This window comes from Nomascus leucogenys, chromosome X (genome assembly GCF_006542625.1).
Source record: "Nomascus leucogenys isolate Asia chromosome X, Asia_NLE_v1, whole genome shotgun sequence".
In the NCBI taxonomy this organism is placed as follows: Eukaryota; Metazoa; Chordata; class Mammalia; order Primates; family Hylobatidae; genus Nomascus; species Nomascus leucogenys.
The window spans coordinates 47,116,474-47,404,831 of NC_044406.1; the positions used below are offsets into that span (position 1 = coordinate 47,116,474).

A 288,358-nucleotide genomic window follows, 5' to 3' on the forward strand; every position below is an offset into this window, starting at 1 on the left:
TAAGTAATCCTTCAATTAGGTACATCTGTTAAATTCCATTGATTGGAATTAACTTTTCAGTTGGGCACATCTGAATGCAGTGGAAAGCTTATTTCAGGATTTAAGAAATATTTGCATCACTTTAAAGGAGCTTATTGAATTCTAAAAAAAATCCAATTTAAAAGCCTTTTTATTGAACCAAGAGTGAAAGTAATGAAAACCAATTTTCTGAAGTTAAAAAAAAGTGAGACTCTTAATAATAATTGTTTTTGAACTCCCTATTGCTTGACTCAATACATTTTGTCTCTAGGTAAAACTTTTCCATCCTCTTGGGAACTCCCTAGCCAATCCCAAAGTTACACAATAATTGAAGTTGTTAACTACTCTGCCAAGTACAGATCATTTGCCTGGGAGTTTGAACCACTTTTAAAAGCTTGCTAATATTGCTTGTGGTAAAGGAATAGTTCATGGATTGTTCAGAAAATTCCTGCAGATTGACTTCAGGTTTTTTTCTCAAGTTAAATTAAACTATTATTAAATTTCATATGTTTTGTTAGATATAGCATGTCTAGTCCAACTGTATTCTTATGAAATTACTTCGGGGTGTCTGGATGTGTTATATTCTCTATATTCATCATTGAATCTGTTGACATTGGCTAATTCCACATGATGAGACTCTGGGGGATTTGTACTTTAATGTATTTCTTGATTTTTTAAAAATAAAGAGCATTTCTCATTTTTATAAAATCAATTATGTCATTACTTGATTTAAAAAATTTTACTCTCAGGCCGGGCGCGGGGGCTCACGCTTGTAATCCCAGCACTTTGGGAGGACGAGGCGGGCGGATCACGAGGTCAGGGGATCGAGACCACGGTGAAACCCCGTCTCTACTAAAAATACAAAAAATTAGCCAGGCGTGGTGGTGGGCGCCTGTAGTCCCAGCTACTCGGAGAGGCTGAGGCAGGAGAATGGCGTGAACCCGGGAGGCGGAGCTTGCAGTGAGCCGAGATTGCGCCACTGCACTCCAGCCTGGGTGACAGAGCGAGACTCCGTCTCAAAACAAAAAAAAAAAAAAAAAAAATTTTACTCTCTGTGTTTCAGATTCAATTCAGACAACAAAAGCCTATTGAGTTTCTACTATATGCTAAGATGCAACGTTGAACAGGATGGGGTCTATTCCCTCAAGGACTTTTTAGCTCAGCTGGAGAGAAAAACATATTCATGGACAAAACATGTATGCTGGCAGTATGCACAGAGGACAATGGGAACGGAGGAGGAGGTCTCTTAGAAGAGAGAGCCCTGGCATGACAAGGAGGACAAATAGTAATTGACCAGGAGGCTGGGGGCAGGAAAGGCAGAGGTTCCAGCGTGAGCGAAGGGTTAGAGATAAGAAACATGTGGTTTACATGGCTCACTGCAAGCCTCGCTAGGATTGCTGGTGAATAACGTGCTTTTTGAGACAAGGTCTCACTCTGCCACCCAAGCGATCTTCTCACCTCAGCCTCCTGAGCAGCTGGGACTACAGGTGCCCAGCTCATTTCTATACATTTTGTGGATAGATACAGTCAGTGTGGGTACAGTGCTGGGTACAGTTAGTATGGAAAGATACTAGAGAGGTGTCCAAAGACCAGCTCAAGAAGGGCTTCCTCGATACTCCAAGCCAGCCATGCCATGCTAGGGAGCTTAGTAGGAAATGAGGCACCATGGAAGGTTGTGAAAAAGAAAGTGACGTGGTCAGATTTGCAATTTAGGTAAATCATTCAGGTGGTACCAGGTATGGATGCAAGGCAGGCAAGACTAGAAGCTGAGACCACTTGGGGGGTTTTTTTGCTGCGATTCTTAGATTGAATTAAAGCAATGAAAGCAGGAGTAGAGAAATGAGTGGTGGGTTTGAAGCATATTTTGGTAGGTGGAATTACCAGGGCTTGGTGTTTGATTGCTATGGAGGGTGAGAGGAGAGCCATAGGTTCATCCTCAGGTTTCTGGTTGTGTGTCTTTTGCTGAGATGAAAGACAGGAGATAAATTTCAGGGGAAAGAGTAATGAGCCCTGTTTTGGACTTTTTGGATTACAGGGGCCAATGGACCACCCAAGCGGGCCCATGCAGCAGGAATTTGGATGTAGTATTCTGTAGGGGAGGAAAAAATATTTTTTTCCTTCTACCCTCCTAGGTTCTCTGTTTGGGGCTCTATAAATTAGGTTGACAAAAGACAGATTAACAAGAGAAAAGCATACATATTAACTAAATATAAGTTTTATATGACATGAGAGTCTTCATAAGGAAGTGAAGAGCAAAGAAATCATTAAAACTGAGCATCTTTATACTGGTGTGATAAAGAGTGAAGAGGCATGAAAAAGTGTGATAAGGTAAAGTGATGTAAGCTAAGGATAGTTAACTGGGGGAAATTTAGCAAGGCCTGTTCATTTGGATTCTTCTTGGTGTCTCATCTTCGGAGATAAGGATGCTTCTTTCTTCTGGATCTAGGAAGGGCACCTCTCACATGAGGGTCTTCAGACCTGCTTCAGGGGAAGGTCAGAGAGTCCTTTCTGTACCTGCTGTTTCTCAAATTCTTTCAGCTTAAAATATTAAATATGCCAAGGTGCCATACTTTGGGGTAGCATGTTTTGAGCCCTGTTGATTCTAAAGCTTAGGGGACATTTCTGGGCTAGGGCATAGATTGGGAAGCACTTATGGTTAAGTGCATGAGGTCAAGTCGTATCAATCAGAGAGCATGTTAAGAAGTTATAGACTGAGGATGAGAATCAGGGAGATTGAGAGAGGAGCGTGAAGGAGACACAGAAACAACATTCAGGGATCATGAAAAGAGGCCCCAGAGAGTGCAATGCTATTGAAGCTGGGGCACTAGGGACTTTCTAGGAGGAACTAGTGGACCCCAGTGTCAACTGCTTCAGGACAATCTAGAAGGTAAAGACAGTAAATATCGGGGCCAGGCTCATGCCTGTAATCCCAACATTTTGGGAGGCCTAGGCAGGCGGATCACTCGAGGTCAGGAGTTCAAGAGCAGCCTGGCCTACAAGGTGAAACCCTGTCTCTACTAAAAATACAAAATTTAGCCAGAAGTGGTGGCATGCACCTGTAATCCCAGCTACTTGGGAGGCTGAGGCAGGAGGATCGCTTGAACCTGGGAGGTGGAGGTTGCAGTGAGCCAATATCGTGGCACTGTACTCCAGCCTGGGTGACAGAGTGAGACACTGTCTTAAAAAAAAAAAAAGACAGTAAAATGTCCATTGAGTTTGGCAATCAGGGGTTCATTTGTAACCTTTGTCAGAGAGGTTGCAGCAGGTGAAAATAAATATTCTAACCTTGACCTGCATGAGGGCAGGCCTATGGGTAATGGGAGACTTATTTCCCAACTTAAGCCAGTCCAAGTCAATTAAGCATCTTTATACAGTCATGTGTTGCTTAACAACAGAGATAGGTTGTGAGAAATGCATCATTAGGGTGATAGGGTGTGCGGACATCATACGGTGTCCTAATGCAAACCTAGATGGTATCGCCTACTACACACCTGGGCTGTATTGTATAGCCTATTGCTCCTAGGCTACAAACCTGTGCAGCATGTGACTGTACTGAATACTGTAGACAACTGTCACACAATGGTAAGTATTTGTATTTCTAAACATAGAAAATACACAGTAAAAATATCGTATAAAAGATAAAAAAGATACATTTGTAAAGGACAATTACCGTGAATGGAGCTTGCAGGGCCAGAAATTGCTCCTGGTGAGTGAGCGAGTGGTGAGTGAATGTGAAGACCTAGGACATTACTGTACACAACTGTACACTTTATATACACTGCACACTTAGACCACACTAAGTTTATAAACATATTTTTTCTTGGCTGGGCATTCTGAGAGGCCAAGGTGAAAGGATTTCATGAGCCCAGGAGTTTGAGACCAGCCTGGGTAACATGGCGAAACCCCTGTCTCCACAAAATGTATAGAAATGAGTTGGGCGCCTGTAGTCCCAGCTACTCAGGAGGCTGAGGTAGGAAGATCGCTTGGGTGACAGAGCAAGACCTTGTCTCAAAAAAAAAAAAAAAATTTCTTTTTCTTTCTTCAATAATAAATTAGTCTTAGCTTACTATAACTGTTTTACTTTATAAACTTTTTTTTTCATTTTCCTTGTTTTTGAGAGGGATTTTCACCCTTGTTGCCAGGCTGGAGTACAATGGCATGATCTTGGCTCACTGCAACCTCTGCCTCCCAGGTTCAAGCAATTCTCCTGCCTCAGCCTCCTGAGTAGCTGGGATTACAGGCATGCACCACCACACCCGGCTAATTTTGTATTTTTACTAGAGACAGAGTTTCTCCATGTTGGTCAGGCTGGTCTCGAACTCCTGACCTTAGGTGGTCCACCTGCCTTGGCCTCCCAAAGTGCTGGGATTACAGGCATGAGCCACTGAGCCCGGCCAACTTTTTCATTTTTTAAACTTTTTGACTCTTTTATAATAAAACTAAGCTTTGAACACAAACATTGTACAGCTATACAAAAATATTTTCTTTCTTTACATCCTTATTCTATGAGATTTTCTCTATTTAAAATTTTTATAAATGATTTTTTTCCTTTTTATACTTTTTTGTTAAAAATGGAGGCCTACACAGGGTCAGGCTCATGCATGTCACTGTCTTCCACCTCCACTTCTTGTCCCACTGGAAGATCTTCAGGGTCAATAACACGCGTGGAGCTGTCGACCCTTGTGATAACAATACCTTCTTCTGGATACCTCCTCAATCACTTGCCTGAGGCTGTTTTACAGCCAACTTTTTTTTTTTCAATAGGTAGAAAGAGTACACTCTAACACAACAATAAAATCAATTTATAGTATAGTAAATCCACAAACCAGTAACATAGTGATTTATTATCATTATCAAGTTTTAGGTACCGTACATAATTGTATGTGCTAGATTTTTATACAACTGGCAGTGCAGTAGGTGTGTTTATAGCGATGGCTAATGCATCACTAGGACAATAATAATTTTTCAGCTCTATTATAATCTTATGGGACCACTGTCATATATGCAGTCTGGCATTGACTGAAATGTTGTTACGTACTGCATGGCTATATCGCCATTGCTGGTGGGGGGAGTGCATTTTAGGGTGCAATTCCACTCAGAGTGTAGCCCCTGTAGGATCCCAGCCTTGTCTGGGCCCCGGGTGTCTCTCTTGCTCCTGCAGCCTATAGAGTTTAGTAGTGTCCTAGTTACTGAGGTTGAGAAACTAACCTGGGATAGAGCAGCTGACACCATCATTGCCTGCTCACTACTCTGATTCTCAGCATCCTCTACATTTTTGGATCCTACGAGTTTCCTTACTTTCATCAAACTCAGCTATCTATTTAAAAGGAATTTATTGCTTTTTAAATCCAGGCTTTATACATGCCTCCTAGTGTTTAAAAGGATATCTATTGTATAATATTGCCAGAAAAGAAAGCACAATTCTTGTTCTGTACATTTATTAAATACATTGCGTGTACATAGTTTTTCTTTAGCCCCATGTCTATCTTATTTTGTTGCTTTACCACCTTGCCTTGAGTTCTTCCTTTATTAAGTTCTTCTAAAGCCTAAAATACTCTTGTGGGGATTTTTTTTCTATTCCTTGTTATGAGGTATTATTCATTCAATATGTTGCTAGGTTCAATATTTTTTTTTTTTTTTTTTTTTTTTGAGACAGAGTCTCACTATGTTACCCGGGCTGGAGTGCAGTGGTGTGATCTCAGCTAACTGCAGCCTCCACCTCCCAGGTTCAAGAGATTCTCCTGCCTCAGCCTCCCAAGTAGCTGGGACTACAGGTGCACACCACCACGCCCAGCTAATTTTTGTATTTTTAGTAGAGACAGGGTTTCACCATGTTGGCCAGGCTGGTCTTGAACTCCTGACCTCAAGTGATCCGCCTACCTTGGCCTCCCTAAGTGCTGGGATTACAGGCATGAGCCACCTGGCCTAGGTTCAATTTTCTAATATTTTATTTAAGATGTTAGCATCTATGTTATAAGTGAGATTGACTTGTAGTTTTTTTCTTATTCTTTTGTTCCTAACTTTTCTCTTTCCCTTTTCCGCTCCCTCCCTTCCTTCAATTTTTTCTCTTTTTGTCTGGTACTCATGTTAGGATTCTGCTGGTTGGCATCACAGAGAGTTGGAAATGATAGATTTGTAAGTTCTTTAACGGTATAACAAGAGAGAACCTGTTCTTTAAAGAGCTAGGAGACATCTCTCACCAAACCTTCTGGACATGGTAACATTTTTGCGTATTTTTGGTTACCTTTCACATTTCTTCAATAGTTATTGGTTTATTCAGGTTGTCCACTTTTTATATTGAAATTATTACATAGTCAAAGGATACAAAGTTTCGGTTAGACAGGAGTAAGTTCAAGAGATCTATTGTACAACATGGTGACTATAGTTAATAACAAAGCACTGTATACTTGGAAATTGCTAAGAGAGTACATTTGAACTGTTCCTACCTCAAAGTATGTGAGGTAATGCATATGTTAATTAGCTTGATTTAGCCATTCCACAATGTATACATATTGCAGAACATCATCTTATTCACCATAGATATATACAATTTTATTTGTTGATTAAAGAGAAAAAATTAACCCATTGAACTATACCCTTTAAATGGCTGAATTCCCAGCACTTTCGGAGGCCGAGGCAGATGAATCAGCTGAGGTCGGGAGTTTGAGACCAGCCTGGCCAACATGGTAAAACCCCGTCTCTACTAAAAATACAAAAAATTAGCCGGGCATGGTTGCAGGCACCTGTAATCCCAGCTACTCAGGAGACTGAGGCAGGAGAATTGCTTGAACCCAGGAGGTAGGGGTTGCAGTGAGCCAAGATTGCACCATTGCACTCCAGCCTGGGCAACAAGAGCAAAACTCCATCTCAAAAAATAAATAAATAAATAGGTAAATTGTTTAGTATGTGAATTATGTGTCTTAATAATGCTGTGACCAAAAATTACCATATAATAAAATTGACTGTTTTTTTCTTTTGATATACAGTTCTATGAATTTTAATACATGTAGATTTGTGTTACCCCGCCACAATCAGCATACAGAACAGTCGCAATGCCCCCTAAACTTCCTTGTGCTCCCTTTATAGTCACACACTGCCCTCACCTCTAACTTCTGGCAACCATAGATCTTTTCTCCATCACTGTAGTTTTGTCTTTTCAAGAATATCATGTAAATGGGATCATACAGTATGGAACCTTAAGTCGGGCTTCCTTTTCTTAGCAAATTGCCTTTTAGATTTATCCATGGTGTTGCATGTATTGAGAGTTCATTTTTATAGATGATTAATAGTTAATTTTATGGAGGTACCATAGTTTGTTTATCCATTCAGTCATTGAAGGACATTTGTGTTGTTTCCAGTTTTTGGCAATTACGGTGAAAGCTGGTATGAATATATGCTTACAGGTTTGAGTTCACACAGGTGTTTGAGCATATGTTCTCATTTCTCTAGGGTAAATGAAAGGAGTGGGATATCTGGATCACATGATAAGAGTATGTTTAACTTTATAAGAAACTACTAACTCATTTTCCAGAGCTGCTATACTGTTTTCCACTCCCATCAGCAATATATAAGAGTTCCAGCCTCACCTGTTTTTGTTCACTTGGCTTGTCTTTAAGTTTCTCTGTAATGTTGATGGTGGCTTGTTGCTGTATGTATTTGATAAATATTCATTGTGAGCTTTTGTGGCTGAAATCTATTTTTACTTATTTGGATTGTGATCTGTTGTACTTTCTGTAAATGATGATTGATGTCGTTCAACCCCTCTGGAAAATCTTTAGTCAATGCAACTTTGAAGGTTGCTTTTTCAATGTTCTAATTTTTTTTTTTCTGGAACTCCATTAAGCATATGTTGGATCCTCTCATGCTTTTCTACCTGCGTCTTTTTTTTTCATTCATAAATTCCAGTCCTTACCCTCTTTGTTTGGCATCCTGGGAAATTTCCTGTCTTCCAAGTCACCAATTCTCTCTTCAAATAAATCTAATTCTTTAAATTGTCCATTAATATTTTAGTTTTAGTGGTTACATTTGTCATTTCTAGAGGTCATATTTCAATTATTCCTCATCTTGTTTGATGATATATTGTCCTTTTCTCAAATTCTTATTTCTTTACTTTAAACATATTTTAAACATATTTATGTTACAGTCTTTATTTCTGATATGATTTTAACATCTGCTCTAATTTTTTGCTTTTTTGCTCCTATGGTTCTCTCTCTCAGAAAAGAAAGAGGTAAGAGCATCTCTTCTTTGAAGGAAAATAGATCAAATAATGAGGGTACACTAAGAGCCCAGGCCTCAATATATGCATGTAAGAAATCTATACTTGTACCCCCTAAATCTACAAGTAATGAGTAAAATGATTCTTAAATTGGTAACTGGGAGGCAAGGAAGAGATCAGCTTACCAACCTGTTCCCTACAATTTTCTCTAATGAAGCTGCCAGTAAACATTGGTGAAATAGTTTTTCTAAATTGCATATTTCAAACTCTGTTATTTTTGTTTGTTTTTTCTTTGTTTGTTTTTCAGATTATGCCAAAATTTGTAGATCACAGAAAATGGAAAATTATTATGAAAATTATATTCCATATAATATACTTTGAATAATTCCTGCATGCAGAACTTTTATGAAAACCTCAACAAAAAAACACATTTTAAAATAATTTTAACACATATGTTTATATGCCTAGATATTACTCTCTCAGTCTCTGATCTTCCTGTTTCTAAAACAAAATTTAAAAACAAAGTGGAATTTATTGAGTGCATATTATGTGCATGCTACAACTCTAAGTGCTTTATGTATATTTTTCATGTAATCCTCATGACCATCCATTTTATAGATGAAAAACTAAAGCACAGAGAGGAAAGTGATTTTCCCAAGATTCCTCAGCTAGTAAACAGCAGAGCTGGAATTTGAACACATGCCTTTCTTTCTTTAAGTCTTGTTCTTTCTAGGAAGTCATTTGACTTTGGTAAGAAATATTGATAATTAAGGGAGTTGCTTGCCAAGGTTTATTCTCCATTTCGCTACTTTGCCTCTTATAATCTCCCGTAAGAGAACTCATTTTCAGTTTTTTTTTTATTATACTTTAAGTTTTAGGGTACATGTGCACAACATGCGGGTTTGTTACATATGTATCCATGTGCCATGTTGCTTTGCTGCACCCATTAACTCGTCATTTACATTAGGTATATCTCCTAATGCTATCCCTCTCCCCTCCCCCCACCCCACAACAGGCCCCGGGGTGTGATGTTCCCCTTCCTGTGTCCATGTGTTCTCATTGTTCAATTCCCACCTATGAGTGAGAACATGCGGTGTTTGGTTTTTTGTCCTTACGATAGTTTGCTGAGAATGATGGGACATGGATAAAGCTGGAAACCATCATTTTCAGTTTTAATAGTCATCTTGTAGCAGGACGAGTCACAGACAAAACTCCTCAGACACTGGATTAAAGAAGGAAGAGGTTTTTTATTCAGCTGGGAGCGTCGGCAGACTCATGTCTTAAGAGCCAAGCTCCCCGAAAAAGAAATTCCTAGCCCTTTTAAGGGCTTACAACTCTAAGGGGTCTACGTGAAAGAGTCATAATAGATCAAGTAAGCATGAGGAACGTGACTGGGGGCTACATACATCAGCTAACAGAACAAAAAGTTTTACAGTGCTTTCTCATACAATGTCTGGAATTTACAGATAACACCAGTAGTTTTGATCAGGGGTTAATATTATTATTATTTTGACCACCAGGGCCAGGTGGTGGCGCCAAGGTCGTCTAGCTATTTATCTTCCGTTTCTTTCCAACTTTTTGCTTTCTCCCTTTTCTCCTGTCTTATAAACTAGGGAAAAGGGGAGGTTGGGGAGAAACTGGGAAAGAAAACAGGAGAAGTGGTGGTTTTATACCATAATCTGTGTGTAGCTTACTCCCAAATATTCTATCTTCACTCCTAACATCTCCTTTAAACCCCCCGAACTCTAATATCAAAGATGTGAAACTGGATGTTACCTAATGAGTATCAAGAGGCACAGTTGTGTAGTAGTAAGGTGCGAAGGCCTTGCATGTGGACTGCCAAAGTTTGAATCCTGCTTCTACTTTTTGCCAGATGGGTAACTTGGGCAAATTGCTCAAATTCTTTGTCAAAATTTTCATTCATAAAAAGAGAATAAGATAAATTTGCTATTATGTCTTAAACATATAATTTCTAAAACTAATCTCTTCAATCTCCCCCAAAAGCACATCATTCCTCTTTCTAACCTCTCCCAACCATTAGATTTGGGTTCTTTCCTGTCTCATTAGCCCCTAGAGCCCTTCTATGGAGTGTTTTGAATATATCCCTTTCTTTCCAGTTCCTTGGCTACAATACTTTACTTCTGTATGTATTAAGAACTTCTTTTTTCTTTTTTTGCCCTGTTTTGAGGCTTTTTCTAAGGGCTTTTCTCTTTTAATCCATTTTTGTTCATATAATACGCTTTGAATACTTCCTGCATGTCTCTGATTCTTTGTTATTGTTTTTTTAATTCTTTTTTTTCTGATGATGAATTGTGAAAAATCCAACTGTTGCAGAACAGAGAAAATGAAAGACCGCCAAACTTGCCCTTGGATATGACCACTATCAACAATCTGGTGCACATTTTATTTAATATTAAACAAAACCACTATTAAAATTTGGTGCATATTTTATTTAATATTATACATATCTACTGTTAACTTTTTGGTGCATATTTCCACTATTATCAATTTGCGCATATGCTATGTAATATTTTATGTAACCACTACTAACATTTTGGTACATGCTTAATATTATATGTAGGGCTTTTCAATATTATCATTTAACCATATATGTTGTTGACATATTTCCATGGTAGTGATATAGACCTATCTCGTTATTTTTAAAAAATTGGTTTTATTCAACATGGCACATGTTTACCTATGTAACAAACCTGCACGTTCTACACATGTACCCTAGAACTTAAAGTATAATAATAAAAAATAATTGGTTTTATTTGGCTGGGTGCGGTGGCTCATGCCTGTAATACCAGCACTTTGGGAGGCTGAAGCAAGTGGATCCCCTGAGGTCAGGAGTTCGAGATCAGCCTGGCCAACATGGTGAAACCCCGTCTCTAACAAAAAGTAGTTGGGTGTGGTGGCACATGCCTGTAGTCCCAGCTACTCGGGAGGCTGAAGCAGGAGAGTCACTTGAACCTAGGAGGCGGAGGTTGCAGTGAGCCGAGATCATACCACTGAACTCCAGGCTGGGTGACAGAGCGAGACTCCATTGCAAAAAAAAAAAAAAAAATTGGTTTTATTTAATATTGATTGAACACAAAAGAATATGAAATTTGTGTAAGTTATAAAGAATTTTTATACAATGATCACCCACGTTCATACCACCCTGTTTAAGGAATAGAATATTATCATTATCTTTAAATTTCTATCCCCTTTCCCCTCAAATGTAACCTGTATCATTTATTTCCATTTATCATTTTCTTGCTTTTCTTTATAGTTTGCATATATGTTTGTGTTACTAAACAATATATCGTTTGCTTTTGCACATTTTTTAGATTTATATAGGTGAATCATTCTGTATGTTGTCTTCTGCAACTTGACTTTTTTCCTCTCTACATCATGTTTCTTTTAGGATTGTGACTGGAATAACGTTGAGGAGAATTGATATCTTCATGATTTTGAGCATTTTAACCCATAAATGTTATTTTTCCATTTATTTAGGTCTTCTTTAATACCTTTCAATATAGTTTATGATTTTCTCCCTAAATGTCTTGCCCATCTTTTGCTAGATTTATTCCTAGATCCATGTCACTTTTTTATATTATTCTTAATAGTCTTTTTAAAAATTAGCTTTCTAGCTGTTTGTTGTTGGTAGATATAAATGCAATTGATTTTTTTGATGGAATGAAGCCTCTATTTAACGTCTAGAAAAAGGAAAACAACACATTTATTGCTTTTTGGATACATGGCAACTTCAGTGAAATTCTTTAAATTTGGTTGGGAAAGATGGACACAAACTTCAGGAGAGTGTTATTTAGAGAGGCAGAGGGAAAGGAATCAAGGAGAGGCACAAAGAGGGCATTAATGGTATTCATAATATTTTATTTCTTTTTGAAGTAAATATGGTAAAATATTAAGATTTGTTAAGGCTTCATAGCTGGTACATGAGTGATTGTTTTATTATTCTTTGCACTTTTTGGAAACAGATCATAATTTTAAAAATAAAATATGCAATGTTAGACATATGCTCAAGATAAATCACTTTTATGATGGATGACCTCAGAATACATTTAATTCCATCAATTATTCTAAATTGGACATTGCAAAATAGGAGCTGTGTGCTGAATTCAAGCTCCAGATGTAATTTTTTTGTGCCCTATGATTAAACAAATGGATCAATAAACACCAAAGATTTTACATTAGAATCTGGATTTCAGAATTCTCTTAAAACATTAGAAAATCTGACCATACTGTATTTCCATGTGATAATCATCAATTAGATATAAGTAAGTATTGGCTGCCTCTATGTGTTCATATCATATTATATTATGTTATATTTGTCATTTAAAGATTTCAAATGTTTTCAAAGATAGAGAGAAGAGCATAATAATCCCCCAGATACCCATTATCGGAATACAGCAATTTTTGGTTCATGGTCAATTTTATCTATTTATTTATGTAAGAGGCAGGGTCTTGCTCTGTTGCCTAGGCAGGAGTACAGTGGCATTATCATAGCTCACTGTAACCTTGAACTCCTAGGTTCAAGGGATCCTCCTGACTCAGCCTCCTGAGTAGCTAGGACTGTAGGTGTGCACCACCAGCCCGGCTAATTTTTAAATATTTGTAGAGACCAGGGGTCTCGCTGTGTTGTCCAGGCTGGTCTCAAACTCCTGGCCTCAAGTAATCATTCTGCCTCACCCTCTAGGAGTGCTGGGATTATAGGCATGAGCCACCACACTCAGCCTGCTTTTTATTGTTAAAATTTTATTTTTTAATTGACGAAAAACTATATATATTTATCATGTACAGCATGATGTTTTGAAATATGTATACACTGTGGAATGACTAAATTGAATGCTAATTAACATATCCATTACCTCACATATTTATCTTTTTTTTTTTTTTTGAGACGGAGTCTCACTCTGTTGCCCAGGCTGGAGTGCGGTGGCGCGATCTCGGCTCACTGCAAGCTCTACTCCTGGGTTAACGCCATTCTCCTGCCTCAGCCTCTCCGAGTAGCTGGGACTACAGGCGCCCGCCACCTCGCCCGGCTAATTTTTTTGTATTTTTAGTAGAGACGGGGTTTCACCATGTTAGCCAGGATGGTCTCGATCTCCTGACCTCGTGATCCGCCCGCCTTGCCCTCCCAAAGTGCTGGGATTACAGGCGTGAGCCGCTGCGCCCGGCCTCATTTTTTTGTAGTGAGAACACGTAACATCTACTCTCAGCGATTTTTAAGAATACAATGTTATCATTATCTACTTTCTCAGCAATTTTTAAGAATACAATATGCTATTATTAACTATACTCACCATGTTGCTCAATAGATCTCTTGAACTTACTCTTTTTATCTAATGGAAATTTTGTGTCCTTTGGCCAACATGTCCCCAACCCTTCCTCTCTCTCCCCAGCCCCTGGTAACCACCATTCTACTCTCTGCTTTTGTCAGTTCAACATTTTTAGATTCTCTATATAAGTGAGATCATGTGGTATTTGTCTTTCTGTCCCTGGCTTATTTCACATAACATAATGTCCTTTAGGTTCATCCATGTTGATGCAAATGATAGGATTTTCTTCTCTTTAAAGGCAGAATAGTATTCCATTATATATATGGATATATACACACACGCACCACATTTTCTTTATCTGTTCATCTGCTGATGGACACTTAGGTTGATTCAATATTGTGAATAATGCTACAGTGAACTTGGGAGTGCAGTTATCTCTTCAACATACAAATTTCATTTCATTTGAATATATACCCAGTACTGGGATCATATGATATTTCTATTTCTTTCTTTCTTTCTTTTTTTTTGAGACAGAGTTTTGCTCTTGTTGCCCAGGCTGGAGTGCAATGGCATGATCTCTGCTCACTGCAACCTCCGCCTCGCGGGTTCAAGTGATTCTCCTGCCTCAGCCTTCCGAGAAGCTGGGATTACAGGCACCCGCCGCCACACCTGGCAAATTTTTGTATTTTAAGTAGAGATGGTGTTTCACCATTTTGGTCAGGCTGGTCTCAAATTCCTGATCTTAGGTGATCCACCCGCTTCATCCTCCCAAAGTGCTGGGATTACAGGCATGAGCTACCGTGCCCGGGCTGATATTTCTATTTCTGAGGAACCTCCATGCTGCTTTCCATAATCGTTGTACTAATTTACATTCCCACTAATAGTACACAAGGGTTTCCTTTTCTCCACATCCTCACTAACATTTGCTATCATTCACTTTTTTGATAATAGCCATTCTAACAAGTGTGAAGTGGTATTTCATTGTGGTTTTACTTTGCATTTTCCTGATGATTAGCGATGTTGAACATGTTTTCATATACCTGGCTACTTGTATGTCTTCTTTTGAGAAATATCTATTTAAATCTTTTGCCCATTTTAAAATAGAGTTACTTGGTTTTTTGCTATTGAGTTGTCTGAGTTCCTTATATATTTTGAATACTAACCCCTTATCAGGTGGTTGGTTTGCAACTAACTCCCATTCTGTAGGTTCTCTCTTCCCCCAATTGTTTCCTTAGCTCTGCAGAAGACTCCTGGCCAATTTTGTTATATCTATTTTCTCTGTTCTCCTGAACTCTAGATTATTTCAAATTCTAGATTATTTCAAAGCAAATACCAGATACTTCATTTCATCTGTAATATTTTATTTTATTTTATTATTTTATTCTTTGAGACAGAGTCTCACTCTGTCATCCAAGTTGGAGTGCAGTGGCATGATCTCAGGTCACTGCAGTCTTTGCCTTCTGGATTCAAGCAATTCTCCTGCCTCAGCCTCCTGAGTAGCTGGGATTACAGGCACGCACCACTAAGCCCAGCTAATTTTTGTATTTTTAGTAGAGATGGGGTTTCACCATGTTGGCCAGGCTGGTCTCGAACTCCTGACCTCAGGTGATCCGCCTACCTTGGCCTCCCAAAGTGCTGGGATTACAGGCATAAGCCACCACGCCCGGCCACATCCATAGTATTTTAGTATTTATCTCTAAAAGGTTAGTACTTTTAGAAAAAATAACCACAATATTATTGTCACGCCTAAAATCGTCAACAGTAATTCCTTAATATAATCAACTATCAGTCGGTATTCAAATTCTCCCAATTTTCTCAACTTTATTTTACTGTTTGTTCAAATAGAAATTCAAATAAGGCTCTTACATTGCACCTGCTTAATATGTTTTTGAAATCTCTGGCATCTGGTAGTGAGATCTAGACCAGCAATGTCCAATAAAATTTTCTGTAATAATCAAAATATTCTTTATCTGTGCTGTCCAGTGCAGTGGCAGCTACTAGCCATATGTACTATTGAGGCCTTGAAACATGATTAGTGCAACCAAAGGAATAGATTTTTAATTTTACTTAATTTTAATTAAGTAACAATGTTGGCTTGGCGCGGTGGCTCACGCCTGTAATCCCAGCACTTTGGGAGGCCAAGGTGGGCGGATCACAAGGTCAGGAGATCAAGACCATCCTGGCCAACATGGTGAAACCCCGTCTCTAATAAAAATACAAAAATTAGCTGGTCGTGGTGGAGCATGCCTGTAATCCCAGCTGCTCGGGAGGCTGAGGCTGAAGAATCACCTGAACCAGGGAGGCAGAGGTTGCAGTGAGCCGAGATCGCACCACTGCACTCCAGCCTGGTGACAGAGAGAGACTCCGTCTCAAAAACAAACAAACAAACAACAACAAAAATGTTTACTGACAGCTTTATTGAGAAAAAATTCACATGCCATAAAGGTCACCTTCTACAGTATACAAGTCAGTGGATTTAGTATGTTCACAAAGTTGTATGTTGTTCACCATCTACTCCAGAGCATTTACATCACCCCAAAAGAAGCTCTTTAGCAGTCACTTCTCATTCTCCCAGCCCCTGCCAACCAGGAATCTACTTTCTGTCTCTATGGATTTACCTATTCTGAATATTTCATATAAAGGAGTCCTATCATATGGGCCTTTTACATCTAGCTTCTTTCACTTAGCATCATGTTTTTAAGATTCATCCACATTGTAGCATGTGTCAGTTAATTCATTTCATCTTATGGCTGGATAATGCTCTCTTGTATTCATATTCCTCACTTTGCTTATCCATTCATCAACTGATTGACATTTGGGTTATTTCCACTTTTTGACTATTATGAGTAATGCTGCTATGAACATTCCTGTACTAACTGTTATGTGGACATATGCTTTCAATTCTCCTGAGTATGTAACTAGGGTTGGAGTTGCTGGGTCATATGTTAACTCAGTGTTTCACTTTTTTTTTGAAGAACTACCAAATGGTTTTCCAAAGTGGATGCAACACTTTACATTCCCACCAGTAACATATGAAGGTTCCAATGTCTCTACATTTTTGCCAACACTTGTGATTTTCTTTTATTTATTTATTTATTTATTTTTGAGATGGAATCTCACTCTGTCATCCAGGCTGGAGTGCAGTGGCACAATTTCAGCTCACTGCAAACTCCACCTCTCAGGCTCAAGCGATACTCCAGCCTCAGCCTCCTGAGTAACTGGGATTACAGGCGCCCACCACCATACCTGGTTAATTTTGTTGTATTTTTAGTAGAGACGGGGTTTCATCATGTTGGCCAGGCTGGTCTCGAACTCCTGACCTCAAGTGATCCACCAGCCTTGGCCTCCCAAAGTGCTGGGATTACAGGCGTGGGCCATCCAGCGTGGTTTTCTATTTTAGAAAAATGATGGCCATTCTAGTGGGTGTAAAGTGATATCTCATTGTGGTTTTGACTTACATTTCTCTAATTACTAATGATGCTGAGCATTTTTCATGTGTTTACTGGTCATTTTTTTATCTTTGGAAAAATGGCTGCTCAAATCCTTTGTCCATTTTTAAATTGGGTTATTTATTGTTTTTCTTTTTGTAGTTGTTCTTGAATTGTGAGAGTTTTCACATATAGATTCTAGATACAACTCAGTTGCTTATTAGATAGATCATTGCAAATGTGCAAATATTTTCTTCCATGCTCTGAGTTGCCCTTTTACTTTCTTGATGATTTCCTCCGAAGCACAAAAGTTTTAAATTTCGATGAAGTCTAATTTATCTGTTTTTCTTTTGTTGTTAGTGCTTTTGGTGTCATATTTAAAAAACCGTTGCCTAAACCAAGTTCAAAAAAATTTACTCCTATGTTTTCTTTTAAGAGTTTTGTAGTTTTTGCTCTTACATTTAGGTCTCTGGTCCATTTCAACCAAATTATTGTATATGGTGAGATCTCCATGTCTTGGTGTATGGCAGGTGTACAATTCCCTTCTTTTGCATATGTGGATATCCAGTTTTCCTCATATCATTTGTTGAAAAGACTGTGCTTTCCCCCATTGATTTGTCTTAGTACTCTTGTCAAAATTCAATTGACAGTAAGTTTAAGAGTTTATTTCTGGACTTGCAATTCTATTCCTTTGATCTATATATGTGTCCTTACACCAGGATCACATTGTCATCATTACTGTAGTTTTGTAGCAAATTTTGAAATCAGGAAGTGTGAGTCCTCTAACATTATTTTGTAAGACGGTTTTTGCTCTTTTTTTATTTTTTACTTTTTTTGAGACAGAGTTTTGCTCTCGTTCCCTGGGCTGGAGTACAATGGCACAATCTCCTGACGTCAGGTGATCCACCCTCCTCGGCCTCCCAAAGTGCTGGGATTACAGGCGAGAGCCACCGTGCACGGCCAGTTTCTGCTTCTTTTGATCCATTGTATTAATACATAAATTTTAGGATTACCTTGTCCATTTCTGCAAAAATGGGCAGCTGAGATTTTGGTAGGGATTGCAATTAATGTGTAGGTCAATTTGGGGCCTATTGCCATCTTAACAATATTTAGTCTTCTTGGCTGGATGCTGTGGCTCACACCTGTAATCCCAGCACTTTGGGAAGCTGAGGCGGGTGGGTCACCTGAGACCAGGAGTTTGAGACAAGCCTGAGCAACAGAACGAGACGTCATCCCTATTAAAAATACAAAAATTAGCTGGATGTGGTGGTGCATGCCTGTAGTCCCAGCTACTTGGGAGGCTGAGGCATGAGAATCGCTTGAACCTGGGAGGTGGAGGTTGCAATGAGCTGAGATTGTGCCACTGCGCTCCAGCCTGGGCTACAGGGCAAGACTCTGTCTCAAAACCCCTCCCCCAAACCCCACAATATTTAGTCTTCCAGTCCATGGAAAAGACGTTTTTCCATTTATTTAGGTCTTCTTTAATTTCTTTCAATGATGTTTCACAGTTTTTAGTTCAAGTCTTGTACTTCTTTTGTTAAATATATTCATCTGTATTTTATTCTTTTTGATGCTATTGTAATTGCAATAGTTTTCTTGTTTCATTTTTGAATCATTAGTGCATAGACATACAACTGAGTTTTGAATATTGATGTATTTTACAACTTTACTAAATGTGTTATTTTCAATTGTTTGTGTGTGTGTGTGTAAATTCCTTAAGATTTTCTATATACAAGACTATGTCTTCTGTGGATAGAGATTACTTTTTCATTTCTGATCTGGATGCCTTTTATTTTGTTTTAGCTTAATTGCCTTGGCTAAAACCTCCAGTACAAGTTGAACTGAAGTGGTGAGAAGGAACATCTTACTCTTGTTCCTGATCTTAGGGTATAAGCATGCAGTATTTCACTATTAAGTGTGGTGTTAGTTGTGAGTTTTCATAAACTGCTTTTATCAGATTGAGGAAATTCCTTCTATTCTTGGTTTGTTGAATGTTTTTATTGAAAAATGATGTTGTATTTCGTCTAATACTTTTTCTGTGTCTACTGAGATAATCATATGGCTTTTGTCCTTTATTCTGTTAATATGGTACATTACATTGATTGATTTTCAGATGCTAAATGGACTTTGCATTCTTGGAATAAATCCCACTTGGTCATGGTTTATAATCCTTTTTATAGGTTGCTGGATTTGGTTTGCCAGTATTTTTTTGAGGATTTCTGTGTCTCTATTTATAGAAGATATTGGTCTATAGTTTTCTTTTCTTGTAATGTCTTTGTCTGGTTTTGGTGTCAGGGTAATACTGGCCTCATAGAATGAGTTAGGAAGTGTTCCCTTCTCTTCTATTTTCTAAAGAATTTGTAAAGGATTGGTGCTAATTCTTCTTTAAGTGCTCAGGATGAGGACTTGAAATGTGGATATAATGAAGGAAGCACAAAATAATGAAGAGTGCTAGCTTTCAGGAGCTGAGAGGAATGGGGCAGTGATATTTCTGAAGATATCAAGAGAAGGGAGAATTGACAGACAAGGCTTCGCTGGAGGAGAAAAGGAAGTTTGTGCAGAAATACCATCAAAGGCACTCCTTCCTGCTGCCAAGGGCTCTTGCATCTTGTAGAAAGGCTCCAGATTACAAGATGACCTCATTCCTCAGAAGAAATTCTCCAACTGGGCAAATATTTCCTTGCTCTTAGGCCAGTTTGAGCTTGCTCAGAAGTGTTAGTTCTGTTGGCCTCCCCTGTGCTTTCTTCATCCATGGGTGTGTAACACAGACTCTTTGAACATCAAGAACAGTGCTTCCCAGTGCTGGTCTTGACATGTCCCAAGGTGTCTTCGGTGATTTCAGGGGGTGTCTTGTAATTCCCAGAATTAGTTTACTTTAAATTTATTTTAAAAAGAGCTATATACCATTTCAGATGTTCCTTTGTGGTAGACGTGTCAGGAGAGGCAGCATGGGAAGATATGTGTTACAGAAGGGAAACGAAGCAAGAAGTTACAACTTATAAAAGACTGAGAATCTCAGATCTCGGGTGTTTGGAAATGTTCACTCTGTCCTAATCACCGATTTGTCCCAGTGTTTGGAAGAGGTTCTGGCACATCAGAGTAGAAGTTCAATAAATATTTGTTAAATGAGAAACTATGGAATCAATGATTCTAAAACTCTGTGTGTGTGTATGGGAGAGCAGACATTACGTGGGGAGTATCTAAATAGGTACAAAATGATAAAGATATCATTGTCCCCAAAGGAAGTGGCAAGTATGAACATGCAGGTAGTAGATGGATGTGTATGGTAGCCTTAGGTCCTAGACTTTTCCAACAGCCCTAATTTAAGATATTTTCCTCTATTACTCCTTAAGAAAATAATTCCTATCAGAACTGCTTTTTGCTTTGTAAAATATCCTCACTGTGAAAGGCAGAGGCCTTCTCGGTGTAGATTGTGGCTGTGATGGAGCAGTGGTCAGGGCATGTGAGCTGTTCCATATTAGAGAGAACACTCCATTTGGAATCAGAAGGTGTCAGTCCCACCTTGATGAGTTGCCACATAGGTGGGATCACCATAAACATTTATAAACACATAAGGAAACAATCCACCATGAAGGAGAATCAGCCAACACAAGAAGCAGGGTAAGTGGCACCCCATGAACATAAGAGATCAGAATTGTTGGTTAAGGACTCTGCTAAGTATGTTTAAAATGATTAAAGAAATAAAATTAGCAAGGGAAATTATAAGAGTAAGACTCTATTTAAAAGAAAGAACATATAGATTTAAAAAGAACAAATGAGATTTAGAGAAATAAAATTAAATTTATTGAAATTAACATTTTAATGTATCAGCCATGTTCACTTTAAAAGGAATTTAATATTACTTGGTAAAATTGAAGATGTGCATACCCTATCTCTTAAAAATGTTGTAAGTACAAAGGCAAACACTAGAACAAAAATACAAGCCTTCCTAAATATTCAAAGATATTTATAAATTATAATAGCAAAGACAACAACAGCATGAAGAAAGAGAAGCAGTAGATATACATAATATACATGGTGATTACAATATAAAATAATATATTGAAGTTGAGACCACAAATATCAATCTTATCAACAAATGTGAATGGGCTTAACTCACTTACTAAAACAAAAATATCTTCAATGTGGCTCATAAAGCAAGACCCAACTACATGTTGGTATGGGAGATATATCTAAATCAAAATAATTCAGATGGGCTAAGAACAAAGGCATGGACAAAAAAGTACCAGGCAAATGGAAATAACAAGTAAGTGGGGGCTGAGATCCTGATATCAAAGTAGAATTTAGGCCAACAAATAATTAAATGTGACCAAAAAAAGTCAATTTCACAAGGTAGGTTTAACAGTTATGAACATCTGTGCACCAAATAGCCATCTTTAAAATGCAGAAACTACAGCTGAAAGGAGATACAGATAGAAACACTCGGCTAGTAGGAGAGTATAATACACCACTCAGAGCAAAACAGATCAAGTGGTAGACATATAAGCAAGGATATAAAGTTAACAGCATAGTCAATAAAATAGATTTATTGATCTATACTGAACTTTAGAATCTAATAATAGAGAATACACCTTCCCTCTGAACTGCATATGTGATAGTTACAAAAATTGATCAAATATTAGATCACAAATAAAGAATCAATAAATTCTACACAATAGAAATATTAAGGGATGGGTGTGGTGGCTCACACCTGTAATCCCAGCACTTTGGGTGGCTGAGGTGAGGGGATCACCTGAGGTCAGTAGTTTGAGACCAACCTGGCCAACATGGTAAAACCCTGTCTCTACTAAAAATACAAAAAAATTTAGCTGGGCATGGTGGTGTGTGCCTGTAGTCCCAGCTACTTGGGGGGCTGAGGTGGGAGAATCGCTTGAACCCAGGAGGCAGAGCTTGCAGTCATCCGAGATCTCTCCACTGCACTCCAGCCTGGGCGACAAAGCGAGACTGCATCTCAAAAAAAAAAAAAGAAAGAAAGAAATAGAGAGAGAGAGAGAAAGAAAGAAAGAAAAGAAATATTAAAACAATTCTTATCAAAGTGCAATAAAACTAAGAACACAATAAAAGCCTCCCCCCCAAATCTTTTCCAACTAGAAACTGTTAACATTTTCTATTAAACAACTCTTGGGTGAAAGGGAAAATACAAGCCAAAATCACAGAATATCTAAAAAGCAAACAAACAACAACAACAAAAAGCAAGTAATGAAAACACTACATATCAGGATATTGGATACGTTTAAAGTAGAGATGATATGAAAATTTATAGCCGTAAACACTTATGTCAATTAAAAAAAGGATGCAAATGAGTAAATTATACTGTCAACCTTAAATAATGATATTCAGGCTGGGTGCAGTGGCTTACACCTGTTATTCCAGCACTTTGGGAGGCTGAGGCGGGTGGATCACTTGAGTTCAGGAATTCGAAACCAGTTTGGCCAATATGGTGAAACCCTATCTCTGCTAAAAACACAAAAATTAGCTGGGCGTGGTGACAGGTGCCTGTAATCCCAGCTACTCAGGAGGCTGAGGCAGGAGAATTGCTTGAACCCGGGAGGTGGAGGTTGCAGTAAGCAGAGGTCATGCCACTGCACTCTGGCCTGGGCGATAGAGCGAGATTCTGTCTCAAAAAAAAAAAAAGAGAGAGAGAGAGAGAGAGAAAGATTCAGAAAACACGATTAAGTGTAGAGGTTATCCAAGCACAAAATTTGAGGATGGCCGCTGGGAAAGCACGCACTCCAAACGAATAGGGTCAGTGGTTTCAAAATGGAGAAGTTAAAGTTTAAACTATATAGGCAGAGACAGAGATGATCCAGCAGGATTACATTTTCCATACAAGACCAGTGCACATGCGCCACAGTGATTTGATTGGTTACAGATTTGCTACATTCCAACGAAGATTACTTTATTACTCTGTGAGGAGGGGTAGTGACTTGAGTCAGGGGTTCTTATCTCTGGAGCTATTTGGTCTTAATTATTTACAGGAAAAAGAGAAAAAAAGGCAGAAGTTGCAGCTGCATGCCTTGTGACCCAGGTTGCATAGTTAGAATCCTCTCAAGGCTCAGGGTAATTTAAAGCTCCAACAGCTTTAAGTTTGAATTATTTAATTTTACAGTATCAGCTTAAAAAGTGAGAAAAAGAACAACAAATGAGTCAAAAGAAAGCACAAGGAAGAAAACAATAAAAGTAAAAGCAGAAAAATAGTAAAGGTTAAGAACAGAAAACAGTGGGTCAAATTAATAAATAAAACTTCTGGTTCTTTGAAGAAAGTAAGAAAATATGTAAACCACTAGCTAAATTAATCAAACTACAAAGGAAGAAACACATTTATACAAAATAAGACAAGAAATAGGCTGGGCGCAGTGGCTCACTCCTATAATCCCAACACTTTGGGAGGCTGAGGCAGGCGGATCACGAAGTCAAGAGATCGAGACCATCCTGGCCAACATGGTGAAACCCTGTCTCTACTAAAAATACAAAAATTAGCTGGGCGTGGTGGTGGGTGCCTGTAGTCCCAGCTACTTGGGAGGCTGAGGCAGGAGAATTGCTTGAACCTGGGGGGTGGATGTTGCAGTGAGCCGAGATTGCGCCACTGCACTCCAGCCTGGCAACAGAGCAAGACTCTGTTTCAAAAAAAAAAAGACATAATGTGGAATATGAATAGGCATGAACAGACCAAACTGTTTTGTAAATGAATAACATAAGCATTCTAAACAGTGAGGGGAGCAAAAGCCTAAGTAATTTTTGAGCCTAGTATTTTGACTGTGTACATTAAGACCAAAGAAAAACACTGCAAGCAAATATTGAACTCTAGTTACTAGGTTTGTCTCTTGTTTTACAAAGATATGAGTTAGGTGTTCTGAGGCTGCTTTCAGGGTCTTGTAGTATAGAGCAAATAAGTAAATACAGTTGTCCCTCAGTGTACACAGGGGATTGGTTCCAGGACCCCCGAGTATACCAAAATCCTTGAACACTCAAGTGCCATGGTTGGCCTTGCAGAACCTATGTATACAAAAGTCAGCCCTCTGTATATGTGGGTTTTGCTTCCCACCAATATTTTATTTTGTTTTTACATGGCAAGGTTGCAATAGTTAGCACAGCAGAGAAAGGGCTGTCTGCCCCATGAATAATTTTAAAAGTCTGCGTATAAGTGGACCAATGCAGTTCAAACCTGTGTTGTTCAAGGGCCAACTATATTTTGAGGATAATGGGAATGAGATTTCTTACAGCTTGAGCAGAGCATCACCAGTGCAGAAAGGGGAATACCAGCATGTACTCTATTATGTTGATTGGAATTGGAGGTATTAGTATAAACTCATGGCTTTTAATATATCTATCTTTGTGTATATCTATATCTTCATCTTTCTATCTGTAGACAGAAACTTGGCACACTTCACCTTAGCCCAATGATCAAAGTGAACTCATCATTGATGGTAAAATGCACATTATGTGCCTGTTCCTTTGATGAACTAGAAGGACACAACAGTCCTCCTGTGACGTTTTTGTCCAAAAGCCATAAACTGAATCTCCTCATGAGGAAACATCAGTCACACCTAAATTGAAGAACATTCTACCAAATATCTGGCCTATCTTTTTCTTTTTTCTTTTTTTTTTTTTTTTTCTGAGACGGAGTCTCACTCTGTCACCCAGGTTGGAGTGCAATGGCGTGATCTTGGCTCACTGCAACCTGTGCCTCCCGGATTTAAGCGATTCTGCTGCCTCAGCCTCCTGAGTAGCTGGGACTAAAGGCACCTGCCACCACGCCCAGCTAATTTTTGTATTTTAGTAGAGATGGTGTTTTGCCACGTTGGCCAGGCTAGTCTCGAAGTCCTGGCCTCAAGTGATCCACCCGCCTCGGCCTCCCAAAGTGCTGGGATTGCAGGTGTGAGCCACCACGCCTAGCCATGGCCTATCCTTTTCAAAAATATGAAGGTCACAAGAGATGAAGAAAGATGGAAGAACTGTTCCCAATTAAAGGAGAATAAACAGACATGACAACCAAGAGACATGACAATCAAATGCCATGTGCGATGTTGCATCAGATTCTGGGTCAAAACATATTATTTTTCTTTTTGCTAAAAAAGGACATTATAGGCCAGATGTGGTGGCTCATGCATGTAATCCCAGCACTTTGGGAGGCCAAGGCAGGAAGATTGCTTGGAGCCAGTAGTTTGAGACCAGCCTGAGCAACATAGTGAGACCCTTGTCTCAACAAAGAAAAAAAAAATTAGCCGGGCGTGGTGGTGTGTGCCTGCATTCCCAACTACTAGGGAGGCTGAGGTGGGAGGATTGCTGGAGCCCAAGAGGTGGAGACTGCAGTGAGCCGTGACTGCACCTGGGTGATCCAGCAAGACCCTGTCTCCAAAAAAAAAAAAAAAAAAAAAAAAGGACATTATTGGGACAATTGCAAAATTTGAATACATATTTTAGATTAGAAAAGAGTATTATAAGGCCGAGATGGGTGGATTGCTTGAGGTCAGGAGTTTGAGGCCAGGCTGGGCAACATAATGAGACCCCATGTCTACAAAAAATAAAACAAATTAAAATAGCTGGGCATGGTGGCACACGCCTGTAGTCCCAACTACTTGGGAGGCTGAGGTGGGAGGATCACTTGAGCTCAGGAGGTGGAGGCTGCAGTGAGCCATGATCATGCCACTGCACTCTAGCCTGGGCAACATTGTGAGACCTTGTATCAGAAAAAAGAAAACAGTATTGTATTAATATTAAATTTCTGATTTTGATTATTGTACTTCAGTTATATAAGAGACTGTCCTTATTCTTAGGAAATACACACTGAAGTACTTAGGAGTCAAGGGGCATGATATCTGCAACTTACTCTAAAATGTAAAAAACTCTATATGGGGAGAATGACAAAATGAATGTGCTAAAATATAAAACAATTGGGGAATCTGAGGAAAGGATAAATGAGAGTTATTTGGATTGCTCTTGCAACTTTTTACTAGCTTGAAATTATTTCAATTTAAAAAGCAACAGGGAATTTTGAAAATGTTTGGAAGAACATGTAGGAGAATAACTGTTCTTTTGGAGTAGTATGAGATTTTTGAATTCACATACAAAACACCAAACAGGCCAGGTGCAGTGGCTCATGCCTGCAATCCCAGCACTTTGGGAGGCCAAGGTGGGCGAATCACTTGAGGCCAGGAGTTTGAGACCAGCCTGGCCAACAAGGTGAAACCCCGTCTCTACTAAAAATACAAAAATTAGCCAGGTGTGGTGGCGCATGCCTGTAATCCCAGCTACTCAGGAGGCTGAGGCAGGAGAATCACTTGAATCCAGGAGGTGGAGGTTGCAGTGAGCCTAGATCATATCATTGTACTCCAGTCTAGGTGACAAAGTGAGATTCTGTCTCAAAAAATAAAAAGTAAAATAAATTTAAAAAACCCCACCACCAATAACTGAAAGAATGATATATTTGAGTAAAGTAAAATAACAAATTTATGTACAATAAAGAACTCTATATAAGTGGAGTTAAAAGACAAACGACAATGAGAAAATATTTGCTATGCCTCGGATTAGTATCCAGAATATCTCTATATCTATCGCTCTATCTCTCTCTCTCTCTCTCTCTCTCTCTATCTAAAAAAAAAAACTACAAATGACCGAAGAGAAAAATCTGCAAAGGATATGAATAGCTGAGTCACAGGAGAAAGTAACAAGCTTGGGAAAACATGACCAACTGCACTAGGAATTAGGGAGAAACAAATTAAAATAACAATAGTATACCATTCACACTTATTCAGATGATTATCCAAAATTATATAATTTGGTAATACCTATTGTTGAAAGGATGAAGGGGGAAGGGGACTTTCTTAATTGGTTTATCTATCTGGAGATCATCTAGCAAAATCTAGTAAAGCTGAAGGCATGCACTCAGATACATATGTAATTCCATCTTTCAGTATGTGCCCTAGATCATTGCCAAAGGAACAGGCGGAGTCGCTCACTGCAGCATTGTTGGTAACTAGTGGAAAATTGGAAACAATCTAATTGTCATCAACAGATGAGAGCAGATAGTTAAACAATTTGTGGTATAATCATACAATGCATTTAAAATTAATGAACACTACATGTGTCAATGTGTAGAAACCTCAATAACAGAATTTTATTATTATTATTATTTTCAAGACAGAGTCTTTGTCTGTTGCCCAGGCTGGAGTGCAGTGGAGCAATCTCAGCTCACTGCAACCTCAGCCTCCCCGGTTCAAGCGATTCTCCTGCCTCAGCCTCCCAAGTAGCTGGGATTTACAGGCATGTGCCACCACCCAGCTAATTTTTGCATTTTTAGTAGAAACGGGGTTTCACTATGTTGGCCAGGCTGGTCTCGACCTCCTGACCTCTTGATCCGCCTGCCTCGGCCTCCCAAAGTGCTGGGATTACAGGCATGAGCCACCGCGCCTGGCCTCAATTACAGAATCAGGCAAAAAAAGCAAGTAGCCGAAATTTAGAGTGTAAAATTTATAAACACAGAAACAATAATGGATATTGTTGATGAATAAAAAAGGAGATACAGTCCCTGCCCTGGAGGAATTTGGGGGCATTTAAAGAAATGTCAAGTAAACAGGTAATTACAATGTAGTAGGATGAAAGCCACGATCAGAATAGACACCAAATACAGATGGAGGTGGCAGGAAGATGGTGAAAGAATATATTGAAGAAATGGCAATACCTTCTATACCCCACTCCCACGCTGAATCAAGTCCTGAAAGACAAGAAGGGGTTACTTAGGTGAAAGATAGGAAGGAAGGGTGTTTCTAGATGATAGTGTTATTTGCAAAAGCCCCAAGAGGAGAAACCGCAGAGCCTGATTTAGAAACTGCCAGTGGTTTCTCAGAGCTGGAGTAGATGGAGGAGGGGTAAAGAAAGGGATGGAGGGCATTGGTAGGTGCCCTCTGACAAAGGCCCCTCAGAGCAGACTATAAGGAGTTTCACCACCTTCTGAAGGCGGCGGGAAGGCTAGATTATTGAAGCAGAAGAGTAACAGCTGCACCATGAATTATAAAAACGACGGCTCTGGAGGCAAGATCGGTTAGTTTTTCGTGTGTGTTTGTTTTTCTTTTTAAAGAAGAAAACCAGGCAAGAAACAATGGGATCGCAGCTGAAATAGATGAGGTGGTGATTGAGAGAGAGCATGGAGTCCAACCTTTAGGGCTTCATGGAGGGATTAGACGTAGGTGTCCGGAGAGGAGGTTCCTGGCCCGGCTCTCTTGGGGTGTACGATGGAGTGACAGGGGTTGCGATTTGTGACACCTGACTCCGCCCCTGGCCACCCCTGATTGGGCCTTACAAACGTTTAGTTCAAATACAAAAATGGGCCGGACATGGTGGCTCATACCTGTAATCTCAGCACTTTGGGAGGCAGAGGCGGGAGGGCTGCTTGAGCCCAGGAGTTCCAGATCAGCCTGGGCAACATAGTGAGACCTTGTCTCATAACAAAAACAAACAACCAATATAAAAATATCCAGAAGAAAAACTGAAGGCGGTGGTTACCATTACAACGCGTTTTCATTAGGGGTATATGTGGCTTCAGATTCATCTTGAACGTTTTAACTACAAAATAAAAGCTGATGTCTATGCAACATAGGAAAATATCGACTTGTGTAACATCTCAGTGAGCACACGGGCGTCATATTATTTTCTGTACTTTGCTGTGTGTTTGAACCACATAGCAAAAAACTGTTGGCAACAAGAATTGGAAAAGCAAGAAAGTACAAGAAAGGCTTTGAGTTCTATAAAGGGGTTAAACCAGAAAGCGGCGGGGACAGGGAACAATCTTTGCGTGTGCACACTGCGTGTGCAGAGAGCACTCCTCGGGAGACCAGGACCTGGCTGAGTGTGTGCGGGGATGAAGCGGGTGGAGGGGAACTGGGGCTGGGGAGGAGGTAAGCGCCGCGGAGGTGTCCCCCGCCCCCCACGATCCTTCCCGCCAACCCCCCGCCCCTCCTCCCTCCTTGACGCCGCTTCCCGTCTCCAGGCAACGTGGGGGCCAAACTAAGCGGCCAGGAGGCGGCCGCTGTCTGCCGGGCCCTCTCTTCTGGGACCCTCGATTTTCGGACACTGAGCGCCATGGCCCTGCCTCTGCTGCCGGGCTACAGCTTCAACCGCAACGTGAGTAGGAAGGGCGTCCGAGGTCACCGCTCCCGGCTGGAGTCTGGGGTCCAGGCAGGGTCGTGGCGTGGCCACCTCCGCGGACTCTCCTGGAGGCCCCATGCTGCTGCCCTGGGTTGGTGGCAACTTGAACCAAACTTTATAGGCTGCTTCTCCCATCTCTCCAACTTCATCTGAATGTTTTTCCTAATTTAGAAACATATATAGTCATTATAGGTGGCAGGACCCTCAAAGGTAACGAATAATAGTGACGATTACCATTGCGGGTTTAAGGTGTGCCAGGCGCTGTGCTTTAATCACCTTATGCAGCATCCAGTGTCCCAACATACCTTTGAATTAGGTAGTTTTTATTCCCAGTTACTATTGAGGAAACTGAGGCACAGAGCTACACAGTCTCAGTGGTGAAGCTGGGTTTCTTTCAAGCAACCTTGTCTCAACAGCCCAGAAGCTTAATCATTATCCCCAGTATCCTGTGTGAAAAAAGATACCATTTCAATGATTAAATCGAAGAAATCTGGCACTTATCAAGAGGGGTAGGTGGCAGATAAGAGTTCTATCAGCCTGTAAAGTTTACTCCCAGACTTTATAGAGACAGGCACCCAAACTTGGAGGGATTTTTTTTTTCTCTATTTATAATTGGGAGGGGTTCATTTCTTTTTTTTTCCTTTTTTTTTTTTTTTTTTTTGAGGCAGAGTCTCGCTCTGTCGCCCAGGCTGGAGTGCAGTGGCCCCATCTCGGCTCACTACAACCTCCACCTCCTGGGTTCAAGCGATTCTCCTGCCTCAGCCTCCCGAGTAGCTGGGATTACAGGCGCCCACCACCATACCCGGCTAATTTTTGTGTTTTTAGTAAAGATGGGGTTTCACCATGTTGGCCAGGCTGGCCTCGGACTCCTGACCTCAAGTGATCTGCCCACCTCGGCCTCCCAAAGTGCTGGGATTACAGGCTGAGCCACTGCGCCTGTCTTGGAGGGGTTCATTTCAAAAGAAGATGAACGTACAGAACAAAGCAACACAACACAAAAAACCCTGAGCATGAAAGAACTTTTGCCAATAAATAGCACCTCATTTAAACGACAGCAGGAAAATGATTCAGGCTTTCGTTTATACTGGTTACTACTCTTCACTTGGGTCGGCCATCTGTGTCTGCAGGAGATGTGAATTCCCAATTAGATGGGAGGGAATTAGATGGAGCCACTCAAGGCAATTGTGTAAACCTTTGATAACTTTAGAAAGCAGGCAGCAGATTGAAGTATTTGGCTTTATGGTTTCCAAACAGTGTCTGTATCTAAGTTTTTGGCCCTAAAGTACCAGTTTTTTCTTTGTAGCTTCACACCATTGAATTCTGACCCCTACACGTCTGGTCAATACAACTTTGAACACTGATTTGTGCATTTCTTGGTTGATGAGCAGAGGCTGGCCTTCCAGCATAGCATTGCCCTTTGGTAAGTTTAAGCCAGCCACGCAAACAAGAAAGGCCCCTGAGAGACGGGACATGAAAACAGATTCCAGAAGTAAAGAAGCATGCTGTGTAAAAGTAATTTTAATAAAAAATGAAAGTAAAGCCTACAGCTTTTTGCCCAGCAACACTCTGATTACCAGTGCCTGCCTCCTGCAGAAGTATCATAGCTCTCACGTGCAGTGATTAAGGATGGGAAGGAAAAACAGTGGATGGATGAAATATTTATAAATCTGCAAGGTTCTGTGTGTAGTTTTGCTTTTTAAAAAACTTTTAAGATCATGAGGTACAACACATATACAGAAAGATGTACAATGGCTGATCACAAAATGAATATCAAGAAATTAAATATGGGGGCTGGGCGCAGTGGCTCACGCCTGTAATCCCAGCAGTTTGGGAAGCGGAGGTGGGAGGATCCCTTGAGCCCAGGAGTTCGAGACCAGCCTGGGCAATATAGTAAGACCTCATCTCTACAAAAGATTGAAAAAAAAAATTAGCCAAGCGTGGTGGCACATGCTTGTAGTCCCAGCTACTCAGGAGGCTGAGGTGGGAGAATCACTTGAGCCTGGGAGGTCGAGGCTGCAGTAAGCCATGATTGCATCACTGCACTCCAGCCTGGGCAACAGAGCCAGACCCTGTCTCAAAAAAATAAAATAAAATATGACCTGTTCTCCAAAAATACCACCCTTGACTGGGGTTGCCAGATTTAGCGAATAAAAATACACATCTCAAATACTGCATGGAACCTGTTTATGGGAAAGGATTATTTATTGTTTACCAAATTTAACTGAGCATCTTGTATTTTATGTGACAACTCTACCTGTGAACCTTTCTGTTCATTACTCCTTCTCTGCTCTCCAGATATAACCACTGTTCTGGCTCCTATCACTATAATTAGGTTTTGCTTGCCTTTGAACCTTTTATCAATGGAAATGTTTGGTGTTTACTCTTTTGTGACTGGCTTTTTTAGCCCAACAGGATGTTCATTAGATTTGTCCATGTGGCTGTCTATAGAGGTAGTGTGTACGTTTTTATTACTCTGTAGTATTGCATTGTATGATTTTCACATCATTTATATATACATTTTACTCTTGATAAATATTTGGCTTGTTTGGGGTTGTTAAGAATGGTTTTACTGTGACTATTTTTGTTCATGTCTTTTGGTAGGATTGCTAGATCATCCGGTATTCATATGTTCAGCTTTGGTAGACGCTGTCAAAGTGATTAGACTACTTCAATTCCCACCAGCATTTTATGTTCCTGTTGCTCCACATTCTTTCTAACACTTGGTATTGTTAGTCTTTTAAATTTTAGATATTTTGGTTGGTGGGTATAGCAACTCTTTGTAGTTATAATCTGTACTTCCTGATTCCTAATGAAATTGAGCATGTTTTACACATTTGTTGGTCATTTGTATGAACATTTATTGGTCACTACTTTTTTTTAGACGGAGTCTCGCTCTGTTGCCCAGGCTGGAGTGCAGTGGTGCAATCTCGGCTCACTGCAACCTCCACCTCCCGGCTTCAAGCGATTCTCCTGCCTCAGCCTCCTGAGTAGCTGGAATTACAGGCATGCGCCATCATGCCTGGCTAATTTTTTTTTTTTTAATTTTTAGTAGAGATGAGGTTTCACCATGTTGGCCAGGCTGGTCTTGAACTCCTGACCTCAGGCGATCCGCCCGCCTCAGCCTCCCAAAGTGCTGGGATTACAGGCGTGAGCCACCGTGCCTGGCTTTATTTTTATGACCATTTATTGGTCACTACTTTTTTGTGTAGTACCTACTTATCTCTTGTCTAATGTTTACTGGGTTGTCTGCCTATTTCTTAGTGATTTGTAGAAGTTCTGTATAAATTTTGGATATATTCTTGTCTGTGATTGTCCTTTTCCCTCTCTTAATGATGTTTTTGATGAATAATTTTTGGAAAAGATCACTCTTTCTCCATGTCTCTGCAGAGCCACTTTGTCAAAAATCAAGCATCCATCTATGTGTGGGTCTATTTCTAGACTCATGAATATTGAAAACATTTATTTACTTTATGGCTGAGAACAATGGGAGTGTGTGCGTGCGTGTGTGTATGTGCGTGTGTACTAGAGAATGACAGTACCTTGGACTGTCATTCAACAAATCAGTATTTATTTACTGAGTATCCTAGTATGTGCCAAAATTAGGTGACTGCATTTAAAAAATTGTTACACTAGCCTTGGTACTAAATGTACTATGTGTTGCCCACAAATTAATATTTAAAAAACTTGTACTTAGTTAAAAGATTGGATGTTCTCTGGCATAGAATGGTCAGAAAGTCAGTAAAGCCATATCTGGCCTTTTAATCCCCCCCCCGCCCCCCCCCCTCGGCCCCGCTTGCTGAATTAAATTACCAAGTGAAAAACCTTGGCCTCCTGTAGATAGCATAATTACTTGGCTGTTTGGATTTAAAATTATAACACAGCTAACTTTATTGCTTTTCCATAGAAATTGAAAAGGAACTTATGTGCCCCTTACTTAGCTGCCAGTGGTCAGTCATAAGCAATAGATTGATTTCTGTCCACGGCTAGGTGATATGCAACCTGTATTTCTTTCTCTGAAATACAAGAAGTATTGTGCCTTCTAAAATATGAACATTTGCACCTCTGATGACATTAAAATTATTTTGATATGAGTTGAAAACCTTAGGGAAATATCAGAACTAAATTCTAGATACACTGTATCTTTTTTCCAACAATTTCCATGCTGAACTTGTATTGAGCAAGAGAATCTTGGGCATATTATCAAAATTGAAAATATTAAAATTAAAAGGGACATTTCCAGCCAAAGCCAAAAATCCTTTCTGCAATATTTTGGACAGATGGTTGTGTGGCCCATCCTGATCCTGAGTGTCTCTAATGAATGATGAGGAGCTCACTCTTTCTGCTTTTTTTTTTTTTTTTGGAGATGGAGTCTCGCTCTATCACCCAGGCTGGAGTGCAGTGGTGCCATCTCGGCTCACTGCAACCTCTGCCTCCCAGGTTCAATAGATTCTCCTGCCTCAGCCTCCTGAGTAACTGGGATTACAGGTGTGTGCCACCATGCCTGGCTAATTTTTGTATTTTTAGTAGAGTTGGGGTTTTACCATGTTGATCAGGCTGGTCTCAAACTCCTGACCTCAGGTGATCCACCCGCCTCAGCCTCCCAAAGTGCTGGGATTACAGGCGTGAGCCACCACGCCCGGCCGCTCTTTCTGCTTTTAATGAAGCTATCTTGCCACCATCTTAGGAGGGTTTGCTGTAAATAGCCCATCATCTAATTTGTAGTGAAGCAAAGTCCTTCTTAAGAAGAAAGAAAACATATTTGAATTTACAGCAATAAAAAAAAAATAAGAATTTAATGAATCATGACCAGCTTTTTTTTTTTTTTTGAAAAGGAAAAAAGAAAGAAAAAGAAGAGAGTGGGGTAGAATAAAGAATTAGAGTATATTATGCTTGAGAAGAGTTAAGCGTTTCACAGACTTTTTTGTCCTTCCTGTGTGTGCTTGTGTATGTATGTGAACTGGCCTGCACTGCACTAAAATATGCCTGTTACTGTGGTTGTGCAATCAGTGTTTGAAAAACTCTCATTCGAGCCACCTCCATTTTTTTTTTTTTGCGATAGGGTCTTGCTCTTTCTCCCAGGCTGGGGTGCAGCGGCAGGATCACAGCTCACAGTTCACTGCACGCAGCCTCAACCTCCCGGGCTCAAGACATCCTCCCACCTCTGTTGCCACAGTAGCTGGGACTACAGACATGCACCACCATACCCAGCTAATTTTTAAAATTATTATTTTTAGAGATGAGGTCTCACTATATTGTCTAGTCTGGGCAATTCTTATTTAAATTTAGATCTTCAGCTTCTTTCAAAGTCATATCTCGTCTCTCACCCTTCAAAGAGCCTTGTCAGCCTTTCTCAATGTATTTTTTTAAAATTTTTTGAGGTAAATTTCATGTAACATGAAATTAACCACTAACTATTTAAAAGTATACAATTCAGTGGTACTTAGTACATTCACACTGTTGTGCAACAACTAACACCTCTAACTAGTTTCAGGACATTTTCATCACCTCAAATCTCAATCTTTCTACCCTGGAGGAGCCTTTGAAATGATTTTGAGGTCTTAGACAACTCCTGCATAAAAACTATATCTATAGCCCATGGTACATTAGCACAATCTGTGATAATAAATATGTAATTACATAAAAAGATGTTCAACATTATAGCTATTAGGGAAATAAGAATTAAAATCAAGATAAGATACCACTGTATACCTATTAAAATGGCTAAAATCCAAAACACATGGATTTGAAATAACAGGAATTCTCACTCATTGCTGGTGGGAATGCAAAATGGTAATTTCTTATAAAGTTAAACACACACCTGCCATATGGCCAGTTCCGAATTTATGTGAAATAAATAAATTCCCATAAATAATTCTGGGTTAAACTCGAAATAAGCACATATCAATTTCATTTTCAACTGGAATGAGAATATTGTAGCTATAATAATCCAATAATAATTGTCTTTTTTAAGTAAAAAATGGTAGTTTTCTGTGGATCTCTTGATTTCAGCCAACTTATTTACCTACTCTTTCCCTTTCTTACAAAGGGTTATCAACCCTAAAGCAAGTGGAAATGCAGTAGAGGAAACTTCAGGTTGTTTTATGGTAAAATTTTCTACTTGATTTATTTTTCCTTTTTACCTTATCCAAGTAGGCCTAAAAGTTCTCTATAGTTTCTATTATAGAGGGTGCTATTGAGGAATGATATATGGTATATGGTATGAACAAGAGTAGTTTTCTCCCATATTAAAAACTGAAAAGGACTTTTCACCAGGTTTTTGAGGGAAAAAAAACCCAAAACAGATAGTTAAACTTAGCTTACCTTTCTTTCCTTTTCATACATTCAAAAAACTTTTCAGTCAGCATAATATAAACATGTTAAATAATTCAAGTTATCTCTGTTTATATCTAAGATGGAATTTACTTTTTCAAAAAGTAGGCTAAGATGATTTAATTTAAATAAAGGTTGTAAACTCATTGTAATTAATGCTGTTTTCAACATCAAAATGTATTGACAATGTTATGTAATAAAGCTACTAAAACTATATGACAAAGCATTATGAGTAAAAATATAACCTAAGATACAATTTTATACAAGACTTAAAAATTAAGTTCTTTTACTGACTGACATGATTGGGCTTAAATATAGGCAGTTACAAAATTATAATCTTGATTTCTTTATAGACCTGTATGTACATAAGAGTCTTATTTTTTAAAAGCTAAAAATAAATAATAAAATTTACCTCTCCACTCTGAAATCTGTGTTTATATTTTGCCACATAAATAATTCTGGGTCAAACTTGAAGTAAGCACACATCAATTTCATTTTCAACTGGAATGAGAAAATTTCTGGCCTTTTCGATACTTGTTAAACAAGGAAAGCTTTGCTTGCATGTATAAGAAGTTGAAAATTATAGCAAAATGGTCATTGCTTTCCTGTGAATGGCAGGATGCTTACTTTTATGTAAATTTTGAACTGGCCATATGGTAGGTGTGTGTTTATCTTTATAAAAAATTACCATTTTTCATTCCCACCTGCAATGATTGAGAATTTCTGTTATTCCAAATCCTTGTAAGCAATTGGTATTGCCAGTGTTTTTGATATTAGCCATTTTAATAGGTGTATAGTGGTATCTCCTCTTTTCTCTCTCTCTTTTTTTTTTTTTTTTTTTTTTGAGACTGAGTCTCACTCTGTCGCCCAGGCTGGAGTGCAGTGGTGCGATCTTGGCTCACTGCAACCCTCTGCCTCCCAGTTCAAGCTATTCTTCTGCCTCAGCCTCCTGAGTAGCTGAGATTACAGGTATGTGTCACTACGCCCGGCTAATTTTTGTATTTTTGGTAGAGATGGGGTTTTACCATGTTGGCCAGGCTGGTCTTGAACTCCTGACCTCAGGTGATCCACCCGCCTCGGCCTCCCAAAGTGCTGGGATTACAGGCCTGAGCCACCGCACCCAGCCTGGTATCTCCTCTTGATTTTAATTTTTATTTCCCTAATGGCTATCATGTTGAACATCTTTTTATGTGTTTATTTGCCATCCATTTATCCCCTTTGGTGAAATGTCTGTTCGTGTCTTCTACTCATATTTAATTGGGGTGTTTCCTTACTTGAACTCCTGACCTCAGGCGACCCACCCAATGAGTTTTGAAAGTCATTTTTAATATATTCTGGATACAAGTTGAATGCAAGTCTATTATTGAATGTATGGTCTGTAAATATTTTGTTCCAGTCTATGGCTTGAATTTTCATTCTCTTAAAGCAAGGCTAAAAATTATGTACATCTATTTAAGGATAAAATATAACATGAGTTCAAAAACTATTGTTTCCAATGCAAATTAAGGATTATAGGGTTTTTACTTCTTTGATTTTATATATTTACATGTAATCTTGCTTCATAAGTACATTAGCTGAATTACTTATCCTAACATAAATAAAAATAAACCATATAATAATTTTTAATTAATAATAACATTATTAACAATTTGAGTTTTGAAAATAGTTTAAGATTTCTTTATACCTATTTCTGTTGTGAGAGTATATCCCACCAGGAATGTATAGTCAAATTACTGGGTTTTAGTTTCATTTAAATCATTGCTGTTGGTATGGTTAAGTCACCAACTCAGTATCCAGTTAGGTTCATTTGTTTCATTGTGCTTTTGATTCTCAACTTTAAAAAAAAAGCATTTGTATGGTCTCAAAGTCAAATTTGCAAAGTAAGTTACTTTCAGAGAGCTCTAGCTTTTATCTCTGTCTCTTCAATCTTATTCTCTCCCTCTCTCCATAATAACTTAAAAAAAAAAACCTTTATTTAGTTTGGGGTTATCCTCTTTCTCTTCCTCCTTCTTTCTTTCTTTTTTTTTTAATTTTTAAAACAGCAAATTGTTAAATATATTCACTTGTTCCCCTTTTATTCAATACATGGTAGCATAATCTACACAGTCTTTTGAACCTTCCTTTTTTCATTTTAACAGTATATCTTGGAGATCACTTGGTCGTGGTATATAGGGCTCTTCCTCATTTCTTTTTACAGTTACATAGTACTCCATTGTGTAGACTTACAATAGTTTATTCAACCCATCCCCTTTTGGTGTACAGTTACATTATTTCCAGTCTTTTGTTATTATCCAATAATGTTGCAATAAATAGCCAAACTGTGCTCCAAAAGACACCATCAAAACAGTGAAAAAGCAGCCGACAGTGTGGGAGGAAATATTTATAAAGCATATTATCTGATAAGGGACTAGATTCAGAATATGTAAAGAACTCCCAAAACTCAATAACAAAAAGACAAATAGGCCAGGCCCGGTGGCTCACACCTGTAATCCCAGCACTTTGGGAGGCCAAGGCAGGCGGATCACCTGAGGTCAGGAGTTTGAGACCAGCCTGACTAACATGGAGAAACCCTGTCTCTACTAAAAATACAAAATTAGCCGGGTGTGGTGGTGCATGCCTGTAATCCCAGCTACTCGGGAGGCTGAGACAGGAAAATCATTTGAACCTAGGAGGCAGAGGTTGCGGTGAGCTGAGATCGTGCCATTGCACTCCAGCCTGGGCAACAAGAGTGCAACTTCATTTCAAAAAACAAAAAACAAAACAAAACAAAGGCAAATAATCCAGTTTTGGTGGTATGGGATTGCTGGGCAGACAAAACAATTGCTGTCTACTGTGCTAGATCACAGGATAGTTTTGATATAAAGAATTCTGTCATTTTGTTCCCAGTAACTATTAAAATATCCTTGAAATTACATTATTTCAGATTGGGCCACTTATTGAAGCTGCCATCCATACTTTGGAAATAACATATTCCATTGCTATTCCTAAATGTTCATTTGAATCTCAGGAATTAGAGTCTCTTTGCCTATGTAGGATTCAAACACCTAATTTTGGTCACCATGCATTCTGTACTGAACTTCATAGCTCTGTCACCTAGGGTACATTTGACTGTAAGTCACAGAATACCTGACTAACAGTGGTTTAAGCCAAATTAATTTTCTTATATCGTAAGAACTTTAGAGGTGTAGCAGTTTCAGATTTAGGCAGTGACTGATGAATGTCATAAAGAACCCAGGCTCTTTTTATCTCTGCATTCTGCCATCTTCAGAATATTGGCTTTTCTTTCTTAGGCTTGTGACCTCATAGTTGCAAAATAGTTGCCTCAGTTCCAGTCATCACAACTACATGTAACCATGTTCAAGACAAGCAGGAAGGAGAGGGAGGGGAAACAGCTCTTCTTATATGAGAAAACAAAATGTTTTCCAGGAGCCCCCCAATAGATTCCCTCCTTCCAGCTTATTTGCTAAAATTGATGCACATGGCCATCCTTACTACAAGGAATGCTGGGAAATTATCTTGTTTTTTTTTTTCACCATCTACTTTTGGAGGTGGGAAAAGGAAAAGAGGGTTCAATAGTGGCTGTTAATAATGGCCAACAAACTTTGTCACACCAGCCACAGACAATACCTGTGAGTCTAGTATTGTCAGACTTAGTAGTACCCGTTCATTACAATTTCTTTGTGTTTTTAAATTATACAAGTAACACATGAGTATATCAATATTGCGAAGGATACCAAGAATACTGTTCTTTCTAAACTATCTTCTTTTCCATAATGGGAAATAAGCCTAATACTCCAGTTAATTCAGCATGTTCACTTTTTGTCCTTTGGGTATATTTTGGACTTTTCCACTCAATTATTAGTTTGTTTGTCCCCTTGCCTGATAGCAGCATCCTCATGCCTCTTCCTCTTCCCATCTAGATCCTGACCTTCCCTCAAAAATTGGCTCTAATTCCCCCTCCTCATTAAAGCCTTCCCTGATCTTCTCAGCAAGAACCATCTGTCTACATAACCTTGCATGCTCATATTGCCTATTTACCGCCTTATTTCCTGTGTTGTGTTTTGTGTTCTTTATGTGTGATCGTGGCAGTCCTCAGCTGACTAAGAAACTGTGATTGGTGGCTCTTTGGGTTGCCCTTCACGTTCTCAGTGCCTTCCTTACACAAACCGGGTCCTTAATAGGTGATTGTCCATTGCTGCCTCTACCTGCAGCAACCATGGTTAAAACATAGATGGAAATAAACACAGCTTGGGGGAATCTTCTCTGGAATTAGTTTCCTGCTTATGTCTTCCGCTGCTGCCGTGGAACACAATAGTTCTTATTTTAGCAATAGTGAATATAAAGGATGAAGAAAGTCATTCGCTTTTGTGGCTTAATTAGGAGATAAGCCTCTCAGGATACATGGTTTATACACAGCAGCCAGGGCAATATGAAGATGTCCCTATCTAAATTGCGACTCAAAGCCTCTCTGTGGCCTCTTGCACCATGCTGAGGGATCTTTTTCTCTCTCTTATTGGCATCCAGCTTGGGTTTTCCTGGAAGCAGCAGGTTTGTCTATGCATATTCACCAGTCAAGACTCCTAAGGAGACCATTCTCCCCTCAGTAGGATTCCAGCTATGCTAATGGTACATATGTAAAGGGATTTCTTAGGCCATTTCCTGGGGGAGTTTATTCTGTTTCTACAGTTGCAGAAAGGGCAGGGCCAACTTCTTGCAGAGGGGGGATTCCCTAAAGCAAAGGATATTGAGGGGTGGGCATTCTTATTTCCCCATTACCCAGGCCCCTGGGTGCTCAAATTCTACCTCGCAACTCCAGTGTGGCAAAGTGACCAGCTTGACCAGCTGAAGGCTAAACAAATTCTTTGCTTTCCTAATGATACGTTTGACATCCCAAAGGAGGGAATGGTCAAAACCGCTAGATTTTTTTCGGGGTTGGGGGTGGGGGGAAGTTTAGGTCAATTGCATGGTTTAACTGTAATTTGGACTACCTTTTCTTCTTCACATGAATTTGGTAATTGAAACATACTGTTCTGTTAAATTCAAGCACAGATGTTTGTTCAATCACTTACAGGACTATTTCCATATCATTTCGGTTAGAGTTTAGTCATTTGTTGCTCACCTGTGTTCAGACCTAAACTTTATAAAAGGCACGTGAGTAGAGCCTCTCCTAGTGACCAAGGAAAGTGGACCTTCTCTTTCCTTTTTTTTTAAATTGAAGTTTTTATTGAGATAATTGTAAAATAACATGTAGATTCACTTAAGAAAGAATACAGAGAAGTCCTATTTAACCCTCACCCCATTTGCCCCAGTGGTAACATTTTTCTTTTCTTTTCTTTTCTTTCTGTTTTTAAGATAGGGTCTTGCTCTGTCACCCAGGCTGGAGTGCAGTGGCATGATCATAGTTCACTACACCCTCGACGTCCCTGGATTAATCGATCCTCCCACCTCAGCCCCTTGAGTAGCTGGGACTGCAGGTGCACACCACCACACCTGGCTAATTTTTAAAAATTATTTTTTCTAGAGTTGGAGGGTCTTGCTATGTTGCCCAGGCTGGTCTCGAACTCTTGGACTCAAGCGATTTGTCTGCCTTGGCCCCCTGAAGTGTTGAGATTACAGGTGTGAGCTACAGCGTCCAGCTCATTTTTCAAAGCCATAGTGTAATATCACAATCAGTATCTTGACAGTGATATACTCCACTGATCTTATTCAGATTTCCCCAGCTTCACTTGTATTCATTTGTATGTTTGTGTGTGTGTATTTAGTCTAACCTACACATGTGATGAAATGTATACATTTCCACCACAGTAAAGGTACAAAACAGTCTTATCACCACAGGGATTCCTCATGTTGTCCTTTTATAACCACACTTCACTCCTTTCCACCAACTCCCCCAACCCTACCATTCCTAACCCCTGGCAACAACGAATCTGTTTTCCATTTCTAAAATTTTGCTATTTCAAAATGTTACATAAATGGAGTCATAAAGTATGTACCTTTTGGAATTTGTTTTTTCCACTTGGTATAAGTCCCTGGGGATTTATCCAGGTGGTTGCATATATCAACTGTTCATTCATTTTTACTACTGAGTAGTAGTTCATGTATGTATCACAATTTCTTTACATTTGCCTTTGGAAGGACATTGGGGCTATTTCTAATTTTTAGCTATTATGAATAAAGCTGCTGTGAACATGTATGTACAGGTTTTTGTGTGAGCATACATTTTCATTTCTCTAGGATAAGAGCCCAAGAGTGCAATTGCATGTTATTTGATACTTACATGTTTAATTTTATAAAAAGATTATCAAACTATTTTTGAGAGCAAATTACCATTTTACATTCCCAACAATATATGAGTGATCTAGTTTCTTTGCACCCTGGTCAGCATTTAGTGTTGTCACTATTTTTATTTTAGCTGTCTGATAGGTGTGTAGTGATATCTCATGGTGGGTTTAATTAACAGTTCTCTGATGGTTAAGTAATTGAATATCTTTTCATGTGCTTATTTGTCATCTGTATATCCAGCTAAGTGAAATGTCTGTTTATGTCTTTGGCTCGTTTCTAATTGGATTGTTTTTTACTAAGATTTATTTATTTATTTATTTATTTGGAGACAGAGTCTCACTGTGTTGCCCAGGCTAGAGTACAGTGGCATGATCTTGGCCCACTGCAACCTCTGCCTCCCAGGTTCAAGTGACTCTTGTGCCTCAGCCTCCCAAGTAGTTGGGATTACAGGCATGAGCCACTGTGCCCAGCCTTTTTTTTTACTGTTAAGTTTTGAGAATTCTTTATGCATTCTGAATACTAGTCCTTTGAGATGTGGTTTGCACATATTTCCTCCCAGTTTGTGGCTTATCTTTTCATCCTGTTAACAGTATCTTTTGTAGAGCCAAAGTTTCTCATTTTGATAAGGTCTAATTTATTGGTTTTTTCTTTTGTGAGTTGCACTTTCGGTGTCAAGTCTAAGGACTCACTGCCTAGCCCTATATCATGAAGATTGTCTCCTGTGATGGTTTATTTTGAGATGGGGTTTTACTTTGTTGCCCAGGCTGGAGTGCAGTGGCACAATCTTGGCTCAATGCAGACTCAACCTCCCAGGTTCAAGCAGTCCTCCTGCCTCAGCCCCCCAATAGCTGGGACAACAGGTGTGCACCACCGTACCAGGTTCATTTTTTTATTTTTTATTTTTTGTAGAGACAGGGTTTTACCATGTTGCCCAGGCTTGTCTCAAACTCTTGAATTCAAGAGATCCACCTGCCTCGGCCTCCCATAGTGCTAAGATTACAGGTGTGAGCCACTGTGCTTGGCCTCCTATGTTGTTGTTTTCTTCTAAAGGATTTATAGTTTTACATTTTATATTTAATGTGATCTGCCGGGCATGGTGGCTCACGCCTATAATCCCAGCACTTTGGGAGGCTGAGGTGGGAGGATTGCTTGAGGCCAGGAGTTCAGGACAAGCCTGGGCAACATAAGGGGACTTTGACTCTACAAAAATAATAATACAACAAAGCCTGGTGTGGTGGGGTGCAGCTGTGGTCCCAACTACTTGGGAGGCTGAAGTGGGAGGATGGCTTGAGCCTGAGAGATGGGGGCTGCAGTAAGCTGTGGTCACACTACTGTACTCCATCCTGGGGGACAGTGTTTGACCCTGTCTCAAAAAAAAAAAAAATTCTGTGATCCATTTTAAGTTAATTTTTATTTAAGGTGTGAGATTTAGGTCATGATGAACTTTTTTGGCCTATAGATGCCCAGTTGCTCAAGCACCATCTGTTGTAAAGGATATCCTTCCATTGAATTGCTTTTGAATCTTTTACAAAACCATTTGAGAATATTCGTGTGGGTTGTCTTTTGAGTTGTCTGTTCTGTTCCATTGGTCGCTGTATCTGTCTGCCATTGCCACACAGTTTTTATTACTGTATCTGTATAGTAAACCTTAATATCAGGTTCAGTTCTTCCTCCTACTTTATTTTTCTTTGTCAAGATTATTTGTCTTTTTTTTTGCTTTTCCTAATATATAAAGAAAATTACTCTTTAGATCAGTTAATAATCTTATTCTGCTAAAAAAAAATTAAAAGATAGCTTTTAGAGACTGCATGTGTTAGTTTGTAATGCTTTCTCCTGAAAGTAATGGAATACCTGACTAATAGAGGCTTAAACAAGCAGGGATTTATTTTTTTCACCAAGTAGGAAGCCTGGAGGTGTTACCAGCAGAGGGTGTTCAGGTTCTTGGCATTGTGAACAAAGAATTGGACAAAATGCACAAACAAAGCAAGGAAAGAATTAAGCAACAAAGGCAGAGATTTATTAAAAATGAAAGTACACTCCACAGTCTGGGAGCAGGCGGAGCATAGGGGCTCAAGAGCCCCTTTACAGAATTTTCTGGGGTTTAAATACCCTCTAGAGGCTTCCCATTGGTTACTTGACATAGACCCTATGTAAATGAAGTAGTGGCCCAGCAATCAGTTTGACTGGTTGCGGAAAGCAACCAATCAGAGGCTGAAGTGAAGTTACAAAGGTTACACCCTGTGCAAGCATCTGATTGGTTGTGGAAAGCAACCAATCAGAGGCTAAAGTGAAGTTACATAGTTACACTCCTATGCAAACTTTCTGCAATCAATCAGAGATACTTTTTGCTTTCTGCAGCCAATTAGATACTTTCAATTTTCCATCTGCCACGCAGAAAAAGGTGGGGGTCATGGGGAGATTGCTAAGGGAGTAGCCTCCCTTGGGTCTTTTTGTTACTTAGGTGTGGAAAGTTGTGGTTTTCCTTTTGATTTAGTTCTAAGAAGTCAGCGTGAATTGGCCTTAGGTTCCCTGCCTCCAGACCCTATTCTCTTGCTTCAGAGGTAGGTGGCTGCTGGCACATGTTTAGAGGCTCAACATTGTCTCAGCCAGCATTTCTGCAATCTTGCCCATTATCCCAAGATGGCTGCTGCAGCTCCAGGGATCATATGTACATTTCAAGGCAAGAAGAGGTGAATGAGGGGAACGTGACCTGCATCTGTCCCTTGGCTCAAGAGAGCAAAAATCCTTCGTAGAATTCCAAAACAGACTCCTAAAAAGAGGCAGAGGAAACAAGTGCAGTGTGTAGCTTTTTCTGGAGTTTTAAAATGGAGACTTGCAAGGGAGAAGGAATTTGGGAATGGCTGCACGAATCAGCTACCATGAGCCAGTGGTTTCAACTTACTTTGGGTAAAATCTTTAGAATTCTCTTTATTGATTGGTGCCTTAAGTTGAATTATTTAGAGCAAAAATATCAGACCCTTATGAGAAAGATTCTGCAGATCTCCAGATCTTATTGATTTAAATTTTGTTTTTCACTCTACTGATTTAAATACGTTATTAAATATATAAAATCAATCTTATTGTTATATTGAGTTGATGGCTAAGAATCTTGAGCACAACACTTTTTCAAGTTAGTTTTAGAAAGAGAGGAAATTAGCTTAAAAAATGTTTGAGGTTTTCTTTGACGTGCCTTTTTAATTTGCACATTTGGGGTTAGTTTTTGAGTGATTTAGCTTAATTAATAAGTAATGATGGCTTTCATGCTCTTATAGTCTTACACTCTTAGGTCCCACTATACCTGAGGCAATTTTGTTATTTTCTCTGGGAGGTTCACAGTATCTGCTGAATGATTTTTTCTTCTCCATAAAAGTACAGAAAAAAAGGAAAGAATAAATGAATTTTTAAAATAAATATTAGATGAGGGAGGAAAAAACCCCACACTATTCACAGAATAGAAGCAAATTAGTCCAGAACCTGATCAGGCAGAAATATGTAAGAATGATAGTTTTAGATAATTCCGTATCAAATTTTCTATTAACTCAAAAAAATAGAAAAATAAGTTTTCTTAACGTTTATTGAAATATTAAATATTAACTGTCTCTCTTCAATTCCCAAATTTCCAGTAACTGCTAGTGACTGTAGAGGGATTTCTACAGCACTCTCTTTTAATACTTCCCCAGCTTTTAAGGGATTGAGTCTAGATCCAATTATCTGGTCTATTTCTTCCCTTCCGGGTCATGGTAGATGTTTTTGCTATTATATTTGCCAAAAGCAAAAGTAACAATTCAACCCTGATGGCTTAAACAAGGAGACATCTATTACTTTTCTCAAAAAAGCACAAAGAATATGAGGCCTATTGCTTAAGGGCTCAGGTGTTGGGTTTGCATTCCTGGCTTCACCACTTATACTAGTTGAGTGACCTTGGGCAAATTACTAAAACTCTGTCTCTCAGAATCCCCATCTAGGCCGGACACAGAGTGGCTCATGCCTGTAATCCTAGCACTTTGGGCGGCCGAGGTGGGCAGATCGCTTGAGCCCAGGAGTTTGAGACCAGCCTGGTCAACATGGTGAAACCCCGTCTCTACAAAAAATACAAAAATTAGCCAGGTGTGTTGGCATGCGCCTGTAGTCCCAGCTACTCAGGAGGCTGAGGTGGGAGGGTCGCTTGAGCCCAGGAGGTCGAGGCTGCAGTGAGCCATGATTGTGCCACTGCACTCCAGCCTGGGCTACAGAGTGAGACACTGTCTCAAAAAAAAAAAAAAAATCAGACTCCTTATGTATATAGGGATGATGATAGAATATACTCAGAGATTTTTCTCTCTGAGGATTAAGAGCATTAAAAGAATTTGCATATCTCATTTATTAATGAGGTTAACTATATTTTAGTATGTTTATTGGCTATTTCCATTTCCTTTTTTTGCGAAGTGCCTTTTCAAATCCATTGCCCATTTTTCTGTTGGGTTTTTCTTTTTTAGTGTACGTATATATGAGATAAAGAGTGGTCTTTCCATATGTGTATACAATGTGTAATGAGCAAATCAGGCATATTTATCACCTCAAATATTTATCATTTCTTTGTGTTGAGAACATTCAAAATCCTCTCTTCTAGCTTTTTGAAAATATATAATAAATTATAGTTAAACATATTCATCCTACAGTACTACAGAACACCAGAACTCATTTCATCTATCTACTGTAATTTCTTATCTGTTAACCAACCTCTCCCCACCTCCTCTCCTTCCCCTTTCCAGCCTTTAATACTCCCAATGATTAAGAGAATTTAATGTGGCCGGACATGGTGGCTCACGCCTGTAATCCCAGCACTTTGGGAGTCCGAGGTGAGCAGATCACTTGAGCCCAGCAGTTCAAGACCAGTCTGGGCAACATGGTGAAATCTCGTGTCTACAAAAAATACAGAAATTAGCAGGGTGTGGTAGTGTGCACCTGTAGTCCCAAGCTACTCAGGAGGCTGAGGTGGGAGGATAGCTTGAGCCCAGGAAGTCAAGGCCACAGTGAGCTGTGATCACGCCACTGCACTCCAGCCTGGGTGACAGAGCAAGACCCTGTCTCAAAAAAAAAAAAAAAAAAAAAGTTTAATGTTTCTAAAGTGCTTAGAACAGTGCTACAATTGTTAGCTATTGTGGCAATAGAAATGACATTTATATTTGCTTATCTAGCTCATGGTGGTCCTAGTAAGCTGTCCCATTCTTACCAAGCACCTCACACTACCTGCCTTTGTCTTGTGGTTGTCAAGCATCTGGGCTTTTGAGTGTAGGCTAGAAAGAGACAAGAGACTGCTGTGCTGGAGTTCTGAAATAGAGGTTGCAAACAGATCAACAACTCCTGATGTAGATGACTATAGCCAGCTTCTCAGTTTCGATTAACTTTATGGTTTCTGTAGCGGCCTTGATAACTAACTGATTAATCAACTTATGCATGTGATAAAATTGCCCTTCCAATTTTTAGCAACGAGGAAGGGGTGCTGATTTTAGCTTTTAATTTGATATGAAGCAGAGTCTGGATTTGGCTTCCACCTTTCCAACAGTGGTGGAATGGGAATCAGGGAGTTGAGATGCCAAGGAGCACTGATCTAGGATCTAGGAATAGTTATGTTCCTAACTTTATCATTTGCTAAGACATTTGCTAATTTCCTTGAATTGAGACTGAGTACCAATTCACAGTCACTATGGCAAAGGCAGGTTGCTATGCCATCTTAAGAGGCTATAATGGCAAATCTCAAGTTTGTGTAAGTGTGTGGGGGTGTGTGTGCGTGGGGGCAAACATTTTAAACAAGTGCCCTATGGACTGTTACATCATATCAAACAAATTCTCAACGTGTTAGTTTCTAAGGTATAGAATTCTGAATTGAAATTTCAAGCTAATACTCTAATAGTACGAAAATGGAGTTTTGCATGCTATGTCAATTAGAATAACAATAGCAATTGGCATCACTGAACTTAAAAAAAAGTGTGTGTGTTTTGTTGTTTTGAGTTTGAATGTGTGAATTCACAACTCACAAGCCAAGAGTTTTGGAGAGGTTTTAGTAATAGTTCCTTTCATGCTAAAAGCATTGTTTTAAATAATTAGGCGTGGCTGATTTTATTTTATTTAGCAAGAGAATTGGAAATATTTAACAAGTATCTGGATAATACTCTTTGGGTGGAGAATTTGCTCATAAATTTAGCAGCAACTTGGTTGAATGAACTGCATTCTGACTTTGATATATTTTGGTTTCTCCTCAATTTTTGTAGCATTGTTGGATTTTATGGGCCCCACATGCTTCCACACAACTCTGTTGGCCTTGGTGGATTTTAATGTTTAAAATTAAAAGGCCCCATCATATATTCTTAGTTATTGTTACTATTATAGCTGGAAAAAGATATGCTGGTAAGAGTTTGTAGCAATTTTGTGTGTGTGTGTGTGTGTGTATGTGTGTATGTGGGGGGTGGGGGGGTGGGTGTGCAGTGGTTGCTGCCCCTCAAAGAAGCAAGCATGTAGCTATCCAATGGGTTCTTCTTACCCACTGCCCAGATAGAGCCGATTTCTCAAGACAGAGAAATTGCAATAAAGTTTCATACACTCAGAGCCAGCTAAATGGGAGACCAGAGTTTTATTACTCAAATCGGTCTCCCTGAAAATTTTGAGACTGAAGTTTTTAAAAGAGTTTGAAAGACAGGGGCCTAAGGAATGGGGAATGCTGATTGGTTGGTTGGGGATGAAATCATAGGGAATTGAAGCTGCCCTCTTGCACTGAGTCAATTCCTGGATGGGGGCCACAGAACAGATGAGCCAGTTTACCTGTCTGGATGGTTCCAGCTGATCCATCAGAATGCAGGGCCTGAAAATTATCTTGAACACCAGTCTTAGGTTTTATAATAGTAATGTTATCTCTGGGAGCAATTGGGGAGGTTAGAAATCTGTGGTCTCTGGCTGCGTGATTCCTAAGCCATAATTTCCAATCTTGTGGCTAATTTATTATTTTTACAAAGGCGATCTGGTCCCCAAGCAAGGAGCAGGGGTTTGTTTTGGGGAGGGGCTGTTATCATATTTGTTTCAAATTTAAACTATCAACTCCTCCCAAAGTTAGTTCGGCCTGTGTCCAGGAATGAACAAGAGCAGCTTGGAGGTTAGAAGCAGGATGGAGTCAGTTAGGTCACATTTCTTTTACTGTCATAATTTTTGCAAAGGCAGTTTCAGGCATACCTCTTTTGCCCTTGTTTTTTCCAGCCCCTTTTCTTTCTCTTGCAGCTGTGGTGGTGACTAGGAAAGGAAGGTTAGCCTTGTGGAGAGCTCTTGAATTTCAATCCACCTCTTCAGCCTCCTTTAGAAATACTAGCAGAAATGAGCCTTATACCCTGTAAGATGTTGTTTAAGTGTCTGATTTTGCTATTTAAGGCTCTCTATGGATTAATTTCCACATTAACTCTTCAAAGTTCATGTCCCAATAGTGTAGGAAATGCCCCTGTATCTAGCTGGGTCTAGTCCTGGTCCTTCAACATGTTTCAGTGTCTGTTACTCTGCCGAAATTCAGTGCATGGTTCAAGGTTCACTTTAAGACTCAAATTCTACATGATTTTTTCTCTGGCATCGACTGCTCCATAGTATACTCCTTTGAATTCCTATAACCCTAATCTATATACATAGGGTCAGCTGTTTGCTACAGTGGGTTGCCCAAAAAATAAATCTTAAAAATAGATAGTATGTTTAAGTTGAAGAACTATTGACTCATACCTGTTAGGCCCTGTGTTAAATGTTGAATATTTCTTATTCAACATTTAACATGTGGCCCTGCTTCCATGGAACTAAGAGGAACAGTGTTAAAAGTGACATTTAAGCCAGGAATGAAGATCAGATAATTTGTGTATGTTCATGGAGCAAATATTATTATGGCCAATAATGTCATAAAAGTGGAGATAAATCTATAAATCTAGTTGTGGAAAAGAACATATAAGCTCTTGGGCTGGTTAATAAGGGAGTCATACTTGGTCCCTTTTTTCTTAGACGGAGTCTTGCTCTGTCACCCAGGCTGGAGTGCAGTGGTGCAATCTCGGCTCACTGCAACCTCCACCTCCCAGGTTCAAGTGATCCTCCTGCCTCAGCCTCGTGAGTAGCTGGGACTACAGGTGCGTGCCACCACACCTGGCTAATTTTTGTATTTTTAGCAGAGACAGGGTTTCACCATGTTGGCCAGGCTGGTCTCGATCTCCTGTACTTGGTCCCTTTTTATTGGAGCTCTGACTCAGTTCTCTCTAAAAGCCAATACTAAGTCCTTCCTCTTGAGAAAACAAAATAATAAATGCTAACAGGCAGGCACAGGCACAGATATTCTCTCACTTAGTCCTAACCACTGTCTCGTGAAGCAGGTATTATTATTCTCACTTTAGACATGGCAAGCCTCTGGAGAAGTAAAGTGACTGCTTCAGCATCACATGGCCCATAGAGGCAAAGCTGGAAGGTGAATGCCAAGCTTCTGATGCCAGATCTCCTGTCCTATCCTTTATGACCCTATTACTCCCTGGTGCTGCTCTCCATTCCAAATGTTTGATTATTAGATTTAAGGGGGTCTAAGCCAGGTAACATGAACAGGGAAAGATCAGCTGACAATATCTGATTGTTTGAAAATAATCCACAGCTTATGTTCTGTTCATTTGATAGATGCTCATTGAACACCTACTATGTGCCAGGCCCTATAGTCCTTACTGTCAGGAAGTACAAAGCCTAGTATAAAATGCAAGTATATAAACAGGAAACTATACCATAATATGCTGAGTACAGTGATGGCTGTACAGGAATTGTGGGTATAGAATGAATGAATCAAGAATGAACCTTGTGAGATTGTTTGTCTGTACCACTGCTGCCCTTTCAAGGAGCACGTGTATTATTTTTTAAAAAACATTTTATTCTCTGTTCTAGGCACTTGGCCTGGCCCTGGTGATACAGCTGGGGGTGGGGGAGGGGAAAGGGTAAATTCCTAAATAGTTAAAGACAGGGTAACCTTCCAGACTTTAATAGAAGATCTATGCAGGAACAGAATGTTCTGCCTCTGGCAGTCAGAGAAGACTTTAAGAGATGACATTTAGATGATCTTTTATTTGTTTCTTGCATTTTTCTGAGCTTGGGTTATTTTAAGGAAATTATAAATACTAGAAACTCAAGAGTTTTGATTTGCAATACCTTACCTAGAGCTGTTCAAAGAGCCATATGGTTCACAAGCTATTTCTATCCCCATGATTCTGCTGAAACCATTCTCGTCAAGGTCACCAGCCACCTTCATGTTGCCAAATCAGAGGGTCAAGTCTCAAACCTCGTCTTCATTTGACTTATTAGTAGCATTTAACACAGTTAGTCGTGTGTTCCTTCAAATGCTTTCTTCACGTAGTTTCCATGATACTAAACTCTCCTGGTGTTCTTCCCATCTTACCAGCTGCCCCTTTTTAGTCTTGTTTGCTAATTCTACCCCATCTCCCTGATCACGTAACATTGGGATATTTTAAATCTCAGTCTTGGACTTCTTTTCTGCACTATCATCATTCATTCCAGCACTGTAGCCTTAAATACCATCCATCAACTGATGTATATCAAATTTTTATATCCAGCCTCAACTTTTTGCTTGAACTTCAGACTCCCATATCCACCTGCTAGTCCACATTTCTACTTGCTTGTCTGAGTGGTATCTTGAATGTAACATGTCCAAAATAGAATTCTGGACTCCTGTGCCTGCCTCCTACCTCCAGAATTCTCATTTAAGTTCTCTCCCACCATTCTACATCCCAGCACCTAAAACTCCATTCTTCTCGTTGTTCAGGCCAAAATACTTGGAGTTGTTAACAACTCATCTCTTTTTCCACACCCTACATCTAATCTATTGGTAAATCCTTTTTGTTCTACCGTCAAGATACATACAGAACTTGATCACTTCCACTGTCTCTACTTCTATTACCCTGGTCTAGGTTACTATCATTTCTTGCCTGGACTATTGCAATATCCCCAGTTCTTTGTATTGTGGCCAGAGCGATCCTTTCTATGCCCTGCTCAAAACAAAATCCAGTGTTCCTTAAACCTCTAAGGCACTGGACCCTGTTTATACTCTTAACCTCATATCTCAAGTTAGAGGACTCTAGACCTTTCAAACACCAGAATAATGTGGTGTCCTGCCAGGTAAGGTCTAACAGGGGAGGTTGTATGATAATCCAGAGTGCAGGAGTGAATAGAGGGGAGAAGGGACTCTCGGTGACTGCAGACTACTGTTTTGTGAAACATGAAGATAGAGGATGGGAGGGAGTCAAGATGGTAATGAAAGCAAGACTAAGGGCGCTGAAGGAGGCTTTTCTTCCTCTAAGAGGTGAAAGACTTGAGTGTCTTTATGAGTTCATTGAAAGGCGGCCATGGAAGGGAGAGGCTAATGCTGTTGATCACTGACTTACCAGGGACACAAGTAAGCCAGTACTGCAAGGAGAGACAGGGCCCACGTGAAGATGGAAATCATAAATTGACTGCAGTCACTTTTGTTTGCTTAGTTGCATGGCTTTATCCCACCACTTCACTCTGTCTTCTAGTCAGAGCCTTCTAAGTATCTTCAGTCTACTACCAGCCCTTTTGTTATGCCTGCCAGTTAATCCCAGTGCCTTCTCCCTTGTTCTTCTCCAGGCTCCTGAACACTGTGGATGTGACACAGGTCCCAAGGGTCACATTGCTTCCTGGATCACTATTCTCTGTCTCTTAATTCCTGCCCTCCTCCCAGGTGCTTTAAACTTACCTACTCCAGGCCAGTTGCGGTGGCTCATGCCTGTAATCACAGCACTTTGGGAGGCCAGGGTGGGTGGATCACCTGAGACTGTTGAGTTCAAGACCAGCCTGGGCAACATGGTGAAACCCCGTCTCTACTAAAAATACAAAAATTAGCCGGTTGTGGTGGTATGCACCTGTAATCCCAGCTACTTGGGAGGCTGAGGCAGGAGAATCGCTTGAACCCAGGAGGCAGAGGTTGCAGTGAGCTGAGATTGCACCACTGTACTCCAGCCTGGGCAACAGAGTGAGACTCCATCTCATAAAAATAAATAAATAAATAAATTAAATAAATAAAAACTTATCTACTCCTGTGACTTTTTTTGATAGGGTCAAAGGCTGTGAAACTTTAGAAGCATACATGCTATCTTTGGAATTTAAAAAATATATCTACATGCCAACCAATCCATTATTTACTTAATATCTCTCTGTGAATTGAATCACTTTTGGAAAACTAAAACATATTTAAAAGGGAAACTTTATATCCTTACCATAAATGAAAACCACATCATTTGATCTAAGTGGAAGGTCATGGTAAGAAAAAAGGAAATGAAAACAAAACAGTGTTTTCAGATTTGATGCCTACAAAAAGTTAGGAGCCTGAGGCCTGCTTTCTTTTTTATAGGCAAGTATTTGGGAGGCATAGTCAGTACTACCAAATTGAGACTTACCATTGCCTTAATCAAAAGGAAGAGGATAGAGGAAGATGAACGAGTGAGGCCTGGGTGTTTGTGTGCAGAGATAGTTAGCGCAAGGGTTGGCATGCTGTGGCTTGCTTAATCAGTTTCAGTTTAAGATTGGTTGAAGATCTTCATGTTAAGATATGGCAGTGGCCTCTTTAAAAGTCTTTTGTGCCCGGCACAGTGGCTTATGCCTATAATCCCAGCACTTTGGGAGGCTGAGGCAGGCGGATTACTTGAGCCTGGGAGTTCGAGACCAGCCTGGCCAACGTGGTGAAACCCCGTCTCTACTGAAAATACAAAAAGAGCCAGGTGTAGTGGTGGGCACCTGTAATCCCAGCTACTTGGGAGGCTGAGGCAGAAGAATCGCTTGAACCTGGGAGGCGGAGGTTGCAGTGAGCTGAGATCACGTCACTGTACTCCAGCCTGGGCGACAAGAGTGAGACTCCATCTCAAAAAAAAAAAAAAAAAAAAGTCTTTTGCCTTCAGACCTTCCCCCTTCCAGCCCACCCTGCCCACTCTTAGTGGATCTGTCTTCAGACGTGCTGCCTCATATTGTCCCTGTGTCCCTCGGGAAACTTTAATGGCTCCTTGTTGCCTATTTGATCCAGACCACAATGTTCAATTTGGCAACCAGTGAATCTACCACTCAAGTTTTATGGGCTTCCTGTATCTGCAGCAATATGTTAGATGGTGAGGGGACGTAGAAAAAGGAAGAAATACACTCCATGGTCCCAGAGTTTAAAAAATGTTTCACCTAGTTGAGGAGACAAATCAAACACGAGTATGTGCACATATTATGGTGCATGTACACGACGAGGGGCTGGTGGTCAGGGAAGGCCTCATGAATCTGCCCATCCCTGGGCTTGGTCATCATATAGCTCATTTGTGGTGTGTGAATCTCATGCTGGCTGGGGTTTTCTTTTTTATTGTGGTAAAATACACAAAGTATAAAAGTTACCATTTTAACCATCTAAATTATACAATTCAGTGGCATTTTGTACATTCACAATGCTGTGCAGCTGTCCCCACTATTTCAAGAAAATTTTCATCACTTCAAAGGAAACCTGTACCCAGTAAGCAGTCACTCCCCATTCTTTCTTCCTCCCAATCCCTGGCAACCACTAATCTGCCTTCTGTCTCTATGAATTTGCCTATTTTGTATATTTCATATAAATGGAATCATATAATATGTGGCCCTTTGTATCTGGCTTTTTTCTCTTAGCATAATGTTTTCAAGGTTCATCCACGTGGTAGCACGTTATCAGTGCTTCATTCCCTTTGACGGCAGAATAACATTCCATTGTATGGATATACCACATTTGTTTAACCATTCATCAGCTGATAGACATTTGGGTTGTTTCCACCTTTTGGCTATTGTAAATAATGCTGCTATGAACATTTATGTGTAAGTTTCTTTCTGTGGATGTATGTTTTCAATTCTCCTGAGAATATACTGAGCAATGCAACTGCTGGATCATATGAGTCTATGTTTAACTTAATGAGGAACTGCCAAACTGTTTTCCACAGTAGCCATACTAGTGTACATCCCCACCAGCAAGGTGTGAGGGCTCCAATGTCTCCACATCCTCACCAACATTTATTTTTCATTTTTAAAAAATTATAGCCACCCTAGTGAATGTGAAGCGTTATCGCATTATATGTATGTATATATATATGTATATATTTATTTTTGAGACAGGGTCTCCGTTGCTTAGGCTGGAGTGCAGTGGTGCGATCATAGCTTCATAGCTTAGTACAGCCTCAGCCTCATGAGCGCAAGCGCTCCTTTCACCTCAGCCTCCCGAGTAGCTGGGACTATACGCATGCACTGCCACGCCTGGCTAATTTTTGTATTTTATGTAGAGACAAGGGCTCACCATGTTGCTCAGGCTGGTCTCAAACTCCTGGACTCAAATGATCTGCCTGCCTAAGCCTCCCAAAGTATTGAGATTACAGGTGTGAGCCACTGTGCCTGGCTTCATTGTACTTTTGATTTACATTTCCCTAATGACTAATGGCATTGGAAATATTTTCATGTGCTTGTTGGCCATGTGTATATCTTCTTTGGAGAAACGTCTATTCAAGTCCTTTCGTTACTGGCTGAAAGAATGAGGGTCGTGGTCAACTCAGTATACCACTGGAGGCTATATGAGTAAACAGCAAACTGTTTCTCATAAATGCAGAATGTTGGCAAACTGACAAACTGCGTCTGCCACCCAGAAGGAATGCTGAGGGCAGTTATGCCCCAAGTGCAGTGTTTCTTGTGATTAGGTACATCTGAAGCCTGTTAGTAATAATATGAACCTGTGATCAATTAAGGAGCTGACAAATCATTACCTCCTCCTCTGTGCTCATTCTACCCAATAAATACGAAGGGCTGTGGAAGCTCGGGGGGGGGGGGGGGGGGGGGGGGTGGCTGCCTTTGCTCACTAGAAGCAGGGAGCTCTCTTATTCCCCAGACCCTTCCTTTAAAAGTTTCTTTTGTCTTAAGTTTTCATTTCTATGTTTGTCCCCCTTCATTCAGTCTCGTAATGACAGTCTCAAGTAGTAACAGTAGTAACTCTTGTAATGACTGTCTCAAGTACTAACAGTAGTAACTGTTGTAATGACAGTCTCAAGTAGTAACCGTGGCAGTCTACCACATCCTTTGCCCATTTTTAAATTCAATTGTTTGTGTTTTTGCTGAGTTGTAAGAATCTTTATATATTCTATATAATAGACCCTTATATGATTTCCAAATATTTTCTGTCATTCTCTGGGTTTCTCTGTTTTTTAGAAATGACATCTCACTGTATTGCCCAGGGTGGTCTTGAACTCCTGGGCTCCAGTGATTCTCCCAGCTTAGCCTCTTAAAGTGTTGCTGGGATACAGGCTTGAGCCACCTCACCCAAACTTCATTCTATGGGTTTTTTCACTCTCTTGATAGTATCCTTTGACACACAGTTCTAATTTTGATGAAGTCCAATTTATTTTTCCTTTTGTTGCTTGTGCTTTTGGTGCCACATGTATGAAACCCATTGCCAAATCCAGAGCCATAGAGACTGGCTTCTATTCTAGAGTTGGGAGCTGTGGCTTGCCCAAGGCCATGTCCCCAAAGTCTCTCACAACTTAGCACCCAATGGATACTCACCAGATGTTTGTAGAAGGGATGACTATGTAGTGGGATGTGAGCTGACCCTTGGTGGGGAGAGGGGTTTGTGTAGAGGTATCGTCTGACCAGGGACATGACTTTGAATAGACATTAAGGTACCTTATAAGCTGTAAGATGTGGTCTGACCAAAGAGGAGGGTACACATGAACGAATTGTGGAATTCTGGGGGACAGGTAGCTGAGTGAGGCCTTTAATGGCGGCAAGGGTTTTTTCCATATCATTATGGAAACCTAGATCCATGGAGGAAACTTGTGAGTAGTGGAGAAAGCTCCTCGGGGGGGGAAGGCTGGCTGTGACTTCATCTTTATACCATACTCTCTAGAATAGGGCCTGGCCGGTATTAGGCCTTAGTAAATATTCCAGTGGCCTGATGAGGGAGACTTTTAAGATATTTACATGAGAGACTTTTCATGACATAGTCCTCCTTATATATTCTACTCTGGCTCATCCTTCTTCCAAACTTGACCTTGACTTTCTTTTTTACTAGATTCGCCCCTCTCCCTAGGTGCTGTCAGCTCAGCTGCAGTACATCACTCATAACCCTGCTTAGAACATCCTTGCCTCTCCTCTCCTATCTAATTCATCTCATTCCTCCAGGCCCAAGACAGTATCCAGTTATCCATAGAACCTCAACACTACTGCTCCAGCACATTAGTGTATGGCTCTAGTCAGCCATACACTTAGCCATACACATACCAGAGCTTAGGGTCACATGATCTTAGGTTCAGATGCAGGCTCCACTAGTTACTGTGTAACCTTGGGTGGGCCAGTCTCCCTCTCTCTGCCTTGGTTTCCTCATTGGAAAAATGGCAGTAATAACACTGCTAAAACAGTTCTGTGATAATGAAATGAGATAATAAACGAGATATAAAACCCTTAGTAAAGCATCCAGCTCATAGTAAGCGGTCAAAAATGGTAGCTGTACTGTTTTCTAGTTGGTTGCTGTATTTGGATGTTCTCGTGTTGCTATAAAGAAATACGTGAGGCTGGGTAATTTATTAAAAAAAAGGCTTAATTGGCTCATGGTTCTACAGGCTGTACAAGAAGTGTGGTGTTGGCATCTGCTTCTGATGAGGGCCTCAGAAAGCTTCCAATCATGGTGGAAGGCAAAGGGAGAGCCAGTGTATCACATGGTGAGAGTGGGAGAAAGAGAGAGAAGGGGGAGGTCCCAGACTTTTAAACAAGCAGATCTCATGTGAACTAACTGAGCGACAACTCATTTATCACTAGGGGGATGGTGCGAAACCATTCATGAGAGATCTGCCCCCACGATCCAATCACCTCCCACCAGGCCCCACCTCCAACATTGAGAATCACATTTCAACATGAGATTTGGAGAGGACAAACATCCAAACGGTATCATTTCATATATCTAAATCTTGCTTCCTCTGCAAGATTGTGGGTTTTTTTCTTCAGGGCAGGGGCTGAGTCTTATGCTTATTTTAACTCATATATTTGGCACAAAGTTAGGACTATAGTAAGTACTTAAGAAACATTTGTTGGTTCGAGGTGACTTTGTGATTACTCGGAGTTACTTGCTTTAGGAGACAGTATATCATTATTAAATTCTATATTATTCCACGATTCATTTTCTGAAACCCAAATTTTGCTTTGTTTTATGGGGATCTGGGACTGACTTGTGGTGATCTGATTGTATGTGTGAGCAAGTGTGTGTGTGTGTATATGTGAGAGAGAGAGAGACAGAGACAGAGAGAGAGACAGAGTGGAGGGAATTGTGGAGGTAGTGACAATTGATTTCCTAACGGGCAGAGCCAGCTACAGCTTACCATCCTAACCATTGCATCTAGCTTTCCTCTCCCAGCCCTAGAGCTAGGCTGTTATCTGCCCAAGGCAGCTGTTTTGGCCCTGACTCCCCTGGGGAGGGCTGCTCAGGCGTTCCTCATTCTTCCAGGCTGCCTTTACCACAAAAGGAAATGAGGTCTTTTTGACCCTATCAGACTTCTCTGCCAAGGCATCATGTTTTGCAAGAGGCTATTGCCCTGGCTATATACAGTCCTGGGCAATATGCTAACATTAAAGAAGCAAATTCAGGATAATGGTTACCTCTGGATAAGGGAGGCAGGGCTATGAGCTCTGAGATAAAGCTTCAGTTGTCTCTGAGGTATTTATTTTTTATGCAGGGCTGTGGGGCATATGAGTGTTCATTTATTATCATGAACATTATATAATCTTGAATTTGCTGCTTATCATTTCTATGCATGTATTATCCATAAATATTACTGTGTTTTTTGAGTATTTTCCAGCTTTATATATGTGTTGTGAAATTTTATGTGTACTTCAGCTACCTATATTTTTTGCCTCACAGTTTTTGAGATTTGTCTATTTTGTTTGTTTTTTTGTTTTTTTGAGATAGAGTTTTGCTCTTGTTGCCCAGGCTGGAGTGCAGTGGCATGATTTCAGCTCACTGCAACCTCCGCCTCCCAGGTTCAAACTATTCTCCTGCCTCAGCCTCCCAAATAGCTGGGATTACAGGTGCCCACCACCATGCCTGGCTAATTTTAGTAGAGATGGGGTTTCACCATGTTGGCCAGGCTGGTCTTGAACTCTTGACCTCAGGTGATCCTCCCACCTCAGCCTCCCAAAGTGCTGGGATTACAGGCGTGAGCCACTGTGCCCGGCCTAGATTTGTCTATATTGATATATTACACATTAGACTCTGTATTAATATTCCATGTTATAAAGAGATGTATCTTTTCTGCTATTGGGTAGACATTTCAGTGGTTTCCTATTTTTCGCTTTTGCAAACAACGCTATAACAAATAGTCTGATATGCAGTTCCTTGTGCCTAAGACAAGATACTTCTGTAGGAGTGGATTGGCTAGGCCATAGGACATATATGCCTCTCTCTTTGCTCGTATTGCCACATCACTCCTCAGAGTGATTGTCCTACTTTACCTTCCCACCAGCAGTGCACAAATGTTGATGCTGGCCATGTCCTTGCCAACCCTTGCTAGTTGTATCTGTGCTTCTCTTTTCTCTCCAGATCACCAGAAAAGGTGGGAGTTAAGGTTTTGCAATTAAAGGAGAATGTCAGCTCTGAAGAATTTCCTGTTACATTAACTTTAATGAGGAAAAGATTTTGTTCTCTGTTTTGGTGAAAATAATGTTTAGACTTCTGTGGAAAACAGTTACATACATTTTTTATTCTGAAGCAGAGCAGTTTTTTCTTTCTTTTTTTTTTTTCGCTGTTTGCATTCTTGGCAAACAAGTAGGAAAGACCAATTAGCAAGCTAATGTTCTAAATATTTACTTGCAGTAATAGTCATTTTTTAATGTTTTATATAGCATGGAACATTAGGTTTATGTTTATTGCTTTTCAATGTTTTGAATTGATTAAAATGAATTAAATTTAAGAATGTGACACAACTTTATGGATAAAGATTGATCATAATTACTTGCCGCTTTATTTGCATTTTGTGAGGGAAAAATACATGGTAAGAAAATGTGTTGACATTTTACAAACAGGTTAGAAAAGTCATAAAGGGTAACTGGCTATTTTATGTTGTCTCTTATGTTCACAGGTGGGAAAGGAGAAGTTTCACAAATCCCAACATTGGGGCTTTTGCAACAATGTTATGATGTTGGTGAGTGATGAAAAGCCTGGAATAGGTGGAGAACCACTTCTGGGGCAAAAGATAAAGCCGAAATGTAGCATATATCCTAAAGGAGATGGAAGTGATGTACCATCATGGGTAGCCTTTGATAAACAGGTAAGTCACATGACACTGGGAGGAATGCAGTCTTAGCATTTTACAGATGCTAAATAATTTAGTTTTGAGAAAGTAGGAGTCTTCAGTGTAAATGTTAAGGCTAGTTCTTTTTCTTTTTGCCTTTTCTACTTATTATTGCCTTTATTTTTAGTGTTTTATTTTTAGTGTTTCTCCCCTTGTCTTTATTTGTTTAAATTGACAAACATAATTGTATATATTTATGGTGTACAACATGATGTTTTGAAATATGTATACACTATGGAATGGCTAAATTGAGCTAATTAACATATGCATTACCTCATGTGCTTCTCTTTTTTTGAGATGAAAACACTATTGTCTTATAATTTTCAAGTGTACAATACATTGTTATTAGCTATAGTATTGTGTTATATAATAGATCTCTTAAATGTATTCCTCCTGAGTGAAATTTTGCTTCTTTTGACTAAGGTTAGTTCTTCTGAAAAGATAAATTCAAGAACAAAAGTATCCTAAACAAAGAAAAATTATTCTTGCTCTGCTCTTTTTTATCAGGCACGTTGGTTGCAGAATGCCAAATGTTTATCTTTCTTGGCTAATGCTTATTAACCTTTCTCTCATCTCCTTCACTGGACAGGATAATCTGTCCTATAGACACTAAGAGTCTGGTCAGATTGTCACTTTTGAGTTGCCATTGACTAAATAATTGTGTCTGAGTCTGAATGTGGCTTTAAATAGAAATGGAAAAATGCCTTCTCTTCTTTTCTCCATACTAATTAGTAATAAACCACAGTAATGATTCCCCATCCCTAAGGGCTAAAATGTGATATGGCAAGAAGAATAGTGAAAGGAAGTGATGCCATTATTAGACAAGAGTTGGAATTTTTTAATGTATATTTCTATACACATACACACACATATACATATGGACATATTGGCAGTTAGAAAAGGGAATGTATTTGAATATTTTTTAAAAAGGCTAAGATCAAAGGAAAGAAAAGGCGACCAGCTATATGGATATGCTGTGTTTATCAGATAGCCCTGTATCACAGCCCAATGTCCTGTTCTCCAGAAAGAACTAGTTATTAGATTATTTTAGGTCCTGTGATTGAAAGATAGTTCAGGACTAGATAAAGAATTGAAACCATAGCATGCTAAGTTTACCAGGTGGTTTTTAGCAGCTTTTAACATGGATTGGTTGGCAGTACTTTGATTCTAATTAAAATGTCCTCAAATTGACACATCCCCATGTCATCTGTGATAGGGTAGATCATCTGTGATAGGGTAGATCAATTAGAGTGCACATTTTTTTTTGAAGCCTAGTTCTGACACTTATAGTAATATAACAGACCACAGGGAGGCTTCCTTCCTGGGAAACCATTTCTCCTTTCAACATGGGCCAATATTCTTTTCTTGGATTATTTTCAGTACCTGTCTCAGTGCTGGACCTAGAGCTAAAAAACAATTCTGGGCTGACTGACTTGGGTGGATTATGCATAGTTTTCTGTTACTCTCAATCTTATAGGATGTTTACTTTGCATGGGCCAAAGAAAAGATTCTATTTTTACCTCATGTAAAAAAGGGGGTATCGACAATATTTTAAACTAATCCACTACTGAATAAGTATCGTAGGCCACAATGTATTAATATTAAACTATTCTCTTGCATTTCAAGTCGAAAAGTCATTTCATGTTTTTCTCCATATTTCATATGTCCCTTTCAAGCCTATTTTGCAGGCCTTTAATTACTTACGTAGAATATTTCATGAATCTGGAATAATTTTAGCTTCAGACTACTTGAGAAAATGAAGAGCTTGCTCATTTCAGGTCTAACTAAATGCAACATAATTCTTTCAGTTATTTTGTTGGTCAACTTCTATTAAATATTCATTGAGCTTTAAATGAGACACTAAGACTGAAATATTTACGTGCTCTGATGAGACTGTGAACTACAGATTAAATCCTGGTTAATACCCCAAGCAAATTATAAAGCGCTTTCTACATTAGCGGTTCAACAAAAACAAGTCAACACCTGTTAATCATTTGTCTTAAAAATGAGACATTTTCGGTGCACCTTGTCCCAGCCGCCGGGTCCCGGCCCCTCACTCTCCTTTGCCGCGCCGCCACCATGCTCTCCGTGCGCGTCCCCTCCTGCACATCACGGAGCCGCAGCAGCTGTAGCTCTTTGCCGCTGAAGGGGCTCAGCCTGGTCGACAAGAAGAACGGGCCCCTGGCCCTGAGCGGGACCCGGGTTCTGGCCAACAAGACTGCAAGGAGGATCTTCCAGGAGCCCGCGAGCCGAAAACTAAAGCAGGTGCCCCCGGCGTGGAGGATGAGCCGCTGCTGAGAGGAAACCCCTGCCGCTTTGTCATCTTTCCCATCGAGTACCATGGTATCTGGCAGATGTATAAGAAGGCGGAGGCTTCCTTCTGGACCACCGAGGAGGTGGACCTGTCCAAGGACATTGGCACTGGGAATCCCTGAAGCCCGGGGAGAGATATTTTATATCCCATGTTCTGGTTTTCTTTGCAGCAAGCGATGGCATAGTAAATGAAAATTTGGTGGAGCGATTTAGCCAAATAGTTCAGATTACAGAAGCCCGCTGTTTCTATGGCTTCCAAATTGCCATGGAAAACATACATTCTGAAATGTATAGTCTCCTTATTGACACTTACATCAAAGATCTCAAAGAAAGGGAATTTCTCTTCAATGCCATTGAAACGATGCCTTGTGTCAAGAAGAAGGCAGATTGGGCCTTGCGCTGGATTGGGGACAAAGAGGCCACCTATGGTGAACGTGTTGTAGCCTTCGCTGCAGTAGAAGGCATCTTCTTTTCCAGTTCTTTTGCATCGATATTGTGGCTCAAGAAACGAGGACTGATGCCTGGCCTCACGTTTTCCAATGAATTTATTAGCAGAGATGAGGGTTTACACTGATTTTGCTTGCTTGATGTTCAAACACCTGGTACACAAACTATCGGAGGAGAGAGTGAGAGAAATAATTATCAATGCTGTTCAGATAGAACAGGAATTCCTCACCGAGGCCTTGCCTGTGAAGCTCATTGGGATGAATTGCACTCTAATGAAGCAATACATTGAGTTTGTGGCAGACAGACTTATGCTGGAACTGGGTTTTAGCAAGGTTTTCGGAGTAGAGAGCCCATTTGACTTTATGTAGAATATTTCACTGAAAGACTAACTTCTTTGAGAGGAGAGTAGGCGAGTATCAGAGGATGGGAGTGGTGTCAAGTCCAACAGAATTCTTTTACCTTAGATGCTGACTTCTAAATGAACTGAAGATGTGCCCTTATTTTGCTGATTTTTTTTCCATCTCATAAAAAAAATCAGCTGAAGTGTTATCAACTAGCCACACCATGAATTGTCCATAATGTTCATTAACAGCATCTTTAAAACTGTGTAGCTACCTCATAACCAGTCCTGTTTATTTATAATGCTGGTAGTATCACCTTTTGCCAGCAGGCCTGGCTGGCTGTGACTTACTATAGCGGTGACAATGGCAGTCTTGGCTTTAAAGTGAGGGGTGACCCTCTAGTGAGCTTGGCACAGCAGGATTAAACAGTCATTTAACCAGCACAGGGAGTTGAAAGTTGAAAGAAGCAGCCTCACTGCTTCAATGCAGATTTTAATGTTTACTTAAATATAAAACTGGCACTTTACAAACAAATAAACATTGTTTGTACTCACAAGGCGATAATGGCTTGATTTATTTGGTTTCTACACCAAATACAAAGCATTCTCCTGACCACTAATGGGAGCCAATTCACAATTCACTAAGTGACTAAAGTAAGTTAAACTTGTGTAGACTAGGCATGTAATTTCTAAGTTTTATTTTAGTGAATTAAAATACTCGTTAACCAACTTTAAAGTCAGTCCTGTGTTTAGATAGATATTAGTCTGTTGGTGCCAGATAGAAGACAGGTTGTGTTTTTATCCTGTGGCTTGGGTAGTGTCCTGGGATTCTCTGCCCCCTCTGAGTAGAGTGTTGTGGGATAAAGGAATCTCTCAGGGCAAGGAGCTTCTTAAGTTAAATCACTAGACATTTAGGCATGATCTGGGCCTTCATATGTGTGAGAAGCCATTCCATTTTATTTCTCACTGTGTTTTCCCCAACTTCTAGTTGATAAGAAAAAATTATTGAAGAGTTTTTTTTTTTTTCTTTTTTTTGTCTTTTAATACAGGAATATGTCTCTTTTTATTGAGGTCTTTTTTATGTGCTATGATTAAATTAAATGAGATAATGCTTTAAAAGCACTTATATGTGGGAGCTAAGGTAGTATTGTAAAATTTCAAGTCATCCTTAAACAAAATGACCCACCTAAGATCTTTCTCCTGTTAAGTGGTGAGATCAACTAGAGGTGGTTCCTACAAGTTGTTTATTCTAGTTTTGTTTGTGTGTAAGTAGGTTGTGTGAGTTAATTCATTTATATTTACTATGTCTTTTAAGTCAGAAATTTTTTATTTATGTCCTTTTAGATTTTACCTGTAGTTCATCCTTTAAAATAATCACCCAGTGTCTCATTCTAGCATTATCTAAATCTGAGTATTATCTAGGGGAATCTTAAACTTCAGTAGGAAACCATGATTAATATAGTTTCCATTCAAATATTAATTTCAGAATGAAACATAATTTTTTTTTTTTTTTGAGACGAAGTCTCGCTCTGTTGCCCAGTCTGGAGTGCAATGGCGTGATTTTGGCTCACTGCAACCTCTGCCTCTTGGGTTCAAGCAATTCTCCTGTCTCAGCCTCCCGAGTAGCTGGGACTGCAGGTATGTGCCACCACACCTGGCTAATTTTTGTGTTTTAGTAGAGATGGAGTTTCACCATATTGGTCAGGCTGGTCTTGAACTCCTGACCTCAGGTGATCCACCCACCTCAGCCTCCCAAAGTGCTGGGATTACAGGAATGATAAACAAATATTCTTAATACGGCTACTTTGAATTAATCTGCCTTTATGTTTGGGAGAAGAAAGCTGAGACATTGCATGAAAGATGATGAGAGATAAATGTTGATCTTTTGGCCCCATTTGTTAATTGTATTCGCTATTTGAACATTGTACTGTTCTATTGTTAGTTTCCTTCATCATTTATGGTATAGTCAATTTTTAAATCTCTGTAATATGATACATTTTCCTATCTTTTAAGTTATTGTTACCTAAAGTTAATCCAGATTATACGGTCCTTATACTTGTACAACATTAAAATGAAGAAAGGCAAAACAAAAAAGACGTTTTCAACTTGTTGCCAGTTTTTCCAGTAGCTTTTAATCCTAGCAATATATCTAGCATTACATTCTCAGGTAATACAAAGTAAAAATAAAGACCGTTCTTTGGAAAGTGTATTAAAATTAATATTTGTAGTAGATGCTCTTTGTGCCCACCAGATCCATGCTGTGGTGGTGCGCCCCCATCCCCAGCTGTGACAAATGATTTGACAAACAGCTCACACCTGTAACCCTCTCTGGAGACTTGCTCTTGGCCGATGGAAGTTGCATCTCTCAGAGACACCTGAGAGGTTACACTGGCCTCCCCCTTTTCCCCCAAGAGGGGGCAGCTAATAACTGACTGATTTATCAAGGGTAAAAAAAAAGTCAGCTTCCTTGCCTGAAGGGGGGATAATTCTTTGCTATGATTCAGGCTCTATAGCCCCTCGTGCATCAGACCAAGTCTACACTTGACCTGAGAATGCTTCCTTGCTTGCGCGGCTCGTTTCCCTTTCCTTTGCTGCTTCCCTCACTCCCTTACAGGTTTCTCCCAAGAGTCTGCCCTTAATAAATCACATGCACTAAAATCCCTGTTTCAGGCTCTGCCTCTATGGAACCCAACCTAAGACAACATTCCAGGTTTTAATCCATAATTCTGAAAGCAACCACCAAAATGCCTTGCTCAAGTAGACTATCACATTACAAGCAGAGAAAATGCCTTTTGCAATCACGAAAAGGAGCCAGTATTTGTTATCCCGCATGGCCCCTGCAGCAGACACTTCTAGCTGTTTATCCTTAATGCATTCTACCCTTCCTTGTTATAGGCAGAACAGTTTTATGCAGGCTGGAATTGTGCCCACTTAAGTGTGTTACCTCCCCAGGCTCCTTGCAGCTAGGGCTGGCCGCATGACTCACTTTTGGCCAATGATATATGCATTAAGGTTTATTGGGTGGGGCTCCTGGGAAAGTTACTATTTTTCTAATGAAAACAGGCTCAGCAGGTATGATTTTCCTGCCCTTTGCCCTCCTTTTGTTTTTCCTGTCTGGAACTAGTGTTACCGAACCAAACTGGGTCCATTTACCTGCATGCAAGGGAAAGCCAAACGCCAAAGCACCAGGTTTTTGCAGCAAGAAAGGTTTATTGAGTTGATTGGCAAGAAGACAGGAGGAAACACTCAAATCTGTCTCCTGGAGCTGGGGGCTGGGTCGGGTTTTATAAGCATAGCGTAATGAGGTGTGATCTGATTGTATCTTGCAATGAGGTGATGCTGGGAGGCATAATCTGATTGGATCCTGCTATGGGGTGACACCAGAGCGCGATCTCTTTGGCTCCTGGATCCTGCCATATGGGATCCACTTCTTAATCCAGTAACTGTTCCTTGGTCCAAGCACTTAGATTTCACCTGTGCACACTTGGTTCAACCGGGCATGCTCGGGTTATATGACCTTCAACCTGGGGTCCACGGCAACTGAAAAACAACTCACGATTTTGTTATGTAAAAGTTGAACTAGATTAGTCTGATGTGGTTACGCTAGGACATAATTCCTAGGGCACAGCAGCTATCTTGTGAGCATGACAGAGATAAAGGAAACCTAGGTCCTTGTTGGCATCATGGAGCTACTGTTTAAGGCCCAGGCTGCCTCTCTTTGGACTTGTAGTTATGTGAGAAAAATCAGGCCATATTTCAGAGATTCTCAACCTAGCAAGGTATTTGGAAATATGTGGAGGTGTTTTGGGTTGTCACAATGATCAGGAGCAGGGCCAGACTAGGGTAAGGCAAATGAGGCACTTGCCTTCGGTGCAACATTTAAGGGGTTCCCCCAAACTCAGCAATTAAGCTAGATAATATTTTATTATTATCTAATTATTATTATTATTAAGCTAGTATAATATTTTAAAAAATCAAATTAATGCCAGAAATTCATGATGAACAAAATGCCAACATCTTAAATAAAGACAAGATCAGTAACTGTGCCATGGAAGTTATATTGGAGCCTGAGGCAAAAGGAAAAATCAGCAATACTGATCCAATCTTTATTAAAAATTTGGCATTTTGATATTTTGTTTCTCCTGGATATTTTGCATTAATTTTGTTTTATTTTATTTTATTATCTTTTTTGAAGTGGAATCTCGCTCTGTTGCCCAGGCTGGAGTGCAATGGCACGATCTTGGCTCACTGCAACCTCCGCCTCCCAGGTTCAAGCGATTCTCCTGTCTCAGCCTCCCAAGTAGCTGGGACTACAGGCGCCCACCACCACAACCAGCTAATTTTTGTATTTTTAGTAGAGACGGGGTTTCGCCATGTTGGCCAGGCTGGTCTTGAACTCCTGACCTTAGGTAATCCACGACCCCCCCCCCCCCCCACCAGCCTCCCAAAGTGCTGAGATTACAGGCATGAGCCACCACGCCTGGCTTGCATTAATTTTGATGTTTTAAATCACCTCACCCTAGGGCCAGCCCTGACCAGGAGGTGCTTCTACCATTGAGTATCTAGGGGCCAAGTGTATATTTTATATCCTGCAGTGTGGGGAAGGCAACCTTACATTGGGGAAAAATTGTTCTACCTCAAATGCCAATACTGTTTCCATTGAGGAACACAGTGGGTGTACTACTTGCTTAAAACCCATAGCATTGGGAGAATTTCTAAAAACAGGCAAAATAATTTTGCTTAATACTGCACCCACCCTTCAAAGACTTAGTTATTTCATTGAATTCATTTAAATAAAAGCAGACTATGATGGGACCAAGACAAAAACAAGACTACCCGATAATCATAACTGTCTGACCACAGAACACGAACACTGTCCAAGTCACAAAATGCATCACTCATGCCAGTTAGTTCCAGTCATCATCCCAGTACCTACATGAGTAAGAAGCAAATGTAGATGGTTGTCCTCATCATATAAATGAAGAATCATTCTCAAGGAGAAACGGAGCACGAACCAGAATCTGAGACTGGGTGTTGGAGGCACTGATTCTGGTTCTGGTCTCGCCATTAACTATATGTGTGATTGTGGCTTAGTCACTTTACCTCTCTGAGCCTCAGTTTCCTTAACTATAATGCAGGACTTGGCTAGCTGATCTGTAAGGCCCTTTTACCTCTGGCAATTTATGTCTAAAACTTGACTAAAGTCAAATTCAGCTTGTTTATCTTAGAACTGAGCCCAGACCCTGGATCTCATGGCCTAGGACTCTCTAATTACATCAGGCACCCACCACTTCATAATTAATGGAAATTTGGCATTTAGCAGTTTATGCTACGCTATGGTGGCTGTATAAGATCTATAGTTAGCTGCTTTTATAAAACGTTGGAATATTTAGAAATATACAAATGACTGAATGTTTTTATATGACTTTCATCTGGATGTTAAGCCCCATTTACATAGACTCTACAATTTTGCTCTCATTTTTCATTTGTCAACAGCTCCTAGTTAGCCTAATTTGTTTGCTATTTCACAAATGACTCAATTATAGTAAGTGGCAAGATAGAAGTTGATCTTATGGGATATGCATACATTTAAAAATATTATTTCTTTTTTTTCCATCTATTGTAAACATAATGATTACAATCAAAACTACTGACCGCACAATTGAATTTTAATCACTTACATTAATTGACATCGAGCTTGTAATGAGCTGATTATTTATGTAGCACTGTGTGACTCTATGATTTGAACAATATAGAAATAAATTTTTAAAATATAATTTGGTCCCTTGGGTCATCTTGGTTTTTTTTTTTTTTAAGATTAAACAAGTTAGTTTATTATTCATTTGCAGCAAGGGAAAAAGCATACCCTAAGCAACTGTGGGATGTCTAATGAAGCAGGTGTTAGAAAAGGCTTATTATAGGATTTGGGCTTGTGTTAAGTAATTGTGGGGAGTGATTAAGGAAGCAGGGCTTTGCTCTGGATTGGGTGCTATCAGGAAGTAGGGGCACATCTACAACTGGGTATCTTAATAAATCTCAGAGAGAGAACAGACTAGAGTGAGTCTATACCTATAATTGGGAGAGAAGCAGCTGTCACTTCTGTGAGCCAGGAGAGGGGGATGTTTGACATTTCATGGCTGGACAAGGTTCATTTTCTGTGTTTAGATGTGACTATGGAGTGGTCTTGGTTTTGTCTTGATCTGTCACGGTCGCAGAGTGGCCTTGTCTGATGTTGGTGGTCTCTAAAATTATTCTTGTTTAGCAGGAGAACACCAAGGCCTAGCTGTGGTTGCCAGGCCAGCTTGTAGCAGCACCAAGACCAGCTGATATTATAGGCTGGCTCCTGGATGTCAGGGGCTACTTTTCTCTTTCTTACCCAGTACTAGCTAGAATTTTTAATTTTCCTGCAGGAGGATTAAAGAATGATCGGGTACGTTACAATTTCACTTGGTTAACAAAGAACAATACGTAAATACAGATTCTTGAACTTTTGCCTAAAGCCAGTTAGGAATGTTATAAAATATAATCAGAATATATAAAAATAAAATACAATTAAGCTTTTAAAAAAACTGGAAAATGCATTAGATATACCTTTAAACCATACCCGAAATTTCAAATGGAAATTTTTCCATAGGTTTATATAATTTTCAGATTATCTGACTCTTGCTATTACCATGTCATAAAAGACACCAACATGTATAATTATAAGACAATGTAATTGCAATACATCGCCATTTGAATCCCATGTTTTACATCACAAGTACACAGATCTTCAGCTATTTAGTTTTAGAGAAGAAATAAAAAGTCTTGCCTGAAATCAACCATGTCATACCCCAAATTCTCAACTATGCATTCTGCATTTGTCACTAAGAATAAAAGTCTTTAAATTTATATTAAAGTGATAAAGCTTCCAATTTCATCGTATTATGTGGGTTTATTTAATCTTCTTTTGAAATTAAAAAGGCACTTAATAAAAATAATCCCCAAGTCAGGAATAAATGTTTTTGGAATAAAAAGAACGAGAATCATAAATGAGCCATTTAGTAAAGAAGAGAGTTCTTCCTTCCCTCTTTTCTAAAACCTAGAATTTAGCTATTTGACAACATTTTAAGGCCCTTCCCTCAGGCCAAAACTTTTTATCAGTAACTAGGCCTGTGGCTTATTCTGATTAGTCCAAAGTTAAAATTGTCTTTTTGAACTTAAACTTTTGTACTACATCCCCATTAGAATGGCTATAATTTTAAGACTCTTACCACTAAGTGTTGGTGATCATGTAGAGAAACTAGAACCTTCATACATTCCTGGTAGGAATGTAAAATGGTACTGCCATTTTGAAAGACAGTTTGACAGTTTCTTAGTTAAACATATATATGCTGCATGACCCAGTAATTCCACTTCTATGTATCCATCTAAAAGAAATTAAAACATGTTCACACAAAAACTTGTGTGTGAATGTTTATAGCATCATTATTCATAGCAGCCAAAAAACAGGGAACAACCCAAATGTCCCTTAAGTAATAATGGATAAACAAAATATGGTATATCCACATAATGAAAACTATTCAACAATAAAGAAACCTAATGATATATATGTTACAACATGGGTGAACCTCAAAAACATTACCCTAAGTAAAAGAAGCCAGACACAGAAGACTTCCTATTATATGATTCCATATATATGAAATCCTAGAAAAGGCAAATACATAGGAAAAAGCAGATCAGCAGTTGACTGGGGCTGATGGTGGGAGAGGGGACTTTTGTGGGGAGGGGTGGTGATAGAAATGTTTTAAACTGGATCGTGGTGATGATTACACAGCTCTGTAAATTTACAAAAAGCCATTGAACTGTATGCTTAAAAGTAGTAAATTTTATGGTATATAAATTACAGCTTAAAATATTAGTTTGTTTGGGTTGCCATTGTAACTGCCCAACTGGTTCACCATGCCTGTTGCCTAGACAGAGCCCATTTATCAAGATAGGGGAATTGTGATGGAGAGTTATTCACACAAAGCTGGCTGTTCAGGAGACCAGAGTTTTAATATTACTCAAGTCAGTCTCCCACAAGACTCAGGAATTGGGTTTTTTAGGTATAATTTGGTCGGGGTGGTGGGGGGTGGTGGGTTGGAAAGTGGGGAGTGCTGATTGGTCAGGTTGGAAATCACAGGGAGTTGAAGATGTCCTCTTGCACTGAGTTGTTCCTGGGTGGGGGCCACAAGACCAGATGAGCCAGTTTGTCAATCTGAGTGGTGCCAGCTGATCCATTGAGTACAGCGTCTGCAAAATATCTCAAGCACTGATGTTAGGTTTTCTTTCTTTTCTTTTTTTTTTTTGAGATAGAGTCTCACTCTATCACCCACGCTGGAGTGCAGTGGCGCGATCTTGGCTCACTGCAACCTCCATCTCCTGGGTTCAAGCAATTCTCCTGCCTCAGCCTCTCAAGTAGCTGGGACTACAGGCGCGTGCCACCACACCCAGCTAATTTTGTGTATTTTTAGTATAGACAGGGTTTCACTGTGCTGGCCAGGATGGTCTCGATCTCCTGACCTCATGATCTGCCCGCCTCGGCCTCCCAAAATGCTGGGGTTACAGGTGTGAGCCACTGCACCTGGTGATGTTAGGTTTTATAATAGTGATCTTATTCATCCCCAGGAGCAATTTGGGGAGGTTTAGAATCTTGCAGCCTCCAGCCATATGACTCCTAAACCACAATCTCTAATCTTGTGGCTAATTCATTAGTTCTGCAAAGGCAGTCTAGTCCCTAGGCAGGAAGGGGGTTGTTTTGGGAAAGGGCTAGTATGTCTTTGTTTCAAAGTTTAACTATACACTAAGTTCCTCCTGAAGTTAGTTTGACCTATGCCTCAGAATGAACAAGGATAGCTTGGAGGTTAGAAGCAAGATGGAGTTGGTTAGGTCAGATCTCTTTCACTGTAATAATTTTCTCAATTATAATTTTTGTAAAGACGATTTCACCATAACAAAATACTGCAGACTGGGTGGCTTAAACAGAAATTTTTTTTCTCACAGTTCTGGAGGCTGGAAGTCCAAGGTCAAGGTGCTGGCAGGGTTGGTTTCTCCTGAGGCCTCTCTCCTTGTCTTACAGATGACTACCCTCTTGCTGCCTCATCCTCTATGCACACTAATTATAGTTATTTTGAACATAAAATCCTTGTCATTTGTAAGATTTTAGTTCACAAATTAGGAAGAAACTGATAGTCACTATTTGACTTGTTGACTTAAATTTTAGGCTGATTTATATTTTGTTCTGAACTTTTAATCTATAAAAGTCATGGTTATTTATGTATTTTCCCCCTCTGAATTCAAACCAGCTGCAAGTTTATTTGAAATATTAAAAAAAAATTCTTTACCTTCCTTTATTTTGTATTTGCAGGACTCTGCCCTGTGGTAAACTCACTTTTTGTAACACTGATGGTGGGTGATAGCACAAATGCCATAGACCATATAATCTAGCTGTATTCTTAAAAATTTTTTTTTGAAGTAATTTTGGACTCACAAAAAGTCACAAAAATAGTACAGAGAGTTCCTGAATACCCTTTTCACAGCTTTCCCCGATGATAACATCTTATATAACCATTTGATATACCTTATCAAAACCAGGATTTTACCTTCTGCAACATGGTAAAACAAGAACAAAAATGCAGGAAGTCAGCATTGGCATTGTGAACAGCAAAGTATCTGAGACGGGTCTCCATCAATTTAGAAAGTTTATTTTGCCAAGGTTAAGGATGTGCCTGTGACAGACTGAGGAGGTCCTGATGACATGTGCCCAAGGTGGTCAGGGTACAGCTTGCTTTCATACATTTTAGTGAGACATAATACATCAATCAATATATGTAAGATGTACGTTGGTTTGATCTGGAAAGGCGGGCCAACACAAAGCCGGGGAGAGGCTTCTAAGTCACAGGCAGATTCAAAGATTTTCTGATTGGCAATTGGTTGAAGGAGTTATTATCAATATAAAGGAATGTCTGGGTTATGATAAGGGCTTGTGGAGACCAACGTTTTATCATGCAGATGAAGCCTCCAGGAAGCAGGCTTCAGACAGAATAGATTGTAAAAAACGTTTCTTATCAGACTTAAGGTCTGTGTTGATGATAATGCTGGTCAACTTTTCCTGAATTCCAAAAGGGAGGAGGGTATAATAAAGAATGTCTGGTTCCCCCTTCCCATCATGGCCTGAAACTAGTTTTTCAGGCTAACTTTGGAATGTCCTTGGCCTAGAGGAGGGATCTATTCAGATGGCTGGGGGGCTTAGAATTTTGTTTTTGGTTTACAGTATAATACTATTAACTAAACTGCAAACCTTATTTGGATATCACCAGTTTTTACATGCACTCACTTTTTCCCCCTTAGTTTAACAGTCCTATAGAATCTTATCCCATATATAGATTCATGTAATCACCACCATGTTCAGGATACAGAATAACTGTGTTCTTTAGGATTTTGCTGTTTGAGTCCTCATTTATTGAGGTAAACTTCATTTTAATTCTTAAAATCAACTTTATTGAGGTATAATTTATATGTAATAAAATGAGACTTTTTTTTTTTTTTTTTGAGACAGAGACTCACTCTGTTGCCTAGGCTGGAGTGCAATGGCGTGGTCTCTGCTCACTGCAACCTCTGCCTCCTGGGTTCATGCTATTCTCCTGCCTCAGCCTCCCAAGTAGCTGGGATTACAAATGCCTGCCAGCACACCTGGCTAATTTTTGTATTTTTAGTAGAGACGGGGTTTCACCATGTTGGCCAGGCTGGTCTCGAACTGCTGACCTCGTGATCCACTCACCTCAGCCTCCCAAAGCACTGGGATTACAGGCATGAGCCACCACGCCCGGCCAAAATGAGCCCATTTTAAGTATACAATTCCATTAGTTGTGACAAATGTATGCATCTGTGTAACCACCACCCCAGACACCATCTAGGACGTCACTGTTGCCTCAGGAGGTTCCCTTATTCCCCCAATTCGTTTAGCCCTTTCCCATTGTTCTGACTTCTATCACCATAGCTTAGTCTTTCATTTTCTTGGATTTCAGATAAACGGAATCTTATGGTGCATCTGCCCTGGAGTCTAGCTTACTGTTTGAGATTTAAGATTTGAGGCACAGCTTTGACAATGTGTATATAAACAAAGTGTAGCAAATTCATGTAATATTATACTATAACAGATTTCTGGGCATTTTATAGTCCTATTTAGTCCTCTGGTTTGATATCCCTTTACTTTAAAACATTCTGGTTCCATTTTTTCAAATTACTCTTCTAACCTCCTTCAGAGGTTTTAAAATACTTTAAGATGTTAATAACACCACATTATTCAAAGATATGAAGAAATGCTTATCTCCATTCTTTTTTCAATGTTGTCCCATTTCCTTTTCTTTTATTCCATCTCTCTCAACCTTCTTGTCCCTTCCCTTCTGGTGTTTTTTTTTTTTTTTTTTTTTTTAATTTAATTTTAATTTTTATTTTTTTTACCTTTTTTCTGTTTTCTTTTTTATTGGACTTCTATCTCTTCATCCTCATTCTCTTTACTTTCATCCATTTTTATTCATCTTCTATTGTGAGTGCCCTATTTAACTTTCTTCCTTTCCTTACTTTGTCTTCTCCTGTTTCTGGCCTTGCAGTTGCTGACTTCTCTTCTTAGGAGAGTATCATCATTGTTGTCATCATCGTTTTTTTTTTTTTTTTTTTTTTTTTTTAGATGGAGTCTTGCTCTGTCGCCCAGGCTGGAGTGCAGTGGCACAATCTCAGCTCACTGCAACCTCCACCTCTCGGTTTCAAATGATTCTTCTGCTTCAGCCTCCTGGATAGCTGGGATTACAGGCACACGCCACCACACCCAGCTAATTTTTATATATTTTTTTTAGTATAGATGGGGTTTCACCATGTTGGTCAGGCTGGTCTGGAACTCCTGACTTCGTGATCTGCCTGCCTCAGCCTCCCAAAGTGCTAGGATTACAGGCGTGAGCCACCGCGCCCAGCCCATCATTGATATTATTATTAGGGCCTTTCCCCTAGGGCTGGACCCAGGGTATATATGTCTCTCCAAATGGAGTGTTGTCTGAAATTAACTCTGTGCGCAGTGTCTAGGGTGTTCTTTGGAAACATGGCCTGCCTGCAATACCTCTTTAATGAGAGGCTCTTTGGTATAGTAGAAAGAACAAGGCTTTTCAGTTAGACTGAGGTTTAGAACCTGGATTTATCATCTATTACCTATTTCATCCTGGCCATATTTTTAACCTCTCTTAGCCTGAGTTCCCTCATCTGTCAAGTGGGAATAACAAAACCCAACTTAGAGTTGCCGTGAGTATCAAATGGGTAATGCATGTCAAATGCCCAGGTCATAGTAGTCACGAAGAATTATTTCCTTACATGGGGTGGGGAGAGCAGTTTTCCTAGGGGAAGTGAAGCATAAGCTGGGACTATCCCAATGCTCATTTGTGCTACAGGATTCTTGCATTTTTCTTTGGGAAAAATTCTGGGATTTTCTAGAAGAATAAGTTTGGAGATGCTACCACTGAGCCCAGTGAGTTCTAAAAAGCAGCTATTAAGCTAGCATTGTATTGCTCTTTCCAATCGTTCTGTGCACCATTTATGTTGAAATTAGGGTAGTTCATAAAATCATATATTGTTTAAACAAAAGATTTTGTCATGTCTCTTCTATTTTAGCATATTTACTTAATGGTCTTTTAGGAGGAAAGGTGATAAATAACTACCTTTTAAATTATTTTATTTTTTCATTATTCTGAACTAATAGCAGTCAGTAATAGGCTGCTACAATTGTATTTACATGCCTATTATTCATAACTGTACTCATAGATTTTATACCATGATCCTCTAGGTTCTAGAAATTTCATGCAGGTCCTTTTATGTTTAGTTGAAATTGTACTTCCTTTGCAATCTACCATGTTCCCCCCTTTTTTTGGCTTAAAATATGAAATATGTTTTGCATGCATTTTATTATTTCTCTTTGATTCTACTTGTTGATATTTTTCATTCAGAATTTCAAAGCATTTATTTTTGCATTTATATTTACATATCAAAAATATTATATTTTAATAGTTTTACATATTAAAACTATTCTCAATTCTGGTCTACGTGTCTTTTACAGTCAGCTTTATGAATTAAAGCTTTGGTTCTTATGGGTAGGTAATGGAGATAATATTATTGTGTGTTCCCAGCTTTCTCCTTTTCCACGTACCCTGCCTGCTAAACAAAAATTTGTCTTTGCTCACTCCACTTTTCTCCACCTCCATCCTCTAAGGATTCTTCTGACTTTTTCAGTTGTTCTTATGCTTTGTGGGATATAGGAAAGGAAGAAGGGGATAGGGGGGAGAGAGAGTATGAGTGGGAGAGCACTGATGGTGATGAAATGTGAAACTTGTGAGAATCAAAAAAGAGAAAAGGCTTTTTTGGGTGAGAAGTGTGGATGTGCAGCATAAATTGGATCACCTTTAGATTTTCCTTGGAGGTCTAAGTGAAGATGAAACAGGATTTTCAATTGCTATTAGTTGTTGGGCCTTTTCTTTGAATATACTACCATGCTGAGACTAAGTCACACTGGCTTATTATTTGAGTTACTTCTAAATGTTAACTTACTAAATTATATATTTTTGTGTATGCTTACACAAATAAGAGAACTGCCATTACCCACCCCTCTCCCAACACCGATCAGCTGACCTAAGTCTTCTCGTCTCCCTCTGAAATCTCCCTTTCATCAGTCTCCTTCTTTCCATGGCCACTGCTGCCATCCTAGTTCATCTTTCACCTGGAGAGTAGCCTCCATTGAAGGCATCTCTGCCTTCAATATAATTCCCTTTCTCAACTGCCCACTCTGCTACGGAGTTAACTTTCTAAAATGTTTAGACTCCTTTGACCTCCTTTGCATGGCTTAGGGACCACCTGTATTTTGGCTTTTTTACCTTTGTAGTCTCATCTCCTTTGCTCCCCCATCACCACTCAACCCTTAGCCACACAAAATGACTTGCAGTACCCCACATACCGAACACTCCTATGCTCCCATAACTTTGCACATGCTGTTCCCCTTTGCAGAGAATGCCCTTCCCCTCTTGTCCACTCACTCCGTCTTTCAGACCATTGAAGACCCATTTCAGATGTTACCTCCACCATGATGCCTTCTGCTTAATACTTTCAGGTGACTGGCAATTCCCTCTCCTTTTGGAGCATTTTCATAAACCCTTATTACTCTTCTCTGTGTCCTCCACTGAGCAGGAGTGAGTGGAGATTTTGTGGCAGTTCAGGGCACAGTGGTTAAGCTTGTGGCCTCTGAGGCTAGGCAACTTGTGTTCCCAGCTATCTCATTCTCTTACTTTGAGACTGTGGGTAGATTACTTAACCTCCCAAATCTTGAATTCTATAAAATGAGAATCACAGTATTACCTACTTTACTGGTGTTTTGTGAGGAGTAAATGAGATAAGAGTATAAAAGTACTTAATACAATGCCTGACCCATTGTAAGTACTTAATCAGTGTTGGCTATTTTATTTAGCTTTGAATTCTCAGAGCTTAGCACAATGCCTGACACATGGAAGACAACTTGGCAATATATACGGAGCTGCAATATTATTAAGTCTTTCCTAATGGCTTTTAGCTTTTATCTCCAATGCATTATCATTATTTGGAGGTACCATACTCTGTTTTGCAGTTATTTGCATATAGTCTTATTCCCCTTACTTGACTGTATACTCTTTGTAGCTGGAGAGATTGTCTTATTGAGTGTTGTATTCACAGCACAGAGCTTTGAACTTAGCAGGTATTCTGTGGCTGGTTTGGTTTGTATTATTTTCCATTAGTAAGGGAGACTTTCAGTATGAAGTACCCATTTTGTGACCTTGATTGTTGATGCACTTGTGGGAAATAAATAACATACTTTGGGATCATTAAAATCATCCAATGTATTAGGAGGTCCAATTTATTGGGTAATTACTAGAATTATAGAACAAATTCTTTGGATTGGAGGAGAATATAAAGGGCATCATATCCAAGCATCTTTCTTCTGACTCTTTTGCATGGAATCCAGCTTTTAAAAAATATGTAATATTGCAAAATGATGGCATGAAGGAGTGTTTTTGCCTTGGTTCTCATATTATTCCTGCAAATTTTACACACACACACACACACACACGTTGAGTATACCAAATCTGAAAACTTTTTGAGTGCTGACATGATGCCACAAGTGGAAAATTCCACACCTGCCCTCATGTGATGGGTCACAGTCAAAACACAAGTGCATAACACAGTTTATTCAGCATCCCAAGGGAAGAAAAAGCCCTTCCAACCCCCTTCACCTACAGTATAGATTCTTTGCACATGCCCAGATTCCCCCAAACAAGCATGCCTACAAAGTGTAATAAAATGGCACATGTGCAGGCTGGATATGCCAACGGCACATTCCCCACAATTCCCCGTGTAGGACCAAGACCTCCGTGCATTACTCATTGTGTATTTTTGCTTATTCTCTGCTCTGTGGTGTAAAGATATTGTTGAAAATGTCAAATAGGTCTGAAGATAGCCCTATGGGTAAGAGGAAGGGTTTATGTGTATCGATAGCATAGAAAGTCAAGCTGTGGGAGAAACTGGACAGCAGTGTAACTGTGAAGCATCTTACAGGACAGTATGGTGTTGGAGTGACCACGATATATGACCTGAAGAAACAGAATGATAAACAGTTGAAGTTCTATACAAAAGTGATGTATAGAGGTTAATGAAAAATAGAAAAACACTGCATAAAGCTAAAAACGAAGGTCACAGACATGTATTGAAAGAGTGAGTCCATCAGTGTCACAGTGAACACGTGCCATTTAATGGTATGCTGATTATGAAACAAGCAAAGAAAGGGCAAAAATTTTGCCATTGCTTTCAATGGCAAAAACTGTAATTATTTTTGCACCAACCTATAATAGCTGAAATGGTTCTAAATCAAGGTGATGATGAAGATGACATTGCTAACTGTAAAAAAAAGTGCCTATAGGTGAGGTGGTGAAATTGTGATGGGATTATTGGATGACTAGAGCCATATGCATTCCCAACAGAACAAGAAATCACGTCAGTTGATAAAATCAGGGGCACTTATAAGACAAAAACCTCTATTAATGAGGCTGATAACTCTGGAGGAAACATTTAAGAAAGCCATCCAGCAGAATGCCTCCTCATCTCCAGAGGACCTACTTCCTGGTCCCTCAACTGCTTCTGATGTTTTTTCTCACCTAAAAAAATAGAGTGTATGAATTAGCTGGGCATGGTGGCACGTGCCTGTAATCCCAGCTACTCAGGAGACTGAGGCAGGAGAATTGCTTGAACCTGGGAGGTGGAGGTTGCAGTGAGCCGAGATGGCACCACTGCTGCACTCCAGCCTGGGCGACAGAGCGAGACTCTGTCTCAAAAAAAAAAAAAAAAAAAAAAAAAGAAAGGAAAAGAAATACCTGAGACTAGGTAATTTATAAAGAGGTTTAGTTGGTTCATGGTTCTGCAGGCTGTACAGGAAGCATGGTACATCTGCTTCTAAGGAGGCCTCAGGAAGCTTCCAATCATGGTAGAAGGCAAAGGGGGAGTGAGGCACTTCACATGGCTGGAGCAGGAAGAAAAGAAGGAGTGGGGAGGTGCCACACACCTTTAAATAACCAGATCTCATGAGAACTCACTATAGTGAGGACAGTACCAAGGGGGAAATCCACCCCCTTGATCCAATCACCTCCCATCAGGACCCATCTCCAACATTGGGAATTACAATTTGACATGAGATTTGGGTGGATACACAGATCGAAACCATATCACATGTGAATAAGTGTAAGAAAATTATTGCTTATCCAAAGCATATAAATTCAGTCAGGAATGATGATTATGCCAAATAACCACAGATTGTCCATATGAGTGGCTGAGATAGTGACACCTTTGCTTTCTGATGGTTCAATGTACACAATTTTGTTTCATGTGCAAAATCATTAAAAATAGTACATAAAATTATCTTTAGGCTATGTGTATAAGGTGTGTATGAAACATAAATGAATTTCTTATTTAGACTTGTGTCCATCCCCAGGATATCTCATTATGTATATGCAAATATTCCAAAATCTGAAAAACATCTGAAACACTCTGGTCTCAAGAATTTCGGATATAGGGTACTGAACCTACGTATGTACATACATATGTGTTTCTGTGTGTGTGTGTGTGTGTATATATATGATAAAGGAAAAATATTATAAAAGATAAAGGAACAATCGTATATGTATATATATATACACACACACACACACATATATAATCTTTTATATGGTAGGTGTTTTTCTTTTGTATTTTTCGTATTGAATGTCAGTTTTCTTGATTGTTTATAAAACTCCATGATTAGCAATGTGATTGCTGCGGGATAGGGTGACCCCCTTTCTTCTAGTCCTAGTATCATTTTTCCAGGAAGTCTGATTTTAAACAGTGGTTTGGAATCTCTTCTCTTAGTAATATCAAGTGTTTTTTAATTGCTTGCGCAATAGACTCCATAAGGATGTGAAGACTATTTTAGATATGGTTTTGACAGTATTTTCAAGCTTCCAGCTTTGCATCCTACACTGATTTATATATTATTCAGTATTTTTATACATTCATTTTCTCTCCAAAGCTCTGTTATATATACATAATTTTCTTAATTCTTTAAATAGTGCTGTGGTTATCACTGTGGTTAGCAAGTGTTGATTTTCTAATTTTTGCTGAAAGGTTAATCAGTGAACAAAGAGCTTAAGTGGTTTGTACCAGTGACGTAGTTAATTAGTGATAAAGCTACAGGAACATTCTAGCATTCTAGCCACTTCCTTTTCCATTTTTATGCATCATAAAATCATGTTTTATGCAGACAAGTAAAACTAAATTTTATGAATGCTTATATTGCCCATACAGGTGCATTTTATCTTAAACCATAGATTTAGTCATGAAAATTTGAGTATCAATTATAAATAGGTTTATGATATTTTTGTAATACAAAAAAATTCTTTGGAAGTCATCCCTCTGTAATTTATCTTTTTTGTTATTCATTGATGCAACTTACCTTTATTGACCATCTCTTATGTTCAACATGCTAAGTGAGATTCAGGTTTGTATAACTTGAGTTTTCTTAAAATAAGATACGCCTATAGAAACACAGTATCCATAGGAACATAAATTTATCAAAAAATGAAGTGAGAGGAAAAAAGTAAGAATTTGGAGTGAGATTATAACTTGAGCATTGGTATTTAGATGTACCCCCACCTCCACAATCCCAATTGAAATCACTGCAAAATTTTAAAATGTGGAGAAACTAAATTCGTGCTGGAGGCCAAGGAGGTGTTCCATCTTCATGTTGCAAACTTTGAAGTTTTCACCTGATATAGTGCAGATGGGATCATACTGAAGGAATATACCCAAACGAACTTGCAATTTCACTTCCCGAGAAAGCGACAAGAATCGAGTTGGGGGTTAGGACAACCTGTAGGGGTTTCCACCTGGTTTACTTTCACAACTATTGAGGGCTTAAGAGTGTCACTAGGAGGCCCAGAAATATAGTCACACTGAAGCCAAAGCAGGCCCTGCATTTGGGCTTTTCTCTGATGGAACAGGCAATGGCATACAAAGGACTGGCCACTCTTCCTGGAGTGGAGGTTGGGTCAATTCATAAAATGTTTATATGGAAAATTAGAAGTTTTTCCTGCTGGGGACTACCCATGGTTCCAGCTCCCTTCCTACTTCTCTTGACCACTCTATATGAATTTATATTAACCAGACAGGAGGAGGTATCTAAGAACATTAGGATAGGCGGTGAAGGGAGTGAAAGAAACCCCACCTACCCACCCTATTTTGTGGAAAGCACCAGCCTAAATAGACTGCTCTTTGTTCAGGAATGAACAAAGACACTTAAGGTTTCTGAAAAGATTCTACAACATAAATGGAGAACATAGTATTCAAGAGGCAGAGGAAGAAAAATACTTATTTTAAAAGTATGTTTTCTACAGAAAAAAATAAATATTTTTGATAACAATGTGCTTTGTGTAAGGAAGTATATAATACAAAGTGAGAAGTAAAAGCAAATTAAAAATATTATTGAATGAGACTGCAGGCAAAAAGTCAAAGGGAGATTGCTGAAGAAGGATGAAATGTAAGGAATCTAAAAATGCATTATATGTAGTAAAGAAAAGTATTAAAACTGGGGAGAATGGGATGAGTGATGGAAAAGGTAAACTTGAGAAATTCTCCTGAAATGCAATGGAAAAAGATAACAGAGCAATGAGATGATGGCAGGTTGGACAGAGGATTGAGCTCTAACATGCAGACAATTGTTCCTAAAGAATTAAAGGCTAGATTAAAAGCAACCAAATTGATTAAGCATACCATAAGAAAACAATACAAACAAAAGCAACTTTCTGGATTATAGAAAGACGTAGACCAGGCCAGGTGCGGAGGCTCACACCTGTAATCCTAGCACTTTGGGAGGCCGAGGCAGGCGGATCACGAGGTCAGGAGTTCGAGGCCAGCCTGGCCAACATGATGAAATGCCATCTCTACTAAAAATAGAAAAAATTAGCTGGGTGTAGTGGTGGGCGCCTGTAATCCCAGCTATTCGGGAGGCTGAGGCAGGAGAATCGCTTGAACCTGGAAGGTGGAGGTTGCAGTGAGCCGAGATTGCGCCATTGCACTCCAGCCCTGGCGACAGAGTGAGACTCTGTCTCAAAAAAAAAAAAAAAAAAAAGAAAAGAAAGATGTAGACCAGCAGATAGAATACTTATTCTGTACCAGAGAAAATAAAAAAAAAGAGATCAATAATTAGATCTACCCTGACAAATTTTCAAGGATAAAGCAAGGAAATTACCAAGCATCAGGATAGAAAAAGTAGTTTAACCCTCAAAGGCAAAGTTCACATTGGAATTCTCAGCAATACTAAATGCCAGAAGACAATGAAGCAATGTCTATAACTTTTAGGGGAAAATGTGAGTCAGAAAATCTAGACTCAGCCAAGGTGTTATCATTAGTGAAAGCAGCAGTAAGATCTCAGTTATATAATTTATCACAAATATGCTATCCACATACTTTTCCTGAAAAATTTGCTTAATTGCTAGTCAGTTAAGAGATAAAGCAAATTAAACAGTTCAACCATGGGGAGGTTATGAAATAAAATGATTAGTGGTGAGTAGTAGAAAAAAACATATATAATATGTCGTGAAATATAAATAAAATTCGAAACATAACATAAACATTTTGAATATTTATTGAAAGATAAAAGAATAACAATCATAAAATGAGCCCCAAATCCAAGATAGGGATAGAAAAAAATATATGAATTATTTAGAAGAATATGCAATTTAACAGGCTATATGGTCACAACTATGTCAAGGAAAGACATCAACAACAGTGGGGTTCTAGATAATAGAAATGCCATATACTTTTTCCTGCTACTCTCTATTTCCATATTTTTGTAATACATTTGTATTTTTATAGTGTGTAAACTTTATCAAAATAAATCTATGTATACAGCAGAGTTATAATTACAGACACATTTGTGGTATCGGCTGCTTTGTTCTTGCTCTCCAAATTAAAAATAAACTAAGCATTTAGCTTAAGACATTAAAAAATACACAATAAAACAGACATCAGAGAACAAAAAGAAAAATAAATTTCAAAGCACAATTTTATGTATCAGTAAACAATAGTTTTGAAAAAGCACATGCCGTCTGAGTTGAGTATTTAAAACAAACAGAATTAAACCTAAACAAAAAATACAGAAAACAATGTATTTAAATCATAAACTCAGAGGAAGTAAAATGTATAGCTATGTTAACTATGAGGTGAATAGTATTAATTAGCAAAACTGACTTAAGTACAATGCTGGAATTGGCCAATATATGGAAATATTAGAGAAAACTGCCAAAGAGCTACTCCAAATGTTAGTGATTGTCTCTAAGTGGGTTGCATTATGGGCTATTTTACTCCCTTTTTGTGTGTGTTTTTTTTTTAATTTTTACTTTTTACTTTTTTCCCCACTACAAGCTACTTTAATTCTTTGAACAATTTTTCCATGCAGGTAAACTGTTACCATATTTTCCTATTAAGAAATATTTTCAATAGATTTTTTTTCTACAATAAATTCTACTGAAAACATTTGGTTCATTAGTTTTTGTCTATATGAATGCTGTCCATCATGGCTTTTGACAATCTGAGTTTTTTTTGATGATCACATTTCTACCAAAATCAATTTTCCTGAGTCAAATTTTGTATATCCAGATTTTGCCAATATTTGACTCTTCTACTGATTTTTAAAAAATCAATTTTACCATGTGCATTTTTCCTTCTGTTGCTTTTGTTTGGGTTTTTAAAAAAATCACATTTATTTTTTTGCTTGTCTCAAAAATTTTTAATAAGCAGGCATGAATTTCGAAGTTAGATATGAATAAAAACCAACTGAAAAAGGAAATTCCTCTGTCTCCCAAGACAAAGTGGGCAGTTTCTTTTGAGCTTTAAAGGTAGAAATAGCTGCCTTTCTAAAATTTAAGTGAAGCGAAATGTTGACATGCCCTGAAAGGACTGCCAAGGTTCAGGGAGCCTGTTAATGGGCCTTGAGAGGCTCTGTGACTCTGGACTAATGGCCCAGGGACCACTAAGAGTAAATTGAATTTCTAGATTACTGGCTACCTTCATAGCTCTCTGATGCCTCCAGGATGGGAGAGTAGACACACCAAATGCCAGACAAATAAATGCTAAATAATAATTCTTTGAAGTTCAATGGAGTATCTATCACTTAAGTAGCAAACTATTTACAAAGTGTCCCAAATTTTGCACATTTGCATTGCAAGTTTTACTAGTAACATGAGTAGGTGAGCTGTTCTTTACCTCACTCATGGAATAAGTAAATGAAGATTGTGCTTTTTGATTTAGGCCACTCTTGATATACTACACTCAGAACTACATTGCTCACTCCCCTTCCTAAAGAAATAAAGGTGAATTACAACAAGGTTCTCTCCTGCATGTTAGAAACACTGCAGAGTATAATACTTGCATTTGCCACACAGAAATGCAGGGAGAGAGGAGCAGGTTGGAAAAGTAGTTTTCCCATCTAAAATTAAAAAAAATTTTTTGATGAAAAATTTTTTTTGAAAGGAAAACTCATTGTGTGTATATCTTGCTTACCTTGTTGAGTGTATACTTACATTTTTTATTTAAAAATTTTTTTTTTAGAAACGGGGTTTCACTATGTTGCCTAGGCTAGTTTCAAACTCCTGGGCTCAAGTGAACCACTCACTTCGGCCTCCCAAAGTGCTGGGATTACAGGCGTGAGCCACTGCGCCTGGCCTATTTTTTATTAAAAACTTTTTTTTTTTTTTTTTAGAGATGGGAGTTTGACTCTGTTGTGCCAGGCTGGAGTGCAGTGGTGTGATTATAGCTCACTGCAGCCTGAGACTCCTGGATTCAAGTGATCCTCCCATCTCAGCCTCCCAAGTAGCTGGAATTACAGGCGTGTGCCACCACACCCAGCTGTTGTTTTGTTGTTTTATTTTTTTTTTGTAGAGACGAGGTTTCACTATGTTGCCCAGGCTGGTCTTGAATTCCTGGGCTCAAGTGATCCGCTCGCCTCGGCCTTCCAAAGTGCTGGAATTACAGGCATGAGCCACCATGCCCGACCGATTTTTAATTTTAAAAAGAATTCCAATAATATACAAATATAATACACAAATCACCTACCTCACTTTTAAAATTCTGCATTTTTTTAAAGACAAGTAGGAGGGTGACTTTATTCATCAAGCGATCAAAAGCAGGCTGAAGAGGACAGGGATTTAGGTTGGGAAACACTTTGTATTCTATCAAGCTGTCTTCTTTACTGGCTACCTTAAGGCATTTTTGCTGGGAAGAAAAACCTTAATAACATCAAGTGCAGTTTACCTTAACCCTCCTCGTATCCCATTGTACCCCACCCTACCAGCCAGAAACAGAAGTCTTATGAAAAGGTTTTGAGGAAAATATCCTGCCCTAGTTTACTCCATTCCAACGAATTCTTCAAACACATCCTTGACCCGGGACATACGCAGGGTTCAAATCTAGTCTGTATGTTTTGTTAGGCTACTGGTCTCCTTTCTTGGGAAGACTCCTGACTGTGCCTTTTCTGTTTAAAGATGGTAGAGGCGACGGGTGTTCTCCCGCAAGACCGTCAAGGTGTGGGAGAGTGACATACCTTTGATTCTGGCAATCTCGCACACAGTATGCAGGGCCAGGCCGGGGTGGGCATACTGGCAATGGCTTTTGGAAACCCAGCGAGGGAGGAAGAAGGGAGCGTCGGTTTCTACAATAATTCTCTCTAGCGGGATCTTTCTCACAGTTTCTCGGGCTTGCCCAGCAGAAGAGTAAGTCAGAATTGCCGTGAAGCCCACATACAGGTTGGGAAAGTGGTTCAACAGGGGCTCGATGACTGGGTAACTGCCAGTGAAGCAATGCCGGTGTATCTTGTGGTCAGAGGGTACATAGTTTTTCAAGATGTGCAGTAGGTCTTCATCGGCTTCTCGGCAGTGGATGATCATGGGCTTCTTTAGAGAGACGGCCAGCCGCAGCTGTCTCTTAAATACTTTCTGCTGCTCTGGGACATGCGTGATGCACTTACTGGAGTAATCCAAGCCCATTTCTCCAAACGCCACAGCCTTGGGGTGTCGTAAGGCTTTTAAAATATTTCTTTCATGATAATTGTTATAATAATGGGCAAAATGAGGGCGACAGCCAAAGGCCCCCCAAACCAGATCATCTTTCAACTGATCCTCCCACAGGTTATCACTTAGGTTTTGAGGATTGCAGAAGCAAGAAATGCAGCCCTGAAATTCCTTGGGGAAAGTGTTGCTATAAATTTTTCTGAATTTGGTAAAGGTGCCTTTGAAAGGCAGCCTGGAATATAGCAAGTCCAAATGACAGTGGGTATCAATGAAACCCTGTTGCTTTGGCTGCCGGAGGGTCCTTGGCGGAAAGCTAGATGCACGTCCTCCATAAGGACGTTGTAATATCTCCTCTTGATATACTCTTTCCTCCTTCGCCTCTGCTTCCACATTTCTGGAGTAGTAAAATAAGGAAGAATTCTTGGATCTGCCTTCCTCTGTCATCTTCAGATCTCTGGACATGTTTTCGGAGCTCACTGGAAAATTGGTGGAATAATCACTCAGGAAGCTCTGGTGGCTGCTCCTCTCACCCTGGAATATGTTGTTGTTGCTTCTGCTGCTGCTGCTACAGCTGCTCTTCCCAGCCTGCAATGTGTTACTGCTGTTGCCCAAAGAGGGATAGCAAGAAGACTTGGTACTGCTGAGCCAAGAGCTGGTGTAGTCATGCCAAGGACTATAATGAGGTGGAAAAGTGGTATAGTCAGTGGCGTAGTATGGAGGCTCTGACACTACAGGAAGACACAGTGAGAATGGCTTCTCTTCAGAGAATATGACTGTGGTTCCACCTACATCAGACCAGTCACTCCCTGAAGAGGGGCACTCAATTGCCATCTTTTCTTTGCGCTCTTGGATTACTGAATGGGAGTTATAGTTATCCGGAAGATTTAAAGGTGGAGAGCATTTTTCACAAATGACTCTATTTTGTTTTTTAGGTCGCCCCTCACTGAATTTCTTAGGAGGATTAACAGTCACCCTCTTGTCACAGGAGCTGCTCATCTCTGGGGCTGACTCTTTCTCTTTTTGAGGAGCAAAGATGGTGGCATTCCTGGCTGGTCTTTCTCCACAGTAGGGACACTCTCCTAGGTTTGATTGTGAACTAATGACAGCCTCTTCCTTTCCTTTTGGAATGTCATCTCCCAGGATCTCCTGGAGAACCCTCAGAGACAATGAAGAGCCACTATCTTGAGGTCTACCCTTCCTGTTCTGGAACTTGTTTGGTTCCTCAGTTTCATTTTGACCCTCACTTCCAGCTGTAAATTGAGGGTTCATGAAATTATAGGAGCTACGTTTGGAATTAATTTTAAGGCTGTAGATGCCCTCCTCCACAGAAGTCATTTCTTTTAGAAAGGGGCTGGCAGAGTGCATTGGGGATCACAAGGACGAAAGGAACTCCAAATGCTCCGAATTAGGCAGTCTTTGGAGCCGGCCCTAATCACGCCAGCGGCTGAGGAATGGGAGGAGAAGGAGGAGAAAGAATTTCTGTGGCAGGATGAACCTTGAGAAAAACACGGTGTGCAGGCCACAAAGTAGCCTTTAGGCCTTTCAGGCCTTTGGGGCCCCTCTCCCCTTCCAAACCACGTTACTGAGCTCCCCGAGGCGCCTGTGTTTGCTGCAAACCACGTTACTGAGCTCTGCGGGGCACCTATGTTTGCTGGGGGATCCTACCTAAGTGCCGCTCCGGTGGTACTTTTCTGCGAGCCGACGGGCCCTCACGCCGCTCCGGCGCCTCAGGAACGTTTCCTCCTTTTTTCAACCGTCTATCACAGTTCTCAGTGTTCTAGAGATGCCAAAACCCTTCCACAGTTATTTCAAAGTGCTCTGGAGAAGTCCTAAGGATCCAGGCCCGGTATGGTGTCCGAGTCCGGAACGTACTCCTAAGACTGCCCGAAATGGTCTGATTTTGCGCTGTGCAACTTCCCGGATGTAAAAAAAAAAAAAAAAAAAAGGTACTTCCGTGGAGTCAAAGTGCTTCCGATCGGCCGTGCGCCGTGGCTCACGCCTGTAATCCCAGCACTTTGGGAGGCTGAGGCGGGCGGATCACGAGGTCAGGAGATGGAGACCATCCTGGCTAACACGGTGAAACCCCGTCTCTGCTAAAAATACAAAAAATTAGCTGGGTGTGGTGGTGGGCGCCTGTAGTCCCAGCTACTCGGGAGGCTGAGCCAGGAGAATGGCGTGAACCTGGGAGGCAGAGCTTGTGGTGAGCTGAGATCGTGCCACTGCACTACAGCCTGGGCAATAGAGCTAGACTCCGTCTCAAAAACAAACAAAGTGCTTCCGATCAAAACTCTTACTTTTAGTTTGGAATACAAGGCCCTTTGGAGATGTCAGAGTCCATGAAATGACTACAAGACACTTTAGGGATCACACACAGGGTGCCCCTGGATGGGCTACTGGCCTAGAGGCCCTGATCCCCAGTGGCCAGCTGGAGGACAGGGCAGAACACACTGTAGAAGCCGAGTCGGGAAGCCTGCCCAGCCCGCATCACCTCGCCTACCAGCCTGGGTCAGGTCAGCAGCCCGCCCCATCTAAGGGCAACACTCACCTCCCCACCGCCATCCAGCCCCTCCTTTACCAGGCCTCTTCTCACTGCCCAGCCACGTGTCTACCCGAGCTGCCGCCATTACATGCTTTTTGTTCCTCCCCTCCACCCTCAGTTTTTTCCAAAAGCGTAGTCATGGTTTTTAGAGCATAGTTTAAAAACATAGTTTTAAAAAACATAGTTATGACTGTGGTATATGACAATTTTCAGTCTTGTGGGTTTTTTTAAATTTTCTTTGTCCTCCTCCCCCCACCCCCCGCCAAGAGGAAGTCTCACTCTGTCGCCCAGGCTGGATTGCAGTAGTCCGATCTCGGCTTACTGCAACCTCCACCTCCTGGGTTCAAGCGATTCTCCTGCCTCTGCCTCCCAAGTATCTGGGACTAGAGGCTCGTGCCAGCACGCCAGGCTAAATTTTGTATTTTTTTTAGTAGAGATGGGATTTCACCATGTTGGCCAGGCTGGTCTCCAACTCCTAATCTCAGGTGATCCACCCGCCTTGGCCTCCCAAAGTGCTGGTGTGAGCCACCGCGCCTGGCCCAGTTCTCTGTTTTATTCACTTAACATTACTGTATAGCCTCAGTATTTTTCTTATTGTCTGATGTTTTTCAAAAATATCATGCTGGTGCCTTTATAATACTCTATGGAGAACGTAGATGTGCCGTAATTCACCGAGCCCTCCCTTTTTGTTAACTTTTCAGGTCCCCTTATTCTACCTTTTTTTTTTTCTGTGATAAAAAGCTGCAAAAAACATCTTTGCACATATAAGTTTCTTCTGTATTTTGGGTTGTTTCTTTGGACTACGTGCGGGGAAATGGAGTTCCTGAGAGGAGGTAGGAATTTTAAATTGGTTCCTCATAGCATTACATTGCCGCAGAAAATTGTACTAACTTAAAATCTCGTCCGTAATGAATGGTCCATTTAATAGGAGAAACACACATAAACCCGATGCCTCGTTATTTTAATTTGCACTTAATCTGACAGTTTCTTAGAGTGAACTTCTTTTTATTTGTTGACCCTCTCATGAATTTTGTTTATGCTGTTTTCCGGTTTCTCTTTTAGGGTCTTTAAAAAATTAATTTAAACATTTTTATAAAATTAAAGTTTAGCCATATTTTCTAAAATTTTTTGTTAGCATGTTTTTGTTTATATTTTAGTATATTGGAGTTATAACTTATGTAGTTAAATCTTAATTTTTAAAAATGTTTTCTTTCTCTTTTTCTCCCAAGCCTGCAATGTCATTCCTCCTTCTAAGGCTTGACACATATTTATTTTTTTGGAATGTGAAAGGAATTGATTTATTATATTTAAGCCAATACTTCATCTGATATTTGGGTTGGATTTTACAGGGGGCTATACACTGATGCTTTTCCAAGTTAGTACTTTTTTTGCTTATTGATATGTGACTCCTCTTTCATTATGTGTTAAATTCCTGTTAACAGAGTCTATTTCCAGGGCATCTATTCTTTTATACCTACTATGTCTCTTGTTACTGTGGTATTGCACTACTTTAATAAATGAACTATTATATTAAGGTATAAAGTCTGGGAGAGCTAGATTTCCTTCATTACACTTAAATTTTACAACTATCTTTAATAGGCTGAACTGTTTATCAGGTGGACTTAAAAAAATAATTCTAGGCCAGGCCCGGTGGCTCACGCCTGTAATCCCAGCACTTTGGGAGGCCGAGGCAGGTGGATCACCTGAGGTCAGGAGTTTGAGACCAGCCTGGCCAACATGGTGAAACTCTGTCTCTACTAAAAATACAAAAATTAGCCGGGCGTGGAGGTGTGCACCTGTAGTCCCAGCTACTCAGGAGGCTGAGGCAGGAGAATCACTTGAACCCGGGAGGCAGAGGTTGCAGTGAGTCCAGATCGCACCACTGCACTCCAGCCTGGGTGACAGAGTGAGACTTCATCTCAAAAAAAAAATAAAATAATAATTCTAAGTCCCTCCAAAATGACGTTGAAATACCCACTTGAAAAGTTATTTTAGTCTGCTTATCCAGAATATACTTCGCCTATCCTTTTAGTCAAGCTCTTCTATTAATATATCTTCTAGTAAATATTTTTAGAGTTTTATCTGGGTCACAGAGTTTTTATTAAAACTATTTTTAAGTATTTTGTAATTTTTTATTATGAACATACTTTCCCCCGACTGTATGGTCTAGCTGGTTATTGCTAACACATAAGAATATTTTAAATTCAGGTATGGTTGTACTGAAATCTTTGTTAGTTTTTCAGCCTTTGCCTAGGTCATTATCTTATCTACCCATAATGATAATTTTTGTCTCTTTCTTGCTAATATTTTTACTTCATATCTTTCTACATTGTCCAGAGCTTTTAAAAACAATATTAAATAATGATGCTAGTAGGGGCATTATTGTTCTGTTCCTGATTTTGGTAGGCACATAGTTTAATTAAGTATTACGTTAGATATTTAGGCTGTTGTTTTAAAGCAGATCTTTTTGTAATCTTGTTAAGGAACTACCCTTGCATTTAAAAATGTATGTGGTAGGAAATGGTGTGAGATCATTATATATTTGCTCATATTTCCTAATTGGGAAACATGTTGGCATCTGTGAGTAAAATGCTGTTTTTTTGTGTGTGTAGGTGGCTTGTAACTGTTACAGACTATTGAATTCTGTTTGCTTGTATTTTACTTAGGATCTTCTATAAATCATAAGTAGTGAAATTGTTCTGTAGCAGTAGTTCTCAACCTTGGCTTGCAGTTTGTAATCACTTGGGGAGCTTTAAAAATTACTGATGCCTAGGCCCACCCTGAGAGAATCTGATTTCTCTCTGTGTGTGTGTGTGTGTGTGTGTGTGTGTGTGTGTGTATGGGGATGGTGGTTGTCTATGGCGGGGGTTGGGGGGCTGCTGGTGGGGACAGTGTGGCCAATGCATCAGGATTTTTAAAAGCTCTATAGGTGATTCTAATGTGTAGCCAGGGTGAGAACTATTGCTTTACAGTTACTTTTTTTTCATGGTACGTCTATTAGGCATAGGAATTCACCTTTGTAGCTTTCCATCATTTTTGGTATCCTGGGGAGTTATATAATTTGGTAATTTTCTTTCCTTGAAAGTTGGAACAAATTCATTAGTAAATCATCCTGGTTGGAGACTTTATTGGGGCAATTCTTTGGTAATTTTTTTCACTTCTTACTTGGTTATTAGCTTATTCATTGTGTTTTTGATAAGTCACGGTTCTTACAGAATATCACTTATTTAATTGCAATTTTAAAATTCATTTTCATATGTTTGCATGATTATTATAAGATAATTTATCTTATGGTTTATATCTTATAATTGCATCTCTGTCGTGAACTGTCTTATTTCTCATTTTATTTATATTTTTCTTGATGAGCTTTCTAAAATCTTATCTATTTTATTTATTTAAAAAGTCCTTGGATTTATTTATTGTAGTTGTTTTTCTTCTTTCAAATTTATATATCCTTACTATCTTTTTTGCTTCCTGTTTTTCTTATGACAAATTTTTGCTTTTTCAAAACCTTTTGTTTATTGTTTTGAGGCAGTCTCATTCTTTTGCCCAGGCTGAAGTGCAGTGGCACGATCATGGCTCACTGCAACCTCTGCCTCCTGTGTTCAAGCGATTCTCCTTCCTCAGCCTCCTGAGTAGCTGGGATTACAGGCATGCACCACCAGGCCCAGCTAATTTTTTTGTATTTTTAGTAGAGACGGGGTTTCACCATGTTGGCCAGGCTGGTCTTGAACTCCTGACCTCAGGTGATCTGCCTGCCTTGGCCTTCCAAAGTGCTGGGATTACAGGCGTGAGCCACTGCGCCTGGCCTTAAAAGCTTTTGTTTGAATCATTGCTCACTGGTTCTAAACTCTGGCTATGTTTCAGAATTACCTGGGGAGAGTAGGAAAGAAAAAGAAGGATCTTGTACTTGCCTATCTCAAAGTTCATGGCTGAGACCTCTATAACAAAAGACAGATTAACAAGAGAAAAGCACACAAATTTATTTTATGAAAGCTTCAGGAGACATGAAGCCTTCAGAAATGATCCAATGAAACAGGAAAAACTGTATTTTTATGGACAGTCATGTAGAGCTATGACTGGAGGACAAAAGGATATGATCTAATGGTAATAAACTGGGGGGAACTTATAATAGCAAGACTTGTTTGTTCAGATTTTTATTCTTCATCCTTATGTGATACTCCTTTCCTCTAGGTATAGGGCAGGACACCTGTCACATGTGGGTCTATAGGGAAGGAGGAAGGGAGAAGGTCAGAGAATGACCTTCCTAGGTGTTATGACCTGCCTCCGGGGAGAATGATGGAAGAAGGTCAGAGAGACATCCCTGCTTCTGCCTTTTTCTCAAATGCCAAGGTGCCATATGCCTCGGCATATTTGCTGAGGTAGCATGTCCTGAACCCCATCAGTATCTTTTAAAAAATAGTAATAGTCCCCTCCCCAAGGTTCTGATTTAATTTACCTAGGCAAGGGTCTGGGTTTTTTGTTTGTTTGTTTGTTTTTCACGGAATGTCACTCTGCCGTTGCTCAGGCTGGAGTGCAGTAGCGTAATCTCGGCTCACTGCAACCTCCACCTCCCAGGCTCAAGTTATTCTCCTGCCTCAGCCTCCTGAGTAGCTGGGATTACAGGTGTCCACCACCGTGCCCAGCTATTTTTTTGTATTTTTAGTAGAGATTGGGTTTTGCCATGTTGGCCAGGCTGGTCTCGAACTCCTGACCTCAGGTTATCCACTCACCTTGGCCTCCCAAAATGTTGGGATTACAGGCGTGAGCCATTGCGCCCGGCCAGATCTGGTCTTTCAAAATTTTTTTAAAGTTCCTAATGCATAGCCAAGGCTGAGAAACACTGTTAGCAATTTATCCTATCTCTCAGACTCTAAATTCTTTTATGTAATAATTTTAAACCATTAATTTATCCCAGATTGCAAATTTGCCTATATCCTATAGGTTTGTATGGCCTTATATTTTATTACATACTTTTATATAAATTTTATTATATACATGTATATAAATTTTATTTGTATACTTTTTATATTTTTAAATTTATTTTTGGTACAATTATGAGGAGTGACAATTTTTGTTTATAGGTACATTATACACTTCTAGTTGTATTACTTTGTGACCAGTGAATATAACTTGTATAATTTTTGTTTTTAAAATTTATTAAAATTTTTGTGAATTAGCATATGTTTCAGATATATTTCTGTAAATATATATATTGTCATGTATAAAGGAGCCATCCTCTATATGCAACACAAAATGTATTATCGTTTATTTCCTTGATTATGGGACTTCATAATCATGAGAGAAACCATTGATTTAATAACAGCTTTTTCAGGAAGAATAAACAACACTGTATTAAATGTTCACAAATTTTTCTTGTCTACTAACATATAGAGCATGCATTTATCCTTGCCATTATATCCCTTTTATAGTACTTCACAATTTAAGTCTGAGCCTTTTTCATAAAATAGAGCTTAAACATATTAAACTTGGACATGTGATGTTGACCTCTTTATAAAATTGAACATTGCCAATGTTTTGCCTTTCTTTCCTGACAGCTTCTCTAGAAATTCAGCCATAAGATTTTTTTTTTTTTTTTTGAGACAGGGTCTCGCTCTGTCACCCAGGCTGGAGTGCAGTGGTGCAATCTCCGCTCACTGCAAGCTCCGCCTCCCAGGTTCATGCCATTCTCCTGCCTCACCCTCCCGGGTAGCTGGGACTACAGTACAGGCGTCCGCCACCACGCCTGGCTAATTTTTTGTATTTTTAGTAGAGACAGGGTTTCACCGTGTTAGCCAGGATGGTCTCGATCTCCTGACCTTGTGATCCGCCCACCTCGGCCTCCCAAAGTGCTGGGATTACAGGCGTAAGCCACCGTGCCCGGCGTCAGCTGTAAGTCTTTGACACTTAGATGTTTGATTCCAGAAGTGATAGGCTTTCTGACTCACATATTGGCCACATCAGGCTCCCCATCTTTAAAACTTATATGATTTATTCTAAGAGATTAGGCTTTTGCCTTTGCCTTACAGTTGCATGGTCTAGCCTGCAATGGACAACCTTCTCCACGCAATCATTTTTTGTGTCATACTGCATCAGACAATAATCATTTTCAAGCATTTTAAGTGAAAATTAGGAATCTAATGTTAAAATCCAGCTGTTTGGGATATGCAATGCTAAGCAAATAACTCAACTGTCATGAAGATAGGATAGATTCTTCTCTACAAAGCTAAATTTGCACCATATATCAAGTTAGAACTACTTGCCCATCAAAATGCATTCTTGACTGCTTTGAGATTCTTTTGGCTTTAGTTGTAAGAAGATCCTGAATTCAAAAACATTAACATTTAAAATTTTCCTTTGTAATGAGGAAATCATACACCTGTTATTTAAAGCTAATTGATTTCAGATTTTAGGGGTTTTTTCTTTTTCTTTTTTTTTCTTTTCTGTTTTTCTGTCACCCAAGCTGGAATGCAGTGGCATGATCATAGCCCAGTGCAGCCTTAAATTCCTGGGCTAAAGCAATCCTCCTGCCTCAGCTTCCTGAGCAGCTTGGACTATGAGACATGCACCACCATACCTGACTAGTTAAATAAAGAAAAATTGTTGGAGAGACAGGGACCCAAGTGTCGCCCAGGCTGGTCTAGAACTCTTGGCCTAAAGTGTTTCAGTCCTCCTGATGTAGCCTCCTAACGTGTTGGGATTACAGGCATGATCCACTGTGCCCGGTCTAAGGTTTTATATCCTCTAGGCTAATATTAAAATTCCAAATGCCTTGAGGATCAGGTAGGCAACCTCATAAATATCATAGGGCCTGCAGAAGCCTGTGGAGGACTGAAGATCACTTGCCCCCACCAAATGATATTTATATTCTGTTTTCAAGAAAATTGCAGCCAATTACATCCTCTAGGACCTTATTTTTCTTTTTTCTTTTTTTTTTTTTTTTTGAGATGGCGTCTCACTCTATCACCCAGGCTGGAGTGCAGTGGCACCATCTTGGCTCACTGCAACCTCCACCTCCCGGGTTCAAGTGATTCTCCTGCCTCAGCCTCTTGAGTAGCTGGGATTACAAGCATGTGCCACCACGCCTGGCTAATTTTTGTATTTTTATAGAGACGGGGTTTCTCCATATTGGTCAGGCTGGTCTCGAACCCCTGACCTCAAGTGATCCGCCTGCATTGGCCTCCCAAAGTGCTGGGATTACAGGCGTGAGCCACCATGACCGGCCTAGGACCTTATTTATCTAGTTTCTGCTTGACATCATAAATGATGATAACACTGTACATCATAATTATGTTCCTATAAATTTTCATTTTTAATAGTTTTTATTTTAGGTTCTGTTTTCTGGATTCTCTGATACATCAAGTTCCATTACAATTAGATCATTTATTTTTGTGAGATCACTTTTTAATCTATTTGATGTCTCTCCTCTTACATTCTACTTTGCCACATTTTATAATTTCCTCTTCCTCTTCTTTTTTTATCTTTCCATCTCTACCTCATTCTGACTTGCTCTGTATCTTTCATGTTGGAGTTTGACAGCCCTATATTCTCATGGGAGCAGAATATGAAATATCAGTCTGTCCCTCATCTAGACATATTGAAGCCCAACCTAAGATAATGTCTTTCCTTTTCTCTTTATTTCAATTTAGCATCCTTCTGTTTTAACGCATCATCTGATTGATAAATATTTAATGATTACATACATGACGGTTGACCTATGCCAGTTGTCAATTGACCTATGCCAGTGTAGTCATTCACAAATTTATACTGGTAGCATTCAGTATATAGAGGTGGGTGAGAGCCAAGAATATTCTCTCTACACTTTCCTACTTGATTACAAAGAAAAAAAATCTCAGATTAAATATTACATACACTGAAAGTTTGAGGAAGCCCCAGCTCTTTCTCCTTTTAGGTGTTCCAACATCTTTTTTTCCTCCTCATTTTTTTAAAACAATTATTTTTGAGACACAGAGTCTCATTCTCTCACCCTGGCTGGAGTGCAGTGGCGAGGTCATAACTCACTGCAGCCTCGATCTCCTGGGCTCAAGCAATCCTCCCACCTCAGCCTCCCTAGTAGCTGAGACTACAAGTACACGTAACCATGCCCGACTAATTTTTAAATTTTTTTTTGTAAAAACGGGGTCTCATTATGTTGCCCAGGCTGGTCTTGAACTCCTGGGCTCAAGTGATCTTCCTGCCACAGGCCTGAGCCACTGTAGTCAGCGCCCTCCCCCTACTTTTTAAAAGTTGAAATATAATTCACATAACAAAAACTCATCATTTTAAAGTGTCCAACATGACTCAGTGTCTAATATCTTTTTTTAACTGAGGTAAAATTCACATAACATAAAATTAACCATTAGCCATTTTAAAGTGTGCAATTCAGTGACATTTAACATATCCACAAGGCTGTGCAACCATCACATCTATCTAGTTCCAAGACTTTTTTGTCACCCTAGAAGGAAACTCTATACTTGTCCAACAGCATCTTATCTGAAATGTTCACTCAATACAAATGTGACAGCATTCTAGCAATGGGGTTTAGCTAACCTAATTGGAGTCAGGCCAGACAAATTCTTTAAGAAAGCAGCTGAACATAGGACTATTTGGGAATGAAGCCAAAGGTGCCATTTTGAAGGGAGTAGATCTCTGGGCTCACCAGACTCTTAGAACCTGTTCCTGTATTATTTGTTCCTGGTTAGTATTTGTAACTGATATGTGCATTTTGAATATGATCATTTCACTAAAATTTATTCTAACATCATTTATGGCAATTGACAAAGCTTCTTGTGTTGATCAAAGAAAAAGCTACTGAGGCATTCTGTTAGCCACTTCTGAAGTGTGGGCTTCTGATAAAAATATGCTAAACACTCCTGGAGTATATATTCTTACTTAGGTTAACTGACCACCACCTCTAGAGGGTAGATTGCATCTAACAGACTCACTCATATATATCATATTGTCGACATTGAATAACCCTGGAGTTACATCATATGCACAGTTAAGTTTTGCAACTTCAATTATAAAAATTGATCAAAAGTGAGGGACAAAGAGAATATTTAAATGGAGCTCTCACAGAGCTTGAGCTGCAGGTCAAGCTTGAAATGGTAGCCTGAATCTACTTTTCCCACAGTTGTCCTCAATTACCTTGTCGTGCTCAGTGTGTGAGCAGGATGCCATATTAAGAATGTTTCCAATGGCTAAAGATATATATTATTCATACAACATGGCACCTAAGCATAAAGAAATGATTTTAACTGGTCTTCAACTGAAGAAGCAGGCAGTCATCTGCTTCAATATGGGAGAAAAATGGGCTGTGTTTTACTTACTGAGAGGCACAGTTTTCTAAAGTAGTTAAGGAATTTTCAAAGATATTTTTGACTATCTCTGAATTTTACCGTAACTGCTTTAGAATCCACCTGTCCTTCCCTTCCTTATTCCCTACCGCCCCCATACAAGATGAGTCTGAGTCTAGCATTGGGCTAGGCTCCTTGAGGTTCCCAAAGTGTAAGGTGGGGCCTCCAGGGCATTGGAGGAATTTCAGATATGCCTGCTTGAATTGCCTGAAGGCAAGCAATCATCAGGACTAACAGTCAGGATAATTTTATGCCAGAACCAAGGCAGCTTTGTGTTATTGTTAATGGGAAAAAAAATGACAAAACTTATTCATCTTGTGAGAAAGAATATTTTGTCTCTATAACATATACATTTAGAATCCCACTGTGAAATCCCAAAGGCAGACTCTAGTTCAGTTTATGGTAGAGCTGAACAATGGATGTATTACTTGAATATCATTTCCTTGTTTTAACCAGATGGTGATAAAAGTATTAAATAATCTTTATGTATTGTATCTTAGATTGTATATCCATTCACATAGCTGATGTGTAGAATGTCTTCTTGGAAAAATTCTCTCTACTTTTTTCTTTATATCAACAAAAAGTATACAGGCAGCTGCTTTGTTGATTTTAAGTTTGCTGAATTTTCTATTCATTTCTTAGTTTCTAATTATGATTCCAACAGGTATTATCTTTTGATGCCTATTCGGAAGAGGAAGTACTTGATAAAAGCCAAACCAACTACAGAATAAGATACTATAAAATCTACTTCTACCCTGAAGATGACACAATTCAAGTAAATGAACTAGAGGTGAAAAATAGTGGATCGCTTCAAGGTATCTATTTAAAGCAGAGCTATGGTTCCTTCACTTCTGACTCCTGCTTTTATATACTGCCTGCCTTTAGCTTTTCAAAAGACTGCATGCTACTGTTTAGGCTGTCTAACCTGCTGGCAGTGGTGAATATAAACATGCCATTAGCGTGTAGTTATTGATTGTGACTTACCAGCTTTCTAACCTCTGCACGTTAACATTGGCTGGGTCTCTCACTCCTCCGTGGCATACTTGTATCCTTTCAGGTGCTGCTGTGGTATGAGTAAACTCTCCTGTGCCTTTGACTTTTTCCTCAAACCCTTTGGTCGCCTTGCCGTGAGCAGAACACTTCCTTCACAACACCATTAGGGGAGAAGAGAAAGCTGTTCTCCACTGCAGCTTCCAGATTGGCATTCTCTTCTTTCTTGAATTTACTGTCATTTGTTTCAACCACCCCCTCCTCATCCTCATACTTGTTAACTACAGACTTCGATGCTACCTCACCAGATAGTCATTGTTCCTTCACCCTGTGTATGCCAGTCATCTTTGTCCATACTCCTCTGAGCCACAGATAAGAGTTAACTCTGTGATGTGGCCACCAGAGAAGCTAATCCTAGGTTGCATTAAGTATGGCAGAGATCAATGGAGATGACTGATTTCTTCTGTTTGTGCTGTGGGTCCTTCTCTTGGGATGCTGCTGAGTTCTGGATGACTTCAGGGCACAGCAACTATGATGGTGAAAGAACTGAACATTTGTCATGTGCAAGACAGAATAGTGAAAAGGGATATTTGTCTGTAATGGGGAGACTCAAGTGTGCTTGAAAAATGTCCTCAGGAATCTAAAGGGCTGTCATGTGGAGAAGGGGTGACGTTATTCTCTGTATCTTCATGGATGGGACCTAGGGGTCAGAGTTCAGGTCAGTAAGAGGAAGAACTTTCTGGCAGAGAGCTGCTAGAAGTTGTAGGGAATGGACCTGGGTAGGGTTGGGGTCTGGTGTAGGGGCAGAGGAGAGGAGAGTCACAGATTTGTTTGTTCCCTCGTGTAGATAGATGGCCCTGGGGGCAGGTCAGGGGTGGTTTTTCACTGACAGCCTGCTAGAAGTATGAGAGGATTTGAGTGTTTGTTTGGTCGCTGGTGTAAATGACCTTTCAGGGTACTCAGTTCCTTGAGGAGCTGATTCTTGGGTGTGTTGTTGTTTCTTTGCCTTTTAGAGTATTGCCACCTGCAGTATCTCAGTCTCTGAAATTGCCTTCTGTAACTACAATATGTACTCCTTTTACTTTCCTTACTTGCTCATAACTACCATCCCTGTTCTTCATTCTCCTAGAAAAACATATCCTGAATATGTCCATGTCTTTCCATCCGCTTCACTACCATCCTCACCTAAGCTACCCTCATCTGTTGACTAGAGGAATGGAATAGCTGCCTAACATGGTCTCCCTGTTTCCATTCTTGCTCCTCCTACAATCTGTTCTCTATGCGGCAGGGAGAGTGTTGTGTGGGATGTTACCTGGATGCAGTGGTGGCCTTTGAGAATTGTACATGCAGGCTCTCCCAGAGGCCACAAAACAGAAGGCTCATGGATCACATTAAAATGCACGAATCACGTTACATTAAAGTAATTTAAAACACATGATGAGAAACAAGAGAGAAAGAGATAGGGTAGGTTCACACACTTGGGACAGGGTACAAGTAGACAGAAGGACCATACTGCCTGAATCCTGGGGTCAGCAATGGTTCTGTCTCTGTTTCACTAACCTTCCCTGCTACTAGTATGGTTTGGAGACCAGAATTGAGGTTCAAGCAAGGAGAACCACAGACAGAAGGGGCCTCGGCTGAGGGCACACACTTGCTTTGTTGGAGAGATGCAGGGAGAAGTGTGCCTGGCCATGGCTGTAGCTTGTCAATAAGCCTGCTGGATAGTCTTGGGTTTTGTTTGTGTTTCGTGGGCAGAGGTCACATGGGGCCAGAATGGGTGTCACCGATGAATGAGTGGCCAAATTGAGGCCTCATAAATATTGGGTGCTCATGAATATTTAGTGTCCTTATATATTTAGCATATCATGAATATTTAGAGTCCAGGTGCCTCATGTATATTTATGACCTACTGAAAATCAGTTATCTTTTGGTTTTTCCATCCGTTTCTTTCTATGTTTAACATGCCCATGCTTTACTTAGCCTATTACCTATTGTTATTTAACACAGCTCATGATTTCTGCCTATGCTGAACAAATTTTGCTTACTAATTACTAATCTAGGCCTGAGGGCTCTGTATTGATATACCACAATGAGTTCAATGGGGAGAAGCAGGGATTTGAGGGCCATGGTCTCTGAGAATAAGGTTGTCATGCAACCTCATTAAGTGTGCAAAGGACTTCCTTCAATGCTCATGAGATTGAGGTTTTTCTTAGAGCATGGCTTCATTATGTCTGGTGGTTGGAATAATGAATTTGGAGCCAGCCAGCATTGCCAAGAAGTGTTTATTGGATGCCTATTCTGTGTCAGGCACTGTGCTATGTTTTGGGAAAATGGACAAAAGGACTGAGTCCCATCATAGCCCTATCTCATGGAACAATAATAGGCCACCAGATTGGAAAGGAAAGGGAGCAAGGCCACCAGTCCAAGAGTTTTGCAATTGTTCAGGCTAGAAATGCTGAGTTTCCAAACCAGGACAATGATGGTAGGAATAGAAAATTGGGGAAGGATTTGAGAGACATTTGGTTGGCCGAGTTGATACGCATTGGCCAGTGATTAAATACAGAGAGTGAGGAGGGGGAATATCTAATGAAAAAGTGCTTACCTTATCATTGTCTCATTTAATCTCCTGATGACCATCTAAAGTAGTTATTGTCACTGTCAGCTTTTACAGAAAAGGAAACAGGCTTAGGGAGGTAATTTGCTCAGTCTGTTTTACATTGCTCTAAAGGAATACCTGGAGCTGGGTAATTTATAAAGAAAAGAGGATTATGTGGTTCACAGTTCTGCAGACTGTACAAGAAGCATGGCACCAACTTCTGCATCTGGTGAGGCCTCAGGAAGCTTTTACTCATGGTGGAAGGTAAAAGGAGAGCAGGCATGTCACATGGCAAGACGGGGAGCAAGAGAGAAAGGAGGGGATGCCAGACTCTTGTTAACAATCAAATTTTACGGTAACCAACAGAAAGAACTCACTCATCTCTGCGAGGACAACACAAAGATATTCATGTGGGATCCACCCCCATGACCCAAACACCTCCCAGCAGGCCCCATCTCCAACACTGGGGATCACATTTCAGCGTGAGATTTGGAGGGGACAAATATCCAAACTATATTGGCCTCAGAGGTCTCTATGGTTGAGTCATGATACCTTTATAAAGTCCAGGAGCAGAGAGCAAGAAACAGGATTCGGGTTTGAATCTGGGGTGTGTTTCAAGGCATGAGGCCTTTGAAGGGGTGTTAGACATTTGTGTGGTGATGTCCCTCCAGGCAGGTGGAAACTTAGGATGTGTTTTCAGGAAAAAAGTCAAGACTAGAAATGGAGATTGGGAATCAGAGGTGGCCAGATCATGACCAGGCTATTCTACTATGTTAGAGGAGAGCCACTGGTGAGGTGATGAAAAGATAAAGGGAATTCAATTTAGTGTCTCTGCTTGGTTTTACGAGTGGTGGGAAAAGAGGAAGATTAGTATGAGGAGGTAATATGAGCTGTCCTCATTGTTCTTTGTGTTCCAACTGATATGCTATCCACTCCCTGGCCATTTTATTTGGTGAATTTGGCCTAATGGTTAATCTTTCAGGAAATATGGAAATACCATAACATTTTAAAAACAGGTTTTCATAAATTTTAAGGTTAAAAATATGACATTTTATTTTACAAAGGGACAAGAGGTTTTAGATTCTTTGGGGTCATTTAAAACATATAAGGCAGTTTTTAAAGATTGGCAAGAATGCATCAGAAAATGGTTGAAGATTATTTAAGAACAAAGAATTTACAATTTATAATTTCTGTGGACATCTGTTTTACTTATGTGTATTTGATTATGTAATAGTATTGCTGTAGCAAAAAGAAAAAATTTCTTACAGGTTTTCACCTGAACATTTTGTTCTGATATTCCCTCACTAAGCTCTGCTTATTTTCTGATTACTTTCCCACCATCGCACCAAACTTGCACAAATGATAGACTGGAGGTCACAGGACACCCCAGGCCTGGGTTAGTGACTTGCATTATTGTTATTATCTTTCAAGTGAAAGCTCATAATCCTATAGCTCACTGGCCCCTGTCCAGTTCATCTTAGTTTTATTAAACTATCCAAGAAGAAATATGAAATGTAGCTTCTTTTAGAATCTTGGAAAGGCTTTTATTAAGACTTTTCAATTCTTTCAGACTCTTGATTTCAAATCTCACATAGGCAGATTCCAAAGGAAAGCTGAAGATAGTCATAATGATGTACTTGCAAATCATTCTTGTGTAAGGAGGGAGGAATGCTATCATAAAGTCTCAGAAGAAAAAGACCTGAGTAAAAGACAATTTTAAAGTCTCTGGAAATTTTCCGAATTTTTGATTGGCTTACTGTGGTCAGGACATTTCCCTGTGCGAAGACACAGCTCAAGAGTTGTGTATAGAATTCACAGTAATCACGCTGCGTAATGACATTGAGTTTGTCAGCAGAGTAGAGAAATTTGGAAGGCTGTAGCAAATCCTGTAGAAAGCAAACACGAATAACCACTCTGTCACTAAGCTTTGTTTAGAGAGAAACCAGTCTCTCTTGAAATATTTAATATGATAATTCTTGTTAAGGAAAGTCTATTTGGACTGTAGATAGTTTGAAAAATCATTTAAATGCCTTCTTCAAGCTTTTCTAAATTAAGTGATTGGAAAAAAGAAAACATAATGAGCCAGCGGTTCAGACATCAGTGGGACAGGGTAGGTAGTGTTTCTTTCAGTGGTGACTTGAGTGGCCTGGGCTTGCTTTCCATGCATCTGGGCCCTGGGAAGAGGCAAATGGTCAAGATTAGGTGCTGTGCAGTGATGGCGTTCCTGTTACTTCCATAGGATTTTGATATTTTCTAGATGAACTTGGAGGTCAGATGCACTTATTTCTTGTGTGACCATTTGGAAATTAGTGCAACTGGAGGAATTATAACCCTCCCCTCCTCCCTTTTAGTTGCCTCTATTATCATGTAATTTTTTAGGGTGGGGGGAGTTTGGAATCAGCCAGAAACAAAAGAGGCATCCATTAACATGGTACCAAAATAGGCATTCATGCAGCTTCTAATCAGAACAACATATTTTTAATATTCACAAGTTCTTGTTGGCAAGGAGATTTGTGTGTGTTATGAGTCAAGAAAGCCAGTGTTGCACTTCAAGGCTTGCTTTCATTTCTTGCCAGGACATCACTCTCTTTTCGGTTAGATGTGTTATATTTATAGAATGTGTTGCTTTTCTGCTGGAATGTAGTTAAAACAACATTATATCAAGCCAAGAATGTCAGAGGTTAATCCAGTAGTTTTACCTCTAATTGTCTAACAGAATAATTGTCAGTTAAATACACCAAGTCCAGACTAATCTGTGCTAAAGAAAAGATAATGATTAGAAATGTGCCATGATTTTCTGGTATGGTCTATACCAGTTGTTCTCAGTTGAAAGTGATCCTCAGAATCTCCTAGCCCACCCCAGCATTTTTTCTTCTGTAGACATGGGGTCAAGAACTGGCTTCCCTATGATTCTTAGTGCATGTTAGTTGAGAACACTGATTTCCACTAATGACTTGTTTTGGCCCCTTAGTAAGGTAGTATTTCTTATATATATATTTTTAATACTCTAAGATAATCTACTTGATCAGGCAAATGTAATCACACAAAATAGAAGTCAGTCATTCATATGCCGTTCACTCTTATTGGGCATGTATTATATGTAGGTATTATATCCCATAAAATGGTGGAGGGGTGGTGGGAAGGTTGCCAGATGAAGTATAAGATACTCAGTTATATTTGAATTTCAGGTAAGCAATGAAGTTTTTAGTATAATTATGTCCCAAATATTGCATAGGACATAGTTATACTAAAGAATTTGGCTGGGCATGGTGGCTTACACCTGTATACCCAGCACTTTGGGAGGCAGAGGCGGGCTGATAACTTGAGGCCGGGAGTTTGAGACCAGCCTGACCGACGTAGCAAAACCTCATCTCGACTAAAAATATAAAAACTAGCTGGGTGTGGTGGCACATGCCTATAATCCTAGCTACTCAGGAGGCTAAGGCAGGAGAATTGCTTGAACCTGAGAGATGGAGGTTGCAGTGAGCCGAGATCACACCACTGCACTCCAGCCTGGGTGAAAAAAAATTAAAAAAATAAAAAAAGAGAATTCTTCATTGTTTATCTGGAATTCAAATATAACTGAGCAGCCTATATTTTAATTTGCTAAATCTGGTCACCCTAGAGGGTGGACACTGTGGAGGGAACCAGGTACTTGAGGGATTAGAAGAGGAAAAGCCAATATCCACTAGAGAAGCTGGCATTTGAATGGTACCTCAAAAGTTTATCTAGATAAAGATGGAAGAGAAAGGCAGAATAGTCAAAAGGAGCAACATGAGATAAAGTGGTGGGACAATAAATTGGGAAGTATTTGAGAGCAGATCATAGATTGAATAGGGAAAACGGGGCAAGAAGGTGGTCATGCAAGAGGACATTAAAGCATCTGTTATTTTGGTGCTTATTCAATGCCTAAGGGGGAGAGGCATAGGGTTACTGTTTCTTATTGTGAGCAGAAATGTGGAATTTTTAACTTCTTATTCTTTTGCTGCAAGGTGAGTGCCAGGTTATGTATATAAAAATAATTATTCTTGTGAAACCAAAACTCTAAAGGTGACATTTTAGAAAAATAAAAGTAAAAGTATGCAAGTCATTTTAGTAGAGGAATATAGTAAGCACTATATTCCTCTACTAAAGGAAGAATGGACACTCTGTTATGGAAGAAAAGACACTCTGTTATGTGTGATTGTGGTTAAGGCTCTTAGTATTTTTAGGGCGCAAACTTGTAGATGTGATGACAAGTGGCAATTGCAGTTATATCTTCATTTACCTAAGAAATATCTGCCTTTAGACTTGGATGTACTCTCGGCCTGCAGCATTACTAAAATGAAATTAACATACTTAAATTAAAATAGAGGTGACCCAGGTGCAGTGGCTCAAGCCTGTAATCCCAGCACTTTGTGAGGCAGAGGCAAAAGGATTGCTTGAGGCCAGGAGTTCAAGACCAGCCTGGGCAACAAAGCAAGACTGTCTCTGCAAAAAATAAAAAGTAAGCCAGGTGTGGTGGCACATGCCCGTAATCTCAGCTACACGGGAGGTTGAGGTAGGGAGGATCGCTTGAGCCTGGGAGGTTGAGGCTGCATTGATCCATGATCGTGCCACTGCACTGTAGGCTAGGCAACGATGTGAGACCCTGTCTCAAAAATAAATAAGTAAATAAAATATAAAATAAAGGTGAGAGTTTGGAGTCTTAATTCTGGAAGGTGAATTCCAGAAAAGTAAATTTAGTGGTATGAGCAAAGATCTAAGGCAAGTCCCAACTGAATAACATGAAAACACATGAAACATAAATGGATATATGGTCACTTTGATATAAACCACAGGGAAGTGTTACAAAGTTAAAGCTTGAAGAGTATAGCCAGATAGCAGGGCTTTTACAAAGGAAGAGAAATGTAAAACATGAAGATGAGGAAAAGCTGGACATTTGTCCCAGTAGTGTTTATTGGGCAGTTAAGATAAACACCTGAAAATTTAAAGGGCAAATACGGTGCTTTAGTTGTTTTTCTGTTTTGTAACAATATCTTTATTTATCTACCTTGGTGATTTCACCTGCTCTTCAATGTGGGCCAAGGACATGGTATCCTGCCCATTTCTTTGATATCCCAAAACAAATTCCTGCTGATGGAGTTTCTGCCATTTATTGTGGAAGACTAAAAACATACAAATTCTGATAATTAGAAATTTTAATTCTCAAAGGACACAGTTGAGAAATCCTATGAATATGTTATTGAAAGCTCTCATGTGCAACTGTACATTTCCAATGGCCCACTTTGGTTTTCTGATTAATATGGAATTGTGACGTTAGATTTTTGGTTATCAAAACTTTACTGTTAGTGTTAGACCTGCCTTTTCTCTCTAACTCATGGATGTTCAGGATTCTTTTTTGTCACCAAGAAGAACTTCCCTGGCCTTTTCTGAGAAGCATCTAGTGAGAGAAGTGTAGAGGCTAAGAGAAGGAAGAGTTGGGGGGCTTGACATCTGTAGGCTCCTGGGAGAGGCAAGTCAGCTGGTGGGGCAGGCCCTGCAGGGTGCATTGCCATAGCAGTGGATGGGCATCTCTGGAAATTTCCCCTTAGAGGAGAGAGGCTATTCTTTCAGAAGAGCAGCTTCATCTCTCTTTTCTTTTCATGGTGGCTGGTAGCTCTTTTGTCCATTTCCATCCTGTTATGCCTATGGCTCTTCCTCCTCAAGTAATATGTAGCTGCAGTACAGTGAGATACAGCTCAGTGCAAACTATGGAAAGTAATGGTATTTAGTTAGAGTCTGAAAGCCCAACTTCAAGATCTTTTACTGCCATTTGTCAGGGCATGACCTTGGGCATGGCATTTAACCTCTCTGAGCTTTGGTTTTCTCATCCTTAAACTGAATATTCATATTTCATGTATTATCTGCCTTATAGAATTATTGAGGATTAAATGAGACAGTGTAAGTGAAAGTTTATCCTAGGGCTATGATGATGATTGTGATTAGTATTATTTAAAAGCCCAGTGGGTGGGCCAGTTTTTCCCACCTAGAAAAATATAGGACTCCTATTCAAACTCTTATGGAACAAAAATCATCACTAACTTGCTTATTTGAATTTCTATAATGAAGCAAAAATGCAAGATAGATGGAATTTTTGAAGAAGCTCCTGACTGTTGAATAATTCTTATATATTTTAAAAACTGTCACAATATAAGTATTTTTAAAGTAGTATATAATGGTTCCTGAAAATACCTGAAATGCCCATCCTTTTATACATGTTTAAGTATGCAATTTGTTCTAAATGTCTAATCTTGAATGATTAAATAATTTGCATACTGTTTTCAGTGCTATGAATTAAAGGCTAATTGAAGTATAATTTTTTTGCAGTAAAATTATATCATCTTTTATGTAGTACATTTAAAAATATTCTAGGCTAGTTCTAATTTTATAGTTTTATTATTTTAATTTAATGCACCAAGTAATTAAAAATTGCTGCAAAGAAAAGAAGCTGAAAATGATTTTAGGTAATTTCCCCTCAACAGAGTGAAAAGATGATAAGTAGAATAATGGAAGAGAGCCCAACACAGTTCCTGGCACATAAAGATATTCATTAAATATTCCTTAATGAATAAGCAATGACTAATTTCTAAGTGTCTCTAGACTTTGAGAAAAGGCACCATTTTCAGTGCTGTACAAAATACAGAGAAGATAGGTTGACATCTTTATATTAAAATACCTCCATGCAGTTCCCACAAGCCAATTTTTATTGAATCATTTGATCCACAGTTTGTTCTGCTTTCCTTTTCTCTTTGTTCTTGGAGTAGATTCTCAGGCTTAAGTCAGTTACAGATATTGAGAGACAATTCTCCATGGGTATCATGCATTTCTGTATCTCTTGCAAGCAGAGGCACTGACTTCTCTTTGTTCTGGACTATCTCTTCAAGGATGTTTATATAGCAAGTAGCTGTGGAAGACAAAAATAGCCTCTCCCTCTGGAGCAAAGTATAGGTTTGCTTATAGCCTTGGAAGATAGAGGCTTAGTGTCTCCTTCCAGAATAAAGTCTAATAAAGATAGTAGCTCCCTTGGAGATAAAGAGCAGGGATGCTTATTGCTAATTATAGAAGATTTGGGTTCCCTAAGCAAAGGGTTACTCTCCTGTAGTGTAACCCACTGCATGTACAAATGTTACCTGGCCCTTACTGTGTCATCCTGTGGGAATTGGGGCTTAGGAAACTGGAAAAAGAAATGCTGATATTCAGGCTATTCTTACTGCTGTTGATTAATAAACTGCCTTTTGTCTCTGACCAAGGCACCTCCTGTCTTTTACCAGCATCCATGAAACTATGGAAGGCTAACTTGTCATCTTGCAAGTAGGATAAAATCTCAAACCCTAAGCAATTCTTTTTTCATTTTTTTTCTTTCTTTCTTTCTTTTTTTTTTTTTGAGACAGGGCCTCGCTCTGTTGCCCAAGCTAGAGTACAGTGGTGTGATCATGGCTTACTTTAGCCTCAACCTCCTGGACTCAAGCAATCCTCCCACATTTCAGCCTCCCAAGTAGCTGGGAACACATGTGGGCACCACCATACCCAGCTAATTTTTTTTAATTAATTTTTTTTCTTTTGTAGAGACAGGATTTTGCCATGTTGCCCAGGCTGGTCTCGAACTCTTGGGCTCAAGCAATCTGCCTGCCTCGGCCTCCAAAAGTGGTGGGATTACAGGCGTGAGCCACCGTGCCTGCCCCCTAAACAATCCTTAACAACAGATTGCAGCAATATTTGGGTAACTTGGCTGGTATGGTGTGGTATAGTTGGTACACTCATGTAGGCAAGGAACCCTTTTACCTCCAGTGGCTGACCACTCTTTTGGATATACGTGGGGACCCTGGGAACATATTCTCAAGAGGAGAAATGAATGGGCATCAGGGTTGGAAGTAGAAGATGGGATGATATCTAGAGCTTTTGGCCCAGAGCACTGGCTAGAACTATGAAGCCTCTGATAACCCTCACTTGAGGCAGTACTTGGGTGGAGGTGGACAGAGGCTATAGAGGAAGAAGGAGGAAAAATAGGTTGATAGAGGAAAGAAGATTCCATGAAACTTCACAGCAGCCAAAAGCCATTCATCCTTATTGAAACTTCTAAGTCAATGTTGGCACCTATCATTCCAAAGCTTACTAGCTTTTTTTTTTTTCTTTTGAGCCATGAGTACGCATTTTTGTGAGCACTCTGCATTGGTGCCTTAATGCCTGTTGAGTGTGCTCACATTGAGTGCATCCTGGTGGCTGAATGTGAGCAGGCTTGTTCTAGGAAAGACATGATGGCAGCATCTGGTATTTTTCGTCATTCTGCCTATGTCCCCTGCCCTTCATCCCCCATCCTCACCCCAGTCTTTATGGTTAATTAAAATACTTCCCAACCACCACTTAGGCAACTCTAACCACATGCAAGGCTGGCCACAGAGCTCTGAACCTCAGAAGTCTCAGCTCCTTCTGACTCCCTCAGAGTTGGAATGTACTAATGCTGCTTCCTAGAACGAGTCCTTTGCCCAGTTTTCTGTTGCGGGAAAGTATTCAGGGTTGTTAGTGAATGTGCTGTATCTTCTTACTTGTTAGCCACATGATATAACAGTTGTATTTTCTTTCATGCCATAGGGACTTCTATCCGGCGTCATCGGATTACTCTTCCGCCTCCAGATGACGATCAGTTTTATACTGTGTATCATTTTAATGTCGGCACAGAGGTTGTCTTCTATGGCCGGATATTCAAGGTTTATGACTGTGATGCATTCACAAGAAACTTTTTGAGGAAAATAGGGGTCAAAGTGAATCCCCCAGTACAACGTCCAGAAGATCCTTACATGAAGATTCAGAGAGAGGTAAGGAATTGACGTTTGTTGAGTTCTTGTCTTCAAAATAAAAACCCCTTTGGAAAGTCAGTAAAGGGTGTTTGTACTCCTGATGCAGATGTGAAAGAGCTTTTAGAGCCATAGTTATTCCAGTTGTTTTGTTCTTCTTTGGACTAGAGGGAAGGCTGAGTGTTAGCCACAGAGCAAGAATGACTTCCTCACTGCCTCACCCCAATTCTCTCTGTAGAGACTCTCTCTTTCAGGCAGTAGGAGTCTTCAGTGAACTGCACAGGTGAGACAGTTTCTAGGCACCCACAATTGACTTTGTGGTCACTGATGGTATATGAGTTGTATCCACATTTCCTTGGCTTGTGTTTTTGCATTTTAGTTGCCTAACTCTGGCTAGAAAGATCTTTGCTTCTATACTAGTGATTTAGTGAACCAAGCCTTGGGTACACATTTTTTTTTCCTCCTAGGAAATTCCAGGTCCTCTTAGGGTGGCACTGGATGCCAAGGTGCTCTGGAAGAATAAGGAGGACTGTGATTCTGGTATACTCCCTTTAGGAAAGGATGTTTATGTACAAGGTCTGACCCCAGCTAGTGTAAGGGAGTAAAGACTCAATATTTTTAGTATTATTTTTGTCTTCCTATTTTTTAAACAGTCCCTGGGCCCAAATTTTGTATTCCAGAAGAATTTGAACACTCAAAGGGGTGGAAGGTGACAACACCCAGCTAATCTCCTTGCTGGCACTGGATCGCAAATGTCTTGACTCTTACCCTGATTTCCATCATTGTCACTTGTTTCCTTTTTCCTTTTCTATTGAAGTGTGATTACACACAGTAAAATACACAGAAATTAAGTGTACAGTTGGATGAGTCTTAACAAATACATGTACCCCTATAACCTACCCCCAGGTTGAGATGTAGAGCAATTCTCTTCCCCCAGAAAGTCCCCTCATGTGTTTTTCGAATCAGTCCCGCTCCCCACCACAGACAACTGCTGTTCTCATTTCTATCCCCATAGATGAGTTTTGTCTGATTTTTATTGTTTTAAAACTTATAATTCATTTCCTTGCAGAGAGGTAACAAAATTTAGGACAAAATTCTCTTTTGATTCTGTTTTGATCTCTTTTTAAAAGCCACTTGTAGGATCATTCATCTATTCCTGCCTCCCAGCCCCAGCAGAATTATTCTTTAATGTTGTTGTAGGCATACAGCCCTCTGGAGAAATATATATATTGTTGATCCTGGAATATCTAAGGTGAAATGCCTGTATATTGATGTACAAAGGGATTTTTTTTGGTTTGGATTCAGTTTTATTTTTTCCAAATGCCCTGGATGAAAGAGTCTAGATAAATAGAAAGAATTTAGAACCAGCAGAGAGAACTTGAAGGAAATGTATCCAAATGAATTGCCACCCTTTGCATATGGCTGCACTCATTCACTAACAGTTGTTGTTATATGATAGTGATTGTGAACAATGATGGATTATATGAAAATGCACAGAGCACTGTGGGATTTCATAGGTTTATGAAGAAAAAAAAATATATATATTTAAAATTATACTTTAAGTTCTGGGATACATGTGCAGAATGTGCAGGTTTGTTACATAGGTATACATGTGCCATGGTGGTTTTCTGCACCCATCAACCCATCATCTACTTTCGGTATTTCTCCTAATGCTGTCCTTCCCCTATCCCCCCATCCCCTGACAGGCCCTGGTGTGTGATGTTCCCCTCCCTGTGTCCATGTGTTCTCATTGTTCAACTCCCATTTATGAGTGAGAACATGCAGTGTTTTGTTTTCTGTTCCTGTGTTAGTTTGCTGAGAATGCTGGTTTCCAACTTCATCCATGTCCCTGCAAAGGACATGAACTCATCCTTTTTAATGACTGCATAGTATCCCATGGTATATATGCCACATTTTCTTTATCCAATCTATCATTGATGAGCATTTGCGTTGGTTCCAAGTCTTTGCTATTGTTAATAGTGCTGCAATAAACATGTGTGCATGTGTCTTTATAGTAGAATGATTTATAATCCTTTGGGTATATACCCAGTAATGGGATTGCTGGGTCAAATGGTATTTCTGGTTCTAGATCCTTAAGGAATTGCCACATTGTCTTCCACAATGGTTGAACTAATTTACACTCCCACCAACAGTGTAAAAGTGTTCCTATTTCTCCACATCCTCTCTAGCATCTGTTGTTTCCTGACTTTTTAATGATTGCTATTCTTTTTTTTTTTTTTCCGAAATGGAGTCTCACTCTGTTGACCAGGCTGTAGTGCAGTGGCGCGATCTTGGCTCACTGCAAACTCCGCCTCCTAGGTTCAAGCAATTCTCTGCCTCAGCCTCCTGAGTAGCTGGGATTACAGGGGCCTGCCACCACACTCGGCTAATTTTTTTTTTATATATATTTTTAGTAGAGACAGGGTTTCACCATCTTGGCCAGGTTGGTATTGAACTCCTGACCTTGTGATCCACCTGCCTCGGCCTCCCAATGATCGCCATTCTAACTGGCATGAGATGGTATCTCATTGTGGTTTTGAGTTGCATTTCTCTAATGACCAGTGATGATGAGCTTTTTTTCATGTTTCTTGGCTGCATAAATGTCTTGTTTTGAGAAGTGTCTGTTCATATCCTTTGTCCTCTTTTTGATTTTTTTTTTTTTTTTTTTGTAAATTTGTTTAAGTTCCTTGTAGATTCTGGATATTAGCCCTTTGTCAGTTGGATAGATTGCAAAAATTTTCTTCCATTCTGTAGGTTGCCTGTTCACTCTGATTATAGTTTCTTTTGCTGTGCAGAAGCTCGTTGGTTTAATTAGATCCCATTTGTCAATTTTGGCTTTTGTTGCCATTGCTTTTGGTGTTTTAGTCATGAAGTCTTTGCCCATGCCTATTTCCTGAATGGTATTGCCTAGGTTTTCTTTAGAGTTTTTATGATTTTAGGTCTTATGTTTAAGTCTTTAGTCCATCTTGAATTAATTTTTGTATAAGGTGTAAGGAAGGGGTCCAGTTTCAGTTTTCTGCATATGGCTAGCCAGTTTTCCCAACACCATTTATTAAATAGGGAATCCTTTCCTCATTGCTTGTTTTTGTCAGGTTTGTCAAAGATCAGATGGTTGTAGATGTGTGGTGTTATTTTTGAGGCCTCTCTTCTGTTCCCTTGGTCTGTATCTCTGTTTTGGTACCAGTATGATGCTGTTTTGGTTACTGTAAACTTGTAGTATAGTTTGAAGTCAGGTAGTGTGATGCCTCCAGCTTTGTTCTTTTTGCTTAGGATTGTCTTGGCTATACGAGCTCTTTTTAGGTTCCATATGAAATTTAAAGTAGTTTTTTCTAATTCTGTGAAGAAAGTCAATGGTAGCTTGATGGAGATGGCATTGAATCTATAAATTACTTTGGGAAGTATGGCCATTTTTATGATATTGATTCTTCTATCTATGAGCATGGAATGTTTTTCCATTTCTTTGTGTCCTCCCTTATTTCCTTGAGCAGTGGTTTGTAGTTCTTGAAGAGATCCTTCACATCCCTTATAAGGAATAATATTCCTAGGTATTTTATTCTCGTTGTAGCAATTGTGAATGGGAGTTCACTCATGATTTGGCTCTCTGTCTATTATTGGTGTATAGGAATGCTTGTGATTTTTGCACATTGATTTTGTATCCTGAGACTTTGCTGAAGTTGCTTATCAGCTTAAGGAGATTTTGGGCTGAGTCGATGGGGTTTTCTAAATATATAATCATGTCATCTGCAAACAGAGACAATTTGACTTCCTCTCTTCCTATTTGAATACCCTTTATTTCTTTCTCTTGCCTGATTGCCCTGGCCAGAACTTCCAATACTATGTTGAATAGGAGTGGTGAGAGAAGGCATCCTTGTCTTGTGCCAGTTTTCAAAAGGAATTCTTCCAGCTTTTGCCCATTCAGTATGATATTGGCTGTGGGTTTGTCGTAAATAGCTCTTACTATTTTGAGATACATTCCATCAATACCTAGTTTATGGAGAGTTTTTAGCATGAAGGGGTGTTGAATTTTATTGAAGGCCTTTTCTGCATCTATTGAGACAATCATGTGGTTTTTGTCATTGGTTCTGTTTATGTGATGAATTACATTTATTGATTTGCGTATGTTGAACTAGCCTTGCATCCCAGGGATGAAGCTGACTTGATCTTGGTGGATAAGCTTTTTCATGTGCTGCTGGATTTGGTTTGCCAGTATTTTATTCAGGATTTTCGCATTGATCTTCATCAGGGATATTGGCCTGAAATTTCCTTTTTTTTGTTGTTGTTGTTGTTGTGTCTCTGCCAGGTTTTGGTATCAGGATGATATTGGCCTCATAAAATGAGTTAGGGAGGAGTGCCTCTTTTTCTATTGTTTGGAATAGTTTCAGAAGGAATGGTACCAGCTTCTTTGTACCTCTGGTAGAATTTGGCTGTGAATCCATCTGGTCCTGGTCTCTTTTTGGTTGGTAGGCTATTAATTACTGCCTCAATTTCAGAACTTGTTATTGGTCTATTCAGGGATTTGACTTCTTCCTGGGTTAGTCTTGGGAGGGTGTATGTGCCCAGGAATTTATCTATTTCTTCTAGATTTTCTAGTTTATCTGCGTAGAGGTGTTTATACTATTCTCTGATGGTAGTTTTTATTTCTGTGGGATCAGTGGTGATATCCTGTTTATCGTTTTTTATTGTGTCCATTTGATTCTTCTCAGTTTTTTTCTTTGTCTGGCTAGCAGTCTATCTATTTTGTTGATCTTTTCAAAACACCACCTCCTGGATTCATTGATTTTTTGAAGGGTTTTTCATGTTTCTATCTCCTTCAGTTCCACTCTGATTTTAGTTATTTTTTGCCTTCTGCTAGCTTTTGAATTTATTTGCTCTTGCTACTCTAGTTCTTTTAATTGTGATGTTAGTGTGTTGATTTTAGATCTTTCTCACTTTCTCCTGTGAGCATTTAGTGCTTATAAATTTGCCTCTAAACACTGCTTTAGTTGTGTCCCAGAGATTCTGGTATATTGTGTCTTTGTTGTCATTTGTTTCAAAGAACTTATTTCTTTCTGCCTTAATTTTGTTATTTACCCAGTAGTCATTCAGGAGTAGGTTGTTCAGTTTCCATGCAGTTGTGCAGTTTTGAGTGAGTTTCTTAATCCTGAGTTTTAAGTTGATTGCTCTGTGGTCTGAGAGACTGTTTGTTATGATTTCCGTTCTTTTGCATTTGCTGAGGAGTGTTTTACTTCCCATTATGTGGTCAACTTTAGAATAAATGTGATGTGGTGCTGAGAAGAATGTATACTGTGTTGATTTGGGGTGGAGAGTTCTGTAGATGTCTATTAGGTCCGCTTGGTCCAGAGCTGAGTTCAAGTCCTGAATATCCTTGTTAATTTTCTGTCTCGTTGGTCTGTCTGATATTGACAGTGGGGTGTTAAAGTCTCTCATTATTATTGTGTGGGAGTCTAAATCTCTCTGTAGGTCTCTAAGGACTTGCTTTATGAATCTGGGTGCTCCTGTATTCGGTTCATATATATTTAGGATAGTTGGCTCTTCTTGTTGCATTGATCTCTTTACCATTATGAAATGCCCTTCTTTGTCTTTTTTGATCTTTGTTGGTTTAAAGTCTGTTTTATCAGAGACTAGGATAGAAACCCCTGCTTTTTTCTGCTTTCCATTTGCTTGGTAAATCTTCCTCCCTCCCTTAATTTTGAACCTCTATGTGTCTTTGCATGTGAGATGGGTCTCCTGAATACAGCACACTGATGTGTCTTGACTCTTTATCCAATTTGCCAGTCTGTGTCTTTTAATTGGGACATTTAGCCTGTTTACATTTAAGGTTAATATTGTTATGTGTGAATTTGATCCTGTCATTATGATGCTAGCTGGTTATTTTGTCCATTAATTGATGCAGTTTCTTCATAGTGTCAATGGTCTTTACAATTTGGTATGTTTTTGCAGCAGCTGGTACTGGTTTTTCCTTTCCACATTTAGTGCTTCCTTCAGGAGCTCTTGTAAGGCAGGCCTGGTGATGACAAAATCTTTCAGCATTTGCTTATCTGTAAAGGATTTTATTTCCCCCTTGCTTATGAAGCTTAGTTTGGCTGGATATGAAATTCTGGGTTGAAAATTCTTTTCTTTAAAGATGTTGAATATTGGCTCCCACTCTCTTGTGGCTTGTAGGGTTTCTGCAGAGAGGTCTGCTGTTAGTCTGATGGGCTTCTCTTTGTGGGTAACCTGACCTTTCTCTCTGGCTGCCCTTGACACTTTTTCCTTCATTTCAACCTTGGTGAATCTGACAATTATGTGTCTTGGAGTTGCTCTTCTTGAGGAGTATCTTTGTGGTGTCCTCTGTATTTCATAAATTTGAATGTTGGCCTGTCTTGCTAGGTTGGGGAAGTTCTCCTGGATAATATACTGAAGTGTGTTTTCCAACTTGGTTCCATTCTCCCTATCACTTTCAGGTACACCAATCAAACGTACATTTGGTCTTTTCACATAGTCCTGTATTTCTTGGAGGCTTCGTTTGTTCCTTTTCATTCTTTCTTCTCTAATCTTGTCTTCACGCTTTATTTCATTAAGTTGATCCTCCATCTCTGATATCCTTTCTTCCGCTTAATCAATTCAGCTATTGATACTTGTGTATGCTTCACAAAGTTCTCCTGCTGTGTTTTTCAGCTCCATTAGGTCATTTATGTTCTTCTCTAAACTGGTTATTCTAGTTAGCAATTCCTCTAACCTTTTTTCAAGGTTCTTAGCTTCCTTGCATTGGGTTAGAACATGCTCCCTTAGCTCGGAGGAGTTTGTTATTACCCACCTTCTGAAGCCTACTTCTGTCAATTCATCAAACTCATTCTCCGTCCAGTTTTGTTGTCTTGCTGGTGAGGAGTTGTGATCCTTTGGAGGAGAAGAGATGTTCTGGTTTTTGGAACTTTTGAGCCTTTTTGGCTGGTTTTTCTTCATCTTTGTGGATTTATCTACCTTTGATCTTTGATGTTGGTGACCAGATGGAGTTTTCGTTTGGACATCCTTTTTGTTGATGTTGATGCTATTCCTTTCTGTTTGTTAGTTTTCCTTCTAATAGTCAGGCTTCTCTGCTGCAGGTCTGCTGGAGTTTGCTGGAGGTCCAATCCAGACCTTGTTTGCCTGGGTATCACCAATGGAGGCTGCAGAACAGCAAAGATTGCTGCCTGTTCCTTTCTCTGGAAGCTTCGTCCCAGAGGGGCACCCTCCAGATGCCAGCCGGAGGTCTCCTTTAAGAGGTGTCTGTCAACCCCTGCTGGGAGGTGTCTCCTAGCAGGAGGCACAGGGGTCAGGGACCCACTTGAGGAGGCAATCTGTCCTTTAGCAGAGCTCGAGCACTGTGCTGGGAGGTCTGCTGCTCTCTTTAGAGCTGGCAGGAGGAACGTTTAAGTCTACCGAAGCTGTGCCCACAGCCACCCCTTCCCACATGTGCTGTGTCCCAGGAAGATGGGAGTTTTATCTATAAGCCTGTGACTGGGGCTGCTGCCTTTCTTTCAGAGATGCCTTACCCAGAGAGGAGGAATCTAGAGAGGTAGTCTGGCTACAAAATCATTGCTGAGCTGTGGTGGACTCCGCCCAGTTACAACTTCCTGGCGGCTTTGTTTACACTGTGAGGGGAAAACCACCTACATAAGCCTCAGTAATGGGGGACACCCCTCCCCCCACCAAGCTCCAGCACCCCAGATCGACTTCAGACTGCTGTGCTGGCAGCGAGAATTTCAAGCCATTGGTCTTAGCTTGCTGGGGGGATCCACTGAGCTAGACCACTTGGCTCCCTGGCTTTCATCTCCTTTCCAGGGGAGTGAGCAGTTCTGTCTCACTGGTGTTCGAGGCACCACTGGGGTATGAAAAAAAACTCCTTCGGCTAGCTTGGTGTCTGCCCAAACAGCTGCCCAGTTTTGTGCTTGAAACCTAGGGCCCTGGTGGTGTAGGCATCTGAGGGAATCTCCTGGCCTGAGGGTTGCAAAGACCATGGGAAAAGCATAGTATCTGGGCCAGAGTACACTGTTCCTCATGGCATGGTCCCTCACGGCTTCCCTTGGCTAGGGGAGGGAGTTCCCTGACCCCTTGCACTTCCAGGGTGAGGCAATGCCCCACCCTGCTTCAGCGCGCCCTCCGTGGGCTGCACCTACTGTCTAACCAGCCCCAATGAGATGAGCCAGATACCTCAGTTGGAAATGCAGAAATCACCCTCCTTCTGCATTGATCTCGCTGGGAGCTGCAGACCAGAGCTGTTCCTATTCGGCCATGTTGCCAGCCACCCCCAGAAAAAGATCTTTTGTGCCAGGAATTGAGAATAAATACCAAGAACAGCTAAGAAATGTTTTAAATAATTTCCTTTCAGAGTGGGAACATCATTTTAGCATTTATTCCCTCAGGGAGAAGATTCTTCAATAAATATAGAAATCTTTGGGAAATTAGGAGTTTAATAAGAGGCTTCTATATTGACTTTCATACATTTACTTCTGCAGTGTTTGCTGTCTTGAACTGTAAAGTTAAAATTAAACAATTTAACTTAGACTGAAAAGAATCCCAATGGTATATTATCAATAATGCTTTTCTTAGAGGCCTCATAATGCCAAAGAAACATTTTTCAATCGATTGAAATAGTGGTCCCATAATTTCATTTAAATATCAGCGATAAGACTGAAGAGTCTTTGGAAAGCCATCATGTCTCCCCACTGTCTTGGGTTAAGACTGCACCTAGACTGCCCTCGACAGATAGAAATTTCAAGAATTTACAAAAAGATTGTATAACCTGATTTGGGATAACATCTCCCTTGTCAGTGTGCACTTCCTTATATAACAGTCCTATTTGGTTACATCAGATGAAATGGGGGCAGTTTTACTCCACGACAGGTCTGTGAAAGTGCAAACAGAGGGAAGAGTTGCATCAAGAAGACTATGGAACTAGTGGTTCCCGGGACAGAGGACAGCCAAGGCAGAGGCTCTGCAGACCTTAAGACCTTGTCCATTTGTTGTGCTCCTGTTTCTCCGGGGCATTCTTATCCTTGATACCTAAAGCTTTTTGAGCTAAAATAAAACAGTGAATATATTTCTTCCCTTTTACCTTCACAAAAATCTTTGAGTGAGTAAGAATTATGTACACATATGAATTTCCCAGTGAAAAGACAAATTATGTTTTTGGTTGAGATATAATTAACATAGAGTCAAACATATAAATCTTAAGTGTATAGGTCAATAAGTTTTGTAAAATGTGTGCAATTGAGTAACCAACACAAAAATCGAGATGTAGAATATTTTTACCACCTCAGAAAGTTCCTTTCTCCCCTTTTCTAGTCAAATTCCCTACCCAGAGGCAATTACTGTTCTGATTTCTGTCACCGTAGATTAGTTTTATCTGTTCTTAAATAAGAATTTTAAATCTTTTTGAAAAGTCAGTTTTAAAAAATATTAAAGAAGTATATAGTTTTTGTCTTTTTTTAATCTTTTTTTTTTTTTTTTTTTTTTTTTTGACAGAGTATTGCTCTGTCGCCTAGGCTGGAGTGCAGTGACACAATCTCGGCTCACTGCAACCTCTGCCTCCCAGGTTCAAGGGATCTTCCTGTCTCAGCCTCCTGAGTAGCTGGGATTACTGGCACCTGCCACCGGACCTGGCTAAACTTTTTTGTATTTTTAGTAGAGATGGCCAGGCTGCTCTCAAACTGCTGGCCTCAAGTGATCGACCCACTGTGGCCTCCCAAGGTGCTGAGATTACAGGTGTGAGCCACCCTGCCTGGCCAGAAGGATAGTTTAGTGTATTAATGTTTAATATGAAAAACTTCCTCATACTTGTTTGTCTCTATTTTTTTTTTTTTTTTTTGAGATGGAGTCTCACTCTGTTGCCCAGGCTGGAGTGCAGTGGCGTGATCTCTGCTCACTGCAAGCTCCACCTCCCAGGTTCACACCATTCTCCTGCCTCCGCCTCCCAAGTAGCTGGGACTACAGGCGCCTGCCACCATGCCTGGCTAATTTTTTGTATTTTTAGTAGAGACGAGGTTTCACTGTGTTAGCCAGGATGGTCTCGATCTCCTGACCTCGTGATCCACCCGCCTCGGCCTCCCAAAGTGCTGGGATTACAGGCATGAGCCACCACACCCGGCCAATTCTTAAAGTTAAAACTGGTTATAGATGCATATGTATCTATGTCATAGTTGAAATTAAAAACAAAATCACGGAATGATCTGTAGAAAAATATATCTTTTTTGTTTTGTTTTGTTTTGTTTTTTCGAAATGGAGTCTCACTCCGTTGACCAGGCTGTAGTGCAGTGGTGTGAACATGGCTTACTGCAGCCTTGACCTCCTGGGGTCAAGCAATTCTCCCATCTCAGCCTCCCAAGTAGCTGGGACTACAGGCGTGTGACATCACACCTGGCTAATTTTTTTTTTTTTTTTAAGAGTTGTGTTTTTGTCACGTTGCCCAGGCTGGTCTTGAACTCCTGAACTCAAGTAGTCTTCCTGCCTTCGCCTCCCAAAATGCTGGGATTACGCATCAGCCACCATGCCTGATCAAAAATATATCTTTATATATTTGTCACTTGATTGTGTATATCTTAGAAGTGATTATGCAAACCCTGCAACTATTATTGACATTTTCTCCATTTGCAGGTTGTAAAACACGTAGAGCCCTTACGTCCCTACAAATCCCTAGACACCCCAAAACAGTTCCTCCAGTATCATGACAAGATTTTGCATTTCTTCTGCCTGTGGGATGACTCAGTCTCGATGTTTGGAGACCGTAGAGAACTCATCCTGCATTACTTCTTGTGTGATGATACTATTGAAATCAAAGAATTGCTTCCACACAACTCAGGCCGAGATGCTATAAAAATGTTCCTCCGGAGGAGTAAGCTACCCAAGGTGAGCAGTGGACAGAACCACTTCCTGAATTTGCTTGTGGGTCAAGAGACTAGTCACTGTTTGGAATGTTGTGTGTTATGACTGTATGATGATAGTAACCATGCACTAGTGTGGGTATTTAGAAAACTTTCATTTTGTGCTCTCTATTAATATACATCTGTGAAAGTAATACAGAGAATATGATCAATTAGAGTTGGAACATTGAAGTTAAGGCAAGTAAAGGAAAAAAGTCAAATGTAAGAGAAAGCACCTATTCATCATTGAGTTCACATCCAGTTTTATGAAACTAAATGACTCCTTAGTAAAAGAATTGCTTGTGGCTTTGGACAGGGCACTGCAGACTACTGAAGAGAGCCCATGGTTTGGTCTGGGTTGTGAATACAAACACACACTTATACACGTGCACCTTCATGTGCATGTACACATGCACTCACAAACATACACATGCAAGTTTACAAACCAAAGTGCCTTTTCTGAATGTAGCAACTAGTCACCAAGTAGCCACTAGCTAGTGGCAGTGATGACTTTTGCATTTTATTTAATATTAAAAAGAGTTGTCAGATTGATTTCTACAAATATTTATGGCCATTTGAGAGCTCATGTAATTTGGGTGCAGCAGAAACAGCCCAGACCTGGATTAGAGTTGTGAGTCTGCCCCTTAATAGCTGTGTTACCTTGGGCAAATCACTTAACTTCTTTGAGCTTATTTCCCCATCTTTAAAATGTCATAACATAGTAAAAAACAACAACAACAAAAAAACACCATCTAAGGACCTGTAAACACCTATAAAACACTTAAAAACATAAAGGCTTTTTCAAAAGCTCTATGTTATATTTTCTTTCTTATTTGGATAAAGTGTCTTCTTAGTGCACATGAAAAGGTTACCATAATGCTAATTTCTGAGGCAAATAACTGCTGGCCATTCAGTCCTCACCGGGAGGCTTTCCCAGATTCTCTGAGCCCACTGCTGGAAGCCCTACTGCGTTTGCTTGGAGGCAGGGGAGGCACAATTTGTCCCAGAGGGAGCCCTGGGATACGCATAGCAGGCAACCAGGAGGTGCCAGAAAAACCTGTTTTTAGAATGGCTTTGAAAAATAGGCTAAATATAAAATAATAATGACATACCTGACATTTACAGCGTGCCAACATCAGTTAATTCATTTTATTCATTCATTCAACAAGTATTCATTGAGTGCCACCTCTATGCCAGCCCTGGGGTTATAGTAAGAAAGGGAATGGATTAAATCCTACCACATCTTGTTTTGATTTTGTCTTCCAGAATTGCCCACCTAGAGTCTATCAACCAGGCCAGGTAACAGATCAAGCAGTTCTCAATTCATATGGTGACTTTATAAAGAACCAAGCGGGTAGCTACCTGTTCGATAGATACAAGGGAAGGAACCTCATATTTTATTACCTGTTTCTAGTGTGACTTCTTTGGAACCTGAACAGTGGGGCAAGTTACGTACTCTTCCCTTGTGAGATTGTGAATGAAATCGATGAATACATAAATGTATGCATTGTACTGCTATTTATCAGTAATAAACTTGCTGAAATGTCTATATAAATATATGCAATGCATTGCAGTTTGTAAGTATAATACTACAGTGCTCAAGTAATACTTTAGAATATTAACATCAACTGGTTGCCTTTTTATTTGATTTTTAAAATTTAATTATTAAAGATTGAAGTTTTATTTTTGATTTCCTTTTTTTCTCTGGGAAGGGGTTCCTGGTTCTTTGGAGGGTCCATGGTGCCAATGCTATGTTCCTTTGTCTTTATTAGCTAGGAAAAGTAGACCAAGAGTTTTACAAAGATAGTGACCTGTCCCTAGGAGTCACCATCAATGTGTGGGGAAGAAAAGTGCTCCTTTATGACTGTGATGAATTTACAAAGTCTTATTATAAGTCTAAATATGGAATTGGTAAGTGATATGTATGTCAATTAAAAATATTTTTTAAATTAAATTATTTGTTCCCTAATTAACATTTTACTTTGGAGTTTCAAATGCTAGGCCCATAATCGCTACCACTTATTGTGCATTTGCTATCTTCCAGCCGTTTGTTGTCTTATAGATTCCTAACAATTCCCTATGGATAGGCTCATTTTCCCCATTTTAGAGGTGAAAAAAACCGAGGCTTAAAGGGGGCTCATTTGTCCAAGGTTATGCAGTGAGCAAAGAGTGAGCCAAGATTTGAACTTGTCTGCCTGATGCTGGGGGGGTAAATGTTTTGGTTTAGCAATTGAAATGGAAATCTGAATGCTTTTCTTTTCACTTAATTCTTCTTACCACAATGGATATACCTAATTGAGTTATTGAGGGAATTCTCTTCTGCTAGTTTGCTCTACCTTTCCTGGTGAGGCTCAGCCAGGTTTTAAGCTTCTCTCTTCTCAGATATTAACTCCATTCCAATAAGGTTAGTTCAGTTCAGAATGAAAATGAGAGATTGATTAAGCACCTACTGTATGTAGGTCACTGTAGTAGACTTAGGAGATAGAGTTGTGTAAGAGGTTTCTAGGCTGGAAGGGGAACTGAGACCTGCAGCGTGTGACACCGTGTTATGAGTGTCTTGGAAGCTGGCAGAGGATGTGACGTGTAACCTAAAGCATAAACCCTCATTTGTTAAACTCCCCTCTACCTGAGGCTCCAGGTACCTGCTGCTGCTAGGAACTGATGGGACTTGCTGACCTCCCAGTTTGGGACTGGAGTTGGGATAGTGGGTACTTAGTCCTGTACTTCTTTCTGAACCTTGGAGTATTCATATGAACACACTTCCCCAAGGGGCGAGATGGAAGCCAAGTGCAACCGCAGCTTCTTAAGAGACAAGGTGCTTTGTCGCTAGAATGAGATGAAGCCATGTTATGTGTCTTGTTGTCCGCATTGTGTAGTATTCCTGGCCTTCTAGGAATCTTTACATTGTGAGAGAAGGCACATCAAGTACACAAGGGGGTTAGAGTGAAAAAGGCTTTCAGTTTTACTCTTAGGTTCATTAGGGGGATTTGTTGCACTGCATCTGCATGCCAGATTAGTCAAAATGTATGGGCCCTACTGGGGCCAAATTGGTGGCCTCTTTTTATTTTATTTTCTAAAATTAATCCCCTTCAGTGGACACAGTTGGGCATATTTGCCTTGGGGACTGTGGACAAGAAGCAGCCAGGAATGTGCAGGTGGCAGCTGCTATAGAGAAGCTGCTGGTGGCCCCTAGACTATGGGAAAAGAATTTGGCCTTTAATAAATGTAGATGCCTGTTTGGAATCCGTAAGTCTTTAGTGTAGAATGAAAATTTAAATGTATATATCAAGATGAGTCACCAAAAACCGTAACTTACACCTGATGATTACCTTAATATAAAGGATGTGGTAAGTGTTCCAAAGCATTATATGATTCCTTAAACATAAAGTCTAACTTTTGGTTGATGTTTGTTTGTCAGCTTGGTGAGAATATGAAAGTTGCATTTGGGAAAATGAATGTCCTACTAATGGGACTTAGTATGTTGTTAGGGTCTTAACGGCTTCTCTAGAAAATTTTTTGAGGCAGTGTGAATTTCCTGGTGTGCTCCAAATCGAGCCATCCTGGGTAAATGTATCAGCTTCAAATGTCCTATGGTCCATTTCAGTCGAGTCCTTGTGCTTAATTTCTTTCTGTTCACTTCTTTTGTTCACTCTGTGGACTAATTGTATTACGTAAAAAAAAGCAGTCTGTGCCTTTAAAGCTAATATAACATGAGCATTATGCATTTAAACAGAAAATTATGCAAATGTAAAATTATGATGCATTTCATAGTCACACTGACTTTTTATATTTCTCATAACATATGTTAAAATATCCCATTTAACAGACACTATTATTACACAACATCTCTTGAGTTACAACAGTGTACTTAATATAAGTAAAGACTAGAAATTATATCTATGATGAGGTGGAGGGGAGAATGAATCAGTATTCTCTGATAATCTTTGCATTTGCTTTTCCTGATTTTTTGGTCAGGTTAAATTAATATCCTTAATGTTACTTAGATACAGTTATTTCTGCCATTTTAATTTTATTTATAGTTCATCTGGTCTCAGCAATTTTTTAAATTGACCAAATTACACGCGTTATGTTTTGGTATCCTTAAAACCCAAACCAGGACAAAGTCCCATCAATCACTGTGGTTCTGTCAATAATTGTGTTCATATTTCCTCCCTTGTCAATAATTGTGTTCAGTAGAAAACCTGGGTATCTCCACTGTGCAACACGCAGGAAGGATCTGACAAGCACCAGCGACACAGCTAGGGGCCTCTCTAGCAGGAAGTCAGGGGAGATTTCTAACGCAGTATGCCGCCTTGGTGCTTTAGTACCTTCTCCTGTGTAATGACACCCCAACATATTTTGGGGGAGAAAAAATGGCAGACAAAGAGAAGGAGTTGGCCACAGTCCCAAGAAAGGTACATGGATAACCCTTCTATTTATGTAGAAGTGGAGGGCTTGCTAGAATTCCAAGAGACACTTGAGCTCCTGTGTAAAGCTCAATCTCCTAAGATGATTCCTTCATACATTTAAGGATTCTAAGGAGAAGGTGATTCCATAGATTTCTTCTCTTTAATAGTGCAGTGTGACCCCCTCCATCAGGCAGTTTGACCATCCTGCTGGCCCTGGCTTGCCTGCTGGGCTGTAGCATGTCACTCCCTCATTATTTTATGTGAATGAACACGGTGTGGCAGATGGAGGTCTGTTGGTCTTTCCTATAGCATGAAGGTTGAAAAAGGCTCTAGGGGTTCCAGGTGTTTCTTTTTTTTTTTTTTTTTTTTTTTTTTTTGAGACGGAGTCTCGCTCTGTCGCCCAGGCTGGAGTGCAGTGGCGCAATCTCGGCTCACTGCAAGCTCCGCCTCCCGGGTTCACGCCATTCTCCTGCCTCAGCCTCTCCGAGTAGCTGGGACTACAGGCGCCCGCCACCAAGCCTGGCTAATTTTTTTTTGTATTTTTATAGAGACGGGGTTTCACCGTGGTCTCGATCTCCTGACCTCGTGATCCACCCACCTCGGCCTCCCAAAGTGCTGGGATTACAAGCGTGAGCCACTGCACCTGGCCAGGTGTTTCTTTCACTAAAAGGACAGGGATCAAATGTAAACTGTTCTTACATAGAAATTTCTGCTTTAGGTTATTATTTTTCTATCAGTGGACTTTCTTATTTTTTCTTAGTGGCTAGGACAATGAAACTAGTAACAAAATTGTTCATTCTCATTGCTTTTGAACACTTATTGGGCTATGTTTAGATTGAACAAAAATCTTAAAGCACCTTTAATTTTGTGGAGTCATTTCTGGCCATCTCTGAATTTTTAGGAACAGCAGGACATTTAAGATGAGTGTTTAATGATTATTTGAGTGAATCGGACACTTAAAATTGCACCAATAGGATAGAATTGGCTTCTGGTCTCATCACATGGCCCTGATGGACCTAACAATTTTGTTTCTTTTGCTTCCCCTATAAAATGAAGGTGGTTGAGATGGGAGGATTCTTAAAGATTTTATAGCTCTAACATGATGTGATTCACGAATTTAGGTTTCATTGAAATCATTTGATATGGGTATTGAATACAAGCACAAGTGGATTTATCTTGAAGCTAATGAAGCATAATCTTTAGAGGTCTTCCTTTCCAGGAGTCCCAATCCAAGGCTCTGGCCTAACTTTGTCTTAGTAATTTGACATTCTTTGTCTAGAAGAGCTTTGTCCAAATTATTTAAGCTTCCAGCCTCCCAAAACCTGTATTCATCTCTAGGCTACTAGAACATAAGCAGTGAACTTTGAGGTAACTGAAGGCTTTTCCCAGTAGTCTTTCCCACTAAGATGGTGAATAGAAAATCACCACGAAGAAGCATTAAGACTCCTTTGTAATACGTATCATCTGTCTGCCAATTTGTTGGAATCTAGTCAACCATGGATGGGCATTCGAGATATATATATATGTTTTGACAAGTCACTTGGAATTAGAGGAATCAGATAATTAAAAGACATAGCAGTCTCAGGATCTAGCAGAATGCCAACTTGAGACATTGGGGAAGATGCTTTGTACAAAAATGTATACATTTTCATTTATTCAATGAATATTTTTGAACACCTAAAACATGCAGGATCCTGGGATGATGGAAAACCAAAGTGAGGAAACTTGTCATTCAGCTGTGAGTCCAGAGCTTTGTGAATGTATGCAAATTACCCAGATAAATGGGATTTAAAGTTGGATCTTGAGCCAGAGTTTCCAAAAAGATGTATGTGGTGGTATAAAAGTCAGGCACGATGGAGTGGGAAAATTCTCAGCTTTTATACACTAGATGGCACTGTGGGTGCAGAGGAAAGCTCTAAATTGGTTCTTTTGTTACTTAAATCTGTTGCAAAAATTATATGGTTGAGAAAACAACAGTGTGTTATAAGCCCTGTAATTCTGGGGGGAAGTGTAGGATGCAGTCCTAATTACTTTGAGATTCAATATGTGTCCTCTTTTGGTTAGACTGCTTAGATTGGTATGTAGAGTTGTATGTATATGTCTCCTGTTGTAAGAAACTGCTCAGGCCCAGATTCTTAAATAATCACATAGAGCTCTCCTGCCATGGCTATGATGTTCTTCCTGAAATGAAAGACCAAACAGTGGTGCGTTAGATGTAATGGTTAGCAATGATAGAGTCTACCGCAATTCTGCCCAATTCCAAGATTTGAACTCTCCTCTTTATTTCCAAGACTTTTCTTTAATCACCATAAAAATAGCAATAGTTGAAGCTCACAAGTCACTTCTGTCCTGGCAGACTGGCTCCCCGCTTTCACTGAGTCACCTTTATAAACATGTCTGCTGTAAGCAGTCTCTGTTAGGATGTAACAATACTCTTTTGGGGATTGTTTTTGGGGAAATTTCACACAAAGGCTGCTAGGAAGTCTAAGGAAATATGAAAGCTGAAAATGTTTTCAACAAGAGTTAGAAATGACCTCAAGCCCTTAGCCTTTTGATCATCAGTTAAAAAACAAAACAAAAACCAAACAACCACCTTAATATTAAGAGTTAGGTTGTCTTGGATGAAAAATTGATCTCCATTTTCTCTTCTGGAGGTGTGCACTAAAATTTGTACTCTTCCTCTATGGGAACTTTGACAGTGGAAAAGGAAATATTTGCTTATGTGGAACTCCTTTCATTCATGATTGAAAACACCTATGTCATACTGAAGCTTGGGGAAGAAGTAGAAAATAGATTCTGTGGGAGTTTGTTTTGTTTTAGGAAAGATCTGGCATCTTTTTTTGCCATTTATGTTGGGGACAAACACAGTGACTTGGATAGATCAGGTCAATATGTTCCTTGCTCTGGAGAGCACGATTGCTTCTGAGATTGTACAGCCTTGAAAATGAGTACCTGAAAGCTCCTAGGCTATTACAAATATGTTACCAGCTCTCTCTCCACCTCTCTTTCCTCACAGATGATAAGTATATAAATAAAATCAACAGTATTTACCGTGTAGCACTCCCTTGGAGAGAGTAGGCAGTTGGTTATTTTAAAAGTTTTTTCTCTTTCTGTTTTGTTTGTTCGCTTCATTGCGTTTGAGTGCAATTGTAGTCTTTTCTTGGGCTTAACAAAAGCTACCTGGGGCTGTGGCTGGTGAGAGGAAAGTTTTGTTTTGGTGTTTGTTTTTGAACTACATGGGGAAGTACTATGACCTGGAGTTGCTTTGGAGGCAATGGAGGGTACTCAAATAGAGGGTGCAGTAGGAGGAGATGGTGGATGGGGAAGGATAAAGGTGAATAGTCAGGAGTAAGTCCTGTTTGGAAAAGAATTTTATTAGTGAGTGTTGACTGAGATAGGAGAGGGCTAAATTACAGGTTAAAATATGGAATGAGTGGCATAAATTTCAAGTTTGAATTTACATATTATTGGAAAAATCAGAGGAGAACAAAAAATATTCAGAAATGGGAATGCGATGACAAAATATAAACGTTTACTTATTTGACATAGATACTTTTTTTTTTTTTTTACTTTTGAACCAATGGTGATTATTAAGTGAGTTCCATGGTTTTTGTAAACATGATTGAAAAGTACTCTCACAGGATTTTGCTGTGTTTTGTTTGAAAGAGTTTAAAATAGTCTACAAAGATCTCCATGTTCATCTTGAAAACATAACAAACCTTTCAAAACAGCCATAATCAGGGCAAAAAAAATATTGATGTTTTGTTTGCCTTTGTTTTGTTCTAGAGAACTTTACCTCAGTTTCATGCAAGCGTCCTTCTCCTCCTCCAAAAATAGAAAGGAAATTTCCACCTTACAACGGTTTTGGTTCTGAGGAGGATTCTCTCCGTAACTGCATAGACCTCAAGCCCACACCTCATCAGAGGAACTTCAAGAAGTTTATGGAAGAAGACAGGTGCTTGAGGGAACCATGATTTTAGTCTGATCTTTCCCAAATGTGTTTGGGGTTTATAACATAGTTCTTATGACGAAACAGATGTCACGCAGCTCATCTAATTGCAAGTCCAGGGAGACATTATTATAGGCTTTTAATGAGGTTGATTAACATGCACGTATTAACAGGTTCTTACTTGAGTGCTTATTTTAATAAGTATCATCTGGAGGCCCCTAAAGTAATATTATCTCCAATATATGTTGCCTTTCCATATCTATCTATATATCTGTCTCCCAAAAGTAGGAAAGATGTAGAGTAGGAGTTAGCAAGCTCTTTCTTAAAGGGTCAGATAGGAAATATTTTTGGCTTTGTGGGCCATACGGTGTCTGTCACAACCACTCAGATCTGCCATTGTAGCGTGAAAGCACCACAGACAGAATGTAAATGATTGTGTGACTGTGTTCCAATAAGACTTTTTTTATGGACGCTGACATTCAAGTTTCATATAATTTTTACATATCACAAAATATTACTCTTATTTTGATTTTGCCAACCGTTTCAAAATGTAAAAACCATTCTTATCTCAAAAGTCATATAAAAACAGGTGGCCTGGTAGATTTGGCTCACTGACTGTGGTTTGCCAACCCCTGATGTAGAGATTTCAAGGATTTATATGTGTTTTTAAAAATGTTATTTGGTGATTAATGTTGTTTTCACTTGAGAGGTTGGTTGAGTTCAGTAACCATAGATTTCTCACTTGGCTGAATATAATTTTAAATCATGGACTTTCAGGAGTATTCCTAATAGACATGGAGAAAAACCTGCCTGTAAATCATGCATGTAGAATGTAGACACTGCCCTCGGCTACTTTTTGCTTCTGCAGGGAGAGCAGGCCCTGGAGAAAGAAGTCAGGGGAAAAGTGGTGGGGAAACACTGTAGATGCTTGAATAGGATGTGGGCTAAGGGTTACAGTCCTGTGTGAGGGAAATAATGGATCAGGAGATCCTGAGGAGAAACAGTGATAAAGGGAACGTGGTAAGTCTAGGAGAAGGAGAAGAAAAAGACATCCTGAATTTCATAAAATTGATTGGGGTCAGGTGCTGTTGTAGCACATTTGAAGGAGAGAGAACAGTAGTTGTGTTATATCTATAAAAGTGGTAAAAATTGATTAAGAATTACATAGAATGTCTTAAAGTCTACCTTTGCTATGACATGATGTCCTTTGTCTTTCTAGAAATAATCTTTTACTTTTAAGGACTTTAGGGTTCTATTTTTAAGTTTTAGATTTGATGCTTCTCAGGAGTGGTCCCTGTACTTTTTAGAAATGCTAATTATGGTGCCCCCCACCCCCAAGACTGACTGAGATACAAGCTCTGGGGAAGGGGCCCAACATTCTGAATTTTCTCAAGTCTTCCAGTGGATTCTGAGACACACCAGTGTTTGAGAACCACTGACTTTTATCACATAAGAGGGTTGCCAGCTTATACTCTGTCATCCCTTATCGAGAACAGTGTTTAGGTGAGTTTCCAGGGTAGGACTTTTGATGGCTAACTGCTGTTTTTAAGGACAACCACCCGAATGAGGTGGGCAGGAAGAATGTCCCTATTGTAAAAGGAGAGGGAATTTTTCTTATAAGTAAACAAGATGAAATATTATCCAGGGTGTTGCTTCTGGAACCCAGGGGAAAACCATTCTTTGTGAGTAGTTGACTTAGTCCCTCTTTCTGTCTACACTGGGTAAACTTGCCCACAGAACACTGACTGTAGATGGTATTCCATGTTCTTGTCATGTTGTCATGGCTGGAGAATGGTAGTATAGGCACAAATGTCTCTCATTTTGTTCTTTCTGTCCACTGCTCAATCTGTGCCAGGAATACACTTTCCTCAAGCTCTTCTCACACAGGGACTGTGTTTCCATAGTAACTAGAACATTCAGCTGGAGACTTATACATGAGTTTGAATAACCCAAGGTTTTAAAACTGTAAGAACCTAAGGAAGATGATTTCACAAAGCATACAAAGAATAGTTTTTTAAAATACAAATAAACTGTGAATTGAGACATGAAATTGTACATGACACATTGATTATATATATATTGCTATTAAAATGTACTTGGTGCTATTGTCATGAGGTTAATGCTGATCTATGAGTCATTGGAGGGAATAGTTTCAGATTAAAGCATATGAGCTTTTGATGGATATAAAGATCTTCTTTATTATCTGGGTAGATATCACTGCGGTAGCCTGCTGGGCAGATTGTCTAGTCTGAGGAGGGAGAGCCAGGATAATATCTTTCTTGCTGCACCAGGCTGAATTAGTTACTCTATTCTTTGTGTGCCCACAGTACTCTGTTGATTATATCTCTATTAATAATATTACTACTATTACTGATTACTCATAATAAGCCATTAATGGTTACTATGTGCTATGTTACAATACTTAATCTAATTTAATCATCAAATCCTTGGAAAGTAGATAATGTTATTGTACCCATTTTTTACATGAGAAAACAACTGAGGCTCAGAGAGGCCATGCAACTTCCTCAAGGTCACACAGCTAATTTTTAGCTGAACTAGGAACTGAACCCAGGGAAATCTGACTTCTGGAATTTACCTGTCTTTTGACAGGACCTATACCTATACATATAACAGTGCATCTTAATGACTTGTTTATGTAATTTGTGGGCTCCTCTTAGACCAACAGCTCCTTGAGGACAGGGGCCAGCTTTATTGCTTCCATAAGAGTTAGTGCTGGCTATATATTTGGGGATCAATAGTTTGTCTAAGAAGAGAAGGAATGGATGAAGAAGTGAGCAAATGGAATAAATGTTCACTCATCCAGTTCTTAATCATGGATAGAAGAGACAGATGACTTCTCACCAGGGGAGTTATTATACCAGACTTGTGCCAGTCATAACCATATAGCATCCAAAAATTCATGGTTTAATCTTCATCTCTGTCTTGTTACAGATACTGCCCGTCTGCTGTCCCCACCAGTCATTTTTTTCCTTCTTTTAAAAATGTTTCCCCATTAATAAAAATAAGCCTTCATGTGTCTTCCAACCATAAGACTCTATAGCTCTAGATATATTTGAGGTTTTTAGTAGGTGTATAGCCCTGGATGAGCCATTCATTATCTTAGTGAACAACTACTTCTTGAATCCCTGCTGCGTGCCAAGCAGTGTTCTGGGTGTTTGTGATACATCAGTGAACAAAATAGACACCAAGGCCTGCCATTGTGGAACTTATATTCTAGTTCTGGGAGGTGGACCATCAATTAATACATAAGTAAATTATGAAGTATTTACAAGATGTTAAGTACTATGAAAAAAATAAAGAAGGTATTAAGTTGCTGTAGAAAGAATAAAGGCAGATTGGGATTATGGGGCTGAGGAACATTCCTGGTTGCAACTTTAAATAGTGTGGTCTTGATGGACTTTACTGAGGAGAGGAAATGTGCTCCAGGCAAAAGGAACAGTTGGTGTAAAGGCCCTGAGCAAGAAGTGTGCTTGGGATGTGCAAGGAGCATCCGAGAGGCCGACCTGGATGGAGTAGATGAGTAAAGAGCAGAGCACACAGAAAGGAGATGAGAGTGTATGGGGGACTGGGTACACAGGGCTCTACAGACTATTTAAGGACGCTTTTGACTTTGAGTGATAAGGAGGCCATTAGAAAATTTGAGCAGAGAAGTGACTTGAGCTGATTTTCTTCTTAAAAGAATCATTCCAGTGTAGTGTTGAGAGCAGACTATAGATGGCAATGGTGGAAATTAAGACTGGGTAAGAAGCTACTGCAGTAGTCCAAGAGAAAAGTTTTGGTGGCTCAGATCTGGGTAAGCACAGTGGAAGTGATGAAATTAATTAGTGGATCCTGGAATTATTTTGAGAATAGGGCCAGTGGGATTCCCTGACTAACTGGATATGAAGTATGAAAGAAGTGAGGAGTTAAGATGACTCTCAAAATTTGGGCTTGAGCAACTGGAAGGGTGGAGTTGCCAACCACTGAGATGAGAAAGACTGGAGATAGGGTAGGTTTAGAGACAGGAGTAGAAGTTCAGTTTTAGAACCAGTTAAGTTTGGGATGTCTATTAGATATCAAGTGGCAATACCAAGTAGGCAGTTGGATACATGTGTGAGTGAGTATAGGGTTCAGAAGATAGGTGAATGTGGATGCCATCAGCATGTAGATGGTATTTAAAGCCATGATACCAAATTGTATTAAAGCCTTGAGATTGGATGAGATCACCAGGGGAGTGAATACATTTAGAGCAGAGCATGACCAAGGAATAAACTCTGGAACATCCCCAATTAGGAGCTTGGGGAAAAAAGGAGGAACCAACAAAGGAGACTAAAAAGGAGCAAACAAGGAGGTAGGAGCAAAAGCAAGAGAATGCTGGATCCTGGAAGCCAGTGAAGCAAGAGTAACAATGAAGGAGTGATCATTTGTGCCAATTGCTGCTGATTGGTTAAGTTAGATAGGCACAAAAAATTAAGCATTGGAATTGGCATTGTGGAGATCATTGTTGACCTCTACAAGAGCAGTTTAGGTAGAGCAAACCTAATGGAAATGGATTCAAAAGAAAATGGGAGAAGAATTTGAGGTAATGATTTTAGATAACTCTGGGGTGTATGTAGAAAAAGTTAAGACATGGGTTCTGGACCTAGGAACTTATAATTTGTTGGGGGACAATGGGAATAAACACATTTTTAAAACAACCATCCAAGAGTACAAGTCTATATAGAGCTAAATTGGGTGTGACCTTACAATTGATGCAGGAGGTATAAGTAGGGTGGTCAGCTGGAGTATTGTGATAAAAAAAGAATATTCTGGGAAGTTTGAGAAGTAGTTATTAGGGAAATATCTGAAAACATTTGCAGTGCTTCTCAAAGTATGCCCAGGGGACCACCTTATCAGAATCTTCTGGGGTGCTTATTAATGATGCAGGTTTCTGGAGATGTGAGCTAACTACTGAATCCCATCATATCTCTGGGGATTGGACTCTGGATTCTGTATATTTAACAAGCTCCCCAGGTGACTTTTATATACAATAAACTTTGTGAACTGCTAGTCTAAAAATTTTATTGAGTAGATTATATTCTCAATTGATGAGATCTCCAGAACACTAGATTTAGGTGAAAAAAAAAAAGGCATATTGAACGTGTGAAAAACCCACACTTAACATATACACTTATAAATTATAAGAAGTTAAATTTACAGTAATATCCCTTTTCCTGAAGTTAGACCTTCCTCTGTTGTTTCAGTGATATTTCGAGTATCCGAAATATTATGGCTTTTTTGTGTGAGAGGGGCTACCAAATCTATTTGTTGTGTATAAATCCAATTATGTACCAGAGAAGATGGTTGACAAGGCATAGCTTCCCCCCACACTATATGAGGTCTGTCTGAAGCCTGGAAACTGGGTAGAGAGAAAACAGCCATGCAGACCTGGCTGCTTTGCTCAGGCTGTTCTGGGGTGAGCCTTCCAAACTGCTGCACACCGTCTCACATGGGGCCTCAAGCCTAGGAATCTTGGTGCCATCCTTTTTCACCCCGGATTCTTGTACAGCCTGAGAAAGGAGCAGAGAAAAGCACCGTTTGCCTCTGCAAATCAGAAATATTTGGTTTATTTTTTAAATCACTGTGAACACAAGGAAAGAATGATTTTCAGTATAGGAGACCCTGCAAGGGAAGACTTCTCTGCTTAGAGTTGTGACAGAGGACATGGTTTATTCTCCTGTGTACCTCCCTGGGGTAATGATTTTAGTTATCAAAGACCTCTCCAAGGGTTTACTGTTTCTTACAAAGTCCACCTTTCACTAGCTGATATCCGCAGACATGCTTCTGCTGACAGATCATAAATCAGTTTCTTCAGTGACCAGGCAATCAACTTTGGTAACTTTTAATTCTATAATTTGATCCTATCTTTAGTCTACTAGACTATTCTATTTATGCATAGAATTCTGAGTACAAATTCCAATCAATACAGATCTCATAACAATTTTCCATAAACATTTATTGAATACTTACAATATAAAAAGTATTATATTAGATAATGGTTAATAAGACAGTCTTTGTCCTTGGAAAACAGACTTGTAATGGCTTACAATATGAGTGATAAGCACTATTTAAAAAAAAAAAGGTGGGTCTATCATATTTGTTATAGCATTTGAAAAGGAAAAGTTAATTTTGCCCTTGAAGGAAGTTGGGGGATGCTGGGGAGCTGGAGGAGTGAGTCTGAGAGGAGGATGTGGGCTGGAAGACAGAAAAGTAAAGGGCATGAGACAGTGAGTGGTGAATGGGGGAGGTAGCCCCAGATACTAGCAGAGCCCAGGATTGCCCAGGCAGTAGGGCTAGGTGCTTGCTCTTCTTTCCAGCATGATTATTGTGATTGGTGACTAGTCTTATCATTAGAGAACAGCCTGTTAGTGCAGCTGGTTTGAGCAGTGTGTTTATGATGTTTGTTTCGGGTTCATTTTCCCAATGTGTTACCCAGGACATGTAAAGAATCAGAGATATCTTAATATACTGAGAAAATTCCTCTGCATTTAGATTTAGAACCTTAATTAGAAGATGGTTGAACTCTTTCACTTTGGACAGTTTATGCCTAGTATATTAAAGCCATATTATATCTTTTGCAGACTTTTAAAAACATAATATGTGGAAGATTACCTGTATAATGCTGTAACTCTCATTTCTCTTCCATTTAGCTATGGCTCCAAAAGCAATATACTCCGTTTCTTTGCAAAACTAGTCACAGACAAATGTGTTGACTTGGACAGGATGTTTGTTGTTTCATATTATCTCAGTGATGACACCATTTCAGTGTTTGAACCTATACAGAGGAATTCAGGTAAGAGATATACTCTTCGCAGCATTTTCTTGAGAACATTTTAAGTGTCTCTTTATGTTGAAAATTAGGGAACATGATCTGATTTTGTAGCTTAGATTATCTACAATAGAGGCTTTATAAAAAAACCCCCCGAACAATAGGGTTCTTTTCACAGATCTCTTAAATGGGAACCTAAACATTTAAAATGATAGAAGTGGAACAGTTATGGTTGGCTTAGGGCTGGAGGACCTGGAGTTACCCCCTTTTTTCCACTATCCCCACTTCCACTGTGGCCTCTGAGGCACCTCTATGGAACCCAAGGGCTTCAAAATCATGGTCTGAGTACCACTAGTTTTACTTGTAGCCAGCAAGCCAAGAGGAAGTCTGTATTCTTGGTAGTCCTACTTTCAAAATTTTTGTTTGGCTGTAAGACAAGAATCCCAGATACACAAATTCAATCATCAGGTTCCATCTTCATCTGGTCGTTCTGTCTGTTGAGGTTGTTGCCAAGGTTCCAGCACTCAGGCCCACAGAATGCCTCTCTGCAATATGCTGGTACCACCATCATTGCTGAGGAGAGCCATTGACTTACCCAATCATGGCACTGTAGGATCCTGTTCTTTGTCTCAACATGTTTAGAACTTTTATCAGTGCTGAAGACATGCATTTGGGAAGAATAATCAGTGATGTGCTGGTTAACTGGCTCTTTGAAAAGATTTTAAAAGCCTTGATTTGTACTGTTTGCCAGTTTCCATGGTGTGAATACCCCAACCATGGCCAATTTCAAGCAGCCAAGAGTTTAAAAACTGGCTTGCAAAATCTCTGAAAATTCAACTGTCAGCTCCTATGAGCTGGTATGAGCTACTTAGCACACCAATGAGTAATGAATAACTTGTATAACTAAGGCTCCAGAGTGATTTGAATAATGGATCAAATCTTAAAATATGAAATTGCATAGGGATGAATATAAGTCATGCTCTTACAGGTCAAAAATCAACTCTATACACTTAGAATGGGGAAGATGTGGCCAAACAAGTTGCAGCATGTATGAAATAGAAAGGAGTGATGGCAGTCAACAACAAGCTTACTAGTAATCATAGTGGCCATGATTGAGAACTTACTATTATCCTTACAAGGACTTTATGAGGTTGGGTTTTGTGTTAGTCCAGCTCCTCCAAGAAGCAAATGCCAAGACAGGATTAAATGTGCAAGAGATTTAATAGGGGGAATGCTGGTGAGGGAAAATGTGGAAGGAACCAGAAGAGGCTGGGAGAGCTGTCAGACTGTAGTGCAGTTCTGATGCCTGTGAAGCACAGAGGGAAGGAAGAAAGAGGGAGTCTTAGACTACAGTGAAATTCTAAGAAAATTTCGACAAGGTTGACAGGGAGTCCTTGAGGCAAAGTTGCTAGTTGGAGGAGTCCTTGTTTTGTAGGAGTGAGCCTGTCTTACTATCCCTGCCTTGCTCACTCATCTGTTGGCAGCAGCCTGTGGGAAGAGTGACCTCAACACACACCTGAAGATTGATTTAAGAACACAGCAGCTGGGGCCTTCCATCAGTTATGTTCCCCACTATAGGCGCCCTGAGAAGTACATTTTCAGGGCCTCCACACATCTGATTCCCATTTTACCAATAAGAATTCAGAGAGATTAAATAACTCCTAAAGATCACCCAGCGAGCGAGCAAATGACAGAGCTCGGAAGCCTGTGTCTTTTTACCACCTATCATTTCTGAATGTGGTAGGAGGAGTGGGATGAAGTGACCAAAAAGCTTATCTGGTCTCAGGCTATATTTATAGGTCCGTAGATTTCAGTTCAGTATCAGAAGATGCTGGAGTTCCCTGTTCAGCTCTACTGGCTACTTTCCAAGAGGTCAAAACAAATAATGTCTAGAAGAGAACAGATGAAATGATGACAGTTCTGGAAAGTAAGAAATATGAGGCATTACTAAAAGAAGCAAAGGGATTTTACCTGTAGGAAAAAAAGACTTAAAGGGACTCCCATAGTTATCTTTAAACACTTAAGTAATCTCCTTTACAGAAGTAGGGCATTTGCTATGTAATCTGCATGTCAGATTAAGTATAAGACATCATCTGGGACAAATAGGTGGAAATAAGCACAAGTGAGGAATTTTCTAACTGGTACTGTTCAAACATGCTCTAAAGATTAGTGTCTTCCTGATGTTCCACACTCCCAGTATGCTGCTGGGCATATATAGGAAGTCCTTGCCAAGTGTTTATTGGACTGGGAAGGGAGTGGAGAGAGAGAAGAAAAGGCTAGAATTACACACCATTTTTTCTCTTTTTTTTTTTCGTTTTTTTCTTTTTTTGAGATGGAATGTTGTTATGCTGCTAAAGCTGGTCTTGTACTGCTGGCCTCAAGTGATCCTCGTGCCTCAGCCTCTTGCGTTGCTGGGACTGCAGGCACATGCCACCATGCCCAGCTTTGCTTTTTGTCTTGAACATCCTCACCTAGGAAGTCTTATTTCTTCACTCACTGCCTCATTCTTCCCTTAAGTCCAAAAATAACAGGCAATATGAGTTCACAGGTAACTTATATGGTGGCCCGTGCTTGAAGATAAAGTAACTCTGAAGGCAAGTCAGATGGTGCTTTTAAGAATAAAGACTGCTCATGAACTTTTCTATTTTTTTATAGGAATTGCTGGTGGGATGTTCTTGAAAAGAAGTCGCGTTAAGAAGCCTGGACAAGAAGTCTTTAAAAGTGAACTATCTGAATATATCAAGGCCGAGGAGCTGTACATTGGAGTCACAGTGAATGTGAATGGTTACCTATTTCGTTTGCTCAATGCTGATGAGTATACCTTAAACTACATGGAGCAGAATACAGATAAGGTGAATTTACTTTGTATAATTCTTGACTTGCCTCTCAGCCCTCCACAGTCTGTGTTTTTCTTTCTCTAGGGCCTTTTCTTCTTCATCTTGCCACCAGTTTTACATTGTGCATTCACACATGTGGGCATGAATAATGGATTCGTGTGACTTGGCCACATGTCCCATCACAGAGGCCAGGTTCTTGTCTACTCTGTTCACATGCTGGGTTCTCTTCTGCCCAGCATCACGGATTCCAGGCACAGGCAGGAGGCAGGGCCAGGGTTGAATCAAGTTTCCTGGGTTTTCTGCTGACGCTAACAATGTTTTCAGAAAGAAATTCAACAACTATAGGAAAGGAAGAAAAATCTGGTGCCACACACTGTGCTGTCCCAGTTAACTGGCACAGGCCAACAGAGAAGGCCAAGACTTGAACAAACAGAAACCTCAAGGGAACTGAATAGTTGCTGGGTTTGCAACTTCCCATAACAGTAGCCACCTAAGGCCTAAATAAGGATTTAAGGATAAACTGGCAACAGTGAGCTCAAAGAGTTTTTTGTTTTTTTTTTTCGAAATAAGATGGCAGATGGGTACTATTACTGCAAGTGCCATTATGGCAATGCTGTTCAGTAAAAATAACGTATTGATAACATCTTGATTTTAAATGTGGACTAGTTCAGTGTACAAACGTTTATTTGGGAGTCATTGCCTAATATGGAAAAATCTATCTGGAAAATTTTATTTTAAAAGTTTACCTATAAGTGGTAATATTTATGTGCCATTTATATACATACAGTGCCAATTTTGTCTCATTTATATATAAAATGGCTGGGGTTAAGTTGCTAAGATCGATGTCTCTGTGTACATCACACCATTCATATCAGTTTGGGTCCCCTGAGAAGCAGACGCCAAGACAGAATGAAAAGTGTGAGAGATGTCGTGGTGAAAATTTCTGAGAAGGATAAAGCGGGAGGGGGCAGGAGTGGGCAGGGGGGACCTTCAGACAGGGAGGCAGGTTGAACCCCTGTGGAAGGAGAGGGAAAGGAAGGAGGGGTGGGTAGGGAGAGCCTCAGCTGACAGCACAGCTCTGAGAAAGTCTCAACCAGGCTGATGGGGAGCCCCAGAGCACAGACTGCCCATCAGAGAGGTCCCCTGTCAGGCAGGAATGGCCTGGTTCTAGTCCCCCTGCTGTGCTGTGTCATTGGGTGGGAACAGCCTGGGGAGAGGGTGGCCCCAGCAGCGACATTGCCTGTGAACTCTGTGAATCTGGAAGGTATGGCAGCTGGAGTCTGTCAGCCAACAATGCTCTTCTCCACAGGGTCTCTCTTTACAGGAGGCCTGAGAAGCGCCCTCCATGGCTGCCATGCCATCTCTCCATTTGTAGTCTTAGGGATTCAGGTTATCATAAAACCTTGAACCAGTAGCTATTCGGAAACATTGAATCTAGACGAGAAACTCAGTAATTGGGAGTTTAGATTTCTGGAGACCAGCAGGCCTGGCTTGGGAACCTGACTCCACATTAATAGCTGAGGGACCTTAGATATGTATTTTTCCTGAGCTTCAGTTTCTTCATCTTTGGAATGGGAGGAACAACAGTGCCTATTTGATAGAATTGCTATGAAGATTAGATGTGATAATGTGTATGAAGCACTGAACTAACCATGAGGCCCATGGTAAGCTCAATCAGTGTTGCTATTGTAAATTAGATTTCTATTTCCAATCAGAGGGTGAGCCTATACCTTAATATAAAATATATATAGCATAAATATAAGATATAAAGGTTTTTTTTCTTCCTTTGGGGGCAATAAAAGCAGGGTAGGACATTATCTGGAATCAGCATCCCAAGTGAAAACTGCATTATTTTAAAACTGCCCTTAACAAAGACATTCTAAGCAGAGAAAGATTGCTATACTATATAATATCAGCCTGAGGAATCTTTTCGAAAGAGCTAATAGATCCTGTCATGGAAATAGATGAAAGGAAATGCAAAAAAGTGGGAGGAGTAGGGGTCCGCGATAGGTGCCAAACCACCTGGATCATTTTCTGGTGGGAGAGAGGGATCTTTAGACTAAATTGCCATCAATATTTTTATTTTAAAATTTAATCTTCCCATTTTTGGTCTCTTAGCTATAATTATTTATGACCTTATGTTTCACTGGATGTAAGAAGTATTCTTACCAAGTCAAAAAGCTAGTCACAGGATAAGAGACAGGAACAGTGGACAGCCCAGAGAATGACTGTGTGAGGGTTAGAGTGCCTGCATGGATCTTTGATACCCAGCCTTGCTCTCATCAGTGCGTTGCCTAATGGACAACAGTTCCAGGGGGATCCCATTCTAAAGATCTAGAGAAAATGGAGGGCTACTTATCCAGTTTTGAATCCCCATTTTCTCTATTAGGATCTCCCAACATATTGGGCCAATATCCAAGGGTTATAGGGAGGAGGCTGAGATGGAAGCAGGGGTTGTTTTCTGATCTCTGTGGCCTGGTGTTCCTTAAGCTCATTTCCCTCAGAGCTGGGGCCTATGCTGATGTCAGCTGTTGTCCAGAAGCTTTAACTGAGGAGATACAAAGCTAGTCATGCCTTCTCGGTGTTGGTTTCTTTGCAAAGACAGACGTGCTAACTTCATGTTCACAGTGTGAAGTCCCTTTGCTGGCCGTCAGCAAGATTAGGCTCCTGAACTGTTAGGAATATTTAAATATGTTTCTCCTTTCATTTCCCCCTTACAGTATCCTTTCAGTAACCTCAAACTTGCCCTACAAAAGCTGAAGCAAGAAGAAGGAAAATTCAGTGAGCTCAAGAAGCTATTTAAAGCTGCTGACTGTAAGCACACAAAGATGGTGGATTATAATACATTCAGGTAAGCCATATTCTGCTAACAATCATCCGTTTTCCCCTCAAGGTTGTCCAAAGAACAGAAAGAACTATTTCTTTCCTAATCAGTTAACTATTTTTTATTAGGAATTGGCATTTCTTTGAGTTTGTATTATTTTGTGGTCAAGTTTTGGCCACGAATACTCTAGTAAATGTTATGAATTTACATATAAGAGGAGTTTGTACATGGAAACAGAGGGACAAGAGCATAGAAAGTCAGCTGGTCACATTGTCTTATGAATCAGGAGGTTGAAGGATCAGCAGAATGCCAGGAATGGTGCATCTGAGTGAGAAAGACAGAAAAAAGCACCACTAAAAGCACCTCCTCCCCACCAAAATCTGGGGGACAAAGGAGGGACGTCTCCAGGAATGTGATGAAGTTGGAAAATAGTAAAACTTCACCGATTATCAGAGCAAAGGTGATATGTATGCATCTGTGTATACATGTGCTTACACACATATGTGTATTCTGAAAGACATGAAAATATAGGAATCGAGGGAAAAATATATGACAGTAGTTGGAAATATTATAACAAATCATGATTAAGATTTTCTCTAAGGTGAAGCTGAATTCTGGGACTATCCAGTGGCTGACCGAGGCAAATTTCCAAACAGCGGAAACACAGGGAAATTCAAATTCAGGGTCTAGTACAATTGTGAGACTTCTTAGGCTGAAAACAAAGTGAATGGAGCATTTAGGAGAATAAATTAAATCATGGATGGAGGACAAAGGGGACTTTCTCTTTAGGCTGAGAATTCTGGCTCCTGACAACGATAGTGGCTGAAAGCTATATAGTAAACTCCGCTTGATGCAGTCAAGATGTGGGCTGAGAAATGAGGAAGTGAGCCCAGGAGAGGGTAGCAGGGAGGTCTTTCCAACTTTGTGTCTGCAGTCACCTATTGCATCACTACCTGGTGGCCTGGAGCCCACCATTAGGCCCAGAGTGTCCCAAGAGCTCATTTGTTGTTTTAACAAAGCTCTTTTATGTCTCCAAAATGTTCTTTGGAGAGAAGCAGTCAGAGGACATATTTTTATTGTTTAGAATTCCCAACCTTCTGGGATCAATAAGAATTTATAGTTCTTTGTTATTGTTCATAGTCACATACACATGTTCATAGTGTTTTGGAAAATAAATGGAGACAATAAAGAGCAGAGACAATTACACAGGCCATGGGCTAATGGAAAGCAGTGGAGGAGAAAGCAAGAAATTTCCATCAGAAATGAGGGAGTGGTTTCGTTTTATTATTTGTGTCCTTTTACAAAAGCACCCATTTTTCCAACACTTGCAAAGTCTATTGGAAACACTTTAGTGAGTTTATAGGGCTTTTTGGGAAGCACTTAGGCCAGGCAGGCGATCCAAGGAGGAAAAGTTGCTTTGCAGATGGAGGCCTGACCCTAATTGTGGGTGGGATAAAGGGCCACTACGCTGTGATTGGAGGGGTGGCCTCAAGGAGCTGCATGCTCAAAAAGAAGGACCACCATGTCCCAGAAATTCCTTAAAATGAAACTCAGATCAGGTTTCCCCTGGCTTGAAAAATCCTTCAGTGACTTGCCATTGTCCTTACAGTAAGATCCAAACATTTGACTGCAGCCAGCAAGGCCTTGAGTGATGTGAGTCTGTTTGTATTTCCAGTGTCATCACCTCTTTTTCCGCAGCCCTGTCTTTTGGCCTCACTGACTGTCTTTCGGTTTCTCAAACACATCAATCTCTTTCCTGTCTCTGAGCCTATGCACACCAAGTTCCCTCTGCCTGAAGTGCAGTCACCACCATCCTCTGCATGGCACACTCTAGGACTCATCTCAAATGTCAACTCCCAGAGGGGCTTTCATTCAGAGGGGCTTTCTAGATCCTATCTAGAGTAGATCACCTGCTGTTATTCTTAGCCACTTGTTTATATTTTTCACAGCACTTAGCACAACTTGCAGTTATTTTATTTAGAGATCTGTTTACTTGGGGGTGGGGTGTCTGTGTGTGCTGTGTGTGTCTTCTCCTATTCGAATGTGAGCTTTCTGAGGGCAGGGAACTCAATGGTCTTGTTCCCTGCAGCATCCCCTACTGCTGGGCTCAATACATATAGTTACTAAATGAAATAATGAACCACTAGAGTTGTTCCTGGGGGTTCTAGTTTGGAGGTGATGGCATGGCCTTCAAATGAGAGTGTAGACCAAGAGTCTAGATGTCTCAATCCATATGACATGCTTGGTGCTGGGTGCTGAGCCCTCTGTGCTTGGGGCTGCTCATTTGTGCTCAGCCCAAAAATGGTCCCTGTACCTTGTCTTCAGCTCCATCTTATGCTTTTCAAACTCTTTCCTGAGCAAAGAAAAAGGAACTACATAGCCCGTGTCTATTACATCATACCTTAATTCAATTCTTTGCTCAGTGCTTTTACTAGCTAATATTTTCCTTTCATTATGTATGTGTATGTGTGTGTGTGTATGTGTGTGTGTGTGTGTGTGTGTGTGTGTGTGTATTCTGACTCTCCTCAGAATATAACCTCTTTGAGGGCAGGGACCTTCTCTTTCCTGTTTTCTGCTTTAGCCTTATGACTTATTTCAGTGTCTGGCAAACAATAGGGTGTTAATAAATACTAGTTGAATGGGTACTTTTTTTTTGTTTAGTGTTTAATATGCCTCAGATGAAATCCACTGAGATAATTCTCTGCTTTTGTGTCTTTTGTGTTCCACCTTCTCTTTTTTCTTTTCTTTTCTCCTTCCTTCCTTCCTTCCTTCCTTCCTTCCTTCCTTCCTTCCTTCCTTCCTTCCTTCTTCCTTCTTCCTTCCTCTTTTTCTTTTTCTTTTTTTTATTATACTTTAAGTTCTGGGGTACATGTGCAGAACGTGCAGGTTTGTTACATAGGTATGCACGTGCCATGGTGGTTTGCTGCACCCATCAACCCGTCATCTACATTAGGTATTTCTCCTGATGCTATCCCTCCCCTAGGTCCCGACCCCCCAACAGGCCCCAGTGTATGATGTTCCCTTCCCTGTGTACATGTGTTCTGAATGTGTACATTTTATCTAGCCCTCACTACTTTGGCTCTGACCTGTAGGCTGATTGTGTCCATGCTAGTTCCTCAAGCTCAGACCTTTCTCCTGAACTATAAACCTGGAAACATGAATACCTCTGGGACATTTCCCCCTCGCATGTCTCTTAGGCATCCCAAAAATAACTTTCCCTAAATTGACCTCATTTTCTTCTTTCATAAAGTAGCAGCTAGGAGACTGTATCCTGATAAAGGCCATCATGGGCATCCCCAAGAGCCCAGACCAGGTGTTGGCTTTGTGTCTCCCCTCTCCCCTCTCTCAACCTCTCCGACTCACCCTTTGGAATTATACGTCTTGAACTACCTCTGGGAACTTTCCCTTCTTTCCATCTCCAGCTTCACGGTTGTAGTTCAGCTTTTCATCACTGTTTACTTGGACCCTCTGGAGAGCAGTGTAACTGATCTCTTTTTCTTAAGTCTCATCCTCCAAAGTTTTGCCAGAGTGACCTTCCTAAACTCTGATCGGATCATTCCTTTGCTCTTAACCCTGCATCAGTGTGTCATGTGGGTTTGCCTACCTTTCTCTCCATATTTCCATCTCACTAGAAGAATACTTTTGTAGAAGCCACCATGTATTGAGCACTTACTGGGGGCTAAGCATCATGCTAAATGCTTTACACCTACTATTCACTGGTAGCCTCCTGTCAAGTTGTTACTTGTTTGCTTCCCTGCCTCCACATCAGCTCCTGCCGATGCAATAGATGTTTGCTGAATAATTTAATGAACGATCCTATTTCTCGAGGAACATTCAGTCTAAAGCTTGCAGCAATCAAGTAAATAATTGATTTCCTTGCACCAGGGAAGGGCCATCTGGCTCTTACTTAGGGAAGTAAGGAGAAGCTAGGCCTGATCCTCACTAGCCAAGTAACTTGGGCAACTCACTTCACCTACCTGTATGTCACTCTTTTGTTCATATATTGGTCTCTGAGGTCCCTTCTAGGCTCTGACAACTGGAAACTCTGAAAATGTAAGTTTATAATATTCTTGTAAAATGTTCTCTTTTCAAATTTGTACATTGAAATAGTAGAGAAGAGCAGAGGCAAGCAAAGGCAGGATTGCAGCATAGGCCTATGGGCTTGGCCTCTGTGGCCCTGACTCTCTTCTGCTTAGATAGCTGGCACTCTCAGCATACACCTGGGGCTTCAGGGCCCAGACCTGCTTCTCTGGGCAGTGGTCCAAGCCCCCAGCATTGCCCTTCTTCTCAGAGATGTGCATCTCCTCTCAGAAAAACTTTGAGGGTAGGAGCTGATAAACTACCTCTGTATAAGGTGCCATGGTCAATAATGGATTAATGTGTGGGCCTCCCGGAGATATTTGCCTCAGAATAGACCTGATGGAATGCAGGGACAGGCAGCCATCAGGAAACAGAAGTAGGGAATGTTTTTTTTTTGTTTTTTTTTTTTTAATTTTTTTATTTGGGTAGGGAACATTTCTCTTTTGCCTTGTGGGAATTCACCACTTCTGCTTCTGTTTCATTGATCCTCTCTAGAATCTTTTTGGCATGGTCTATCAGATTCGCCTATGAGAGCTGCTGATCGTTATCCGAGAGAGTGCAGATAACCTTTCTCAGAGCCTTGGGATAGATACCTGGTGGCAGTGGCGGGCAGATTTCAGCAGGGAGCAGGGCAAGGACTAAGCTTGGCAGGGCTAGTATTTCATGCAGTTGGGAACATAGGCAGGGTGGGGCTTCCCAGTGAGGGCCCTGGACTCTGAACCACAGACAGCAGCAGCAGCAGCAGCAGCAGCAGCAGCACTGGGAGCCCAATGCCAAGGAAGATGTGGTCAGCCCATCTCTCTGGCCACCTCCCTGAGCCTTGATCTACCCATCAGAGGTGACACCTGGCCCCATGTAGCCTGTGTGTATTTTGGTTAGCTGAGTGCTTGTCTCTTCTCTCCACCTGGGGAAGCTCTCAGAGGGCAGGGCCCATGCCTGGTTCACTCTTGTGTCTTTCCCAGATGCCTCCAGAACCCAGTGTATCAGACCTCAATGAACATAGTGAATTATTACAGATTTTTTCTTCAGGTCCCCATTATCAATTGCAGTGTCAGTAGCTCTCCTGTGAACATCCATGTAAGATTTAGAGCCTCAAGGAAATTTAAGGTTCAGAACCTCAAGGAAATTTTCTCTCTTGTAAAACTAAAATTCTTCCTAAAAGAGGTAATATAATAGAAATAGTTCTTATCACTGGCTTTGGAGTTGGCAAACCCAGATCTAGCTTTTGGCTCTCTTATTTACCAGCTTAGTGGCCTTGGGGAAGCTGCCGAATAATTTTTTCATCTGTAAAATTGGGATAGTAATACATAGGGCACAGCTGTTGTGATGAATACATTTGATACTGATATTAAAATTCTTATTGTAGCTGACTAGTGCATGGTAGATACTCAGAAAGTGAAAATGCTTTATCCCAATAGTTGTAAACTGGTGTCACCAACAACAGTAATAGGAATGTACATCTTGTTTCCAGTATTTCAATAAGCTTTATATTTACTCATGGTGGGGGGTCATTCAAAACATTCTTTAATAAATGAGGTTGAAAGAGAAACTCTAAAAACTTGTAGGCCTTGAAGATGGAAAATAATAAACATCATTGTTGGTGAACCAAGGCTGGGAAACATTAATATAATCCACCCTATTGCTGTCCTTTACTTCACGGAAGCAGATTGTAAATTTAGTGCTTAGAACGTGGTAATGATCTCATCCTGATTTATCTAGGACAATTATCTCTCCCTTTATATGGTTTTGCCCTATTTTTATTTGGACTACTCTGTGTACATTGCTATTGGTGTTTTATATTGTAAGCAGTCTAGCATCTTTTAAGGAAGCCACTAGTCTATGAATCTATATGAACAAAAGCAAAAACAAAGACAATAAAATCCCAAAGCACTCAAACATAGGTTCTTATCATGAACCAAATAGATTCTTCGACAGTATTCATAGCCTGTCTTCAAAATGGAAATTTCCATATATGTTTTTGAAAACAGCATTTTGAACTTTCCTAAAAGCATTAAGTATAAATAATGTGATGTTGTAGAAAGAATGCTAGCCTGGGAATCAAAAAGATGGAGATCTTTGCTTTGATTCTGTCACTGCCTGGTGGTGGTGTTTGTATTGGTGAGGGCTTAGTTTTAAAAAGGAATATCCTGTCTGGCTAGTTAAGCAAAAAAAAAAAAGAATTTATTAAAAGGAGCCTGGGCGATTCACAGTGTCTTTGGAAGGGCTGGAGAAACAAGCTCAAGGCTGAACTATAAGAACAGTGCCCAAAACAGGGCTGTAGAACTTGTCTGATGAGAAAATGACCTCTGTTACCACCACCCATGACTCATTGCTGCACTTGCGTTGCTGCCAAGAACTTGATTTTACCACAGCCATAACTACCACTATTTCTGGCAATCGTCCTTTACCACCCCTGAAGGCTGGGCTCCTTTGACACCAAACGTGGCCCACCCTGAGCTGCTTTTCTTCTGTTAATCCCTTCTGAGGCACAGTCTTAAGTAAGCTTCCCTGATTGGTAGAGAGCCTGGGTCACCTGCATATTTCTAACTGCAAGGAAGTCTGGGAAGTTGAGCTCTGACCTCTATGTTGGGGTGGTAGGAAACTTATGTGGGAATTTCCCCAAATATAGAAAGGCTATTTAAAAGATAGCCTTTACAGAAGGTTTCAGTTAGACAGGATGAATAAGATCTGGAGATCTATTGTACATTATGGTGACTATAGTGAATAATGATGTATTATATACTTGGATTGCTAAGATAGTAGCTCTTAAATGTTCTCACCACAAAAAAATAAGCATGTGAGGTGATAGATATGTGAGTTAGCTTGAGTTAATTACTTCAAAATGTATACATATATCGAAACATTACATTATGTGTTGTAAATATATACAATTTTATTTGTCAATTATACTTTAATAAAGCTGGGGGGAAATAAAATAAATAAAAGGTACCCTTTTCATTTGCCATGAATATTGCAGGGATAGTAAATCCAAACCAACATGAGCCAAACAGGGAACACGAATATATGTTGACAACAGGGACTAAAGTCTTTGTTTGTAACCAAACCAAGCAAAGCACCTACCTAGTTTTAGTACTTCGAAAATATTGTTTTGACTCGCCAAGCAGCTAAACAAGAGGCAAAGCCCTCCCCTACGCTTGGCTACTTTTGCAATCTCTGATGAACTTTTCTGAGTTTCCATTGCCTTACATGAAGGTATTGGATTAAAAACAGGTTTATAGGTTGAAAGCTGGCAGTTATATTTTGTATGGCTTTTGTTTAATGTTTTTAAGATTAGGAGTTTAAACCTAAGAATATATATATCTGGTGCCTCTTGGCAAATAGAAATTGGACCCACATTTCCCTATGGCAGCAATCTTTTGGGGGTGAATGGCACTTGCCCTCCTTAGATAGAGCCTGTTCTCTGTGTTTCTTCTCAGTCTCTACAAGTCCTTATTGTCTCACACTAAGGCACTTTCTCCTATTTATCTTACATATCTACCCCAGTAGGTACTAGACTAGGTAATTCTTGGATTAGATCCTAGAAGGCACCTCCCAGACATAAAATTCCATTATTTTGTTACTCTAGGTATTGTGGAAATAGGCATTTAGGAATCACTGTATAAATAGTTCAAAATAGAACTGAAGACTAATTTTTTAAAATTAGAATCCAAATATGATTGTATACTTGGAAAATCTAAAGGAATCAATTTTAAAATGGTTGGAACTATTAAGAGTATTCAGGAAAGTAGCTAAATATAAGAAAGCTGTATATAGAACAATAGCTTTACTTTATATCAGCAATAACTAGGTAGGGAGTATTCTGAAAGGGGGAATACTATTTGCTGTAGCAACAAAAATGAAATATCTGGGAATAAATTGGACAAGAAGCATAAGACTAAAATGAATGCAATTTTTAAACTTGATATCTCTGAATGGGAAGACAATAAGGTGAAAATTCTAATTTTCCAAATTTATAGATTTGAAGCAATTCCAATCAGAATTATACAGTAGGTTTTTGCTGTTGCTGTTGTTAGGTTTGGTTTTGTTTAACAGGGTTAAGGGAGATAAATTGACGGATTATGAGGGTTCATCAAGAAGAATAAGGGTTGAGAATATCCAATAAAATGTTGAAAGAATATTAAAATGTAGATACTAGAAAGGTATATGATTTACATACATTTGAAAACATTTTCTAGCAGAGAAACAAAAATATCAGTGAAATACAGTGTAGAGTCCATAAAAGACCCATTTATATGAACTTTCATATAAGTATGGAGAACATTTCAAATCAGTAGAGAAAGAATGGATTATTAATAAAGATTTTGGTGACAGTCAACTAGAAAATGCCTTTATACACTTATTTTGTGGTGGAGCACAGTTTCCAAAAGCCATAAAGGAAAGATTATATTGACTACAGAAGAATTTTATATCTCTCTATAGCAAAAGATATCAAACTTAAAAGACAAGGGACAGACTAAGAGAAAATATTTATAACCAGTGTAAGAGCCAGGGGATTAACATTAAGTACTTAAGAACTCCTATAAAATCAACAGACAAAAATGGATCAAAGACAGGAATAGTTCACAGAAGAAATACAAATAGTCTTTAAATCTGTGAAAAGATGCCCAATAATGACACAAACTGAAACAATGATGAAATATTATTTCCACTTACTATATTGGCAACATTTAAAAAGAATAATATAACTGACTCCAGGTGAACATGTGTGGTAACAGGTACTCTCATTTTCCACTGATAGGAGTTTAAATTGGTTCAGCATTTTGGAGGGCAGTCGGCAGAATGTGTCTAATGTTTAGACTCTTACCTGGTGATTGCACTTGTAGAAATTTTTTATTTGAAAAAATTTGGACAGGTGGATTGATAAATATATGTGCATGTGCATGTACAATATTTATTGCAGCAAACTTTGTAATAGTAAACATTTGGAAAAATAAAATGCCCAACGATAGGGAAATAGTTGGATATATTCTATTGCATTAATTTCAGACAATATTTTTTAGCCATTAGAAAGAGGTAGACCACATATGCATACCAGAAAACATGTTTGATGTATCAGTTAGGATTGTCTAAGTAATGCTGCAGTAACAACAACCCCTGAACCTCAGGGAATTAAATCAATCAAGGTTTATTGTTTGCTGACTTTGTGTATCCATTGTGGTTGTCAGGGGAATTTTGTTCATAGTAGCCACTCAGAGACGGAGGCTGACAGAATAGCCACTACCTTGAATGTTCCCAGTCACATTGCCATAAAGGAAAGAATTTTGGAGGGTCAAGTACAACATATTCTTACTTGGAAAGAAATACATATCATTTACGCTCTCAATTTATTGGCTAGCACTAGTCACAGGACCCCACTCATGTGCTCAGAAGAAGGAGGGAAACCAGATCTTGGTGAACAGCTATGAGTAGCTACCACATATGTGTTGTGCTGTTTTGTAGATAAAGCAAAATCCAGAAGTATGTTAATATCCTACGTATGCCAAAAATGTAAAAGTTGTGTGTGCATGTATATTTATATAAATATTTCAAGGAATGTATATCCTTTGAAGAAATGCTAGCAGGCTACACACCAAGCTATTAGTGGAGTATGCTTCATTCCTTGATTTTTAATTTTTTTTACAATGAGCAATTATTTTTTAAAACTTCAATTTAAATAAAATAAAACCCAAACAAATAAAACCAAAAAGCCTGGGAAAAGAGCTTATGGAACATTTTTTCAGAAAGAACATTTTTTATTTCTTGCTTCAGTTTCCAGAAACAGCTAATGGCAGATGCTGGCAGAATGTTCTGAGCAAAAGTCCAGAGGCTTGGAATCATAGAGTAGCACACAGGTTGTTGTAGTTGATAATCTACCTACTCTGATTATTGACTACAGTCAAATAATTGTAATGTGCTTACTTAAAATTCTTATTTTAGGGGCCACAATATTTTATGTTTATGCAATTACAAAGTTTCAGAGGTTTAAAGTTAAGTTTTGAGATGAAATGGTTTTTATAATTTTCAAATTCCTATCAAATTAGCATGTTTTACCCATTCATTTTCTCCAACATTTTATGTTGTTCTCCAACATTTTATGGATGTTCTCCAACATCCAGAAAATTTGGCAAAATTAAATAGTGGACACCCCATATATTTACCTCCCTCTAAATATTTTAGTGTGCTTATTATTTATTTATAGTTTTTCTTTTGATGTAAAATTTATGTTCAATAATATGCGCAAACTTTATACATTTGCTGGGTTTTGACAAATGTGCGCTTGTGCAACCCAGATCCCTACTAACACATAGAACATTACCATCACTCCAGAAAGTTCCCTCATGCTCCATCCTAGTAATTCCTGTGCACATCTGCCATTCAAGAAGTAACTACTGTTCTCATTTTTTTTTTTTTTTCACTTTAGGTGCTTTTTTTTTTTTTTAACTATAGGTGGTTTTTCTCTGTTCTAGAATTTCATATGAATGGAATTATACAGTGTGTACTCTTTTGTGACTTCTTTCATTCAGTATGATTTTGAGATTCATTCATATTATAGAGTGCATCACTAATTCCTTTATATTACTGAGTAGCATTCCATTGTATGAATATACCACCATTTGTTGATTCATTCCCCTGCCAAAGGATACTTGGATTGTTTTCAATTTGGGGCTAATATGAATAAATCTGGTCTGAATATTCCTGGCACAGATATTTTTGTAAACATGTGTTTTTATTTCTCTTGGTTATACCTAGGAATTGAATTGCTGGGTCATACAGAAAGTAAGTGTGTGTTCAGTTTTTTGAGAAACTGCCAGACCTTTTACCAAAGTGGTTGTATCAGTTTACATTTCCAAGTCCACATTTGTCAGTCTTTTGTGGTTGTTTCTTTCTGTGATCTGTTTAAGATGCCTTCGGCTGGCTCAAAGTCACCTAGGATAGTCTCCTGTGTTTTCCTCTAATAGCTTTATGGTTTTAGCTTTCGCTTTTAAGTCTATGACTTATCTCAAATTAAATTTTGTATATGGTGTGAAGTAGGGATCAAGGTTCATCTTAAATTCTTAAAATGCTTATTTGAAATTCTTATATTATGGGCCAACATATTTTATATTAAAGTAAAGAAAAAATAATTCTAGAGCTTTAGAATATAATTTTGAAATTGAAGAGTTTTCATAATTTTCAAATTCTTATTTAATTACTGATGTCTTACCCATACTTTTTTTTTCTTATTCTATGGTATAGTTTTGACTGTTAAAATATCAAAATCTCCTTTGCAAAGGAAGCTAAAATACTGGCCTTTTATATTTTCTCAAATCTTATAGTTTTCAATAGTTTCCTTATGTAATACATTTGTATTTCTTGAAAATTGAAGTATTCTCACTAAAATAATATCCCAGTTAACTGACGAATGCTGGATACCCATGATCTTATTAACCGAAAGAAACTGTATACCACACATATAGTGGATTATATTTTCCAAAGATTGCTTCAACAGTATCTCCTATCCAACATGCTCCCCTATAATGTGAACTTGATCCTTCTTCTTCTGAGGGATAAGGCCATGTCTTTTCCCCTTGAATCTTTTTTAATTTACAATTTCTTATTTTTGTGGGTACATAGTAGGTGTATATATTTATGGGATACCTGAAATGTTTTGATACAGGTATGCAATGCATAATAATCACATCATGGAAAATGGGGCATCCCCTTAAGCATTTAACCTTTGTGTTACAAACAATCTAATAACACTCTAAATTATTTTAAAGTGTGCAGTTAAATTGTTATTGACTATAGTCACCCTGCTCTGCTATCAAATACTATCATTCATTCTATTTTTTTTGTACCCATTAACCATCCCCACCTGCTGCCCTCCCCTCTCCCCCACTACCCTTTCTAGCCTCTGATAAGCGTCCTTCTACTCTCTATCTCCGTGGGTTTGATTGTTTTGACTTGTAGATCCCACAAATAAGTGAGAACATGCGATGTTTGTCTTTTGTGCCTGGCTTATTTCACTTAACATAATGAGCAAATCTCATTCTTTTTTTTTGACTGAATAGTACTCCATTGTGTAGGAGTACCACATTTTCTTTCTTTACTTACCTATTGGTGGACACTTAGGTTGCTTCCAAATCTTGGCTCTTGTGAACAATGCTGCAACAAACATGAAAGTGCAGATATCTCTTCGATATACTGATTTCTTTTCTTTTGGATATATACCCAGCAGTGGGATTGCTGGATCATATGGTAGCTCTGTTTTTAGTTTTTTGAGAAACCTCCAAACTGTTCTCCACAGTGGTTATACTAATTTACATTCCCACCAACAGTGTACAAGGGTTCTCTTTTCTCCACATCCTCTCCAGCATTTGTTATTGCCTGTCTCTCAGGATATGAGCCATTTTAACTGGGGTGAGATGATACCTCATTGTACTTTTGATTTGCATTTATCTGATGATCAATGATGTTGAGCATCTTTTCATATGCCTGTTTGCCATTTGTATGTCTTCTTTTGAGAAATGTGTATTCAAATTTTTTGCCCATTTATAAATCATATCATTAGAGTTTTTCCCTATAGAGTTGTTTGAGCTCCTTATATATTCTGGTTATTAATCCCTTGTCAGATGGGTAGTTTGTAGATATTTTCTCCCATTCTGTGGCTTGTCTCTTCACTTTGTTGTTTGTTTCCTTTGTTGTGCAGAAGCTTTTTAACTTGATGTGATCCCATTTGCCCATTTTTGCTGTAGTTGTCTGTGCTTGTGTGGTATTACCCAATAAATCTTTGCCCAGACTGATGTTCTGGAGAGTTTCCCAATGTTTTCTTGCAGTAGTTTCATGGTTTGAGGTCTTAGATTTAAGTCTTTAATACATTTTGATTTTATTTTTGATTTGATATGGTGAGAGATAGGGGTCTCATTTCATTCTTTTGTATATGGATATCCAGTTTTCCCAGCACCATTTATTGATGAGACTACCTTTTCCCCAGTGTATGATTTTGGCACCTCCCTTGAATCTCGAGTTGGGCTTGTGACTCACATGTAACCAATAGAATATGACAGAAGTAATGCTGCGTGACTTCCGAGGCGAAGTTAGAAAAGATGCGTGTTGTGCATTGTCTGCTATGACACTTCCCTTTGGAGACCGAGCTACTGCGTGTGTAAGAGGTCCTGCCACCTTGGGGCTACTATGCTATGAAGAAGCCCAGGCTACACGGAGAAACCAACCACATGTGGGTGGTAATTTGATTGAGAGCCCCAGCTGATATCTCAGCTAGTGGACCTTGTCATGCATAATTCAAGCCTCCAGTTATAGAATCTTCCAAGTTAAAGCTCCAGACATTTTTTTTTTAATACTTTAAGTTTTAGGGTACATGTGCACAACGTGCAGGTTGGTTACATATGTATACATGTGCCATGCTGGTATGCTGCACCCATTAACCCGTCATTTAACATTAGGTATATCTCCTAATGCTATCCCTCCCCCCTCCCCCCTCCCCACAACAGTCCCCAGTGTGTGATGTTCCCCTTCCAGTGTCCATGTGTTCTCATTGTTCAATTCCCACCTATGAGTGAGAACATGCAGTGTTTGGTTTTTTGTCCTTGCGATAGTTTGCTGAGAATGATGGTTTCCAGCTTCATCCATGTCCCTACAAAGGACATGAACTCATCATTTTTTATGGCTGCATAGTATTCCATGGTGTATATGTGCCACATTTTCTTAATCCAGTCTATCATTGTTGGACATTTAGGTTGGTTCCAAGTCTTTGCTATTGTGAATAGTGCCACTATAAACATACGTGTGCATGTGTCTTTATAGCAGCATGATTTATAATTCTTTGGGTATATATCCAGTAATGGGATGGCTGAGTCAAATGATATTTCTAGTTCTAGATCCCTGAGGAATTGCCACACTGACTTCCACAATGGTTGAACTAGTCTACAGTCCCACCAACAGTGTAAAAGTGTTCCTATTTCTCCACATCCTCTCCAGCACCTGCTGTTTCCTGACTTTTTAATGATGGCCATTCTAACTGGTGTGGGATGGTATCTCACTGTGGTTTTGATTTGCATTTCTCTGCTGGCCAGTGATGATGAGCATTTTTTCATGTGTTTTTTGGCTGCATAAATGTCTTCTTTTGAGAAGTGTCTGTTCATATCCTTCACCCATTTTTTGATGGGGTGGTTTGTTTTTTTTCTTGTAAATTTGTTTGAGTTCATTGTAGATTCTAGATATTAGCCCTTTGTCAGATGGGTAGGTTGCAAAAATTTTCTCCCATTCTGTAGGTTGCCTGTTCACTCTGATGGTAGTTTCTTTTGCTGTGCAGAAGCTCTTTAGTTTAATTAGATCCCATTTGTCTATTTTGGCTTTTGTGGCCATTGCTTTTGGTGTTTTAGGCATGAAGTCCTCACCCATACCTATGTCCTGAATGGTATTGCCTAGGTTTTCTTCTAGGGTTTTTATGGTTTTAGGTCTAACATGTAAGTCTTTAATCCATCTTGAATTAATTTTTGTATAAGGTGTAAGGAAGGGATCCAGTTTCAGCTTTCTACATATGGCTAGCCAGTTTTCCCAGCACCATTTATTAAATAGGGAATCCTTTCCTCATTGCTTGTTTTTGTCAAGTTTGTCAAAGATCAGATAGTTGTAGATATGCGGCATTATTTCTGAGGGCTCTGTTCTGTTCTACTGGTCTATATCTCTGTTTTGGTACCAGTACCATGCTGTTTTGTTTACTGTAGCCTTGTAGTATAGTTTGAAGACAGGTAACGTGATGCCTCCAGCTTTGTTCTTTTGGCTTAGGATTGACTTGGCGATGCGGGCTCTTTTTTGTTTCCATATGAACTTTAAAGTAGTTTTTTTCCAATTCAGTGAAGAAAGTCACTGGTAGCTTGATGGGAATAGCATTGAATCTAAAAATTACCTTGGGCAGTATGGCCATTTTCACAATATTGATTCTTCCTACCCATGAGCATGGAATGTTCTTCCATTTGTTTGTATCCTCTTTTATTTCATTGAGCAGTGGTTTGTAGTTCTCCTTGAAGAGGTCCTTCACATCCCTTTAAGTTGGATTCCTAGGTATTTTATTCTCTATGAAGCAATTGTAAATGGGAGTTCACTCATGATATAGCTCTCTGTTTGTCTGTTATTGGTGTATAAGAATGCCTGTGATTTTTGTACATTGATTTTGTATCCTGAGACTTTGCTGAAGTTGCTTATCAGCTTGAGGAGATTTTGGGCTGAGATGATGGGGTTTTCTAGATATACAATCATGTCATCTGCAAGTAGGGACAATTTGACTTCCTCTTTTCCTAATTGAATGCCCTTTATTTCCTTCTCCTGCCTGATTGCCCTGGCCAGAACTTCCAACACTATGTTGAGTAGGAGTGGTGAGAGAAGGCATCCCTGTCTTGTGCCTGTTTTCAAAGGGAATGCTTCTGGTTTTTGCCCATTCAGTATGATATTGGCTGTGGGTTTGTCATAGATAGCTCTTATTATTTTGAGATATGTCCCATCAATACCTAATTTATTGAGAGTTTTTAGCATGAAGGGTTGTTGAATTTTGTCAAAGGCCTTTTCTGCATCTATTGAGATAATCATGTGGTTTTTGTCTTTGGTTCTGTTTATATGCTGGATTACGTTTATAGATTTGCATATGTTGAACCAGCCTTGCATCCCAGGGATGAAGCCCACTTGATCATGGTGGATAAGCTTTTTGATGTGCTGCTGGATTCAGTTTGCCAGTATTTTATTGAGGATTTTTGCATCAATGCTCATCAAGGATATTGGTCTAAGATTCTCTTTTTTTGTTGTGTCTCTGCCAGGCTTTGGTATTAGGATGATGCTGGCCTCATAAAATGAGTTAAGGAGGATTCCCTCTTTTTCTATGGATTGGAATAGTTTCAGAAGGAATGATACCAGCTCCTCTTTGTACCTCTGGTAGAATTCGGCTGTGAATCCATCTGGTCCTGGACTTTTTTTGGTTGGTAAGCTACTGATTATTGCCTCAATTTCAGAGCCCGTTATTGGTCTATTCAGAGATTCAACTTCTTCCTGGTTTAGTCTTGGGAGGATGTATGTGTCGAGCAATTTATCCATTTCTACTAGATTTTGTAGTTTATTTGCATAGAGGTGTTTATAGTATTCTCTGATGGTAGTTTGTATTTCTGTGGGATCGGTGGTGATATCCCCTTTATCATTTTTTATTGCATCTATTTGATTCTTCTCTCTTTCCTTCTTTATTAGTCTTGCTAGTAGTCTATCAATTTTGTTGATCTTTTCAAAAAACCAGCTCCTGGATTCATTAATCTTTTGGAGGGTTTTTTGTGTCTCTATTTCCTTCAGTTCTGCTCTGATCTTAGTTATTTCTAGCCTTCTGCTAGCCGTTGAATGTGTTTGCTCTTGCTTTTCTAGCTCTTTTAATTGTGATGTTAGGGTGTCAATTTTAGATCTTTCCTGCTTTCTCTTGTGGGCATTTAGTGCTATAAATTTCCCTCTACACACTGCTTTGAATGTGTCCCAGAGATTCTGGTATGTTGTGTCTTTGTTCTCGTTGGTTTCAAAGAACATCTTTATTTCTGCCTTCATTTCATTATGTACCCAGTAGTCATTCAGGAGCAGGTTGTTCAGTTTCCATGTAGTCGAGCGGTTTTGAGTGAGTTTCTTAATCCTGAGTTCTAGTTTGATTGCACTGTGGTCTGAAAGACAGTTTGTTATAATTTCTGTTCTTTTACATTTGCTGAGGAGAGCTTTACTTCCAACTATGTGGTCAATTTTGGAGTAGGTGTGGTGTGGTGCTGAAAAGAATGTATATTCTGTTGATTTGGGGTGGAGAGTTCTGTAGATGTCTGTTAGGTCCTCTTGGTGCAGAGCTGAGTTCATTTCCTGGGTATCCTTGTTAACTTTCTGTCTCATTGATCTGTCTAATGTTGACAGTGGGGTGTTAAAGTCTCCCATTATTGTTGTGTGGGAGTCTAAGTCTCTTTGTAGGTCACTCAGGACTTGCTTTATGAATCTGGGTGCTCCTGTATTGGGTGCGTATATATTTAGGATAGTTAGCTCTTCTTGTTGAATTGATCCCTTTACTGTTATGTAATGGCCTTCTTTGTCTCATTTGATATTTGTTGGTTTAAAGTTTGTTTTATCAGAGACTAGGATTGCAACCCCTGCCTTTTTTTGTTTTCCAGTTGCTTGATAGATCTTCCTCCATCCCTTTATTTTGAGCCTATGTGTGTCTCTGCACGTGAGATGAGTTTCCTGAATACAGCACACTGATGGGTCTTGACTCTTTATCCAATTTGCCAGTCTGTGTCTTTTAATTGGCGCATTTAGCCCATTTACATTTAAAGTTAATATTGTTATGTGTGAATCTGATCCTGTCATTATGATGTTAGCTGGTTATTTTGCTCGATATTTGATGCAGTTTCTTCCTAGCCTTGATGGTCTTTACAATTTGGCATGTTTTTGCAGTGGCTGGTACCAGTTGTTCCTTTCCATGTTTAGTGCTTCCTTCAAGAGCTCTTTTAGGGCAGGCCTGGTGGTGACAAAATCTCTCAGCATTTGCTTGTCTGTAAAGTATTTTATTTCTCCTTCACTTATGAAGCTTAGTTTGGCTGGATATGAGATTCTGGGTTGAAAATTCTTTTCTTTAAGAATGTTGAATATTGGTCCCCACTCTCTTCTGGCTTATAGAGTTTCTGCAGAGAGATCAGCTGTTAGTCTGATAGGCTTCCTTTTGTGGGTAACCCCACCTTTCTCTCTGGCTGCCCTTAACAGTTTTTCCTTCATTTCAACTTTGGTGAATCTGACAATTATGTGTCTTGGAGTTGATCTTCTTGAGGAGTATCTTTGTGGCATTCTCTGTATTTCCTGAATTTGAATGTTGGCTTGCCTTGCTAGATTGGGGAAGTTCTCCTGGATAATATCCTGCAGAGTGTGTTCCAACTTGGTTCCATTCTCCCCGTCACTTTCAGGTACACCAATCAGACGTAGATTTGGTCTTTTCACATAGTCCCATATTTCTTGGAGGCTTTGTTCGTTTCTTTTTATTCTTTTTTCTCTAAACTTCTCATTTCATTTCATTCATTTCGTCTTCCATCACTAATACCCTTTCTTCCAGTTGATCGCATCAGCTACTGAGGCTTGTGCATTCGTCACGTAGCTCTCGTGCCTTCGTTTTCAGCTCCATCAGGTCCTTTAAGGACTTCTCTGCATTAGTTATTCTAGTTATCCATTCGTCTAATTTTTTTTTAAAGCTTTTAACTTCTTTGCCATTGGTTCGAATTTCCTCCTGCAGCTCGGAGTAGTTTGATCGTCTGAAGCCTTCTTCTCTCAACTCATCAAAGTCATTCTCTGTCCAGCTTTGTTCCGTTGCTGGTGAGGAGCTGCATTCCTTTGGAGGTGGAGAGATGCTCTGATTTTTAGAGTTTCCAGTTTTTCTACTCTGTTTTTCTCCCATCTTTGTGGTTTTATCTACCTTTGGTCTTTGATGATGGTGATGTACAGATGGGTTCTTGGTGTGGATGTCCTTTGTGTTTGTTAGTTTTCCTTCTACCAGACAGGACCCTCAGCTGCAGGTCTGTTGGAGTTTGCTGGAGGTCCACTCCAGACCCTGTTTGGCTGAGTGTCAGCAGCGGTGGCTGCAGAACAGTGGATATTGGTGAACCACAGATGCTGCTGCCTGATGGTTCCTCTGGAAGTTTTGTCTCAGAGGAGTACCCGGCCGTGTGAGGTGTCAGTCTGCCCCCTACTGGGGGGTGCCTCCCAGTTAGGCTACTTGGGGGTCAGGGACCCACTTGAGGAGGCAGTCTGCCCGTTCTCAGATCTCAAGCTGCGTGCTAGGAGAACCACTACTCTCTTCAAAGCTGTCAGAGAGGGACATTTAAGTCTGCAGAGGTTACTGCTGTCTTTTTGTTTGTCTGTGCCCTGCCCCCAGAGGTGGAGCCTACAGAGGCAGGCAGGCCTCCTTGAGCTGTGGTGGGCTCCACCCAGTTCGAGCTTCCTGGCCGCTTTGTTTACCTAATCAAACAACTAACTCGGCAATGGGCGCCCCTCCCCCAGCCTTGCTGCCACCTTGCAGTTTGATCTCGGACTGCTGTGCTAGCAATGAGTGAGACTCTGTGGGCGTAGGACCCTCCGAGTTAGGTGTGGGATATAATCTCCTGGTGTGCCATTTTTTAAGCCAGTTGGAAAAGCACAGTATTAGGGTGGGAGTGACCCGATTTTCCAGGTGCCATCTGTCACCGCTTTCTTTGACAGGAAAGGAAATTCCCTGACCCCTTGCACTTCCTGGGTGAGGCAATGCCTCGCCCTGCTTCGGCTCGTGCACGGTGCGCTTCACCCACTGTCCTGCACCTACTGTCTGGCACTCCCCAGTGAGATGAACCGGGTACCTCAGTTGGAAATGTAGAAATCACCCGCCTTCTGCGTCACTCATGTTGGGAGCTGTAGACCGGAGCTGTTCCTATTCAGCCATCTTGGCTCCTCCCAGCTCTAGACATTCTTCTGTGCTCTGTCTGAATTGCTCACTCTCAGAAACCATGAAAATAGCAAAATGGGTGTTTTTAGCTGTTAATTTTTAGGGTAGTTTGTTAAAAAGCAATATTAACTGGAACAGCATGCATCAGTGCATTCCAGGGAAATGAAATACTGAAACTATACTGCATTCACATGAAGCATTTAATTTTTGGTTATTTCGAGAACAATTTGATATCCTTTAGTGCCTCAAAGTCATGGCTGTCCAGTTTTTTAAATGCAGGGGTAGAGAAATCTCATGCCACATCTTGGAAGAATCTCTTGTTCAAAGACCTTCCCTTGTCATACATATAATTAAAATGCAGAAATATGTATGTGTGTGGATATATATAGATACGTGTGTGTGTGTGTGTGTGCACGTCAAGATTCTTTGTACTTGTGTCTTCCATCTGCAAGAACAGTAGGTAATCTCTTCCTTTCACCTGAATTCAGCCAGGTGAGGTGGCGGCTTTTGTGAGTTTAGATGTGTTTTCCATCCAAAGAAGATGTGGTCTCCTTTTCTAAGACCACATTTGATTTTTAAAATTTTAATTTAAATCATATTCATATACAATAAGATTCACTTTTTTTGGTGTACAATTCTGGTTGTGATGCATTCCTAGAGTTGTGTAACTGCCACCACAATAAAGATACAAAACAATGCTATCACGCTGCCTTCCCCCTTCCAACACCCACCGCCCCCCCAATGGAAGTATGCTTTCTCTCGAGTAAACACATAGGAGTTGAATGTCTTGATCATATGGTAGGTGTATGTTTAAACTTTGTAAGAAACTATCATTTTTTTGTTTTGTTTTAGAGGTTTTCTACATCTTTCATTAGATTTTTCCCTAGATTTTTTTTGGTGCTATTGAGTGGCATAATTTTTAGTGGTTGCTCTAGAGTTTGCAATATACATTTACAACTAATCCGAATTGTATCAGTCAGTTCTCACACTGCTATGAATAACTACCCGAGACTGGGTCATTTATGAAGAAAGGAGGTTTAATTGACTTACAGTTTTGCAGGCTATACAGGAAACATGACTGGGAGGCCTTAGGAAATTTACAGTCATGGCGGAAGGTGAAGGGGAAGCAAGAACCTTCTTCACAGGGTGGCAGGAAAGAGAGAGCAAGCGGGGGAGTGCCACATGCTTTTAGATCATCACATCTCTTGAGAACTCACAGTCACGAGAACAGCATGAGAGAAATCTGCCCCCATGATGTAATTACCTCCCACCAGTTCCCTCTCCCAACATTGGGGATTATAATTCAACATAAGATTTGGGTGGGGACACAGAACTAAACCATATCATAAGTTCAGTTTCAGATAACATTATACTAGCTTTACCAGTAGGCAAGTACTCCTTCCCCCTTCTCTTGTATCATTGCTGTCATTCATTTCACTTACATATAAGCATACATAAGTATAAAACCATGCATAATCAAATGCATTGTTGCTATTATTTGAACAAACTCTTATGATAGATCACTTAAGAATAAGATAAATAAAAGCTTTTACTTACTTTCATTTACTCCTTCTCTAATGCACTATCTTTCCTTATGTAGATCTAAGATTTTTACCTAGATAATTTCTTTCTCTTCAAAGAGCTTCTTTTAACATTTCTTGCAAGGCAGGTTTACTGGCAACAAACTCCCTCCATGTTTGCTGAGAAAGTCTTATTTCTCCTTCACTTTTGAAGGAAAAATTTCACAGGATACAGAATTTTAGATTGGTGGTCTTTTTCTCTCAACACTTTAAATATTTCAGTGTACTCTCTTCTTGCTTGCATGGTGTCTGAGAAGTCAGATGTAATTCTTACCTTTCCTCCTGTATGGGTAAGATTTTTTTCCCTGTAGCTTCTTTCAAGATATTTTCTTTAACTTTCATTTCCTACAGTTTGAATGTGAAATGCCTAGGTGCAGTATTTTTGTTTTGGTTTGGTTTTGGTTTGTTTTGTTTTGGCATTTATTGTGTCTGTTCTCTGAGTTTCCTGGATCTGTGATTTGGCATCTGACATTAATTTAGGGAACTTCTCAATCATTACTTATTCAAATATTTCTGCTGTTCTTTTCTCTCTTTCTTCTCCTTCTAGTATTCCCATTACCTGTTTGTTACACTTTTTGTAGTTGTCCCACAGTTCTTGGATGTTCTGTTCCATTTTTTTTTTTTCAGTCTTTTCTCTCTTTGCATTTTGGTTTTGGAAGTTTCTATTGACATATCCTCAAGGTCTGAGATTCTCATCCATGTCCAGTTTACTACCCCATTGAAAGTATTCTTCATTTCCGTTATAGTTGTAAACCAAAAATAAAATTCAAAGCCCCCCACCTCATCTGGATGGACCCCTCCTCTCAGCAGGGGTATCCCTGAGGGACTAACTCGAGGGACTAGTTCAGGCCATGATGAGGGGCAGGGGTCAGACATACCTCATTATACCCTCTTCCCTTTTGGAATGACTGATAGAACATACAAGTCTGATGAGAAACGTGTACAATCTATTCTCTCTGAAGCCTGCTACCTGGAGCCTTCATCTGCATGATAAAACTTTGGTCTCCACAATACCCTATCATTGTAACCCAGACATTTCTTTCTATTGATTCAAGATCTTGAGATAATAACATAACTCTTTGAACTAATTGCCAGTCAGAAAATTTTAAAATCTACCTATTACCTAGAAGCCCTCGCCCTTTGAGTTGTCCTGCCTTCTCAGACCAAACAAGTATATCTTACATGTATTTGGTTGATGTCTTATGTCTCCTTAAAGTATATAAAACTAGGCTGTGCCTCAACCATCTTGGGCATATGTTCTCAGGATCTCCTGAGGGCTGTGTCACGGGCCACTGGTCACTCATATTTGGCTCAGATAAATCTCTTCAAATATTATAGAGTTTGACGCTTTTTATCAACATAGTGTTGTTGATTGCTAGCATTTCTTTTTGAGTTTTTCTTAGAATGTCCATCTCTCTGCTTACATTACTCATCTATTCTTGCATATTGTCTAATTTTTCCATTGTAACTCATAGCATATTAATTATGGTTGTTTGTTTTAAATTCCTGGTCTGATAATTCCAACTTCTCTGCCATATCTGAGTCTGATTCTCATGCTTTGTATTTTCAAACTTTTTTTTTTTTTTTGCCTTTTAGCATACCTTGTAATATTTTGTTGAAAGCCAGACATGATGTACTGGGTAAAAGGAACTGTGGGCCAGGCACAGTGGCTCCCGCCTGTAATCCCAGCACTTTGGGAAGCCATGGTGGGCAGATCCCTTGAGGTTAGGAGTTTGAGACCAGCCTGGCCAACATGGTGAAACGCTGTCTCTACTAAAAATAAAAAAAAATCAGCCTGGCATGGTGGCTCATGCCTGTAATCCCAGCTACTCGGGAGGCTGAGGCGGGAGAATCACTAGAACCCAGAAGGCAGAGGTTGCAGTGAGCCTAGATCGCGCCACTGCACTCCAGCCTGGGTGATAGAGTGAGACTCTGTCTCAAAAAAATAAATTTAAAAAAAATAAAAGGAACTGTGGCAAGTAGGCCTTTAGTGATGTGATGTTAAGGTGTGGGGGCAGGAAAATATTCTCTAGTCCTCTGATTAGGTCTCAGTCTTTTAGTGAGCCTGTGCCCCTGGACTGTGAAGTACCCTCAGTTCCTCCCCTCCCCTTCCCCTACTCTAGATAGGACCGGATATCTGGAGGGGACTGGAGTCAGGTATTTCCCTTACCCCATGTGGATGGCTAGAGCAGGCTGCAGTTGAGTATTACCCTTACCCCAGGTTGTTAGGCTCTGATAAAACCCCAGTAGGTTAGGCTCATGGTTACGTTGCTACTCTTCCTGCCAGAAGTCTGAGGATATATTTTTTGATAGTCACTGTGAGAACCTGATGGAGATCGTAGAGGTAAAATTTACATGAGTGCAGGCTCTCTGCCCCACCCCCCTCATCCACTTTGACTGGGACGTCTACAGTTTTAAAAGGCATTAACAATTTTTTGGTTCTTTTTTAGAAGTGGGGTCTTGTTACATTGCCCAGGCTGGATTCAAACTCCTGGGCTTAAGCAGTCCTCCCACCTCATCCTCTCAAGTAGCTGGCATTACTGTGTCCTGAGACCTCAAGAGTTTTTATCCCTCAGGCATATCCACACTGAGCCTCCAGCATTCCAATTACAGTACAGAGTTTTCTACCTTGGTACTGGTTCCCACAGAGGTTTCTGCTCCAGTAATTTGTGATTCTCTGTATGTTTCTGCTTGTCTGTCTAATTTTGGGGACAATGATTTGCCCTGTGACTTCACTTCTCTGACAGATCTAAGAAGAGTTCTTGATTTTTCAGTTTGTTCTTTTTTTTTTTTTTTTTGAGAGGGAGTCTTGCTCTGTCGCCCAGGCTGGAGTGGCATGATCTCGGCTCACTGCAAGCTCCACCTCCCGGGTTCACGCCATTCTCCTGCCTCAGCCTCCGGAGTAGCTGGGACTACAGGTGCCCGCCACCACGCCCGGCTATTTTTTTGTATGTTTAGTAGAGACAGGGTTTCACTGTGTTAGCCAGGATGGTCTCGATCTCCTGACCTCGTGATCCGCCCGCCTTGGCCTCCCAAAGTGCTGGGATTACAGGCTTGAGCCACCGCACCCAGCCAATCATTTTTTTATTTTTTACTTCCCAAACTGTTTTTTGTTTGTTTGTTTGAGATGGAGTCTCACTCTGTCGCCCAGGCTGGAGCGCAATGGTGCGATCTCAGCTCATTGCAACCTCCGCCTCCTGGGTTCAAGTGATTCTCCTGTCTCAGCTTCCCAAGTAGATGGAACTACAGGTGCACACCACCATGCCTGGCTAATTTTTGTATTTTTAGTAAAGATGAGGTTTCACTATATTGGTCAGGCTGGTCTCGAACTCCTGACCTCAGGTTATCCACCCACCTCGGCCTCCCAAAGTGCTGAGATTACAGGTGTGAGCCACTGCCCCAGCCTCCAAACTGTTTTTTAAAGTAGTCGTATGTTTTTCTTTTTTACCAGGAGTCTTGGAGAGTTCTAGTAACTTTACATGCTTATCACCCTTGATATCGTCTGTCTTTTAAATTTTAGCTATCCTAATAGCTGTGTAGTAGTATCTCATTGTGATTTTGATTTGCATTTCCCTAACGATTAATAATGTTGAACATCTTTTCTTCACTTATTTGCCATCCATATATCTGGTGAACTACCTATTCAAGCCTTTTGTTCATTTTTAGTTTCTCTTATTCCTGAATTTTGAGAGTTTTAAAAATATATGCTGGATACCACACCTTTATCAGATATATGATTGCCAAATATTTTCTATTTCTCTGTGGATTTTATTCTTTTAAAAGTATCTTTCAAAGAGCAAAAGGTTTAATTTCTGATGAAGTCCTATTTATCAGTTTTTGCTTCTATGGATTATGCGTTGGTATTGTATCTAAGAAGTCTTGGCCTAATCCAAGGACACGCAGGTTTCTTTTCTACTGTATTTTCCTCTAGAAGCATTATCATTTCAGATTTTATATTTAGGGCTGTGATCCACTTTGAGTTAATTTTTGTATGGGTGCGAAGTATTTGTTAAAAAGTTTTGCTCGTTTGCATATGGATATGCAATTTTTTTTAGCATCATTTGTTGAAAAGACTATCCTTTCTCCACTGAATTGCCTTGTTGAAAATCAGTTGTCCATGTAGGAATGGGCCTGTTTCTGGACTCTATTCTGTCCAATTGATGTATTTGTCCATTTTCATACCAATACCGCATTTTCTTGATTACTGTAGCTTTATAAGTCTTGAAATCTGGTAGTGTTAGTCCTCCAACTTTGTTCTTCTTTTTCAAAGTTATTTTGGCTCTATACTGGATCTTTGTATTTTCTTTTGAACTTTGGTATCAGCTTGTCGATTTCTATAAGAAACCCTGTTGGGATTTTGATTGAGATTGCATTGACTCTACAGATAAATTTGGAGACAATATTGAGCCTTTTGACTAATGAACATGGTATGTCTCTCCATTTATTTTGGATTTCCTTTATCTCAGAAATGCTTTATAACAGTGGTCCTCAACCTTTTTGGCACCAGAGGCCGGTTTCATGAAAGACAATTTTTCCACAGACCCAGGTGTCCGGGCTGGGAGATGGTTTCAGGATGATTCAAGCACGTTACATTCATTGTGCAGTTTATTTCTATTATTATTACATTATAATATATAATGAAATAATGTAGAATCAGTAGGAGCTCTGAGCTTGTTTTCCTGCAACCAGAGGGTCCCATCTGGGAGTGATGGGAGTCAGTAACAAATCATCAGGCATTGGATTCTCGTAAGTAGCATGTGACCTAGATCCCTCGCATGCACAGTTCACAAAAAGGTTTGCACTCCAACGATAATCTAATGCTGCTGCTCATATGATAGGAGGCAGAGCTCCAGCAGTAATGCGAGCAATGGGGAGTGGCTGTAAATACAGATGAAGATTCGCTTGCTCTCTTGCCCACCCACTGCTCATCTCCTGCTGTGCAGCCCAGTTCCTAACAGGCCATGGACTGGTACCAGTCCGTGGCCTGGGGGTTGGGGACCCCTACTTTATAGTTTTTAGGGTATAGTTCTTGCACATCTCATGTCAAACTTGTCACTAAATATTTTATTTTTGATATTTTCATAAATATGTTTTAAAATTTAATTTCTTATTGTATATTGCTAATATATAGAAATAAGATTGATATTTGTATATTGATCTTATATTCTGCGGCATTGCTAAACTCATTTATTAGTTCTGGTAGTTTTCCTTTTTATTCTATCAGTTTTTCTACGCTGATGGTCCTGTCATCTGTGAATAAAGACATTTTTACTTCTTTATTTTCAATCTGGATTCCTTTGATTTCTTTTTGCTTGCTTTATTGCACTGGCTAAAAGTGCCAATACGGTGTGTTTTGTCACATGAAAGCTTTAAATTTTTAATTATACTTGAATTTGTCCATCTTTTCCTTTATGGGTTTGTGAATTTTGCATTCTGTCTAAGAAATTATGTATGCCCCACATATATGAAGATATTCTCCGTTTTCTTCTAAAAGTTACAACATTTCCCTTCCATATTTGGGTCTTAAATTAATCTAAGATTAATTTTTGTGTCTAGGTTAACATACACACACACACACACACACACACACACACACAGATTGCCAATCAACCCAGTATCATGCATTGTCTGTCCTTTCCCCAGTGGTTTGTACTGATACATCTGACATATGTCATGGACCCATATCCGTATGAATGGGTTTCTAAGCCCTCCAATTTTATTAAATTTGTTTGCTTGTCTATTATTAAATCAGTATTATCTGTTTTCATTTATTACTATAGCATCATGATATGTCACGATGAAATATAAGCAGGGTAAGTTCTAATTTTTCTTCAGATTTGTCCTATTTGCAGACTTTTAATTTTCCATATGAACTTTATGACCACTTTTTCTAGCTCTATAAAAAGTTGATTGTATTTTGATTGGAATTGTGTTGAATTTATACATTAATTTGAGGACAGAAATTTTTCAAAAAAATTTTAGATTCAGGAGGTACATGTGTAGGTTTGTTACTTGTGTATTTTGCATAATGCTGGAGTCTGGGCTTCTATTGACCTTGTCACCCAAATAGTGAACATAGTACTCAATAGGTAGCTTTTCAACCCTCGCCTTCCTCCCTCTCTCCCCTTTTTTGGAGTCCTCAGTGTCTATAATTTCCATCTTTATGTATGTGTGTACGTTTTGTTTAGCTCCCACTTACAAGTGACAATATGTGGTATTTGATTTTCTGTTTCTGCATCAATTCACTTAAGATAATGGCCTCTAGCTGCATCCATGTTGCTGCAAAGGACATGATTTCACTCCTTTATTTATGGCTGCAGGGTATTCCATGGTGTATATGTACCACATTTTCTTGCACTGATATGTTTATAAAAGTGGTATTCACAATAACAACCTCATAGAATCAACCTAGGTGCCCATCAACAGTGGACTGGATAAATAAAATGTAGATTTATTTTCCTTTGGGTAGATACCCAATAATGGGATTGCTGGGTTAAATGGTAGTTCTATTTTTAGTTATTTGAGAAATCTCCAAACTGCTTTCCACAGGAGCTGAACTAATTTACATTCCCACCAACAGTGTATAAGCATTCCCTTTTCTCTGCATCCTTGCCAGCATCTGTTATTTTTTGACTTTTTAATAGCCATTCTGACTGGCATGAGATGGTATCTTATTTGATTTTAATTTGCATTCCTCTGGCGATTAGTGATGCTGAGCATTTTTTCATGTTTGTTGGCTGCTTTTATGTCTGTCTTCTTTTGAGAAGTGTCTGTTCATGTTCTTTGCCCACTTTTGAATTTTTTTTTTTTGTTGTTGTTGTTGTTGATTTAAGTTTAGATTCTGTATATTAGTCCTTTAGTCAGGTTCATAGTTTGCAAATATTATCTCCCATTCTGTGGGTCATCTGTTTACTCCATTGACAGTTTCTTTTGCTGTGCAGAAGCTCTTTAGTTTGATTAAGTCCCATTTGTCAATTTTTGGTTTTGTTAAATTTGCTTTTGAGGTCTTCAATATAAATTCTTTGCCTAGGCAAATGTCCAGAAAAATTTTTCCTAGGTTTTCATAATTTTAGGTCTTACATTTAAGTCTTTTTTTTTTTTTTTTAGAGATGGAGTCTCACTCTGTCACCCAGGCTGGAGTGCGGTGGCATGATCTCAGCTTACCGCAACCTCCACCTCTTGGGCTCAAGCAGTTCTCGTACCTCAGCCTCCTGAGTAGCTGGGATTAAAGGCACATGCCACCACGCCCAGTTAACTTTTCTATTTTTGTAGAGACGGAGTTTCACCATGTTGGCCAGGCTGGTTTTGAACTCCTGGCCTCAGGTGATCTGCCCACCTCTGCCTCCCAGAGTGCTGGGATTATAGGAGTGAGCCACTGCGCCCAGCCACATTTAAGTCTTTAATCCATTTTTAGTTCATTTTTGTATATAATGAGAGTTAGGGATCCAATTCATGTCTAGCCAGTTTTCCCAGCACCATTTATTGAAGAGGGTGTCCTTTCTCTATTGTTTATTTTTGTCAACTTTGTCAAAGATCAGTTGGTTGTGGGTGTGTGGCTTTATTTCTGAGTTCTCTATTCTGTTCCATTGATCTATTAATACATGCCTATTTTTGTACAAGTACCGCTGTTTTGGTTACTATAGCCTTGTAGTATTGTTTGAAGTTGGGTAATGTGATGGCTCTGGCTTTGTTATTTTTGCTTAGGTTTACTTTGGCTATTGAGGCTCTTTTTTGGTTCCATATGAATTTTAGAAATGTGTTTTTTCTAATTCTGTGAAAAAATGACATTGGTAATTTGATAGGAATTGCATTGAATCTGTAGATTGCTTTGGGCAGTATGGATATTTTAATGATGTTGATTCTTACAATCCATGAGCATGGGATGTTCTTCCATTTGCTTGTGTCATCTATGATTTCTTTCAGCAGTGTTTTATAGTTCTACTTGTAGGGGTCTCTCACCCTTTAATTAGATGTATACCTAGGTATTTTATTTTTTGTGGCTATTGTAAATGGGATTTCATTCTTCATTGGTTCTCAGCTTGAATGTTATTGGTGTATAGAAATGCTACTACTATTTGTGCATTGATTTTGTATCCTGAAACTTTACTGAAGTCATTTTTCATGTCTAGGAGTCTATTGGAGGAACCTTTGGAGTTTTTTAGGTGTAGAATTACATTAATGGCAAACAGAGATGATTTGACTGCCTTTTTTCCCTATTTGGATGCCTTTTTTTTCTTTCTCTTGCTTGATTGCTCTGGCTAGGACTTCTAGTACTATATTGAATAGAAGCGGAGAGAGGGGACATACTTGTCTTGTTGCAGTTATTAGGGGAAATGCTGCCAACTTTTGTCTTCCTGATGTAAGCCTTTAGCACTATAAACTTTCCTCTGAACATTGTTTTACTGTATCCCAGAGGTTTTGGTATGTTTTGTCCCTGTTTTCATTTGTTTCAAATAATTTTTTGCTTTAATTTCATTGTTTACCTAAAAGTCATTCAGGAGCAAGTTGTTTAGTTTCCATGTATTTGTGTGGTTTTGTGAGTTCCTCTTGGTACTGGTTTCTAATTTTATTCCACTGTGGTCCAAGAAGATGCTTAGTAGAATTTTGATATTTTTGAATTTATTGAGACTTATGACTGAGCACGTGGTCAATCTTAGAGAATATTCTGTGTGCAGATGAGAAGGATGTATATTCTGTGGTTATTGGGTGGAGTATTCTGTAGATGTCTATTAGGTCCATTTGGTCAGAAGTCCAACTTAAGTGCAGAGTTTCCTTGTTAGTTTTCTGCCTCAGTGATCTGTCTAGTCCTGTCAATGGGATGTTGAAGTCCTCCACTATTACTGTATGGCTGTCTATGTCTTTTCTTAGGTCTAGTAGTAATTGTTCTATAAATCTGGGTGCTCTGATGTTGAGTGCATATATATTTAGGATAGTTGAATCTTCTTGTTGAATCGAACGCCTCATCATTATATAGTGCCCTTCTTTGTCCTTTTTTAATGTTGTTGGTTTAAAGTCTGTTTTATCTGATACAAAAATACCTCTGCTCTATTTTGTTTTCCATTTGCATGATAGATCTTTCTCCATCCCTTTACTTTGGGCCTATCAATGTCATTACATGTGAAATGGGCCTCTTGAAAACAGGAGAAGGTTGGGTCTTTTTTTTTTTATTATCTAATTTGCCATTTTATGTCTTCTATATGGAGCGTTGAGGCCATTTATATTCAAGGTTAATATTGATATGCGAGGTTTTGTTCCTATTGTAGTGTTGTTAGCAAGTTGCTTTGTAGTATCAATTGTGTAGTTGCTTTATAAGGTCTCTGGGCTTTGTACTTATGTGTGCTTTTGTGGTAGCAAGTATTGTTCTTTCATTTCCATGTTTAGAACTCCTTTAAATATTTCTTGTAGACTGGTCTGGTGGTGATTAATTCCCTTAGCATTTGCTTGTCTGGTAAAGACTCACCTTCGTTTATGAAGCTTAGTTTGGTGGGATATGAAATTCTTGGCTCGGATTTATTTTCTTTAAGAAGGCTAAAAATAGGTCTCCAATCTAGGAGGTCTACTGTTAGTCTGATGGCATTCTCTTTATAGGTAATTTGGCCCTTTTCTCTAGCTGCTTTTAAAATTTTTCCTTATGTTTTGACCTCAGATAGTCTGATGACTATTTGCCATGGGAGTGGTTGTCTTGTATAGTATCCTGCAGAAGTTCTCTGAATTTCTTGTATCTACATGTTGACCACTGTAGTGAGATTGGGGACATTTTTCTGAATTATAGCCTCAAATGCTTTCCAAATTGCTTACTTTTTCTCCTTCTCTCTCTCGAATGCCAGTAAGTCATAGGTTGGGTCACTTTACATAATCCCATATTTCTCAAAGATTTTATTCATTTTTAAAATTATCTTTCCTTATTTTTGTGTGACTGGGTTAACTTGGAAGACCAGTCTTTGACCTCTGAAATTCTTTCTTCTACTTGATCTAGTCTATTGTCAAGGCTTCAAACTATATTTTGAAATTCCTGTAGTGAACTTTTCAATTCCAAAAGTTCTGTTTGGTTCTTTCTTAATATATCTATTTCATCTGTCATTTCCTGGATCATTTTTCTGTTTTATTTGTGCTGGATTTCAACTTTCTCTTGGATATTGTTGAGTTTCCTTGCAATCCATATTTTGAATTCTTTATCTGTCATTTCAGACATTTCAATCTGGTTAGGATCCATTGCTAGGGAGCTAGTGTGATCTTCTGCAGGTGAGAAAATACTCTGGTTTGCTGTACTGCCAGAGTTCTTGTGCTGATTCCTTCTCATCTGAGGCTGTTGCTGCTTTTTTTTTTTTTTTTTTTTTTTTAGATTTGCTACCATTTCAGAGGGCTTTCTAAAAATTTGTTATTCTTTTTTCCCTTGAGGGTATGACTGCGGTGTATGTTGTGTGCGATTGATTGGCTTCATTTCTGGGTGCTTTCAGGGGGCCAAGGCTCTGTACAGGTTCCTTGGTTGCAGATAGGTTCTGTGCTATGGCTTTCTCAGATGCTGCTTATTGTAGCAATGCATTTTTGTTTGGTGGTGCAGTTAAGCCTGCAGTACAGTAGATGGTGCTTAAGAGTAGCAGCCAGTAGGTAGGTTGGTGTCCAGGTGGATGCACCTACCCTAATGGTGGTGGCAGGAAGAGATGATGATGGGGTGTGCTAAAGTCTTGGGGGACCAGGCTTGGTGGCTCACACCTGTAATCCCATATTTTAGGAGGCCAAGGCAGGATAATTACTTGAGGCCAGGAGTTTAAAGCCAGCCTGGTTAACATAGTGAGACTGAATCTCTACAAAAGAAAAATTTAAAAATTAGCTGAGTGTGGTAGTGTGCACCTGTAGTTCCAGATACTGGGGAGGCTAAGGTGGGAGGATTGCTTCAACCCAGGAGTTCAAGACTGCAGTGAACCATGACCATGTGACTGCATTCCAGTCTGGACAACAGTTCAAGACTCTGTCTCAAATAAAAAAATGAAGTCTCAGAGGCGGGTTTGGGGAGTGCACCAGCTTCTTGTCATAGACCAGCAGGAATCCATCTATTTTTGTATCATGTCACTCTCACAGGGTGGGGGTGGAGCTGTGGGAAAAGTGTGACAAGCACTTTCTTTCAGTGTGAGCTCACTTTCAGCAGGGGTAGAGCTGCTAGAAAAGCATGAAAAGTGCTTTCTTTCAGTGCGCTCTGACTTTCATTAGAGGTAGAGCTTCCAGAAAAGTGTGAAAATTGCTTTCTTTCAGTGCACATTCACTTTCAGGGGGAATGGAGCCACCGGAAAAGTGTGAACAGTGCTTTCTTTCAGTGCATGCTCATGGGGCCCTGGTGGGGAGATCTGCTGCTGCATCTCCAACAGTTACTGGGAGGGGGGTGAGAGATGACCCATCTCTCCATATCTGTTCCCAGGCATCAGTAATATCCCCTTCAGCAGTTGGTACCACACCCATCATTCCTTTGTCCCAAAGAATGCTTTGGTGGGCTGTGCTCCCCTCTCCCTTGGGGCAGCCCACAATGAAATTAGATCTCCAGGGGACCTACTGGTCCCCTGTGCTTGCCAAAATTATAGTGGGTTCTGGGGTATGTTTGTGGGTTGTCTAGTGGTGCAGTGGCTCAAGGACAGAGGATCCCTGGGCACGGCAGTGGCACCACACGTGCACAGCTGGTGTGGTACCTTCCATCTCAGTTTCAGTCTGAGAGTTGTGTGGCATGGCTGCACAAGCTGGCCACCTTATTTTGGGGACATAATTTCTGTCACTTTGAAATAGAAACTTCTCATCCATAAATATAATGTATCTTGTTTTATAATACTTTATAGTTTTGTTGTTATTGTAGCTGGTATATTTACTTTAAAATTACATTTTCTAGTTGATGGTATGTATGAATGCTATTGTTTTGTTTGTTTGTTTGTTTGTTTGTTTTTGATGGAATCTTGCTCTGTCACCCAGGCTGGAGTGCAATGGAGCGATCTCCACTCACTACAGCCTCCGCCACCCGGGTTCAAGCAATTCTCTGCCTCAGCCTCCCGACTAGCTGGAATTACAGGTGCCCACCAGCACGCCTGGCTAATTTTTGTATTTTTAGTAGATACGGGGTTTCACCATCTTGCCAGGCTGGTCTTGAACTCCTGACCTTGTGATCCACCCGATTATGTTTTGTATATTGATCTCATTTTATTTTTTGAATCCTCAGAGTCTGTAGATTCTTTTGGATTTTAATTTTGGACCATATTATATAAACTATAAATAATGACAGATTTGCTTCTTCCTTTCTAATCCTTATGATTTTTTTTTCTATTTTTATTATATTGGCTAGGGCCTACAATGCAACATGTGAGTAGTAACAGCAGATCTCCTTGTCTTTTTCCTTACCTTACAAGAGATATTTTTACTAAGTACTTAGCTTATTATGAGTTTTTGGTAGATGCAGATATTTTCTTTAGGATTTTCACATCGTTATTCATAAAGGAGATAGGTCTATACTTTTTCTTTCTCATACCGCCTTTGTCCATATCAAATGTGTGTTTTATAATTGCTTCATAAGATGAGTTTCAGAACATTCACTGTTTCTTAAAGCAGCTTGTAAAACGTAGGTATTGTCAGTTTTTTTAAGGTTTTGTGTAAGTTGTCTGTAAAACCATATGGCCCTTCCTTTTTTCAGTGGGTAGATTTTTAATGATTCACTTCCTCTAATACATTTTATTCCAGATTTCTATTTCTTCTTGAGTTGGTTTTGAAAATGATGTAGCTTCTAGAAACTTTTCCATTTCACCTAATTTTAATTTTTTATCACCTTTTTAGTCCTGTTACTGTTGATTTGTACCTTTTTAAAAAATCAATTTTGCTAGAGTTGTTTTTTAGATTTTTTTAAACAACCAAATTTTAACTTGTTAACCCTCTTTTTAAACTTTGTTTTCTATTTCATTAATTCATCAATTTGTATTCTTATTTTTATCATGTTCTTTGTACTTTCTCTGTGTTTATTTTCTAACTTCTTGACTTGGATATCTGTTTCACTGATTTTCAGTGTTTCTTTTCTAAGAAATGCACTGAAGGCTTTAATTTGCCTTGTGAATATTACTTTAGCTGTGGTGTATTTAGCGTTTATTATCCTCCATATATAAATATTTTCTAGTGTTATTTCTTTTTTGGCCAATTAATTATTTAAAAGTTTGTTTTGACATTTCCATATGTGTATGAAGTTACTCTCATTTGGTTCTTAATTTCTCTTTTTATTACATTTAGTTAGAGAACATTGTCTGCATCTTCTTGATTCTTTGATATTTAATGAGACTTGCTTCATAACCCTGGGAATTAAGTCTTAATTTCTGAAACGCATGTATTTTTCTCTTACTTTTGAAGTTTGAACGGGTACATAATTCTAGATTTCACTATTTTCCTTTGATCTTTTGAAGATAGTCTATTGTCTTCTGCCTCCATTGTTGGTGCGTCTCTTGTTAATATAATTGTTCCTTTGTAGTCATAAGCCTTTATTCCCTCTGGCTGTCTTTCTTTGTTTTTGGTGTTCTGCAGTTTTATTACAATGCATCTTGGGACTATTTATAATTCTTCAGTTTGAGAATTATTCTGAGCCATTATCTCTTCAAATAACTTCTCTTGTTCATTTTGCCTGTTTTCCTTCTCAAACTTTCAACCTGTTCTTGTTATCTCTTAAGATCCTGTCAAACTCCTCTTTTTTCTCCATGTCTTTTGATCTTTCATTCTTTTCATTTATTTTTCATTCTGTGCTGCTACATTTCTGGAATTTTCCTTAAATCTCCCATCTAGTTCATTGATTCAGTGACTCTGCCTTTTTATTCTTGTACTATTTAATTGTTGTGTTTCATGTTTCCATTCTTTTCCATAGCGTCTTGTTCTTTTCTTATGGCTTCTCTGTGTTTTATCTCTTTAATAATTTTAAACATAATAATTTCATGGTTCGTTACTGATTTTTGTTCTCTTGTCCCAAATTCATGGAATGCCAATTTTTCTGTTATATCTGCTGACTTAGGGTGGATCGTTTCCTTTTGTTTTATGAGCTCATCTTAAATTGGACTTTCTTCCTCCACTTCATTGTTTCTTTGTTGCTTGGGTTGACCATTTAGAGTAGTTTTTAAAAAATCTTTTATTTTGAACTAATTGTAGACTTACAGAAAATTTACCAAACTAGAATTCCCATATTTCCCTCACCCAGCTATTTCTATGTTAACATCTTACCACAGTGTAATTATTAAACCCAAACAATTAACATTGTGACAATTCTACAGACTACAATCCTCATTTGAATTTTACCAATTTTTCACTAATGTCATTTTTCTGTCCCAGGATCCTATCCAGGATCCCACATTGCATTTAGTAGTTGTTTCTTGTTAGTCTTCTGTGGTCTGTAACAGTTCCTCTACTTTTCTTTGTCTTTTATGACCTTGATACTTTTTAAGAATAGTGGTCAGTTATTTTGTAGAATGTTGTTCAATTTGGAGTTGTCTGATATTTTCTCATAGTTGGACTGAGATTATACACTTTTGGAAAGAATACCACAGAAATGATGTTGTCTCCTTCTTAGAACATCATATCAAGTGGTTCATGATGTCAGTATGTCTTACTACTGGTGATGTTGGCCTTGATCATTTGATTCAGGTAATGTCTGCCAGGTTTCTCCATTGGAAAGTTACTATCTTTCCTTTTGCATTTAATAAGTACCTTGAAAGAGATACTTTGAGACTATGCAAACCCTACTTTTTCTCCAACTCACATGCTAATTTTAGCATCCGGCAGTAGAACTCTGCGTAATTTTGATTATTCCTTTCCAGGCTAGCTTATAAACTGGTCTAATTTCATGTTAATTTTGATGTTAATTAATCGCCTTGGAACATGGGTTAGTCAATTTTTTTTTGTTATGAAGGAATACCTGAGGCTGGGTAATGTATAAAGAAAAAATGTTAATTTTGGCTTATGGATCTTCAGACTGTACACGAAGTGTGGTGCTAGCATCTGCCTCTGGTGAGAGCTCAGGAAGCTTACAATCAGGGCAGAAAGCAAAGGGGGGAGCTGGCATATTACATGGTAAGAGGGAGCAAGAGAGAGAGTAAGGAGGTGTCAAGTTCTTTTAAACAAACAGATCTCATGTGAACTCAGAGCGAGAGCTCACTCATCACTGAGGGGATGGCGCTGAACCATTTATAAGGGATCTGCCTCCATGATCCAAATACCTCCCACCAGGCCCCACCTCCAACACTGGGGATTACCTTTCAATGTGAGATTTGGAGGGGACAAACATGTGAACTATATCAGAGCTTTATATAGTAAGTGGGCAAAATAAATTTATACTCCAAATTCTTATTAGGTGGAATATTGGCTTTGATTTCTGTCAGATAACTTATTTTTTTTATACCTAGAGACTCAGCAGAGAAAAGCCTCATTGTCATCTCTCTTGTCCAATGGGTAGAATTTATTAATTCTTTCACTTCATTTGCAGCCTTTTACAGTTCTAGCTTTATGCATAGGTTTAATGTGTAGGAGTTCCCAATTGCTACTCTCCTGGACTGGAGGTCTTGTCTTTTGTGCCCCGGTGAGTGTTAAAAATCTAAGCTCTTACCTGCTAAAGGGTTTGATCCCACTTCCTTCCCACCCCAACTACCTCTCATCCTGCTGCCACCTATTAGCTTGTTCACCTTCCTCTCTGGCTGTCAGCTACCTCTTCGCGTTGGTACCTGGGGACATTTCTCTCTGTTTTCGCAAGCTCAGCCAGGAGTGTGAGTTTTAATTGCTGCCTAGTCTACCATTTTGCCATGCACAATCTCTCTCCCATGCCATAAAACTCTCTACAATTACACTGGGGAAAATACTGACTAGACACCTTATTATTAGGGAATGTCACATTATTATTATTACCTATGCTAAACTGGATTTGGCTGTGATCGTATACGCCTAGTTAAAATCAGTTCCACTGTTTAAAAATCTTAATCATGCTTAGGCTTCTCTCTTTCTATTTTTGAAGCACATCCATTCTTATAACCTTGAATTTTATGGGACGCTAGAAAAATTATTGGCACTTTAGAATAAATAAACCATATAATGTTGTGCCAAAACAGATAGAGTGTTTCTTATGTTTCTAAAGAGTGGAAAAAGGACCAACTCTTTTTCTGGGGTTTTATATATACATATATATTTATATTGTGTTTATTTTATTTCTTTTTCCATGATTATATTCTTGTGGAAATGAGGAAATCATTAACAGTGAAACTACTGTTTCATCCAAAATACAATGTTCTAATGGTCTGTTTTCTAAATGAAGCTTCTATGAATAAAAGAAAGGCCGCTATCTAGCCATTTAGTTGCTACCAAATGACCCGGTTAGTGCCACCCATGATTTCTTCTTTAATTAGATTGCAAATTTTGTGTTTAAAAATGGGAGCAGTAAATGCTAATTTGTAGTTCCTTAGAGGGAGAATTACGATGTAAAAATTAGGATATAAAATGAGAGGATACTGTAGGGCAGGAGGGTAATGGCACTTGGGCCACCATAGGGCAGGCCCTGCCAGGCTGCTTTTCATTCAAGTAAATTTTGCAACTCAAAGTACTGGGTATGGAAGGCGTGCCACATAGTACAGTGTTTAATCATATAAGTTTATTCTTTCTTCATTCAATATATATTGCGCACATGCTCTGTATCAGGTCCCATGGTGGATGACAGAGGCTCAGAGATGAATGAGCTGCCTTTTGGGAGTGCCAGCCTCATCTGTGGCCTTGGACTGCTGGTTCTGTGCTGCCAATCTGGGTCACTCTCTTCCCACACCATTTTGGAGGGGTCTCTCCTCTGCTGTCCAGTTTCTTCTGCCTGCTCCTGAAGACATGAACTAAATTGTATTTCTTCTCTTAAGATGTTCCTTACCGCCACAGCTCAGAGTAATCCTTGCCTCTTTGAACTCATTTTTTTTATGGCTGGTGCTACCCAGCATATCTTTTTATTCCCACATGCATGTTAGTTGTAGAATAGATGGATGAATGAATGAATGAATGAACAAAGGTGGTGCCTTTTGTTTGGATTCAATTTTCACTCACTTAATAGGATCATATTGACAGGGCATTCCTAGACTTATTTTGACCTTTCTTGAAGGATGATTCATTCTACCACTTACTAATAATTATCATAAAAGCTAACATTTATATGCTTGCTGCTTACCATGTGACAAATGTTGCACTAAATGCTTTCTACATATTAACTCATTTACTCCTCACAGCAATCCTACAAAGTGGGCACTATTATTATTCCCATTTTGCAGATGAGAAAACTAAGAAGCAGAGAGGTTAAGGAATGTACCCAGAATTACATATTAAGTTGCAGAGCTGGGATTTGCACCAGGCAGTCTAGCAATTTCATCATGAGTTAAGATTTAGAATCAAACAACTAAGGTTGACAATTCATTCTGCCTCTCTAATGCTTCAGGTTCATCATCTGTGAAATGAGAATCATTCAAGAGCTTACTGGGGGCATTAGATGAATTAACATATGCTAAACACTAAGCCAGCAAATATCCATGACATTAGTTCCATTCACTTCTTCTTACCACTGGCCACATAGAACTTACACTCTGGGTCTAGAAAGCATGTATGTGCCCCTAGATAGCTCAGCAGCTGTCTCCACCAACTTTGAGATCTTGGCTCTGATTAATATCTTTTTCCTTGACTCTGCCTTTTCTGGAAGACTGTCTTTTGGAATGGGGGCAGTTGGGGTAGGATTAAAAAACCCTTTCTGAGTAAATACCCCTTCAGTTCTTCTTCTCACTATTGTATGTATTTTTATATTTATCTATTTTGCCTTGTTTCAGAAATGGATTTAAGGTAAGCTAGAAAGATGTAGACAGTTCTGTAGGATAAAATGAATATGCAAATGCTAAAAAAAAAAGAAAAAATATAAGTAAGAAAGAACAGGGGAGCCAGGAGTGGGGCTGGCATACAGAGTATATTTACAGGCTCTGAAGTTAGAGGCATTTACTAGCAGTCAGCCACAGGCCTGGCTCTGAGCTTCCTAGAAGTCAGTGCAAAATAGAGACCATGATCCGTTCATGGTGTTCATAAAGCAACTATAAGCTGGGTGTGGTGGCTCATGCCTGTAGTCTCAGCACTGTGGCAGGCCAAGGCTGGTGGACCACTTGAGCCCAGGAATTTCCAACCAACCTGGGCAACATGGTGAAACCCCATCTCTACTAGAAATATGAAAATTAGCTGGACATGGTGGTGCACACTTGTGGTCCCCACTACTAGGGAGGCTGAGGTGGGAGGATCACCTGAACCAGGGGAGGTCGAGGCTGCGGGGAGCTGTGATCACACCACTATACTCTTAAGTTGGACAACAGAGTGAGACCTTGTCTCAAAAAACGAGCAAACAAACAAAAAACAAAACCCAAAACACAACATAAAGCAACAATAAGCCAGTTGCTTAGGAAAAGGGATCCTAATGCAGAGTGCAAGAAAGACATTCTCCACTGGCCACTCACAGAAAGCACTCTCTGGTAGGTGAGTGATGGTCTCAGTAGCATGCCCCAGGATACCCAGGGATGAAGTCCAGGTGGCTGTTTCTGACAGTATTCCCTAGAAGAAAATAATATCATTCCATCAGAATACTGTTCAGTCAAATTAATTCTGCCAGAGGCATCATGTGCCATAGCCCAGGTGTCCAACTTTCAGAGGTCCAGCTTAACACTGGGGTTTGAAGCTGCGTCATAGCACTGGGGTGTGAAGGAGAAGAAAGTGCAAGAAGGCAGGACTTAGGAGAGTACATCAATCATCAATTGCCAGAATTTTGATGTGTAATAAATGACCTGAAAATCTCTGTCACGCAAAAAAAAACACACAAAAAAACAAAAAAACAAAACAACAACAACAACAAAAACCACACACACACACTTATTTAGCTTACAGGTCCATGGGTTGGCTGAGCGTTCATTGATCTGAGCTGGGCCCAGCTGGGATGGCTCTGTTCCACATGTCTGTCATTCTCCTTCAAGGAGCAGCAGGCTAACCCAAGTATATCGTTCTCATGGCGATGGCAGAAGTGCAGTTGGAGTGGGAAACAAGAAGACCTCTTGAGGCCTAGGCACAGAACTGGCACACTTTGACTTCCACGTCGTTCTCTTGGCCAAAACAAGTCCTCTGGCTGACCCCATTGTCAAAGAACAGGAAAATTGTGCCCCTTTAGAGAGTGCGACAGCAGAGCGACACGGGAAAGGGCGTAGATAGTGAGAGGGAAGTATTGAAGGCAATGATGCAGTATCCCACAGAGGGAATGGAAATGACTTTGAGAAAAGCTCACTGCCCCTTGAGGTACAGAGGCCCCTGCACCGGTTGTATCTGCTGCCACCATGCAGGTTTAATTCCTCACTGCAGGAGGCTTGGGCATGAAGTGGCTCTGGTTGTGGCTAGTTACCATTGCGACAAATGAGCTCAATACAAATTGGACCCTGTGAATGACGATTCTATAACCTGGGTAGAACTTTGTGCCAGCGCCTGCTAGAGTTGCACACTCCCTCCCTAAGCTGGAATATGGCTGGGCCCCTGAAGTGGCAGGGAAGTTAGTGTTATAACTGACAACCAGCTTCCCCATTTTGTTTGATCTTAATTAATTCGTGCTCATTTTCCCTTATATTTTATAAGTAGAAATGTGAAACACTTACTAGGTGAGCATATTTACTTTATTTTTTGATTTAAAGCCACCTAAGTTTTAGAGATGAAGCTATCAGCATATGGATTTCTTCCATTACTTTGAAAACTGCTATATTTAGGACCGATGTTCTGTGGTTACATGCTGGGATCCATTACATAGAATTTAAGCACAGAGTGTTTAAAACAAGGAGCCAAGAACAAGTTCTCATTACATTATCTGGATTGAAAATGATTTCTTACTGACATTGCAAAGTTTCAAAGTTCCAGCCACTGTCAAAATGTAGCCGGGTAACTTGCCTAGATCGTGTCTATGACTTCTAATTCAGATAAGTGATTTGATTCTCGGCCCAGTACTACCCTCTCCCAAGCTCAGAATTCTTCATAGAAGACCCAAAACAAATAAAAAAATAGGCCACAAAAATAAAATGTAAGAAATTCTCCTACTTCATATTCTGGGAAGGAAGTAAATCATTTTATTCATTGATGGACTTATATTTCTGCCTTTTTGATTTATTTCCTGGCATGAGAGACCTAGTTGCCTTAATGACAATTTGTCAATTGAGCACAAGCCCAAAAGTCTACCCTGGGGCCTCCATGTGAGTCAGTGGTCCCAGGGAAGAGCCACTGCTAAGGGTTGTGCTGGTTGTGAACTACACAACTCTGGAACACTGCATGGAGAGCCTCTCTTGGAATTCCTTTGTCAGTGGTTGGGGTATTGGCACAAGGCTCCCAGCTTTTACTCTGCCCCTCATCCTCTTCTTTTCCTACCAAACACTTATCCTAAATTTGGCTTCTTGGTCTCTAAATCAAAAGCTGGTCTTTCTTCCTCCCTCCTAACCTCCTTCCCTAAATAAATATGCCCTCTTTTCATAGTGATTTGGCGCATTTATTTAGAATGGATACAACTAGGTCCCTCCTTTCCTTGACCACTCTCCCTCTGTCTACACACACGGACACATACACATGCATGCCATCTGTGACAGAGCCTGTGGAATTTGTGAACCATAGCCACACACCAATGCCCAGGACCTCTTTGTAAAGTTGCATGAGCAGAGAAAAACTAAACCACGCAGTATAGGAGAATCCATACAGATTCTGAAAAGTTAGTTTTATTGTATGAAAAGTTAGTTTTTGTTTGTTGGTTCTAAGAAACTATTTATGTTATTGTAAATCAAAAGTATCTGAGAAAGGTCTCAATCTATTTAGAAAGTTTATTTTGCCAGGGTTAGGGACATGCCCATGACAGAGCCTGAGGAGGTCCCGAGATGTGTGCCCAAGGTAGATAAGGGCACAGCTTGGTTTATGTATTTTAGGGGGACTTCAGACTTCATTAAATACATGTAAGATGTACATTGGTTTGGTCTAGGAAGGTGGGACAATTTGAAGGGGTCGGGGGTAGGGCAGGCTTTCGGGTCATAGGTAGATTTAAAGATGTTCTGATTGGCAATGGGTTGAAAGAGTTATTACCAATAGAAAGCATTGTCTGTGTTATTATAAGGGGTTGTGAAGACCAAGGTTTTGCTATGCAGATGAAGCCTCCAGGTAGCAGGCTTCAGAGAGAATAGACTGTACATGTTTCTAATGAGACTTAAAAAGTCTGTTCTATCAATAATTCTAAAAGGGAGGAGGGTATAATGAAGCATGTCTGGCTCCCACTTCCCATCGTGGCCTGAACTAGTTTTTCAGGTTAACTTTGGAATGCCCTTGGTTGAGAGGAGGGGTCCATTCAGATGGTTAGGAGGCCTTAGAATTTTCATTATGGTCACAACAAAATATGTCAGAGTCTCAGCAGGAGCAAGCCATTTTGAGAAGCAAGCAGAGAAGAATAAAGAAAGATGTGTTAAAACTTACAAAACACATTTCCTGAATTAAAAATTAAATTAGAGGCACTAATAGAAAGCTGGACACTGCAGAAACTTGGTAATAAACCAGAGAACTATCTTTAGAAATACCACCAAGAGAGCAAAATTAGAGAGGGATTGAAACAATGACAAAGAAGAGAGCAGAAACGAAGGTAGAGAGAGAATTAAATAAATGCAGCTAAAGTGATAATCAAAGATCGTTTAAAAAATCATTTTCTAAGCTAAATAAAGTATTTGTAAATTGAGAGAATTCACTGTGATCCATGTAAAATATACGAAAAGAGATCATTAAATATACCTTGGCAAAAATGTGAAAGGTCACATAAAAGACTCTTACAAGCATCAAAGCAAACTTATCCAAAACAACGCTTAAAAATACCACCATCACCAGCAGAACCAATGCCCTAAAACCCAAAAAGGTATGACCTCAGGCAATACACAGAGGCAGTGGTTAAATCTTCAGTGCTTTGAGGGTAAACAAGTTGTTTTTTATGCATGGAACAATAGAAATGTTTTTTAAACCTTTAAGAAAACAAAAAATATCTAGTTTCTTTAGTAAATTGCTCAAAGTAATATATTACCTTAATAACTTAATCCAGAATATGATGAAAAGATCAAAATTAAGAACTCAGGAGGACATCTTATCTTTAAAAGTTGGAGTAGCATTGGACATTAAAACAGGTTTTATACACACATACAGACACACACACACTTACATATGTGAATTCAAAGCGAAAACATTATTTCAAAGAGGTGAATGACATGATTAGAAAAATTAAAAAGGTAGATGAAATGAGTTATGCCACAGATAAAATAACCAAAACTCAGAAAGAGAGAATAAGGAGACTAAGGGCAAAATTCCTCATATTTTATCTGAATGTGAAATCATATTTCATCCATTTCTTTGATAATTAGGTATATATAGGTTTAAGATATTTTAGGGCAATTTCAAGTTAATCAAGAATAGGATTCTAAATGGAATTGCAGAACCTAAGAGCAAAACAAATATGGTAAATCCTTAATGCTGTCAATAGGTTCTCAGAAACTAACTTTAGGTGAATGACATATAATGAAACCAATTTTCCCTTAGGCTAATTGAGATAAACGAAAGTTAATTTCCCATAGCATATTTCCGTTCACAGAAAAATCACCAAACTTCTAAATAAAGACCAAAACACTTATAATATCAAGCATTGAAATAAATGTGAGCTATACATACATTTAAGAAAGATGAACAGACTGGGTGCAGTGACTCATGCCTGTAATCCCAGCACGTTGGGAGGCCAAAGCAGGTGGATCACCTAAGGTCAGGTGTTCGAGACCAGCCTGGCCAACATGGTGAAACCCCATCTCTACTAAAAATACAAAAAATTAGCTGGGTGTGGTGGTGGGCACCTGTAATCCCAGCAACTCGGGAGACTGAGGCAGGAGAATTGCTTAAACCCGGGAGGCAGAGGTTGCAGTAAGCTGAGATCACACTATTGCACTCCAGCCTGGGCAACAAGAGTAAAACTCTGTCTCAAAAAAAAAAATTAATAAAAACAAGACAATGATTTACCCAATTTTGGTGAATCAGTGAGTGGCAGTGGCCATGGTAGTGATGGGTTAAATCAGGGAATAAATGTTTGCAGAGCGAACATTGTAAGGAGCATCTTTACCCGCCTTGCAGTTCAAAACCAAAAAATCACAAGTAGAGCAGGCTTGCTGATCGCTTTTGTCCCATGTCCTTTATTGTCATAGACTTGATGAGTTTTTATTTTATCCTAATTTGTATTCATTTGTTCATTCATTTTCCAACTTGCTTATTCCAGTTCAAGGTCATGGGTGGCTGGAGCCTGTCCCAGCAGCTCAGGGTACAAGGTGGGAACCAGCCCTGGACAGGACACCATCCCATCGCAGGGTGCACTCACACATCCACACTCAGTCACACTGGGACCATATAGACATGCCAGCTCACCTCATGTGCACAGCTTTGGGATGTGAGAAGAAACCAGAGAAAACCCACGCAGACATGGGGAGAAAGTACAAACTTCGTGCAGACAGTGGCTCCAGCCTGGAGCCATTTTTTTTCCCCATCAACATTATCATAAAATGATATTGAACGAGGTGATGTTATTCAAGAACCTGCTATATTTAGCATGTATTGCAAAAGATAAGAAGCAATCAATATAAGGTTATAGTAACAATACATGAAAAAATGAAAACACAAAATGACAGGAGGAAAAAAAATCAAGAGGAATCTTCACCATAAATGTGAACTCCTTGATTGCCCTTGAACCATCATGACACATTCCGCCTGCTCCAGATTGGCATATGGTCACCTCTCTTTTACTTTCTCATTTAATTCCCATTTGCCATATTATCTGGAATTCCTTTTGGAGATTTGTCAGTATATTCTTGAGACCTCTTCTCTTTTCCTTTGCCCTTCATTGTCCAGGAGCCCCAGGGATGCTTAGTTTGTCTGGGGAGGGCCAGACCACTGCCAAACACCGCTGCTGTGGCTTCTTATTGTCACCAGGCTGCTGTGGAAGACAGGTTCTGCCAGGCTGGTGGACACTACCAGGATGACTTTACTAGGCAGAAGGTCATGGGCTGGGTTTTGCTGTTGTTTTAAGTTGAGAGAGACATGAACATTCTATATGCTGAAAGGAAAGGACCAATAAGGTCCAAAAGGAAAGGGCCAATAGAAATCAAAGGCACAGATGACAAGCTGGACAACTGATGGATCAGTGAGTAGCTGAGGATGAAGAAGCAATTAAGGAGGGAATCAAGGCCTAGTTGTACCTGTTTCCACTCTCCACAATGGATATTTCAGACTTTCTCACTCTTAAGCTCCTAACTTCACCATTTTCCTCCAATTTATAACAGAAAACCTCATCTCCAGGTTAATACAGCATATAGAGATTCTGAGATGTAAACCACACCCATGCCCCCACATCCACAACTTGGCATTCCTTTTTCATCTTGGTAGAAAAGGTGTCCCTCCTGCTGTCCAAAGCTGGCTTCCATGATGGCCCTATCTCCCAGACACTCAACAAGAGGCTTAGAGTCCATCCGAGGTCCAGCACATTCAATTCTAGTTTATGCCTCTGAGCTGCAACCTCAGCCCATTCTCTTCATCCCAGAAGCACTCCCATGCCTACCTCTGCATTGCTTCCTGAGTGGTGGGGCTTCTAACTCTCTGCTCATAATGCTGTCTTTCTCAACACCCTTCAAGTGATTCTGTTCACCAAAAGAAAACCTGGGTATCCTAACATGGCGCACACATGCACCTCTCATGATTGGGCCCCGCCTGCCAGCTCTCTAATTTATCTCTTGCTTTGTTTTCACTATATTCTAATCATTCTATGAATCCTGAACATCTTGGTTCTATTCTTGGCTCCACCACTTACTATTAATAGTACTGTGCCCTTGGGCAATCTGTTAAAGTTCTCTGGGCCTTAGTTCCTCATCAGTAAAATGGGAACCAAGTTCCTACTGAAAGGATTGTCATGAGGGTTAAATGAGTCTATGTGTGTGAAGCAGATCAATGTTTGACATACACTGAGCTCTTGATAATATCTCTGCCTGTTATTAACACTTTGTACAGCTTCTCAGATGTATTATACCATCTTCTTGCCCTCTTTATTTATTTATTTATTTATTTTTAGATAGAGTCTTGCTTCGTTGTCGCCCAGGCTGGAGTGCAGTGGCACAATCTCGGCTTACTGCAACCTCCGCCTCCCGGGTTCAAGCAATTCTCCTGCCTCAGCCTCCCAAGTATCTGGGACTACAGGTGTGCACCATCATGCCTGGCTAATTTTTTTGTGTTTTTAGTAGAGATGGGGTTTCACCATGTTGGCCAGGCTGGTCTCAAACTCCTGACCTCAAGTGATCCACCCACCTCAGCATCCCAAAGTGCTGGGATTACAGGTGTGATCCACCGCACCTGGTTCTTCTTGCCCTCTTTGAATCTTTGAGGATATGATTCTTTCTCCTATTCCTCTCAGCCTCCTTCCCTTACTCAGCTCCCACTTCTCTGGTTGGCAGATTGCCTTTCATCTTCAAGATCTGCTCTGCTACCACCTCTGCTGTGAAGCTTTCCTGGATTTCTCCCTATATGTATACACATGTCAGACTGGATGAGGGGTACTTTCTCGGAGATTTTGGACATATCTTTATTGTAGCACTTTTTCTACTTCATTGACTTGGCTTTCCCTCTAGTCTGTGATTAATTCTAGGATGTAGATATTGAGGATTGGGGGTCAAATCTGATCCATTCCTCTGTTATTCTCCATCATTTGACATAAAGTTAATATTCAATCAGTGTTTATTGAATGAATGAATGAATGAATGAATTCATGGACAAGGGATGTGTGCAGACAGCACAATAGAAGAAATATTTCTTAACAAATAAGGGGAAGAGATGTTGAAGTTTATTAGTAATCAAATTATTATTGATTAAAATGAGACATCATTTTTACTTGTTGAATTAGGAAACACTTTTTATGGCCAGGCGTGGTGGTTCATGCCTATAATCCCAGCTTTGGGGAGGCTGAGGCAGGCAAATGGCTTGAGCCCAGGAGTTTGAAACCAGCCTGGGCAAAACAAAAAGCCAACCCCGTCTCTACCAAAAAAAAAAAAAAAAAATTGCTGGACGTGGTGGCACATACCTCACATACCTGCAGTCCCCAGATACTCGGGAGGCTGAGGTGGGAGGATCACTTGATCCCAGGAGGCAGAGGTTGCAGTGAGCTGAGATTGCACCACTCCACTCCAGCCTGGGTGACAGAGCGAGACTCTGTTAAAGAAAGAAAAAAAAACAACAACACTTTTTTTTTTTTCTTTTACTTCTGTCTCCATGTTTGACAGGAAACACTTTTTGAAAGGATATTCCACTGCTGTGGGCTCTTACTCATTGCTGATGGAAGGGTAAAAGCAGCTTAGTACTATGTGTCAAGACCTTTTTAAGCGTTACTTTCTTTTTAATTTTTATTTTACTTTTCATTTTTGAGATACTTTCTCACTCTGTCACCCAGGCTGGAGGGCAGTGGTACCGTCATAGCTCACTGAAGCCTCAAACTCCTGGACTCAAGTGATTCTCCTGCCTCTCAGCCTCCCAAGTAGCTGGGACTGCAGGTACACACCACAATGCCGAGCTAATTTTTAAAAATTTCTGTAGAGATGGGGTCTTGCTATGTTGCCTAAGCTGGTCAAATGTTCCTTTGTTTTGCCTCATTAATTGTACTTCTGGAACACCATCCGAAGGGAATAATTGTAAATACAGACAAATGTTTATGCATATAGATGCTCATTATGGCATTATTTATATAAAAATTTGAAAAAAAACATGTAATATCTAGTAACAGAAGTATGGCTTAGCATTTTGGTTTCAGAATAGTCTGTAATAACATGGAAATGTATTAGTTAAGTGAAAAAGATGAAAATATGTTCACACCTATTAAGAAAAATACAAATGCCCATGCATAGTAAAGAGACTGCAGAGGAGTATACCAGGATGTTTACTTGGTTATATTTGGGTGGCAAGGGTGTGTATGGTTTTTCTTTTCTTTTTTTCCTTGCTTTTGCATATTATCCAAAATCTCTATAATTGGAAATGTATTACTTTTATAGTGGAGTAAAGCCTATATATATATATATATATATATATATATATATATATATACACACACACACACACACACACATTTTGTTTTCCTTTGAGACATGGTCTTGCTCTGTCACCCAGGCTGGCATACAGCAGAATGATCATAGCTCACTACAACTTTGACCTCCTTGGCTCAAATGATCCTCCTACCTCAGCCTCCCAAGTACCTGGGATTACAGGCATGTGCTACCATGCCTGGTTAATTTTTTAATTATTTGGTAGAGATGGAGTCTCATTAGGTTTCCCAGGCTGGCCTTGAACTCTTGGCTTCAAGTCACCCTCCCACCTTGGCCTCCCGAGTTGCTAGAATTACAGGCAAGAAACTCTGTGCTTGGCCCAAATTTTATATTTTAAAGTGTGTGTTCAAAAAGATTTAAGAATCTGATTATATTACTGATAGTTATTTGATGTGAGTAAATCTTGAATTACTAAACTGATTACAAGCACCAGTACGGCACGGACTGTGTTTTGTATTCACCCGTTGTGTGATCAGTAAGTACCTGTGGGTTTATCTGGAGGCACCCTTCATCACATAAGGCCCCCTGATTGTCACAGAGCTCACCATGGTCTTGTAGGCCTCTAAACCATCTGGTAACCAAGTGAGAGACAGTTAAAAACAAAAAGCCAAACAAGTGGGGTTTGCTTGGAGACAAATAATCCCTGAACATAAAGTGGGTGTTAATGCAAAGGCAGTTGTAGAAAACGAAGAACTCTTCTTGTAAATGAAATGAATATTCACTCCTGCTTACCTTGCAAGTTAAGCACCAGTATTGAGACTTCATTTGCTGTTACCAGTTACCAAAAATGTTGACACAATTTAAAAAACAAAACTAAAAAACCCACTGTTGCTTTAGCTTGTTTAAATGCATATTGTACCAAATCGTGGAAGAATTATAGATGAACATTTTAAAGGATTTCTAAAATTATACTTCTATGAAGAATAGACTGTTAATGGTATACAGCAATTACTCTTAACTGCATGAAAATATCTCATTTTGTTTGGCTACACTTAAACAGGCCTGAAGTCTTGTGCACCAAGACATACTGAATTTCAAACTAAATAAATTAAAATTACCATGTACATTCCATTACATGTCAAAACAGGAAAAGCCATAATATTATAGTTGATATGAAATGAAGATTGGAACAGTAATACAGAGAAAACATGAAGCTGCTTATATTTATTTGGAATAAGACAACAGGGTCAATGATTTTCACTGCAGATGTACTTCTCTTTGAGAAAATATATCAAAAAATCAATTTACAAGGCAGATGAATTTGGCTGTTATTATTTATAGTATGCAAATATTATTTAGTTTCAAAAGGATTTCTTTAAACCAGGCACACTGGCTCACACCTGTAACCCCAGAACTTTGGGAGGCCAAAGTGAGAGGATCACTTGAGCCTAGGAGACCAACCTGGGCAACATAGCAAGACCCCATCTCTACAAGAAAGTTTAAAAATTAGCCAAGCATGGTAGTGCACACCTGTGGAGCTACTTGGGAGGCTAAGGTGGGAGGATTGCTTGAGCCCAGGAGTTCATGGTTGCAGTGAGCCATGATCACACCACTGCACTCCAGCCTGGGTGCAGAGTGAGACCCTGCCTCTTAAAAAAAAAAGGATTTATTATTTATTTCAGGGTTCAGTGTGCTTGCTTGTCATTAAGAACTTGACAGAAATTAGAGGAATTTAAAGCTAAGATGTTAGATGCCACTGCCAATTTAAAATGACCAAGATAAAGATAGCATATCTTTATACGTAATAGAGAGTGAAAGAGGGCATCTAATTCAATTTCTAAAAATTACGTATTTATGGAGCATTTCAGATCTGTTCATTGTATAAAAGAAGGCACACCTGGAGTTTATTTCTTTAGCACTTTAGACTTACTCCTAAATATGACTGTTTAAAACAAGCATGCCATTTGCATTTTATATCCTGCAGATAGATTCTAAGGTTTCAGAGTCATCAAAAGCATTTCACATTTCTCCAAGATAAACTTACTTAAGAGAAGTAGTCCTTTCAGTTTAATACAACTTGAAATTACCTCCATTTTGAGATGGTGAGAATAATAAAAATTGCTATCATTTATTGAGCATTCATAGTTCAAGGTACTGTGCTGAATGCTTTTTATATCTTCCTAACTTAATCCTCATTTTTCATTTATTCATCAGACTATTTGTTATAGAGAGCTTACTATGTGCCAGGGGCTATTTAAGGTGTCACAGATTCAACAGTGAACAAAATAGACAAAAACCACTACTCTCTGTGGATCTTACACTCCAGTGGGGGTGGGAGGGAGATAAAGACTATCTTCAAAATAAGTAATTATATACCATTAGAGTGTGATGAATGACACTGAGGAAAAGAAAGCAGGAAAAGGGTTAAGAAGTGCCAGAGTTGTAGAGGAAGGGGGTTACACTTTTTTTTTTTTTTGAGATGGAATTTCACACTTATTGCCCAGACTGGAGTGCAATGGTGCAATCTCAGCTCACTGCAACCTCTGCCTTCCCGGTTCAAGCGATTCTTCTGCCTCAGTCTCCCAAGTAGCTGGGACTACAGGCGTGCACCACCACACCCAGCTAATTTTTGTATTTTTAGTAGAGACAGGGTTTTGCCATGTTGGCCAGGCCGATCTCCAACCCCTGACCTCAGGTGATCTGCCCGCCTCAGCCTCCCAAAGTGCTGGGATTACAGGCTTGAGCCACCACGCCCGGCCAGGGGTCACACTTTTAAGAAGGTTGGCCAGAGAAGGCCTCACAGAGAAGATGACATCTAACAAGATAAGATGCCCTACAGAAGGTGAAGGAACAGCCTATGTGACTGTCTTGGGGAAGAACATTCCATTCTAGATAGAGAGAACAGCAAGTACAAAGGCTCTGAAGTTGAAATGTGCCTGCTTGTTTTAGGCAGGTGTAGAGGGAAAGATGGGAAGTGTTGTAGAGGATGAATTCCTAGCAACAGCAGAGGAGGGGCCAGATCATGTCAGGCCTTGTAAGCCATCATGAGGCTTTTGAGTTCTACTTTGAGAGAGATGGCAAGCCCTCACAGGGTTTTGAATAGGCAAAGAACATGATCTGACTTCTGTTTTAACATATCATCCTGGCTTCTGTAGGAAAATAAAATTCTATTTCACAAGTGGTCTTGTCCCATTTCACAGATAAGGAACTGAGGTTCAGAGAAGTTGCATAGTTTACCACAGTTCCCATTTACTGGTGAATTAGTGGGACTAGAATTTTAATACAGGTCAATGTAATTTGAAAGCTCACACTTTTTCCATACTGCCTCCCAGTTGAAAACAAGCTTGTGACCTCAGCTGGAGTAGTTTTCTGATAGTCTACAGTGACCCCTTTTTTCTCCTTTTCTGTGGAATTCCTTTGTCTCTCTTGTGAGGCCACCATGTTGCATAACTCCGGAAGAAACCACTTATACCACAAGTCTATAACTGTGATCTCTGGAGGTGGGCAGTATGAAGCCGAAGTGAAGTGGCCATCTATAGTGGCCTTGTTCTCCAGTGAAGTTGAAGAGCTTTGTATATGGCATTAAACTCTAGTTAGGCCTGTAGCAAAACCTGTTTAGTCAGACATTTGTATCGGACTCTGTGATGTATTTTCCCATCTCTCCTTCCTCTGACACATATTCTACCAGCTATCTCTACCACTGTCTACTGTCTGGAAATACTCTAGCCACAGATTCAACAATGAACAAAACCACAGTATGACATGCTGGAATATAAGTGACAATACGGCAAGGGTTTCTGTTTTGTATGGGCAGCTTAGGCCCACAAGTGTGAGAGAAAGCCTGAGGGAGGGTAGGATATGAGCAGGTGTGCACAGCTTCTGATTACAAGAAGCAAAACACATTTTATTTGATGAATATCAAATTGAAAGTAATGAGAAAGGATGCTACCTAATTGTCGCCAAAACTGCTGCTTGGCTTAATTTAGGCTCAACTAGATTTTGTTGTATGCCTTAGGGTCTGAAGGCTTAGGATCTTGAGCCCTTGTTTATGCTAAAACTAATTTTTTTTTAGTTTATTTGAAAGACATTGCTTAGACTTTAATGATTCAACAAGTAAGAAAATACCCTGAGATTCAGAGCTTTAAAAGGAAGTTTTGATTCACCATTTTACTGGATGACTTTAATGGAATTATGTCTTATAAAGCTGTTTGGCGTTTCATGTTTCAGAATTCTGCATAGAATTCTCAATACCCTAGAGCATCTTGGCATTTTTTTGAGTCTTATGACTTTAGTTACAAAAGTCAAGAGAAAATCATGGCAGCATCCCTTATAAGATTAACTAAATAACATTGTGATATTATAGTATTATACTGTATAAAATATTAGTGCCAGGAATGTAGTGCAATGTTGGCTAAAGGCAAAGGTAACTTGCTATCTAAATCTTCAAGATTAGTAATAATAATTACAGGACACAAGATCAATACAATCACAACTGCCTTTTAAAATACATTTTTATTTCCCTGAAATGATTGGTCAAGAAGTACTGAGATCAGATTTTGCTATCAGATCTTATTTCAAGTTCAGTATGACGTTTTAGGTGAGGAAAGGCTATGCTTGATGGAACTTGGACCTATGTTTTTGTGGCTGCTGCTAAGCAAAAATAGAGTGTGCAGAAAGCAGTTTGGCAGTGCCACAATAGGTTAAACAGACTTACCTGTGACCGAGGAGTTTCACTCCTTGGTATATATACCCCAAAGAATTGAAAACAGGTGTTTACACAAAAACTTGTACACAGATGTTCATAGCAGCACTATTCACAACAGCCAAAGGTGGAAACAACCCACATGTCCATGTATGTATGAGTGGATAAACAAAGTATGGCACATTCATACAGTGAACAATAGTATGATAGTACAATGAATAAGAATTCAGCCGTGAAAAATGATGAAGTCCTGATACATGCTACAACATGGATGAAACTTGAAAATGTGCTGAGAGAACCCAATCACAAAAGAATACATATTACATAATTCCATTTATATAAAATATCCAGAATCTGGCAAATCTGTAGAGATAGCAGATTCTGGGTAGGGAGGAGGGTTAGGAAGGTGGGAGGAAAGAGGCGTGGTTGCTCAATGGGTATGAGGTTTCTTGGGGGTGATGGAAATGTTTCAGAACTAGATAGAGGTGGTGGTTGTACAATATTGTGAATATACTAAATGTCACAAATGGCAAATTTTATGCTATGTGTATTTTACCACAATAAAAATGGAATGTGTGACTTTTGATTTTTAATTCTTTGTGACTCCTACTAAAGTTTAACAGGGCGGGGGTGAGTCCTGAAAAACACACATGTGGCAAATGCGGGGCAGAGTGGTGAAGCCATCTGAGGTCTGCAAGGTGAGGCTTGTACATCCTGATTGAGATCCCTGGTGCAGGAACCTGCCTCATGTGGGCACAGCAGCCACACAGGCAGCCGCTCTAGGAGCCCCTGATGCCCTGCAGGGCTGTCGGCAGTTTCAAATATAGCACAGCTTCTTTGAAACTTTCATGTAAAGTCATGTAAAACTGGAATACTGAGCTGTTTAAAACCCAAGCATACAGAAACCCAGCAGATATAAATTTTAACTGCAGTGAAGCCAGGATAATTTCAGTTTATCCAATGAAAAGGAAAATAAACTTTTATGTTCTGGTGGTGCTATAATAAGTTTAGTGAAAGGTGTATGGAAAGTTTCTAGTTATTGCTCCACATGTTCTTTTTCCTTGTCCTTGGGAGCATGCCACTTCCTCTTCTTCACGCCATATTCTATTCTCAAAAGGAAATGCTTTCAAATGTTTTTTTTTTTATTTAGACAATGAAAATAATATTTGATTATTACAAAAATTCAGAAAAAAATGGAAATACTTTTTTTTAAAAGACATCTCAGCCATTCAGGATAATACTATTGATGTTTTGGCATGCATCCTTCTGGTCTTATTTCTATGACCATATGTGCACCTGTATCTGGATTTTTCACTGGGATCATACTACATTTATCAACATAGCATGGACATCTATCATACCAATAAATATCAATCAATACCATACTTTTCTTTTTTTAGAGTTGGGGTCTTTGTCTGTCACTCATGCTGGAGTGCAGTGGTATGATCATAGCTCACTGCAGCCTCAAACTCCGAAACTTCAAGTGATCCTCCTGCCTCAGATTCCCAAGTAGCTGGGATTATAGGTGCCATGCCCAGCTATTTTTTTTTTTTTTTTGGTAGAGATGGGTTCTCACTATGTTGCCCTGGCTGGAGTACAGTGGCATGGTCATAGCTCACTGCAGCCTCAAACTGCTGGGCTGAAGCAATCCTACCTCAGCCTCCCAGACATCATAACTTTTTTTTTTTAACTTTTAGATTTATCCTTCTATAATCTTCTTTTTTATTTTTATTTATTTATTTTTTTGAGACAGAGTCTCACTCTGTCACCCAGGCTGGATTGCAGTGGCGTGATCTCAGCTACCGCAACCTCTGCCTCTTGGTTCAAGTGATTCTCGTGCCTCAGCCTCCCGAGTACCTGGGACTACAGGTGTGTGCCACCACGCCCAGCTAATTTTTGTATTTTTAGGAGAGATGGGGTTTCACCGTGTGCCAGGCTGATCTCGAACTCCTGACCTCAGGTGATCTGCCGTCTTGGCCTCCCTAAGTGCTAGGATTACGAGCGTGAGCCACCATGCCTGGCCCCAAACATAATGCTTTTAATGATGGTGAAGTGTTCCATTTTACACACATGGCATGACTGTTTCTTGACCAGCGTTGTAGTGGATCCAGGGGCTTTCCTTGGAGTGGCTCTTTTGTGGTTGCTTAGCTTTCTGTCAGAGATGGTTGGTGACTCAGGTTTTCTGAAATTATTTTCTCTTACTTTTTAAATAATGGTTAGTGATAGCCCTCAAAGCAGAGATGACAATAAAGGCAATAGAGGTCCATAAAAAATCAGGTTGAACCCCACTGCCTTTAGGCACATTTCCTGACTGAGCCCCACTCCATCATTTCTCTCCGCCTTCTGTGTCCTAACAGAAAAGGGATAGGGTAGTAGGCAAGAGCATGAGCTTTAGAGCCAGACTACACGGGTTCACATTCTGGCTTTTGTGACATTAGGCAGGTTATTTAACATTTCTGTGCCTCAGTTCACATCTGTACAGTGGGGATAATAGTAGCACCACCTCCTAGGCTAGATGCCAGAAGTCCCTGCTAGCACAGGACCTGGCACACAGTACTCAACAAATGGCAGAGGTTATTGCTATTACTCAGTTTAAGTGGCCCTACCAGTTTGTGGCTTTGAAAGATCATCTATATGCTTGGACAGTGCAAATAGATAACAGACCCTGAAAAGTTCAAATGCCAGAGAGCCTTTTACAGTGTTTTCCATATAGTGAGCCTCCTGCCAATATTACTAATTGATTGTCTGACCTGACTTGCTGAAATTCTGGGATCATCTTGGTTGGATTTTGCATTCATTTCCCGTTAAAAATCCAAAAGCAAAACCAAATTTAAACAAAACAAAACAAAACAACCCAGGAAACTTGAGAAGTAGATGTAGATTAAAAGAATTTCCTTTAGATAGGTCAACATCAATACTGTGGGCTTTCCTAGACTCTATGAAAATTCTTGACTAGGAGAATCTAGAATTATTAAATGATAATGTCCAGAAATACCTAAAAGCACTGAAAGCATTTATTCTGAAAGACCTCTTTCTAGCAGAAGGCCAAATAAAATTTTCTATTCCCTTGTTTATTCAGGAATCTTGGGAACTGAATTATTTCCAGTAAATAAATTTTCTAGACAGTGGAAGCTTATTCCTGTAACCACCATAACATTTTGCATTTTAATCATTTTGATCTAATTCTGTCTGATGTATGCTGCATAGTTTATGGCTTTCATACAGAGTTACATTGAAAACAATTCAGCCAATTTGTTAGGCCTTGAGTCTTCTTCATTGATATGTTGTTGTTTAGTTTTTTTTTTTTAGCTCTGCTTAATAATCTCAGTATCATTTGCCTTCTAAAGATGCAGACAGCTGTACGCTTACATAGGTCTTTTAACTTTTAATTTTTTTTCTCTTTTTTTTTTTCTCACTGCCAGGGTATGTCCATTTTTACTTTTTATTACAGAAATGTGCATGATTGCTTTCCCCATCCCAAAACACCTTTCTAATTTATTAACTTACAAATTTTATGTCCCAGAAGACCAGAAACCCAAGCCTGTTACTATTTTGTGTAAGGAAGATTAATAGGCATTGAATAAACTCATGTACTTAGTGACAGGTTTTTTGACCTTTCAAAGCCTTTAAAAATTTACTTCCTGGTTGCAGGCTGTTATTTGGTAGGTTTTTGACTCTGGGCAAAATGCCATTTTATTTAAAAGCTACAGTGCCTATGATTTTCCATTCTGGCATTGGTGCCTTCCTGCTGCTCCCAAATTAAGTAGAGAAATTAAGTTAAAAAAAATCACCTGACCTCTGTACAGTTGGTAAAAGTTTTGTAAAATGGGATTCGGATCTTTTAAATAGAAGGAGATGTAAAATACTGTATTCTTAGATATCAGTTTATAAATGTTTTTCCATTTTTATTACAGAGACATATTGATGTCTTTGACTGTTGGAAACCTCACAGAGCAAGAATTTGTAACCATTGCACGTCACTACCGTGCGCCTGAGGACACATGTTCGGATGTGAATTTCTTAATTGCACTGGCCCATGAAAAGTTCAAGAAAAATATGTTTGAGAATTTCGACACTTTCATTTATTCCTGTGTGTATAAAGATCGAGAAAAGTAAGCTTTTGTTTTATTGATTCTAATCATTTACATTTCTGTGAACCTGAGTAATGAAGGAATTTCTATTTTATCAAAAAGGGCAAAAAGAAAATTGACATGTGTCATCATACTCATACTCTACTATTTAGCACAAACACCTTAAATCATTTTCGGGGAAGTATTTGGGTATAGATATTTCCCAGTGATGGTGAGCGTGTGTGTGTGTGTGTGTGTGTGTGTGTGTGTGTGTGTGATATGGCATCTGGCTGTGTCACCCAGGCTAGAGTGCAGTGGCGCAACCTCGGCTCACTGCAACCTCCACCTCCCAGGTTCAAGAGATTCTCCTGCCTCAGCCTCCTGAGTAGTTGGGACTACAGGCTCGCACCGCCATGCCCAGATAATTTTTTTTTTTTTTTTTTTGTATTTTTAGTAGAGACAGGGTTTCACCATGTTGGCCAGGCTAGTCTTGTTGATGGAATAGGAGAGGCCCTGTATCTTTGAAAGAATAGGCTTCTCCCTTGCTTGTTCTTTTCATTTGTTTCTAGAAGCTTTAAACTGAAGCATAGTAAATCAAAATGTTAGGAGGGTTAATTCTGAGATGTCGTCTTTTTTACATTATTTTAGTACTGATGGGGATTTATAAATGTAACTTTTATAATAAACAGAAAATGGAATTTTCAAGCAAACATTCTGTAGAATTTCTTTGAAATTATTTCTTCTTGAAAATAATGAAGTTCAGCATAAGGTATTTCTTATACCTTGATTGTGTGCGTGTTGAGCTTCATTAAGTCATTGTTATATGCAACTGGATGCAAACATCTTAATATGGTTTTTTGCATTCATCTTACAGACCTGATACAGTGGGGAGAAATATAAATTTACTGATTTCATCTGGAATTAGAAAAATCTTAGTTCTTGCTCTAGCTTCTAATCCGTATTGCTGCACACCACTGCCATCTCTCTTCCTTGTGACCTCTTGCCTTATCCCCAAGCTTGAAGTCTGAACCCAAATGGCCAACTGCATTCCCTGAATATCTGTGTAGGTCCCATAGTTTGTCTTAGAAATAAACATGTTTTTTATTAATCCATAATGCATCCTCTTTAAGTTTTTATAAAGATGGTATTTTTCCTTGACTCTTTAAGCTTCCCCAAGCTTCCTAGAAGATGTGCGGCCTGAGTTTTGCATTGCCCTGTCCCTGCCTTCCACCCTGGTGGTGCCCCCTTCCCCAGAGTGAGAAGTGTGGCCCTCCTTCATTCAAGGAACACTTCTTAGAAACAATGGGGCCACTTGACCAGATAGCCTGAGGTTCTTCCAGATCCAACAAGCTTTGATTCTAGATATAAAATTCTCATTGCAAAGAAAAGAACCAACTTTCTTTCCTGTTGGTTCTAATTTTGCCCAATGCCTGGAAAAGTGTTGGCTGAATGAGAACATTGGACAAGCATTTCTTTGCCCCCAGAAGACTGGAGAAAATGACTGTTGGGCTGCTCTAGAGAAAACTGCTAGCATCTGAAAAAATTGAAGTGAATATTGAGGCCCCAGCTGGGGCTTCCAGGTTATAAGGTTTGGGTCCAAGGAAAAGAACAGAAAAACACCCTCAAGTCATATCATACTTATGTTGGAGGCTCATAGATGCCTGTCAAATTAAGAGATGTTTTCAAATATCAGAACCATTTTTGACTAGTGGTCAAGAATGCAGATCAATTACTTAGAGCAACACTTGTGGCTGCAGGCTTAATAGGCTGTACTGTCACCAACCAAGAATCTGCATCTTGAAGGAAAAGCCTTTGTAAGGATGGAATCTGGTGGCCTCTGAAATAGAAAAAGTTGATGAAATGAAATGTGACTGTTCTTCCTTATTGTGAATTCCAATACCAATTTTCATACTTCCATGTGTACATTCTCAGGAAACATCACAAATGTGTTTTCTTTCCTATAGTATGTAATTGTTACTAAAGGTATACGAGGTATATAAAGGCTCATTTACTTTGTTTTAATGCAGAAAAAATGTATTACCCACCAAAGACATTAAAAGGCTGTGCAAATCCTCCAGATTACCTTTGAGTGATGATCTTCTAGAATCCTTATTGTCAAGGTAAGTTAGAGTTCCACTCTTGATAGGGATTGTCCTGCATAGTTTTATTTGGGGGACCATTCCTGGTTTTACATCTCCCTTTAATTACCCTTGATTTACCCTTAAATGTTTTGATTATATTATTGGTGACCTACCTCCATTTAAGTGTTACAGAAGGAAAAGTTTGTCTTGATTTTGAATGTTAGAGAGCCTATTACAAATTATTATTTTATCTTTTGAACATGAATACACACTTATATATCCACAGATTCCTGGGACAAAATGAAATACATAACTTTGTTGGTTAGGAGGACATTAGATGTAAAATTCAGGGCAGGTTTCTCAAAGCAGCAGTTCCTGATAGCTACAGACATGCAGTAAGAGAACCTAGGGTTATTAGCATGGGGCTCTGTCCTGATAGAGCACCAGATGTAAAACATAGAGATTATGATGCTATAAAATGAGAGCATGGTGAACTGCTTTCTAAAGCACATCAATTCTCCTGTCGAACCTGACTTTTGATTTCCTGGCATGTCCCTCTCAGCCACCTGGACTCTGGCCATCTCTTATGCTTCCTATAGCATCACTCACTCTAGCTCCTCCTCTGACTTATATATCTTGATAATTCTGACATTTTTGGCTGTGTTCTAGGCATTGTGTTCATTGTTTTGGATACATTATCTCATTTACTTTTTGAGAACAGCTTGGTGAGGTGGAAACTGTTATCCTTCTTATCTCATACATAAGGATGCTGAGGTTTAGAGAGATGAGGTATTTTGCCCAAAGTCACACAGTGTAGAAGAAGAAGAGCTGTGACTTGAATCCTAAACTTTTCAAATGCACATCCTCTGCTTCTAATCATTTTGAGTTACTGTCTACAAATAGCCAGGGTATTAGGATGTCTTGACAGTTCTACCTCCTCCTTACTGCCTGCGTCTACTCTGTCTTCTCCATTTCCACTATCATCATTCTTGTTCTGACCCACATTGCTTCCTAAATACTGCAGTGCCACCACATTGGTCTTTCATCCACCAGTCTCTAAATGTTTAAATCTATCTTTACATATAGCAGCTAAGTACCTTCTAAGAGCAAAAATGTATGTCATCATATTGCACTTTTACTCACAAACCTTCTGTGGCTTCTCTTTGCTCTCTAAGGAAGGACCAGCTCTTTAACTTTGAATTAAGCTCCTTCTCCATAGTGGGGCTTAGGGTTGACAGCTGGAGCATTGTTCTCAAATAGGGTCTGAAGTAGGGAGTCCTTGTTTGAGACAAAAGGAAAAACCAAAGGAACAGATAAAGCCAAATTCTATGTCAGGGAACTAGGGTCTAAGGTATCAGGAGGGAAACTCAGAAGAGGGCAAATCTAGTTGGATATGTGTGTACATTGAATCAACTTGGAATAATTTTCTAGATTATCAGCTCTATTTGTTTTGTTTCGATTTTGTTTTTTTTGTTTTTTTTTTTTTAACTCTGTTTGCTTTTATTTGCTAGCAGCCGTGTGAGGGATCCTGCCGTAAAGGAACTGAGATGAAGTAGGCAGGCCTTGGACTCAGAGTTCCTCACAGTTATCATCCCCCACCCCCAAAACTCCCCTTCCTGTTCCCAGTAGTCCAGTCACATGGGCCGTTTAACATATTACACATATACCTCATGCCTTCCCCCTCCCCACCTTTTTTTTGGCCTTTTCTCTTGCTATTTCTTCAGTAGGCAATAGCTCCCAATGGTTTTCACTGGCTGAAAGCTTGCTCTTCCTTCAAGACCCATTTCAAGTGGCACCATATCCATGAAGCTCTGTTGCATTCGTTTGGCTGATAATCAGAGTGATTATCTCCTCCTAAGAATTCTCACAGCACTATTTATGTGTCTCTTTATCCCTTACCTTGGAATGAAGAGTTGTGACTTGAACTTTGATTCATTCAGATGCAGACACTGCTTCTGTTTGATTTACCACCTATAAATAACCAATGGGTTGTCACATCCTGACAATTTTACCCTCCTCCTCCACTCCCATCTCTTAAATTCTTTGAGTCCACTTATTAGCTGTGTGATCTTGTGCAAGGGTTTTGACCTGCCTGAACCTCAGATTCCTTATCTCTCGAATGAGGTAACAGTACCTATTTCCTAGCGGTTTGGAGGATTAATTGAGATAACATACATAAAGTACCCAGCACAATACCTGGTGCAAAGAATTGATTGAGGACTAGGAGAGAAATTTAAGTCAGGGACCATAGACCACACACTTGGACTTAGAAATGAACTGGAAGAAACCTGTGTCTTTCTATTTAGAGGAAGCCATGTTTTTCAACAATTGGATCTGAATGCCTTTCACACATTAAGCTGTCTTCTAGTCAGGAAGCTGTGGATGTTTATTAGATTATCTTTTGATGGCCTTGAGGATGAGTTGTCCTGGAAAGTCCAGTAATGTGGGAGCCTGGCCTCTGGAGGACCTACATGTTTCTTATCCAGTGCTGAGGCCACCAAGTCATCATCCTCTCATTCTGTCAGCAGACTGTTTTGTCTTTGCCTTTTTGATTTGACATTAAATGCAAAAAGATTGTTTCAGAACTTGCTTCGAAGTCGTCTCAGTCTCTGAACACATCTGTCTCCAAGCCCAGCTTAGCTTTGAGGAGGTCATCCCGCTCAGCTGCTAAGCAGACCATGTTCAGTCTAACTCTGCCTCTAATTGTGCAGTGACCCTTCTCCACACTCAGGGGAAACTTCAGACTAATCAGATTAGAAAATGTCTCATTCCCATTCCCCTCTCCCTCCAATATGCCCTGCCATGATTTGGGTCACATGCTTAGTGTTTTGCATCATCTCTGCAGATTCCTTTCAAAGACTGCCCTAATTCCTAATGGGCCCATCAGCCTGCAGCTTACATTTATATTCTGCATTCTTATTGTTCCCCACAGACTCCACAGGGCTTTACGGAGCCCTGACCAGAGTCTCTTTCTGCACAGCCCTCCTTATGGCACGCTAAGCCAGAGCCCCCTCTGACGTCTACAGTCTCCCGTGGGAGGCAGGCATGGAGCTTGTTGATTTTGTTCAATGCATGCTCTTGCCCAGGAATAGTTTTACCTGCCTTGGGATGGAGCTGGGCAGCTGTTGAGCAGCCGTGTAACCCTGCTATGTGAATTCAGATCAGGAGATGAAAAACAATATGGCTAAAGGGTTGGATGCTTTCTTTCACCTGGTAATTGTTACCCTTGTATTTCTCCTAACCCTACATTTTGGTACCAGGATTTTCCTTCTACTCCATTCCCATTTTTCTTATTATTCAGCTTGGTCTTTTCCTTATTATGTTAGCATAACTCATACTGGAATCAGGACTTCAAAACATTTTTGTATCTGATTACCTCAGGCCCTGTCAGTTTGTGCTGTGGGAGCTGGTATAAGGTCGCCTTACTTACCAAGCAAATTCACTTCATTAACGTACAGAGCATCAAGACTTAACTGTTCTATATAGTGGTAGCGATTATCCATTAATAATAGGAGTGACACTTTGTACTCATGTAGTGCTAAGGGCCTTAGAATATTTTGTAAATTTTTGAGCATATGAAAAGGTGCATTTTAATTGACAGTAGGCATTATTCCTCATTTCATAAGTATAAACTCTGAGAGTTTCTTACTGAAAGACTGTGCTCCAGGCCAAGATGAGCCTCTAATGGAAGTAGAACTACAACTGCCTAAGATACTCTAAACCTTTGCCTCTATCTGAGCTCCTGAGGGTAGGGACTAGGTCTTGTTCATTTTTGCAGCCTCAAAGACTTGTCCTGTGCTAATGCACTGGACATGGGGGAGAAAAACATGGGCTTGGTGTCCACCAGAGCGGCTCCTGCCTCTGCAAGTCAACTCTACTGTTTCCTGGCCATGCGATTCTTGGGCATTTACTCAACCCCTCTGAGTCTTCATTTGGATATTAATATTCCTCTGTAATAATAAGCAAAAAATTCTGATTGTTAGACCATAAGAGGTAGAGGGAATTCTGAAGCCATTCCATTCTGTATTCTTCGTGGGACTGGGAAGGAAAGAGGCAGCCTCCTCCCCTAATTGTGGCCTTCTGAATCTAGACTTGGAATAACTAGAGATTCAAGTGTAACTCTTTCCCTAGCAGCTCTGTCCTGAGCTAGACTTTTATAGTTGGTTTTGGGTTCCATGGAATGCCTTAGAACTGGCCTCCCAAGAGAGCTGGTGCCTCATCCAGAAATATCAGTTAAAATGGAAAAAGTTAACAGGGCTTTAAAATCATCTCATTATAGTCTACCCAGCCCTGCCCCCTGCCCCACTCCCAGAGGCAGGGTTAGGGCTCCTGTGATTTCACCCAACAATACCTGGCAGTGAGGCTGAAGGGCAAGGGCTGAGCCATGTGGTAGCTATTGTGGCAGAGTGTTTGGTGTACTGACGAAGTTCTCACAGAGAAGCCCCTTCTCTCTGTCTTTCTGTCTCTCCCATTTTCCTCCTTTGTGTGCTCTCTCCTCTCACTCTCTCTGTCTCTTTGTCAGACCCATCCACCCACCCAGATGCTTTCTACCTTTTCAAATATAAGGGGATTTCTAGTTGAAAAGATTTTTCTTTTAAATCCCAAACCATATGGACAGAGTATCAACTGTATGTACAGTCCTTACCTGGCAGCTGTGACCCACCTCACCAGAGATCTGTGCTGGAGTGAGAATTGGAATTTAGAGGCATGACTATTTAGAGATAACCAGAGTTACTTGTTGGCAACTTGACGCCGGGGCCCAGAGCTCCATCTCTTCTCAAGTGTCTGGCCTTGACGACTTTTACCAGGTGTTTCAAGATGCACCCCTGGGTTTGTTGGGTAATGGACTGAAACCAAATACAACTGAGTCAAAAATGGATCTTCACCGTCTTCTCTCCCTTCCAGACCATTCCCCTAAATGATGAGGTGACCTTTGCAATAGAGGAGAAGAAGCCTCCTCTTCAGCAAAATACAGCTGCCACTGAGGCTTTTACCTCTACCAAGGGTGGAAATAGAGCAGCTCAGGATTATTCCCCGTAGCAAGGAGATGGATGGCTTCTTGGCTTCTGTGGTTTTCAAGCCATTTATCATTTTGGGGAGGGGGAGTACGAACATCAGTCAAATGTCACATCAGACTCAGTTCTAAGAACTCCCACCTAGCAAGACATCAGGAAGCATGTTCTGTTTGAGGGATCGTATTATCTAGAAAGGAACCAGAGGAATTGGCTTCCCTCCCCCTTTTTCCACAAACATGTCTCTGAGTTTGTGTAGTGGAGAAAATGGTGGATTCGCAAGTATCAAAGGGAAAGAAGAATTTATGGAGGTTTCAGGAAAACACTTTCGCACTGTGAGCTAGGACTTGAAAGTAAGAAGGCTGACTTTTTAACAAACGTAGAAACACTTAAAAGCCAGAATTAGTGCTGCCCTTTAGGGCAGTCACCCTGGAAGGCTGCACACTGATTCCAACAATGTGGCCATAGAAAGTTCTTCTTTGGAATTGCCTTCAAAGCCTTTTGAAAAGAATTTCCTCCAGAGTGGCAAATCTTTGTCCTTTGACCATGGATCAGAGTTTTAACAAGAGCCAATGTCGTTTGGAGAGGAGTGAAGCAGGGGACTCAGGTGGAGAATTGGGACCACTTTTTTTTTATGGAAAGCATAGCATGGCCATGAAATAAGGAGATTTATCTTCTATACGATTCGTAGGCTTTTCCAGATTTTTTTGAAAGGATGGCTAGGATTTGGTAAATGATGCTTCCAGCCATGAGACAGAGGGAGGCCTCCGTGATGGGGGACTTGGGGAGATAACCTTCAGGGGTAACTGTAGTCACTGACTGATTGATTTGTTCTCACTCCTGTAATATTCAGACCTTTCTCTGTCTCTGAACTGCTTCTCCTGCCTCCTCCTCCTCCTCTGACCTATACTATTGTTAGGACTGGAGATCTTCCTTATGTCCTGATTCTCTCCTTACAACCTCATCTAACAAGCATGGTGTATATTAGAGTGCATGTTATAATAACAAATGATGGCATGAAAAGTCACCCTACGTCAGTGGCCCAGGAGGCTACGGGCAGAATTTTGGAGCAGGGAGGAAAACTGAGAGACTCATTCCTCCTGAATATACTCCTGACTAGTAGCACTTCTTTCTTTCCACATCTGACTTTTACATGTTTACTACCTGGAAAATCATGTCTCAGAGTCTCTCATCTGCTTTTTACACTCCTTAAAATTTTCTTCATGTCAAACTGACATATGTTGATAGTCAAAAATTATCAAATCATTCTAAAAAGCTTATTTCTTTTTTTTTTTGTTTTGTTTTGTTTTGAGATGGAGTCTCGCTCTGTCACCCAGGCTGGAGTGCAGTGGCACGATCTCGGCTCACTGCAAGCTCCGCCTCCTGGGTTCACGCCATTCTCCTGCCACAGCCTCTCCGAGTAGCTGGGACTACAGGCGCCTGCCACCATGCCCGGCTAATTTTTTGTATTTTTAGTAGAGACGGGGTTTCACCATGGTCTCAATCTCCTGACCTCATGATCCACCTGCCTCGGCCTCCCAAAGTGCTGGGATTACAAGTGTGAGCCACCGCGCCCGGCCTAAAAAGCTTATTTCAACAACAGCAGTCTCTGGCCACATTCTTCTCCATCCCCCAGACCCATTCACAGGAAGAAGCCTCTTTCAGCACTTCTAGCTTCTTCTGCTATTTAAAATAGCATGTACATATTGAGTGCACTGCATATGATATCATAATTGATCATTTGCAGATACTGTCTGCTAACTTCCTGTTATAGTGACTGAAAATTTAGCTTAATATTGATTTCCATTGCTATTTATTCTTTTGGAATGCTCTTAGGATCTTCTCTTTATTCCTAGTATTCTGGAAGTTCATGATGAGAGAGAGAGAGTGTGTGTGTGTGTGTGTGTGTGCAGCTATATATGGATTCATTGTGCTTAACACCCTATAGGCTCTTCTAGGTTGGAGTCACTGTCCTTTGGTTCTGAGAAATTTTCTATTAATTATTTAATAATTTCTTCTCTATTATGAGAACTCCTGTTGCTAAGATTTTAAGGCCAGGTGTAGTGGTTCACACCTGTAATCCCAGCACTTTGGGAGGCCGAGGCAGGAGGAGACTTGAGCTCAGGAGTTCTTGGCCAGCCTGGCAACATAGTGAAACCCTGTCTCTACAAAAAAATAAAAATAAAAATATTAGCCAGGCATGGTGGTGCGTGCCTGTAGTCTCAGTTACCCAGTAGGCTGAAGCTGGAAGACCACTTGAGCCTGGGAGATCACGGCTACAGTAAGCTATGATCGTGCCACTCACTCCAGCCTGGGCAACAGAGCAAGACCCTGTATGAAAAATAAATAAATAAATAATAAATAGAAAGATTTTAGGTCTCTCGAATTTGGATATTTTCTCTCCCAGATTTTGTTTTTCATTAGGATGCATTCACTAAGGGATTTCCTTAAGTTTATATTCTAGCCCTTCTACTGCATCTTTTACTATCATATTAATATTTTTAATTCCAAGAGCACGTTTTTCATTCAGATATTCCTTTCTTGTAGTCTTCTGTTCTTTTTTCAGGAATGTAATACGTCCTCATATCTCACATCTTTCCCTCTGTTCCCTGAATTGCCTTTGGTTCCTTATTATTTTTTCTGTTGCTGTTTTGGCTTCTGTCTTTAATGTTGGATGCTTTGTTTGGGGGAAGGGGTTTGTTGATTAATGGATTTCACTACCCAGTCAACTCCTGAGCCTTCATTTTATTAAAGAATCCCCAACTGGAATCTGGAGATTTCTCTGGAACCATTCAGAGTATGGAGAGAAGAATCCTATCTTCTCCTGCAGAGATAAGAGGGAGGGTGTGATGGGGGAAAGGGAGAGTTTAAGCATGGCCACTGGTATTCTAGGAATAGAAAAGGGGAAGGAAGGCACCTGACCGCCCCTGATCCTCTGCACTCCATTTTGCCTCCTCTTCCCAAACTGGAGCTTCTTTCATTGAATTTCTCTGGAGAACGAGCCTCTGCTGTCTGCAGGGAGGAGCACAGAATGGAGGAAGATACTTGGCCATTCAGTTGCTCTTGCTTTCTTCAGACTTTTTTTTTTTTTTCTTTTGAGATGGAGTCTCGCTCTGTCACCCAGGCTGGAGTGCAATGGCGCGATCTTGGCTCACTGCAAGCTCCACCTCCCGGGTTCACGCCATTCTCCTGCCTCAGCCTCCCGAGTAGCTGGGACTACAGGCGCCCACCACCACGCCCGGCTAATTTTTTGTATTTTTAGTAGAGACGGGGTTTCACTGTGTTAGCCAGGATGGTCTCGATCTCCTGACCTCGTGATCTGCTTGCCTTGGCCTCCCAAAGTGCTGGGATTACAGGCGTGAGCCACCGCGCCCGGCCCCTGCTGTCTTCAGGCTTTCAAACAATCCGTGTTTTCAGTGCCACACCATATTCCTGCATTTATTGGCACCCAGAGTCTGCAGTCACTCAGTATCCCAGGAATTTTGTGGGCCAAATCGACTGGACTCTGAGTGCCCTCTCCCCACTGACAGGGACATTTAGGGTTCAGCTTCTCTTCCTCAGCTCTGCCAAGTTAGTTACCAATCCTCTGTTTACTTTTCATCTTGAAAAGAGTTTGACGTCTCTTCTCTCCCGTGGTCTTTTTTCCAATTCTCTTTGTCATTGTGGGTTATAACCTATTTTTATTGTTTTTTGGTCATTTTGGTAGGATTTGGGGGAAAAGGGAGAGAAGTACTTGTGATTGATTCACTGTGATTTACTGCAACTCTATCTACTTCCCAAGAGCAAAGAATTCTTCCAAGAAATATGAGCTAGTTTTATTCCTTTTAATTGAAATATCCTTTGTTCTTTTCTCCCTTGTGCCTCTTGGGGGGATTCCCACACACTGAGATCCTCTAAGACAGAACTGAAAAGAAAAACTTGGAGTATTTTACCACATTACCACAACTCTTCCTTTAGGCCTGGCTCTGGGATTTTGGAAAGATGAACTTGTTCAAGCATTTTTTCTCAAAAAACTTTTAGACATTATTTCTGAGCTATGTATACTTTTATTCAGTGGACCTTCCTGAATATCATTTGATTCCTAAATATTCTTCTTGAATGTCCCCCTAAATGGATAAATGGTTCAATGTTTTGAGTCTGACATATGAACTGGGCAGGAAGGAAGACTGGGTGTTATGAGGTAACAGGTAAATATCAGAGTTAGTGGTAACAAAGTCTAATGATAGGACTTCCTGTGGTGACTTCCAGAAATTTTCCAGTATGTTCCAGTGCCATCATCTAGGGCAAATGCAAATTCAGGCATAGGGACTCAGATAAGAGGAACTCCATGAGGACTTTCTAAGGAAGCAACATTTGAAATGGGACTTTCCAGACAAAGGGACTAGAAGTGGAAATGCCTTGCATTTCTGCCAGCAATCTTGGCATGGTCAGGCAATCAGAAGAAGGCTAGTATACCTGAAACATTGTAAACAGAGAGAGTTTTCAAGTGAGGAGATGTAATCAGAGAAGCCACCAGCAGCCAGATTAAGTTGAGTCTTATAAACCCTGATAAGGAGTTTAGCTTGTGTTCTAAGTGGATTGGGAAGCCACTGGAGGATTGCAAGCAAGAAAGTGATTGATCTGATCTGTGTTTTAGAAAGAGCACTGTGGTGGAGGATGGTCTGTAGCAAGGTAAGAGTAGAAGTAGCAATACCAAGACAGGAAGTTATTGCTATAATCCAGATGAGAGACAATAGTGGCTTGGAATTAGGGAGTGGTAAAAGAGATGGAGAGAAATAGATAGACTTGTTATATGCTACAATGGTAGAACCCACAGGACTGCTTAGTGGATTGTATTTGAGGAGTGAAGTCTGATGTGATCCTAGATTTATTTGGTAGTCTTTGACTGGTTCCCAGATTACCAGGATACTATACTTCTGAAACCCCTAGGATTGAGTAAGTGCTTCTTATAATTGATGTAATGGGAATTTACTGACAAATTCTGTACTTTAGGAACAGATAGAGAAACTTACTTTATTGATGATCTCCTCAAGTCTCCCAATTTTATGGCTTTAAATACCTTCTATATGGCTAATGACTCCCATATTTATATCTTCAAATGAACTACTTCCTTGAGCTTCAGACTCTTAGCCCCACTTTCTCACTTTCCATCCAAATGTGGCATATCCAAAACTGAGCTCATGATCTTTCCAACCTGCAGCCCCTGCAGTCTTTCTCATCTCAGTTAGGGCAGCTCCATTGCTCCAGTTATTCAAGCAAAGGCATTGGAGTCATCCTGAATACTCTCTCTTTTTCCCTCTCTCTCTTACATAATATATATAGTCTTTTAGGAATCCTACATTCAAAATATATTCAGAATTGGCCACTTCTCACTGCCTTCCAGTGCCACCGCCCTCATCTAAACTGCCGTTATCTCTCATCTGGATCCCTGCAAGGGACTTCTAACTGTCCTTGCCACTTCTGCCTTGCCCTCTGTGTTCTACTCTGAATATATCAGTCAGAGTGATCTTTTAAAAATATCAGAAGTCCCTTCTTAGTCTGTTCAGATTGCTATAACAATACCGTAAACTAGGTGGCTTATAAACAACAGAAATTCATTGCTCAGAGCTCTCATGGCTGGGATGTCCAAGACCAAGATGACAACAGATTTGGGTCTGATGAGGGCCCACTTCCTGGCTCACAGATGATGCCTTCTCTCTGAATCCCTACAGGATTACATGGCAGAAGGGGCAAGAGTGTTCTCTGGGGTCTCTTTAATTAATATAAGGGCACTAATCTCATCATGAGGGCAGAACCCTCACTATCTAATCACCTTTCCTAAAGCCCCAACTCCTAATATCATCACATTGATGAGGTCTCAATATATGAATTTTGAGGGGACACAAACATTCAGAACATTGAAGGTCTCATAACCTTTCTGTATAATATGCTCTAGTGGCTCTTAGTTTTCCTCAGCATAAAAGCCAAAGGTCCTACATGATCTCATTCTTTGACCTTAGCTCCTATTCAGGATATTAGGAAATACTTTCTTTCAAGGCTCTGTGCTAAAAAAAAAAGTTTATTATGAGACATCTTTAATTGAGTTTTCATTCTTCCCCCAAAACATACACAAATAAAAGAAATAATGGTCCCACATTTTGGCTATAAATATTTCCATAAACAGAGTATGTCCTTTAAAGGAGTTGAAATGACTACTGAGCCATAATTTAAAGGGTAAACAGTGGGTAGGGGGCAGCTTATTGGAATTGTATCTTAGAATCCTTGGCCAAAGAAAATGTACACAAAAGAATTACAGAATTCCCCTTTCCCCTCTTCTGGTCACTTTGTTTATTCCATTTTGTTTAGATTGATGAGGCTATGTGACTTCAGCTTGTAACATTTAATTTATTGATGCTAATTTTTATTAGTTTATAAATATAAGCTATTAATTTTTTAGTACTTTGAGAAGAAAAGAGAAAAATCTTTGGACTGATTAGGAGTATATTTTAAGGGCAGGAGCCTGGAATATGGTGCCTGGAACAATGTCTAGTGACCACTTTGTATTTTCCTTCAAAAACTGGTGTTACATGATAATTAGCCTTAAAAACTGGCAGAATGTGATCAAATTTAGGATAGGTGGCATTGAGGCATTACACTAAGAAGTATTTTGTGTTTAGGTCATTGTAGCAATTGTGTTGAAATTACTGTATCTTCATGGCCAAATCTCTATTATGGTTAAGGAAGAATTTTAGCTAATATCCATAATTAGGAAATAGTGGTCAAAGAGATTCATTATTTTTGACCTATATTTTTATGGTACAGAATAATCATTTATTAATTTTTGTTCAAAATGAAAATGGGCTGAAGTTTTTCTCATTATAAACTTAAAACAATTCAGATGATACACAAAAGTCTAAAGAAAAATAAAAAATCAGAATCTCTCTTCCCAGAGATATCTATTCTTAATATGTAAGTCTACTGCTACCATACTTTTTCTGTTTTTTAATATAAATATAAACCTAAAGTGGGATCATAACTCTACATACTGTTTTACAGCCTCCTTTCTACTTAACAGTGTATCGAGAACATTTATATGATAGCAAATTTGGATCTAAATAACCCCTTTTAATGGCTACATAATAAATGATAAAGATGTCTTTTATTTTTTCAAAAAAATATTGGTAGACAAATGAATCTAGCTTGCCTTAAAGATTTAAAAGGTATGCAATTTAAGAAATATAAGGACATTCTATTTTGCTGACATGTAATATCAACCATTAAAAGGACCTTTAAATATTTTTAACAAAATATCACTATGGTCTTAGTTACTGAATGAGCAAATTTGCTTCTGTGGCAACTACAACAAGTATTTATTGAACACTTACTAAGTGCCAGCACTGATCTTGTTGTTGGGGATATCTTGATGAATTAGATAGGCAAGATCCCTGCTCAAAGAATTTACATTCTGGAGGGTCGGAAGCAATAAGAAATTGTAAGAAATAAGAAAAATATCAGATATTGAAGCATATATGATATTATGTTTTCATGATAAAATTGAAACGGACATTTTGGTCTTGAATTCTGCAGATTGAGTTAAATTATATACTGTAATTATATTTTCAGGTTTGAAGACAGTGAAAAACAAATAGATTATAAGTCATTTTTCTCTGCCCTGAACTGGAGAAAGAATCCAGTGCCTGAATTGCAACCAGCATCATACCTTAAAGAGGTAAAATAAATACCTATTTTAAAAACCATCTGTGGTTACTTCCCTTGCATGTTTAATATCCTTTATTTTTAAATTATTTTTCATGGTAAAATATTAACATCAGAGCTTTTGGAAAGAGTGCTTATGTGTTTCTGGGTATTTGTGTTAAAGGCTAATTTACTTTCCATGCTGAGCAAACATCTGCTCTGTAAAAGCATGACTTTTCTTATGCAGCTGAATTTTTTTTAACCTCGGTTGCGTCCAATTATATGGAAAATAGGATAATAGGTTGCAGTTATAAATAGATATAAACACTGTTATCAAGGGATTCTGGTAACATCATCATAAGCCACAAGAGCAAATCTCAAATGGTGCCTATGGCAAGAATCCCTAGGGTATCCGTGGCTGTGCACACAGGTTTGCCATGGGTGAAACAATAGAGTATGGGGATGCACATTTCACAGTGAAGCCAAATTTAAAATCGAAATTCTGTAGAAAAATGCTTGGTTAGGGAAAACAAAGTTCACATGATCAGATGGTGCTCTCAGCATTGTGGAATTGTCTGAATTCTCTAAGATCTCTTTGGACCAATTGTCTTTAAGAAGTGGGTGGGTGGGTGGTGGTTTGTTTGTATTTTAACATGCTCCAGAAATTGATTTTCTTGGGAAAGTCCCTTGATAAAGCAAATGTCATGTGGTTGATACTCCCAGAAAGGAGGCATTTATTTCTCCTGGTCTCTGCTGACCAGCTCATTCTGGCTGGAGCTGGTCTAGTGCCCCTGGGAGTTCCCTCAGGCATGCAGCTACACCAAGGGCAGCCATAGAACTTCCAGATGGTTGGGGGAAAGTAGTAGCCTTTGGAGTCAAACAGAGCTGGGTTTGAATTTTGGCCCTGCCACCTACTTAGCTGAATGACTTAGGGTCAGTTAAGTTACTTATCTTGTTCATTTATGAATGTAATCCCCAGATAAATCGGGATTAAGTATCGACTCTCATCAGGTTCTCTGCTCTAGGCTGGGGTCCAGAGACAAAAATTGTCACTGCTACCTTTGAGAGGCCCATTACTGATGGGGGAATTGGTATGCTCATGATTGGAGTGTGGCTTGATACAGCCTGCATGGGATTCTATGGGATGAGGTGGTAGCTGCTTCTAAACAGACTGGGGGAAACAGGAAGTATTTTCAGGGGAGGTGACATTTGAAATTTCAATGATGAGTAGTAAGAGTTAGCAAGGTAGGAAAGTGACATGGTCTGGAAAAGGCATTTCCAACAGAATTCTCTGGACATGGGACAGCATGGTACTTGTACAGAACCAGGAGGAATTGGTGTGGCCAGAGTGAAGGCACAGAGGGAAGAGGTGAAAAGGATGAAGCTGGAGATAGCTGTAAGGGTGACATTTGAATATTGTCCTATGAGGTCTGGAGACCACTGACTAACTTCAAGGAAGACAGCAACATGATCAAGAGTGCCTTTTACAGGGAACTTGCTTTGGCTGGATGGTGGGTAGACTGGAGATGGAGTCTCACTGTCACCCAGGCTGGAGTGCAGTGGTGCAGTCTCAGCTCACCACAACCTCCACCTCCCAGGTTCAAGTGATTCTCCTGCCTCAGCCTCCCGAATAGCTGGGATTACAGGTGTGCGCCACCACACCTGGCTAATTTTTGTATTTTTAGTAGAGACAAGGTTTCACCATGTTGGCCAGGCTGGTCTCGAACTCCCAGCCTCAAGTGATCCACCTGCCTTGGCCTCCCAAAGTGCTGAGATTACAGATGTGAGCCACCACGCCTGGCCATGGAGGCTCTTGTTCTGTTGTCCCCATACATAACAGCAAACACTTAAAGCATTTACTGTGTGCCAGCTACTGTTCTAAGATCTCAAAATCACCTAGCTTATTTAATCCTCTTAGGAATCTTAAGTGTATTTATTATTCCCAGTTCAGAGATGAGGAAGTTAGAGAAACAGCAATGTAAGGCAGAGTCAGAATTTTAACTCAGGTCTCTTGCTGCAAAGAATAAAAAAGAAAACTGTCCTTTAAATATAATTACTTTTGAAGACATTGGATTGGATTAACCCAAATCTGAAATACTATCACAAAAAAAAATCAATACTGTCATTTGCCCTGATAAGCCTTTCATTTTTATCCATGTGAATATTTAATTTTTACATACAAATAGAAACATGGTAGATGGGATTTGTATTCTTCTACCTTTTCGTTGAATGCTCTAGTAGTCTATATTGACTATGTCCCTGTGTCCCTTTAGGACTGCTCTCCAGAGCCCTCTACCGTGCTCTGACCCTGCCCAGGCCAGTCCTTGGCAGCTGACCTTTGTAGGCCACATCAGTGGGTCCCCTAGGCCTCCAGTTGGGTTGATCAGTGGGATGCACCAGCAGGAGAGTAGAGAGTGAAAGGAGAGAGAAATCTTCTTCCTCCCTGCCAGTCACAGCAGATTGACGGCCTCCTCTTTCCAAAGTCCACAGCACTTGTCTAGAGGCTCTTTGCATATGGCTGGTCACTCCAGGCTCTGGTAACCAGCCTCTTGTGCCCCTTCAGCCTCAGGTGGTAGTAATGGCTCCCTGCTATTATAAACCCAGGGGACTAGCCACTGTTGGTTTTCCTAAACACTTCCCACAACTTTGTAACTAGTCACTTTATTAAACTCTTCTTGATTTCCAGTTTGTATATGTCTGCCATTTCCCATGAGCCCCTGAATAATATACAGGACATACCTATTTTTGCTATAAATCTTTGTCATTGTTTTCCTTACTTTCTACTTTTCTCTTTCCTCTTCCATTCCACTCAATCCACCACCCAAATGTTTACCTCTGTGTCGGGGATTTTATCATTTCATCATGTATTGTACGAAAATAAGATCATACCACATGCACTTTTCTGGAGTGTGCTTTTCTTTCTTAATCATGGAAAATTTCCCTAGTTTAATGTGTATAGACCTAAGCCATTCTTAATAGCTGTAGTATGAATATATAATAATTTATTAATCTCTTTTTTTTTTTTTTGAGATGAAGTCTCACTCTGGTGCCCAAGCTGGTGTGCAGTGGTGTGATCTTGGCTCACTGCAAGTTTCACCTCCGAGGTTCAAGTGATTCTCCTGCCTCAGCTTCCCAAGTAACTGGGACTATAGGCACACGCCACCATGCCTGGCTGATTTTTTTGTATTTTTAGTAGAGACAGGTTTTCACCATGTTGGCCACGCTGGTCTTGAATTCCTGACTTTGTGATCTGCCCGCCTTGGCCTCCCAAAGTGCTGGGATTACAGGCATGAGCCACTGCGCCTGGCCCTACTAATCTGCTCTTTATTGACAGGCATTCAGGTTGTTTTTACATATTTTGCCTCTGAAAACATATTTTACTACTTTAATTTTTATTTTCCTGATGACTATTGAGTTTGAATGAGATCCAGTCATCTTTTTGTACTACAACCTACAGTAAGAAAGATATTTTTTTCATAAGAACACAGCATGCACATATATAACGGAACAAAAGTTTCACGGATTAATACTATTCTGACTATATGTGGTGCAGTATGATACATTCTTTTCTTTTTTCATTTCTCTCTTCTTTTCTTCTCCTTTTTCTCATTCCCCACCACTTCTTTTTCTCCTCTCTTTTGAATGTTGTTCGTGACCCATTAAATTGATTTCATGACCCACAAAAAGATCACCGTCCACACTAAAAGAGAAGTCATTGCATGGGAAGGCCAAAGATCCACTCTGCCTTTAATCACCCCTCCCCACTTTCATCACTTTTCAACTCTGTCAACTGGGACAGGTATTGAGCCGTGGACCTCAGATGCTTTTGAGAGGCAATGTGGAGCAGAAGGTCTCCAATCACAGGGACCCTAGTTCAAATCCTTAGCTCTATGATCAACTAACTGGGTGACTTTTTTACAAAGTACTCAACCTTTCAGGTTTTCCCATCTCAAAAATGGTGATACGAATAGTTCTTCCATTAGGGTTGTGAGGATTAAGGAAGTCAATATACACAAGTCACTTACCACAATACCTTCCCCATGGTAAGGGCTTAAGTATTAGATGCTATTATTTTTTGTAAAATGGAGATGTCTTACTTTCCTCAAGTCAGGGGGCTGGGCAGTCCCTGCCAAGGTTAAGATGGGAGATTCTATTCTTTAGTGGCAAGAGAATGGTTCTAGGCCAGGAATGTCACATCAGAAACAGCTCGTGCTTCAGCACTAGGTTCTTCTAATTGCGATTCATTTACAGTGGGAACTTTACTCGTACGGCCTCATCAATTCTGCTGATAAAGCCTAGAAATATTTCAGTCTGCAGGAGGCATTCAGAAAGGACTATTCTTTTTCAGCCAATTAGAAAGAAAATACATATAAAATGGTACCTGATCAATTTCACCAATAATGAGAACTTAACTAGATTCCAAAGAGTTCGAAGCACTCTGGTACTGATAAGCTTGTTATTATTTCATAAAGAAGACATAAAATACCTTGGGAATGTTACCAGTGAGTCTATAATCTCATGTGAAAATATTTAGCATGAAGGGGTTGAGCAAAATGTTGAATAGTTTATACAGTAGAATACAGGAGCAAAAAGTATAATATCTACTGACTCATGTAAGTGTGCTCAAATGTTATTAATAATGTTGAATAATGCCCTGAAACACTGCTGGGTCAGAGTTTGTCACAGGTGGGGCTCTCCAGGAAGAAGATGGAGTCTAATGTGCAGGGTGTTTATTTGGGACTGTCCTTGGGATCAACTCCCATGGAAGGTGGGGGAAAAAAAGAAGAGTGGGCAGAGGGAGAAGTCGAACTGCAATAGAAGCCCAAAGATAGCCTTGGCCAACCCATAGGGAGCTCTGGAGTTAGCATGTCTTTTCAGCATTGTCCTGAGTTGGGCCAGAATGGGCTGGCCTTTGTCCCGGTGGTTTGGTTCAAGAAGAGATATGACTTTGTGCAGCGTGGCTCTTTGCAGCCAAGACATGTTTGTAGCTCAGGAAATCCAGGAAGGGGACTCCCAGCAGCTGGGCCACCAAATCCTTCCTCAAGGGGATTCTGGATAGTACATCACAGCTTGGCAACCAACTACTCTTGAAGCCCCTATTGACGGTTCTTGGTATCAACTGAGAGCCTGGCAGTGTGACAGCCTCCTCCCCAGCTGGTTCCCTGGTTATTTCCTGATCTTCTATTCATGGTAGGGAACTGAGAGGAGAGTGGTTATGCCATAAGAGGCCATGGTGGAGTCAGACCAGATGCGTAGGTCCCAAGGGTGGAACGGGGCAGAGAAAACCTCCCTGTTATGACTTTGGGGATTGCCAACTTTTGGGGAGTCTTCCATAGCCAGCCAGTCCTATGTAGGGCTTCAGAGTAAGATCCATCAGGTTGTGAAGGCACCCCAGCCCTGAGTGTGAAGTGATGAGACCAGAGGTCTTTTGAGAAGAAGGAATGACAGGCTGTGCTCCCGTGTGGAAGCAAAGCTTAGATGGAGGCCCCAGGGTTGGGAAGCTGCACCCTTCCTCCAGTATATGAGCCAGACAGGCTGGCTCGGGTTAAAGTTTCAGAGGTGTTATGAAGAGCTCTGTAGAAGTTACCAGGACAGGCCACCACCTGGAACCTGGATATTTTTACTCCTGGGCTGCATATTGTCATCAGCAGGATCTCATTTCTGGACTGGGAATCTTACTGATAAATAAAAAAAACTTATTGGCTGATGAAAGCTGAGTAGGCTTCAGTACTAGATTCAACTCTAATTCTGTCTGCATCAGCGTGAATGGATAGGATGGATGTTATGGGTGGAAATTTGGGACACCTTCCCAGTCTAGTGTGACTAACCATCATGGGGTGAGAAGGGAGAGGCCAGAAACTAGGAACAAGACCACAGGCTTCAGCCAACCACAGGCTGAGTAGGGGTGTGGTCTGGTCCACAAGACTTGAGATTGGAAGGGAGTTCTAGCAGGGCATCCCTCCAAAACAGTGAGCATAGTGATGGGGAATCTTGAAGTTAGCACCATTCAGCAATCAGAGGGAGCCACTCAGCAGGCTCAGACCAAGCTTTCACCCTGCCAAGGGGACAGAGCTGGCTAAGTCCCTATACCCGTGAGGTTACAGCTGGAAATACACAGCATGCTCAAAGGGATCCTGGAGATGGATTTGTTAAAGGGACTGTTGACAGGGTGGGTAGGGTTAAGGGAACCAAGCAGTGGCGGGGCGGGGAAGGGGGGTGGAGCACTCAGGGACTGGCAATAACGGGAGAAGCAGGGAGGGACTGGGGGACTGGTGTTATTGGAGCCCAGCAGAGGAGCTGGAACTATAGCAGCAGGTAGAGTAGTGTAGCCACTATAGCCACTCCCAAACCATGGCCTGGCAGGGAGGGAACAGGGTGAAGGGAAGTGAAATCCATACTCTGACCTCTTGCTTCTCCTGTTTTCTGATCTCCTGATGCTGCTTCACATTGGCTGAACCCATCCAGAAGCCAGAGAGCAAGGAAGCTTGAGGAGTGATGCAATCCACAGAGTCAGTCTCCCAGGGCAGAAAACAGAGTGAAAAGGGCAAAGAATGGATCTTGAGGGGCAAACGGAGACTGACCCAGCACAATCTATTTGTTACCAGAAAAAGCCTTGAGCTCAGAAAAAGCCCCACAGCCAGGATAAAAGCCAGGTCTACACTAACTGCTTCTGGGGCTTGGTCTGCTGGATTTGAGGACCAGTTTCCTGGACTCAGAGGTGGCTCCCCTACATGTGCTACTTAGGTGGCTTCAGCTAGTAAGAATAGGGCTCAACAACAAACAAGGAGAATTTAAAGAGTACTATAGTGTAGCTAGTCTAGCTTTGATTAGTCCTACTGTCCTTTGGTGACAGGTTTTTCCTACATGGTTGGATGTAAGCTGTCATCCATTATGACTGTTGTCTATGGCCTGTAGCCAATGGCCTGTAGCCTGGATTCTCATTGGACTCCCTTAGTTATCCCTCTGCCTGGCCCCTCAGCAGCCCATGGTGAACCATGGGGCTGTAATTTAACTCTCACTCCATTATGTGACTATCTATGGTCTCAGCATGTTGCCCTGGCACTGTCATGGCCTGGAGACCCCATTTCCATTCTATTGTGTTTGCTCACAGATGGTAGCTGTAAAACTGGCAGAATAGGTCCCACTGTTTAGAGCCTGTCTGGTTAATCTCAGAAGTCACGTTTTAAAAAATAACACTAAATCGGTTCTCATATAAACTTTATAACTTACACTGTGTGACTGGCGTCTTATCTTTTGACATTTCTGAGAAAAATTGGATGTGGCTTCATTTTATGAACATCGTAACTGCAGAAGCATTAGCAGTCAGCTCTAAAGCAGTCTCTTTCACAATAGGATGATATAAGGCCTCGGCATCAGGAAGTAGGGGGCAGTTGGGTACACCTTGGAGAACATCTTTGGACACCCGCCTTGTTGAGACTCTTTTTGGTATTTAGAGCATGGAATAACCTGTGACATTTTGTTGTCCCAACAATCTTGCAAGATTTAGTATTATCCCCAATTTATAGATAGGAAGCTGAGGCTCAGAGATATTCCTAATGGTCAGGATTATATAGTCAGGGGCTGGTGCCAATTTTTTAAATAAGTAAAGTTATTTCTAATATTTGTGGTTGAATGTAATAGTCAAAATAAAAGGTTGTTAACCATTCCTCTTAGACTTAAAAAATAACTGGCAAACACATACTGGTGACCTAACACAGAGCAATAACCTAGTAGGAAATGATACTCCTGGAATCCACTTTCATCTACAGCATCGGGTTATGTCCACGTGAATTGTACACGTAAGCCTATCATTGAAGCTCAAAAATCCACATCTCCCTGAAAACTTTACTTGCCCTGCATTGCACTTCCAAGGAAAGGTTTTGTTTAGAAACTACACCTCTTTTAGCTACAACTCACACATAGATGACAACTCTGTTGAAGATTTGTCTAGGGAAAGGGGAGACAATCATGAAATATTGGCATTGCTGTAAAGTCAGAAATGTATAGAAATATAAGCTAATCTTCTGGCTTTATATATGAGCTTTTCCTTGCTATCAGAACGCTCTTGATTATTTCAAGAAATATTCACAAAATCCTCTTCCCCAAATTTATTTCAGTGTGATTTGCTTAAAATTTAATTGCTTTTATGATTTTGTCAAACTAATTAGATTGCTAAAGCCATGTTAACTTTATTCGAAGGGAGAAAATCTGAGAAAACCACAATTTTAATACTGTACACACCACTGGCATTTTCCATAAATGTATAGATATTTCTCATAGAAACATCCTTTTCCTAGTGAGTAGAGGGGAGTGACATGGTGAAATCACTAACATGAGTCTATCTGCCTTGCATTTGGGAGGAATAAAAATAACCTTGTTTCAGTGAAGCATGGAATTTAATTGGCTCCCGATCTTTTCCCCTCATGCATCTGGTGGCCAGTATTACAGTAGAAAATTTTAAACTAGAAGGAGACATAATCCAATTAAATTTCCTTTTAAAAATGTCAAAGCAAATAAATCTAGGGCCCATTAGCTCACACACAGCTTTGCTATTCTCACTGGGCAGCTGCTGTTTACTGGGTGTTCATCCAGTGCCATCTTTGCTTCCCATTTCAAGGGTGTGCAGTTTTACAGATCGGCAGCTACATTTTTTCACCACTGATGAACGAGTAATTTATTGCCAACTGGTTTGACATCTTAAGTGCCTCGAGTGACAGCCAGCTTAGAAGATGTCATAGGGCCTTCTTGGAGACAATGATTCCCAGACATTTTAGAATCATGATTTTTGTATCATTGAATTTCACTCTGCATTTCATAGTTCTTCCTTCTTCCAGAAAACACTATGTGGCATGTATTGTTTATGCTCCAGATTAAATTGAGTTTTCTTCTGAGATTTGGGTGCTGTCTTTTGAGTTATCTGGAAGTGACTTGGAGACTCTGGATCCACCCAGTTTGCCAGGAAGTTGCTTTGTTTCAAGCTGTGCTGTGGCTTTCTTAGACATATTCTTAATTTTGATAAATGCAAAATTGCATAGAATCTACATCTGACTTCCTCTAGAAGCAGACTTGGAGACAAAGATTTAAATGTAAATCATTTTGGGGGGAGGAGTGAAAACACTAGTAAGGGAGTGGGAGAGTGAGAAAGGAAAGGGAAGGAGCTACTAAAGGCATATTAGCAAACCAGTTACAAATGTAGATGATGTAGACGATTGAGGGTTTTGTTTTGTTTTGGGACAGGGTCTCACTCTGTCACCCAGGGTGGAGTGTAGTGGCACAATCGTGGCTCACTGCAGCCTTGAACCCCTGGGCTCAAGCAATCCTCCTACGTCAGCCTCCCAAGCAGCTGGGACTACAGGCCCACACCACCACACCCCGCTATTTTTTTTTTCTTTTGTAGAGACAGGGTCTCACTATGTTGACCAGGCTGGTTCAGAAGTCCTGGCTTTAAGTGATCTCCCACCTCAGCCACCCCAAATGGTGGAATTGCAGGTATGAGTCCCCACACCTGACCTAATGATTAGAGCTTAATGCAACTGGGAAACACTGACACTTCAGAGTCATCCCACCCAAAGTGCAAGGGAGCTGCGGTATTCACCCATCAACTCCCATCAGTCACTGCTTGAGGGCTGCTCTTGAAGTGGAGGAAAGGAAATAATTCCCTGGCACTTGTGGCTTGCCACAGGGACAGCCAAAGCAAGCCTCGGAGGCCAAAGAGAAGCCCAAGGGCAAAGGAATGCAGGTGCTGGCAGTTGGAAGTCAGGTTGGTATGCTCCAGAGTGGAAAGGATGAGGGGATAGGAAGGGGTGCTGGCAGAGCCCACTACACGTAGACAGTTAAGATCCCAAATTCCAAACCTTTATTGCCAGGGGAATCTGTTTTACAGAGACACAAGTAAGCTTGTTCTCACGTGGAATGGGTGGGATCAACTTCTGTGGATGACTCCTCCTGTTGTAAAAGTACAACGCAATAATTCCCACTTAAAATTGATATGCACTGATGGGAAAGCCATATGATACCAGTTTTCTTTGCATTGCGTAGTGTAGGATTAATAAAAAGTCAATGAAGACAGTATTTTAACTCACTGCCCAGATTTTCATAAAGATTCTATAATATTTGGAACATTTGCAGATTTATTAGAAAGCACAATTAGGCAGTGGTAATATGTGAATTTCTTATGTTGCCAAAAATGTCTTCATTTTACCAAGGGGCTGGCCATGAGATTCCTTAAGTAGATCCAATTATAGACAAAATTATGAAGAAAGTGCCTTTCCCTCTACTTTGACGCCCCTCGCCCCATCCCGAGCCTTGAAACCTCCCCTGTTCCCTAACCTTCCTTTGGTCCCAAAGTTGATTCTATTAGTCCATTTTAAGCCAATAGGTGTGATAATCTCCCTGAAATTGGGGTTGGCAATAGATGGACCCACAGCACTGCTAATGTGCTTGTGGCATTTATGAATTATTTGGACAGAAAGTCACTCCCACTTGGAACCTAAGGAAGAGTGTCAAAGGAAAAATAATCAAGGGAAGTGGTATTGATTCGAAAGAAAGAGCACAATGGGGCCGGCGTAGTCAGGAGAGCTTTGTGAGAGCCATGGGGTTTAAAGTGGTCAGGATTTTAAGAAATGGACTACTGTTATCTTTTCATCTTAAATTATCCTTAATTCCAAATCTCATGAATATTTACTTGAGTTTCATTGTGCCCAAGTTGCTAACAAATTTGATCTCATCTCCAAATTCTTGAGTTTTCATGATTGCATTGTAAGTTCTATTATTTTCTCTTTGTTGTCAGCATTTAAATCACAATTCCTTGCTCAAAAAATACAAAAACAAAACCACTTTTGCTAACTCATAAGCTATGAGGCAGAATCTTCTAGTCCTGACCTGTTTCATAAGAGGATCCAGTCCCCGAATAATTTCATCATATTTATATGAGTTACATAATGCATTATTTGTGTTGAAAACTTTTCTTTAAAAGACCTATTAGAGGATGGTGATTTTTGAAGGCATATATTTGTACTATTTCTCTATAATGGGGTTAAATTTACAAACATCGCTTAAGAGCAAATATTGCTGTAAGTTTTGTAATGAAATCTTTGAGGACATGTTAAATAGTGGAGTTGAATGACTATTGATCTTAGCCTTCATTGATTAAAATATATGGTTGTGTGTGTGTGTGTGTGTGTGTGTGTGTAATGGTTTACTACTTTTTCGTGTAAGTGGTAAAGTAGGAACTTTGTTTTACCAAGTTCCATGTGGTGTGAGTTGCACAAAACACCCCTTAGGAGTGGGTTTAGCCATCAGCCATCTGAAGGTCATTTCCCTCTTCATACTGCCAGTTGGTGGTTTGGGCTCAACTTCTGAGAGGCAGCATCCTTGAGAGAGAAGAGTAGTGTCACTTCAAGAACTGCCTTGTTTTCTACTTAACTTTTCTTGTTGAAAGTGTGAGGACCAAATGTAGCTATGTAGGATGAAAGCCAGCTGCTTCTGAATAGATCTTTCTCAGCTCTGGAGGGTAGCCCGGCAGATGAGCATAGTTCTGCAGCTCCACTGCCCAGGTTATTATAATCCAGGCTTCTCCACTGACTGGAGGTTTGACTTGAGACAATCTATTTAATCCTTCTGTGTCTCAGTTTCTTTTTCTGTAAATAGATTATCATCATAATATGTATCTCTTAAGGGGTTTCTGTGATGATTAGATAACTTAATACATGTAAAAACACTTAAAAGAGTATCAGCCATGTACTAATATCCAATAAATTTATTGTTATTCCTATTACTACTAGGTAATTACAAGATTCCTACCTATAACCCTGCACAAATCTGCAACTGGTTTATCATGATCATAAATCATCTCTTAAATTAAGGTTCTACACCTGAATTAGAGATGCTGGTACTTAGTTCTCTTCTGATTCTATGACAATGTTATCAGTTGTCAGTTTTACATATCACTCATATTCCAGTGACTTCTATATCTTTGCACAGTTCTGGATTCTAGCTCTGTGCTATATAGAACCATATTTACAGATGTTTACCAGAATCTTCACCTCGATGTCCCATGGGCTCTTGAAAGAAAAAATGCCCACAGTTGAACTTAGAATTTCCCTGAGCCTTGTTTTCCTACTAAAAAATGTTTTTAAACTTTTCCTGCTTTCCTTATGATATTACACTGGGTTGAATATTGTCCCCTCCAAAACTCACGTCTACCCTAAACCTCAGAATGTGACCTTATTTGGAAATAATCTTTGCAGATATAATTAATTAAAATGAAGTTATGCTGGATTAGAGTGGACCCTAAATGTAGTGATTGGTGACTTTATGAGAAAGCCGCATGAAGACATATGGGTATACACAGAGAACACCATGTGAAGTTGGAGGCAGACGTTGGAGTGATGTGCTTACAAGCCAAGGAATGACTGCCAGCCACCACCAGAAGCCAGGAGAGAGGCATGGAATAAATTCTCCCTTAGAGCCTCCAGAAAGATCCAATGCTGCCAACACCTTGGTTTTGGACTTCTGGCCTTCTGAACTGTGAAAGAATAAGTTTCTGTTGCTTTAAGCCACTTACTTTGTGGTACTTTGTTACGGCAGCCCCAGGAAACTAATAACAGACACTATCAACTATTACTAAATTTAGAATTCTTAGAAACATCCTTACCTGTATTAGTTTCCTAGTGATGCCCTCACAAAGTACCACAGACTGAGTTGCTTAAAAGAACAGAAATGTATTCTTCCACAGTTCTGGAGGCTAGCAGTCCAAAACCTAGGTGTCAGCAGGGCAATGCTTTCTCTGAAACCTGTGTGGGAATCCTTCCCTGCCTCTTCCTAGACTCTGATGGTTTCCTGGCAATCTTTGGCGTTCCTTGGTTTGCAGCTGCAAAACTCTTATCTCTGCCTCTATGGTCACCTGGTGTTCCCCCTATGTGTCTCTGTCTTTACCTGGCTGTCTTTTTATAGGGAGGCCAGTCATATTGGATTAGAGGCCCACCCTACTCCAGTATGATCTCATTTTTCTCATCTTAATTTACCTAATTACATCTGCAAAAACCCTATTTCCAAACAAGGTCACATTCTGAGGTACTAGGGATTAGGACTTCACATACCTCTTTTGCATGAGAACACAACTCAAGCCATAGCACTACACCTTTCTTTTGTCACCATTTCAAGTTGATCTGCTTCTAGCTATTTCATGTTCTCCTGCAGCAGTATCTCTCAGAGGTAGCTCCTGTCCTCCATGCCCGTTTCAGCCGCCCTGGTTATGGCACAGTCACTTTTCTGCGGTGTTATAGTACTCACCTCCAGATTGATTTTCTTACTTCATTTCATTCTCTGTACATCCAGCAAGTTAGCTAATCAGTTTCTAATCAGATTTCTGTCATTTCCCTGGCCAAGACCTACCAGTGACTTCCCCTAATCACAGCCTCAAGTATAAACTAGCACAGAAGGCCAGAAGTTTGGCCCCAGCTTCTCCTTCTAACCATCTCTCTTGCCACTTTGCACCATGTGCCACAAACCACACTGGGCTACTCACCCTTTGTTGAAAATAGATTTTAGATCTCCAGGCCTTTGCCTACGCTGGTCCCTATGCCTGGAACACCCTTCACAACTCTAAACCCTCTGCTGAACTGTTTTTCATCTCATAAAGTGCAACTGAAACACCACTTATTCAACTTGCTTCCAAAATTCCATCACATCAAATTATTGAGCCTTTACCTATGTTTCTGTGACACCTTGTGATTCTGGATACTAATGTAACACTAGTAAAGATATAGAACCTCTTATATACAACAGTTAACCTTGACAGTCATATTTTAACCTTGATAGTAGAAATGTAAGCAACCATATGCATGGACTTTGCCTCCTGTTGATATTAATTAACCATTGAAGCATATGCAAAAAGTTTGTGTGTGTGTATATATACATGTATTTACATATTATATAAGACGTGCATCTGTGTGTGTATATGTATACACACACACACACACACACACACAAATAAAGTGGCTTATCTGCAAGATCATACTGTGAGTGATCCAGTGTTCTTTTCATTGTTTACTGAAGAAACAGTAACCAAGCAGCCAGTATAGCTACCAGTTTGTATTTTAAAAATTGGGTTCTTTAGGCAGCAGTTCACGTCTGTAATTCCAGCACTTTGGAAGGCTGAGGTGAACGGATAACTTGAAGCCGGGAGTTTGAGACCAGACCAGTCCGGCCTATATGGCGAAACCCATCTCTCCTAAAAAATACAAAAATTAGCCAGGCGTGGTGGCATGTGCCTGTAATCCCAGCTACTCGGGAGGCTGAGGCACAAGAATCACTCAAACCCAGGAGTTGGAGGTTGCAGTGAGCAGAGATTGCACCAGTGTACTCTAGCCTGGGCAACAAAGTGAGACCCTGTCTTTAAAAAAATAATAATAAAATAAAAATAAAAATTGGGTTCTTAAGAAAGTATAGGAGGATCTATCACTGTATTCATGCTGCATAACAACTCCTTAAATTTCAGTGGTTCACAACAAGACACATTTCTTTTTCTTGTCTACGGGCATGTAGGTCAGTGAAGCTTGGCTGGATTCAGCTAAGCTTGGCTCTTAGTCCGCAAGTTCAGCCTGGTCTGATCCACCTTGGTCATTCTAAGAACAGCAGCATCCTGGGCCATGTTCTTTTCATGGTGATGGCAGAGGCACAGAAGGCCAAGCCAAATGATGCCAGCACACTAGAGCCTGTGTCCATGATATGTCTGCTAACAGTACGTAGGTCAAAGCCAGTCATGTGGCCAACCCCATATCAAAGGAACAGGAAAATATACCCTTCTTACTCCATGGGAGGTTCTACAGAGTCATATGACAAAGAGTGTGGGCACATAATTCTTATACAGGGAGGGAATGAAGAATCAAGAACAAGTATCCAGTCGACCACAAAGTCCTTATGAACCTAAAGTAGATGGTAGAAATTTTCACTTTGCAAATAAACTGTTTGGTGTTGAATTTTCAAAACTGTACTTCGAAATGTGATTCTAATCATATCCATTTTTGGTTTTTTTCTAGAGATGTGAAGATGTTTGGCTTGGTATGCCATCACCTATTCCTGCAAAATACATTGACTACTGGACCTTTTTGAAGGACGTGTTTGGCTTAGGAAAAACCATGCCAGTTTTGGTCAATTCTCTATGATTTACTTCTCTCATTTTGCCACATTTACTTTAGTAGATATAATTTCATTAAAAACAAAAAGCTGATAGGCAACTTCAGCTCCTTTATCGTTAATTAAATGTATTGAGGGGGAGGATTCCCAAGGTCTAGGTAAAGTTACCGGAATCCAGATTCCTTCTCGAGCTCGAACCAACATTAAACTTTCCCTGGAGTCAAAATGGGAGTTAATAAAAGGGTATAGATTACAATTGATGCATTGGACAGTTTGATTATTCATCCAAATTTTGATATTTCCTACTAATAGCATGTAAGGAGGCTTAACACAACTCTGTATGGGAATAGTCAGGTTGGAGGTAAGTAAAGCAGAATGTCTGGGTCTACGTTGATGCTGAGAGAGTGGGACTGTAGTGGGAACAGCAGTCAAAATAGTTTTTCCTTCCCATACTCGCAGTCCAGACATGGCAATAGGCCAATTTCCAAAGTTCTGAGTGTTCTGGGCTCAGAATAGGGAGTATCATACGAGGCCTGGAGGGGAGTGGGGGTGCGGGTAATGCCTTTATCTTCCCATTTTAAGGGAAAGAATGAGCTGATCCTCGTATGCAAAGTAGAATGATGATTTTCTTTCTCCTGATAAGAAATAAAATAAGTAGCCTCCAGGCATTCCCTTCCACCAGAAGAGCAATTGTTTTTTAAATAGCCCTTTGGTGCCCAGTCTATTACTAAACCGTATGAATCATTTTTTAATATTAGTGCATGTGAGTTAACACAATCTTCCCAAATTAAAGTTTTAGATGGGCCCTCAAAATTTTTAGGGCATGGTTTTCCTGCAGGCTTATATTGAAAGTATGGGGTATCTCCCATTACTCCTCCTTTCATTTGTTTTAAAGGAGAAAGGGAGAGGCCAGAGACCAAATGTCCCATTTTATCTGTAGCTGATGTTTCATCTGTAGCTGATGTTTCCAGAAGATAAGCAGCCCAGACTTGAGTTTCTAGATGGATGCAACCAGGTGCATGTCTGAGGCACAGAGGGGGGTATTTATAACCCTTGGTAGCATTAAATGCAGTGCCTCCTTCTCCTGGTTGAGCAGGGCAACGGTCATCTCTGGCTCCAGGTATCCACACACTATCGTTAGTGTAGATTTCTGCAGGAGCATCTATCCAGGTGAGAGGTCGAATAAGTGGAGGAAAAGGCACATAAGCCCAATAAGAATAATTATGTGTAGCAGGTAAATCAGTGTGAGAGGAAACTGGTGAGACAGAAAGTATAAGGAGGAGAATCATTAAATAAAACCCAGTGTAAGCGAGATTGAGTGCTGAAGGAGGAAGAGAAGAACAGAGGGATGTTATTTTCAGGCTAATAGAATGGTGAGATTTTTAGGTTTGTAAGGAGAAAAAGAAAGGTAATCAGAAGAAGTGTGATTAGTTAGATGGGTCTCCATTGCCATCAGGGAGGATTGATTTACACCCATTGTGATTTGGTGTGCCTGTTTCTGAGGAGTCGGCACAGATCTCACCAGTCTGAAAGCAGCCTCTGACAGATGTCTCTTTACTGTGGTTTTGATTGTCAGTATTCACCCGAAGTTTGAGTCTTCCGGTGGGTACCCAGACAGGGGATTGATGATCTCCTGGTGAAACACAAGCATATCCTCTTCCCCACGTTATAATTGTGCCAGGTTCCCAGGTATTGGTTTGGGAGTTTTTCCATAATACTGGCTTGCCTTCGTTTAAAGAGAATTTTTTGCCTGTATAATGGCGTTCGGCTGCAGTTACAGTATTATCTTTAGGAACATGTAAAAAATTTAAAGTAAACAATGCCAAATGTAATTGGGAGTGTGGAGTAGTTAAATCATGTTTTGGTTGTTCAGACTGTTTGGACAATTGGATTTTTAAAGTGCGATTGGCCCGTTCTGCCACAGCCTGTCCCTGAGGATTGTAAGGGATTCCAGTAATATGGGAAATTCCCCATCGTTGCATAAATGAATCAAAAGCCTTACTAACATATCCAGGGGCATTATCTGTCTTTATTTGATATGGAAGACCCATAACTGCAAAGCAATACAGATGTTTTTTAACATGGGCCATGCCTTCCCCTGTTTGGCAAGTAGCCCAGATAAAACCTGAGGAGGTATCTACTGAGACATGCACATATGACAGTCTGCCAAAGGAGCTAACATGAGTCACATCCATTTGCCATAAAGCATTAGGAGTCAGGCCTCTAGGATTAACACCAGGTTCCTGATTTGGAAGTACGAAGACCTGGCACTGAGGGCAGCTGTGAACAATAAACTTAGCCTGTTTCCAGGTAAGAGCAAATTTATCCTTTAAGCCAGCGGCATTGACATGAGTGAGATTATGGAACTCCTGAGCTTCTTGGGTTGTAAAAGAGACCAGTCGACTTCATGGTTACCGGCAGACATGGGTCCTGGTAAAGTGGTATGAGACCTAATATGTGTAATATAGAAAGGGTGTCTACGTTGGCGAACCGCCTGTTGTAACCTTGAAAATAAGCCAATTCAGAATTATCAATATGTTTGATAGTAGCGGTTTCTATATTTTTAGTGGCATGTACAACATAAGCCGAATCTGAGACAATATTTAAAGGTTTGGGAAAATCCTGTAAGGCAGTAATCACAGCAATTAACTGCCTTTTGAACAGAAGTATAAGAGGTAGAAATAAGTTTGTCTGTAGGACCTATATAGCCAGCATTGCCATTACTGGAGCCATCAGTGAACACTGTAACGGCCTCAGGAATGGGTTGATTTTTGGTTAATCGAGGAACCACCCAAGATGTCATTTTTATAAAATCAAACAATTTGTTTTCTGGGTAATGGTTGTCAATAATGCCAATAAAATCAGCCAAGTGAATTTGCCACAGTACAGAATGTTGAAAGGCAGCTTGAACTTCGAGCCGATTTAAAAGAACTACAATTACATTTGGATCAAATCCAAAAATTTGAAGTATTCTGCACCGAGCCTGTCCAATTAATATGGCTATTTGGTCTAGATAAACAGACAAAGTTTTGACACAGAATGAGGAAGAAAACACCACTCCACTAAATCATTATGTTGAACTATTAGTCCAGTAGGGGAGTGTAATAAAGCAAAAACCGGAAGCTGAAGAGGCTGAAATGGCTGTACTCTAGATAACTGGGCAGTCTGGATTCTTTCCTCTACAAATTCCGGTTCTAGTAAAGCCTCAGAGGTCAAAGTCCTAGGGCTGCAGAGATCAGAATCTCCCCGCAGCGTAGAGAACAAGTTAGACAGCGCATAGGTTGGAATGCCTAAAGTAGATCTTAAATAATTAATGTTACCCAAAAGTTTTTGGAAGTCATTTAAAGTTTTTAAAGAATCTCTCCTAATTTGAACTTTTTGAGGTTGAATACATTGTTTATCGACCACCATTCCTAAATATTGAACAGGAGTGGTCTGTTGAATTTTATCCTGAGCGATGTGTAATCCAGCATCTGTAACACAGCGGCTCAAAATTTGGTAACAGTCAATTAATTCTTTATCAGTGGGGGCAGAAATCAAAATATCATCAATATAATGAAGAATATAGGCCTCGGGAAATTGGGCTCGAACTGGTGAAAGCACTTGTCCAACACAAAGCTGGCAGATTGTAGGGCTATTTAGCATTCCCTGAGGAAGTTTTACTTTCCATTGATAATGAGCTGCAGGCTCCTGATTATTGATAGATGGTACAGTAAAAGCAAATTTTTCACAATCCGATTTATGTAAAGCAATATGAAAAAAACAATCTTTAAGATCAATAACTATGAGAGGCCAATCTTTAGGTATTGAGGTAGGGGCAGGCATGCCGGGTTGGACGGCCCCCATGGGTTTAATTACAGCGTTAATGGCCCTTAAATCGGTTACCATCCGCCATTTGCCTGATTTCTTTTTTTACTAGGAACACAGGAGAATTCCAAGGGGAAAGAGAAGGTTCTACATTTTCAAATTGTAACTGCTCAGAAACCAATTGATTTAAAGTCTCCAGTTTTTCTTTAGAAAGCGGCCACTGCTGAATCCCTGGGCCACGTGTCTTATCTCCTTTGTTTAAAATGATGTTAGGTAGTAAAAGCAATTGAGCTTGTTTAATAGTAGTAAAAGAAACAGGAGCTTGGCCTGGGGCACGTAATTTATCCCAAGCTCTCATACACACCTTTGTTACTTGTTTTGTGGCAAGAGTATCGAAGTTTAATTGGGCATAAGTATTAGAGAAACTATCGGAGCCTGTGAGCTGAGCCTGAGTAACTAGAATGTCATTGCTCTGATTTAGCTGAGCCTGTAAACGGGCCTCCTCCAACCACCAGGCTGAGATGGAGTTAGAACAGCTTTTTGCCAAAAGATCACAGTCTAAAGGAAGCAAAACGACCTTAGTACAAAAAGTTTGCAATACCATTTTAACATAAGGAAAAGTAGGACCATACTGAGTACAAGAATTCTTAAATTGTTTTTAAAAAGGTAAGATTGAGCGGCGCATATCGACTCAGACCAGTTGAGGAACCGAAATGACAGGAGGATGAGGGGCTGTAGTGGATGGGGGAGGGCCTGGAGAATGATAGGTAAATTGTAGTTTGGTGCTGGAGCCATTAGCTGATGCTGGAGGTTTGAAGAGAGAAGAATTAGCGTATCTATGGTACCGGGCTGTGTGAGTCGCAGCCGCGGGAGTTTCAAGTACCAGCTCTTCGTGAAAAGAAGTAAGATAAGTAGGGGGTAACTTTAAGCCAAAGTTACCAGAGTTAGACATTGAATTTTCAGCATCGTTAGGTGGGGGAGCAGTAGCCGAAGGGAGAGTCTGGTCAGATAATGAAGGCCGTGTGGGAGAGGAAGGTTGAGGAAAAGGTGGAGGATCGTCAGATTCAGAAAATTGTGGTAACTGTAGCGGGTCACGGGATTGGCATGTCATCAGGACAGCACGTACCAGGGCCCAGTCACCCCAAACAGTTACGGGAACATAATTTCCTGTGGAGACCAGTTCCCTGAATGCTTTACAAACAATTCCACAATTTTATATACACGGTTCCTTTTTCAGGAAACCAAGGACAGTATTTTTGTACTGCCCTGAATAGACCCATAGTTAACCCAGACCTTACACAGACTACTCACCACTCGTTGGGAAGTTGAACACACTTACCTGTGGACCAAGCTGATTGACGTTTCACTGCACCTACCAAAGGGAATCGGGTTCCCTCATGCACTTAGGAAAAAAGACCACGTGTGCGCTAGATAACGGGGGACCTGCCCCGATAATCACGTAGGTTCTTTTCTATTTTCCTAAGCATTGGCTGGCTTGAGAAATAAAGGGACAGAGTACAAAAGAGAGAAATTTTAAAGCTGGGCGTCCGGGGGAGACATCACACGTTGGTAGAATCCGTGATGCCCCACAAGCCACAAAAACCAGCAAGTTTTTATTAGGGAGTTTCAAAAAGGGAGGGAGTGTGCCAATAGGTGTGGGTGACAGACATCAAGTACTTAACAGGGTAATAGAATATCACAAGGCAAGTGGAGGCAGGGTGAGATCACAGGACCACAGCTCTGAGACGAAATTAAAATTGCTAATGAAGTTTCGGGCACCATTGTCGTTGATAACATCTTATCAGGAGACAGGGTTTTGAGATCAACCGGTCTGACCAAAATTTATTAGGCGGGAGTTTCCTCTTCCTAGTAAGCCTGGGAGTGCTATGGGAGACTGGAGTTTATGTCACCTCTGCAATCTCGACCATAAGAGACAGGTACACCCCGGGGGGGCCAGTTCAGAGACCTACCCCTGGGTGCGCATTTTCTTTCTCAGGGACGTTCCATGCTGAGAAAAAGAATTCAGTGATATTTCTCCCATTTGCTTTTGAAAGAAGAGAAATATGGCTCTGTTCTGCCCAGCTCACCAGCGGTCAGAGTTTAAGGTTATCTCTCTTATTCCCTGAACAATTGCTGTTATCCTGTTCTTTTTTCAGGGTGCCCACATTTCATATTGCTGAAACACACATGCTGTAGAATTTGTGTAGTTAACGCAATTATTACAGGGTCCTGAGACGATATACATCCTTCTTGGCTGACACAATTAAGAGATTAAAGCAAAGACAGGCATAGGAAATCACAAGGGTATTGATTGGGGAAGTGATGTGTCCATGAAATCTTGACAATTTATGTTTAGAGATTGCAGTAAAGACAGGTGTAAGAAATTACAAAAATACTAATTTGGGTAACTAATAAATGTCCATAAAATCTTCACAATCCATGTTCTTCTGCCATGACTTCGGCCGGTCCCTCCGTTTGGGGTCCCTGACTTCCCGCAACAGCGGGGGGGATAGCATTAGGAGATATACCTAATGCTAAATGATGAGTTAATGGGTGCAGCATACCAGCATGGCACATGTATACATATGTAACCAACCTGCATGTCATGCACATGCACCCTAAAACTCAAAGTATAATAATAATAAAATAAAAAAAAAAAGTTTAACATATAAGAGAGTGTTGTCTGGGAATACAGTTTTACTTCTTCGTTTCTAAGATTGATGTGTTTTATTTCTCTTCCTTGATTGAACTAGCAAGAACCTCCATTAAAATGTGGAATGTAAGTGCCTTGTTCTTGACCTTAGGCTAAAATTATTCAGTTGTTCACCATTAAGTATGATGTTTACCATAGGTTTTTCATAACTATCCTTTATCAGTCTGAGGATAAAGGATAGTTGTATAACCAGTTTGTTGTGAGTTTCTTTGTTCTTTCTCCCACTGTTTGTGCATTATTTTTATATGTTTGTGCATTATAAGCCCAACAATATGGTTTTATAATAATTATTTGTTAAATAAGTAAACAAATGGAAAATCTAAAAAAAAAAAAAAAGAAACAAGGTTTATATTAAATGGCAATCCATAAACCACAATTAATCCTATTTTGTCATGTTAGTTTTACAGAACATCCTATTATATTGCCGACATACTGTTACTATTTAAAATGCCATCTGAAAGCATGTTGAATATTTTTATTATATGTATGATTTATTAATACCAAAAAATCTTCTGATAATTTTTCATCCAACGTAATTTGATTTATTACTATATGAAAAGAAAATGACTTTTGAAGGTTATATATGACAATACAAAATCAAATTATATCACAGCAATAAGTTGTGATTCTATTAAACATTTTTGAAACCTTTTGACACATTTATTACTTACATAATTAAGTTTTGTAGCAACCCACCTCATCAAAATAGTTCTTAAACCTCTCTAGAGTAAATATGTTTATCTTTTGAACTTAGTAAAGCTATGGGAAGAAAAAGAACCTCCCTCCAACACACACACACACACACTGGAAACATATGCAGTATTTATATTTGTAATGCCCTTTTTTCTATGTAAAGTGAGCTTGTTAGCTTAGGAATATATGCATGTGTATATAATTATAGTTTGACCAAAACTTTATTATGTCTAAAATATTTACAAATGTGAAAGCTGAAGATTTTGAGTTTTTTTTTTTTTTGGTTTGTTTTACACACACATCCCACGCGCCCCACCCTAGAGGTTTAAATATTCAGAAACTACAACATTTTTCCCCTGCATTTTTCTAGTTCTATTTTTATTTTTCTTCAGCAGAACTCTTGTCATGTAGTGTACATTTGATTAAAACCCATAGCCATGTACCTCTGGGAATTCAGTGTAAGAAGTCTATCCCAGTCTATCCCGTTGTTCAGTGTCGGGTGCTATGTATCGTAAATCCATTTGCCTGGTGTTCTGGGAGACAATGGAGGCCTCTCAAGAAGGAGCTGCACCATTTACCTTTCAGGGACTACTCTGAGAAAAAGAAGAGCTGATGACATCTCAAGGGATCCTTCGGACTCATTATTCTTTCACTCCACATTTGCAGCAGTGTCTTGCTGGCTTCTTGTCACTCATGTACCAATTTACTCCCCACAACAATGGCCCTTTCATTTTTAAAAAATTGAAGTTAATCAATAAACGATTTCTATATATAAGCCTAGGATAATTCCACATGTGCTATTGTTAGAATAGACGCTTCCCCCAACCATTTCAGGACTTAACACTAAACTAGTATACTCAATTTATATACTAAAACTATCTACCATAAATCCTAAATTTGACTACTTGATTTTTGTCCCAGGTTTTTTTTAAGGCAACTGACAGTGCCAAGCCATTTTGTCACTTTAAGATTTTTCATTCCCCAGAGAGCAGGCTTTTAGAAGGATGACACTTTCCTGGAACTTTTCAAGCTGACACATTCATCACTTACCTATTCAACTCTTCAGTCAGTTGTCTTTCCTTCAAGAGTTTAAATATGTAGATAATTTAGCCCTTGTAGAGGCTCGTAATGTAGTTCATTTGAGAAGTGGGGGGAGAAAAAGGAAGCAAACCAATGACAATGCTCCTGAGTTTGTGGGGTGACAACTGCTTATTCTATTGCATAGATGTGTGTTACTGCCCTGGTTGTTTCTGGTTCAAGCCCACACTTAGCAATGAAATGGCCATTATAGGATTCATGCCGATAAACATGATACGTTGCAGCCATACAGACACTTTAAATAATTATTCTTTTTATAACTAAGCCATATACTGAACAAGATTTATAATTTAGAGATAATATCCCCATTAGTAAAGTTTATGACCCAATAAACAGCTCCCACTAGTTAATAAATGCCAAAGCCATAAAAACAAAGACTATTAATGTAATAGAATTTCTGTACCTCCCTCTTTTGCTGGTGGTCTCAAGACACTGAAGGGAAATGCTATCTTAGGAAAAACATTTATTCTCGTTATGTAAATATCAGTGAATTGTCTTACAATCCATCTGGAAGTCTCCCAACCCCCCTTGGTCCCAGGTGGTCCCGAAATGCTGATGCATTCTGCTTAGGTTTCAAGCAGTAGATAACTCTGGTTTTCAGCACAAATAAATCCCGAGACTAAAATTTTGGGGGGAGGAGTACTGGAATTTCTGCCTCTTGTCTTCCCTCTGCAAAAGAGAAATCCCAACTATTGTCATTGTTCCAGGGTAATAATTTGAAAGAAGTCTCACAACCTTTCCATATACTTATATTTTCAGCTGCTAACATGATCTCATTTTGATGAAAAAGCAAGTGCCGCCTTTGGATGTCTGGGTGAGTTGAAGGTTAATATAGGCAAACCTTTTGTCCTAAGAACTAATTGTTATTTAGTATTCTTGGAACTGTGGGAATGATTGATAAAGCCATTTGAAAACCCAAATCAAATCATGTCTTTTCATACAAAACTGATTAAAAGCTGTTGAAGTTCACATTAAGTGGTTTGCTGAGGCACTGTTGTGAGGTATGATGTCGCCAGCAGAGGATTAATTTGCGGTACTTATTCGCCTTTTATTACCTTTTTTACCTAACCACTTGAAAAGTAATGTGGGTAAGTCTATTGGTTTACTTTAGCTTAAGTTTACTAAAATGGTTAAAATTTTAGACAACAGAGGGGAGATTTGTAACTTTGAAGCATTATAATAGTTTAAACATTTTGCCTACTTTATTTCCTGTATTGCCTTTGATTCAATTACTGATGAATATACTATTCTTGTTATTATTATTTTTTTAAACACTAGAGTATTTGAAGTTTGGTTATTTGGGGCCATAGAGCTTCCAGGCTTTATGGACCCCTCAGTCATGTGTTTAGAATATTTAAATTGCCCTTCCTTCTTTCAAATAGGGAATTATTGATGAGTAAAATGAAATCTCAAATCAATACGAAACACAAAACTCTTGCCTTTCCAACTTGAATTTATCTTGAGTTGGGGTTGCTTCCTAGCCTTTTCTACTTATTTCTTCTTTCTCCTTTCCCTTCCACCACACATTATGATTTTGCTATAAGTTTAGTAGTTGGAGTCATAATGAAATAGTAGGGCCTTCCACAAAATATTTATGATATTGAATAATGCAGAATCCATTACAATAAAGTGTAATGCTCTCAATTACATGTACATTCATTTTAGTTATGAGTATAGATCCCTGAATTTTGAATACCCTTAAAAAATGGTCTGTAAATGACCTTTCAGACAAACAGCTTCCCAGTGATGGTAGAAACATATACACGAGTGATGTGTCTCTGCTCTAACGTTTGTTTGGGCAAGGTCTGAATTGCTTCAAGTTGAAGGCCGGTTAAGACCTTTTCAAAAATGAGTGTTTTCAAGTTGACTGAGCGTCTTCAGAGACACCGTGCTTTTCAATTCCCAAGAGAATGTAATGTGTAAAAATGGAAAGCCCACTGAGGCAAGATCAATGAGGCTATTTAGAAAATAATAAACCTGGAGCTATAATGGAGCAAACATTCATTATTACAAAGGGTAGGGCTGACTGTGCAATTAGTTTAAGAGAATTTTGTAACTCACCTCCTCCGCTTATTCTACCAGGTTATACATATTGGTTTAAATATACATTTTCGTTCAAGGTCAGTTAAGTTCCCTAAAACTAAGAGTTCTGAGACATCTTTGTCAACAGAGTGGCTAGAATATGCATCTTCTTTGTAATTTGTTCCTGGTCCCCAGTAAAATTCCTTGCAAGGGGACTTTCAAGCTCATTATGTTTCTGGTGTGTGGTACACACAGGAGCCCAGGGGTCAGCACTGCTGCTCAGAAGCAACTTGGTAAAAGCTAAAAAAATGTGGCCGATGAAAAACTCCACAGTGGCTCTGAAAGCAGAGAATTAATGACTCGCTGGAATCAGTAGGAGCCTTTACTTCTAAATACTCATTAGTTAAAGCAGTGAGGCCTGATGTTATGCAAGTTAGAGAGGGAAAGAGGGGACTGCCCCTCCCCATTGTCTATTTTGAACAGAATATGCACATTTAACTCAAAGTGCTGAATGATTCAAATACATCAAACCAACTATTCATCAGTCTCCTAGCTTCCTGAGCACCACTTTGCATCTGTGTAAAGCCAACAATAGAGGAAATGCTTGTTATGACCCCACCATAATATTAAAATCCAGAGGAACTGATAGCTTGGTGAAAACATAAAAATGCATTCTCCTTTAGAAATACTTCCACCAAAGTCATCTTTGTGTTTCTTTTTTCCTACTTTGCCTATACAACAAGAACCTCTGACTGAAATAAGAACTTGATAAAATTACTTTTGCCTGCTTTTTTCTCCTGTGCTACCACTGTTCATTATTGCTGTGAGGCCACCCGTTGAATAAAGAACAGGAGCTGAACGGCCATTTCAGGCGCCTGCGAATACCCCCAGTTTTAACTATGACTGGAGCTAGGAGAGTGAGAAGGGAAGTGGCAAAAGACGACCATTTTAGAGGGGAGTCGGGACAAAAATAGGGACCACCTTGTGTGTGTGACTCGTTGAAGAGTTTGCACTTCATCCCAAGGGAATGAGAAGTTTCTGAAATATTTTAATCTGGGGAATGGAAAGATCATGTCTGTATTTAAAAATCTCTGGCTGCTTTGTGTGTGTGAACTCTAAGAGTGAGTTTGGCGGCAAGAAGACTGATTAGGAGACTGTTGCCAGAGAAGTGATGGGTAGTTTGGATTAATGTAACGTTGGTGAGAAGTGGAGGGATTCACGATGCATTTGGGATGTTGGAGATGAGGGAGAAGAAATCAAAATTATGACTGGGTCATTTTCACAGCTGGATAGATGGTGTTGCCTTTTGTTGTGCTGGGATACATGAGAGAAAAATCAAGTGAAGGGAGAATATCAAAAATTCTGCTTTGGGCATGCTGAATTAGGGTGCTTGTGGAACTGATAAGTGGCCATGTTAAGGCAGCTGGATTAACAGGTCTGAATCTCAGCAGAATGGCCTGGGCTGGAGATGCATATTTGGGAATCATCAGAGTATGGGTCATAATTGTGAGTTTGGATAAGATTACCCAGGGGAGGCATGTTGTCTGAGAACCATAGTGCCTGGCATATTACTAACAGTAATAACTTTCTAAAAACCAGATTTATTGACTTAACAGTGAACTGCACATATTTAAATATACAATTTGATGAGTTGGTATATACATATATATATATATCCACGATACATCACCCCAATCAAGATAATAAATTGTTAAATTAAACTAAATTTGGCCTGAGGCTGCCTTCCTACTTTGAGTCCTAACTTAATGAACTGTACATAACTGAAAGCCTGACTTAGGAGTGTCAGAGACATTTGAGCCAGAGTGACTCCATCTTGAATAGGGGCTGGGCAAAATAAGGCCGAAACCTACTGGGCTGCATTCTCAGGAGGTTAGGCATTCTAAGTCACAGGATGAGATAGGAGGTCAGCAGAAGAAACAGGTCACAGAGACCTTGCTGATAAAACAAGATGTGGTAAAGAAGCTGGCCAAAATCCACCAAAACCAAGATGGTGATGAAAGTGACCTCTGGTTTCCAGCTTCATCCATGTCCCATCCTGCTCAGCAAACTATCACAAGGACAAAAAACCAAACACCGCATGTTCCCACTCATAGGTGGGAATTGAACAATGAGAATACTTGGACACAGGAAGGGGAACATCACACACCAGGGCATGTCGTGGGGTGGGGGGAAGGGGGAGGGATAGCATTAGGAGATACACCTAATGTAAATGACAAGTTAATGGGTGCAGCACACCAATATGGCACATGTATACATATGTAACTAAACTGCGCGTTGTGCACATGTACCCTAGAACTTAAAGTATAATAAAAAAAAGTGACCTCTGGTCATCACCACTGCTCATTATATGCCAATTATAATGCATTAGCATGCTAGTAGACACTCCCACCAGTGCCAGGACAGTTTACAAATGCCATGGTGATATGGTTTAGTTCTGTGTCCCCACCCAAATCTCACCTTGAATTGTAATCCCCATAATCCCCACGTGTCAAGGACAGGACCAGGTGGAGATAATTGGATCATGAGAGACAGTTTCCCCCATGCTGTTCTCATGATAGTGAATCAGTTCTCAAGAGATCTGGCATTTCCCCTGCTTGCACTCACTCCATCCTGCCACCATGTGAAGACGGTGCCTGCTTCTCCTTTGCCTTACACCATGATTGTAAGTTTCCTAAGGCCTCCCCAGCAATGGGGAACTGTGAGTCAATTAAACCTCTTCCCTTTATATATTACCCAGTCTCAGATATTTCTTCATAGCAGCGTAAAAATGGACTAATAAACATGTCAACATCTGAAAGATACCCTATATGGTCTAAAAAGGGGAGGGACCCCCAGTTCTGGGAAATCTCCATTCCTTTCCCAGAAAACTCGTGAATAATCCACCCCTTGTTTAGCATATAATCAAGAAATAAGTCTAAGTATACTCAGTCGAGCAGCCCATGCCACTGCTCTGCCAATAGTGTAGCCGTTCTTTTATTCTTTACTTTCTTAATAAACTTGCTTTCACTTTATGGACTCATCCCAAATTCTTCCTTGCATGAAGTCCAAGAACCCTCTCTTGGCATCTGGATTGGGACCCCTTTCCAGTAACAAAACTTTAAAGGAGATTTGAAGTCCTCAGAGGCAAGGTCTCTCTGACCCTCTCCTGCCCTCCTCTCTCTGTCCCCAGTTTTCTCCTAGAAATGTGTCATAGAAACCAGAATTCCTCTTCCCCAAGGCAGGTCATAGAACCTAGAAAGGTCATTCTCTGACCTTCCCCCTTTTCCCTTGGAGACCCTCATGTGACAGGTGTCCTGTCCTATGCCCAGAGGAAAGAAATGCTACACAGAGAGGCCAAAAAGCATATGAATGGGCAGGCCTTACTGAGCTTCCCCCTTCAGTCCATTACCATTAGATTGTACTCTTTTGTCCAGTCACATTTCCACACAGCTGTCCATTCTTCATCAAACCTAAGCATAAAAATAGACAGTTTGTCCTGGGTCTTTGGGTCTGAAGGCTCCCATGTCACAAAGAACCTTGATTAAATACATTTGTTATGCTTTTCTCTTGTTAACCTGTCTTTTGTTATAGTAGTGTTGGCCATGACTCTTATGGTGAGGAAAGGTAGTACACATTTCTACCCCTACACTTGTTATGGTTAATCTTTCAAATTTTAGCCATTCTAATAGCTGTGTAGTAGTACAGTCAATGGTTCATCTCCATGGGTTCCACATATATTGATTCAACCAACTGCAGGTAGAAAACATTTTTTTAAAATTGCATTTGTACTGACATGCACAGATATTTTTGCCTTGTCATTTTCTAAACAATGCAGTATAACAACTATTTACATGGTGCTTACATTGTATTAGGTATTATAAGTAATCAAGAGATGATTTAAGGTATATGAGAGGAAGTGCATAGGTTATATGTAAACACTTATGCCACTTTGTATATCAGGGACTTGAACATCCACAAATTTGGGTAATCTGCAGGAGGTCCTGGAGCCAATCTTCCACAGATATCAAGGAAAGACTGTAGCTCATTGTGATTGTTTATATTCTTCTTATTGAGTTTTGAGAGTTCCTTACATGTTCTGAACACTGGCTTTTTATCTGATGTGTGATTTCCAAATATTTTATCTTGGACTATAGTTGTCTTTACATTTTCTTTTTTTTTAATATATGAATGTTAGATCTTTTGTTATAGTACCACAGGTTCCTGATTTATTTTGTTTTGTTTTTGTTTTTTCCAGTCTGTTTTATCTCTGCCCTTTTTTTTTTTATACTTTAAGTTTTAGGGTACATGTGCACAACGTGCAGGTTTGTTACATATGTATACATGTGCCATGTTGGTGTGCTGCACCCATTAACTGTTCATTTAACATTAGGTATATCTCCTAATGCTATCCCTCCCCCCTTCCTCCACCTCACAACAGGCCCCGGTGTGTGATGTTCCCCTTTCTGTGTCCAAGTGTTCTCATTGTTCAATTCCCACCTATGAGTGAGAACATGTGGTGTTTGGTTTTTTGTCCTTGCAATAGTTTGCTGAGAATGATGGTTTCCAGCTTCATCCATGTCCCTACAAAGGACATGAACTCATCCTTTTTTATGGCTGCGTAGTATTCCGTGGTGTATATGTGCCACATTTTCTTAATCCAGTCTATCATTGTTGGACATTTGGGTTGGTTCCAAGTCTTTGCTATTGTGAATAGTGCCGCAATAAACATACGTGTGCATGTGTCTTGAAAGCAGCATGTTTTATAATCCTTTGGGTATATACCCAGTAATGGGATGGCTGGGTCAAATGGTATTTCTAGTTCTAGATCCCTGAGGAATCACCACACTGACTTCCACAGTGGTTGAACTAGTTTATAGTCCCACCAACGTGTAAAAGTGTTCCTATTTCTCCAGATCTTCTCCAACACTTGTTGTTTCCTGACTTTTTAATGATGGCCATTCTAACTGGTGTGAGATGGTATCTCATTGTGGTTTTGATTTGCATTTCTCTGATGGCCAGTGATGATGAGCATTTTTTCATGTGTCTTTTGGCTGCATAAGTGTCTTCTTTTGAGAAGTGTCTGTTCATATTCTTTGCAAGGACTTCATGTCTAAAACACCAAAAGCAATGGCAACAAAAGCCAAAATTGACAAATGGGATCTAATCAAACTAAAGAGCTTCAGCACAGCAAAAGAAACTACCATCAGAGTGAACAGGCAACCTACAGAATGGGAGAAAATTTTTGCAATCTACTCATCTGACAAAGGGCTAATATCCAGAATCTACAATGAACTCAAACAAATTTACAAGAAACAAACAAACAACCCCATCAAAAAGTGGGTGAAGGATATGAACAGACACTTCTCAAAAGTCTTTACATTTTCTTAGCAGGGTCTTTTGGAAGGCAAAAGGTTTTAATTCTGATGAAGTCTATTTTATTAATTTATTCTTTCATGGATTATGTTGTTGGTGTTATACTTAATAAATCTTTGTATAAACCAAGTTCACAAAGGTTTTTTTCTGTGTTTCCTTCTAGAAGTTTTGTAGTTTTAGGATTTTCATTTAAGTCTATAATCCATTTCAAGTTCATTTTTGTATACAGTACGAAGTATGGCTCCAAGTTTATTTTTTTTGTACATGGATATCCAATTGTTATAGCATCATTTGTTGAAAAGATTAACATATCTCCATGGAATTGACTGTTGCAGAAAATCAGTTGTCAATTATGTGTGGATCTATTTCTGGATTTTCTATTCTGTTCTACTGATTTATGTGCTGATCTGTACATTAATGCAACACTGTCTTGTTTGCTATAGCTTTTTAATAAGCCTTGAAATCAGTAGCATTAATTCTCCAACTTTGTTCTTTGCACAGTAGTTTTGGCTATTCTAGATCTTTTACAATTTCTTATGTATCAGCTTGTCAATTCTAAAATTATGGTAGGGATTTTTATTGGGATTGTACTGAATCTACAGACCAATTTGAAGAGAATTGTTATCTTAATAATATTGAGTCTTCTGGCCTGTGAACACAGTATATCACTCTGTTTATTTAAGGCTTCTTTATCTCAGCAATGTTTTGTAGTTTCCAGTGAGCAGGTATTGCACATATTTGACAGATTCCTTGCTAAGTATTTCAGATTTGTTAATGCCAATGTAAATAGTAATTTTTGAAAATTTTAATTTTTGATTGTTGCTAGAAGATAAAATACGTTTTTAATTTATTTGATTTTTATACATTGATCTTGTATCCTTCAACCTTAATAAACTTAGTTATTAGTCTTGCAGCTTTTTTTTAGACATCATTAGATTTTTCACATGGATGATACAAATAGACAATCATAGATGATCAGATTTTTCACGTAGATGATATTAGTCCATGAATAAAGTTTTACTTCTTCATTTCAAATATGGATGCCTTTTATATCCTTTTCTTGTCTTATTGCACTGGCTAGAACTTCCAGTACAACACTGAATAGAGATGATGAGGGTGGACATCCCTTTCTTGTCACTGAACTTAGAAGGAAAGCATTCAGTGTTTCAACATTAAGTGTGATGTTAGCTGTAGGATGTTAGTAGACATCCTTTATCAGGCTTAGCAAGCTCCCTTCTATTTCTATTTTGCTGGGAGATTTTATCAGGAATGGATTTTGGATTTTGTTAAACATTTTGCTGCATCTATTAAGATAATCATATTTTTCTTTTTAAATATAGTAATTATTTAATATAGTAAATGGCTAATTTTTAAAATTTTTTTATTAAGATAAAATTCACATACAATTAACCATTTTAAATCATAAAATATAGTGGCATTTAGTACATTCACAATGTTGTGCTACCACCACCTCTAGTTCCAAAATATTTTTATTACCACAAAAGGAAACCCCATACCCATGAAGCAGTCCCTCTCTATACCTCTTGCCCTCAGCCCCCTGGAACCACTAATCTCCTTTCTGTCTTTATGAATTTACTTACTCTAAATATTTCATATAAATGGAATCGTACAGTATGTGACCTTTGTATCTGGCTTCTTTTGCTTAGCATAATGTTTTTGGTCATCCATGTTGTAGCATGTATTGCTACTTCATTTCTTTTTGTGGCTGAACAATATTTGATTGTATGGATATACCACAATTTGTATATCCATTCACACATCAGCGGACATTTGGGTTCTTTTCACCTTTTGGCTTTTATGAACAGTGCTGCTATATAAACATGTGTGCACATGTATTTTGTTTGAGTACTAGTTTTCAGTTCTTTTTTTTTTTTTTTTTTTTTTTTTTGAGACAGAGTCTCGCTCTGTCGCCCAGGCTGGAGTGCAGTGGCGCGATCTCGGCTCACTGCAAGCTCCGCCTCCCGGGTTCACGCCATTCTCCTGCCTCAGCCTCTCCGAGTAGCTGGGACTACAGGCGCCCGCCACCACGCCCGGCTAATTTTTTGTATTTTTAGTAGAGACGGGGTTTCACCATGGTCTCGATCTCCTGACCTCGTGATCCGCCCGCCTTGGCCTCCCAAAGTGCTGGGATTACAATCGTGAGCCACCGCGCCTGGCCTAGTTTTCAGTTCTTTTGAGTATATACCTAGGAGTAGAAGTCTAGGGTCATATAGTCATTCTCCATTTAACGTTTTGAGGAACTGCCAAATTGTTTTCCATAGTGACTGAACTATTTCATATTCCCACCTTAAAGGTATGAGGGTTCTAGTGTCTTCACATCTTCACCAACACATGTTATTTTCCATTTTTTAAAATAGCTATCCTGCTGCGTGTGAACTGGTAGCTCATTTGATTTGTATTTCCCTAAAGACTAATGATGTTGAGCATCTTTTCTGTGTTTTTTGGCCATTTGTAAATTTTCTTTAGAGAAATGACTACTTGAATCGTTTGTCCACTTTTTAATTGAAAATGACATTGAATTTTGAATATTAAAATTTTGAAACCAACTGTGCATTACTGGAATAAACTCTATTTGGTCACAATGTGTTATCCTTCTATAGATTGCTGGATTCAATTTGCTGAAATTTTGTTTAAACTTTTTTTTCTCCTATGAAAATCTATGAAGGACATTAATCCGTAGTTTTCTTTTCTTGTCATGTCTTTGTTTGGTTTTGGTTTCGTGATAATGTTGGCCTCATAGAATAAGTTGGGAAATATTCCTTCCTTTTCAATTTTATGGAAGAGTTTGTATAGAATTGGTATTATTTCTTCCTTAAACATTTAGTAGAATTTACTAGTGAAGCAATCTGGTAGACAGTTGCTCCTGGGGAGGGGATTTATGACAATTGAGTTCTTTTGGGAGGCACTGCTTTTAGGCAGAGAAAGTTTTTCAGGAACTCAAATGCCTTCAGCTCAAAATAACTTTTATGCCACAGTGACTTATTCTGGACCCTTTCATTGTAACTCTTCAATTTGTTATTACATTGATTGTTTTAGGGTTTGCAGTATATGCCTTTAACTTAGCACAATCTACCTTCCAATGATGTATGGTGTAGTATAGTCTTAATCTATAAATCTTAAAATCGTATACATCCATTTCTCCCCTATTAAATTTTGTTACCTTACTTTTCATATGTTTTAAGCCCCATGCCGCATTGCTATTTTTTACCTTACTTTTTAGTATTTTACCTTACTTTTTAAAGTATTATTACCTCACTTTTCATGTTTTAAGCCCCACACTGCATTGCTATTTTTATTTAATAGTCAATTATCTTTTAAAGAGATTTAAATAGCAAGAAAAAACTAATATAGTTATCTATGTAGTTACCATTTCTTGTGCTTTTTAATCCTTTGTGCAGATCCATATTTCCATCTGGTATCATTTCTCTTGTGCCTAAAATACTTCGTTTAACATTTCTTGTAGTATGGGTCAGTTGGTGATGAATTATTTTGCTTTCTTTTAAAATGTCTTAAAATGTCTTTATTTTGCTTTCATTTTAGAAAGATATTCTCACAGGGTATAAATGCCCAAGTTGGAAGTTTCTTCTTTCTGTATTTTAAGTACATTGCTCCCCTTATTTCTGGCTTACATTGTTTCACATGAGAAATCTGTCAACTTTATTTTTGTCCCTCTGTATGTAATATATGTTTTCTCTTTGGCTAATTTCAACATTTTCTATTTATCACTAGTTTTAAACAATTTGTTTATGATGAGCCTTGGGCTAGTTTTCTTGTGCTTGGGATTTGTTGAGCTTCTTGGTTCCTTAGATTTATAGTTTTCATAAAATTTGGAAAATGTTTGGCCATGTTTTCTTCAAGTGCCTTTTTGTTTTTTGGTTTTTTTTTTTGAGACGGAGTTTTGCTTTTGTTGCCCGGCTGGAGTGCAATGGCACGGTCTCGGCTCACTGCAGCCTCCACCTCCTGGGTTCAAGTGATTCTCCTGCCTTAGCCTCCCAAGTAGCTGGGATTACAGGTGCCCGCCACCACGCCTGGCTAATTTTTATATTTTTAATAGAGCCAGGGTTTCACCATGTTGACCAGGCTGGTCTTGAACTCCTGACCTCAGGTGGTCTGCTTGCCTCAGCCTCCCCAAGTGCTGGGATTACAGGCATGAGCCACTGCACCTGGGCCAAGTGCTTTTTCAGTTACCACTCCTCTCTTTTCCATTGGTGACTCCTATTACATATATATTAGGCTGCTTAAAGCTGTCCTGTGGTCACTGATGCTTTGTTCACTCTTCTCATTTTTTTTTTGTGTGTGTGTGTGTGGTTCATATTGGATAGTGTCTTTTGCTTAGTCTTCAAGTTCATTAATAATTTTTTCTGTAATATCTAATCTGCCATTAATCCCACTCACTATATTTTTCATCTTGTACTATACATGGTGTTAGATTTAGGTCTTTTTATATCTTTAATATCCCTAATTAACATGCTCAGTTTTTCCTCTAGCTTCATGTATATATGGAATAAAGTTATAATAATGGTTCAAATATCCTTATCTACTAATTTTATCATCTAAGCAATTTCCGTGTCTGTTTTGAGTGATTTTTCTCCCCATTATGGATAATATCTTCCTGCTTTCTGCATGCTTGCTAATTTTTTTTTAGATGCCAAAATTTAGACTGTTATTTTGTGGTGTGCTGAATATATTTGCATTCTCTTAAACAGTTGTGAGCTTTGTTCTAGGGTATGGTTAAGTTACTTGGAAACAATTTCCTTCTTTAAGGTCATGCTTTTAAGCTTTGTTAGGCAAGACAAGAGCAGCCTTTAGTTAAGGGCTAATTTTTCCCCAATACTGAGGCAAACCCTTCTTAGCACTCTACCCAATTCTTCATCATTAGCAAAGTTTTTGACTCTGACTGATGGGAACAAGAATGTGGTGGGCAGAATTCTAAGATGCCTGCCAGTGACCCATACCTTTATATAATCCCTTCCCATTTGAATATGGTTATGAATCATGAATATGATAGGATAGTCACTACCATAATTATGTTATGTGGCACAATTGATTTGAGAAAGACTGGGCCAGGCACAGCGGCTAATGCCTGTAATCCTAGCCACTTGACGTTGGGAGGCCAAGTCAGGTGGATCACTTGAGGCCAGGAATTCGAGACCTGGGAGACAGAGTGAGACTCCATCTCAAAAACAAAAAACAAAACAAAACAAAAGAATGTAGTTATATAATTTTTAGTTGGTAGTGTTCTAGTTCTAGTGCCAGTTCTAGTGGCAATTTAGTTGCTAGTGTCCTAAACATTTTTCTCTGTGGCTTCATATGTATGATAATTCTACTTCTTGCTAGTTTCCACAGTGTTTAGCATGATGCCTTATATATAGTAAGCACTTAATAAATGCTTGATTTGATATTTTAAATTTGATTTTTTAAAACCATTTATTTTCAGTGAACTTTCAGAATTACTGTGGGTACTATTTCACATTAGTTTTCAAAAGTATCATTGCATAACTACATCGAAACTAGATTAATGTATGCATATATACATGTCAATATTCTATGTTGTCATATTACGCTGGCTTCCCCTAAGAGCAGATCCTAAGATTAAGTCTTGTTGGCAGGTAGTTTATTTAGAGGTGTGATTCCAGGAAGCAGTTGTGCACAAGGAGCAGAGTGGAACAGGGAAGGAGGAAAAGAGCCAATCCAAGCAAAAATAGAGTTGGCCACCACTATAAAAGATTGGTGCTCGCTCCACCTGGGATCTCTTATAAAGTGTTAAGAAATGAGTCTCAGAAGTGTCTGCTCAACAGTCAAAGGAGGAAATCAGTTATCTATTGGCCCCTGTTCCCCATTGGTCAAGAGCAGCTCCATGTGCGTTAAACTCCCTCACACTTTCTGGTTGTCTATGTCTAATATAGAGGAGGTTCCTAGTGATGGACCCAAGCCCCAGGAAAGGAAGTGAGAAGTGTATGGAACCAGCCAAGGAGAGGCACTGTCCAATTGCACCTATGTGAAGCCAGTCAAAGTGTGAATGGAACTGGGTGCTGCAGCAATGCCTGGAGTAAAGGGAGAGGCTAAGAGGATTTTGGAATGGTATAGGGGAATTGTCCAACATACATAATGTTCTGTAAGTTATTTAACAATTTAATCCACTCCTGGTTTGTAATAGTCTTTTAAATTGATATCCACATGATTTCGAGTATCCTCAAGCTGCAGAAGGAATTCCAAGGAAGTGATGAGAATAAGCCACTGAGAGGAATGCACCCAAATTATCAATAATATTCTTGAAATAATGATTTTTAAAAGTATTACTGTTCATTAGAGTTCTGCTTCAAGCCAAGATATAGTGTGGGGGACCAGATTTATCCTCTTGCCTGAAACAACTAAAAAACTGTTCAAGATACATGAAACAATTATTTTCAAGATACTGGACTTCAGGCAATGAAGGAGAGTGATCCATGAGAAAGAGGAAAATGGTGAACCTCACTTTTGCCCTAGATTACTGCTTAGAGAGAGTTTTTTGCCAACGTTGAGGGAAGAGGTAAACCAAGTAGAATATAGCAGACCCCATGACTACAGGAGATGAGGCCAAGAGTCTAAGAGTACCCAGAGAGCTAGAGTTCACAGGACAGATTATCTGAGAGGAGAGAATTGCCCAGAGATAGAACTTCAAAGATCTGTAGGGGGCTCCTCACATATTTAGCTGAGTACTGAGCAGTGCGTGTGTGCAAGGAAACTACCCAAGACTGGGGAAAGAAGCACCTGAAAGGATTAGAAGAAATAATACTTGGTACACAAAGATAGTAATAATGCCTATTCTCAACAAATTGTCTGCAAAGTCTTATAATTCATGAACTATTGTACCCAGAACGTTCTTGCCTCAGTAATGCAGAATAATTAACCCTACATGAAACATGGTGTTATCCCACCTAACAAATTTCAAAAGCAAGACCTAAAAGGATCAAACTGTTTCCAAGTAATTTAGCCATGTCCTAGAAAAAAAGCTGAAGAATATCTATAGGAATACATAAATATCCAGCACTTAAAAAGGTAAAATTCACAAGGTATGGCATCCAGCAAAAAAATTACCAGGCATGGATAGGAAAGGAAACTTCAACTCACAATGAGGAAAAAAATCAATAGGAACTGATCTAGACCTGACATAGATGTTATAATTAGCCGACAAGGACAATCAAACAGCTATTATAACTATCTTCCATATGATCAAAAAGTTAATGAGAGATATAGAAGATAAGAAAAGACTGGACTTCTGATAAAAACTACAGTGTGTGAGGTGAGATGAAAAATACCATAAATGTGATTCATGGGAGATTAGACTTTGCAGAAGAAAAGATTAGCAATAGAAATCCCAGAATGAAGCTCTAAGGGTAAGAAGATTGTAAAAAAAAAAAAAAGAAAAAGAAAAAGAATGAAGAAAAAAAGAATGAGCACAGCAGTGAACTGTGGGACAACTTAAGGCATTCTAATGTGTGATTATAGTAGCAGAGGCAGAAGAAAGACAGGGAAATAATGACCTAAAGTTTTTCAAATTTCATAAAAACTAGAAACATATGAATCCAAGAATATTAAAAAAACAAGCACAAGAAATATTAAGAAAAATCAGACCAAGGAACATCATAAACTGCTCAAAACTAGATATAGATTGAAAATCTTAAAAGCAGCCACAGAAAAATTATATGTTATGGACAGAGGAACAAATATAAAGATTTCAGCAGATTTTTCTTCAGAAACAATGCAAGCATAAAGATAGTGGACCAGCTGGGCGCAGTGGCTCACGCCTGTAATCCCAGCACTTTGGGAAGCTGAGACGGGTGGATCACGAGGTCAGGAGATCGAGACCATCCTGGCTAACACGGCGAAACCCCATCTCTACTAAAAATACAAAGAATTAGGAGGGCGTGGTGGTGGGCGCCTGTAGTCCCAGCTACTCGGGAGGCTGAGGCAGGAGAATGGTGTTAAGCTGGGAGGCAGAGCTTGCAGTGAGCCAAGATTGCACCACTGCACTCCAGCCTGGGCAACAGAGCGAGACTCCATCTCAAAAAAAAAAAAAGATAGTGGACCAATATCTTTAAAGTACTGGAAAAGTAAAACTGACAATGTAGAATTCTATGCCCAGTAAAAATATCTTTCAAAAATGAAGGCAGAACAGGTACTCAAATATTTATGCACAAATGTTCTTAGCAGAAAACAACCCAAATGTACATTTATAGATGGATGAGCAAATTATGGCATATATATACTGTGGAATATTATTTAGTCAAAAAAGGATTGAGGTATGGATACATGCTACAACATGGAGGAACCTCAAAAACATGCTAACTAAAAGAAACCAGATACAAAACATCATGTATTGTATGACTTTATTGATACGCAATATCCAGAATAGGTTAAGTTCATCAAGACAGAAAGCAGAGTGAGCTGGAGGAAGGAAGGAATGGGGAGTGACTGCTTAATCAAGACAGGGTTTTCTTTGGGGACAATGAAAATGTTTTGGAACTAGACACAGGTGGTGGTTGTACAACATGGTGAATGTACTAAATGCCACTTAATTTTACACTGTAAAATGGTTGATTTCATGCAATGCGAATTTCACCTCAATACAAATGTCAGTTGACTATGAACTGGAAGGCTTAATATAATAAAGATGTAAATTCTCCCAAATTGAAATATAAATATAATGCAATTCCCACTAAAAGTTCAGCAACACTTTTTGTAGATATAGACAAAATTATTTTAAAATTTATATGGAAAAAGAATGGAACTAGAAAAGCTAAAATGATTTTGAAGAAGGTCAAAGTGGAGGAGTCAGTCTATCTGATTTAAATATTTTTATTATATAGCTACAATCATCAAGACTGTTTGGCATTGGTAGGAGCATAGAAACATAGATCATTGGAAGTGGATAGAGAACCCAGAAATAGACTCACACAAATATGATCAACTGATTTTTGACAAAAATACTAAAGCAATTTCACCAAGTGGTGCTGAAGTAACTGAACATTTATAGGCAAAAAGAAAGAAAAGCCTTGACTTAAGCTTCATGCTTTGTACAAATATCACCTCAAAAAGGGTCATGGACTTAAGGGTAAAATGTAAACACTTAAAAGGTTTAGAAAAAAACCCAGGAGAAAATACTCAGGATAAAGGGTAGGTGAAGAGTTCTTAGACTTAACATCAAAAGTGTGATCCATAAAAGAAAAAAATATATAAATTGGACTTTTAAAATTAAACATTTGCTCTGCAAAAGACCCTATTAAGAGGATGAAGAGACAAGCTACAGACTAAGGGAAAATCTTTGCAAACCATACATGCAACAAAGGATGAGTATCTAGAATATGTAAATTAATCTCAAAACTCAATCCATTACAAAAGATACGAACCAACATTTCACCAAAGAGGACATACAGATGAAAAGCACATGAAAAGACATTCAACATCATTTAACCACTGGGGTAACACAAGCAAAGTTACAATGCGATATCAGTACACATCATGAAATGCAAAGGCAAAAGGAAAATGGCTTCACTCAGGAATTGCACCAAACATTTCATAAAGAAATAATACTGATTCTACATAAACTCTTACAAAAAATTGAAGAGAATGGAATACTTCCCAACTCATTCTATCAGTTGAATGTTATTCTGATACAAAAACCTGAAAATGATATTTAAAGGAAAAGAAACTACAGATCAATATTCCTCGTGAACATAGATGCAAACTTTTTTTTTTTAATTTTTTTTTTTTAGATAGAGTTTTGCTCTGTCTCCCAGGTTGGAGTGCAGTGGTGCGATCTCGGTTCATTGTAAACTCCACCTCCCGGGTTCAAGCCATTCTCCTGCCTCAGCCTCCCAAGTAGCTGGGATTACAGGCATGCGCCACCACACCCAGCTAATTTTTGTATTTTTAGAAGAGATAGGGTTTCACCATGTTGGCCAGGCTGGTCTCGAGCTCCTGACCTCAGGTGATCTGCCCACCTTGGCCACCCAAAGTGTTGGGATTGCAGGCATGAGCCACCATACCCGATCCAAACTTTCTCTTCTAAAAAATTATTTTTCTAATAATTTATTTTGAAGTCTTTTTAAATTTACAGAAACATTGCAAGGACAGTACAAAGAACTCCTGTATCCCCTTCACCCAGATTCTTGCACATTTTATCACATTTGATTAATCACCCTCTCTTTTTATATATACCTGTTCATCTTTTTCTATTTTTTAAAGATTTTAAACAACAGTTTTGTTTGATGCCTCATTTTCAGACATTTTAATATCAGTCATTACATTGACATTCCACGAGCAAAATTTTTCCAGAACAATAGTATGGAATAGTTCTGAATTATGGTATTGCACAGGTAGAAAAAAGTCCATATACCTTTTTAAAAATTTACTTCTTACTCCACCCTAAATGTCTTCTCAAAGAAGGAAGTCTCAAGCTGACTTAATTTCTTTTTAGGAAGTTTTTTATAGGCCACCTTAACCAAACTCCTTCAAATAGCTAAGGAAATACAATCGCTGGGAAGCCAAAGGGCTCACCTTCACATGATTCAAAATTTCTTAACATAATTTTAGAAAAATAAATCCAATAATCTATAAAAATGATAATACATCATGACCAAGCAGACTTTAGCTTAGTGCAAAGTTGGTTTAACATTCAAAAAATCAATGTTAGTAGCAGGTTTTTTAAAATTACATGATTTATTTCAATAGATTTCATAAAATAATTTGACAAAATCCAAAATTCCCGATTAAAAACTCCCAGCAAAGTAGAAGGGAACTTCTTCAACATGATAAAAATCACCTACAAAAAACCCTACAGCTAACATCACACTTAAAGGTGAGAGACTGACTGCTTTCCTTCTAAGATCAGGAAAATATGATATACACTTTCACCCCTTCTGCTCAGCATTGTACTGGAGGGTATGCAGATGGCAAATAAGCACACAAAAACATGCTCAGTATGAATAGTTTAAGGAAATGCAAACCAAAACCATAATAAGATAACAATACATACCTAATAGAACATCTCAAATTACATCATCTCAATTGTTGGTGAGGATGTGGAGCAACTGGCATGCTGCTGTTGGGAATGTAAACTAGTACGGCCACCTTGGAAAACAATTTGGTAGTTTCTTAAAATGTTCAACATACACCCTCCTAGCTATTCTACTCCTAGGTATTTACCCAAGAGAAATGAAAGCACATTTCCACACAAAGGCTTACATACAAATGTCATAACAGCTTTATTTATAAGAGTTAAAAACTGGAAACAACCCAAATTTCCAGGTAAATGAATAAATAGCAATACATCCAAAAAATGCACTATTGATACATGTCATGAATATGGATGAATCTCAAAGTAAAAGTGGTTAGTGAAAAACCGGAAATAAAAACATACATACTATGTGATTTCATTTACATAAGTTTCCAAAGAATGTAAACTTGTCTATACTGACAGAAAGTGGATTAGTATTGTTCACTGTGTATCAGTTATACTTCAGTAAAGCTGTAAAAGAAACCTGTACAATTTATGGAATATGAATAAAGTCGTATTTAAAGATAAACTCATAGCTTAAATTTCTAAAGTATTATATAAAGCACGTGTATAAACAAATTAGATAAAACTCTATCAAAAACTGGAGGAAGAAAAACATGAATTTAAAATCAGAAATAGGCTGGGTGCAGTGGCTCACGCCTGTAGTCCCAGCACTTTGGGAGGCCTACGCGGGTGGATCACCTGAGGTCAGGAGTTCGAGACCAGCCTGGTCAACGTGGTGAAATCCCATCTCTACTAAAAATACAAAAAATTAGCCGTGCATAGTGGTGGGCGCCTGTAATCCCAGCTACTCAGGAGGCTGAGGCAGGAGAATCGCTTGAACCTGGGAGGCAGAGGTTGCACAGTGAGCCGAGATCACGCCATTGCCCTCCAGCCTGGGTGACAAGAGTAAAACTCTGTCTCAAAAAGAAAAAAAAAAAAAAAAAGAAATAGCAATCAGTAGAATTTTGTAATAAAATTCAGGAATCAGCTCTAGAAAAATAATATGTAAATATTATTACATATAATGAAATGGAGAATCATACATGTAATAGAGGATATAGACAGCATTATAAAATTATAGGGAATATTATGTACAAATATAGCTAAGAAATTAGAAAAATATTTTTTAAAACGAAAGCTAAGGAGATTAAGTAACTTGCCTATTATCGCTCAGCTAGTAAAGTGGTGAATCTTGGATTCAAGTTTATACAGTCTAACTCTAGAGTCTGTACCCTTAACTACCACGCTAAAAATAGAAAACTAGTTATTTTTGTAAAACTCACAGAACATTCATTTCACAACACATTAAAAATAGTGTGAAAAGGAAAATGATATTCAATGTCACTTATACATGCAAATATCTTAAAGTATCATTAAATCAGATCCAACAGTACATTAAAAGGATAATTCACTGTAACCAAATAGGCTACATCACAGCAGTAAAAAATTGTTAAATATTTAGAATCAGTTAATGTATTACATCTTAAGGCATGTGATCTTCACATTAAATGCCAACAATACATTAGATAAACTCCACTCATTTCTTATGAAAGTGCTTCAAAAGTTAGCAATGTCTGAATACTTTCTTAGCAAGATAGGGAAGATTTTTTTCAAATTAATAGCAAACATCATTCTTAACAGTGAAAAATTATATTCATGTTAAATCTTAAGCAAGGATGGTCAGTGTCACTATTATTATTTGTTATTATTTACTGAAATATATAAGCAAGGATTATAAGATACATAACAGAAATGAGAAGTAGTACTATCAGATAGGATAAGCTTATTGGATAGGATAATTCTTATTTTCAGATGAAAGGATAGTCTACATAGAGAAACCAAGAGAATAATTTTTAAAGATCGTCTTATAATTAAACAATTCAGAAAAGTTATGCATATAAGGTGTATATATATAGATATACGTATATATAAATATATATAGAAATCAGCTTTCCAGTAAATCAGCAATAACTAGAAAACATAATGAAAGAAATCACTTTCATAATAATATGATCTCTTAGAAGACCCAGGAATAACCTTAGATTAACAAAGCTATTTGAAGAACACTACAAAATTAAAACAGCTAATATATCCATATGTTCAATAAGGCAAAGGAAAACATGAATATGATAAGGAGCAAGGAAGATATTAAAAAGTCCAAAAAACACACTGGATGGGATTAGCAGCAGATTAGACACTGCAGAAGAAAAGATTAATGAACATGAAACACAGAAAAATGTGATGAACTTGATCAAAATTTATAATTTTGTCCAAAGGAAATGATTAAGAAAATTAGGCAAGTCACAGACTGGGAGAAAGCATTTGTAAATCACATATCTAACAAAGACATATCCAAAATATATGAAGAACTTTTAAAACTCAACATTAAGATAGCAACCCAATTTAAAAACTAGGCCAAGGACTTGAAGAGATAACTTCACTAAAGAAGCTATTTGGATGGTAAATAAACACATGAAAAGGAGTTCAACATCATTTGCCATTAAGGAAATGCAAATTAAAGCCACCTGTGCCGTCATTACATATCCCATTAGAATGGCTAAAATAAAGTTTAAAAAAACATCAAGAGCTGGCTAGGATGCAGAGCAACTGGTGGAAATGCAAAAATGATATAGTCACTTTGGAGAACAGTTTGGGAGTTTCTTATACAATTAAACATACTTACCATACGAAGCAGCGATCCCATGCCTAGGTATATGCCCAAGAGAAATGAAAATATATGTTCACACAAAGACTTGTACTGAAATATTCATAGCAGCTTTGTTAATGGCATCCCCAAATTGGCAAGAATCAAAGTGTCAATCAACTGGTGAATGGATACACACACTGATATATCCATACAATCGATTACTAACTAATAAAAGGAACAAATTATTGATATATGCAACCACATGGATGTATCTCAAATGCCCTATGTTAAGTGAAGGAATACAGACAAGAGAAGTCAGTATGATCTACTCATATGACATTCTAGAAAAGCCAAGACTATAATGACAGAAAGCAGATCAGTAGATGCCAGGGATGTGGGCAGGGGATTGATTGCAAAGAAGCACATGGGAGCCCTTAGGGATGTTGCAGATATTCTTAATCATAGTTGAAGTGGTAGTTTCATGACTATATGTTTGCCAATAATCATCTAATTTTACACTTAAAATCGGTGAATTTTATTATATCTAAGTTATGCCTCAATTAAACTGATTTTTTTTTTTTTTGAGACAGAGTTTTGCTCTTGTTGCCCAGGCTGGAGTGTAATGGTGCGATCTCAGCTCTCCGCAATTTCCACCTCTCTGGTTCAAGCAATTCTCATGCCTCAGCCTCCCAAGTAGCTGGGACTATAGGCGTGCACCACCACGCCTGGCTAATTTTTGTGTTATTAGTAGAGATGGGGTTTCTCCATGTTGGTCAGGCTGGTCTTGAACTCCTGACCTCAGGTGATCTGCCCACCTTGGCCTCCCAAAGTGTTGGGATTACAGGCATGAGCCACCTCGCCCAGCCTTATGCTGATTTTTTAAAAACAATCAATGAGTCTCCTGATGTGATGCCCTGATAAGTACAAAACATCACCTGTGTAGTTTTTCTAACAAAAATATTTCACGAGGATCTGTTCTTGAATAAATTATCAGACTAACCAAATTGTGAGACATTCTACAAGACAACTGGCCTGAAACATTACAAACTGTCAGTATCATGAAAGGCAAAAAAGAAGACTAAAGGGCTAAAATGACTAAATATAATGTGTGATCCTGGATTGGATTCTACATAAGGAAAATTAAAGCAATAAAGGACACAGTTCAGGAAAATCAAGGAAATTTGAATATGGACTCTATTCGATAATAATGTTGTTTAAAAGCTGTTTTCCAAATATTTTGTTCATATAGGAATCCCCTTGTTTTGCAGAGATACATGGTGAAGATTTTCAGGTGAAGTGTCAAAATGACTGCATCTATTAAGTGGTTTAGGAAAACAAAACAAAGATAGAAGATAGATAGATAGATGATAGATAAAAAAGAGTTAAAGGGAATATGCCAAAATATTAACAATTGGCAAAGGATATATAGGTATTAATTGTGCTATTCTTTTAATTTTTCTGTAATTTTGAAATTTTTAAAAATGAAACATTGGGAAATAGGTATTAAAGTAGTCTTGATTTAAGACTTTAAGATAGTTTATTGCTTGTGTTAAGTGAAGATTTTAAAAATGATGCATATTCAGTCGTATTGCTCTCACTAGAAATATTAATGTTTGCAGAGAAAAAGTGTTTTGTACCATTAACAAATAAAATTTTTAATTTAAAAAAATTCAGTGAGGCAGGGTGCAGTGGCTCATGCCTGTAATCCTGGCACTTTGGGAGGCCAAGGCAGGAGGACCCTTGAGCCCAGGAGCTCGAGCCTGCAGCGAGCTATGATTGTGCCACTGCACTCCAGCCTGAGTGACAAAGAGATTGTACCTCTAACAACAACAATAAAAACAATTCAGTGGGAGAAAACACTCATTATTCAAGACACTGAACAGAAAAACAGTTATTCAGAAAATAAAACTATATAACCAATCTGAATGTTAATTATAAAAGTTCACTGTCAAAATTCAAGCCATCAAAATTGAACATTTGGGCCGGGCTCAGTGGCTCATGCCTGTAATCCCAGCACTTTGAGAGGTGGAGGTGGGCAGATGGCTTGAGCCCAGGAGTTTGAGACCAGCCCAGCCACATGGCAAAACCCCATCTGTATAAAGCAATACAAAAATTAGCCAGGCATGGTGGTGCATGCCTGTAGTTCCAGCTACTCAAGAGGCTGAGGTGACAGGATCACCTGAGCCCAGGGATGTCAAGCCATTGCACTCCAGCCTGGGCAACAGAGTGAGACCCTTTCTCAAAAAAAAAAAAAAAATAAATAAATAAAAGAACATTTGTTGACTAAGTGTAGTCTAATAGGGAACTTTCCAAGTGTAAAAGAAATTGAAAGCAACAGAAAAAGATTAACAGATTTGATAATGAAATTAAAATTTTAGAACCTCAAAAACATAAAATTAGACAGCAAATATTTTAAATATGACAAATGATGGATCATCACATTTATTTGTAATATGTAAAAAGTATGTTATATACATTTGATAAGGAATATTCTATGACTAATGAAAAATAGGTAAAGAACACAGTCACAAAACAGAAAAATTGTCGACAAACCTAAAATTGCATTTGATGTTGAATGTAAATCAAGTAAAGGAAATATTATAATAAGATTCTATTTCCGTGAAATCAATGTCATAAACGTTAAAAAGTAGTAATTTATTGCCGAGGAAAATGAGGAATCTGTACCTTCTCTTATTTCTGGTGGGAATGTAAATTGGTACAACCTTTATAAATAGCAATTCAGGAGCATCTAGTTAAAACCTTAACATATCCATCCTCTAGAAGACAACCTAAGGAAATAGATTTATTTCCTGACCAAGATTTATGCACTAAGTTAGCATTTGTAATATTATGTAAAATAGTAAAGATATGGAAATAACAGAAATGTCCTACAATTAGGGGCTGGTAAAATCCATTTCAATACATATAAGGAAGCAATATGATGAGGCCGTTAAGAAGATGCGTATGAAGCTTTTTTTAAAATGACATTAGGACCTACTTAAGATACAAATACGAATGACAGTAGAACTTAAGATACAAATACGAAGGGAAAAAGATCAGAGCTCAAAATTCTATATCACGAAAATGTCAATTATTTAAAAACATGTGCTTAGAAAAGGGCTTATAGGGCTTATAGGAAATAGTCCAAAATGTTCACAGTAGTTATCTCTGGGTAATAGGATTTTTACTGATTTTCATTTTCCCTTTACACTTCTATAAATTTTCTTCAGTATACCTATATTGGTAACACTGACAACATTATTAATATGAACGAGGCGTGGTCTCAGTTGGGGAAGAAAGGCCCTGTACTTAAATCTTGATGCTGAATTGGCCCTGGGACCATCTTGTTCACCTTCTCCCATTCAGGATTCCCTCCTGTGGTACCTCTGGGCATGGGTAAGTGCACAGGTATTTTGAGGTAACACATTTACGATAGATACGATTTTGATTATTTGGAAGTTCTTCCCTATTGAGCTGAAATTAAAGTCTTCTTAATATAATGTAACTTCCTGTCACTGCTCTTGGACCAGCTAAGTGTGCACGTATTCCTCATCTTCAAATATCTGAAGACCACCTAGGTCCCCACCTCAACTATTCTTCCTGTGTCACAGTTTTCAGATCCATCAAGATCATGGTTGCCTTAGCTATGCTACTCAAAGTGTGCTCTGTAGACCAGCAGCATCAACACCGCCTGGAAGCTTGTAGGAATTTAGAATGTTAGACTCCATCTCAGACCTCCTACATCGAATCTGCGTTTCAATAAGATCCTCAGATGATTTGTCACACATTACAGTTTAAGAAGCAATCACCGTGAGAAGCACACATTCTCATTTGCCAGCATTTCATTTAATGAGTGCTCTCCAGACTGAAGAATATCCCAATATTCCTATTTTGTTTTATTTTATTTTATTATTTTGAGACAGGATCTTGCTCTGTCACCTAGGCTGGAGTGCAGGGGTGGGATCATTGCTCATTGCTCACTGCAGCCTTCACCTCTCGGGCTCAAGCGATCCTCCCACCTGAACTTCTCAAGTAGCTAGTTCCACAGGTGTGTACCACCACACCTCGCTAAATTTTTTGTTTTTTTTTTCTAGAGACGGGGTCTCACTATGTTGCCCAGGCTCGCCTCAAACTCCTGGACTCAAGCAATCCTCCCACCTTGGCCTTCCAACGTGCTGGGATTACAGGTGTGAGCCACCACACCTGGGTCCTATATTCTTGTAGTATATAAAGCAATTGTTATAGCTTCTGATCTCTCCATTCATCATGGAAACTAATATTTATGGAGTGTGTTGCTTTATACAAGCCACTGTTGTCAGGCACTGTTAAGTGGAAGACAAGTGTGAAAAATTAAATTGCTACAACGGTCTAAGAGTTTCAGTCCCCAGTGGAAGAGTTGTCATAAGACATAAGTGATAAATTGGCAAAAGGATTATATAGACAATGACCGCTATTGAGGCTCAGAGGAGAAAGAGATCATCTGAGAACAGGGTGGTTACACAGGAGTAGGCTTGTATCTGGGCTTGTAAGGATTAAATGCTCATGGTAGGGGCAAAACTGTAGCCAGCTTGTCCCTGGATATGGTCACGGTGGATTTGAAAGGCAATGTGGTCTGGGACAGGAGTTCTCAAACTTTAATGAGCATCAGCATCACTGGGAGGGCTTGTTAAAACACAAATCCACAAATTGCTGAGTTACTGAGATTTGGGTTCCTCATCCAGTAGGTCTGGTGTGAGGCCTGAGAAAGTACATTTCTAACAAATTCCCAGGTGATGCTGGGGCTGCTGGTCTAGGGATCACACTTGGAGAAGCACTGATTTCAAGGAAATAGCATGAGTCAGCCAGTTTTGATTCTATCACTTATTAATTTAGGTAGCAAGGATTTTTTTTTTCGTTTTGAGGTTTCTCTTTGAGAAATGGAGAATTATAATAGCCATCTTACAACTTTTTGAGACAAGTAAAAGAAATAAAAGTCTATAAAAGCCTCCTACTATATACTGCCTGGAACATTGCTGTTGCTCCATAGTTTAACTTAGATTTCATTCCTTCCCCTAAAGTAATTCTGCTTGACAACGTTAGTTACAACATCTTTGGGAGTGAAGGGATAGTGTTTTTGGTGCGAGGGTCACTTGGGAATAGGCACAGGGCCTTTTTGGAGAACCTGGGGTGAGCCTTCCATGCTACTGGGTCATAACAGATAGTGTCTTTTGTGTGGCTGTGTTGGTCCATATTTTACTCTGATGACGATTCATATTGTCTGGCAGTGAGTCAAAACAAAGATACTTTAAGGCTTAGAGAGGCCAATGCCATTTCAGGTACACTGCCTAAAGAAATGATTTGAGAAATGGAATTTAGAATTTACATTCTACCAGTGAAAGAGGAAAATATATTTTTAATTTATTAGAACTGAGGATTCTAAGGTCACTCCCTTAGACTTTCTTTTTTTAATTGTAAAAATTTATTTTTTTTAGAAATGAGGGTCTCACTATGTTACCCAGGCTGAACTTGAACTTCTGGGCTCAAGTGATCCTCCTGCCTCAGCCTCCCAAGTAGTTGGGACTACAGGTGCACGCCACTATGCCTGGATGACTTTTTTTAGAAATTCAAGTTATCCTGTGTATTTGGAAAAATATAAATGTAGGTGTTTCCTCTTTCTCTGTCTAATAGGGATCCTCTCATTTAAACGCCATTAGATAGGGAACAAAATGATTTGGCAACTGAGTGTATTCGCCCATCACAACTTCTTTGGGAACTACTAAAATCCTTAAAACCTTGAGGGATTCCCCAGGTATTTCTTCATTTCACTTTTAGTGTTCACAGTAACAGAATCCATTAACAAAATAGGACCTTCCTACATTGATACCCAGATTGAAGTGGGAAATTGATGGATTCTCCTTTTGCCACCATTAGCCCTTGACTCCTTCCTGGGAATTTGTTTATTAGATTATATAATAGCTGGCAGCTAATTAATCATACAGCAAACTTTTGAAGGGTAAGACACAGGTACATTTTCGTTGATGTGGAGAAAAGAAAGGATCATTCTAGAGCAGGAGTCATTGCTTAGTTGAGTTTGGGACATTTAGGGGTCATCTTCTGGATGGTGGGCATTTACAGGAAGGACATCAAGCAGGGGAATGAGATAGGAAAGGGGACAAAGTTTTCCCACTCTGCAGTTTCGTTTGAGATTTCAAAATTAGATTTAGGGCCTGTTCTTGTTTCTTTACCCTCTCAATCGCTGAACTTTAACAGAGAAAACATGTCACCTCCCAGATTATGTGTCTTTACTGGCTCCACTGGTTGCCTTCCGGATCAGATTTAAACTGCCTATTTCCAGAGCAGCCAGTATCCCTTGCCTCCAGTGGTGTGTTGTATAAATAGCCATCATGGGCAATTAGTGTCTCTGATTTTCTTCTTTCTAAATAATGCAGTTGAGGGTTGTTTAATATATTTCAGTTTTTCTCCCCCCAAATCATGTCAAGTAAATTATGTTTTCTTATGCCTTGCAAAGTTCATGCATATATCACTTCAACCATGATTAAAAAGGATAAGGAGATTTTAAAACAATAAAGGATATGAACCAGCCACTCACTAACATTTTATGAGCATAAGACAGTTTTGGTTAGAAATTTCCTCAGGAAAACATTTCTATATTTTTAAGAGAAAACATTTTATTTTTTTGTATAGAGAATATTAAGTTACAGTATAACATTAAATGGGAATTTTTTGTTGCTTATTATTCTTGTCCTTCTTGCCCACCCACACAATCAATGTCACACACATTTACTGCTCCGAATCACTTTAAGTGAGCCATAAGTCTGCACTCACGTAACCCCGATAGAAGAATAAGTCTATCTGAAATCAAGGGAGAGAACATTCTCAACGTGTTGATGGTCCTAGTGTTCCATGCTATTGGATTCTTAAGGAATCAACAATTTCTTAGGCTTGATGCCTGAGGCAAAGACTGACTGAGCAGGAAAGAGTTGTATCAGCACTTGGGTGGGGTGGCACTTCAAACCAAAGTACCAGAATACAGTCACAGTGACCACATCGATGAGTTTTTTAAAGACATCCAGGAACCAGCTTAGCAGTGATGTGTAGCCTGTGCTCCTTCAGACTTCTCATTTGGGCAAGAGGATTCTATTATATTTCATAATCACTGCAGGGCAGGTAGCTGCCACTGGCCTAAAGAAGGCAAAAGAGCTCAAATTATGTCCCAAATTGATGATCTCCAAAGAGTGTGCCTCCAGACACCTCAGTTGCTTTTTCAGCCCCCCAAGCCACAACCCACCCTGCAGCATTTTTTCCTAGTGTACACCGGCCTCTTGGGGCTGCTGTTTTTACTCACTGCCTGCCCTCGGGCTCCCTAACTTCATCTGGTCTGTTGCGCCAAGGATAACCCAGGCTTTTGCCCACCCACACCCCAAAGAATTGGCTCAGCCCAGTCCAGAACTCTGTCTTCCAGAGAGCCAAAGTCGGAGAAGGCAGGCTCGGGCCTGTCTGTGCAGAAGAGCAGATGGGAGAAAGAGCTGGGCATGAAGAGAATGGGTTTGGCTGGTGGAGCAGAAGCTGTTGGTGCCCCATCAAAGAACCCTCAGCTCTCACCATTCCCATGGACCCTGACCTGGTGGCTTCCTAGTTCAAATTCCTGGGACACTACCTGCGGGCTTTCTCTGGCCATCAGAGTAAGCTAGACTTGTACACAGGGCATGCCAGGAGTGATGGGTAATTAATTAGTCTAGAAGTAGCCCTCAACCAGTGACTGGCAGAAGTTGGTGACTAAAACCCCAGGCCCCTCACTCCCTCAGACGATAAAACTCTGAGCTATGCTCTATGCAGTCTTCAGAGACACCCAGTGAGATGGAGCTCCAGTTGCCCACAGCAGTAACCTTCTTCTTAATTCATACTGTATTAGTTTCCTTTCCTTCCCTTCCCAGTCTCACTTACTGCCTCTCATACTATTGCTCCTGGCATTGCTCTTCAAATCCTTGTCTCAGGATTTGCTTCTGAGGGAACTCAATCTAAGTACTAGAACATGGGATGTGTGAGATTGTGGTTGCACACATCAGTGGGACCACGTTGTGGAGACCCTAACTGCCATATTGAAGTGACACTTTATTCCATGGTGACTGGGTGGTGAGTGTTTGATCAGACCTCTGTGCTAGAGGATCACTCTGGAAACAGAGAGAAGGATGGATTAGAACAGTAGTTTCCAAAGTGTGGTCTCCGGACCATGAAAGTAAGAATCATCTGGGAACTTTTTAGTGAAGTAAATTCTTGCCTCCACTCCTAGACCTACTGAATTAGACAATCTGGGGTGGGGCCTAGAAACCTGTGTTTTCACAAGCCCCCAGGTGATTCTGATGCCCCTAAAGTTTGAGAACCACTGTATTAGAGAGTAGAGGAGAAGCTGGCAGTGTGGAAGGGTCCAGTTATCAAGCTACAGGAAGATCCTTAGCAAGAAACTGTAAGGGCTGAGCTATTAGTTTTGATTCCCTTCCCCCATTCTTTTTGCTTTGGACTGTGTTCTGCATGCAGAGTGTACTTAATAAATATTTTGGCTTGATGTCTCCCATCCCATTATCAAACAAGTGGACAAAGTAAGGAGAGGGGCAAGGATGGGGATGGGTGGGGTGCAATGGAACTTGTATGCTGAAGCGACTTAGTTCATATGAGGTTCAGCTGCCACTGACCACATGGCATTTAGAGCATTATCCCTTCCTCAGTTCCAGGGACAGTCTTCCCCTAAAGAAATCAGGGCATTGGCCAAACCTGATGTCTTCTTTTGAACAAACAGCAGCTACTCCCTCTTCAGAAATTAAGATTCCATGGCTTATGTGTATGGAGTCTGAGAGGTATTGTAAATCTGAGAATGAAATCACCATAAAGTGATCAATAAAAGCTTTTAAACAGAAATTACTTGCTGAGAAAGGGAACATTGTGTGTGTTGACAGGAGAGGGATGGAGCTTGAGAAGATGAATAGGAGGTCTCCTGTTAAGTGGCCTGAAATCTCAAATTAGTTTGTGTTAGTTGGAGACCTAATCCATATTATTGTTATCTGCTGTTGCTTGACGACATTTTCTTTTTTATTTTCAGAGTCAACTTGACCAAGGTCTTTATAAGTCACAAGTTTCAGAACCCCATCATTATGCACTGCAACGTTATCCAATGGCATCCCAGACTCTCACTGCCTGCTTCTGGGCCTGTGGGAACTCAAAGTCCCCCAACAGTCCCCAGGGCTGGGGCGGGTGAGGGAGACGTGATTGGCAGTGGCCTATCCCACAGGGGTACCAGCTCTGGGAACAACAACGCCTTTGACTGAGGCCCTCACAGGAAACTGGACAACATTCTCTGAGCCAAAAGGAGCAATTGGAAAGGTAGTTTTGTGGGTTGGCTTCTGAGCCAGAGTTGAAACAAGGCTGTAGCAAGTCTGAAAGAAACCTGGCAGAGGAGGAGAAGGCTCTCCCTGTGCCAGGAACTGCACAAACCCATGACCAACCAAACAGAGCTGGTGTGGTGAGGAAATATTTCTGACTGGCAAAGATGGCTCCACAGTCTAGTGATTTACCATCAGTGGTAACGGCCAATGTCCTGCTTGGTGGAATGGGGCCTGTTGAAGGGGAGCCTGTTTGGAATGATTGCTGTATTATTTATCTTTGACCAGGAAAAAATATGCCTTTTCAAGAGGAACTGAAGAGGGGAAACCTTTTGTGATCACAAAACCTTAAAAGGGCATCATATGCCCTTCTTAACCAGCCAGATTGAGCTATTGTTTGACCCATGTCGTATAAAATTAATATGAAAAGAAAAACGTACATGCACAAGAATTTACTATGCATATGGATTTTTTTAAAACAAAGAAATAATTAACTTGAAGAAGCATGGTATGTTTGGCTACAGATGGACTTTTCAAGTCAACCAGACTTGCTTTGTGGATTAAATACAAAGCTGTTACAAAATGAGTAAGCACAAAATCTTGTGTCAGAGAGAAAGGCTAATGGGACCAGTGTCAGCCCTGGGCAGGAGAGAACAAATCCACAGGGTCAACTCGGCCCCTTTAAAGCTCTCATAGCAGAGGGGCATCTGGTTGTGTCCATTTCTCGCTAGTAAGTCTTTGGCGTTTGCAGCAGTGTTTCTGGCTGTCATAACAACCAGCTGTGGAATGATCGATCTGGATACTGAAGGGCCTACCCAGTTCAGTGTTTAAAAACTAACATAGGTTTCAGTGATTTGGGGGAGGTTTCAGTGATTTTGGGGAGTTTTGTGATTGACGTGAACAGATCTGACAGTGATTGGCTTGACTGCTTAGTTATCAACCTGAGGATGATCAAAAAAACCAGGGGAAGGGCATCAGAGATTGGAGATTGGTTCATCCAACTTCTTCTTCCTCTAGATCTGAGGCCCAGATGGGGAAAGTAACACCCAAGTCACCTGGTAGTGTGTGGTAGAACTGGGATGAGAATCCCAGGCCAGAATTCTCCACTTTTCTCCATCTGATCAACCCACAGTACCTACTCTTTATTCACAGAAATAAAACAAAGCCATTTTTTTAAAAAAATTCTGCTCCTTTCCAACAGAAGTTAATTCCCCAAAGACATATCCTAATTAAGCTAGCATAAGAAAAATAGCAGCAATAACTATAAAAATGATGCAAGATAAATAGGGGCATTCTTTGCCCCTTAATTTATTATTACTTTAAAAGGGTTACTAAAGCTTGCCTTGCTTCTGTGAAACATGGTGCATTTTTGCAATTCCCGTCAGTTATAAATTAATATAGGCCATCAGGGATGAGGCTAATGGTGGATGAAGATTTTCTCGTGGGGAATACATAGCACCTGAGAAAATGAATGGCTGTGGTGTATGGGCCCCCAACCAGTCCTACAAATGACACTACTTGTCACAAAACTAGCCCCCAAAGAGGCATATTAATTTCCAATAAATAAACCCAGCCAATTTTTTTTCTTTCCGCTATAAGCATGTTCTCCATGTCACTCTACCCAGAGGAGTTTTGGTGTCGGTATCAAGGAGCTGTAATAGGCCAATCTGAGGCCAACCTGCATAAATACTCTTTGCTGACACTTGGCTCTTCCTTCTTAGAAAGTCCAAGTTCACGGCTGAGATTATGTGCTAATGAGAAGAAAAGCCAACAAATTTGAGGACTGGTTAGCCATTATCAGCATATCCAAAAGCTGCTTTTTCAGACATATAAGAAAGCCTCAGAATCTTTCTAATTCCCAGAGTAACAAAGTAAAATCTAGGGATCTTTAGGAAAAGCAGCGATGAGATGAAACAATATATCAGAAGGTTTTTTTCTCCCCCTCTTCGTAGCATCGTACAAGGCTGCTGAGAGATGTTTAAGGGAGCTTAATAACCTACTGAGGGAGGCTTGAGATAAAAACCAAATATGCCCCTACAGATTTCTGGTTAGAAATGTAGCAACTTTGAAACTGAAAAACCAAGCTTAAGTCTTAGATTTACAGTGGCCTTCTGAACTCAGAAAAGCAAGGCAGTCTGTCTGAGGACCTAAGATTTGTGCTGTTATCCCACGGACAACATCATCTCTAGACAAGCCATGCCCGGGTGAACTGCTGATTTCAACGCTTCCCTTCCCACCCCCGCCATCACCACCACCAGTGTGGGTGTCCCTGTTCCTTTGGACTTTAGTTCAGGAGACTTCAATGTCCAATTCTGCCTTTTCTCACTCAGGAAAAATAAATGTATTCCCTCCTTGTGTCAAAACCCCACAATAAATTAATGCAGAAGGATGAGCATGCATCTGGCATTAGGGATTCTGATTTATTGCAGCAGCCCTGGGGTCACACACACCCCCAGCTGCCTGCTTGCACACACACACACACACACACACACAGCCGAAGAGAAGCGATAAATGATTGGGCCCTTGGAGACAGCTAGGCAGCTGTGGGCATCACATCACACAAAGTGATCATCTGGGCTGCCCAGCCAGAGTCTCTGTGCAAACATGAAGCAAACCACCATTTGGAATATCTTCCAGTGAATGGAAGGTTAGTTTGATTTTTCTCACTTTATTTCAGTAAGGGAATGATGGGAATGATTGGCTAGGTAATCAGCTCCTGATAAATCACGGTAATGGCCCAGTGTACCCATGCTCGGTCCAATCCAGAGGTGAGGCTGACATGCACCAGAAACAAAACACACAATTAATTAAAATTAATAAATTAACTTTTCCCTAAAAAATGTCATTGTCTCCCTGAAGGAATCTCCCTTTTATCAGAGCAACTGTGACACAACTTTTAGAAAATAGGATTGGGACATAAGCTAGCAAGTCATCATTTGTGACCCTGAGAAACACAGGCCTTGTGTCTTTCAGAGATAATTCAATACGGAGTGTGGTTATCTTTTAGTAGGAGAAAGAACAGGTTTTTTTTTAAAAAGGAGACTGTTCCTTCAAATTCGTTGCTGTTTTTGCATTTGGTCATGCAGGACGTTAGCTATTATAGGAACAGTGGTTGAAATAGGAAACAAACTTGACTAATTGTTGATTTCCTTATATTAACTGAGAAGATATAATATATGGAATTTAATGTACCCATGATCTACCACCAGAGCAATGACTACTGAATTTCATAGTTTTCTTCTTTATATTCCCAGTGTCTCTTCCAGTACCAAGCACGTAGGAGACCTTGATGAGTGTGTCTTGAATGAACGGGTCCTTGAGATGAAAGGGAGCTCAGACATAACCACCCAAGGTCCTATTTCCTTATTTCAGAGAAGAGGCCAAGGCATGTGTGTGTTGCCATGGGAAGGTTTATTAACTCAGTTAAAACCACCCAAGCAGTGAGGGGCAAAAACAAGACCAGAACTACCAGTTCCTCTGATTGTCTACCCAGTGGTCTTTCTACCACCTTGTAATGCCTTAGCCACCAAGTTCTTCCAAACTTGCTTGCTTTAGCTTTGCTGAAATTAATTTTCTATTACTTACCTACTTTATGTCTTCCATTCTCTTGCTATCTAAAATTTCATAGTTTGTAATTGTCATCATGAAAACAAGATTCAAGCTTTCCTTGGATAAAAGATACATACCTAGAAAGAAATATCTTGTTTCAGACACTCTCTGTGAAATGGTCCCTACATGCTAAGCATTCCTGATGACTTGCTACCTGTAAACCAGACACCACAGCTGTGTGTTTCTTTTTGATAGGCTATAATTTGTACTCTGGATTAGAAAATACTTCTGATGTCAATAAAGCACTTGTGGAACCCATCAACATGCTCAATGCAATAGGGGACAGAAAGGAACACTAAGGCGTGACTCCAACCCTCAAGATGCTTATTGGTAAGAGCAAACCGGCACACATGAAACAATGCTAAGGTGTGCAGCAGGAAGGAGAAAGGATCTGCTGAACCCAAAGCTTTTATAAATATTATCTCATTTACTCCTCACAATAATGCAGATGAGATCATTGTGTTTGTCCTGATTTTTACGATGAGGAAATAGAGGCTCAGGGAGGTTACATAGTTTCCCTAAGTTCACTCAGCTAGTAAGTGGTAGAGTTGAAATTCAAGGACAGGCAGTCTCACACTGGAGTCCAAGCAAGCTTCTGCACACCACGTTGCTTTCTGTAGCTTGGCAGCACAGACCACGTAGTAAGGAGACCCCAGAGGTGAGGAAGGTCCATAAGAGTCTAGAGTACCCAGAAAAGGTTTCAGAGAACAGGTGGTATCCAAGTTGGTTCACAATATGGATAAGCAGAGGACAGAATACCAGGTGAAGAAACAAAATGGGCAAAGGCAGGGAAGAGGGACACTCAGGATCTTTATAATGCTTTCTACTTCTTGGGCACACTGTTAGCTGTTCCATACATCATCTCACTTAACTCTCCCACAACCATAGGAATGATCCGAAGGTAAATTCTCAGTCTTCGTATTCCTCATTGGCAGCATTTGACCCAGGGAATCACTCCCTCCCCCTTGAAACACTCTTCTTGGCATCCAAGACACTTGGCTTTTTGAGTTTTCATTCTATTTCTGGTCATTCCTCCTCTGTTCCCTGCCCTCTACCTGTTGGATTTTCCTAGGCCTCAGTTCTTGAGCCTCTTTTCTTTTCTATCTAAACCTATTCCTTTGCTGGTGATCTCATTCAATACGAATGGTTTCAATAGCAAAAATATCCAATCTAAATGGTTGATATAAATATCACACACACAGCCACACACACTGACACACGTATAAAACTTCCAGGGCTAGCCAAGATGGAGTAAGCCTATTTAGTCTATCTCTGCCACCAATTATATCTGAAAACTCCAGACAGGATCTACGAAGTAATTACTGAAGGACTCTGAAAGGTAAACAATAGTGGATAGATTCGAGAATGAAGTCAAAACTTGAAAAAGGACCAATACCAGCCAGATTGCTATTTCTTTTTTCCTCATGTCTTCTGACTTGATATGAGGGTGGTCTGGTGGCCTGAGTCACAGAACATGAAATGGGGGTGGGCATCCCAAACTCTAATAGAAATCCAAATCTTTCTGGCCAGAGGCCTGGAGAAAGGAACCCCTGAGAGTCAGAGGGTCCAGGAAAACACCCATTCTTTTTCCTTTTTCTTTTGTTGTCTCCTGGCTTTGTCCTAGGGCTAGCCCCAGTCACTGCTATAGTGACAGTGGCTGTGGCAGTTCAAGCACCTAAAATTTGTTTCCCTGACTAATAGAACTGGGAAAAGGGGTCCCTGTGTTTGAAGAGTGTAGAAGGAATCCCATCATTTTATTTCTCTGTCTTTTCTGTTGCTGCTTTACCCCAAGGATGGCTCCAGTGATGCAGAACTGTATGACAGTACGGTAGTGGGGAAAGTTAGAACTCTGAGGGAAACCTATTTTTCCGAATGAATTGGGGAAAGTGGACCTTGGGAGCCAGAGAGTGTGGAGAAAATCTTAGAGAGGAGAGAGCTGGAAAAGGGAATCCCCCTAATTTTGTGTATGAACTGACACAAGTCCTGGGCTCTTCACAAGTCAGCTGTCATGAGCAACACAGACCCAAAGAAGCACAGTAAAGTCTTTGAGAACTGAGCTATGATAGGAGTGGTATACCCCAAGTCCCATACAAGCTCTTGAGTTCCAGTCACATAGACTAGGACAATAAAAACAATGACATTCAATCCTGAAATGACATTTGAACCACTACCCATAGACAGTGAGACAAAACTTCTGGTCTTAACCTAACCGTGCTGATTTCCTGCTAAAATAAAAACAATATCTATTGACATTCTCAAGAGAACTTTAACAGGACCCAGCCTCACAACGTAATAGTCAATATGTTCAGAATGTAATCTAAAATTATTCAACATATAAAGAACCAGGATCAATTCTCAAGGGAAAGGACAATAGACAGATGTCAACACCATGATAATCCAGATGTTGGAATTAGCAAAGACTTTAAAGCAGCTATCATAACCATGTTCCATGAAGTGAGGGTGAACATTCTTGAAATGAATGGAAGGATAGAAGCTCTCAAGAGAAAAATAGAAACTATAAAAGAAGAATCAGATGGAAATTTTAGAACTGAAAAATATATCTCTAACAAAAGAAACACTGGATGGGTTCAACAGCAGAATAGGGATGATAAAGAAAAAAGTGAGTGCACTTGAAAATAGATCAATAGAAATTATCGAATCTGAATAACTAAGAGAAAAGAGGATTTTTTAAAATGGAAGAAAGCATAGATTGAAAAAAAAACAGAACTTCAACAAATGGTGCTAGAATAGTTGGATACTTGCTATGGTCTAAATGTTTGTGTCCCCTGCTCACCCTGGCCCTGCAATTCATATGTTGAACCCTAACCCCCAAGGTTATGGTATTAGTAAGTTAAGTGAGGCATTTTGGGAGGTGATTAGGTTATGAAGAGCCTTCATGGATGGGATTAACGACCTTATAAATGAGGCCCCAGGAAGCTAACTTGTGCCTTCCACCATGTGAAGATGCAGCAAGAAAGAGCCTATGAGAAACGAGACCTCACCAGACACTGAATCTGCCGGCACTTTAATCTTGAACTTCCTAGCCTCAGAACTGTGAGAAATAAATTTCTGTAGTTTATAAGCCATCCAGTTTATATTTTGTCACAGCAGTTCAAATGGACTAAGACAATACCCATATGCAAAAAAGGTATCTTGACTATACCTGAAGCCTTATACAAAAATTCACTCAAAATGGTTCATAGACCTAAATGTAATACATAAATTTATAAGACTTTTAAAAGAAAATAAAGGAGAAGATCTTTGTGACCTTAAATTAGGCAATGAGTTCTTGGCTTCAACAACAAAAGCATGATCTGGAAAAGAAAAAAAAAATGTTAAACTGAGCTTCGCCAAAATGTAAACCTTTTTCTCTGCTAAAAATACTTTTAAAAGAGTAAAAAGAGAAGGTACAGGCTTGGAGAATATATTTCCAAATCACATATCAGACCGAGGACTTTTAAGCAGACTCTATAAGGGATTTTTCATACTCAACGATATGAAAGCAAATAACCCAATTTAAAATGGGCAAATATTTGGATACTTTACTAAAGATAGTCAGATGGCAAATAAGCACATGAAATGACACTCAACATTATTAATCATTAGGGAAAGGCAAATTAAAGCCACAATGAGATACTCCTACACACCCATTAGAATGGTAAATAAATAAGTAAATATCTGACGTTGCTGGTGGAAATGCAAAATGGTACAGCTACTTTGGAAAACAGTTTGGCAGTTTCTTGTAGGGTTAAATGTACATCTACCATATGATCCAATAATCCCATTCCTAGTTTTGTACCTGAGAAAACTGAAAACTTTTGTTCACACAAAAACCTGTACATGAATGTGCATACCAGCTTTATCATAATTGCTAATAAGTGGAGACCACCCATATGTCCTTCAGTGGGTGAAAGGGTAAGCAAAATCTGGTACACTCATATAGTGGAATACTAGTCATCAGAAAAAGTAATGGACTATTGATAAACACAGTGACGTGATTGAATCTCAAATGCACTATGCTGAGTGAAAGAAGCCAGATTCAAAATCCTACATACTGTATGATATGGTTTGGCTATGTCCCCACCCAAATCTCATCATGAATTGTAGCTCCCATAATCCCTACGTGTCATGGGAGGGAGTAAGTGGGAGGTAATTGAATCATGGGGGCGAGTTTTTCCCATGCTGTTCTCGTGATAGTGAATAAGTCTCATGAGATCTGATGGTTTTATAAAAGGACAGTTCCCCTGCACATGCTCTCTTGCCTGCCACCATGTAAGACGTGCCTTTGTTTCTCCTTTGCCATCTGCCATGATTGTGAGGCCTCCTCAGCCATGTGGAACTGTGAGTCCATTAAAACTCTTTTTCTTTAGAAATTACCCAGTCTCAGGTATGTCTTTATTAGCAGTGTAAGAGCAGACTAATACACTGTGTGATTTGTATTTATGTGACATTCTGAAAAAGGGAAAACTATAGTGACAGAAAATAGTTTAGTGGTTACCAAGGGCTGTAGATGGGGGGAGGGTTTGATTACAAAGGGGCAGTATGAGGGAGTTTTTTAAAGGTGATAGAAGAATTCTGTATCTTGATTATGGTGGTGGTTACATGATTATGCATTTTTTTAAAAATTCATAAAACTGTATAACAGAAAGACAGACTTTTGCTGTAAGTTTAAAAATAAATATTAAATTTTTCCAAATTTACATCTCTGGATCAGACATCTCCCCTTCAGTCAGATAGCTGACTGACTGTCTGCTATTTACATCAGATGTTTAATAATTATCTTAAACCTAACCTGCCTGAAATCAAACTCTTGATCTTTTCTTCCAAACCTGCCCCATTTACTACGTTCTTGGTCTCAGTTGATGGTAGTTCCATTTTTCTATTTGCTCTGGCCAAAATGCTTGAAGTCATCCTTGGCCTCCTTTATTGTATATCTCACATCCAATCCACTATAAACCCAGTTGTCTCTATCCCTCAAAAACATATTCTCACTACTTCTACTTCTACTCCTATTGGCTTGGTCCAAGCCATCATCATTTTGCAATTGCTTTCTCACTTAGACTCACTGCTTATGTTAGATATGGATATGTGTCATTCCCCACAACCCGCTTGTATTAGTCCATTCTCACACTGCTACAAAGAACTACCTGAGACTGGGTAATTTATGATGAAAACAGGTTTAATTTTCTCAAAGCTCTGCAGGCTGTACAGAAAGTGTGCCTGGGAGGCCTCAGGAAACATACAATCATGGCAGACGGCAAAGAGGAAACAAGCACATTTTACCCTGACAGAGCAGGAGAGAGAGCAAGAGAGCAAAGGGGGAAGTGCCACACACTTTTAAACCACCAGATATCATGAGAACTCACTCCCTATGACAAGAAGAGCAAGGGGGAAATCTGTCCCCATGATCCAATCACCTCTTACCAGGCCTCTCCTCCAACACTAAAGAGCACGACTCAAGATGAGATTTGGGTGAGGACACAGAACCAAACCATATTATCCCTCCTCTTCCAGGAAGAACATGCTGCCCAGCTGTGGAAAGTGCTGTTAGCAGAGAACTTCCAGCTGTTAACTCCTTCAGATTCTGCTTCAGCTGCAGAAAACCCATCACTCCCTCCATCCCAAACACACAGACCTCCTTGCTCTTTCCCAAGAAGGCAGGCAAAAGATCTGCCTCAGAGCCTTTGCACCTGCTATTCTCTCTGCTTAACTCTCTTCCCTTAGATGATGTCTGTATTGGTTTCCCAGGGCTGCCATAACAAATCACCACAAGCTTGGTGACTTACAACAAGAGAAACTTATTCTCTCACTGTTCTGGAGGCCAGAAGTCTGAAATCTAGGTGTCACAGGGCCATGATCCCTCTGAAGGCTTTAGGAGAGAATCCTTTCTTGCCTCTTCCAGCTTCTGGTAGCTTCAGGCATTCCTTGGCTTGTGGCCACATCACTCCAATCTCTGCCTCCATCTTCACATGGTCTTCTCCTCTGTGTCTGTCTTCTCCTCTTCTGTCTCTTATAAGGACACCTGCCATTGGATTTAGGGCCCACCCAGATAACCCAGGCCAATCTCGTCCAGAGATCTTTAACTTAATGACATCTACAAAGACCCTTTTTTCCAAATAAAGTCACACTCACAGGTTCCCAGGGTCAGGATGTGGACATATCCTTTTGGAAGTGCTATTCAACCCACTACAACCTCTTAGCTCACTTCTTCAGTTCCTTCAAATCTTTCCTCAAAAGACGCGGTCTCAGTGTGTGACCTGCCCCCCACACCCTACTTAAAATTAGAACTTCCCTACCCCCCTTCCCTGCTTAATTTATCCCTATAGCACTTATTACCATCAGACATACAGTATATTTTCCTTATTTATTCTTTGTTATTACAGTAAGTCTACTACCCCCATTATAATTGTCAGGGTTTTTTGTTGTTGCTGTTTTTCTTTTCTTGTTTTTTGTTTTGCCTACTGTGTTCATTGCTGTATTCCCTTTTCGCAGGACAATGCCTGGTACAGCCATGGGGTTGAATGAGCAATTATCCCCATATTATGAGTACTTAAGCAGGCACAGAAAGGTTAAGTCATTTGCCCAAACATGACATTCAAAGCATGGTCTCTCGCACCAGAACCCATGCTCCTAACGTGATCACATGCCACCCTTCCCGGAGAACCACCCTTTATTGGCTCTGGAAAATTCCCTGGTGCGTTGCTGACCTCTAGGGACGTCTATTGTCTCAGAGTCAAGGAAACATCGAATCGACTTCTTATCCTTACACTGTCTGGAATACATGAGACCCTTCCCTCATCTAAAAGTCTTCCCCTGCTCTCAATTCCACTGCTTTACCTTCCCTGTTAAAGAAGTTTCCCTTTCTAACTAGCCTAAATCTTTCATGGTGCTGTGGAGGTTTCTTCTCCCATCCTGAGTGGTGAGAGCAGCTGCTCTCCAGTCCCCTTGCATTTGGAGATTATTATCGAGTCGCCCTGTGGGCATTGCTGGTCCAGACAAAACATGCCAGACAAGTTCCTTTAGCTTTTTCCAGAAATCTCATTTTATTTTCTCCCTCCCTCTCCCTTCTCCCCTTCCCTGCAATGGGTTTCTGATAAAATGCAGGATGAGATTTTTGGCTTGTAGCATGCACTGCCCTTAGGTGATATTCTATAAATAATGAATGGAACAGAACAACATTTTTTAAAATGCATGTTTTGGCACAAATTCAATTACTGATGTTGGCACTTGCTAACCTAGCAAATAAATGCATTTTCTCTGGCAACCAATGCCTGGCTCCAGCTCTTAATGCCTATTTTCTGGACATCCTATTCACAAACTGCACTTTCATAAACAGCAGAGAACCCTCAGAGTGACAGTGGGGATGCAGGTCCCACCCAATTCACAGAAAAGGAAACTGAGGCGGGAAGGGATTGTGCCCCTCCAGGATGGACAGATAGCCTGGAGCTTCCCATACTGGGTCACACTGATTCATACAGCTCCAGAGGCCAAAGGCATTTGCTCATTCCATCATGCAAGCTGCTCTGGAAAGCAAGGCCAGATAAAATCTAAGCCGACGTTTGGATGGACATTATCCTGTGCTCTGTGGGCCAGATTCTCAGCCTATGAAGCTTTGTGGCAATGTGTGTGGAGCCTCATCTCATGCTAGTTGATGGGAATTTCTATAATAAGAGAAACTTAAGCCAAATTCTCAACCAATATAACTCTGTGAATTCCCATAGAATTACGTAAGTTGAGAATCTGGCTTATGTGTATGTGCATGTATATAACTCGCATTATTTTATGAGGTCAATCTAACTGTAGAGATGACCATAAAAGTCCCTCCATTACATTAGTATTTTTTTTGGAGGGGTCATGATCTTAGACTAGGATTCCATAATGGAATAAATGGGAAATTATTTGTGTGTATGCATATCTATATGTATAAATGTATATATACGTGTATACACACACACACACACACACACACATATATATATACTAGATTCTGTACAAGAATAAGGAAACTCCATGTTACTTGAATCCATTAAGTACCACTGTGATTTTGTTTTATTTTATTTTGTTTCTGTCTTTCCAGGAAGTTTTGTTTTCCTCTATTTTTTTTTTGTTTGATTGAGATATGGTGATCCCATTTTTGGACAGTTCTACTCCAACCTGGACAGATGAGCTCTTCAAATTGTTGGGAGAGCGCTTGAGAATTCCATTCAGGAAGTTCCAGACACTAGAGCAATTTAGAATTGGCTGTTGGTGCCTCCCCCAGCGCAGGTGGCTTTTATCTTTATTATGGATTGTTCTATGAAACATTTTGGTCATTTGAATTTATTTTCAATGTAACATTTGAACTTGTAAAGAATAAATCCCATATGTGCAAGAGGGAAAAACAGCAGAAAAGGAGACATGGAAACTTTCGCCTTCCCCCTCCAGCCACTGGTTCAGGGCCAGTCTGGGTCTGCATTGGCAGAACATATCAGCCTTTCAATGAATGCCATTTCTTGTACTGTGTAAAAAAGGTTGGTGGTCTTGGTCTGGTGGGACTATGTGGGCAACTGCCTGCATCACTAGGCCGAGCCCAACAGTGAGCACTGATTCCATGGCACAAAAGCTGAAGAGTGGTTGGACTTAAAAGGGGACATTTCCCATGTCCCTGACTCAGAGCTATTGTGAGACATAGAAAGTCTTTGATGACTCTTCATCACCTCTTCTCACCTGACTGCAGAGACTGGTTTTCTTCCCTGGAGTCTGTGGATGCTGTCTGTCCTCTTTGGTTTCAAGCTTCTCTCACATTTCAAAGGCATTCAATTCAGCCAATTACTTACTAAGCAGATTCTCCATTCTCCAGGCCTCCGGTTGGGCTCTAATCTGAAAGAAGGAGTCCAAGTTTTAAGGATTCACAGCCTGGAGGAGAAAGGGGAGGCCAAGGTCATGGCCAGCTCATGGCATCATGGAACTGAGCAGAAATGGAGGTGCAGAGAACTATACCTTGGGGGGCAGGGTGGGGATCCAGCAGAGAGGATGTAGCCATGGATGAAGCACTTGAAATATGAGTAAAACTTTGTCAGGAAGTAGGAAAGGGAATGGTGGAGAATGTTCCAGGCTGAGGAAACCCCATGTACAAGAGCACAAAATAGTAAAGTATGTGTATGGTTTTGGGAACCCCCTCAGTGGCTCCCCTTAGCTGTCAGGCTAAAGGGCAAATGCCTCACCATGTCTAAAAAGCCCTTCACATGGCTGCTGTTGTTCTGCCTCAAGATTCTTCTTTCGTTGTTTCCCTTCTTCTTGACCTTCACCACAAACATTCTTAGTTACAAGGGCCATGCCTGCTCATATTCCTGCATGTTTGCATTTGCTACCTGAATCATCCTTGTCCTCTTTTTTTCTGGCTTTCTCCCATCCTTCAGAACTCTACTTAAACTTTTCCAGAATTCTTCCCTGACTCCTTCTTTCCTTCCCCGAGGGACATTTGATGTCCCTCATGGTATTTTGATGGCCCCTTGTACACAGTTCCACAGTATTGTCATTGCTGAACCTGTTGAGATAGTATATGGGCCTCTCAGCTCTGAATCCGAAGCACCTAACATGCTGGATAATGTCAGCGAGGAAAACTTTTTCCTTTACCCTCTTGAGTTTTGTGATTGAGGGCTGGCAAATTAAGCTGACAAAAAACAGATTAGCAAGAGAAAAACACAGATTTAATTACATATGTAGATGGGGATTTTACAAAGAAATGTAATCGAAGGAGGTATTAGAATTTGGGTCTTATATACCATACCATCTTTTTTTTTTTTTTTTTTTTTTTTTGGTGAAGTCTTGCTCTGTTGCCAGGCTGGAGTGCAGTGGCGCAATCTCAGTTCACTGCAACTTCCGCCTCCTAGGTTCAAGTGATTCTCCTGCCTCAGCCCCCCGAGTAGCTGGGACTACATGTGCGTGCCAACACGCCCAGCTAATTTTTGTATTTTTAGTAGAGACGGGGTTTCACCATGTTGGCCAGGATGGTCTCCATCTCTTGACCTTGTGATCCGCCTGCCTCAGCTTCCCAAAGTGCTGGGATTACAGGCGTGAGCCACCGCAGCTGGCCTATATACCATCTTAAGAGGGGATGACCAGGGGCAGAGGGACACTTCTGGGAGAACAAATGACTTTTAGGAAAAACAAATGGGCCCTTAGGAGAAGACGGGTGATATAACAGTTTTACGTCAATGCCTGTTTAGGTGATTCATCTTAACTGGGGCTGACTTCCTCTTTGTTGGTAAGGGTCCATTTCCACTGGTTGTGAAACTCTGGGAGAGGGGATTTATGATGGTTGAATTCTTTTGGGAGGCTCTGCTTTTAGAAAGATAAGGGAGGTTCAGAAAAATCTTATTCCTGCAGCTGTTGATTCTCAGATGTCTACAGCTCAAAATAATCCTTATGCCACTGTAGCATATCCTGGACCCCTTCACTAGTACATAGTAGATGCTCCAAAAAATATTTGATAAACAAATACATTTTTCAAACCTGCTTCTTTTCTAGTGTTCCGCCTCTTGATAAAAGGCACCATCATTGGCTAATTGTTCAAGCTATAACCCTAGAAGCCAGCCTTGATTTCTCTGTAGTGCCATATCCAATCCGTTAGCTGTTCTTGTCAGCTGTGCCTCCAAGACATATGAGTCTATGCACTCCTCTATCTCCACTACCATCCCCTCATCTCAGGCACTATCATCTCTTACCTGGACAACTGCAAGAGCCTCTTAATGTGTCTCTCCCAACTCCCACACTTGTCTCTGCATAATCAACCACCTGTACAGAAGTCAGATTGACCTTTCTTATGGGTAAATTGGAACATTTCTGCCTGAACTGCAGATTCCCCTAAAAAATATTCTGTGGTAAAGTTCACTATTATATTAGGTTGTGCAATCTAAGGAAGTTGGAGTGAGGAACAAAGAAAGTGAGGCAGGGAAGGACGGTGAGCCAATAAAGGGCGTGTTACTGAGCTAGCCACTCTTTAGTATCAAGTGAAACTGATTGCTGGAGCTGATGGGCTGGCTTCAGAGAAGCCATGTAAGGTCTGCCTCACAAGATAGTCAGTCCCAGGGGAAGAAGGGGGAAGAAATATCAACTCTTCTCTCCTGTAGGTCAACAGGTGACTACTTGAGACAGTAACTCCCTACACTTATGAGTTGCACACATATAGTCTCCTTGTGGGTGCCTCAGCAGCCATGTCACCTTGTCAATGGGGAAAATCCTAAGGGGAGGTGAGAGGCACATGGATGAGGCATGAGGTGCAGTCACATTGGAGTGTGCCTACATGAAGTTAATCATAGAGTGTGTACAGAGCTGGCCACCATTGCAGCTAGGACAGAAAAACTATTCAAGGCCCATTCAACAGGTGAGGTTGAGAAGATGTTAAGGGATAGTGTCTAAGAGGTGTCTGATGTTCTGCCACTCCTGCCTAAAACCCCCCTGTCGCTTCCTATTCATTTCATCTAAAATGGCTGGCCTACACGACTCTCACCTACTCCCCAACTCATCTCCTCTTATCCCCTCTTCAGACCTCCACTTCAGCCACACTGACCTTGCTGTTTCTTAACTATATCAGCATTGTTTGCACCCTAAAGACTTCACATTTACTGATCTCCCTCCCTGCAAAACCCTCCTCTCAGATTCACGTGGCTGCTATCTACTTGTCATAGAGGTGTCAGTCCAAAAATTCCCTCCTCAGAGAGCCCCTCTCTGATTGCCTTACTGACTGTAGGCTTTACCACCACCTAGCCACTCTCTACCACCTGGGTTTATTTTCCTGACAGCATGGGTCTCCATCTGTGACTACCCCAGACACCCCTTTGCTTTCATATTGCCTTTCTCCCATGACTAGAATGCAAATGCCATGTAGATTTAGAGCTGGCTGGTGGGAGGTTCAGATGCTGGGCTCAGGAAGAAAGTGGACCTGTTCTCATTTCACCTCAGGACCAGGCCCCTTAAGGCTTCCACGTGATAATTGGTAAATCAGATATGTCAACGGGGGTCAAAACGAAAGAGCTAGAAAAGATCTAACACCCCTCTCCACATCGCCACCATCCACAATGGCACCTTTATTTCCACTAATAATAGTAATTTCTCATTTTTGTTTCTGTCTCCTCCCCATTTAAAATTCTTTGATGGTTTCTCCTTGCCTCCAGGATAAAATCCTGAACCCTTTGGATTTTGTAGAAGATCATCCTGGATCTCCACTGCATCTCCTTGCTTTCTTCCCTGCTTGTTCTCTTGCAGGACTGTGGAAGATGGATGAGCAGGCTGTGCACAGCATCGTTCTAGAGGGCATTATTGTCATCTCTGTGAGAGCCGTACCCCAGCAAATTCAGCAGGGCATAACCTGAGCCAGGCTTCCAAACACCCTGCCGCTCTTGCTCCCTAGGGCCCTTGTGCTTCCTGTTTACTCTGCCTGGAAAGCATAGTTCGTAATGCCTGCCTGTCTAGAATGGATCACCTCCTCCAGGAAGCCTTTTCTTCTCCTCTGTGCACTCATAACATCCTGCCATATTCTGGTCATAATGCTTACCTTGCTGTGCTATAACTGGGTTGATTGGTCTCTGTTCTCTTCTAGTGTGATGGATTTTATAAAAAATGCCTGCGACATGTAGTCTATCCATCCAGTGGAATATTATTTAGCCTTAAAAAGAATAGAAATTCTGACTCATGCTACAACATGGATGAACCTTGAGGACACTATACTAAATGAAGTAAGCCAGTCACGAAAGGACAAATGATTCCACTTACATGGGTACCTAAAAGCGGTCAGACTCACAGAGACAGAAAATAGAACGGTGGTTGTCAGAGGCTGGGAGAAGGGGAAATGGGGAATTAGTGTTTAATGGGTGCAGTTTCAGTTTTGCAAGATAAAGAGTTTTGGAGCTCGGTTGCACAACAATATGAATAACTTAACCTTAGTGAGCTGTATATGTAGAAATGATTAAGATAGTAAGTTTTATGTTATGTGTATTTTACCACAATCAAAACTTTAAAAAAATGGCTGCAACAATAATTCTTGGCCCATGTGTTCTTGTTGATACCTGATCAAGTGATGGATCTTGAGGGATCCAGTGATTTCCACTTCCCTTGAACCTGGGCAGGCAGTTATGATTGCCTTGACATGCAGCACGTGGGAGAGGTGATGCTATGTGGCGCTCAGTGGCTGGGTCATAAAAGGCAGATTTGGCCTGGCTCTTGCTTTTTTGGGATGCCTGCCTTGGGATCCCAGAGGCATTCTATAAGAAGTCTGGCTACTCAGAGGCCATCATGTTAGAAAAGCCACATGGAGGGACCACACAGAGATAGAGGGAGGTGCCCAAGAAACTCAAGCTGTCCATCGCCCAGCTGTTTGAGTCTTTCCAGCATCAACTCTCAGACATGTGAGTAAGTGAGCTTTGGATGATTTCAGCCTCCAGCCTTTGAGCTGCCCCAGATGATCATGAGTGGAACAGGTATGTTATCTTTTTTGAGTCCTGCCCATGTCCAGATTTGTGAGCAAATTGAATGCTGCTCTTTGAGTGACCAATTTGTCCTGGTTTGCCTGGGTCTTTCCCTATTTTAGCACCAAAAGTCCCACATCCCAGGAATCCCCTCAGTCTCAGGCAAAACTGAATGGTTGGTGTTACAGGCTGAATTGTTCCACCCCCTCCAAACCTTGCAAATTTATATGTTGAAGTCGTAACCCACAGTACCTCAAAATGCGACTGTAATTGGAGATACGGACTTTGAAGAGAAAATTAAGCTAAAATGAGGACATTGGGGGGGGCCCTAATGCAATATGAATGGCTGGTGTTATAAGAAGAGATTAAAAGACAAACAACACACAGACCAAGGGGCAAACATGTGAGGACATGGCAAGGAGGAGGTGATCTACAAGCCAAGGAGAGAGATTCAGAAGATGCCAACCCTGCTAACACCTTGATCTTGTACTTCCAGCCTCCAGAACTATGAGAAAATACATTTCTGCTGTTTAAGCCACCCAGTCTGTGGTATTTGTTATTGCAGCCCTAGCAAACTAATACGGTTGGTCACTCTTATGGACTGAATGTTTGTGTCTCCCCAAATTCATATGTTGAAGTGCTAACCCCTAATGTGATCATATTTGGAGGTGCAGCCTTTGGGAGGTGATTAGATTTAGGTGATATCAGGAGAATGGGCCCCTCATGATGAGATTTGTGCCTTTATAGGAAGAGGACGAGAAAGAGAATTCTGTGTGTGTGTGTGTGTGTGTGTGTGTGTGTATGTGTGTGTGCATTGAAGAAAGGCCATGTAAGGACACAGTGAGAAGGTTGCCATCTATAAGTCAAGAAGAGAGCCCTCACCAAGAACGAAATCTGCTGACACCATGAACTTCTCAGCCTCAGAACTGTGAGAAATAAATGTCTGTTGTATAAGCCTCTCAGTCTCTGGTATTTAATAGCTTGAACTAATTAAGATTGTCACCCTGGTTGCTCTTGTAGCGAGACCTTAAATTTTGTGGTGGTTTATTATGCAGCAGTCAATAACAAGGCCAATTTGATAGTGGCCTCTTTGAGGTCAGGGGTCATAGCTTTCATTATTCTATTCCCAGCACTCTGCACATAAATATTATTTAAATTTTTTTTAAATGTCGGAATGACTGGCTGAACAACTGAGTATATTGGGGTGAGGGGCAGTAACTGTCCCAAATGGGCAACACCTTAGGTTAATTATATAACTGGGTTTTGGAATGTCTGAGTACATAAAGCTATATGACAAAATGGATTGCCTTTAGCAGTTTAACCCCATTCCTTTCCTCCTGGCAAGCTCAGGCAGTATGATTGCCTCTACCCCTCTGCAATTGCTCAGTGGCCCAAATGTGGTTACCAATCAGACCTTTCGCTTATTTAATCTCCCACTCGGCAGGGGCTATCGAAACGTATAAAAATCATCCTGGCTTACGTCTGCTTCCCCAATCATCACTGGATGAGATTTCAAACCATTATCTGTCTGTAATGATGTCTCTCTTCTCTCAATAGTGTCCAGATTTATTGAATTTGAAAGTATTGGATCCTTCTTGCTAGGGATGAACCTCCAGGGTTTACAACTCCTCACCCAGGTCTCAATTTATAGTCATCAACAGCTGTTCAGCATACGCTATTTAAGCTGCAGGTGTACTCTGCTAGTAAAATAAACACCCCGATTCTCATTTGTGTGCAATCCAGAATATTACCCAGATGTTGGGATGAATACAATGGGATCATCTGTGGGAAAAGCACATTAGCTGCTGTGATGAGCAGAGGCCCTTGACAGAGATGATGTGCAGGCTGGACTGAGACATGTCGGGGTGGTGAACGCCAAAAGGCCACACCAGTGGATCCCATCCTCAAGCCACAGCCTGACTCTGTCATTGTTGCAAATTGTTGATTTAGGGATAAACGATCTAGATTAAAAGAAATAAAGAATTCCAGAGCTTTCTGCCCCATTTGGAGCTGGACTCTTTGTAGTCTCAGGAGGTCAATAGTCAGTGGAATTGTCCTGGTCCCAAGAGACAGGCTGTGAGACACTATGTCCTCTCACTTCTGTGCTGGCTGCTTCCAGCCTATGCACCTGAGCAGAGGGCTACAGTGGTGGGGCAGGAACAATGACAAGGACAAAAGGGGCTTTCTGGGCTTGCCCACCTCCTAACTCAGCAGTGTCAGGTCAAGGCCCGCAATCTCCCAACTTGGGAGTGAGGATGCAGCAGGTGAGAAAGAGAACGTAGTTTTTAAGTATTGAGTTGTCATTAAAGAATAATATACAAACAAAAATATATAAATTATAAATGTACACATCAATCAATTTTCTTAAACTTAACACACCCACATAACCAATATCCAGATTAAGAAATGAAGCGTGACATGCAGCACTCCAGAAGCCCCATCATGCTCCCTAGTCGCAATTCCCATTGTCCAGGGTCACCTCTATCCTGACATCTAACAGTGTCAAGAAGTTTTGCCTGTTTGGGGACTTTATACAGGTTCAATCATCAATATATATCCCTTTTGGTCTGGTTGCTATTGCCTGATATAGTATCTGTGAAATTCACAAATATGTTGTGTGTAGTTATAGAACATTCATTCTTATGGCTGTATGGTCTTCCTTTGTGACAATACCACTATTTATCCATTCCGCTGTTGACACACATTTGGATACTTTC

At 39.8% G+C, this 288,358-nt stretch overlaps 1 protein-coding gene and 1 pseudogene across 1 annotated transcript; both read left to right on the forward strand.

Moving 5' to 3' along the window:
- Positions 1 to 28,824: 28,824 nt before the first annotated feature.
- EFHC2 (EF-hand domain containing 2) lies at positions 28,825 to 229,827 on the forward strand. Its single transcript, XM_030806505.1, has 16 exons — positions 28,825 to 28,861; positions 28,954 to 29,087; positions 59,885 to 60,073; positions 99,429 to 99,579; positions 110,961 to 111,184; positions 121,775 to 122,026; positions 123,307 to 123,418; positions 123,811 to 123,951; positions 130,236 to 130,404; positions 137,088 to 137,230; positions 139,862 to 140,058; positions 142,764 to 142,894; positions 199,738 to 199,935; positions 201,921 to 202,013; positions 214,589 to 214,694; positions 229,702 to 229,827. The coding sequence occupies exons 1-16, from the start codon at positions 28,825 to 28,827 to the stop codon at positions 229,825 to 229,827; spliced, it is 2,403 nt and encodes an 800-aa protein (XP_030662365.1).
- On the forward strand, positions 62,243 to 63,335 carry LOC115833300 (annotated as a pseudogene).
- Positions 229,828 to 288,358: the final 58,531 nt, after the last annotated feature.

Bases quoted from the DNA above. Each gene is read 5' to 3' on its own strand.
- EFHC2 (XM_030806505.1), top strand. From the start codon at position 28,825: ATGAAGCGGGTGGAGGGGAACTGGGGCTGGGGAGGAG. The intron at 123,419-123,810 runs AGGGAAGGAACC...TTTGTCTTTATT, and splicing joins CTACCTGTTCGATAGATACA to AGCTAGGAAAAGTAGACCAA. The intron at 137,231-139,861 runs GTAAGAGATATA...ATTTTTTTATAG, and splicing joins ACCTATACAGAGGAATTCAG to GAATTGCTGGTGGGATGTTC.